The sequence below is a fragment of the Sminthopsis crassicaudata genome, chromosome 4 (assembly GCF_048593235.1).
Source record: "Sminthopsis crassicaudata isolate SCR6 chromosome 4, ASM4859323v1, whole genome shotgun sequence".
NCBI classification, from domain to species: Eukaryota; Metazoa; Chordata; class Mammalia; order Dasyuromorphia; family Dasyuridae; genus Sminthopsis; species Sminthopsis crassicaudata.
This window is the reverse complement of record NC_133620.1, coordinates 337092570-337336541: the sequence shown is the minus strand read 5'-3', so window position 1 is coordinate 337336541 and position 243972 is coordinate 337092570. Positions and strand designations below refer to the sequence as shown.

Here is a 243972-nt window from a genome sequence, read left to right as displayed (position 1 = left end):
AGTGGTCACTGCTATTGTTATCATTTGCACAGTGAGTGAAAAAAGCTTTGTGGATATACGGAGGAAAAAGGTTTAGAATAATCAGGTGATGTATCAAATTGCTTGCCCTTTCAATGAAAGGAGGGTAAGGAAGGAGGAAGAGAGAGAGTTTGGAACTCAAAGTTTTAAAAACAAATGTCCAAAAATTGTTTTTACTCTTTTGTTCTTTTCTTTCTTCCTTCATTCCTTTCTTTCCTTCTCTTCCTCCTTAACTTTGACATCATGTCTCTGAAATTTTTTCAAAGTTATCCTGTATGTATTATTTCTTGTGCATAGTTGTTTGCATATTGTGTTCCCCATTTAACTGAAAGCTGCTTGTGTGTATTATTTTGTTTTTGGCATTTATTTTCATCCCAGAATGACCACAGTGCCTGGAATATAATAGAAACTGAATAAATGCTTGTTAACTTTTTCCTCTTAACTCTTAAAAAATAAATAAATTGTTTTTACATGTAATTGGAGAAAAATAAAATACTAAATATTTTTTAAAATAAAATTTAAAGTTAAAAGTTAAAAAAATAGGTGAATCAGAATGGGTTGTAGCAAATGAGAATTAATAACAAAATTTCATAATGGATGTAATTAATATGGTTGCTTGACTTTCTCCAATAGTGCTTGGCAAATTAGGAGTCCCAAAGTAGATAGTGAGGTAATAACCTTGGATTGAGACTTGAACAAGACAGTCAAGGGTGCAGGCCCTTGCAGGCTGAACAGGTTAACCACAGAGTCCAGAAGGAAAGTAAGACCTACTGTGGAGCTTCTAATGACTGAAAAGGAAAAGATGAATGAGGAGCACATGATCTTACCCCTCTGGAAGTTGAGCACAGACACTACCACCTTGGTGACCTTTATTCAAGGAAGAAACACATCAGTCAAGAAGCAGTGAAAGAAATCAAAACTGGGGGTTTTTTTGAGCTAATTCTCATCAGTCTCAGCTGAGAGACAGTGCTTAGAACCCAAGATAGGGAGTTCCCCCACCCACTCTAAACTCAAGTCCCACAATGGCTGGGTTATTTTTGTCTACACTTGGTGAGGCCAGAAATCTGGGGACAAGAGTGGAGTTCTTTAGAGGAAAATGGAGCAGGCAGGCAGTGTTACTGGAAGTCTTTTCTCCCTTTCTTCTACTCCTCGGTGTGATTATCAGGAAGAAATAGGAAGGAGCTACACTATGGGTGGGCAGCCAGGACGGGGCGCTGGACCTGAAATCGAGAAGACCTCTCTCCTCGAGTTCAAGCCTTAGACATCTTCAAGCTTGTGACCCTGGAAAAGTCACTTAACCTTGATCACCTCATCTATACAAATGAGTTGGATAAGGAAATGGCAAAACCACTACTCCTGCCAAGAAAAAGACATGACCTAGTAACAATAAAAACACAATGGGTAGCAACATGGGGAAGTGTCTAGTTATCTGGATGGGTTTTCTAGGAAGCGTGTTGTCCCAGGGTGTGGAAAGAGTCCTTTCCCTTTCTCTCTGATGAACGTGAGAAGGTTTTTGGCCCAGACTCTGAGATCATCTCAAGGGTCATCCTCTTAACCAGCTATGCTCTGTTCTCAATGACAGGGCAACCAAACCTCCTTCCCTTTTCATTTTTCTCATCTTCTGCCCATTACATCAAAGGATCAACCAGAGTCAGCCTCTTTTTTCTCTTAAATCTAATTTGAAGTTCCATAGGGAAAGCAGGGATGCAACTAGGTAGCACAATGAATAGTGCTGGATCTGGAGTTTGGATGAAACACATTTGTTTCATCTGTAAAATGAGCTGGAGAGAGGACAGCAAAATGGTACAGTGGACAGAGAACCAGCCCTGAAGTCAGGAGGAGGACCAGAGTTCAAATGTGATCTCAGACACTTAACACTTCCTGGCTATGTGACCCTGGGCAAGTCACTGAACCCTAATTGCCTCAGCAAAAAAAAAAAAAAAAAAAAAAGCTGAAGAAAAGGCAAATCACTCCAGCATCTTTGCCAAGAAAAACCGCAATGGGGGGTCATCTTCACCAGGACTGAGGAAGAGGATGCATAAGTTTCTTGGTTTTTTTCTCATGTACATATATAATTATGCACTTAAGAGTGGTAGCCACTCATAAGGCTGAGGGGATTCCCAGTCACTAAAATCTATGGTTTCTGGAAGCTGCTTTTTACCTGAAAAACCCCAAAGCTTCAAGTTACCCCAACAAATATTGTCACTCTGGAGGTTCTGCCATTGATCCTATGTCCAACCTGGTTAGTCCTCACTGCAGAGATATATCTTTCTCACACAAAAGGGATTCTCCTTTCCAGCCAGGGGAAAACCTCTACTTAGAGGTGAGTGGGAGCAGGATTTGATTTTTAGATCCAGAAGGGTCCAAACCCTTCAGTTCACAGATAAGAGGTCAGAGGTTAGTGATTTACCTGGAGTTATACAGGCTGTACATATTAGAGATGGGGTTTGAATGCAAATTTCACTTTATTGTATGTGGGTGACACTTCATGAGGTAACTGGCTTATCCAGGGACATCTCAGAAAACAGAACTGAAAGAATAGCTTGTGAAATGTGTGTGGGAGGAATCACATTTTCTACTTCAATTTGATAGGGATTGCCCCTCATGTGAATACCTCTGAGGAAACTCACAGGTGAGAAAGTTGTGGCAGGGGAAAATACTAGAATGACCTATAAGTTTAGTTAGAAACCAGGAAGATGTCACCTACCTGGATTAGCTTTTTCACAAATCTTAACCTATGCCCTTCTACCATTTTCCAGCAAGCTTCTCCTTTTTTACTTCAGGGATTGATTACATTTCAGAGGTAGTTTAGGTGATGCAGTGGATAGTACCAGAACTTTTAGTTAGACCTGACTTCAAATTCCACATCCCTAAGCAGCCCTTGATCCTAGGCAAATCACTTTGTCTGCCTTCGGTTTCCTCATTTGTAAAATGGAGCTAATAGCACTTATTTCCCCAGGGTTGTTTTGAGAATGTTTGGCAAAGCACCCTGTACATTTTAAAGCATTATATAAATATTATTGCTCTGCCTATTTTGTCAACAGATTTCTAAAATCACTACTAAACTGAAGCCTCTTGAGATCCAGGGATTTTTTTTTCCTGTCCATATTTAGCATAGTGCCTTAGCAAAACTGGATTTGAACAGAAAACTAAAAGATATACCAATCAGTGCCTCCAGAGAGAGGATTATGGAACAGAAGACATACTAGTCTATATCACTCTCAACTCCCAAGACTTTTAAAAATCTTACAATTTAAAATGTGTTTACGGCAGCTAGGTGGTACAATTGAGAGTACCTGTTTTTGAGTTCAAATCTGGCTTTAAACTCTACTGGGTGTATGACCCCAGTCAAGTCAGTGAGCCCCGTTTGTCTGTTTCCTCATCTATAAAATGAGCTGAAGGAGGAAATGGTCATCCAGTGCATTTCCATCAAAAAAACCCCACATAGGGTCATGAAGTCAAGAGATGCCTGAAAATGACTGAACAAAACACATGTGTATATACCATGTCCCTCCTGGGGCTCTTCACTATCAACTTTATTAACAAAACGTAATTGGCTCAGTACTAAAACTCTGGTCCAGTCAGGCCAGGTCCTTACATGCGACATTCCATCTTCAGTCCCCCATATATTCCCTCCTGCCCTCTATGAGGAGTAATGGAGTTTTTTAAAGTTCAGCTCAGGAACCACCTCTTTCCTAAAGGCAGACTTGTTGGATCTTTCTCCTCCACCTCCAAATTACCTAGTATTTATTTTGCACCTAGCATAGGGCCAGGCACAGAAGTGGTGCTTAATCAATATTCACTGATTGAGCTCTTCACCTACCAACCATCTGAGCAGGTGGTCTTTTTTTCTCTAAGAAATAGGTTAGGATGGGCTCAGCACCCCTAAGATAAGAGGAGTATATTCAAGAGTATTCAGTGAGAGGAATTAAATTCTAAGATTCCTTTGTTAATATGCAGCAGGTCCACCTGTCTCACTGTTAGGTACAATCCCTTCTTAGGCACTCCAGCATCCTATTGCAGGTCTCACAACGTGCACATCCTGGGATGCTGGGTTGGGGAGGATTTAAAATAAGGCTTAGAAAAGCCTAGCTATAGCTCCCAAAAGAAAGGTGGTACTTCAGATGACCAAGTCTATTCCATCATCCCGAAACTATTTGACCAAGAGCTTGCTCACCTCTCCCCCTTGAGTTTTTAGACTGTATTCTGAAGGGACAAAGAACAAGATGGAACCCGTGGGGGAGGGAAGGATAAACAGCTCAAGTCTCAAACTTAATTCTATCTCATCCTCTTCAACTACAAATCCATGATTCAAGGTAGATCATCTTTCTCATCCTAAACCCCCTTCCTCATTCAACTCAGTCCCCTTCTAGCCCCTTTCCAGTGTCAAAGATCACTGGAGAATAGGAGAGATTTGTTTCCAAGTAGCAAAGAGCAGTACCACAGACACGGGAGGTTAGAAAATTCATTTTTTAAAAAAAATTTAAATTAAAAAAAAAAACAAACAAACAAACAAAAAACTCAACCTGGCATGAGCAAGATTCTGATTTGGGAACTAAACCAAAAGTCCTCAGTTGCGAGCTTTTCTTGTTTAGCTCAACCAAGCCAGCCACCCCCACCACCTGTGGCTCTGGTGGGAGAAGCTTAGGTCCTTCCCACCTCCAACCCTCTGGTACAATATTGTGCAGGGCCCCAGCCCTGGAAGGGGGAGGAGAAAAATCTTATCTGGAGGTGGGCCACCCTAGCCCTCACCACCCCCATACCCAGGGTGGAGACCCCAGGGAAAACCGGCAAAAAGAACAGGCTGCCTCCAGGGTCTAAGCAGCAGTGATTGGGGGTGGGAGAGAAGATTCCCTCCAGTCTGAGGTCAGAAGAACAGCGACAGCTGTTATCAGCACTTGGGAGGCCGAGTCCAGATTGGGAGGGGTGCACAACATTCTCATTTCCCCTCAAATCCATTTTTCTGTTGCCACTGTTCCTGGGGAGTCCCAAGGAGAAAGCCTGGCTTGTCTAGCTGCTGCCACGATCCAGGTTCACAGTCTCAGCATTGCAGAGAATGGGAGTGCGCCCCTTACCTCCCCTCCCCGTCCCTGTCATAGCTGCTCTAGACATTGGCACCCCATCCCACCCCCATTCAGGTCACCAGAACTCGTTTACCCAGAGATCTATCTGTTATTAGCCAAGCACTCCACTCTGGGCTAAGTGAAGCAAGGAGAGGTGACAGAAAGACGGTTTCTCCATCCTCCTTTCTCCAAGGCTGGCCCCATTCTCCTATACATTAGATATATCTGTATATTTATATATATTATAGTTATATATTAAAAAGAGAAAAGACCAGTTATTGACTTTCCTGAAGAGAAATCCCCCCCTGAAGGCCTCGGGTGGCTCAGGAAGTTTAAAAAAAATTATAAAATTTTCCAGTGCAATCTTCAGGAAACACCCCACCCTATCCCACCCCACCCTTCCCTAACCTGTCCTTCTCTGCACCCACCCCTACCCCAAGCACTTCTAGCCCCTGCACCCCCAGCCCGGGCCCAGCAACAGTCTTATCTCTGCCCATCCATTGCAGCCACAACTTTCTGCTGGGAACCCCCCTGTTGTGCCCCAGGGGGCCACGTGGGCTGAGGATGGTGGAGGTGATGTAGGCTGTGAGCTGTGGGGGAGGAGGGTGGGATCCAGGCTGCTTGGTGGCTGGGTGGAGAGGAGGCCCAAAAGGGGCTGAAGTTTGCAGGGGGGGAGCAAGCCATGGCTGTCATGGGACTGTTACTGCTTTGCAGGGTCTCCGAGGCCCGTAGCTTGGAGAACATGGCCAATGCATCCGGGAAATTGGGTGGTGTAGCAGGTGTGTTGCTAGGTGTACACATCTGTAGAGAAAAAAAATAGGTGGTGTCCAGGCAAGCTCAGACCCAGTCAGAACTCACATCAGCTCTCAGAATTACCCCTACATGTTCTACAAACACCTACCCCACTTCTTGATCTGTGGCCTTCTGCTTTTAAGAGTCAGTGGAAAGCTTTCCCAGATCATCTTCCCAACCTTGGACCCCTCCCTCCCTCCCTCCCTCCCTCCCTCCAGGTTTCTTGCAGCAGAAGAGAGACGTAACTATCTAGCCCATCCCCTCAGACTTGAAACAAAGCAGAAAAATGTGAACAAAATCAAAGTTGGTTCCACCAGAATTCTGGCAGAGCATGGACACTGCTTTGGAGGGAATTAGTTTCACCCAATTTCATAAAGAGAGATCAAATAGGTATTTATAATGACTATTTCACAGGCGAGAAGATGGAGGTTCAAGAAGTGATTCAGGTACTGGCTAAGGTATCATTTGACCCCACCATCTCAATGTTCCTCTACTCATCTTCCCTTTAACTGAATTCCTCCCCTTTATTTGGAAATTACCTGGATTAATTCAGGCAAAATCCAGGACAAACCACTAATAAAATGGTACACAAAAAGAAAGCCACACGTGGAGACCTCAGACCCAATCTCATTCACGGGCCCCATTATTTGCTAGCTAGCTGTGAATCTTGGGTTAGGTTTTGGGAGTTCACTTCTCTAAACCTTAGCCACTATATTCACAGATATTTTAGTGCTGAAAGGACCTTTAACATCTACCCTCAGGTTAGTTCTGATGGAATTAAAATGCTTTCTTCTCTAGCCCAGATCTTGGCACCAAGCAGAAGGGAAGGAAAGAGGAGGGATGTTTAGACTAGGGTCATAGACTTTTCCAGTTCTATGGTATTTTTATAGTAACAAAGGGTTTTCCCATGATCTTATGAAATCCTAATGACTTGGTGTAATAGAGGTTATAATCCCCACTTTACAGAAAAGGAAAACTTAGTATTGGGGGGGGGGAGGTGAAGTGACTCTACCCAGGATCATAGCCTAACTTGGATAAAGAGCAGCTATCAAAATTTTTGGACTCATCTCTTTCCTACCCTATTACCCTGTCAGATTCAGGGAATTCTAGATTTGAACTCCAAGAATGACTTAACTCAAATTCTGATTCAGCCACTTACTACCTGTGCTCCTGGACAAATCATTTAACTCAGGAAAAGGGTGGATCAGTCACTCCTTTTCTCAAAGGTCCTCTTCTAGACTCCTGGGATCCAGGAAACCAGGCAAGCGTAGCTACCCTTCAAATTCAGCTAAATGAGCTGTTTCTGCTCCCCCCCCCCCTTTAGTCTCCTTCCTGGGGAATGAGAACAAAGAAGAAAAACCCAGGCCAGTGAAATGAAATTTAAGTTCCCGAGCAGCTTCTCTCTTTCCTCTTGAAGTCTTCTATCATTTTGTGCAAGTCTCCTAATTTTAACTGTAGGAGTGGTTCCTCTCATCCCAGGAAGGTGGGGGAAAGGAAGAGGACATGGTTCAAGGAATCTAGGCCTCCTGATTTAGCTTCAATTAACCTCTAGCCAGGCCTAAGTGGAAAGGAGGTCTGGCCTGAGAACAAACTGTCCCTCCCCTTTCCAGGGACAGTTCAATGTGCTATTTAGTTAGTACAAAGAAAGTTGAATTTGAAGGGAAGAGATCTGGGTTCAAATGCATTCTGCTACTTACTGCCTTTACTACCTAAGTAATGGGCAGCAAGTCACTAACCTTCCCGAGCCTCAAACCCCTCAGAAATCCTTTCTAGCTCTAAATCTGGGATGTGAAGAAGACTCTCACTTGAACATCTTAGTCAGATGAAGTCACATTACCAGCCTTCCCAATCCTGTACTTGCTTTCCCCCACCCTCACTCATCAACTTCCAAGGACCCACTTTACCCACAGCAAGAAATAATGAACTGGAGGGGGAATGGAAGCAGCCAGTGAATTCTATTAGCAAGCATCAAATTGAACCCTCCAGTTCAACCAAGTAGTGCCAGCCTAGTACCTTCAGAAAGAATCTGGTTGAAAAGCCATTTCTATAAACCACCTATATGTGGAAGCACAATGGTCCTGCATTAAATTATTCCATCACTGGGCAGTCTATTCTGTACCTAACATGCCACGAACACTGGGCTTGGAGTTGGGAAGACTTCTGAGCTTCCAGACATCTACTAGGTGACGCCAGGCAAGTCACATTTGTTTGCTTCAGTTTCTTCAACTGTAAAATGTTAATAACAAGAGTACCTACCTCCCAGGGCTGTTGTGAGGATCAAATGAGGTATTAATTATAAAGTGCTTAGCACAGTGCCTGGCACATAATAGGTGCTACATAAATGGTTTTTTCCCTTATTCCCCCACTCGGGGCTTCAGTTTCCTCATCTGCAATAAAAGGGAGTTGAACTAGATGAGATGATCTCTTCCAGCTCTGACAGTCTGAGAAATGGGAGAAATAACAGAAGGGCTCTATATTTACAGTTCATATCAATCTATAATTATCTTAATTTGCCTATTCACTATTCCCTTTAACATTAACAGCAGATGACATTTAATGAAGTCCTTTAAGTTTTACAAAGTACTTTACAGGAATTATTTTCACCAGGTACTCAAAAAAGGAAACCCTAGGGGTATTATAATACCCATTTCACTGGTGAGAAAATGGAAGCTCAAGAGTTTCAGTCTCATTTGGCTCCAAGTTAGACAGCACTACACCATCTCAATGTTCCTCAACCCATCTTCTCTGTTGAATTCCTCCTCTTTGCTCACATGTCCTCTTCATTTTTCTTCTTTCTTTGAATCCCAAGTCATGGCTCAAATCATGAAATCTTTTCCCCAACTATTACAATCCAGTGAATTTACTCTCCTCTGAAGTCTTGCAGCACTTGCCTATACAAATGGTTCTCAAATTTTCTGATCTTAGATTCTTAATTAATGAGGTTCCCCTATATCCCCCCAAAAGTTTTTGTTTATGCATATTAGCTATGTCAATATTTGCCTTATTAAAAATTAAAATGTATTAGTATTATGAAAATGTCAAAGCAAATTTCAGGAAGGACAAATATTTTTCTGATAGTGATCAAGGAAGATTGTCTAGAAGATGGGTCTAGACTGAAAAGATTTTCCACAGGCAGAAAGGGTTTTACACAAAAGAGATCAGCAGAACACCGCTGGTGATCCATTGTGTCTGAAATAAGTGAAAAGGGCTGAAGGGAAACAAGCCTGGAAGGGGGAATTACAGTAGGAAGGCTGAGGAATTTGCATTTTATCCTACAATCCAATAAATTTCCCAAATGGGTTGGGCGGTGCAAAGGACAATTCGATGAAAGTCAGAAGGTATTCAGACTTGTACATATATTCTTTTTTTCATTTAGAAACAAAAAATAATCTTTGATAATATTGACTACAGACGAAATGACCAGCAGGAGGAATACAGAGAGGCTTGGAGAGACTTAAATCAACTGTTGCTGAGTGAAATGAGCAGAACCAGAAGATCACTATACACTTCAACAACAATACTGTATGAGGATGTATTCTGATGGAAGTGGAAATCTTCAACATAAAGAAGATCCAACTCACTTCCAGTTGATCAATGATGGACAGAAATAACTATACCCAGAGAAGGAACACTGGGAAGCGAATGTAAATTGTTAGCACTACTGTCTATGTACCCAGGTTACTTATACCTTCGGAAGCTAATAATTAATGTGCAACAAGAAAATGGTATTTACACACATATATTGTATCTAGGTTATATTGTAACACATGTAAAATGTATGGGATTACCTGCCATCGGGGGGAGGGAGTGAGGGGATAATTTGGAAAAATTAATTAAAAAAAAACATATATTGACTACAGACTCCAGTATACTTATTCAATATGGACAGAGGGTGAAATATCCTGAGAAGAGAGCTGAAGTTCCCTATAATGGAGCACTTGGCTACCATTTTACATGGATTTTATAGACCATCTCACCTAGTTTAAATTAAACTAATCAGCCCTAAAAAGACAAGTGGTGCAGAGACTTTCGAAGAAACCTCAGAATGAAGATAATATCAAGACAGTGAGCACAAAAGAATAAGAAAAGGTATTCTATTCTGACTAGGAGCTATTCTATCTTCTACTAAACAAATTTGTAAAAACAGGATTCTAATTGGATCTGTTGCATAGAAAATTATAAGCATCCCAACTCATCTGAAATATAGATTCATATCTACTATCATTTTAACAAAGAACCCCATCTTAAGTAAATGTTTTGTCTTGTAGTGATGAAGCCATTGTTGTTAGCCACTTATCAAATAAAGGTGATATTCATTAAAAGACAAAATTTATATACCTCACCTTGAAAACTTAGAAAAAGAAATTCCTCTAATATGCTCTAAAAAAATTCTCCCCAGAGTATTGGTAAGTTTCAAACTTTTGTTATAACTGGTGGTAGGAACCAAAAAACAACTATTGTGATTAAACAGTCCCTGATAATAAAGCATTTCTTCCATTTGGACCTATTCATCTGTCATTTCTAGATGTGAAAACTGTTAAAATCTTTAACATCAGAAGATACTGAACTTCAAGAGCTTTTTAAACTGCTTATATCATAAGAGGTTAGACCTAAATTTAAAAATAAAGAAATATCCTCTACCACATTAATTATTTTTAGGACTTAAAAAAGGTTTTGTGTACTGTTACAAAATTCAGTTATTTTATAAAGACCCTAGTTCAAATCTGGCCTCAGATACCTACCAGCTGGGTGACTGTGGCCAAGTCACTTAAATCAAAATCCTATTTGCCTCAGTTTCCTCATCTATAAAGTGCGTTGGGAGAAGGAAATGCTAAAACACTCCAGTACCTTTTTAAGAAAATCCCCAAAAGGGTCATAAAGAGTTGAATAGAACTAAAAAGGCTGAACAAAGTTTTTTTTTTTTTTTTTTTTTTTGAACCAATTAAGACCCTAAGCCCAAGCTCAAAATAGTACTGAATAACAGTCCTGGACTTTGAACTTGGATCTTCTTGACTCCAAGTCTAGCACTTTCCCCACAGTCAATACATTGTTTATACATTGTCTCATACCTTTTATACTGTTATACTTAAAATGGTTAAGGGACTCTTGGGACTCCCAACTTACTTCTCCCATTTGATTTTTTTTTTTTTTTCACATTTTAAACTCTAAGCATGAGGAATATGCTTTATCTGCCTTTCTATTAGCTTGTCTGATTCTTGGAAAAGTGCTTGTCTGTCTCTGTGGACTTACAGGGGTTGTTCTTTTGTTGGGATTAACCTAAATCTCATCTCTATAGAAAACCTGAAGACCTCTCTTCCTCCACATACTTTACAGCTATTGTTGCTCTCCTTTCTCAAATTATATTGAGTATATCTACCCTTCCCTTCTAGTATAATGTAAGTTGACTGAAGGCAGACGTTAGAATACCAGGAATATAGAAGGCACTTAAATGTGGATTAGAGTAACCCCTAGAAGAAGCACAAGGTCATGTGCTGCACTGGTCTAGGAGGGAAGGGACCACTTTTCATTTGCATGTTTTCGTACATAGTAGAAACTTGTTTCAACTAAACTCTGTATTCCCTAGTGCTGCACAGCTAGTTTTTAATGTTCACCAAATTGAAATTAGCTACCTAATAGGTGTTCTTATGTATATACTTTTCAATAATTTGTGTCTTAAGGGAAAATTCAGCAAATTTTTATGATGCCAAAGGGTACATTCACTTAGCAAGGGTCAAGCTCTCAGCCTGTCCTGTCTTGTCTTGGTGGACAAGAAATCAGGCTACTAGTAGACAGAAAACAGTCTACTTTGAATAGACCTGCCCTCCTCCCCTCTCTAAATTGGGGCACAACTGGAATAAAAATGTAGTTGAGGCTGCTGTGGTAGTAGGTGGCTTTCACCTGGGAGAATAATATTTAATATTTGCAAGATGCTTTGCATATTTCTATTATTTTATCCATGCAATAATCCTGAGAAATAGTAATGCTCTTATTAAATAAACAGAAGCTAAATGAGGTTAATGTAGAATCTCATAGCCAGTCTATGTCAGAGCTGAGATCTGAACTTGGGTCTTTCAGCCCCACATGCATTATTACCACTTAGCTCCTTCAGACAAAGTCTAGCAGAGAAGGGCAAGATAAAAACAGGAACAGGTCAATTTACAGTTCCTTTCTTAAGACACACCTCCCTTAGTTGATTCCAGCACACTTGCAGTACTAACACAGCCATGTAAGGAGTCTCAGAATGGACACACTGAATCAAAGAGGAAACCCATTCTGACCCAGCTCTTAATTGAGGGTGGGGGAGGGGAAGGAATGCAATACTATCTGGGGGTGGGGGAGGGGAAAGAATGCAATGCTATCTTTTCCCAAGGACCCCACCAAAGATTACAACAAGCAATAGTAAACACCAAAGAGGAGCTTGAGAAATGGGTCATCTGGGGAAGACAGGTCCCCAGGCTAGGGAGGGAACTGGTAAGAAAGAAGGCATGAGATAACTCCCATCTTCCAGATACCAACATTCTAGTAGAAGCCTCATTTTAAAGCAGGAGTAACTTTTTTTTTTTTTTTTTTTGCATGGCCCCCTTAGACAAGGCTAGTGAAACATCTAAGGACCTCTTTTCTCAAAATGTTTTTAAATGCATAAAATAAAATTAATCACATCACAAAAAAAACTAATTATGCTGAAGTACAGATATTAAAAAAAATTTAAAAACATTTTCATGGATCCCAGCTTGAAAACTCATCCCTCTTTTAAAGGAAACTTTCAAAAGGGATTTTTGAGTTTACTATGGACAAAACTAAAGAGATGGAGGTAGGAACTTCTCAAGACCTTGGGAAGGCTGGAATATTATCCACTTCCACCTTCTGGGTCGTACCTGAAGGTTTCTTCTTTGATGGCAAGCAGACAGGCTCTGCTAATTTAGACACTTAACACTTGGTCTGTAAACCTGAGGCAGGTGTTATCAGCATTTTGTCCATTTTATTCCAAATTATTATTATTAATTTTTTAAAGTCTCAGCAATTCGGAGAGAAGAGCTTCCATTTTGTAAAGTACAATTTAACAAAATTTCCCTGTTTCTCTTTTATGACTTCCTTCATGGGATGGGAGAGCAAAGAAGATTAGGGAGATTGCATACAAAGTATTTCTACAAGCAAACATCAGTAGATAATGTAGGGGGGAAGGGAAGGCCAAGGATGAAAGCACTTGTCAAAAACTTACTGCAAGAGGAGGTCAGAGAAGAAATCCAGGAGAATAATATTTGACAAGGTAGGGTCACTAGGGCATTCTTCCAACAACCCACCCCCACTTGCCTAATAGGTAAGCTGCTCCAAAAACAGGGAAAGAATAGACATTTGGTATCTGGATGATACATTGACCAAGCAGGCTCCAGAGAAAAGAATGAAAAAATGTGTCTCCTTTCTTTCACCACACAAGGAGCAGACTATGGGTGTGGAAAGTTGCATATGCTGTCAGACAAGGACAACATGTGGCTGTTTATGCTAAATTATTTTTTTCTTAAAAGTCTTTGTTTTAGAAGAAGGCTTACTGAGAAGGGGAGCACTGAGCACTGGGAATATGTGAAGAAATTAATCTGATGGAAAAACACAAGAGGTATCAAAATAAGAAACAAAGGCAGTAAAATAGGCTTTGAAGAGATTTTTCTGTCTAGATGAGGTAGAAGTGCCCCTTAAGCATGAAAACAAATGGTTCTAGGACAGGGCAGAGACTAGAGGAAAGCTTTAGCGAATGTGGAATTTTGGGTCTATTATAACATATCCACAGCTGCAAAGAGGAAAGATTAAGTGGGATTCTATGCCTCATTTTACCTTAAATCAGGATCTCATCTGTTCTGTCCCCAACTCTAACAGGGAAGGAAGGGTAGGAGGGACCCACATACTAGAAACTGTCACTCAAATCTCCCATTCATGCCTAGAGACAAATGCTTCCCCTTCCTTCTATGCCCATTTCCTCTGGCTGAAGGCTCAGAACAGTGGAATATTCCACTCTCCACTCCTTCCCACCTCGGTTCATGCCCCCCAGAGCAGCTCCAACAACAGACTTGGAGGTTCAGGTCTCTTACACTTTCAGCCACCCTTAAACCTCCATCTCTCCAACTTCCAAGGCTTAAAAATCTCTTGCACCCTGTCTTCCACTTCTCTTCCCTCCGTGGAGGCCTAGCTAAAAGGGAGGGGGGGGGAGAAGTCATGCACTAGGTCATGGTCAAGCAACTCAGGGTGCAGGGTCACAAAGTTTGCTCTGGGCCCGTCGGAGCAGCTCTTTCCTGGAAGACATTTTGGCTTTGTTTACATTTGCAGGCGAGGCGCTTGCTCCAAGGCAACATGGCTGTCACCGGCCTCGCCGGCTAACAGCAAGCCCCCCACCCTCGGTCCTGCTGGCATCACCGGCACCCAGACCCGAGGGCAGCCCCCTCCGAGTCACTGTCCGCTGGGGGGAAAGGGGCCGGGAGGGGGAAGGAGAGGCCCTGGCTCTTCCCGCCACACCAGGGGCCCCACTTCCTCGCTGGCGTGCTTGCATAAGTCCAACATCTTCGGGGTTGGAGGATTGGGTCTCTACATCCCCCCAACCTTCCTAACCCTCACAGTAACTTACCATCTGGTGGTGATGGTGGCTGTTGGGAATGTTTGTTTCTTGGAAAAACGTGCTCAGGGCGGTCTGTGGGCAAACAGAGAGTGGCAGTTAGCCAAGTCCGGGGTGGGAGGAGAAAGGGGGGGCAGAACCCCAACAAAAGCTCCCGTCGGGCCAGGATTCCCAGCTCCCTCGACACCTCTGCCCCGGCCTGAACCCAGACACAGCAGCTTCGCCCGTTTCCACCCCCCCAACACCACGTATCCCGTCCTTGCAACGCCAAGCTAAGGCAGCTCCCCTCTTTTCTCCCAGTCGCCAGATCATTCCACTCATCCCGCACCGAGCCCGGTGTCACTCGAGTTAAAAGTCGCCGCCGGTTCCCACGTGGGGAAATAAGCACCAGGGCCGCGGGGGGAGAGTGTGAAGCGAAAATCTGGACACTTCCGCACCCCACCCCCCAACATCTCCCCTACAACCGCTGTCCCCTGGACCACTCCCCCTGGCACCAGGAGAGAAACAGCGTCCCTTCACAGCTGCCCCCCCCCCCCCGGGAAAAGGGAGGCCCAGAGCTCTGGGGAGCGCCGCGGGCCCCCGGATGCTCGGGCTCTCGAAGGCTCTCCTTGCTCAGGCCCAGACAGCTATAGCCCACCCCTCCCCCTTCACCTCGAAGCGGAAGGGGGGGGGAGGAGAAATTCCCGAGCCTCTCCTTCCCAGAGAGTCTGAGAACTCTGGGGGCAGCGCCCTCCCCTCCTTCCACGAATAACTTGGGGGGGAGGCGAGAGGGTAAAGGGGTATGTGTGGGAGCAAAACTCGCCGCTCCCCACTCGTGGCCTGGCCTGCCCCGCAGGTTATTTAAAGACACACACACATACACAAATACACACACACTATTCTTGGATTGGGATAGAAATAGAAGAGGTGAAGCGCGGAGGAGGCAGCGGCGAGCAGGGAGGAAGGCGCCCGCCCGGGGCATAACGGGAAGCTCCGGCCAAACCCGGGCGCCCGCCCGTCCGCCAGTCTGTCCGTCTGTCCGTCAGCCCTCCCGGCGGCCGGAAAAGCACGCACGCACCTCGAACTGCCAGTGGGCCGCCTGCAGCAGCTGCTTCGCCTGGTCGGCCGCGCAACCCGCGGCCAGCACGAACTGGTTAATCATGACCTGGTGCCTGAGCTCCTCCATATTCACCGACATGGCGAGAAGAAGCGAAGCCGGCACCAGCCGCCAGCAAGGAAGAGAGCCCGATGTCCGAGAGGGCTGGGGAGCGGGGAGGCGCCCGCCGACGCTGGATCCTTCTCTCTAGCCTTTCTCTCCGGCCTGCGTCCGCCCGTCCCTCCTCCTCCTTCCCAACCCCCAGCAATCGCCGCCTGAGCTCCCTCCCCTCCCTCCGGCCCAAGCAGCCTGCTTCAATCGGCCCCGACCGGACGAATGTTGTGGTTCGCCTGCTCTCCCTCCTCCCGGGGAGAACACCACAAACAACAGCGCGGGGCGGGGCCTGGGAGTGTCCCAACGTTCGAGGCCCAGCGTTCCGCGGCCGCTGATTGGGCCGTGCGCCTCTCCGCCAGAGCCCCGGCGTATGTACGGGGGTTCGATTCGAATCCCCTAGTCTCCGAGGCTGTTACTGTTGCTCTTTTTTTTTCCCCCTTGCCCCTCCCCACCCCCATCTCCTCCGCCCTCAGGCTTGTTCATTGGAGGACGCTTGAGCTGTCGGGCTCCCCGGGCATTGGCTGTTTGCTGTGTTTTGGCTTCTAGGGCCTGTGGTTGGCTGCGACCTAGCAGTTGGGGAGGAGCCGCCGGTGCTGATTGGCCATTCGTGCTCCTGTTTGAACTCAACTTGAAAACCTTGAATGTTTGCTGATTGGCTGAGGCCCCTCTGTTTTCTGTTGTAGGAATGGGGCTGGTGTAACCAAGTTCATTCATTACTTCATTGAAACTGAACATGCTCAGCTGGAAAAGCAAGCCTGAGTGGGTTTGACTCATTTCCTCTCGAAGATGTGGTCATCTCAAGAAACAGAATTATCAAAATAGAAAACAGAGTTGTTGCAGCTGCTCAAATCACAGTCGTGTAACTTTCAAGACCCCCTCACTGCCTTTTTTTTTCTTTTTTGCAACTTTACAGGACTTTGATCTCTGAAAATGTAAAACAACAAGAATTTATAATTAATATTGTAAGCCTTCTGCTGATGCAGAGAAAAAAATATATATATATATACATTCTCAGTCGAAGTTTATTTTGTTTATGTTTTCTTAAGCAAACTGAAGTTTTAATTTCCTTTACAATTAAAAAAATAAAAGCACAGGGCTGTAACTGTTATCCTTTAAAATGTGGTCCATTAAAAACAAAAACAATGAAATCAATTTGATCCTAAGAACTTTGTGTTTGGAAATTTCTGGTTTGTGGGGGAGGAGTGTGATTGTGTATGTTTATTCCATCAGTTATGGGAGGGTCAGGTGCCTGGGGAACATCCTTTCCTACTAGGAGCTCCAACAGCAGGTTCACACAGCATTGGATCTGGCCCTGCAGGAGGCTGATCGCTAAAAAAAAAAAAAAGATCAGGTTATTCTAACTCTCGTTGGCTCATTCTATCTCTCCAGAATCTGGAGAAAATTTCTCAAAGTTTACATTTGGTTTTTTCCAGGGTCTCCCCAAATAGATGATACAGAATGTATGAAGTAGCAGACCTGAAGTGTAGGAGAGGCATTGATTTTTTGTCATAAAAGAAATGCTTACAACACAAAAGACTCATAAGCTTGAATTAACAAGTACTTAAAACATTAAACTAACTCCAACATTCCTTGGATACTCTCAACGGAGATGGGAAGGACTGAATGGGACAGTTAAAAAGGAGGAGGACTCAGGGCGTCCATACACCGCTACAGAAATATATATGACTTTTTATTTTCTTCTAGGAAGTAAAAATTCCTGGGAGACTTGTAAGACAGATTTGATTTTCCTCTAATTCTGTACCGTCTGAGCAGCCACTCAAAGTCAAGATTTTCTGTTCAGCTTCTAATGCATGGATCATCTTCCTGGTGGTAATCTTGTTTAAAAAAAAAAAAAAGACTGAAGTTGAATGTGGAAATATGTTTAGTATGATTGTACATGTATGAGCTATATTGGATTGTTTCTGGTCTAGGGGAAGGGAATTTTGGAACTCAAAATCTTACAAAAATGAATGTTGAAAACTCTCTTTACATGTAGTTGGAAAAAATACAATTAAATGAGAGGAAAAATTAAAATTAAAAAAAGGCTGTAGTTGTAGAAAGCTGCTATAAGTCAACTTCTAACAATCCCCATTTTCCAATCCTGTCTAGAAACATCTATCTCAGTACTGCTGTTCACTTATCTGTGCTCAGAAGAAATACAGAGCAGAAAGAACAATTAAGGACTTGAGATCCTTAGACTCACCAAGCTGCAGGTGTAGCTGCCAGAATGAGCAAGAGAGAAAAAGAGAGAGACAGGGAGAGACAGAGAGAGAGAGACAAAGACAGAGACAGATAGAGAGAGACAAAGACAGAGACAGAGAGACAGGAACAGAGCCAGAGATGGAAATGGAGGCAGAGGCAGAGGAAGAGAGGGAGATCTCATTCTATCAGGCGGTTCAAGAAAGAGTGTGGGAATCCCAAGTCACAAACTCAAAAGAGAAAAGAAAGCAAGAGTGAAAGTTGTTTCTTCTTTTAAAGCTTATTGAATGAAAAGTTCTTTCTGCTCAATCATTTTCAACAGTATTGTCTAAAGATGAGTAACAACCAGAGAGGACTCTCTGGTCATATCTGTCTTTTTACATAAATCTGAGTATGGGGTACACTTCAGAGGGACCACAATACGGGCTCAACTCCTTGGAAAGTGCCTAAATCTAGCCAAACCCAGGAATTTCTCTAGTGACCCTACTTATATGTGGAAAAAGGGACCTGGAGTGTTGCAGAATGTGAAATTAGGAAAGGAGGTGAGGAAAATATGTAGAGAAAAACAGGCATAGAGAATGGAAACTATTCAAAGAGTTGTAGTCTAGCTCTAAGTAGAAAAGAACTTAGATCATTTTGTCCGGCCCTTTCATTTTACAGATAAGGAAACCTAGCCCCAGAGAAGTTCAATGACTTTTTTCTAGGTAAAATTTCATAATCTAGAGTTTGTAAGCATGTGTATGTCTGTTTGTGCGTGATTTTAAAAAATGCTTCCTTAACTCTTGCATCTGAATTGGTTTCTTTTGCATTGCTATGAGTTTTATTTGATGAATTTAAAACATTCTTCTGAAAAGGGATTGTTAGCTTCCCCAGAAAAATCAATAGGGTAGGTTACATACATGTCAGAGGGGGAAAAAAAAAGTTAACAATCCTGACTCCCAGTAAGTAGCAGAGCCCAGGGTCTGATTCCAACTCAGGCTTCCTTCTATTGCATTCTGTAGGACTACTGCTTATAATATATGTTCTACTATGTCCCAAGAGCTATAAAACTTTAATCCAGCAGTGCCACTACTGGGTCTGTATTCTAAGAAACCATAAAAGAAGGAAAAGGACCCACATGTTCAAAAATATTTTTAGCAGCTTTTTTTGTGGTGGCAAAGAATTAGAAAATGAATAAATGCATATCAAATAGGGAATGGCTGAATAAGTTATGGTATATGAAAGTAATGGAATATTATTGTTCTATAAAAAATAATGAACAGGTTGATTTTATAAAGACCTGGGAAGATTTACGTGAATTGATGCTGAGTGAAACAAGCAGAATCAGAAAAACATTATATATAGCAACAGCAAGATCGTGCTATGATCAACTAAAATAGATTTCATTCTTCTTGGCAGTTCAGTGATGCAAGGTAATCCCAATAAACTTTGGATGGAAAATGCCATCTATATTCCTAGAAAAGACTATGGAAATTAAATACAGATCAAAGCATATTATTTTTACCTTTTTTCTTTTTGTTTTCTTTTTATCTTGTGGGTTTACCCTTTTGTTCTGATTTCAACATGATTCATATGGAAATATGTAGAAAATGAACATACATGTATAACTAAAAAAAATGTAACTGGGGAAAATAAAAGTGAAAAAAATGTTCTAGTCAGTCAGATCTGTAGGAAGGGAACATAGTGAAGTGGAAGGATTCTAATTGACTACCTTGCCTGGGTATATGATTTTTGAGAAGTCACTTAACTTTTGAGTTTCAGTTTTCTCATTTGCAAATAGGGATAATAATGCCTTTAGTAATAATTAGAATAGATGTAAAGTGTTTTTCAGACTTTGAAGTAATATATAAATGCCATCATTATTACTTAGAGAAAAAGTCTTTTTTTTTTTTTTTTGGTCTTTGTCCACACATTTGTCAGGTGGAAATGCAGCATTCTAATGAATTGATGGTAGCCAGGATTCTCATTGTTCTGTTGTCCTTCTGTTAGGATAGGGATGGGACTGGTGATTTCATTGGCATTGAGAACTTCCTGCTTGGGGAAACTCCCTTCTACCAATTTTCTTGGCACCTTTTCTGTCATGTACGATCTTAGAGAGTTGAAAGATTGAATGATTTGCCCAGGGCTTACACACCCAGTATGTAAAAAACACAAGACTTGAACCCATTTATCCTTTCCCATATTTCAGGGCTGCTCTTCATCCACCACATTATACTGTCTCCACTTCTTTTAAAGAGATTGCATTTGACATTTTATGTGATGAAACGTGTGTTTTTCTGGAAGCAAATAGATTTCAGAAGCCCCAAGACATCACAGCAGGCAGGAGCACCCAAAGCAGTAAGTTGTCTTCTTCCTGTAATTGCAGGGTGAAAACAAAAGCGAGCAGCCTCCAGCTTCTATTGCTAAGGAACTCAAGACAACCAGTGAGCAGAAGAACAAGGAAGTGTGGTAACTGGGTGAATCAAGGCTCCAGAAGAACACGCAAACAATAAAAACACAAAGCTCTAAAGCAATACAATTCCGACCACCTAAGATATAGAAAGTTTCCAGGGAAATAAACAACCCTCTACTTCATTCCAGGTAATTAAATTTAAAACACTGAGAACAGGTGGAGTCTTAAAAATGCAAAAATCACAGGGTCAACTAGGTAGCAATTGTTATTGTTGTTTGGTCTGGTACAACTGTTCTTGACCCTGTGGACTATACCATCCGTGGGATTTTCTTGGCAAGAATACTGAACAAGTTTGCTATTTCCTCTGGTGGCAGACAAAAGTGAAGTGATTGGCACAAGGTCACCTACCTAGGAAGGTTCTGAGGTTGGATTTGAATGAGGATCTTTCTGACATCAAGCCCCTTGCCCCTTTAGTTCACAATTATCCAGTTAGGTAGCACATTGTTCTAGGCCCTAGAAGAAGGCTGAGGATGGAAACTGGACCTGTGATTTCATTGATATAGAGAACTCTGTAACATAGTTTTATCTAGAGGAGGTCAGTCATTTTTCAGTCTTGTCTGACTCTTCTTGACCCCATTTGGGGCTAACAAGAGGAGGAAACTGAGTCAAGCAAGGCTAAATAGCTTGCCCAGGGTCACCTAGTAAGTAAGTGTCTGAGACCAGATTTGAACTCAGAAAGATAAATCCAATCAGGCACTCTATCCACTGAACCTCTCTGCTGCCCATTTACCTAGAGCACTGAGAAGATAAGGGATGACACAGCCAGTAAGCTTGCTTTCTATCCAGAAGACACTTTTTCCTGACCTAGGGAAACTTACAATCTAATTCCAATCTATGCAGAATATTACTTCCTGATTCAGAAGTTTTATTTGTGAACTGTTCTTAATGGAAATTTTGACCCTTCTGAGTTGAGATTTTGTCCCAGGCAGTCAGAGTTATAGCAGGATTTCCCAAAAGGAGATAGTAAAAGTGGTATCCCTTACAGAAGTGTTCTGAGAATAAATGACGTAATGCTTGTAGATAATCCAGAATTGTTTGGTTGAAAGCAACTCCCCAAGTAGAAGGTATTATTAAATTGAGTCATTATTATTTTAATCTGAAAGGGTAATATGTGGCAGGCATAAAACAGTAATAAAAGCGTGGGCACTAATAACAAATAATAACACACTAGCAAGTCACAGAAAGAAAACCCTCATTACATTAATGACTTTGTATGATATGTGATGCAGCAACCTGAAGAAGAGAGGGGGGAAAATTATTTCTATTTCCTCTATCTGAGATAATAAGGGAAGTCATGAATATGAGTAATTATCTGAATTCTGAAACAAACACATAATAACTGAGTATGGAATATTTGGCATGCTAGTACATCTTAAAGGATGGTGGCCCTATTTCAGATGAGCACCATTCTATCCCATACTCCAGGACGAATATTTGACTCTAGAATTCAACAAACAACCTACATTGTGTGTTGTTTTCTCCCAGTCCTACTTCCAGGAGACCACAATTCAGTAGAATAAGGAATGTAAATAATCAATGTGTAATCCCTAAATAAATTATAACAAAATGAGTGCCTTTAAAAAATCTAAATAAAGTCTTGAGAGATCTACTTAGTGAATCTCTTATTCCTAGCCCTCAAATATCAAGGAGTGATAAAGGATGGGATAAAAAAGTGAGAAGAAACAAAAAACTATAAAGGACAAAGAGAAGAGGAATGTATAACAGGAAGTGGGAGTTAAGGTGAGACTATGTCTCCTGAATTCAAGGCTCTATCCACTGTGCCACCTAGCTGGTCCCACTTTGATTGCAAAGACAGATGATGGAATTTACTTCTCTCTTCTTAATAGAAACCTTTGATTCACAAATCCTGGTCAAAAAGCATCCTTTTGAATTCCAATGATATCTGGGCCCAGCCCCAACCGGATCTGAGTTGGCTTGGGTTTTCCCAGCCCCCACTATCTGCTCAGGTTTCCCCAACCCCCACAAACAGTTTCTTCCTTATCCAAAAGCCCACCAAGAGATTGGGACTCTACTCCCAAGCCCCCTTTAGGTATAAAAAAAGCCAAACTGGAGCTCTCTCTTTGCAGGAACCCTTCCCCCAAACATGGTATCCTTCCAGCCATGTTAAGGATTCCTGCCTGCCCAGCGACCACCTTTGGCCCTGGTGTCTTTCTACCTTAAACTTTACAATAAACTTTTTTTTTTTTTTTTTTTTTTTTTAATCAATCTAGGTTTTTGGGCCTGTAAATTCATTTACAAGGGACACTGCACCGTCATGGAACTATCTATGCACCAACCAAACAGGGTTCCCCCTTTCCTATCTCTCATCAATTTTTCATTCATGTTTGACTCTTCGTTACCCCATTTAAGGTTTTCTTGGCAAAGATACTGAAGTTTTCCTCTCTAATTCATTTTACAGATAAGACAACTGAGGCAAACAGAGTGAAGTAAATAGCCCAGAGTTACACATTTAGAAATGTCTGAGGCTGAATTTGGGAAGATGAATGTTCCTATCTCCAGGCTTGGCCCTCTATCCACTCTATCTAGTTGTCTCAAGGTTGATATGTAGCTAGTGCAAAAACACAGAATTGGTAGGAGTAGCCAAAAACACACAAATAAATAAATCTGGTATGATTGAATGATATGTAATAATACTGGAAAGGTAGGATAAGACCAGGCTGTGAAGAACTTTAAATATTAGAGGAGTTTGTATTTGGTTCTAGAGATGTGAAGGAGCTAATGGAGCTTATTGAGCAATGATATAATGTGCTTAGTCTTACAGTTTAGGAAAATAACTTTGCTAGCTGTGTGAAAGATGGCTTCAAATGGGATTCAGTGGATTAGGAAGCAATTGTATTAATCCAAGTGAGATATGATAAGAGACTGAAAGAGTTATAGATAGGAAGAATTAAGAGAATTGAAATGGATGGTGAGCCAGCAAAGCACTCTGAGTAGTAGTCAAATATGTAAGATTATAACCAAAAGACCAAAATGTCAAGAAAACCCAGAGAAGAGAGCATATCCAGAAGAAGGAAGTAGACAACAGCAAACAATATTGTTGAGAGGGTCAAGAAAGATGAAAATCAAGAAAACTGGATTGGTAATTAAGAAATTATTAGTAATTCTAGAGAGAAATTTCAGTTTAGCAATAAGACCTAAAACCAGATTGCAGAGAATTTAGAAGAGAATGAAAAGAAGGAAGTAGAGACAATGCATGTAAATTGTTTTTCAAAAACTTTAAAAAACTGAGAAAAGGAGTAAACTAAGACCATAGCTGGCAAAGACTCGGTATAATGACAATTGTTTTTATTATTATTATTATTATTATTATTATTATTATTATTATTATTATAGCTTTTTATTGACAAAACATATGCATAGGTAATATTTCAACATCGACCCTTGCAAAAACTTCTATTCCAACTTTTCCCCTCCTTCCTTCCACCTGTTCCCTAGATGTCAGGCAGTTCTAGAATAATAACAATTGTTAAAGAGTAGAGAAAATTTGAATGTATCTGTAGGTCACAGGAGAGAAACCAGTAAATAACGAGAGATTGAAAATAAGAGGGATGGGATGATAGTAAAGATAAAGATAGTATGAAATTGTAGATATATGTAAAAGGATTGAATTTATGATGTGAAGGGTTTTCTCTTTATCAGAGGAAGGAGTAAAGAAGAGCTTATAGGAGATGTCAAGGAATTGGTTAATAAGAAGAAAGGGAGAAGAAGAAGCTTGAGGTGAATAGCCTCAATTTCCTCAATAAAGTATGAGGTAATGTCTTCAGTTTAGTGGGTGGAGACTGGCTGGAGGCTTGAGGAAAGAAGTCTGAAGTAGCTGCTGTACTAAGTAGTATAGAAAATAATTTAGAGAGGAGCAAAAGAACTGGGTTACTGTAACAAGGACACACTTGAAATTGGATAACATAAATTTCTTTCTTTTTTTGTTTATTTATGAATGTATTTTATTTTTTAAGACTTTGAGTTCCAGATTCTCTACCTTCCACCCCTCCATTGAGAAGGCATTTGTAAAATTGTGCAAAATATTTCCATAAAAGTCATATTTTGAAAGAAAACATAGCTCTTTAGCCCACTCTTTAAAAAAATAAAGGATAACATAAATTTCTAGAGAACAGTTAAACAAAGCCAATGGATATATTATTTGATTTTGACATCGTACACAACATTTCACAGCTTTAGTAAGCCATTTTTCTACCAAGAGCTTCCTCTACCTCTAACAACTCCATCTGTTATCTCCTTATAAAGGAAACTAGTATTATTTAAACCCTGACTATATGACTGGGAGGGGCAGAAAGGTAATCTCATTGGAAGATTTTTTTTTAATATTGGTTTATACAGATTCTATTTTCTCCAAATATCATGTGTCCCACAAAGGACAAAGATCATACCATTCCCATCCCAGGTTATTGGTCCTTTCCTCTAAAGGAGCTCTTGTTGCTTTGTACGCTCTGTTCTGTACATGCCAGCACAGTGATAAAGGTAAACCACACCTTTTTGTTACTAGTTTATGTTCTGTAGGTGAGGCTTTGGCAGTCATTTCAAAGAGGGGCCCAAGGTTGGATTGTATACTGTCCAAATTATGGTGCACAAAATGAAGGGGAGGGTGGCATCTTTCCAAAAGAAAGAACCTGTTTCTCTAGAGTCTTTAGGGTCACTTTCTAGGACATCCAAGAGAATTATTCTCTAGCAGCTTCCTATTGGTGGAATGGGAAAATGACAAGCCTTGTCAATCAATCAATAAATATTTATTAAGTATCTATTCTGGTACTTAATATTCAGATACTGCTAAGCCTACAAACAACATGAAAATAAATATACAAAGAAGGAAAATACTGGAATTAAGAGGAATTAGGGAAAGCTTTCTGTAGAAGGTGGGAGTTTTTTAATTTTTAAAGAAAATCAGAAAAGTCAGAAGTTGGAGCAGAAAAAGAATGTTCCAGGCATGGGGGACAGCTAAAGGAAAATGCCTAGAGCTGAGAGATGGCGTTTCCTGTTCAAGGAACAGTCAGGAAGCCAGTGTCACTGGATTGAAGTGTACATGTTGGGGAGAAAGATAGTAAGAAGACTGGAAAGGTACTAGGGGAATAACTTATGAAAGGCTTTGAATGCCAAAAAGAACATTTGGCATTTGATCCTAGAGGTGATAGGGAGCCACTGGGTAAGGGTGAGACATGATCAAACCTGTGTTTTAGGAAAATCATTTTAGTGACTAAATGTAAGCTGGAAAGAGATATTGCAAAAGTGAAATCAGCAGACCTTGGCAACATTGGATAGGATTAAGAAGTAGGAGCAGTGAAAAATAATGAGGAATCCAGAATGATTCAAGCCTGGGGAACTGGGAGGATAGTGGTGTCCTCTATAGTAATAGGGAAAGAAGGAGCATGGAGAGGGTCTAGGGGAAAAGATAATGAGTTTTGTTGTGTAAATTTTGAATTTAAGATGTCTACTGGACAATCAGATCCAGATGCCTGAAAGTCAGTTGGATATTTGAAATTGGAGATCAATAGAGAGACTGGGACAGGAAAGATAGATTTGAAAAACATCAGCATAGAAATAATTAAATTCAAGGGAAGTGATGGGATCACCAAGTAATGTAGTATAGAGGGAAAAGAGAAGAGGGCTCAGACAGACTCCTGAGGAATACCTACAGGAGAGTGTGTGATCTGGAAAAAGATCCTTTAAAGGAGACAGAGAAAGAGTGGTCAGGCAGGTAGGAAGAAAATCAGGAAAAACCTAGAGAGAAAAGAGTATTAAGGAGGAGAGAGTGATCAACAGTGTCAGTGATCACAGAAATCAAGGAGATTGAGAAAAGGCCTCTGGATTTGGCAACTAAGAAATTATTAGTAATTTTGGAGACAGCACTTTGGTGGAATAATAATGTAGGAGGCCAGATTGAAAGGCATTTAGAAGACAATGAATGGAGAAAAAGTAGAAGTACATGTAGATGACTTTCTTGACAAATTTTGCTGCAAAGGGCAATCAAGATATAGGATGATAGTTGGCAAGGATGGAAAGATCAATGGAAAGAAGGATTTTTTTCAGGACAGGAAATCATGGCAATTTGTTGGCAATAGGAAATGACTCAGTAGAGAGGGAGAGATTGGAATTAATCAAGAGTGGGGATAGTAGAGGACGCAATCTATTGGAGAAGATGAGATGGAATGCAATCACTTGAATAAGCAGAGAGATTAATCTTGGCCAGGAGTAAGGCCATTTCATCATATGAAAAAGAGATGAAGGAGGAAAAATTGGCAGGGAGCACCTGAGTGATAAGAGAAGAAAAAGGAAGAAGAAAAAAGGAGTATATGATGAATGGAGTCCATTTTTCCATAATAAACTGTGAGGCAAAGATCTCTTTTTGGAGTTGGGAGGGGAAGAGAGGAGTAAAAGGGGACAGGGTGCCATAAGAAGTTTGAGAAGAGATGAAAAGATTTGGAAGAGCCAAATGTGGATAATGGGATCATGAACTAATAAAGGAAGTACAGTACTGTTTTATTTTATTTTTAGTACTATACTATTTTGTTTTATTTTATATTTTATCTCCTTCAATTACATGTAAGAACAATTTTACCATTCTTTCAAATTTTGAGTTCCAAATTCTTTCCCTCCCTCCTTCCCTCACTTTTCTCTACTCTTTATTGAGAAAGCAAGTAATTTATATATATACACACACATGTACATGTATGTATATGCATGTATTGTAGTCATGGAAGACAGGTTTCAATAAGAGCTAGTAAATGGACAAAGTGGGAGAGCAAAAGATTTAAGATGAAGGGAAGTGTGTTGCTTATGTAACAGGAATTCCAAGGGGTACAGTGCAAGGGCTGGATGGAGTTAGGATGAAACTTTGGAATGAAGGGTTGAATGGATGGGAGAGAGGAATATATGGTATGTGGCATGGATTTTGGATGTCTCAGAAGTACTGCAGAAGAATCTCCAAATAGAAGGAGGTTCTGCTTTTGAAATAACAACATTAATCACAACTAATATTTACATAGTGCCTTAAGATTTTCAGAACACTTTACAAATATGATCTCATCTGATCCTTAAAACAACTCTGTGAGGCAGATGCTATTATTGTCTTCCTTTTACAGATGAAGTAATAGAGTCTAAAAGAAGTTAAGGGGCTTGGCCAAGATCACAGATTTTAGTAAGTGTCTAAGGTAGGATTCAAACTCCAATCTTCCTGACTGTCTAATACTCTTAGAAGTCAGGGTGTTTTGCCTCTTTTTATATCCCCTGTACTTAGTACAGCCTCTAGTACATGATAGGGATTTAATAAATATTTATCTGACTGACTGTCTCAGATGCCCTGTGGTCATTTCTAAGAGTTAAAATAACCTTCATATCCAACCTGCAGTTTTTAATAAGCTCAACAAGCAGCTAATGGAATAGCTGGTTAGTTCCTTTGCTTGGGCCATTGTGCTAGGAAGTTCAAGCCCAACTTTAAGGTTGGATCCATTATTGCTCATAGATTCAATTCAATTCAGGAAACTATTTATTAAACTCCTAATATCCTAAGTGAGAGCACAAAGATTATTAAAAAAAAAACTTTGACCTGAAGTAGGTGAAATTTTACTATGTTAAGGGATACACATGTTCACAGATGAGAAAATAAAAATTTCAGGGGTGTGTTTTTAACAGATAGCTTTTATTTCCCCATCACCAAGATTTCCTCTGTATTTCTTTTTTTCCTTCCTATGTCAAATAATTTTTTTAAAAGAAGAGAAAAAACTTCTCAGTCAAACAAATTAGTATATCAACAATATCTAACATTATATACAAAAATCCACATCCATAAAATTCACTTCCCAATAATGCGAAGACATAGAAGGGTCTTTTTTCGTTTACATTGTTATTTTTATTGTGAATATTGTTCTCTTAGCTCTGCTTACTTCACTTTCATGTTAAGTTTCACCATGCTTTTCATCATATTTGACATTTCTTTGCATATTAACGATTTTGGTTAAACATTGCAGTTTTTGCTACCACAAAAAAAGTGTTGCTGTAAGTATTTTGATGTACATGAAGACTTTTTTTTTTTTTTTTTTTTTTTTTTAATGACCTTCTTGGGGTATACGCCAAACAGTGAAATCTCTGGGTCAAAAAGCATGAAGACTATCACATGCTTCTAATGTCAGCTTATCGTGTGGAGGAGGTTTGGTAGCCTACTTCCTGCATTGTCAAGATGACACATAAGGGGAAAACATTGTAGAAATGCTGAAGTATGTGTTGACATTCTATAACTGGCTTGAAAAAGTTAACCACATGGTGAAAGGAGCCTCTTTGACTGGCTGCAGCAGGCTTTGAAAAAGCACTAGTGAAAAAAGCCTGGATATTTTTCCTCTTCTGTGCTCTTCATGATACTCCTTTTCTGATGAAACCCAGTGAGAGGCTATGTTGTAAGAGAGGCTTTGGGCCTTCCTCATGGAGGCTAACATGTAGCCACTGAATACTGGCCTGACTTTTTGCTGCCACTGCATTTGTTTTGTTTTGTTCTGTTTTGTTTTTTCCATTTTGGATGAAGGAATGGAGAGCATACTGGGGTCCTGTGATCCCAGGAGCCATATTTGCTGTTTTGATGTTCAGAGGAGACAGAAAAGAGCTTTTGACTCTAAGTCAGCAGTAGGTAAAATGACTTTTCATCTAAGAGTTATACCATTTGGACATAAACATAGGATAACCAATGTAATATAGGAAGTGAGCTAAGTTTGAACTCCTTCAGAGATTGAAATAGGAGGAAGAATATCCCAGTGATTTGGGATGGGCGGAGGGAGAAGATTTTTAAAAAAAATTTGTTCTGTTCTAATTGCTGTATCTTCAAAGTAAAATTGCTTTGTTAAAGCTAATGGATGTTAAGTGATTAAAAGGAATTGGGATATTAATCGCTGATGGTTAAGAAGGGGAAAACTTGGCTAGTGGGTGATTGAGCAAATAATATTAAAGAAGAGACATCTTTAACTCTCTTAGGAGAACTCTAGAACCCTGAGGGGGAAATGTAGCTTACTTGGTTCTGAGATGACAGTCTGAGCACATTTTGTCCTTGCTCCTATTTTAGACGTTTTTATTTATAAAATTCACAATTGTTTTCCAGAAGGATTGCACTGATTATTAGAAATGAAAAAATATTTTGGGGAGAGAGGCAGAGAGAAAGAGACAGAGGGAGAAAGGAGAGAAGGAGGAAAGGAGGTAGGGAAGAGACATTTAGAGGCAGGGAAAGGGAGAAGAATAAGGAAGAAGGAAGGTTGAGGGAGAGCTAGAGAGACAGACAGGGAGTAACAGACAGAGAAAACACACTAATAATTAATTCCAGAGTGACATGTTCTAAGATTTGTTTTAGAAATGGATCATTTGTGTGAAGAACAGATTAGAGAGGATTAGAAGCAAGAATACTTGTTAAAAGACTATTAAAATAATCAAGGTGAAAAATGATGAGGGTCTGAATTAGAATTGTGTGATTATGTGAGTGGAGAGAAGGGGGATCACAGGACCATGGAGCTAGAACCAGAAGGAACAGATAATTCAGATGTTATAGAAGTGTAATGAACAAACTGTGGCTACTGGCATGTTATGGGGGTAAAGTAGCTGAAAAAGTCAAGGATGATTCTAAGATCACTATTCTGGTTGATTAGAAACAAGATACCTCAACAGAAATTGGGATGTTTGGGTGAGGCGTGAGCTTAGACAGGAAGATGAATTCTGTTTTAGAGAGAATGGGTTTGAGATGCCCATGTGACAGCCACATGGAGGTGTCTAGCAGACAGTTATTGATCAGTGAATCATTGCAATTTTAGCTTAGAAGGTATCTCGACAGACATCTGGCCGAACACATATTTCCCAGGAATCCCCACTACAGTCCTTGCTTTAAGACCTTCAAGAAGGAATCAGTATGTTCCACATTTGTACAGCTTTATCTTATCTAGAGATTTCTTTTGAAATGAAGCCTAAATGGGACCAAATAGAACGAGCCAAATCCTTCTTCCTCAATAACAATCCTCCAGTTACTCAGACAGGTATCAATGTCCCCTGGATCTTCTCTTCCCCAGAGTAAATTACCACCAGTTCCTTAAAACAGGCATCATATGAAACGAATTCAGAGTCATTTATCAACTTGGGTGTTCTCTTAGGTACAATCTCCAGCTTTTTACTGTCTTTTCTACACTATAGTTCCTGTAATTGTACACAATAGTCTGACCAAGGCAGAATACAGATGAAGTATCACTTCCTTATTCTTGGAAGTTCTCTTAAATGCAAACTCAGATCATGCTATTTTTTTTTTTTTGGTACCATATTGCTGACTCATATAGAGCTTGTAGCCCACTAAAGCCCCAAGATCTTTTTTTTCAAACTAACTGCTACTATGCCTCCCCTTACTTATACTTGCGAGATTGTTATTATTTTGCTGCCCAAATTTAAGGCCAGATGAATCCCTATTCAATTTTGGGTTCTTATATTCAACTCGAGGTCCAAGCCCATCACAACATCTTCTGTATCCTGACTGCCATTCAGCATATTAGGGAGTTCTCCCAGCTTTGAGTCATCAGCAAAATAGATGAGTATGTCAAATGTCATAGAGCTAAGCACTCATCTCTAGAGCACTCTATTACAGACTTCCTGCCAAGTTGATACCTTTGTTGAATGACATCTGACCAATTCCAAATCCTTCTAATCATTTTGTCCTTACTTCTCCATCTTTTCCCCAAGAATAGAATAAAGAACATTTTGCTAAAAATCTAGATAAAGTCTATATATGAAGAACTCTCCAAGACCTACTTGTTTATTAATGCTGTAAAACAAACAAAAAAATCCTAACTACCACAAAATATGTTTATTATGCTATGTTTTGTTCTTGAAAAATACGTTTCTTTGTTTTTACTGCTTTTCTTTCTAAGTGTTTATTAATCACTTCTTTAATACTCGATCTTTTTTTTTGCCAAATTTTTTTCTTTCTTTTCCATTTACATATAAAAACAATTTTTGTACATTCATGGTTTTTGTTTTTAATTTGGGGTTCCAATTTCTCTTCCTTTATCCTTTTCTTTCCTATTAGCTCGAATGATAACCAATTTGATATAGATTGTACATGGGTAGTCATGTGAAACATATTTCCATTATAATCCATTTAAAAAGTTTCCTGCACTTAGCATAGTTCCTGGCATATGGTGGGTGCTGCTTAAATGTTTATTCAATGGATTCAATTAATCAAAATCAAGCTCGCTGGCCTATAGTTCTCAGACTCTGCTCTCTTCTCTTCATGAAACTCGGGACATTCTCCTTTTTCTAGTCCAGCAATGCCTTTCCTGCTCTCCATTTTCTTTCAGATATCACTGACAGTATCTTGCAATCATGTCCACCAATCTTTTCAGGATCTAGGGGTATCTTTCATTTGGACCAGCTGACTTGAATTTATCAAATATAGCTCTTACCCCAAAGAGATAAAAATAAAAGGAAAAGGACCCATATATACAAAAATATTTATAGCAGTTATTTTTGTGGTGGCAAAGAATTAGAAATTGAGGGAATTTTATTAATTGGGAAATAGTTGAATAAATTGTGGCACATGATTATATATAATAAGATATATTGATAGGGTAGTTATTTCAGAAAAATATGGCAAGAACTATATGAACTGATGTAAAGTGAAGTGAAAAGAACCAGGAGATGATGAACAACTGTGATAGACTTTGTAATTCTGATCAATACCTGTGATCCAAGACAATTCTAAAGGACTCATGATGAAAAAAATGCTATCCATCTCCAGAGACAGATCTGATGAACTCCTGAGTGCAAACTAAAGCACATTTTTTTTTTGCTTTCTTTTTGGGGTCTTGTGAATTTTTTGTTTTGCATGTTCTTTATCATGGCTGATATAGAATTATGTTGCTCTGATATAACATGTATAGAGACCCAATGCAGGCAATTGCAATAGCACAACCATGAGGAGATGAAGGCCTATGCCCTTGTCTGGGAATCTGCCTTCCTATAATTTTGTCACATGGGATCCATCCAATCACTTTATCTCATCAAGATTAGTAGAACATATTGGCCATCCATCAATTCTTGTGCTCACTACGTTATCATTCCATCTACATTTTTTATTTTTACATTTCCTGGATGATCTTTACTCTGGGATTCAATATAGTTGTGAAGTATTGCATCTTACTCACCCCCATCAATGTATTAGGATTAGGATAACTACTACTGACTTGGTGGAGGATCCCCAACACATGAGAATAATCTATTGAAAACTAATTGATGGCATCCTTAATTAGGCTATTAATAAAGGAGCAAGTTTTTGTAAATGATATACCCCAGTAGACTACATCTCTACCAACATACCAAAAGATGTAGAAAATACAAGTTCTCACTGATTTGGTAGAGCAAAATGCTATCCTAAAACACTCTTTCATCTATGTGTATCTCATAATCTCAAAATTATACAAGGTTCCTTGAAAGATATAACAACCGAGGTAACTGCATTCTGATCTATTGAGACATAAGACAGCTAGAGAAGTACAAACCAAACATTTTAGTCACTGTCATGGAGCTATAGCACAGAGTCCAAACTGAAGAAGAATTCCCCATGAAATGAATACCTTAGAGATATTGTGGATTCAATTCTAGACCATTGCAATAAAGCAAGTCGTATGAAAATTTTTGTTTCACAGTGCATTAAAAGTTATGTTTATACTATGTTGTAGCCATTAATTGTGTAAAAGTATTTTATGTCTAAAAAGCAATGTATATACCTTAATTTAAAAATACTTTATTACTAAAAAAAATGCTAACCATCATCTGTGCCTTCAATAAATTGTAATAGTTTGTATGCTGGGGAATTTTGCCTCAATATCAAAAGTTGTTTATTGATTAGAGTGATGGGGTAGCCATGGCAATTTCTTAAAATAAGACAACAATGAAATTTGCTGTATTGATTGACTCTTCTTTTCACTTGAATCCTTAGAAGGTATTGTAGGGTTATTAATTAGCCAAATTTCAATACTGTTGTGTCACAGGTAATAGGAATACTCAAGGAGAGGTAGAGAGATACTGCTTATTGGTGGAACAGTTAGAACACAGCCACTATTTTTCAATTAAATTTGGTATCTTATATGGACTTGATTCATAGTATCCCAAAATAATTTCAATAATAGCATAAAATATCATTAATCACAGATTACCATAACAGATATAATAATGATGAAAAAGTATGAAATATCATGAGGATTATCAAAATATGACATAGAGAATGATGTAAGCACATGCTATTGGAAAAAAAAATGGAGGTAACAGAATAGGCTGACCTTACAGTTGCCAGAAAACTTCAATTTGTAAAAAATTCAGTGCCTGTAGAACCAGAAAGTAAAATAGTCATTGAAAAAATTCACTGATTATCTCCTGAAAGAGACCCTAAAATAAAAACTCCAAGGAATATTGTAGCTAAATTTCAGGATTATCAGATCAAGAAAAAAATACTGCAAACAGTCAGAAAGAAATAATTTAAATATTGAAAATTAAATATCAGGATTACCCAGGACCTAGCAGCTTCTACCTTAAAGGATTAGAGGGCCTGGAAGATGATATTCCAGAAGTCAAAATAGTTTAGATTACAATCAAGAATCAACTAACCCTCAAAATTAAGCATTGTCTTTCAGGAAAAAAATGAACATTCAATGAAATAGGGGATTTTCAATAATTTCTGATGAAAAAGCCAAAGTTGAACAAAAAACTTGATCTTCAAATACAAGACTCAGGAGAAGCATAAAAAAGTAAATGGAAGGGGAAAAAAACCTATTTTTTATTTTTTTAAAATTTCTTTTCTTTTATTAATTTTATAATTATAAAATTTTTTTGACAGTATATATGCATGTGATTTTTTAAAATAACATTATCCCTTATATTCATTTTTCCAAACTTTCCCCTCCCTCCCTTAGATGACAGGCAATCCCATACATTTTACATGTGTTATAGTATAACCTAGATACAATATATGTGTATAAATCCAATTTTCTTGTTGCACGTTAAGTATTAGATTCTGAAGATATAAGTAACCTGGGTAGATAGACAGTAGTGCTAACAATTTACATTCACTTCCCAGTGTTCCTTCTCTGGGTGTAGTTATTTCTGTCCATCATTGATCAACTGGAAGTGAGTTGGATCTTCTTTATGTTGAAGATATCCACTTCCATCAGAATATATCTTCATACTGTATTGTTGTTGAAGTGTATAATGATCTTCTGGTTCTGCTTATTTCACTCAGCATCAGTTCATGTAAGTCTCTCCAAACCTCTCTGAATTCATCCTGCTGATCATTTCTTCCAGAGCAATAATATTCCATAATCTTCATAGTCCATAATTTACCCAACCATTCTCCAATTGATGAACATCCATTCATTTTCCAGTTTCTAGCCATTATGAAAAGAGCTGCCACAAACATTTTGGCACATACAGGTCCCTTTCCCCTCTTTAGTATTTCTTTGAAAACCCTATTTTTTAAAAGGTTAAAATGCTTATATCCATAAAAGGGAAGATGATGGGCTTAACTCTTGAGAACTATTCTTCATCAGGGCAGTTAGAAAGGGTATACTTAGAGGATGTAAGTATAAGTTGACTTTAATGTGATGACATAAAAAATAAATTAGAAATGGAAAAGGAATTGTACTGGGAAAATAGGAAAGGGGAGGCAAAATCAAATAAATTTACACATAGAGGCACAAAACCCTATTACAATTTAGGGAAAGAAGGGAAGGGGATGAGTAAAGTTTGAACCTTAATATTTTGGATTTGACTCAAAGAAAGAAAAAATACATATTTAGTTTGATATTGAAATTCATCTCACTCTATAGGGAAGTAGGAAGGGAAAGGGAAAAGGAAAGATGGAAGATAGAAGGAAAAGCAAAAGGAAAAAGGAATAAGAAAGGGAGGACTGAAAATAGGGAGGACAGATTGAGGGAGGTGGTGGTCAGAAACATATCATTGATGAAGAGGGAAAGAGTGAGAGAAAAATATAACCTGGGAAAAATAAGATGGGGGAAATACAGAGTTAGTAATGTTAACTGTGAATATGAATGTGATTAAATCTCCCATAAAATGGAAGTGGATAGCAGAGTAAATTAAAAGGCAAAATCTTACTGTTATGGGCCAGAACTTGAAACAAGGTGCTAATGCTTATATACTTAGTTCACAACTTTAAAGGAGCTCCCACCTTTAAGAGAGAATATATATAAGAATATATAAGCCCACAAGCCCACTCTCTTGGAGGTGGAGTCAGATTCATTCCAACTTCCACCTTTGTGCTGGATGGAGACATTGGGAGGACAAGAGGCTGAAGCTGGCAGAGACAAAGAACTAGTGGCAAGAACTCTTGGAACTAAGGAGAGAGATAGGCCTCTAAGAAAGCTAACCAGACCCCAGGAAAAGAGACAAGAATTAAAAGGAACAATAAAGGATTTGGATTTTAATTCTTTGTTGCATTCAGGGTGATTACACTGAACTGAAACTAAGGCTGCTCCCCGAAGCCCCCCAAGAAACCTGCTCCCAGAGAACGGTTATAATTTAGAGAAGAACATTACATTTAGAGAAGAGAACATTACATTTTGGTGCCTGAATGTGGGACCAAGAACCTTTATCTGTGACACAGAAATTAGGGTGAGTACAACAAGAAAACTTTGTTAAAGATCTAAAGTTGAATTTCAGCTGAAATGGGACAGATGTTTAGAAAACAGCCTTCTGTTTCTCTTCAAGGAAAATGTGTAGAGAGCATTGTCAGAGTTATGAAAAGCCAAGGTTTGATTATAATTTTGGAGCAGATCATTGAACATTTAGAAACTATACAGTACATATCTCCTTGATTCTCTATGGAAAAAGAATTGGATTTAGAGGAGTGGAAATTAGTAGGAGAGCAATTATATCAATTCACAATAAAAATGGACTCGACTCAATTTCCAAAAACACACTTAATTTAAACAATTTAATACAATTGGCTTTAGGAAATTATATAATTTTGAGTGTGAAGCTTCACATCATGAGAAATTAGATCATTCCCACTCCCCTGACCTCCCTCCCTCAATTAATCTTTCATGGTTGGAGGGAGAAGGAGGAGGGGGAGAGGCAGTGACACAAACAGAACCACCTATCAAGCAGACTATGACAAGATTAGAAAAAGCACTGGTTAAGGCAAAAAATGAAGGAGAGAATGTATTTGATTTTAAAAATGCATAACCTGTGATTGAAAAGCTTGACTCTTCTGGTCAAAAGAGAAGATACACTCCTTTTGATCTGGAAAAAATTAAGGATTTTAAAAAGGGTTGCACTCTTTATGGGGCTACATTATCTTATGTTAAAATGTTACTAGATAGTTTGTCTTATGAAATCCTAAGCCATAGTGACTGGAAATCCATAGTAAAGACATGTTTAGAACCTAGACAAAACTTGTTGTGGCTTTTGGAATATCATGAATTATGTAGGATTCAAGCCAGATGCAATAGGCAAACAGAAGTTAATATACAAATCACTTTTGACCAACTAGCAGGTGAAGGTCAGTATGGAGAGAATTCAACACAGATTAATTATCCCATAACAGTTTATGAGCAAATTTCTAAGGCCACAATAAAAGCTTGGGATTCCCTCTTGGACAAAAAGATCGAAGGGAATCCATCAAAAAAATAGAGCAAGGTCCCAATGAATCTTTTGCAGATTTTGTGGGATGTCTGCAAACAGCTGTCACAAGAACCACTGGAGAAAATGTAGCTACAGAAATAATGATCAGACATCTGGCTAAGGAAAATGCCAATGAGGATTGCAGAAGAATTATATGGGAACTACACAAAGAAGCTCCTCTAGAGGAGATCATAAGACACTGTGCCACAGTGGGCACAAATGCTTATTATACCCAGATTATGATGAACATGGGAAGGCAGGGTTCCTCTTGACAAGGGACTTTTAGAGAAACCCATAGATGTTTTCAGTGTGGAAAAATAGGACATCTTAGAGCTCAGTGTAAATATGGAGATAGAGTGAGAAGATAGGATGAGAGAAGACCTAAAACCCTATGTCCAAAATGCTACAAGGGTTTCCACTGGGCCTCAGAATGTAGATTGACCCAGGGAAATGAGAGGCAGGACCCAGCCCCAAGATATACAAAAGATAGGTGGGGCATGATGGCAGCTGAGTTTACACCCAGAGAGTCTTTAAAAGTTCAGGACTCTGATGTGATCTATCAGCTGAAAAGTAATCACATGGCAAAACGGGATTACAAGATCAGTCAGCCAAAAAGCAATCAGATAGCAGAAAGGGATTACAACTGGGGAGAATACAGGCTTCAATATAATAGCCAGGTAATGAGGAGAAATTCCAAAAGTGGTAAATAGAAGGGAATTAGATAGGTTAACTGTTTGGGAGAAAAGGTTTGCTTGTATTTTTACAGACGGAGAAGGAAACAGATGGGTGGCAATGAGCACCAGGAGAGAGACAGAAAAAAGAGAAAAATCTGAAAACAAAGGAGAAGACCTAAGAAAATCTGCAGGAATCATTGAATTCCCTAATACAAGATAAGACTGTTGCAGGACTTGAAAATCAGCAGGAATCATTGGATTCCTTGAGATGAAAAATTGTTGATAAAGACTATTGCAGGACTTGAAAACCAGCAGGAATCATTGGATTACCTAACACAAGATGAGACTATTACAGAACTTGCAGGAATTATTGGATTCCTGGCACATGAACTAATGGACAATAGATTCCTTTTGGACTATTTCTAGGACTTATGGACATGTATAATTCATCATGTTGTTTCATGTTATTTGTTACATCATTACTAGCCTGTGTTTTGTTACTGTGTGTTTATATAATTTATGCAATTATGTGTAATACCTCCAATATTGATGAATTTGTGTACCTGTTTCAAATGAGCCCTTTCAGAAACCCACTAATCTGATTTGATTTCCCATTTCCTTTGGTGTTTTCATCTCCCTTCCTGAGAAGACAGGGAGGGTGTGACCACCTCCTTTTTATGGTGTTTTCATTCCTTTTTTGAAAAGTCAGGTAAGGTGTGATCACCTTCTTTTTTGGGGGTTCTCACCTCCTTGAGAAGTCAGGGAGGTCATGACCACCTTATGTTCTAAATCAAAAGAAAGCAGGAGATGTTATGGGCCAGAACTTGAAACAAAGTGCTAATGCTTATATACTTAGTTCACAACTTTAAAGGAGTTCCCACCTTTAAGAGAGAATATATATAAGAATATATAAGCCCACAAGCCCACTCTCTTGGAGGTGGAGTCAGATTCATTCCAACTTCCATCTTTGTGCTGACTGGAGACATTGGGAGGACAAGAGGCTGAAGCTGGCAGAGACAAAGAACTAGTGGCAAGAACTCTTGGAACTAAGGAGAGAGATAGGCCTCTAAGAAAGCTAACCAGACCCCAGGAAAAGAGACAAGAATTAAAAGGAACAACAAAGGATTTGGATTTTAATTCTTGGCTTCATTCAGGGTGATTACACTGAACTGAAACTAAGGCTGCTCCCCGAAGCCTCCCAAGAAACCTGCTCCCAGAGAATGATTATAATTTAGAGAAGAGAACATTACATCCTACAATATATTGTTTATAAGAAACACATTTGAAACAGAAAAATGCAATGTCTGGGAAATATAAAATGAAGCATGATACAATGGGGTATGTTTATAAATTGTTAGATCATCTAAATCAAAGCTTCTTAAACTGAGGATTGGAATCTCATATGGAGTTAAGTGATTGAATGTAGAGGTTGTGAAATTTTATATACTTATATACCCAGGATTACATAAAAATTTCTTGGGAGTAAAGGCTTCATGAATGGAAAAGTTAAAGAAGCCCAGATTTTTATCTAGAAATGCTAAAGATACCATCATCAAGCTATAAGCTGTTAGCAATACTCCCACATGTCCAGAACCAGATTAAAATATAATTGGGAAATATTTTATTAGCTTTCATACCTTTCCAAATACATACAAAGGTAGTTTGCAGCACTCAACTGCAAAAATTTGTGTTCCAAATTTTTCTCCCTCTCTTTGCCCCTTCCCCACTTCCCTAGACAGAAAACGATCTGATATGGGTTAAATATGTGCCATTCTTCTAAACACATTTCCATATTTGACAAGTTTCATAAGAAAAATCAGATGTAAAGGGGAAAAAAGCACAAGAAAGAAAAAAAGAAGCAAACAAAAACACAACAAAAAAGTAATCCACATTCAGTCTGGATGTGGATAGTTCTCTCCATCACAAATCTAATGAAATTGCCTTGAATCACCTCATTGTTGAAAAAAGCCAAATCCATCACACTGATCCTCATATAATCTTACTTATTGTTGCTGTGTGCTATGGAGATATTTTTAAAAATAAAAAAATACAATAAAACATAGATAACATTACACTTTAAAACTAAGTATATAGTCAATGGGGCATCTTTATGTATAGATAAGTAGTTACCATTTCTACTTGAGTTTGATAGCACTAGTCTATATCAGTAGTTTTTGAAATATGTCCCTGAAGCCAAAACTATTTTCATAATAAGACATCCTAATTAAAAAAATAATAATAGCTTTTTATTTTCAAAATATATGCAAAGATAGTTTCTAACATTTACTCTTGTAAAATCTTGTGCCCCAAATTTTTCTCCCCCTCTTTCCCCCACTCCACCCCTAGACAGCAAGTAATTTAATATATGTTAAATGTATACACTTTTTCAATATGTATTTCCACAATTAGCATGTTGCACAAGAAAAATCAGATCAAAAGGGGGGGGGAATTGAGAAAGAAAACAAAAAGCAAGCAAACAACAACAAAAAAGGTGAAAATACTATGTTGTGATCCACCTTCAGTCCCCATAGTTCTCTTCTCTGGATGCAAATGGCTCTCTCCATCACAAATCTGTTGGAATTGGCTTGAATCACCTCATTGTTGAAAAGATTCATGTCGGATCAAAGCATGGTATTTTTATGTTTATGTTGTTGTTTGCCTGTGGTTTTTCTTGTGGTTTGTTCCTTTTGATTTGATTTTTCCTGCACATGGCAAACATGGAAATATTTAAAAGAATTGTACATGTTTAACCTAAAAAAAAAAAAAAAAAAAAAGAAAAGATTCATGTCCATCAGAATCGATCATAGAATAATCTTGCTATTGCTGTGTATAATGCCCTCTAGGTTCTACTTACTTTACTTAATATCAGTTCATGTAAGTCTTTCTGAAGGCCTTTCTTAAATCATCCTGCTGATTGTTTCTTATAGAATAATAATATCCCATAATAATCATATACCATAAATTATTCAATCATTCCCCAACTGATGGGCATCCACTCAGTTTCCAGTTCCTTGCCCCTACAAAAAGAACTGCTACAAACATTTTAGCACATATTGGTTCTTTCCCTTTTTTATGATCTCTTTGTGATACAGACCCAGTAGAGACACCGTTGGATCAAAGGGTATGCATAGTTTGATAACTCTTTGATTATAGTTCTGAATTGCTCTCCAGAATGATTAGATCAGTTCACAACTCCACCAACAATGTATCAATGTCCCATTTTTCCCATACCCCCTTCAACATTTATCATTATCTTTTCCTGTCATCTTAGCCAACCTGAGAGTGTGTAGTGGTACCTCAGAGTAAGATATCCTAATTTCAAATAAGATGAATATTGTTAAACAGCCCACATAAACAAAAGCTCTTAGGAAAGAAGAGGAGGGATCTTCAATAATTTTTAAGAATGTAAAAGGAGTTCTTAAGACCAAACCATTTGAGAAACTCTGTTTTAGGTACTCCTGTTTGTGTACGGCATTGTGCTAGTTGTCTCAAGCAATGGAACATTACAAAGTTTCATGATTGCTATAGTCACTCAGGAGAGTTTGTCCTATCCATCCATATCAGAAGAACAAATGGTTTTTGTCTGGGCTATGACAGCATTTAATGGACAGTTTATATAGTTTGTCCATAAAGATGATAGAACTATATAATTATTATTGTCGTTTGTCCTTCATTTTCTTTATTTTTCTATTTTACTAAAGCTTTTTATTTTCAAAACATATGCATTGATAATTTTCAACATTAACCCTTACAAAACCTTATGTTCCAATTTCTCCCCTTCCCTTATCCCCTCCCCTAGATGGCAAGTAATTCAATATATGTTGAACATGGTAGAAATATGTTATATACAATATATTTATACATATTTATACAATTGTCTTACTACACAAGAAAAATCAAATCAAACAAGAAAAAATGAGAAAAAAAAATGCAAGCAACCAACAACAAAGAGTGAAAATGCTATGTTGTGAACCACATTCAATTCCCACAGTCCTTTCTCGAGTGAAGATAACTTTCTTCATCACAACATCATCAGAACTTGTTCTTCATTTTCAAAGAGGACAAATGATATCACAGAGTGATGTCTTGACTTGTGGTTGAATTGAATTTAAGTCAAGCAGAGTTACACAAAGTCATCAGTCTCACTCTCTTTACTTAAATGAACTGATGCTAAGTGAAATGAGCAGAATCAGGAGATCATTATACACTTCAACAACAATACTATATGATGGACATTCATCAATTCTGATGGACATGGCCCTCTTCAACAATGAGATGATTCAAATCAGTTTCAATTGTTCAATAATGAAGAGAACCAACTACACCCAGAGAGAGAACTATGGGAAATGAGTGTGGACCACAACATAGTATTTCCACTCTTTCTGTTATTGTATGCTTGCAATTGTGTTTTCCTTCTCAGATTTTTTTTACCTTCTTTCTAGATCTGATTTCTCTTATGCAGCAAGATAACTATATAAATATGTATACATATATTGTATTTAATATATATTTTAACATATTTAACATATATTGGACTACCTGCCATCTAGGGGAGAGGATGGGGGAAGGAGGAGGAAAGTGGGAACAGAAGGTTTTACAAGGGTCAATGTTGAAAAATTACCCATGTATATGTTTTGTAAATAAAAAGCTATAATAATAATAATAATAATAATAATAAATCTCACTCTTTTCCAGAGTCATCAAAATCCAGTGGCAAGACAAAAGTTAGGATGACTACTGGTGGCTCAGGATGAAGTGGATGACTTTGAAGTCTCCATCTGACCAAACTCTGAATTCTCTACAATAACTGCCCCAACTATCTTCATGACTGTTAGAACAAATTGTTTCCATCTACTCATTTTGCTGGAAGAAGTTTTATGTGCTGGGGTTAAATGTCCCATAAATCACTAATAGGCTTAAGGCTTATTGGTTACTCTCAACCTAATTTAACCCATCTGCCAAGATGATTACTGAGCTGTGACTACTGCAGCTACAGGTTCTTGGAGCCATTATTGAAAGTTGAGTGCCAGATAAGATACCAAAGATGGATGAGCAGCTCTTAAAAGAGCTTGGCAAGCCCTCACACCAGAAATGCTAGTCCCCCTTGAATATCTCATACACCCAAAAGATAATACAGATATGGATATAAATAAAGATACAAATGCTATACATATAACTATAGAGATAGATACAGAAATAGATATAGATACATATTATATATATATGGGCAGCTAGGTGACACAGTGAATAGCGTACCGAAAGTCCTAAAGACTCATCTTCCTGAGTCTAAATCTGGCCTCAGTGACTCTGAGAAAGTCACTTTATCTTGCTTGCTTTAGTTTCCTTATTTCTAAAATGATCTGGAAAAGTAAATGGCAAATTACTCCATTATTTTTGCCAAGAGAACCCCAATTGGGGTCATGAAGAGTTGGAAATGAATGAAGTGACAGAAATATAGATAGAGATGGGAATAGTTATAGATACAAATGATATACAGATACAGAAATAGGCATATATGTTTATATAGATATAGTATTCTTGAGGAGATATTGCATAAAGTCAGTGAATTAGGCCTAGATCTAAATGGGATAAAGAGAGAAGAAATGGCCAACTTCTTTTAGTGACACAAAACTTTTCCCCAAAAGGCTCACTTAAAAACTAGCAATATTAAAAACTAGCAAAATTTTACTGTCATTGCTATGTGGCTTCAAGTCATGGAACATTATAGTCCCCAAAAAATGAAAAACTAAGTAATAAGTTGAAATTTATGACGTACTTTAAGATTTACAAAATTATTTACATGTGCTGTCTCATTTGATCTGTATAATAGCCATGTGAGGTAATGCTTTTATTATTCTCATTTTACAGAGGTTTTTAACATCAGAGATATCAGTCTCACAGCTAGTATCTGAGGCAGGATTCAAACATAAGTGTTTAGACAGCAAGTCTAGTGCTTATATAAATGTGACCTCTCTTTAGCATTGATGAAAATATTATTATAGTGCTATGCCATGCTTTTGACCCACACTCCCTGTGAGCTTTCATGTTCTATATCTCCATTTTAAAAGTACAAATTAGTTGCTAAGTTCCTTGAACATCCACATTGGTCTCTTCAGCTAAATCTTATTTTTCTTCATTGGATTTTTCTTACTTGTGGCTTCCAAATGTCATTCTTGAGAACTTCCCACCTTTTGGGGCTGTCTTCTTAGATAGAATTTTAGTCAAGAGCATCCCTCCTATTCTTCCTCCCAACCTTGTGAATCTGATCCCCCAACTGTGATAGACTTGACTCTTCTCAACAATGAGGTGATTCAAGATAATTCCAATAGACTTGGGATGGAAAGTGCTATCCGTATACAGAGAGAGAACTATGGAGACTGAATGTGAAACAAAACATCGTATTTTCACCTTTTTGTTTGCTCATTTAGTTTATTTCTTGCATTTTTTCCCCTTTTGATCTTATTTTTCTTGCTCAGCATGGAAATATGGAAATATGTTTAGAAGAATTGTACATGTCAGATTGTTTATTGTCTTGGGGAAAAGGGAAGGGAGAAGGAGGGAGAAAACACAAGGTTTTGCAAAGATGAATGTTGAAAACTATTTTTGCATATATTTGAAAAAATAAAATATTATTGAAAATTTTTTTTAATAGATCTGCTCTTCTAAAATCTAGGATGCATGTCAGATTATATCTGGTAATTCCTTCTCTATCACAACCTCTAAAAGGGAACTGTGGAAAAAAGTAATCTACACATTGTATTTTAGGCATAATCTGCCAGACAATTTATTAATAGATAAATACGGGATGTCCCCAAAGTCTCAGTGCAGCTTTAAGTTTTAATATCTTGAAACTACATAAAGATTTTAGAGACAACCTCTTTAACTGACAGGAGGTTCTGGTGACCGAGGCAGGCCAAGCTATTATCCAGTCCTGGGCTAGATGTCGAATTTCTTTTATGTCTGGGAACTCAAACCTAATACTAACATATGCATAGGCAGGGCTTCTCTGGCAAATCCACTATCTTTCTAGGAATTTGGAATTACATGTTTACTGGAGAAGAGGTCTTATTGGATTTTTTTCAATATTGTTTCAATAAATGCCCTTAAATAAGAGAGGGAGCCATCAACAAAAGAAATACCCGCTTTCTGTCAGAAGGCAGAAAACTGGCAACTGATTGTCTTTTCTAGAAAGACTAGATTATTTCTGAGTTTCAGGTGAAAATAAGTATTTCAGAGTAGTACACTATCTCCTTGGCATTAAGTCTTTTATTTAAGGAAGACTAATTAGATTTTTTCATTCAAGTGAACCTAAAGACTACAAGAATATCAAAATATTATTTCTTGAAATCATTTATTACACTGAGCCTTTAGTATTAAATGTTTGTCCACTATCTTATTTCTGGGGCTGCACTAGCTTTCATTTTTGAGATGGTTCCATCTCTTTTGGTGGGGCAATTAGGTGACACAATGGATAGAACCCTGAGCCTGAAGTCAGGAAGACCTGAATTCAAATATGGCCTCAGATACTTACTAACTGTGTGACCCTGGACAAGTCACTAACCCTGTTTGCCTTAGTTTTCTCATCTATAAAATGAGCTGAAGAAGGAAATGGCAAATTATTTAAGTATCTTTGCCAAGAAAACCCTAAATGTGGTTACAGAGTCAGACATGACTGAAAAAACAATAAAAAAATTTCTTTAATGTGTATTCCAAATCCCCAATTTCATCCCTTTTAATCTGAACAAAGTTAACTCAATGTCTCAATCATTTATTTACAGCAAGGACACACACACACACACACAAAGTAAAAATATGACAAGTAGTTTGGGTTTATGTTGATATTGAATGGCTTGGAAATGAGAAAAAGTATAAAGAGTGAATACTAATGTTTTTTGACATCCTAAAGGAAGCAAGGAAAAGGATGAGTCAAGACTATGTCATTTTCTCTTCTCCTGGTCCAAGTTCAAGGAGCACTAAGGATTTTGCTTGGGGTCATAATTTGTTTGGACAACCTGAGTATCCTAGATCAGGAATTAGCACAATCACCAAACAAGGCCTTGATCTCTAGGAATCCATGGCTCCTCCCTCATGTTCATTTGCTTCCAATGTCTCTCTTCCCATTTGCTTGGCTTCTTGCTTCTGTTTTTATTTTTTACAGGCCTTTAATAAATTTAAAATTTTTAGTATAAATTTAGAAGCAGGGAAATTATGGGGGATTTGGAGGATCTGGATAGATTCCATTCCAATCAGCAGGGCAATTACTTAGGCCTCAAGTTTCTCAAATTACTCCTGGTGCAGATGGAAAGAAGGATGACCTGCTCAAATATTTCTGCTTGGAGAGAGATTCAGATAGACAGAGTTCCCCCTGCTAATCAAATTACTTTCTGACTCAGCAACTTCTAATTTACAATTTATGGTAATTGTAAAACTAAAGAGAAATATCTCCCTAAAGCACTGTAAAAATAAAGTGCATAGTTTAAATTTAGAGTTTTTGATTTACAAAATAGACCAATAGTGATGTTGATTATCTCCTTTAATTATTCATTCCCCTTTTGGTATGACCAACAGTTAACAAATCTCTTTTAACAAGATTAATAAAAAGACATTCCTACAGTTAGTTTGACCACCTCTTCTATTTAAGACAAACTGTTTAAACCTTTGATTTAAGTGAGGCAAAACACTTTATACCAGGACACTGTTAAAATATTAATTCTTAATTTTTATGACATAGCAAAGGCCCAACTGCTATATTTATCTGCATTTCCTGTTTCTGTGAGAAAGCTCCAACAAATCCTAAATAGCTTGAAGGTTGGAACAGTGTTTTGGACATGGGTTTTACTCATGGAAATATATTGAAAATATTAAATATATAGTGGAAATATATAGAAAGCTTTGTGGAATGAACAGAAACTATCGTTCAATATTCAAGTTTACTGGAGTCTCCAGTTCTTTAATTTTCTGAATGGTAGCCAACAGGCTTTGAAAATTAGAGAAGATATCTGGACTTAGAATATTCCAATTAAAAGACAAATGGAACTTAAAAATATTATTATTTTGCTGGTTTAGCTGGCCACTAGGTATTAATAGTCACTGCTTTTAAGACTGATATTCTACATCTTTGTACTGATTGTTCCAAAGAGAGAATATGCTTCCTGTTCATTTTTCAACCAAACACATATGATTATACATTATTAACTGAATAAATGAAGCATTTTTTAAGACCTTACTATGTTCAAAGCACTATGTTAAGTAGTAGTGTTACAACAAACAGCTCTCATGGAGCTTATATTCACATACCTGATTTTTCTGTATCCTCATATCTGTTTTTGATTACACTATAGTTGTGTATAGTAGCAAAGACCAAAAAGTCTACTAATTCCTTATTGTATACTAAATGTCTGATTTTATTCAAGAGCTACATTATGAACTGGCTAGGCTCTCTCAAGTGCTTGATCTTTCATATTTGAAAGAGAACGACTCACTCCCACATGCTCTCCTCTCAGAGTATCTATTGGGGAGCAGACACTTTTAATGGGGACATAAGCATAGAAAGTGCATTGTGAATGGGTATATTATAACAAAAATAATAGTTGACATTTATAAAGGGCTTTAGAATTTGCAAAGTGTTGTACAATATGTCATTTGATCCTCACAACAATCCTGTAAGGAAGGTGCTATTATTATGTCTATTTTACAATGAGGAAATTGGGGCTAAGAGATATTAAGTGACCTCCCTACACAAACAGTCACACAATTAATGTCTGAGGCCAGATTCCAACTGAGTTTTTTCTGATTCCTAAATCCAACAGCACTAGGTAACAACATAGCTCCAAACTTGAATATCTTTAGGCATAAGGCTATGATCCCAGGTCAAAAGGTATTTATTAAGGGATTCATTAAGTAAACTCTGTGGCCAACATTGATAAGTGAAGTAATTATGAACTTAAGACTACTTAGTTGTTCAAGAAATCTTCACCCTCAAAGTATTTTCTCTTCTATTAGAACACCTCAGCTGTTTGTAAATCTTATTCATTAAATAGTTTCCGTTATTTTTTTCAGTGAAAAAATTAGGCGAGTTCTCCAAAGGCAATAGGGAGATGATTCAGTTGGGTTCCTATCATTAGGATAATGACTTGTTCTAATGGTACAAACTATTAATAGTCCCTTAGGACAGCTAGGATAGAGCTCTAATTCTGGAGTCAGGAAGACCCAAGTTCAAATTCAGTCTCAGACACTTACTAGCTGTATGATTCTTAACCCTGTTTAGAGAAAATTCTAAATGGGATCATTAAGAGTTGAAAACAACTGAAATGACTCGAGAACCACAGAAAGTAGTCTCTATATATGTCTACATAATTGGATCCAGTGAAGATGTCCAGTGAATTATCATTTACTTCTTTTAGGCTCTCAATACTTTCAGGTGCCAATCAAGGCTCTACATTGTACAATGTAGTACTAATTAGACAGTTGTCTCCTTGGATCAATAAGAGTATTGAAGAGAAATAGATTGGTTATTTGTTTATTTATTTGTTTGTTTGTTCATTCATTCATTTTCCTCAGTTACTTGTAAAACAATTTTTTTTATTATTTTTTTATTCATTTTTCCAAATTATCCCCTCCCTCCCTCCACTCCCTCCCCCTGATGACAGGTAATCCCATACATTTTACATGTGTTACAATATAACCTAGATACAATATATGTGTGTAAATACCATTTTCTTGTTGCACATTAATTATTAGCTTCTGAAGGTATAAGTAACCTGGGTAGATAGACAGTAGTGCTAACAATTTACATTCACTTCCCAGTGTTCCTTCTCTGGGTGTAGTTGTTTCTGTCCATCATTGATCAGCTGGAAGTGAGTTGGATCTTCTTTATGTTGAAGATTTCCACTTCCATCAGAATACATCCTCATACAGTATTGTTGTTGAAGTGTATAGTGATCTTCTGGTTCTGCTCATTTCACTCAGCATCAGTCGATTTAAGTCTCTCCAAGCCTCTCTGTATTCCTCCTGCTGGTCATTTCTTACAGAGCAATAATATTCCATAACCTTCATATACCACAATTTACCCAACCATTCTCCAATTGATGGACATCCATTCAACTTCCAGGTAAAACAATTTTTTAATATTTGTTTTTAAAACTTTGAATTTCAGATTCTCTCTTTTCCTCTTTCCTCCCTCCCCACCATTGAGAAGGCATATGTGGAGTTTTGCAAAAAAATTTCTATAAAAGTTTATGAGAAGAATTTCTAGGTTGTTAAAGAAAGAGTAATTTTAAAAAATAATTCCTAGCTTACCATATCACCATTCATCTTCCTTCCCAATTCTTGAATCTTTAATGAGAAAGCAATATGATTCAATTCCATTCAAATCACCAGTGACTGGAACCATTTTTAAAAAATTAATTTAATTACATTATTTACTTTTTTTAATTTAATAGAAAATAGAAGGATAGAAAAGAAAAACAAAACAAAGCAGAACACTGTCATGTATCCAGCAAAATGTCAGGAAAGATTCAAAATATAACAATGAATTTGAACATTTTTATATCTATTTCCTTACAAAATGAAATATATCATTACAGAAAAGATTAGGGTGAGCAGTGGTAACAATTTGTACATCAGCTATTACAAACATTTTATATAACACTATGTGAACACATCCACTCCTTTCTTCAAGAACACACTTGTGGCCAGTGAAATAGAAAGTGGCACTATCACCATTACTATTCAATATAGTACTAGAAATGCTAGCCTCGGCAATAAGAGCCGAGAAAGAGATTCAAGGAATTAGAGTAGGAAATGAGGAAATCAAACTATCACTCTTTGCAGATGACATGATGGTATACTTAGAGAATCCCAAAGACTCTGCTAAAAAGCTATTAGAAATAATTCAGAATTTTAGCAAAGTTGCAGGATACAAAATAAATCCACATAAATCCTCAGCATTTTTATATATCGCCAACAAAATGCAACAGCAAGAGATACAAAGAGAAATTCCATTCCAAACAAATGTTGAGAGTATAAAGTATTTGGGAATCCATCTACCAAAGAATAGTCAGGAATTATATGAGAAAAATTACGAAACACTTGCCACAAAAATAAAGTCAGATTTAAATAATTGGAAAGACATTCAGTGCTCTTGGATAGGCCAAGCGAATATAATAAAGATGACAATACTCCCCAAACTAATCTATTTATTTAGTGCTATACCAATCAAACTCCCAAGAAATTATTTTAATGACCTAGAAAAAATAACAATAAAATTCATATGGAAGAATAAAAGGTCGAGAATTGCAAGGGAACTAATGAAAAAAAAGTCAGATGAAGGTGGTCTAAGTGTACCTGATCTAAAGCTCTATTATACAGCAGCAGTCACCAAAACCATTTGGTATTGGCTAAGAAATAGACCAGTCGATCAGTGGAACAGATTAGATACAAAGGACAAAAAAGGGTACATCTATAGCAATCTAGTCTTTGACCAACCCAAAGATACCAACATTTGAGATAAAAATTCATTATTTGAAAAAAACTGTTGGGAAAACTGTAAATTAGTATGGCAGAAATTAGATATGGATCCACACTTAACACCATATACCAAGATAAGATCAAAATGGGTCCATGACTTAGGCATAAAGAATGAGATAATAAATAGATTAGAGGAACAGAGAATAGTCTACCTCTCAGACCTGTGGAGGAGGAAGGAATTTATGACCAGAGGAGAACTAGAGATCATTATCGATCAGAAAATAGAAGATTTTGATTACATCAAACTAAAAAGTTTCTGTACAAATAATACTAATGCAAACAAGATTAGAAGGGAAGTAATAAATTGGGAAAATATTTTTAAAGTTAAAGATTCTGACAAAGGTCTCATTTCCAAAATATATAGAGAACTGACCCTAATTTATAAGAAATCAAACCATTCTCCAATTGATAAATGGTCAAAGGATATGAACAGACAATTCTCAGATGATGAAATTGAAACTATATCCATTCATATGAAAGAGTGTTCCAAATCACTACTGATCAGAGAAATTCAAATTAAGACAACTCTGAGATACCACTACATACCTGTCAGATTGGCTAAGATGACAGGAACAAATAATGATGAATGTTGGAGGGGATGTGGGAAAACTGGGACACTGATACATTGTTGGTGGAGTTGTGAAAGAATCCAGCCATTCTGGAGAGCAATTTGGAACTATGCCCAAAAAGTTATCAAACTGTACATACCCTTTGATCCAGCAGTGCTGCTATTGGGCTTATATCCCAAAGAAATACTAAGAAGGGGAAAGGGACTTGTATGTGCCAAAATGTTTGTGGCAGCTCTTTTTGTAGTAGCTAGAAAGTGGAAGATGAATGGATGTCCATCAATTGGAGAATGGTTGGGTAAATTATGGTATATGAAGGTTATGGAATATTATTGCTCTGTAAGAAATGACCAGCAAGAGGAATACAGAGAGGTTTGGAGAGACTTGCATCAACTGATGCTGAGTGAAATGAGCAGAACCAGAAGATCACTATACACTTCAACAACAATACTGTATGAAGATGTATTCTGATGGAAGTGGATATCTTCAACATAAAGAAGATCCAACTCACTTCCAGTTGATCAATGATGGACAGAAATAACTATACCCAGAGAAGGAACACTGGGAAGTGAATGTAAATTGTTAGCACTACTGTCTATCTACCCAGGTTACTTATACCTTCGGAATCCAATACTTACTGTGCAACAAGAAAATTGGATTTACACACATATATTATATCTAGGTTATATTGTAACATATGTAAAATGTATGGGATTGCCTGTCATCAAGGGGAGGGAGTAAAGGGAGGGAGGGGATAATTTGGAAAAATGAATACAAGGGATACTATTATAAAAAAAATTACTCATGCATATATACTGTGAAAAAAATTATAAATAAAAATTAAAAAAAAAAAGAAATAGAAAGTGGCAGACAAGGGCACTTAATGGTAAGGACAGCTAGCTATTTCAAAACCTAGGGTGCTCACATACTCAACTAAGCCTTTCCCAATTCTTTCCAAAAGCCTATTGTCAAGGCTAGACTTAAAGGCTCAATGTATAATCTGCACACTCCCATAGAGCACAGCTTCTTCCTTCTAGTGGCAAATCCTCTTCTTTAGGGAGAGAAGTTACTAGCACAGAAGTCCTGCCCTTTGTCTTTATTTTTTTTTTTAGGTTATACACCTACTTTCATTTTTTATGTATTTCCATATGAGTCTTTTTGGGAGAAAAAAGCAAGGACAAAAGAAAGAAAAAAAAAAAAAGAAAAAAAGTGAAAATAATATGCATTGATCTGCATTTAGTTTCCATAGCTCTTTCTATGGGTATAGTTGGCATTTTCCATCCAAAGTTTATAGGACTTGCACTTGGATCACTGAATTGCTGAGGGGAGAAGCTATGGCCTATGAGAACGTGCGCCCCTTCCATGATAGAAGATAGATAATACATTTTGTATACTTAGATCCTTTTCTTTCTTTCTTTCTTTCTTTCTTTCTTTCTTTCTTTCTTTCTTTCTTTCTTTCTTTCTTTCTTTCTTTCTTTCTTTCTTTCTTTCTTTCTTTCTTTCTTTCTTTCTTTCTTTCTTTCTTTCTTTCTTTCTTTCTTTCTTTCTTTCTTTCTTTCTTTCTTTCTTTCTTTCTTTCTTTCTTTCTGTCAAACACTAGATTGGGCTAGGGTTTGTACCTAAGCCACCAGGAAGCTTTATCAGCGATTCTAACCTTCACTCCTGGATCAACTAAGTTTAAGGAAAGTTAAATAACTTTTATAGAAAAACTAGCTTAATTCATGTATGGTATTTGTTGTTTCTATCACATATCACCCTTTAGTAGCAAGATCCTAAAGGAAGAGGATTCCCTGACATTTTAAATGACCTTATTAAATCTTTTTTTACACGACTCTGATATCAGGTTGTAAGACATTTGGCATAGGCAAAACCAAAGGAAACAAACAAAAAGATCACAATAAAGACAAACAATTTAATAGCTTCCTGAAAGAGTGACAAGTGACAGAATATGGAGGAGAACAAAGACCAGAAATCTGATATTTCCCCTTCAAAGTAATCAATTCCTGGATCTTAACAATCTATTCCATGTGATGAATGCTGCCAAATCTTCATAGTTTACAATGGGTATCATTACATAAAATGATGACCAGTACCAGGTCATCATAGTCATAAGCAAAGATGGTGATACTTCAGCATGGTAACTATGAGGTAACTTCTGTAGTTAGGGATCTAAGAGAACCTTATTCTGTTGCATGCAGCCCATCCTGGTGCTAAAGTCAATGCAGTATCAACTCCTTGGATATCACGATTTTCTCCAGAATAAACTCATCACTAGAAATATGAATCATCATAGAGATTGCTTCAGTTTTTGTACTCAATAGCTCTTCTCCATCCTCAGCTTCCTCTTCCTTCTGACTAGAAGGCTGGAGAATAGAGCAAAAAATTCATCCCAAAGGGGGCAGCTAGGTGGCGCAGTGGATAGAGCACCAGCCCTGAATTCAGGAGGACCCGAGTTCAAATGTGATCTCAGACACTTAACATTTCCTAGCTGTGTGACCCTGGGCAAGTCACTTAACCCCAGCCTAAGGGAGGAAAAAAAATTCCTCTCAAAGTCTCCTTTTGGGTTCAGAATTTCCAACTATCTCCTCATTTCCCAATAACTTTCTGCTTGGTTTTGACTCCAAGAACATCATGCCCCTGTGCCAGGTATCCTCTAGCATGGGCCTTTCCTTTAGGAATGGATCTATATTTTGTCAAATGTTTTTTTCTGCATATGTTGAGGTAATCATATGATTTCTGTTATTTTTGTTATTGATTTGATGAATTATGCTGATATTTTTCCTAATATTGAATCAGCCCTGCATTTCTGCTATAAATCCCATTTGATCATAGTGTATTAAGCTGCTAAGTATGATTCTTTCCCTTTAGATTCCTTTTCCTCATTAGATTATAAGTTTCTTGAATAATTTGGGATGATGCCCACAGGGCTATAAGTTTGGGCATATCTTTTAATCCAGCAATACTATTACTAGGTTTATATCCCAAAGAGATCAAAGAAAAGGAGATGAAAATTTATTTGAATTTTTAAAAATATATTTTATTTTTTTAAATTACATATAAAAACTATTATTATTTGCTTTTTAAAAAAATTTCAAGTTCCAAGTTTTCTCCATTCTTCTCTTTCCCTTTCATTGAGAATTCAAGAAATTTGAAATGTTATACATATGCAGAACATGCAGAATCATTCAGAACATATTTCCATATTAGTCAAGTTGTGAAAGAAAACACAGACCCCCTATCCCACAAAAGAAAACAAAAAGAAAAACAAAAGAATTTTTAAAAGTATGTTTCTATCTGCATTCAGACTCTACCAGCTCTTTCTTTGGAGTAGAAAGCATTTTTCCTCATAAGTCCTTTGGAATTGTCTTACACCATTGTATTGCTGAAAAAAGTTGTCATTAAATTAGTCATTGATTGATATGTCTTGAATCTTGAATTTAGAGAAAAGAACATTATATTTTGGCACCTAAACATGAGACCAAGAACCCTCATTTGTGATCCAAAAATTAGGGTGAGTACAACAAGGAAACTTTGTTAAAGAGCTAAAGTAGAATTTCATCTGAATTGGGACAGATGTTTAGAAAACAGCCTGCTTTTCCTCTTCAAGGAAAATGTGTAGAGACCATTGCCAGACTGATAAAAAAATCAAGGTTTAATTGTAACCTGGGAGGAGATCACTGAACTTTTAAAAACTGTATAGTACACATCTCCTTGATTCTCTAAGGAAAAAGAATTGGGTCCAAATGAGTGGAAATTACTAGGAGAGCAGCTAGGTGAATATTACAATTCCAATCCAAACTCAATCTCCAAAGATCCACTTCATACATACAATTTAATATAACTGGCTTTAAGAAATTATATAAGTATTAGACTAAGGAAAAAGAAGAAAGAGCAGGAAGAGATGATCCAACTAAACTAGATGAAAAGGATGAAGAATCAGATAAGAATTCACAGCAGGAGAAATTAGATCATTTCCAATCCCTGATTAACCCTTCATGTGTGGAGGGAGAAGGGGGGGGGAGAGACAATAACCTATTAAGAACAAATCTATCTAATCAGAACCTATTAAGTAGCCTATGACAAGATTAGAAAAAGCACTGGTTAAGGCAAAAAATGAAAGACAGGATGTATTTGATTTAATACATGCATACTCTGTGATTGAAGAGCTTGACTCTTCATGTCAAAAAAGGAGAAGATATACTCCTTTTGATCTGGAAAATATTAAGGATTTGAAAAAAAGTTGCACTCTTTATGGGGCTACATCATCTTATGTTAAGATATTACTAGATAATTTGGCTTATGAAATCCCAACCCCCAATGATTGGAAATCCATAGCAAGGACATGTTTAGAACCTGTACAAAACTTGTTGTAGCTTTCAGAGTATCATGAATTATGTAGGATTCAAGCCAGATGCAATAGGCAAACAGGAGTTAATATATGTCACTTTTGACCAACTAATAGGTGAAGTTCAATATGCAGAGAATTCAGCACAGATTAATTATCCCATAACATATGAGCAAATTTCTAAGGCTGCAATAAAAGGTTGGAGTTCTCTCCCAGAAAAAGATGAAGGTAAATCCTTCACAAAAATAGAGCAAGATCCCAATGAACCCTTTGTGGATTTTGTGGGATGTATGCAAATAGCTGTCACAAGAACCATTAGAGAAAATGCAGCTACAGAAATAATGACCAGATATCTGGCTAAGGAAAATGCCAATGAGGTTTGCAGAAGAATTATATGGGAACTACACAAAGATACTCCTTTAGAGGAGATTATAAGATGCTGTGCCACAGTGGTCACAAATGCTTATTATACCCAGACTATGATGAACATGGGAAGACAGGAAGTCCTCTTGGCAAGGGACTTCTAGAGAAAATCATCAATGTTTTTAGTGTGGAAAAATAGGACATCCCAGAGCCCAATATAGAGATAGAGTGAGAGGACCGGTTGAAAGAAGACCTAAAACCCTATGTCCAGAATGCCACAAGTGTTTCCACTGGGCCCCAGAATGTAGATTTACAGGGAAATGAGAGGTAAGGTCCAGCTTCAGGGCCTCAGGTGGGGCATGATGGCAGCTGAGTTTACACCCAGAGAGTTTTTAGAAGTTCAGGACTCTGATGTGATCAATCAGCCAAAAAGCAATCACATGGCAGAAAGGGATTGCAATTGGGGAGAATACAGTGTCCAGTGCAAACAGCTCCAATGTAATTGACAGATGATGAGAAGAAAGTTAGAAAGTGGTAAATAGAAGAGACTAGATAGGTTAACTGCCTGGGAGAGAGGGTTTGCTTGTATTTCTACAGACAGAGAAGGAAACAGATGGGTGGCAATGAGCACCTGGAGAGAGACAGAAAAAGAGAAAAATCTAGAAACAAAGGAGAAGACCTAAGAACAAAATCTGCAGGAATCATTGGATTCCCTAACACAAGATAAGACTGTTGCAGGACTTGAAAACCAGCAGGAATTATTGGATTCCTTGAGATGAAAAATTGTTGATAAAGACTGTTGCAGGACTTGAAAATCACTGGATTCCCTAACACAAGATGAGACTGTTGCAGGACTTGAAAATGAGCAGGAATCATTGCATTCCTTAAGATGAAAAATTGTTGATGAGACTATTGCAGGACTTTAAAGCTTGCAGGAATTATTATTGGATTCCTGGCACATGAACTAATGGACAATAGATTCCTTTTGGACTATTTCTAGGACTTATGGACATGTATAATTCCTCATGTTGATTCATGTTATTTGTTACATCACTACTAGTCTGTGTTATATTGCTATGTGCTTGTGTAATTTATGTAATTATGTGTAACACCTCCCATGTTGATGGATTTATGTATACCTGTTTCAAGAGTGAGCCCTTTCAGAAACCCGCTAATCTGATTTTCCATTTCCTTTAGTATTTTAATCTCCCTGATGTAACCACCTTTTTTTTGTGTGGTGTTTTCATTCTTTTTTTGAGCAGTCAGGGAAGGCATAATCACCTTCTTTTTGGGGGTTCTCACCTCCTTGAGAAGTCAGGAAGGTCATGACCACCATATATTCTAAATCAAAAGAAAGCTGGAGATGTTATGGGCCAGAACTTGAAACAAGGTACTATATCACTGATAGAGACAATGTTTGTATACTTAGTTTACACCTTTAAAGGAGTTCACACATTAGACTTCACACCTTTAGAGAGCATATATAAGGAGAGTTCACAAGCCCACCACAGGACAAGCCTACTCTTGAACTTTTGGGAGATTCACAAGTCAGAGGCCCAAAATCCCACTCTTAGAGGCGGAGAAATTCATTCCAACTTCCACCTTTGTGCTGTATGGAAACATTTGGAGAGAGTTCTCAGAACCAAGGAGAGAGATAGGCCTCTAAGAAAGCTAACTGGGCCCAGGAAAAGATTCAAGACTTTGAAGAAGAAAATAAAGGATCTGGACTTTAACTCCTGGCTGCATTTGGGGTGATTACATTGAACTGAAATGAAGGCTGCCTTCAGAAGCCCTCCAAGAAACCTGCTTTCAGAGAACATCATAATTTAGAGAAGAGAACATTACAATTGATCATCATACAATATTACTCTTACTGTGTACAATGTTCTCTTGGTGGGGGCTCATTACATTTTCCATCAGTTCATGTAAGTCTTTCCAGGTTTTTTCTGAAAGCATCCTGCTTATTTCTTATAGCACAGTACTATTCCATCATTATCAACTACTTCAGCCATTCCCCAATTGATGGGCATCCCCTTAATTTCCAATCCTTTGCCACCAATTATAAATATTGTGCACATAGATTGTGTGCTAGATAATGGGTTGAAAGAATATTATAATAGGATAAGTTACTAAGTAATAGTGGTCGAGCTTGTAAAGTGTAATGGCGGGCAGGATGTATTCCAATTCCTTCATCTCAACCAGTATGTTAGAAGCCTGAGCTTACCAATGCTGGAAGTGTCATCAAGAGGGAGCCAGGTCTCAGTGAGAGCCAGAAGGTGGAAGAAATAGGAAAGGAAAAGATTTAAAATAAAAGCAAGTTTTTGACCAAGCTTTCTAGCCAGCACAATAATGTTAGAGGCATATTGAAGGTGTTAGGTTGAAGATAGTAGAATAAGTGAGTGGGTAGTGGGGGACAAAGAGTGGAAAGGAAGGAAAAAAGCATTTATTAAGCACTTACTACATACCAGACACTGCTTTACAAATTTTATTTTATTTGATCAGCACAACTAGATGTGTCCCTATTTTGCAGTTGGAATTGAAACAAACAACAAAAAAAAAATGTTAAGTGACTTGCCCAGAGTCACACAGTTAATAAGTATCTAAGCTGGATTTGAATTCAGGTCTTCCTGACTCCATATTTAGCACAGTGTATACACTGTGTCAAATAGTTGTTTACCAAGCCCTAAATTGAGTTAGAATAATGATAGCCACAGATTTCAAATCACTATGATGGGGAATGTTAAAGGAGTGAGAGAGTTCCTTAATCTTTGAGGGATGATTTCTTATGGGTTATTAACATCTCTCCAAGCTTAGATTCATGGTGGAGACCTTCCAGGGTATTAGACAACTTATGCAATGGGATGATGTTTCTCTCCTTCCCTTGCAGTCCAGAAGAGGCTAGGTTAGTGGACCCATGGCAAAAGAAATGGTGTCTTTCTGTCCCCCTGCAGGCAGAAAAGGACTACTACAGGCTGGAAGAGACAGGCTAGGAGCTTGATTTTGGATGGAAAGGCATTTGTGTGTGTCTTTCCCTGCAGACGAGATGTCAAGCATGGAGCTCCAAATGGAGATGGAATGCTATTTCTCTATCCCTTGCAGGCAGAGGCCAGCCTTACAGACGCATAGGCAGTTGACTGTTGAGGCTCCTACTCATTTTGTACATCTTCTCTATTGCTCATCCCTCACTTCAAGGTCATTCTAATCCAATCCTGCCAATGATTGCTGAAGACATTCTACTACAATGCTAAGCCAGGCCTGACTCAGGCTTAGGCTCAAACTCAGATTTAAGAGTGAGACAAAATGGGACCCTCATAGATCATCTAACAATTAATTACAGGGGGCTTATTTACCCACAAGATGGAAAGTTTTTGTTTTGTTTTGTTTTGGTTTGGTTTGGTTTGGTTTTGGGCTTGGTTTTTTTTTTTTGGCAAGTACCATCATTGATTTGGGTGAGCAAAGCTTCCCTGTATTTCTGTTTAACATGCTGGTATACTGGCCAGAAATTTGTGTCAATCCTAAATGAAAACTTCCTGATACCTTATGCAATGGCTTCTGTTATTAGAAAATTCTGTCAATGAGCCTTATCCCCCTAAACCAATTAAGTTTTGAGGATAATTTTAGTACATTTTAATGTAAAATTAGCCTAGCCTGCACAGACTTGCTCTTATCAGAGTGAAAAAGAAAAGGACTTGTCAGTGGAGTCTACTTAAGCTTTCTGACTTTTAATTTCCTGGCCATTTCTAAAAGGAAAACTTTAGATTGGACTTCTAAGAAACACTCCTTCAAGAATGCTACAAAAACAAAAAGATTTTAAAGTTTGGACTTTTTATTAATTCCTTACTTTCCTAAAGCAATTTTGTTTCTCTAAATTTTATTTTAGCTACAATAAATAGGCTAAAATTTACTCAAGACCTTCTATTTACTACATTAAATACTGAAGGGTTTTGCATCCATGAGAGGATGGGATTAGACTAGGCCATTTCACTAGAAGCAAATTATCAATCTTAAAAAGTAAGATTATATTATAGGAATGGTTTAACAAGATTTTAGCAAAGTTTTTGAAAATGTGTATCATCACTATTCTTCTGAAGAAAATAGATGTGAACTAGACCAAAAATTTTTAATGGATTCTGACTAATTGAATGACTAGATTCAAAAGTAGTAATTAATGATTTGATGTAAGTGTGATAGGAAGTCTCAAGTAGAATACTCTAGCCTCTGTGAATGGATATGTGCCATTTAAATGTTTTTAATCAATAACATTCTCATCAAATTGGCCGATTACACAAAGTTGGAAGGAATAGAGAATACACAGGGCAAAAAAATCAGAATTAAAAAAGATTTTACCAGTCTAGAATATGATGCTGAATATAATAAGATGAGATTCTCTTCTATAGAAAAAAGATCAATTTTATAAGTGAAAGATGAGGCAAGCAAATTTAGACAATAAACGCGATATAGTAGATAAAGTGCTGGACCTGGAGTCAGGAACATTCATTTTCTTGAGTTTAAACCTGGCCTTAGACACTTTCTGCCTTTGTGACTCTGGAGAAACCACTTAATGCTCTTTGCCTCAAATTTCTCATCTGTAAAATGAGCTAGAGAAGGAAATGGCAAGCTACTTCAGTATCTCTGCCAAGAAAACCCAAATTGGGTCACAAAGAGTCAGACCTAACTAAAAAATGACTTACCAACAACAAATTAAGAAAGTCATGGCATACAGAAGTAGGGAATCCTACTTCACTCTACTCTTATCAGATCTCATTTAGAATATTTTTTTAAAGCTCTGGATGATATATACATACATACATACATACATACATATATACATACACACATACATATATATGTATATGTATATGTGTATATATATTGGAGGCAATCAGGTCTAAGTGATTTATCCAAGATCACATAGATAATGAATGTCTGACTCTGGATTTGAATTCAAGTCCTGAGCCCTGGGTCTATGCCCTATCCATTGTGCCACCTCGTTGTCCCTTAGTGCTACAATTTAAGAAAGACATTGATAACCAGGAGAGTGTCCACTGACTGGGGGGAAAGATGGTTAAAGACATTGCTTGAAATTTGGAACTATGCCCAAAAAGTTGTCAAACTGTGCATACCCTTTGACCCAGCATTGCTGTTATTGGGATTATATCCCAAAGAAATACTAAAGAGTGGAAAGGGGCCTGTATGTGCCAAAATGTTTGTGGCAGCTCTTTTTGTTGTAGCTCGAAACTGGAAGATGAATGGATGTACATCAGTTGGAGAATGGTTGGGTAAATTATGGTATATGAATGTTATGGAATATTATTGCTCTGTAAGAAATGACCAGCAGGAGGAATACAGAGAGGCTTGGAGAGACTTAAATCAACTGTTGCTGAGTGAAATGAGCAGAACCAGAAGATCACTATACACTTCAACAACAATACTGTATGAGGATGTATTCTGATGGAAGTGGAAATCTTCAACATAAAGAAGATCCAACTCACTTCCAGTTGATCAATGATGGACAGAAATAACTACACCCAGAGAAGGAACACTGGGAAGTGAATGTAAATTGTTAGCACTACTGTCTATGTACCCAGGTTACTTATACCTTCAGAAGCTAATAATTAATGTGCAACAAGAAAATGGTATTTACACACATATATTGTATCTAGGTTACATTGTAACACATGTAAAATGTATGGGATTGCCTGCCATGGGGGGGGAGGGAGTGGAGGGAGGGAGGGGATAATTTGGAAAAATGAATAAAAAAAATAAAAAATAAATAAAATAAAGACATTGCTTGAGTCTATGACATATGCAGGTTAGCTTGGAGAAGAGACATGAAAGGTATGTGCCTCAAGTATTGGAAGGGCTATTGTGTGAGAGATTAAACTTGTTGAGTTTGTTCCTAGAGGGCAGACTCAGAACCGTCATTGGCTGTTACAAAGAAACAAATTTAGGCTCAAGCTTGGGAGGAATACCTATCTAACAACTCAGAGTTGGCCAATGGTGGAATGGGCTGCCTGAGAGGTGGCAGGTTCTCCCTTCTTGGAGGTCCTCATTCAGAAGTTGGATGATTGCTTATTTTGTTTGTGATAGTAGGAATTCCCTTTTGGGGTTGGATTGAACTTAATGGCCAATGTCTCCTCAAAATTTCAAATTTTTTCTATCTGCAACATCACAAAGAAAATGGTACACATGATTAAGTTACAGAAATATAGGACAGATTTTTATGGAACTATTATCAAATTTACCATTTGAATATTATATAAACAGCTCATTTCATATTTTAATTGCATTCTAAATATTTCTTATCTTTAAAACTGCCCTGTTCTCAAGTAGACTCTCTCATAGGATTTATAGCTTTTCAAAATCTGCTCTACTGTTGATCAAAGCCAAATAAATTCTTCATATACAGGTATGTATGTCAACTGTTAAGTATTAAATACTTAGAAAATAATTAACAGAGGAAAATCAGCATGTCTCCTGGACAAATTTTTCTATCATGTGATAGCTCCAAGCCATAAATCAATTATGCCATCCATATCAAAGATGATCTAACCTCTTAATGATACATATGTATCACACACTAGATATCAATCCCAAATATAAACAGCATGATGTCTATAATATTTTCCAAAAATTACAATGCAAAGAATTTATACATACAGCTTTAATATAAAATAATTTTATGAGCAGTTGAAATATAAAACAATTTATTGCCATCAAACTAAAAGTTCAGTTGAAGCATCTTCACATTTTCTCCATGAGGAAAAAATAATTATTCCATGAATGTATGTATCTGATACTCTCTTCTTTTTTAAAAATTTATTAATTATAATTTTTTGACAGTATGTATGCATGGGTAATTTTTTTTTTTACAACATTATCACTTGTATTCACTTTTCCAAATTTTCCCCTCCCTCCCTCCCTCTACTCCCTCCTCTAGATGACAGGCAATCCCATATATATTATATGAGTTACAGTATAACCTAGATATAATATATGTGTGCTGATACTCTCTTCTTGACACATCTCTCTCCTATTCTTCTCCTATCTATCTGATTGTTCCTTTTCAGTTTACTTTACTGGATATTCATCCAAGCCATACCTGGTGACAAGGGGTGTCCCATAAGCCTCTGTTCTATCTCAGGGATGTTATACCTCAGCTCTTACTGACAAGAACCAACTAAAAATTTTGAGTATGAGCATTCAGAAACTGGCAAATGACACAGAGCAGGGCTCAATTATTGTTTTGTTGATTTCTAGGCTTTAAAAAGTCATGGAGAAAATGCAGATTAAGTTTAAAAGTGTATCATGAATGTTTTTTTTCCCCAGAGAGATAGTTGTTAAACTTTTACCAGAATGCTAGTGGTAATGGGACCTCTTCTCTTCTCCCTCTATACTATTTTACTTGAGGATCTCATCAATTGCAATGGATTCGATTTTCTTGGATCCACATGACTATGTTCTAGACTAAAAATCTATATCTCAGAATTGTTTTTGGACCAATGATGCTTAGCCAAAAAAAAAAAAAAAACAACACAAAAAACAAAAACAAAAACAAAAAATCAGAAAACAACAAACAGAAGAGGCAGTCAAGGTTTTTAACTCGCAACTCAGACTCATCTAGAACAATACGTGCTAGAGCTACTATGTATGAGCAGCCACTAGAGAAACAGAAAAGCCTTCCTATCATTTCCCTCTCATAGGAAGTCCAAGAAAGCAAAAGTTTGGGGGCAGGCAGTAGAGAGAGAGAAACAAATAGACACAGAGACAGAGAAAGAGAGTCAGAGACAAAAGGACAGAGAGAGCTTGTTTCTTTGAAGTCTGCTTAATGTATTTGAAATTTTGCCTAAAGAGCAATCAAACTGTTCATACCTTTTGATCCATCAATACTATTAGAAGGTCTGTCTCAGAGAGATCATAAAAAAGGGAAAGAATCTATATGTACAAAAATATTTATAGCAGCTTTTTTGTTGTGGCAAAGAATTGGAAATTGAGGGGATGTCTATTAACTGGGGAATGATTGAACAAATTATGGCATATGAATGTAATGGAATTTTATTGTTCTACAAGAAATCATGAGTAGAAAGATTTCCGATAAACCTGGAAAGACTTACCTGAATTTATACTAAGCAGAACAAGGAGAACATTGTACACAGTAATAGCAACATTGTGCAATGATAACAATGATAAACTTAGCTCTTCTCAACAAAACAATAATCCAAGACTTATGATGGAGGGTACTAGCCACAATCTAATGTGGATTCTGGATGCAGATCAAAAGATACTATCTCCCCTTTCTCAAAACTATTTAACTCTCCTAAAAGGCAATTGTATTCGAAGGCAGCTGAATTAATTTTCAAAAGGCTTTGAGGACAGACTAAAAATTTTGTCATCTCAAGACAGCTCTTGCTAAATTCAGAGAGACTTATCCCCAGATTGGGTATAGTCCCTTTTTAAAAAAATATTGAAAATTATATCTTAAGAACTAGAAAGTTTTGTGTTTATGAAGGGATTGCTATACTTGAAATCACAGGCTCTTAAAAATATTGAGATAAATAAATTCCCTCTAGTGATTCCAATGAACAATTCATCTGCAATGTGTAGTTTTAGAGAGTTGCTGAGAGTAGCTGAGAGGCTAAGTGACCTCAAGGCCGGCTTAAGTACATGTCACTCCAACACCATCCACCTCTTCATCATGACAAGAGACTCCTTAGTTTTACAGTAGTCTTATTTTTAATTTGTTTAATTGATGTCTTTTTTTGCCTTTAGATCAGTTATTATCATCAATTATCAGTGACATTTCTGTGACAAAGAAAAATGATAAAGAAAACATCTATCTGATACCCTTGCCTGATGACAGTCAATTGTTTCCCCCTAGAGTCCCCCTCCTCTCTGTTGTGAAGCATGTTTCATTTGTTTTTTTTCTGAGATTTTCATTGATTTTTATCATTATTCAGAGTTTAATTTCCTTTTGGAAATCTTTTTAATATATATTAGGTATAAGAGAGCTATTTATTTTCTCCACTAAAAAAGAAAAACTTAACTGATAAACTATTGCTATTTCCTACTCCAGCTCATTTTACAGATAAGGAAACTGAAATAAACAGATTAAGTGACTTTACAAGGTCACACACCTGGTGTCTGAGGCCAGATCTGAACTGGGGAAGATGAGTCTTTTTGACTCCAAGTCTGGTGCTCTGTCTACTGCACTAAGGTTTTTATAAGCATCATATTATATTTTGTATGTAAAATTCTTTATAACCTTAAAATGTTCTTAGTGAATCATTTCTTGGGTCATTATAAAATGAGTATTTTAAATTCCATTTTTATAATCAAATCATTGTGCTTAATTTTTTTTTGTTTATGGTGGGAAGGCAGGACAATTTTTATATATTTATGACAGTCATCATATTGTTGTTCAGTTGTTTCAATCATGCCTGACTCTCTAAGACCCCGTTTGGTATTTTCTTGGCATAGATAGGTTGCCATTTCAATTTCCAACTTATTTTATAGATGAGGAAACTGAGGTAAATAGGGTTAAGTGACATGCCCAGGGTCACACAGCTAAGAAGTTTCTGAGATTAGGTTTGAACTGAGAAAGATGAATCTCTCTCACTTCAGGCCTGACATTCTATCCATTGTGCCATCAAACTGCTTCAACTACGCTTGATGAAGATTTAAAACATGATACAGGAACTAGTAATTTATTATTATGTCTCTAGGAGGCTGATGACTTAAACCATTAAGCACGGTGTGAATTGATATAGCCATTCTAGAAATTGGTTTGGAGCCAAAATGTTCCTAAAGTTTCTAAACTGTTTATACCCATTGACCTAGTGATATCATCACTGGGAATATACTCAAAAGAGTTCAAGGAAAGAGGAAAAAGGCTCATATGTATAAAAAGATTTGTAGCAGATCTTTTTGTATTAGCAAGAATTGAGAACTAAGATGCTGTCCATCATTTGGGGAATGATTGAACATGAATGTAATAAGATAGTATTATATCGTGAAACCCTAAAAGATGTATATGAAATGAGAAGTGAGCAGAACAAGAACAATTTATATAATAGTAACACTGTAAAAGCAAACAATTTGGAAAACCTTAAGAATTCCGATTATTGCAATGGCCAACCATGACTCCAGAGGATTGATAATAAAGTTGCTTCTCATCTCCTAACAGAGGGAATGGATTCAGAGTATAGAATGAGACAGACAGATAGATGATAGGTAGAGAGACAAACAGACAGACAAGAAAGATAGACATATAGGACATGGCCAACATGGGAAATTTTTTTAAACTTAATTATGTATATTTGTTTTAAGGTTTTCTTTCTTTTTCTTTTTCTTATGGGGGTGGGGAAAAAGAAAATATCAATTTCTGTCAATTGAAAAAATACAATATTAAACAGTTTACATGAGTCACCAAATGGGAAAGCTGAATAGCCATTTCTTTTTCACTTTAACTTTGCACTGTCTTAATAACTCTCTCAGGGTCCATGGCTTCTGGCAAGACAGATTGGGACTTGAGCTTATCTTCCCATTGGTAACAATATTCGCTTTGAAAAATCCTATGTAGTAGCTGCAGGAAGTACCTCCCTCAGTTCAGCTGGAGCCAAGGGAGGAGGTTAGGAATTCCCAACACCCTCTCCTTTTTTTTTTTTTTTTTTTTTTTTTTAATAGAGATAGTAGATGCCCAAAGGGCTGTCAACTGTGTCTAACCTTTGCTCCAGCAGTGTCCTTACTAGGTCTATATCCCAAAGAGATCATAAAAAAGGGAAAAGAACCCACATTTGCAAAATGTTTATAGCAGCTCTTTTTGTAGTGGCAAGGAATTGGAAATTAAGTGGATGCCCATCAGTTGGGGAATGGCTGAATAACATATGGTATATGAATGTAATGAAATATTATTATTCTATAAGAAACAATCAGCAGGATGGTTTCTTTTTTCCCTCTTTTTAAAAATTAATTTTATAATTATAATTTTTTGACAGTACATATACATTGGTAATTTTTTTTACATTATCCCTTGTATTCATTTTTCCAAATTTTCTCCTCCCTCCCTCCCTCTACTCCCTCGCCTAGATTGACAGGCAATCCCATACATGTTAAATGTGTTACTGTATATCCTAGATACAATATATGTGTGTAAAACCAAATTTCTTGTTGCACGATAAGAATTGGATTGCGAAGGTAGAAAGACAATAGTGCAAACTGTTTACACTTAATTCCCAGTGTTCCTTCTCTGGGTGAAGCTGTTTCTGTCTATCATTGATCCACTGGAACTGAATTAGATCTTCTCTATGTTGAAAATATCCACTTCAATAAGAATATATCTTCATACAGTATCACTGTTGAGGTGTATAGTGATCTCCTGGTTTTGCTCATTTCACTCAGCATCAGTTCATGTAAGTCTCTCCAAGCCTCTCTGTATTCATTCCAGCAGGATGATTTTGAAAAAGCCTGGAGAGACTTACATGAACTGATGCTAAGTGAAATGAGCAGGACCAAGAGAACATTGTACACAGGAACAAGATTATGTGATGATCAACTTTGATGGATGTGGCTTTTTTCAACAATGAGGTGATTCAGGTAGACTTGTGATGGGAAGAATCATGTGCATCCAGAAAAAGGATGATAGGGACTGAATGTGGATTACAACATAGTATTTTCACCTTTTTTTTGGTTGGTTTTCTTGCTTGCTGTTTCCTCTTTTTTTTTTCTTTTTTGATCTGATTTTTCTTGTACAGTATGATAAATGTTGAAAGATGTTGCAGCATGATAAATGTTGAAAGATGTTGAGAAGAATTGTACATATTTAACCTATATTAGATTACTTGCTGTCTAGGGGAGAAGGAAAAAAGGGAGGGAGAAAAATATGGAAGACAAGGTTTGCAGAAGTAAATGTTGAAAATTATCTTTGCATGTATTTTGAAAAATAAAAAGCTATTATAAAAATACAATTCTGAATTTATGCTAAAAATAAAATAGATTTAATAGTAATGTGTGTAAACATATATAAATATATATTATGTACTATATGTAGTATACATACACACATGTACCTATATGCTACACATATTTACATGAACATAATAAATAAAGCCATGTATAGAAATTATTTATACTAAACAATGCCCCTTTATAAAAACAAAAGAAAAGAAAAATGCAAATTCTAGAAATTTCTCAATAATATTAAACCAACAAGCATAATTTCAGGCACTTGACAAACAGATCAATAGCTAATCTGATGAATCACTCTGTGATCCTTCTAATAGCTAAGTAGTCTCTCAAAGGAGCTAGCATATATAGATCACAAATTATGCATTTCCAAGAGACCAAATCTAATCTGTCTTCCCCATGAATCCTCTGAGATAAGAAGAAACTTAATTTCACCATGTGGAATTCCCAATTCCTAACTTCTTGAAAAGCTCAAATCTTAGGATCACTGCTTGTTCACTTATGGTTGGGGAAAAAAATACAAAGTAAACAAGGCAGCCAGGGATCCAAGGATCCCTGTCAGAGTTGCCATAAGTGCCAAGGGTAGAGGGAGAGGTTGAGTGAGTACTAGAGAGAGTTATCTGTCACATGTAGGAAAGAGAACAAGAACAGAAGTTTTTTCTCTTCCTTTAAAGTCTACTAATTAGAAAAAGAGGGAAGGGAATAAACATTTATATAGCACCTGCTATGTGCCAGACACTATATTAGGCAATTTACAAATATTCTAACTCAGTGATCAATCTTATTGGATGCCATCACAAAGAACCAAGGGTTTGCTCATCATTCCAAAGTATCAAGTCCTTCACGGCTGAGCCAAAGCTGAGCCAAAGTCTATGGAAAGAGCGCATCTTAGTGCTATTATACTTGCTCCAAAGGAGAGTGCTCTAGCTAGAGCTAGAGCCTAGGATAGGGGCAACAAGGGAGGGCAAAATATTAGGACCACACACACACACAACAGAAGTATAAAAGGCAGGACAGAGAAGGCAGAAAAGATAAGATAACACATCTTTTAGTCCTCTCAGTCCATCAGTAAATGGATGATCACTGCTTTTCTTATTGAACTTTTTTTGGAGTAATTTACAGCTTCAAATGTGTGAAGCATGAAAAATTGATATTCAGTCAACTTAAATTTACTGAGTACTTGCTATGGGCTGAGAGGTAATATAGCATAATAGATAGACATAATGGAGTACTTTGTAAAAAAGCTATTATTGTTATTGTTGTGATTATTAGCAACTTCTGTGACATATAGGCAGCTCTTTAAGACTAAAGGCAATCTGCTTCAGCAGTGGGAGCTCCCATAGGGACAAAATCAGATCCTTGTGGATCTGGTGTATTATTATGTACAAAAAGATTTTAATCAGGCAACCTTATGAATGCCCAATTAGAGAATAAAAAACATTATAGAAGAGACCAATTAGGAAGCTGTTACAGTAATTCAGAAGGATGGTAATGTATTCCTGTTACAGAGTAGGGGAAATGGAATAAATTAATTCAAGAAATATTGATGAAATAAAATACACAAGAGGTGGAATTGATGAGACTAGGCTGTTTTCCTGGTGAACTGTCCCTTTCTCTTTCAAATATTCCTTTCCCTTCAGCCTCTTTCCTCTATATTTCTCTTTGTTTATTAAAGCCTCTGTATATGCTGTGTCCTACTATCATAATATTTGGTATTTTCAAATGCTCCAAAAGATTTGGTGATTCACAGAATTCTAGCCCAGTGGTGTCCCCTGCCCAGTCCTTAATATGAATTACATTGCAATCTTCTAATTCCTTGACTTTTATTTTATGTACTTAAAATGTTGTCCTCTGGATCCACCCCTCAAATTAGAAGATCTCTATGAGTTTCCAAATTTAAAAAAGTCATACTACTTCCAAGTATATTATTTGATCAGCAAGTTGATCCATAAAGGCTATTCTAATAAAATTACCAATAGAGAAATAAGGTGATTGATTATGCAATGTTATACAATTCAAAACGCAATGCTTTTTAAAGCACCTCTTAGCAAGAAATAGCAAAGTAAATATGCAAATTAGTAATAGCAACAATACCAGTCCATTTGCACACTGACAAGCAAATAAACAATTGCTACTGTTCCAGTTAGCACCATTACATAGTAGTCTTATGTATACAAATGTAACATAGGAGACTACAGATCAGATAGTGGAGGCAAATACATATACAAAGACTATGTCAAGTACAAAACAAAAATATTAGAAAAACAAGAGAAAAATATAAATAAGTTTAAAACAAAAAAATACACAAAACTTTTTTTTTAATTGGCATAATTTGAGTAAAGTTTTTTTTTATTTTTATTTTATTTTATAATTATAACATTTTTTGACAGTACATATGCATGGGTAATTTTTTACAACATTATCCCTTGTACTTACTTCTATTCAGATTTTTTCCCTTCCTCCCCCAACCCCCTCCCCCAGATGGCAAGCAGTCTTATATATGTTAAATATATTACAGTATATTCTAGATACAATATATGTGTGTAGAACCGAATTTTTTGTTGCACAGGAAGAATTGGATTCAGAAGGTAAAAATAACAGTTTACATTCATTTCCCAGTGTTCCTTTTCTGGATGTAGCTGGTTCTGTCCATCATTAATCAATTGGAATTGGATTAGCTCTTCTCTATGTTGAAGAAATCCACTTCCATCAGCATACATCCTCGTACACTATCATTGTTGAAGTGTATAATGATCTTCTGGTTCTGCTCGTTTCACTCAGCATCAGTTGATGTAAGTCTCTCCAAGCCTCTCTGTATTTCTCCTGTTGGTCATTTCTTATAGAACAATAATATTCCATAACATTCATATACCATAGTTTACCCAACCATTCTCCAATTGATGGACATCCATTCATCTTCCAGCTTCTAGCCACTATGAAAAGGTCTGCCACAAACATTTTGGCACATACAGGTCCCTTTCCCTTCTTTAGTAGTTCCTTGGGGTATAAGCCCCGTAGTAGTATGGCTGGGTCAAAGGGTATGCACATTTTGATAACTTTTTGGGCATAATTCCAGATTGCTCTCCAGAATGGTTGGATTCTTTCACAACTCCACCAACAATGCATCAGTGTCCCAGTTTTCCCACAGCCCCTCCAACATTCATCGTTATTTGTTCCTGTCATCTTAGCCAATCTGACAGGTGTGTAATGATACCTCAGAGTTGTCTTAATTTGCATTTCTCTGATCAATAGTGATTTGGAACACTCTTTCATATGAGTTTAAATAGTTTTAATTTCATCATCTGAAAATTGTCTGTTCATATCCTTTGACCATTTATCAATTGGAGAATGGCTTGATTTCTTATAAATTAAAGTCAATTCTCTGTATATTTTGGAGATGAGGCCTTTATCTGAACCTTTAACTGTAAAAATTTTTTTCCCAATTTGTTACTTCCTTTCTAATCTTGTTTGCATTAGTTTTGTTTGTGCAGAAACTTTTTAATTTGGTGTAATCAAAATGTTCTATTTTGTGATCAATAATGGTCTCTAGTTCTCTCTTGGACACAAACTCCTTCCTCCTCCACAAGTCTGAGAGGTAAACCATCCCATGTTCCTCCAATTTATTTATGATTTCATTCTTTATGCCTAAATCTTGGACCCATTTTGATCTAATCTTAGTATGTGGTGTTAAATGTGGGTCCATGCCTAGTTTCTGCCATACTAATTTCCAGTTTTCCCAGCAGTTTTTGTCAAATAATGAATTCTTATCCCAAAATTTGGGATCTTTGGGTTTGTCAAAGATTAGATTGCTATTTTTATTCTTGCCCTGTGAACCTAACCTATGCCACTGATCAACTAGTCTATATCTTAGCCAATACCAAATGGTTTTGGTGATTGCTGCTTTATATTCTAGATCAGGTACAGCTAGGCCACCTTCATTTGATTTTTTTTTCATTACTTCCCTTGAAATTCTCGACCTTTTGTTCTTCCATATGAATTTTGTTGTTATTTCTTCTAGGTCATTAAAATAGTTTCTTGGGAGTCTGATTGGTATAGCACTAAATAAATAGATTAGTTTGGGGAGTATTGTCATCTTTATTATATTCGCTCGGCCTATCCAAGAACACTGAATGTCTTTCCAATTATTTAAATCTGACTTTATTTTTGTGACAAGTGTTTTGTAATTTTGCTCATGTAATTCCTGACTCTCCTTTGGTAGATATATTCCCAAATATTTTATACTATCGACTGTTATTTTGAATGGAATTTCTCTTTGTATCTCTTGCTGTTGGATTGTGTTGGTAATGTATAAAAATCCTGAGGATTTATGTGGATTTATTTTGTATCCTGCAACTTTGCTAAAATTCTGAATTATTTCTAATAGCTTTTTAGCAGAGTCTTTGGGGTTCTCTAAGTATACCATCATGTCATCTGCGAAAAGTGACAATTTGATTTCTTCATTTCCTACTCTAATTCCTTGGATCTCTTTCTCGGCTCTTATTGCCAAGGCTAGAGTTTCTAGTACTATATTGAATAATAATAGTGGGCAACCTTGTTTCACTCCTGATCTTACAGGGAAAGGTTTTAGTTTATCACCATTACATATGATGTTTACTGAAGGTTTTAAATATATGCTCCTTATTATTTTAAGGAATAGTCCATTTATTCCTATACTCTCAAGCGTTTTTAGTAGGAATGGATGTTGGATTTTATCAAATGCTTTTTCTGCATCTATTGAGATGATCATATGGTTTCTATTAATTTGATTATTAATATGGTCAATTATACTAATAGTTTTCCTAATATTAAACCAGCCCTGCATTCCTGGTATAAATCCCACTTGGTCATAGTGTATTATCCTGGGGATGATTTTCTGAAGTCTATTTGCTAATATCTTATTTAAGATTTTAGCATCAATATTCATTAAGGAAATTTGTCTATAGTTTTCTTTCGATCTACCTGGTTTAGGTATCAGTACCATGTCTGTGTCATAGAAGGAATTTGGTAGGACTCCTTCAATCCCTATTTTTTCAAATAGTTTACATAGCATTGGAGTTAGTTGTTCTTTAAATGTTTGGTAGAATTCACCTGTAAATCCATCTGGTCCTGGGGACTTTTTCTTAGGAAGTTGGTTAATAGCTTGGTCTATTTCTTTTTCTGAGATGGGACTATTTAGACTACTTACTTCTTCCTCTGTTAATCTGGGCAAGCTATATTTTTGAAGGTATTCTTCCATTTCATTTAAGTTATCGAATTTATCGGCATAAAGTTGAGCAAAGTAGCTCCTAACTATTGTTCTAATTTCCTCTTCATTAGTGGTGAGTTCACCCTTTTCATTTTCAAGACTATCAATTTGCTTTTTCTCTTTCCTTTTTTTAATCAGGTTTACTAAGGGTTTGTCTATTTTGTTGGTTTTTTCATAAAACCAACTCTTAGTTTTATTAATTAATTCAATAGTTTTTTTACTTTCAATTTTATTAATCTCACCTTTTATTTTTTGAATTTCAAGTTTTGTGTTTGTCTGGGGGTTTTTAATTTGTTCCTTTTCTAGCAATTTTAGTTGTAAACCCAATTCGTTGGCCCTCTCTTTCTCTATTTTATGCAGGTAGGCCTGTAGAGATATAAAACTTCCCCTTATGACTGCTTTGGCTGTATCCCACACATTTTGGTATGATGTCTCATTATTGTCATTTTCTTGGGTGAAGTTATTAATTATGTCTATGATTTGCTGTTTTACCCAATCATTCTTTAGTATAAGATTATTTAGTTTCCAATTATTTTTTGGTCTATTTTCCCCTGGTTTTTTATTAAATGTTATTTTGATTGCATTATGGTCTGAAAAGGATGCATTTACTATTTCTGCCTTACTGCATTTGATTTTGAGGTTTTTATGCCCTAGTATATGATCAATTTTTGTATAGGTTCCATGAACTGCTGAGAAGAAAGTATATTCCTTTCTGTCTCCATTTAGCTTTAGCCAAAGATCTATCATATCAAACTTTTCTAGTATTCTATTTACCTCTTTGACTTCTTTCTTATTTATTTTGTGGTTTGATTTATCTAATTCTGAGAGTGCAAGGTTGAGATCTCCCGCTATTATAGTTTTGCTATCTATTTCCTCTTGCAGCTCTCTTAATTTCTCTTTTAAGAATTTAGATGCTGCACCACTTGGTGCATATATGTTTAATATTGATACTGCTTCATTATTGATGCTGCCCTTTAGCAGGATATAATGCCCTTCCTTATCTCTTTTAATTAGATCAATTTTTGTTTTTGCTTGATCTGAGATGAGGATGGCTACTCCTGCTTTTTTGGTTTTGCCTGAAGCATAATAGATTCTGCTCCACCCTTTTACTTTTAGTTTGAATGTCTCACCCTGTTTCAGGTGTGTTTCCTGTAGGGTTCTGACTTTTAATCCAGTCTGCTAACTGCTTCCTCTTTATGACACAGTTTGCCCCATTCACATTTATGGTTAGAAGGACTAATTCTATATTGCTTGCCATCCTATTAACCCCTGCTTATGCTTTTCCCCTTTCCTTCCCTTTTACCCTCCTATCCAGTGTTAAACTGGTGAACACCACTTGCTTTTCACAGCCCTCCCTTTTTAGGATCCCTCCCCCACCTTAAATATCCTCCCCTTATTTTACCCCTTTTCCTCGAAATTACTGTATTCCCTTCCCCTTAGCTTACTCCTTCCCTTTCACTTTTCAATGAAGTGGAAGAAGTTTCACCATAAATCGAATATGTCTATTGATACACGCTATGTTCATCTCCCTCCTTTCTTTCTCTCAGATATAATAGGTTACCTTTGCCTCTTCATGAGATGTAGTACCACCACTTTACACTTTTTTATGATATAATCTCCTTTCCACCTCTAGTTTCTAAGACAAATTGTACATATGTTCTTTACATATTTTTTTGACAGAAGTATAGTTCTCAAGATTTCTTTTTACCTTTTTAGAAATCTCTTGAGCTCTGTATTTGAAGATCAAACCTTTTATGTAGGTCTGGTTTTTTCATCAAAAATAGATGGAATTCATTTATTTCGTTAAATGTCCATCTTCTTCCCTGGAAAACGATGCTCATTCTTGCTGGGTAAGTTATTCTTGGCTGCATACCAAGTTCCTTGGCCTTTCGGAATATCATGTTCCAGGCCCTGCGTTCTTTTAATGTGGACGCTGCTAGATCCTGGGTTATCCTTATTGTGGATCCTCCATATATGAATTGCTTTTTTCTAGCAGCTTCCAATATCTTTTCCTTTGTCTGATGGTTCTTGAACTTGGCCACTATATTTCTTGGCGTTTTGATTTTAGGGTCCCTTTCAGTAGGTGATCGATGAATTTTTTCAATGTCTATTTTACCCTCTGTTTCCAGAATGTCTGGGAAGTTCTCTTTGATAATTTCCTCGAAAATGGTGTCCAAGCTCTTTTTTTCCTCCCATTTTTCAGGGAGTCCAATTATTCTCAAATTGTCTCTCCTGGATCTGTTTTCCAGGTCTGTTGTCTTTCTGGTAAGGTACTTGACATTCTTTTCAATTGTTTCATTTTTCTGATTTTACTTGACTACTTCTTGGTTTCTCCTTGAGTCATTCATTTCTACTTGTTCGAGTCTAATTTTCAATGATGTATTTTCTTCACTCACTTTTTTTTATATCTTTTTGTAATTGTTGTCCAATTGAGTTTTTAAGTGAGTTTTTTTTTTTTCTTCTATGGAATTTTTTTTCCATTTCATCCATTTTATTTTTTAGAGAGCTGTTTTCTTTTTCCAACTCACTAATCCTGTTTTCCTTGGAGTTGTTTACATTTTCCAGCTCACTAATCCTGTTTTCCTTGGAGTTGTTTACCTTTTCCACCTCACTAATCTTGTTTCTCAATGATTTGATTTCTTTATCCACTCTGTCTTTGAATGCATTGGATGACTTCTCCAGGCTCTCTTGCCAAGCTTCCCTTTCCTTTTCCCATTTCTCTTCCAGCTCTCTTGTGAGAGCCTTTTTGATTTCCTCTATGAGGTTCTTTTGTATTGAGGAGCAGCTTCTATCCCTCCCAGGGGATACATCTGGGGACAGTCTGTTCCTAGTCTCCTCAGCATTTGAAGTCTGCTCCCTCTCCACACAGAAGCTGTCAATGGTTAGAGCCCTTTTGAATTTTTTGTTCATTTTGTCAGAGTAGGAATCAAAGAAAACAAACTGACAAGAGAAACAATTGGTCTGTTTTGCAGGGGATGGGGCTGGATGGTATTAATGGGCTTCCTCTACAGACTGGGGGTAGGGCAGCAGAGAGCCACTAACAGAACAGCAATGACTGTACTGAGTCTACGCTCTGAGGCTCCGAGAACGCACCGAGTCAGTCCAGGTGGGGGTTGGGGGTGACTGGGCTCTGAGAGACGCTGGCTTTCTGGGGTTTTAATCTTCACCTCCGGTGTTTACACCCTCTCCACTGCTCCTGGCTTGCTGCCAAGACGGAGCATCCACACTGGGGCAAAAGCCCTTTCACAGAAACGGCAGAGATCACACCCCTCCCCCTCCGGTCTGAGCTGTGTGAGCTGCCTGTCTTGCTCTGGCTGCCTGCCCTCAGTCTACGCCCAGTCTGATTGACCCTCCCCCGAGCAAACACAGACCTTTTCTGGTGACTTTCAAGGATGTCTTCCCTTGGTGATTATTTGTGGATTTCTTTCTGAGTCAAGCATTAAGTCAGAAGCTTGTCATGAAGTAAGTTCTGACAGAAAACGAGGAGCTCAAGCAGCTGTCTGCCTCCACGCCGCCATCTTGGCCGGAAGTCCAAAACTTTAGTAGGAGAAAAAGAAAATAATTTTAAAAATTATTTTAAAGGAAAATCATGTGTCAAAATTATAAAATTCAATAGGCAACAAATCTTCCAAAGTAATAGCAAAACTAATAAGCTAAAATTTATTCTAATCTCAAAAAATTAAGGGGAAAGTGAAATAACAAAAAGAATATAAAAGATGAGAAAAGTTTAACATGAAAAAAAAAGTTTTATATATAAGTATCAATATCAACATATAAAATAAATTTCAATGTAACAATAATGCTGGAAAATTCTCCTTGAAAAGATGTGGTAAGGAAGATTTAAGAAAACATTTAAGCTCCTAAAGTAGAGAATTTTTTTTTAATTATATGGACATAGGGGCAGCTAGGTGGCAAAATGGATAGAGCACCAGCCCTGAAGTCAGGAGGACCTGAGTTCAAATTTGACCCCAGACATTTAATACTTCCTAGCTATGCGACCCTAGGCAAGTCACTTAATCCCAATTGCCTCAGCAAAAACAAATAAATAAATAAATAAAAATTATATAGGCATTATTTATAGTGGTGCTATGGAAGAAGAATCAAAAAATTACTAGATTCTCAAAATGCAACAGTATCCCATGCTGAGAGATCAAGATAAAGTAGATTTTCTATTAGGCAGCTAAGTGGTTTTTAGTGTTGGATTTACCTAGTGGCTACTTACTTACAACATTGTTATGGCAGAGAAATTGGACGTGAAGAAGATTGATTTCATTTGCTCAACTGGATTTTACCAGGTTAATTTTTACTAATGCATCTCCTAGAGTTTGTTAGTGAGAGTATTATTGATCTAGTTTGATTACACCATTGTTGTTAAATTTGAGGAGAATCTAATGAAAATATTAGGTAGGTTAGGGGGAAATGACTGACAGCTTTGAAGAATTTAAGTCAAGCACTGACCTAGAGAAGACAGAAGCATACTTCATTTGTCCACACTGACCAAATCTTCCAGACCTAAGAATTTTTCTAGTATTTGCTAGAATGCAATCCTCTCTCTTTATATATAGCTCTGCTATATATTTGAATTTTGATGTTTAAATTCAGAATAAAAATATTGTTATTACTAAATTAATGAATGACTTTTGTGTTTTTAAGATTAGAGATACAGATTCAAAAGAGCAAGAAAGTTCCTTTTTTTTACTCTCCTTACTTTGCTCTTAAAGTTTCTAGTTTTCTTCAAAACTCAGCTCTAATAGCATATTCTTCCTGATCCCCATTGTATAATACAGGATCTTCCCCTTGTAAAATATATTGTATTTGTTTTTTTTTAATTAAATTTATTTTTTGTTACATTTTAAGTTCTGATTATCTTCCTCTCTTCCCATCCTGCACCATTTGAAACAAATTACATATATGTATGTTTGTATATGTCTTATGTATGTATATGTGTAAAACATACAAAGATATGTATTGTATTTCAAATTTCTATTTATCTGTTCTTTCTCTAGAGGTGGATGACATCTTTCATAGGTTCTTTGTAGTTGATTTGAGTATTTGTAATACTCCAAATAACTTAAGTCATTCACAGTTCTTCAAACAGAATTGCTGTTATTATATACAATTTTGTTGTTCTACTTATTTAATTCTTCATTAATTCATGCAAATCTGTTTTTCCAAAATCAACCAACTTATAAATTTCTTTTTGCATGATAGTATTGCATCACAATTACTATGGGCTTTTAATTTTTTAAAATAATAGCTTTTTATTTTCAAAATATATGCAAAGATAATTTTCAACATTCACCCTTGCAAAGCTTTGTGTTCCAAATTTTTCTCCCTCCTCCCTTGTCCCCCAACTAGACAGCAAGTAATTTAATATGTTAAACATTTAACATGTTTTAAACATGTTAAATTGCTATGGATTAAAAAAAAATCTTATATTTTCTTATATTTTGTTTATCTAATAAAATATTAGCTCCTTAAGGGTGGGGATTTTCCTTTTTGTTTTCCTATTCCTAATGCTCAGCACATTCTATGACCATAATAAAAGCTTGTTGATTAGTATGTAGCTTGCTATGGTTTTCTATGTTCTGTGTTCCACTGTCCAGGGACCAGAGTTTTAGGTCATCTTACTAATTTTGCAGCCAGATCTATGGAGGAAAAGAAGATTCTCTAGTGGTAGTTTTAGTCCTAAAGCACAGGAAACAACTGAGAGGGTGGAGAGAGAACTGGCATCTATCTTTTATTTTTGGCCCCCATCCCCCTTCCTCTCCAGCCTGTTTAGAACACGCAGGGTTCTGGTTTCCCTGTCCTTGTGGAAGAGTTCAGGAATATCAGCCAGGCAGCCAGGAAGAAACTATCACATCTGCATCTAGGTCATCTGAGCCTTTAGCTTCTCTTGCCTGATCCCTCTGTCTCCCAGAATTCTGTGCTGCAGGCAAGCCGTCTGTCAGCTTTACACCTGCTGGCTCATATCACTCTTTTCTGTTAAAGGGATCTGGGACTGACTCTTAAAATCCAAATGGAATGTGTTGCAGGGGACAAAAATGCACATCTGTGCTGAAATCAGAGCAGCCAATTTTTTTAATGTTAAAGTACTGAAAGAGAAGAATTGTCTTTAAAAACAATTTGTCACTGTTCCCTTCCCTCCCTCTTCTTTCTTTCATGGCTATTTATGGTTCCCAGAGATTTAGGAGAGGTCTGACATGAGCAACTTAAAATATTTGGCTATTTCTTCCCTTCTACTGGGATCACTTAAAAACAGCTCTAAGCAGAACCAACTTACTAATTTCTTCTTTAAAAAAACCAACATGTTTCATTGATGCCTTTTGTCATTACATCACTCCAGATGGAACATCCCCTTGTGACAAATTAAAAAAAACAACTAAACAAAACCACCTGATAGCATGATATCATAGGACAATGTATTCTGTCATAGTAATTCCAATCTCTCGTCACTGGGGAATGGGAGGTTGGGGATGGGAATAGGGGACAAAATGCAACATGCTTTATTATCTATTGTTCTTGAAGACTATCACCACGTTTTTAGTTATTCAGAATTTTATTTACCTTTTAGTGTCATTTATATTTGGGGGTATATTGTTCTCATTCTACTTTATTTCAATTTGTATCAATAGACATAAATTTCTTGGTTCTCTAAATTGTATGGTCTTCATTTCCTTTTTGCACAAAAATATTCTATTACATTCCATTAACATCTAATATGCTCTAATATATTTTTTTGGAAAGTTCATCTCCAATCAATGAGCATCCATTATGTTTCCAGTTCTTTATGGCTGCTATCTCATAGAGGAAGGTCATAGATTCTTGCTAACAGGAATGCATGAAAGTAAAAAGTTCCTTGTTGAGCCTCATGCATCTCCCCAATCTGTGGGCTTTGACCACGTTTTGGCTTCTTTCAAGGTAGCCAATATCAGTTTTCTCCTGGGCTTTCATGAGGGAAGAGAAGAGTTTTTATCTCCTTTTTCCAGGCAGCAATGATGACTGCATACCCATGGAAATAAAAATATGGGCTTGACTAGGTGAATGGGGAACAGGTCCTTGTTTTATGGTTCATTCCGAGAAATGTATATTTTCAGTTCTGTCAGTCACCCTGTGATTTGAAGAAACTGGGATTTGGTTTCTCATCAGGAGGTAATTTTGGCAATGATTCCTCTGAAGAGGAGATGACCACAACAAGAGAATACTAAAATTGAAAGGAATTTAAAAAACCCAAGCCATGCTCTGGCTTGCCATATTTGTGAGTTTCTCAAATAGACCAGATCCAAGGAGAAACTTTGTGGGAAGTAAGAATTAAGAGAGTGTCTAAAAGGAAGGATGTAAAAATTTAGACCCTATCACTACGACAGAGGAAAAGCAAAACCATGATGGTGGGGGAGGGGCAAGGGCCATTACCACCCTTGTCTTAGCCTCTATATCTCTACAGCTTCAGAGATAAGAGGATGCAAGGACTCTATCATTATCAAGACTGTAACCAGAGATTGACAAGCAGATCTGATGTAGAGTACTGAACTCTGAGTGTTAAGAAATCAGAATCCAGGGGATCCTACTCTTCCATTCTCTGCCTTCCCCCACACTCTTTCAGTCTCTACAGAGAGAGATGAGTCTGATATACAATACTTATTTTTTAAAAAATAGCTTTTTATTTTCAAAATATATGCAAAGATAGTTTTCAATATTCACCCTGGCAAAATCTTGTGTTCCAAATCTTCTTCTTCCCTTCCCCTCATCCCTTCTCCTAGACAGCAAGTAATCCAACAGGAAATTAAACATGTGCAATTCTTCTATACATATTTCCACATTTATTATGCTGCACAAGAAAAAATAGATCAAAAAAGGAAAAAAAGGAAGAAAAAAGGTGAAAACACTATGCTGTGATCCATCCATTCAGTCCTCTCTTTGAGTGCAGCTGGCTCTCTCCATCACAAGTCTATTGCAAATGGTCTGAATTACCTCATTGTTAAAAAGAGCTATCTCCATCAAAGTTGATCGTCATATAATCTTGTTCCTAACACATTCTTTAAGAGTTAGTTTGCTTTCTGATTTTCTATTTATCTTGAATGAAACTATTTTCTGTAAGACAAAATGATTATTTATTGAATCACTGGTTTGTGTGTGTCCTTAGAATAATTGCCACTGATAAAGGGAGGGAAATGGGTGATAAGAGAGGAGAAAAGTTATAGGTTTTATTTCTGAGAGTTCTCTAGCACCTGGGACAAGGGGTCTTAGATTGATTCATATTTTGTAGCTTCCACAAAAGAAAGAGAGACTAAGTACATACGGACAAGAATTTATTAAGCACCAATTATGTGCAAGACTTAATGCTAAGTCCTAGAGGTACAAAGAAAGACAAAATCCCACCTTTAAGAAACTCACAATATATCATAGAAACAATATGCAAATAAGTATATGCAAACAAGACATATAGAGGATAAATTGGAGATAATCATAGAGGGAAGCAGAAACATGAAGTGGGTTTGGGAAAGTCTTCTTGCAAAAGGTAAGATTTTAATTGAGACTAGGAGGAAGCCAGAGAAGCCAGGAGGCAAAATGAGGAGGGAGAATATTGCAGGCATTAGGAAGCTGCTAGCGAAATTGGGATCCTGAAAATGGCAAAGTAATAGGAAGAAATATAGCAAACTCCTTCCCCACATACCCTCTTCATAAACTCCCCCTTACAGATATATAAAATGTACCATATTGAATCCTGACTGGTAAATCTGAGAAAAGTCACAATAATTTTTTCTATCCCAGCTTGGTATAGGGAGGACAAAGAAATCTGTGGACACTAGGGATGGTCTGGTCAGAAGTTTGTCCCTCTGAGCACCTAAGAACTGAAAGAAGATGTAAGCTATTCATCAGGACAAAACAAGAGTCCAGACTCATACTGGGTATCAAAACTTTGTATAAAATTCCAGAACCAGTGCTAACTGGAAGTTTTGTGACCCAGTTCTGGGTCATAGATTCAGGGAAGACTAAGGAGGGGACCTGCAGCCTGAAGTGGTATTTCAGGATAAGGAGTGACCACACGCCCCAAATTATGTTTTGAACACATTGAACAAATTAGAAGCAAGTAACAGCTGCATGATGGATCCCAGGAGAAGAACAGGGTCTCATTACCAACTTCTGGTCCAATCTGATATTTCAGAAGACAAAGAATGTGGATTTACAATTAAGAATAATTCACCCAGCAAAATTGAGTCTAATCCTATAGATAGAAAAAAGGATTTTTAATATTTGGAAGAAGACTTCCAAATATTCCTCATCAAAAGACCAGAACAATGTAGAAATGTTGAATTGTAAACACAGGAGTCAAGAGAAACAAAAAATGGTAAATATGAATAAAGAAACATAAGATTCCTTACATTAAAATATAGTGAGATGATACATTTCCCTTCTGAACTCTCTGATCATATGAATTATAAAGGTAATCTAATTAGATAGAAGGAAATGCTTCTTTTATGTCTTTTTGTTCTTAAAAAATGGAAAAAGAGGGAGAGAAGAGGACTACAATAAAATAGGAGAAGAGAGGAAAATGAAAGGAAATCATCTCATATAATCAGGGTTTACAAATAGAAGTCTATATAAATAAGAAAGGAAGGGTCAGGAGAACAATCTAACTCTCATCTGAACTGGTTGAAGGAAGGAAGAATATAAGATAGAAAATACATTTCAGTCAACAGGAAATAGGAGAGAAAGAGGAAAAGATGGGATTAAAAAGAAGGTATGCTAAAGGCTGGATTAATCCTGAGGAAAATAAACTGTAACTAAAAATGAACAAAAATATTTATATCTCTTTTTTTTCAGTGGCATAGAATTGGAAACAGGAAATATCCATCAATTGGTGAATGGCTAAACAAGTTATGGTATGTGAATGTATATGAATACTATTGTGCTATGAGAAATACTAAAAAGGATGGTTTTAGAGAAACCTGGGAAGAATTGCATAAACTCATGGAGAGTGAAGTGTTTTGAACTAGAACAATTAATATTTTTTTAAAAACCCAATATTATAGAGTCAGTTTTGAGCAACAGTATTGTAAAAAGGATGGAGCATTAGGTTGTACTTCAGGCATGTCTGCCCTTTCTCCTTTCCCTCTGAAAATTTAGAAGGGAACTAGTCCTTGGAGAGTGGTTCTGAGGACCATCACTAGAAAGCACATCTAAACCTAGACATTGGAAACAAGGTGCACCACCCACACAAACAATAAGGCCAGATTAAATGGAGCACTCTTCAGGAGCCTTTCTCCTATCCCCAACTACTCTTAGATAGGAAATAGTAAGTAGGCCAGTTTAGCCTTCTTTGAAGATAACTTTGAACTTTTGAGTTAGAACTTCCCAAAAGCCACTATGTAATTCTACAATTTATCTATACAGCATAATGGATAGAGAGCTGACCTCCAAGCAAGGAAGACCTGAGTTTAAGTCCCACCTCTTAACACATACTTTATGAATTCTGGGCAAGTCATTTAATCTTTGACTCAGACAAGTCTCTAAGAAGTTAAATTGAAGAGGAATTGTTAACCTGTATTGATATAGGGAATTGTCTGTACAAGTGAAATAAAAGAACCAGCCTCTGTGTTTATAGATTCTCAGTATCAGACTTATCAGTATCATTTGATGCAAATGTCCCTCCCCCATAGTTTCTTTTTAAAAATTCTATTTTCATTGATTTTATTCATGAAAAGCATTTTAATTTTGTGCTTTTGAAATTTTCTATTTTAGCTTTTTATTATTTCATCTATGCCTTGTTTGGTGAAGAATTCTCCTCCAAGACTGAATGTATCTGTTTTGGATTTATTTTAGAACATGATATGAAATGTTGATTTAAGTCAAATTTCTGACAGACTGCTTTCTTTTTTTCTTTTTCTTTTTTCCTAACAATTTTATTATAAATAAGATTTTTTTCCTGGGTGTTTCTGGTTGCCAGTTTATCACATACTAAGATATTGAGTTAAATTATTTCAGATTTTTCCTTGTCTAGTCTATTCCATTATTCATTCTACTTTACTACTTTTTAACTAGTACCAAATGGTTCTCATGAATGCCATTTTATAATATAATTTGAAATCTGGAATTGCTATTTCCTTCTTCATTCCCCTTACCTCCTTGATATTCTCTATCTTTTGTTTCTTCAAATTTTTTTTGTATTATTTTGTTTTGTATTGTAAAATATTTTTGCTACTTTGATTTATATAGTGCTAAATTTGTAAATTAATTTTGGTACAATTGTAATTTTTATTATCTTGGTACACTTAAGCCCTAAATATTGAGTGGAGCAATCTCCAACTATTAAAATCATTCTTTATTAAACACACACACACACACACACACACACACACCACACCACACAAAAACAGCAAAGAGGGCATTTTTGTTTTATTCCTATACTTACTGTGAAATTTTCTAATGTTTTCCCATTACAAATAATACTTGCTTTTATTTTTAGACATATACTTTTTTTATCATATTAAAAAAGATCCTTCTAAGCTTACATTTTGTGAGGTTTTAGATTTTTTTTTTAAGTACAAATGAGTATTATACTTTGGCAGGGGCTTTTTTTTTTGCATTAATTGAGAAACTTTTGTGATTTTGGATTTTTTTTCACATGATTAATTATGTTGATTCCCTCCCCCCATATCAAATTACTTTTGTTTCCCTAGTCACATGTTAGCATGATTTTTTTTTTTTGGTATAAATTCCTATAGTCTTTTTTTGTTTTGTTTTGTTTTGTTTTTTTGGCTAGGATTTTATTTTTAAAATTTGAGTCAATATTCATTAATGATATTGGTCTATAGTTCTTGTTTTGTTTTATCCTTCCTTCAAATGTCTATTTTTTTTCATGTGGTTGAACTACATTCAGAATTCTTCTGAAAATTATTTGATCATATTCTTTGACCACTGAGAAATGGCTCTAGGTCTTAGATATTTGTGTAAATTAACTGCTAATTTTGGATATTACATTTTTGTCACTTATTGGATATAAAGATATTTTTCTCCACTCAAGAGTTTATCTTCTTATTTTAAGATTTTTAACTGCCATTTCACACTTTAGTTGATGTCAAATCTGGTTAAAAAAAAAAAAAAGGCTCATTTAACCATAATTTTCTGCAAAACTGTATTCCAGTTTTCCCCTTACTTATTCTTGAAATGGATTCCATATAGTTTTTTAAATGGAGTTTAATTAAAGCCTACACTGCTTTGGGGTCTTATTTATCTAGTTTATTTTATGGATATACTTTTCTATTTTTTAGTCAATACCAAAGAGTCTCAATATTTATTGCTTTATAAGATCTGGTATCACTAGGCCCTCATCATTCATGCCTTTCTCTGCCCCCATTATTTGCTTGAGATTCTAAACTTTATCTGCAGATGAATTTTGTTATTTCTTTTTTTTCTGTTTCAATAAAGGAACTTGTTGGTTGCTAGATTGTTATAGCATTAAATTTATAAATCAATTTAAATGGTATTGACATTTTAATCATATTGATATTTAAGTATTTTTCTTTTTGTAGTAATAGTTTTGTAATTGTGTTTCTATGAGTCCTAAATTTGATTCTTGGCATTTATGTATAGAGTTGTTCTATTATTCTTGTCATTTTAAAATGAGAGAATCAAAGACAGACATACTCAACCAATGATTATGAAAATTTCTAACAAGCCACTTTCAATGCTATACTTTAAGTATTCTTGAACAGGAAAATTTTCATGTTTAGAAATATATATATATATATATATATATATATATATATATATATATATATATATATATATATATATATAGTGGTTATAGCACTTAACAGTTAAAGGGTTTGTTTAATCAAACTGAGCAATAGCAATTTTAATTTTCAGTACATTATAGAACCTAATAATTTTCCTAAAACATTCAGTCTTTGACCACTCATTTAAAAAATTCTTTTTTTCTGACTGGTCAACAAGATGAAATAAGGAAGATTTACTCCTATCAATCAAAGTAATCCTGATTATTGTGTGAATCCTTTCAGGGCAGGCAATGATTTAACTAGACTGACATGTTTCCCAGTATACTTAATCTATTTTCTCCCATCTTAGCTTTCATTCTTTATCTTTTATACACTTTCCCAACAGAAAATTGTTTGGCTTTAAACTAGGATAATTTAAAAATAGAGATATTTAAAATATTTCCTTAATTTGGAGAGGAGGGGAAAAATTTTAGACTACAATATGAAATCATAAGTCTGTTGGTAATTTGTTTTTTGTTGTTGTTTTTTTTTGGGGGGGAGAGGTTGGTTTGTTTTAAAATACTTGTTAAATTAACTCCTAAAGTTTCCCTCATCTTCTAGCTGTCCTGTTCTCTCTGATTCATTTAAAAATTATTTTTGAAGTTTTTATTTTTAATTTTTGCATCATCTTCTCTATCCTTCCTTCTCTCTAACACCATTAAAAAACACTTACCCTTGTAACAAAATAGCATAATCAGGGAAAAGATATACATTTGTCCATATCCAAAAAAGTATTTCTCATTCTGCAACTCTAGTATATCATCTTTCTGTCAAGAAGTAAGAAACATGCATCATACTCATACCTTCGGGGTTGTGGGTTGACAGCACATTGAGCAGAGTTCTTAAATCTTTTGGGGTTGTTTTTCTTTACTATATTGTAGTCTTTGTAACAATTCCTCTGTACATTCTGCTCCTTTCATTCCACATTAGTTCATACTAGTCTTTACAGCTTTGTCTGAACTAATCTCTTTCATCATTTCTTAAGATACAATAAGATTCCATTACATTCACATAATATATGTTTGGGTATCTCCCAACTGAAGGGGATTAATTTAATTTCTAGCTTTTTGCTACAACAAAAAATGCTGCTTTAAATATTTTTGTATATATCTTCCATTTTCTCTGATCTCTCTAATATTGATATTTTTGGGTCAAAGGCTATGCAAAATTTACTGATTATTGGAGTACAATTCCAAATTGCTTTCCAGAATGGTTGAACCACTTCTCAGTACCAACAAAAATGTGCCTGGTTTCCTATAGCCCTTCCAATAACTGTCATTTTTTTTCTTTTTTGTCATCTGTGGACATAAGAACAAACCATTATTTGTTATTATGAACATTTTCCTACATAATGATTGATAGTTTATTTTTCTTCTATTCATGTCTATTCATATTCTTTGAAAATTGCTAGTTCATAACTATTAAGGAAAAGTTCCTATTCCCATATATTTATACCAATTCCGTATATTTTTTGGATAACAGCTCTTTATCAGATAAACAGCAAAAGCAGTTAGCTGTTTATTATCTCATTTTGGCTGTATTAATTTTTGTTTGTGAAAACTATCTCAATCTTATGTATTCAAAATTGCTGGGACAACTAGATGGTGCAGTGGGAGCCTAGAATCAGAAAGACCTGAGTTCAAATCAGGACTCAGACTTTTAACACTTATTAGCTTTGTGACCCAGGACAAGTCACTTAACCCCAATTGCCTGATGATCTTTTCTATCCCTTATTTGATCAAGTATTCTTCCTCTATCTATAGTTGTAAAAAGTACTTCCTTCCATTTTCTTCTTATTTGCTTATGTGTGATTTTATATATCTAAGAAAAAAGGAATGAAAAAAGAAGGGAGGGAGAAAAGGTGTAAGAAAATAATAATTTTTAGATACATATTATATGCCAGATATCCTCTTTTTTTTTTTAATTTTTTTATTTTATTTTATAATTATAACATTTTTTGACAGTACATATGCATGGGTAATTTTTTACAACATTATCCCTTGTACTTACTTCTATTCAGATTTTTTCCCTTCCTCCCCCAACCCCCTCCCCCAGATGGCAAGCAGTCTTATATATGTTAAATATATTACAGTATAATTTAGATACAATATGTGTGTGTAGAACCGAATTTTTTTTGTTGCACAGGAAGAATTGGATTCAGAAGGTAAAAATAACAGTTTACATTCATTTCCCAGTGTTCCTTTTCTGGATGTAGCTGGTTCTGTCCATCATTAATCAATTGGAATTGGATTAGCTCTTCTCTATGTTGAAGAAATCCACTTCCATTAGCATACATCCTCGTACACTATCATTGTTGAAGTGTATAATGATCTTCTGGTTCTGCTCGTTTCACTCAGCATCAGTTGATGTAAGTCTCTCCAAGCCTCTCTGTATTTCTCCTGTTGGTCATTTCTTATAGAACAATAATATTCCATAACATTCATATACCATAGTTTACCCAACCATTCTCCAATTGATGGACATCCATTCATCTTCCAGCTTCTAGCCACTATGAAAAGGGCTGCCACGAACATTTTGGCACATACAGGTCCCTTTCCCTTCTTTAGTAGTTCCTTGGGGTATAAGCCCCGTAGTAGTATGGCTGGGTCAAAGGGTATGCACATTTTGATAACTTTTTGGGCATAATTCCAGATTGCTCTCCAGAATGGTTGGATTCTTTCACAACTCCACCAACAATGCATCAGTGTCCCAGTTTTCCCACAGCCCCTCCAACATTCATCGTTATTTGTTCCTGTCATCTTAGCCAATCTGACAGGTGTGTAATGATACCTCAGAGTTGTCTTAATTTGCATTTCTCTGATCAATAGTGATTTGGAACACTCTTTCATATGAGTGGAAATAGTTTTAATTTCATCATCTGAAAATTGTCTGTTCATATCCTTTGACCATTTATCAATTGGAGAATGGCTTGATTTCTTATAAATTAAAGTCAATTCTCTGTATATTTTGGAGATGAGGCCTTTATCAGAACCTTTAACTGTAAAAATTTTTTCCCAATTTGTTACTTCCCTTCTAATCTTGTTTGCATTAGTTTTGTTTGTGCAGAAACTTTTTAATTTGGTGTAATCAAAATGTTCTATTTTGTGATCAATAATGGTCTCTAGTTCTCCCTTGGACACAAACTCCTTCCTCCTCCACAAGTCTGAGAGGTAAACTATCCCATGTTCCTCCAATTTATTTATGATTTCGTTCTTTATGCCTAAATCTTGGACCCATTTTGATCTAATCTTAGTATGTGGTGTTAAATGTGGGTCCATGCCTAGTTTCTGCCATATTAATTTCCAGTTTTCCCAGCAGTTTTTGTCAAATAATGAATTCTTATCCCAAAATTTGGGATCTTTGGGTTTGTCAAAGATTAGATTGCTATTTTTATTCACTATCTTGTCCTGTGAACCTAACCTATGCCACTGATCAACTAGTCTATTTCTTAGCCAATACCAAATGGTTTTGGTGACTGTTGCTTTATAATATAGCTTTAAATCAGGTACACTTAGACCACCTTCCTCTGACTTTTTTTTTCATTAGTTCCCTTGCAATTCTCGACCTTTTATTCTTCCATATGAATTTTGTTGTTATTTTTTCTAGGTCATTAAAATAGTTTCTTGGGAGTCTGATTGGTATAGCACTAAATAAATAGATTAGTTTGGGGAGTATTGTCATCTTTATTATATTCGCTCGGCCTATCCAAGAACATTGAATGTCTTTCCAATTATTTAAATCTGACTTTATTTTTGTGGCAAGTGTTTTGTAATTTTGCTCATATAATTCCTGACTCTCCTTTGGTAGATATATTCCCAAATATTTGATACTATCGACTGTTATTTTGAATGGAATTTCTCTTTGTATCTCTTGCTGTTGGATTGTGTTGGTAATGTATAAAAATCCTGAGGATTTATGTGGATTTATTTTGTATCCTGCGACTTTGCTAAAATTCTGAATTATTTCTAATAGCTTTTTAGCAGAGTCTTTGGGGTTCTCTAAGTATACCATCCAGATATCCTCTTAAGCATTTTGTTATCATGACAACTTTATGAGGTAGGTATTATTATTATCCCCATTTTGCAGCTAAAGAAATTGAGGAAGTCAGAAGTTAAGTGACTTGCCCAAAATCACACAGCTGGTAAGGGTCTAAGGCAGGAATTAAACTCAGGTCTTTCTCAATTCTAGGCCTATATGTATTGTTTCACCTAAATGCCTGTAAACCAAATAGATATCCATTTGGAACTTATTATAAAATATGGTATGAGATATTGGTCTGAAATTTTTTTGGCAGACTTTTTCATTTTTCCCTACAATTACTGATGGTTAATTTTTGTCCTTATATTTAGCAAACACAACACTATTGTATCTTCACTTTAAGATTTTAAAATTTTTTATTTATATCACTGAGTAACTTTACTATTGTTTAACTAGTACCAAAGAATTGTAAAAATTTTTACTTGATGGTTTAACATGAGATCTGGTACTGCTTTGCTCCCTTCTTTCCTACTTTTTAAAAAAATTATTTCCTTTGAGATTCTTGATATTTTTTCCTTCCAGATAAATCTTGTTATTTTTTCTAGTTCAATTAAAAAAAAACACTTTGGTAAACTGTTATGGCCTACCATGAGCACTTAATACCTCTTTAATTATTTTGGTCTGCCATTATTTCTGAGTTTTATGGTTTTATTCATATAATTCTCTTTTCTCCATAGTGAACTCTCAAGCATTTCATAAATTCTGTAATTGTTTTGAATGTGATTTATTTTTTAAATTCATCTTGCTGGGTTTTGTTGTAATATAGATAGGTTAATGATATATATATGTATATATAAGTTTATATTTTGCTACTTTGCTGAACTTATTGTTTTAATTACATTTAATTTCTAAAGTTTTTAAAGTAGATTATCGTATTATCTGCAAAAATAATAATTCTGTTTCCTCTTTGTTTATTATTCTCTCAATTTCTTTTCCTTGTCTTAGCATAGCAACCATTTCTAGAACTATAGCAAATAATGGTGGTAATAATGAATAGCTTTACCTTATTAAAAAGCATTTAAATCTATCCTTACATAATTCTTGGTTTTGTTGTTCAATCATTTTTCAGTCATGTTCAATTCTTCATAACACTATTTGGGATTTTCTTGGGAAAGATATTAGAGTGATTTGTTATCTCCTCCTTCTCATTTAAGATGAGAAAACTGAAGCAAATAGAATTAAGAGACTTGCTCAGCTCTTTTCAACACAGAGGTGATTCAGACCAATTCCTGTAGACCTGTGATGGAGATAGCCATCTGCATCCAGAGAGAACTGTGGGGACTGAATGTGGATCACAACATTGCATTTTCATCATTTTTGTTGTTGTTGGCTTGCTTTTTGTGTTCTTTTTCATTTTTTTTCCTTTTTGATCTGATTTTTCTTGGGCAGCATGATTGTGGAGATATGTATAAAAGAATTAAACATGTTTAACACATATTGGATTACTTGCTATCTAGGGAAAGACATGGGGAGAAAAAGGGAGAAGGGAGAAAAAATTGAAACACAAGGTTTTATAAGAGTGAATGTTGAAAATTATCTTTGCATATATTTTGAAAATAAAAAAGCTATTATTTTAATTAATTAATTAATTTTGAGAGGGATGGCAGGAGAGAGAGAGTGAGAGAATGAGGGAGGGAAGGAGAGAGGGAGGGAGAGGGAAGGAGAGAGACATATAGTCACATAGCTAGTAAGAATCTGAGGCCATATTTGGACTTTATGAGTTTTCTTAACTCCAGGCCTGGCTCTTTATCCATTGTACAACCTAGCTGCTATTTGCCAAATTAAAGAAAATTTTATTTATTCTTATTCTTTTAAATTAAAAAAAAGAAATAGTTACCATTTTATTAAAAAACTTTTTGTGCATTTGTCATAAATCATGTAATTTTCTTAATTTTTCTACTATTAAACTAACCCTGTTTTATTGGAATAACTAAAACCCGATTAGAGTATTTAAACTTTTCAATATTTTGCTGTCCTCTATTAATATTTCATTCAATATTTTTGCATCAATATTCTTCAGGCATATTGGTTTAAAACTTTCTTTTGTTTTATCTCTACCTTATTTATATAACACTGCAATTAATTATATTTGAGTGTTTGACATAATTCACATGTACAATCATTTTTTTCATGGGACTTTTGTCTTTGGGAGCTCATTTATACCTTGTTCAGTTTCTTTTTCTACAATTGGGTTAAGTTCTCTATTTCTTATCTTGTTAATTTGGGTATTTTAAGGATTAAAATTTTAGTCATTTAAGATTGAATCCTATCTTAAAAGGCCTGTTATTAATGCTAATTTATATTGTGTTGTGATCAGCAAAGGATATTTAATATTTCTGTTCTTCTGTGATTGTTTAAGAGCTTTTGTGTCCTTTATAGTTACATATATATATATATATATAGTTAATTTTAATATTATATAAGATGATTATATATAATATATAAAAATACGAAATATAATAATTATTATATATAGTTAATTTTTACAAATTCCCACTCACATTTTAGCAATATGTACATTCCATTTTGTTCTCATGCAGTAATTGTTAAAGATCTAGAATATCTAGCATTTCTAAAGTACTATTCAAGCTTTTAACTTCTTATTTAATTATTGTTACAAATGTATAAATCTGAAAGGGTATAGTAAGGTTCTCAACCATTATACGTTGTCTATTTCTCTCTAGAATTCAATAACTTTTCCTTTAATTGCTTAGATACTATGCCATTCAGTGCACAGATATATTAAATATTTGTATCATTTTTTTCTTATGGTAGCTTTAAGTAATATAATTTTCTTATTTATCTCTTTTAACCATGTTTTTTTTAAACTTTGAGGCAGCTAGGTGGCACAATAGATAAAGTGCTATGCCTGCAGTCAGGAAGACTCATCTTCCTAAACTCAAATCTGGCTGCAGATGCTTACAAGCTATGTGACCCTGTTTGCTACTTAACTTGTTTGCTAATTTCCTCATCTGTAAAATGAGCTGGAGAAGGAAATGACAGACCACTTCAGTATCTTTACCAAGAAAACCCCAAATGGGGTCACAAAGAATCAAACACAACCAAAATTATTGAATAACAATTTTTACTTTTGCCTTGTTTAAACTCATGATTATCTCTCCTTTTATTTTAGCATAATATATTTTGCTCCAAACTCTCATTTTAATTCACTGTGAATTTTAAAATTTTCAGTTGTGTTTTTGGGAAATATCTTTTTTAGATTCTAATTTTCAATCTTTTCTACTATTCTTTTCCATCTTGGGAGTTAATCCCGTTTATGTTCACAGTTATGGTGGTTAACTATGTAATTACCTTTATCATATCCTCTTATACTTTTCCTTCTCTTTTCTCAATTCCTTCTTTAAATAGAAGAAAAAGGTGGTGAAACTGAAGGAATATGATCACTAATAATCTGCAATTGAAACAATATTTCCATGCAACCAGTCTTCCTCTCTTTTGTTCAGATCTAGATCCAGATCTGTAATTCATAAATTTTCTATATTTCTTGTTCATCCCAATATTATAATGTGAAGTTTTATATTTTGGCTATTCTTATTTCTTAAACCTCTCCCTTTCCTTTACTAATTCCTGACCATGATTGTTGAATTAAATGTAGTACAGGATCAAATAATTTGTGTGAATGTATTCAATACTTTTTTGTCCAGTTTAGGTAACATTGAGTTCTATGTAATGCCATTTTCTTCACTCCTTTCTCTGTGTTTGTATCCTCTTCTTTTCATAAACCTCAATTATGAGATATAGTTAAGTTCTACCTACTTCTTCCTTATATTTTCCCTAAGGTGTTCCTTTATCCTTCCCTTTTCTTTCTTGCTTAAAAACATTAAAACACAACAAAATCACCTTATTTTGTACGTTTTATTTAATTTCTTCTGCGATTCTTGATGACATTATGAATCTGAATAGTTAGTTGTCTTTTCTTCCCCTCTTACAATGTAAGGATTTAGTTATTGTTTATCCCCTTCTAATTACTCAAATATATTTATCTATCTTATTGTGTTTGCATTCATGCTTTCTATTCAGCTTTGAACCTTTCATTAAGGATGATTAAAAAATCTTGAATGATTCCTTGATACTTGAATTCAATCTTTCTGGCTCCTTGCAGTATTTTTTTCTTTGACCTTGAAATTCTAGATTTTGGCTATGATGTTCTTGAGATTTTTCACTCTGGCTTTTCTTACAAAAAGTGATAGGTGGATTCTTTCTATTTTTACCTTGTCCTCTAGTTCTAATAAAGTAGGACATTTTCATTTATTACTTCATGGAATATAATGTTAGAGCTTTTTTAAAGCATAGGTTCAGGTAGCTTGATAATTCTTAAAGTCTTCTTGAACTTTTTTTATTTGTTTGTTTTACAGGTCAGTCATGTTAGTAGATATCTTACATTTTCTTCTAATTTTTCAATATTTTGATTTTGCTTGAGTTCAATTAGTTTATTATAATTTACAGAAAGTTCTTACTTAGGTAAGATTTTTGGCCTTCTATTCTAGATTACTTATTTTTCTCCCTCCAGAACTCTTATTCTCCTTTTTTTCTTTTGCTTTTATTTCTCCTAAGTCTTTTTAGTGATTTTGCCTAAACTATTCTCACCCATACTTCTATTTGTGAAGTTATTCTCTTCTGTTTTTCTCTGGAATGCTTTTGATAAATATTTTTTTCAAAGTGTTCATTATCTTCTCTTTACTCATATCTCTAGCTTCAGTTCTTTATTTTGGACTTCTTTAGAATCTGTTCTGTCTCACACTCTTTGATGTGCTAGTCAGCGCTGGTTTCCTTCTGATCTCAATTTCCTGGGCTCCTGCTGTTTAACCTTCCATGTATCTGGGCTCAGTGCAAAAAGGCTTCAGTGTAAAAGGCCAGAGTTCTGAGGTTGGTTATCTCCAAACAGGGTACTATTACCATCTTCCATCCTTTATGGACTTTCCAAATTGGAGTATTACTGCAGTTTTTCTGCCTGTTTACCTGAACTTGTGTAGTATTTCCTAATGGGAGCCCTTCTAGCATTTTGGCTGTATTTTTGCACAGTTCCTGGTCTAAGAAAAGTTGCTAACTAATCTTTCTTTTAGGATTTCTTCCATTTTTCAAACTGGTGCTATTTTTAGATTATTGATGTACTAAATGGGGAAGATTTTGATTCTTTCCTGCAACTATCTTACCTGGAATTCTATTCCCAGGAATTTTCTTTTTTTTTTTTTTAATTTTATTTATAAATTTTTTGACAGTATATATGCATGAGTAATTTTTTTATAACATTATCCCTTGTATTCATTTTTCCAAATTATCCCCTTCTTCCCTCTACTCCCTCCCCTAGATGACAGGCAATCCCATACATTTTACATGTGTTACAATATAACCTAGATGCAATATATGTGTGTAAATCCCATTTTCTTGTTGCACATTAAGTATTAGATTCCAAAGGTATAAGTAACCTGGGTAGATAGGCAGTAGTGCTGACAATTTACATTCACTTCCCAGTGTTCCTTCTCTGGGTGTAGTTGTTTCTGTCCATCATTGATCACCTGGAAGTGAGTTGGATCTTCCTTATGTTGAAGATATCTACTTCCATCAGAATACATCTTCATACAACATTGAAGTGTACAGCGATCTTCTGGTTCTATTCATTTCACTCAGCATCAGTTCATGCAAGTCTCTCCAAGCCTCTCTGTATTCCTCCTGCTGGTCATTTCTTACAGAGCAATAATATTCCCAGGAATTTTCTAAATAAAATATGATGCCATCTGTAAAAGGGTATAAGTTGGCTACTTTACCAATGTTTATACTTTTTTTTTTCTCTCTTGAATATAGCTAGCATTGCTAGAACTAAATCAAATAGGAGTGGCGAGATCATACTTGCTTTATCACTACATTTACTGGGAAAGCTTCTAGTGTTTTTCTATTGCAAACAATATTAGTTCTTTTAAAAAGAAAAGTTGCCATCAAAGTTCATATCACAACATTTTAAAGAGATGGTTAATTAGGTATTTTCCTGATTTATTATTACTATAAATAAAGTGAAAACCACAGGCTTTTGTCTTAAAGCAGTTCCATATGGTACAGAATAGTGAAGAATTCCTTAGTATTAAAATTTTTCATTCCCTGGTACCTTAAACATAGGGTGCTAAAGAACTTTACAAATCAGTTTCCAGTTGTTTCATTTGGCATTTAAAGACCTTTACAACCTGACACCTCCAAATTTTTTAGTCTTATTTCATACTGATTTTATTCTATCAAGGGGACAACCACCTGCACATAATCTACCTTTTCTACTTTTTCCTCTTTGGTCACGTCATTTTTTATTGCCACAATATCCTTCTTCTTCAGTCTGTATTACTTTTGAAATCATATCCATGCTTCAAGATTCAACTTGGATGCTGTCTTCTTTATGAAATCTTCCCTGATATCCTAGTAAGAAATAGCTTTTTCTTCTTTCAACCTCTCATCTTCATCATTGCTAGAATTTATATGACCCTTTAAAGTTTGCAAGGTGCTTTACAAATATTATTATTTTATTTTCACAACAACCTTAGAATATGTTTTATTATGATCCTCATTTAACAGATAAGGAAACTATGGCAGGCAGACTTGTGCAAAGATAGGCAGCCAGCAAGTGTCTGAAGACAAATTTGAATTCAGGTCCTCCTGACTCCAGAGTCATAGTACTATTCTACCTATTCTATTTTTTAAAATGTTATTACACATTATTATAAACATAAGTATATGCAACATACTTATTATAATATAGTATTGTGTTCAAATAACATATCCCCATCCCTATACCGTAAATTTCATGAAAGCAGGGAAAGTTTTATAATTTTTCTATTTCCCTAAGCACATACACATCAAGCATTTAATAAATCTTTCTCCGTGTTTTTAAAATCACTATTAAATTTCTCTATTTTCCTTTTAATTTAATGCTTTACATTATTTGGGAATAAAAGCAAAAAACAAAACACTTTATTCTAATCCTAAATTTATCTTCCCATAGATTTGCTACAGCTGTCCTAGAAGTCCTCTGGGATAAAAGGAATTACATGGTAGTAATAGTGCTCTGTGTTTTCCATCTTTCAAACATATCATAAACATTAAATAATTAATATTCCTAGTCCCTGGGGAGATGTCATTTGTAATGCATTACAAATTTGGGGCCCTATGGTTAAGGCATTAGAGAATGAGGTATCAGTACTAAGGAACCCTCTGCTCCCTCCTTCCTCCTCCCCCACCCCCAAAATCTGGAACTACTGAAGAAACACATAGGAAGGTCAGGGCTGTTTGGACGGTATATGCTTATCTCCTACTCCTTCCTACTCTCTAATGAATTTTCTGATTTAATGGTTGCTGTGGTTTGGCACTATGGTTGTTCCCAATGGTTTACTTATGAAAATTTTCAGGATGTTGAATGTAGGGAAAGTAATTAGGACATCTGGAAACTGCGAGGAAAAGAATACTTTGAGATCCAATTAGCAAACTACAGGGCAAGGGAAGGGCTGCACTTTCCATGCAAAGTATCGTTTTGAGTTGTTCTGGAATTTAAACAATCGGTCAGGTAAAGGGTTTGTAGGGAGGACTCCCAAGGTTTCTGGGAGGGAGGGATCAGGAGACTGCAGAAAAAGGGGAATGGTCTTCCCACCATCTTCGCCTCCATCCCTGCAGAGGATTCTGTCCTATCCATATCCCTACCAGTTTTTTTGTTTTTTTTGTTTTTTTTTTTTTTTTTTTTGAAATTACTGGAACCACTCCCCTTTTTAAGGAAACCCTGGCACAATACAGCGTCTACCCCTTTCGTCTCCCTTCTCCTTTTATCTTCCCTTCTTTCCTACATCCATCTTTTTCAACCTCTCCATTCTTGCCTCCTCTTCTCTCCATCTACCCTCTTCGTCGGCTTTCACTGTCTCCTGGCCTCCCTTTTCCTATCTACGCCCTACTTAAATTATACACCCTCTTGGCTCGGACCAGAGCATCCCTATCTCTCCTCCCACCTGCTAACTCCTTTTACTCCCTTTTTTCCTACCCTTTTACTTCTCTCCTTCCTCCTGGCCCTCTTTCCCCTTCTCCTCCTCCTCCTCACCCGCACGTGTCCCCGAGGACCTCCTGGGCCTCTCACCCCCGCCCAGCCCCAGGGTGGGAGTGGGGGGGGGGGGGGCCGGGACCTAGACTCCCTGCCTGGTGGCACGCGCCGCCGGCTCCCCTGCTGCATCCGCTCTCTCATTGGCTGCCGCGGTCGGGGCGCTCCCTCCCCGGCTCCCCATTGGCTGGAGCCGCCGCGGTCCTCTCCGCGCAAGCAGCCGCTGACATCACGCCGAACCTGGCCGTGGCGGCGGTGGTAGCGGCGCCCCCTTCCTTCCCGCAGCCCCTTGGGCTCGGCTGAGGCCCCTCTGCGGTCCCGGGCGGAGGATGGTGCGAGGCGTCCCGAGGGCTCCCAGCCGCCAGAGCCGCAGCTCCCGGGCAGATCCCGCAGCCTCAGGCAGCCGCCTCTGCTACACCGGGTTCCGTCAGAGGGGCCGAGGTTGAGGTTGGGCGGGCAGCGCAGGCAGCTGGAGTAAGGGGGGACCGGGGCCGGGGCCCCGAGCGGAGACGTTCGCGGCTATGGGGGCCCTGACCAGCAGGCAACACGCAGGCGTGGAGGAGGTGGACATCCCGTCCAATTCCGTGTACCGCTATCCGCCCAAGTCCGGTGAGAGCTGAGGAGAGCCGGGGGCCGGGGCGGAGCTGGGCGTGACCCCTGCAGGCAGCTGGGGGCAAGGAAGGGGCGCGAGGAGAGAGTTCTGGGGCCGGGGTCTTGAGTGGGGGAAGGAACGAGGGCCTAGATTTGGGGGATGCTAGACCACCCTAGTGTCCGGCTCTTCCCAATTGGGGTGACCAAGACTCGAAGAGGGGCCAGTACCCTTTCATCGGGACTCGGGATGGGAATTCCCCAAGGGAAGAAACGGGGGCCCTGGCCAGGGTCGTCTTCTGTCTGTCAGTGTCACTCAAGATTGACGATTTCCAGAAACAGGAACCGGGTCGGTGTATTTGGTTTTAGGTAAGGAAGAATCAGCTGCATCGAGGTTGTCACCCTGCATTGAATGGGACCATAAGCAAATGCCTCCCAGTCCTCCATCTCCCCCTACCTCAGGCCTTTCACCATCCCCTCCTTGTCATCTTTCTTCTGATGGTTGAAACTAGTGCATTCCTCAGTATAGTCAGAGGTTACCCAGTGCTGTGCAAGTCAGTGTCTACATACAGGCACCTCAGTGATTGCTGAAGTGGCACAGAGTCAGGCTAGTTTTATTCTGAAAAATCCCCCTACCTGCTGAAGGAGAGAGATAGGACACATTTGCAAGCGGAAACATTTTTGGGAGACCGGTTTGTAAGGAGAAGGAAGCAAAAATATTAGTTCCTAAAAATATTTATGGATATCAAAACCACTAAGAGTGGCCTTATCCAGTGTGGTCATCTTTGTAGTAAGGAGAAGGGAGTGGTGGGTAAGCATGCAAGTTGTACAAATTTGTTCCTTGAGGCAGTTAATCAGTTGACATTATTTTAAGTGCAAGATGGGCAAGAGCAATACTTAATTAGTTCAGGATCCATATAATCTGTAAGAGCCAAGATTGCTACCACTTTTCTTTTGGCTCAGGACTAGCTAGGACTCTTAGTGATTGTCATAGTCCAAGATGTTCCCCTTTTCGGTTGAATAGAGACATATTGAATTAAAGACGTAGAAAAGCCAGTTTCTCAGCAATATGTCCAGTTTCTGCCTGGTGCCGGTAGGGACCAGACAATGAACTTGCATCCCTGTGGAGTATTTTGGCAAAGCTTTAATCCTTTCTGCTTTTGTGCCAGAGAATCCTTGCAGAGATGAATATTGTTAGTAGAGAGCTGTTTCAGTCAAGGTGGAACTGTAGGTCAATGATATGCTAACAAACTTCTGGCTAATTACTTTTTAAATGAAGAAGTATGGCTTTTAGAAGATTTAAAGACAATTTTTTTTTTCCTTTAGATTGAGCAGCTGGATTTAGTGTGTTGAAACACCTGTGAATTTTTTTTTTTAATTCACTTCTTTTGCTAGAAATGATTTGATGTACATTAAGTGTTGTTGCCTCAAGGGACTAGTCACTGAATTACAAATGGAAGGATTAAGTGATATATCTATTTCTGTATAAATCCTTGAAAGCAGAATATACATGTAAACTGCTGTTGTTATCATTTTTGAGGAATTAAAATATTTTCTGAGTACATCTTGAACAATGTAAGTATAAATATTAATGTTGAGGTGAGAACATAAAAAAGGTATTTTACCTGTTATGGACCATATTAACTCACGGCAGTTGATAGATCCAGGTTCAGGAGTAGAATAAAAGGAATCGGTCGCTCAGACATTTCTTAACATTTACTAATAGGAAATTTACTTAATTAAAACATGGAAAAATATTCAATAGGATATAGCATCAGTTCATTTGGGGTCAATGTCCCTATCTCTGTATTGGTCATGCAAATGCACATTAGAAGTATGTGACAACCCTGAAGGAACAACTTGTGACTTCTCTGGCTTTTGTATTTAGTCCATTAGGAAACTATGTCAGTGATTGTCAGTGAGCCTTAAATCAATTAAATACTGGCTTTAGATTTTTACTTCTATCATATCTCACTTTTTGGTGGCAGGATCCTAAAAATATTACAAGAGACCTTCCACCACCTAAATAATCATAGGACCTTTATTGAAAACTTTAGGGATACAAAGCCTAGGAGAGAAAAAGAAGTGAAGAAGATGAGGAAAGGAAAAACAAAAGATAATAGAAAGATTACCAGCACTTGAAACAGTGACATAGTTTGAAGGAGAATGAAGATCAGAAATCCCAGATTTCACCTCCTCTCTTTTAGGACAGAGTCCTGGATCTGGTCCATGTGGTAGTTAATACAAAATCATTACAATTTACTTGATATGACAATGGCTCTTGACACAACAATGGCAAGAGAGGCACCAAAGAATAGCAGGGCCATAACTTAGATGCCACTTTTGGCATAGTCACCAAGTCATATCATGGATCAGGATTATTAAAGTAGTTTGGAGGCCATTACACTGTTGCAGTTAGCCTATTGCAACCCCAGAGTGAATACCAAAACTCACTGTTATTTGGGGCCAGGCTTAAAGGAGGCTTGTGCAGTGATTTAGTGTCAGAATTGGAATATAATGATAGACTTGTAGTTCATAGAATGCAATAAAAGTGACTGTACTAATAACAAAGGATATAATTCCTCAGGTTAAAAAGATCTAAATTCAGAGAAAATTGATTTTCCTTCTCCCTCTACCCTGCCCTATCCATGCATTTGCATTTTCCATGGAAATGGCCACACTAGGTCAGTGTACTTGCAGTATGGTGGGTATTCAACTACAATCTCTAACACTAATTAGGCTGAGCCTTTCATACCTCAGGTGGCAACTAAGTCAAATGACTTTCCTGCCTCCAGAAGGATCATTCTAATCTGCATAACCAGGTGCTGCTTCTACAGCCCTTATCCACAGCATCCCCTCTCTCTTCTCCCTTCAATGTCTCTCAGCCTACTAGCCAGGACCTCTACTTCCCTGGAAATTCAGAGGGGAAGTTGCCAAATCTTTGTTTTTTTTAGACTAGGAGTCAGTAAATTATGGTCCATGGGCTAGATGTGGTCCACGGGCTGCAGTTTGCTGGTCCCTACTTTGGAAGTTTCTGCTATTAATCTTCATCTTCTCTTTCTGTTACCATAAAGAAATGAATCTCACAATAGTTTTACCCCTTGGTTTTCAAAACCCTTCCCGTGGAGTAGTTCATTCACTACTAGTTACTATATTGACAGCAAAATGGAAGGGCCTTATTAATTTCAGATTATAGTAAATAAAGGGATTTAGTGGGCCTACTCCGCTCTGGAGACCTCTCTGTTGTCCCCTGTGCTTTGGCCAAAATCTGCCTGTTTATTCCTGGGCCTGAGAGCTCTGTATGACCCCTATCTCTCTGTGTCAGGTTTTGAATACAGTATCAGACTATGTTCCATGAGTTCTACCCCACTGACCTGCAGGAATTAGAGAACAAACTGACTATAGGCATTCAGCAACTAGACAAATATTGAGCTCTGAATCTTTTACAACCATATCCTGAAGATGATACATGTTGTAAACTGTTGTTAGTTGAGTTTGCTTATTTTTTTTAGTACCTGTACCAGGATTGAGTTCTACTGTGGAAACTACCACTATTTTCCTGGGTAAGGGCCTAGAAATATCCGGTGCCAAGGTCTGCATGTTGCAGTGGCCACATCATTTTGTAACACCAAGTGTTAACAACTCTCATACTAACCTAGCACTGGGAGCTCCCAGGGCCATGGACTGAGTGTTACTGCTCCTGGATGTTCTATCACCTAGGTGAGATTAAAAATAGCTATATAGGATGGCTCAGGCTAGTACAAGGTGATTCTACTCAGCCTGACCAGGGCTTGTGCTCCTTTCTGTATTAATTGTTATCCTTTTAGGCAGCAGAAGGAAAAAATGGATAAATGAATGAACAAACAATTTTTTTCATTAGTTAACTCTTACTAAAGGTTCCAGTTGCTGTTGATGTCTTAACTAACAGTGTGGCCACCAGGACTAGACATTTCTATCTCAAGAGTGCTCAGAGAAAGAGACATTAATCAAATAAGATAGTTAAAAATTCCTCTAAGTCAGCACATATCTGTTAGGTGCTGTAAGAAAGAAAGGAAGGAAGGAAGGAAAGATTAGAAGAAAGAAAGGAAGGAAGGAAGGAAAGATTAGAAGAAAGAAAGGAAGGAATAAAGGTACATTTTTTTTCAAGAGTGGAAAAAGAAAATCCAGGTTCTGCACTAGAGTTCACTGAACAGGGTTCCCTTATCCTTTCCTCTTGACTTCCCAAGGAGAAAGGGAATTACATTTCACAGGAACTAGAGCAAACTTTTCTTTCCTTTTAAACTGATGCAGCCACTCCCCAGTTCTCAGTTAACTAGCTTCAATGCAGTAAACACATTTGTCCCTATCTCCAATTTTGAAAAGGTCCTTGAGGTTCAGAGGAGGATTAAACATTATTTTTTCAAGTGTCTCCCCTAGTGCCTTGCACCATAGAATTCCAACAGAGTACATGTGGCACAATTCCCAGTGGCCGCCCAATTACTATACAAAAATTCCCAAGCTACTTATTCAGCACAGTTCTTATACAATCTCCAAACTCTAGTCTTTAGGGAGATTCCAAGCGTACTATAGCATTTGTGTCTTGATATACTATCACTCCCAGATACAAAAAAATAGGCAAATTCAACTAACAACAGTTTACATGTATCATCTTCAGGGTATAGTTCTAAAAAGATTCAGAGATCATTCATGTTTGTCTCTAGTTGCTAAATGCCTATAGTGAGTTGGCTTTTTAATTCCTCCAGGTCAGTGGGATAGACCTCGTGGAATATAGCCAGCAAAACTAGAAGCAGTGCCTGAACCATGGAAGCCACAGAGTGAAGGGCTTTTGTTTAAGGACCTCTAATCACCCACAGATCCTCTTTCTCTGAGTCACCCTTCCACCACTATTGCCAGATGCCTGACTCAGGACAATTTGATGGTTCAGATTCAGAATGAAATGAGACACTCACAGACTATCCAGCAGTTAACAAAAGGAAGTTTATTTAGCCATATCATGGAAAGAATAATCAAAAGATACAGCATCAATTCATTTGGGCACAGCATCCCTGCTTCTATGTTTGTCATGCTAGGTATATTGGCCAAAATTGTGTCAGACCACTGAAAAACATCTGATTTCTGCTCTTGCTTTTTTACTTAAACTAGCAGGAAATTATTAATACTTAAGGGCTTAGTTCCCTGGGCAATTAAATCTCAAGTCCATTTTTAGTACTTTTTAGGGGGAAAATAGTTTAGCTTATACAGTGGGGACTTAATGTATGTTATTTCTACCACACTTGTTTTGTTTTGCCTCTAACTCTCTTAGCTTTTTGGGGTTTATTTAATTGCAGGAGTCATTTGAGGGGAAGGCTATGTAATTAGACAAGTACCTATAATTATGTACAGAAGTAGACTTATAAAGCTGACTTTCTTGTATCAAGTAGGCAAGAGTCCTGTGTACTAAGAGGAAAAAAATGTGTGTTTATATTCACATCTATTTTAGACCTGCTAATTAAATCCACTGTTTTATCATTTGCCTCCAGCATGATTTTTGACCAATCTTAACAAAATTTTAGAAAAGTTCATCTTTAGTTGAACTTCATTACTGTCTGTTGGCCATAGTTGACAGAAACAGTTGTTTGTTGAATGAAGGAAATGAAATTAATGAATCATGCAGGACTTGAGAAATGGTAAAATCTGTGGCTCAACTCAAGTAAAACCCAGAGAAATTTGGCTTGTTGAGGAGTCCGACCTGTAATATTAATGATGTCTTCTTATTTTGTATTTGTACTCTGTGCTAGTAGAATAGCTGAACTTTTCTTACTTTTGGGATTCCAAAAAAGAAAGGGGCCATAACATTGCAAACCCTGGAGGTATAGTCAATACAAAGGCACCAGAGAGAAGGGAGATGGAGTGTCCTGTGTGAGAAACAACAAGAAGACTAGTATGACTGGACCATAGAGTGAAGTGATATGTAAGAATACTACAAAGATTGAAAGGGGCCAAGTTGTGAAGAGTTTTAAATGGCAGAGGAATTTGTATTTTATTCTATTAGTAAAGGACAACCACTGGAGTTTATTTTGGAGAGGGATGACATGGTTAGATATACACTTTAGAAAAATTATCTAGGCACTTCTGTGGAGGATGGATTGGAGAGGGGAAAGGCCCAAGGCAAGATCAACTAGGAGGCCATTACAGTTGCCTAGGTAACAAGTCATGAAGGCTACTCTGAAATGAGTAGCAGCTTTGTGAATGAAGAGGAGACCTGTAAGAGAAATAGAAAGAGAAATAAGATTAGGAAATTGAGCCTATAGGGTGACTTGAGAGTGAGATATCAAGGTTGACACAGAGATTACAAATTTGGATGATTTGAAGAATATTGATACCTTCAACAGTAAATAGAGAGGTAGGTTTTATTTAAGTTTGAGATAGCTACAGAACTTCTACTTTGTAATGTGTAATATACAGTTGGTGATGAGGATAGAACTCTGGGCCTGAAGTTAGAAAGACTCATCTTTCAGAGTTCAAATCTGGCTTTAGACTTACTACTTGTGTGGTCCTGGACAAGTCATATAACCCTGTTTGCCTCAGATTCTTCATATGTAAAGTGAGCTAGAGAAGAAAATAGCAACACTAATATCTCTGCCAAAGGAACCCTGAATGGGATCATGAAAAGTTGGACATGGCTGAAACAACTTAACAGCAGCAACAACAATGATGCAGGATTAGTGCTCAGGAGAAAAACTAAAGCTCCATAGAAACTGGAATTTTTAACTATAAAAATATATAGAAAGTCAACTTATAGTAGGAAAAATTTGGGAGTGAAATAGTTTAAATTAAATTTAAATAGATATAATTACTTACATACATTTTAAAATTTTGTTAAAAATGCATGAAAATAATTTTTGAGGAAACAGAAGGCATGGTGGGAGTTAGTTTCTTCAGCCTTTCTAGGATAACATAGAAAACAGATGATAGCATTATTCTATTCTATTTGGCTGTGACTTTATTTTTGACTATAAAACTTATTGATATTGTTATAGCTAGCTACCTTTGCTTTGTTTTATCATTTAGTTCTTCTTTGGGTCGTCTGATACTAAGTGCTTATGTACATTTTAATAAAGTCAGTTTGCTGAGATGGATCCTCTTATTCAAGTGTCCCACTTTGACAGGAGAATTCAGATGATGAAATATTATCAAGTTATGTTATGTCTGCCTAGGAAGAATTAGAGAAGAGACCACAAGGACAATTAAAATGTGTTTTATTTCTCAGCTCAAAGAAAGGTAGTGCTTCCCCCCCCCAAATAGTTTTTTCCCCAAATACATGTGAAAATAATTTTCAACCTTCATTTTTGTAAGATTTTGTGTTCCAATTTTTTCCCCTTTGTCCCTTACTCCCCCTCCCAAGACAGCAAGCAATCTTTTAATCATATTTCCATGTTTGTTGTGTTGTGTAGTAAAAAGCAGGCCAAAAGGGAATAAAAGGTGGTACTTTTCTTTCTATATCCTTGAGACGCTTCATCTTTGCTTATTGGAGAATACAAAGTACTAATTTTATACAATATTTAAGTGCATAAGACTGCAACTTAATACTAGGAAGTTCATACTTGGGATGGGAACTTCTGCTTGCCTAGGGATATGATATTTAAATAACAAGGTGATTGTCTTAGTGTCCCAGGTAATCATTTCTTGGTCCATGGAACAAATATGAGTCTTGCATGTTTGACTTCCAGATGAGAACATTGTCTACTTCTTCCTCAGCAAGTCATATTGCTCTGAAGCTGATATGTGACTCTTATCTTGCTAAGGTTTTGCTTCACAAAATTTCTGCTGTACCTACTGCCGTCAGTATTCATATTAGACCAAACTTTGGCGGCTGCCAGACTTTCTTTGTTTATCCTCAGACACAGGACATGCATGAAAGGGGTGGGGCAGAGAGAGAGAATGTGAGTATTGAGGAAGATTATAACAAGAAGGTAAACAGCACAAATGACCTGTTTCCTTACCTCTTTCTTCTCCAGCTAAGCCAGGCGCAAATTAGGGCCAAGTAGCAAATATGTTTTTTTTGTCAGTTTTGAGGACCTCCATTTTGCTTTTGCATCCTACCAGAACAGGAGTAAGGATGAGCAGAGAGCTTTAGAAATCAAACACACCTCAACTTACTAGTGGTATTTCCTCCCACATGACTACAAGATGAAGAATTAACTCCTCTTGCTTTCTCTTTTCCCCCAAAGCCTCTAAAGCCAAGTTCAAAGAAATGCCACCAAACTAATGAATTCTGGAAAAGCATCTGCTTGATTTTCCTATTTCCATAGCAACTCTATCTGGGCAGGGAGCCCAAAAAGCTAGAGTTACATTCCTCCCTCTGGTCAGGAATTTTGAAGTCCCTTGTTTAAAAAAAAATGAGCTGGGGTATACTTGAAATCTGCACTTCTACAACATAAACATAAAAACAAATACCAGTACTTTAAAAATAACAAGGGTAATTTTTCTAGTGTCACAGGCTCCGTGGTTCATGGAACAAATGCAACAGACATGCATTAACAATGCATGTAACATATCTTTTAGCCCAGCAATACTGCTACTAAGTCTGTACCCTCAAAGAGATCAAAGAAAAAGAAAGGGACCAAAATGTACAAAAATATTTACAGCAGCTCTTTTTGTGGTGGCCAAGAATTGGAAACTAAAAAGTTGCCCATTGATTGAAGAATGGCTAAACAAATTATAGAATATGATTTTTCTTAGTAAATTTATTTTTAATGCATATTACTTTATGAATTATATTGGGAGAAAAAATTAGAGCAAAAGGGATAAACTATGGGGGAGAGGGAAAAAAAGAAAAAAGAAGTGAACATAGTATATATTGATTTACATTCAGTCTCCTTAGTTCTTTTTTCTGGATACAGAAGGCATTTTCTGTCCAAATCTATTGGGTTTGCTTTGGATCACTGAACCACTGAGAAGAACCAAAGTCTTTCGTGGTTGATCATCACACATTCTTGCTTTATTGTGTATAATGTATTCCTGGCATCAGTTCATGTAAATCTTTCCAGGCCTTGTAGAATTTGATTGTGATAGAATATTATTCTAGAAGACATAATAAAGATGATGGTTTCGGAAAAAACCTGGGAAGACTTATATGAGCTGATACAAAATAAAGTAAGCAGCACTTGGGAGATCAATGTATACAGTAACAGCAATATTGTAACAGTAATCAGCTATGAAAGACTTAGCTTCTCTAATCAATACAGTAGTCCTCAACATTTCCAAAGAAATGTTGCTCATTTCCAGAGGCAGAACTGATGAACTAGGAGTCATTGCACAATAAAGCATATTTTTCTCACTTTATTTTTCTTGCTTCTCCTACCCTTCTCCCACTTCATGCAACATGGCTATAGAAATGTTTAGGATGACTACATAGGTCTTATTATTGTTGTTCAGTCATTTTCAGTCATGCTCAACTCTTCATGACTTCACTTGGAGTTTTCTGGGCAAAGATATTAGAGTGGTTTGGCATTTTCTTCTTTAGCTTGTTTTACAGATGAGGAAACTGAGGCAAACAGGGTTAAGCGACTTGTCCAGGATCACACAGATTACATAATGTGTGAAGAGAAATTTTAACTCAGGAAATTGAGTCTTCCTAACTCCAGGCTCAGCACTCTCTCCACTGTACCATCTAGATAATCATGGTTTCTGTACATTATACATATGTATGATAGATGTAGTATCTCTTGCCTTCTCAATGGCTGGGAGAGTGGATTAAGGAAAAGGAAAATTTGGAAGTGAAAATAAAATTAAAAATAAAATACATGTAATAAACATAGTACAATAAAAGCACTATGTAACACTTCAGTGACTAAATATCTAAATTAAAATAATATTTTTGTTGTTTTTTTTAAACAAAACAGATGGTGGACTGCATTAGACCCATGAGCTTCAGTGTGCTGATCCCTTTGCTATATAACTAATTTTAACCAAGAAAGGAATTGCCTTGGGTGCAGTCATCCTTTTCTCTCTGATCTGGGGGACCCTTCAATTTTAAAGAAGGTGGTTATGTATGAGTATGCGATGCCTTCTTTATTAGAAGTTTAACTTTCAGAGCCAATATCTGTTGTGGACAGTTTTTATATAATTTCTCTACCTATTCATTAGAATGTCCAACTAACTTTCCTTTGTAGAAAATGGTTGTATTTTACACAGGCTCCTCCATTTTCTGAAGCTAGTCTGGAAATGGGTTATTCAGTTTCTCAGCAACTTCTGTGATTTAGTTTACATTGATTTTATAATTTCTGTTTCCCATAGTTTCTGTATTTTCTTAACAGAACTCTTTCTTTGTTGGATGCCTTGACAGACCAATAGACTTGGGTATCAAACTGATGTTTCTATTAGAGCTATTTTAATCTGAAGTTGTGGCTAGCTGATAAATTTCTTTCACCTTCTCTCTTAGCTGAGGGATGTACTTGTTTTGTGTATGTGTATCATCTTTATTCTTAAAAACTATAAGTCATAAGTAGGTGTGATTCTCACCCTAACATTAGCATGCATGGTGAAAAGCCTGTAGAGTCATTCCTGGTGAATTAATGTAGTAGAAATCCTACATGTTGATTCTCCGGAGATTTTTTAGTTTTAGAATTCCTTATGTGTTTTATGTGTTTATAATTGAAATAGGCTCTGGGTGTCCTATGAATGATATGATATGATATAGTTCTAGACTTCTTGATATCTACTAAAGGCAACATTTTCTTAAGTAGCTTGCTTTTAAAATCTTTACCTTGATCAGAATGGATACTGGCAGGGAATCTGTATGCTGAGACATACATTTTAGCAACCATGGAAGCTTTCTTGTTCTTGGTTTGGTATATTTTTACATACCTGATGAAATGTTTATTCAAAACTAAGATAGACTGGTGTTTTCTATCTCCTTCTAAAGCTAAAAAGTCATTGTGAAAGACTTTACATGAAATAATGCAAAGTGAAATGAGCAGAACCAGGAGAACATTGAAGCAGCAGTATTGTGTGACAATCAACTATGAATAACTTAGCTATTCTTGACAATGCAATGATCCGAGACAATTCTGAAGGACTTATTGTGAAAAATGCTATCCATTTCCAAAGAATGAACTGATGGAGTTTGAATGCAGATTGAAGCATAATTTTTCTTTATTTTTCTTTGCTTTTTAAAATTTGTCTTTTCTTTCATAGCACAACTTACATGGAAGTATGTTGTGCATGACTGTACATGTATAACATGTCAAATTGTTTGCCTTCTTATTGGGAGGGGAAATTTGGAAAATTTGGAAATTCAAAAATTGAAAAAATGTTTAAATTGTTTACATGTAATTGGGGGAAAGTAAAATATTAATTTTTTTAAAAGTCATTGCAGACAGATTTCCAAGGTTTGCTAGTGTTTTTATTTTCTAAACCTGTAGCACAATTTGACAGTGTTCTACACATTAGGTACAAGTTTCACACTTTGTAGTGACTTCTGTTGCCATCTTGAGTAAAAAAAAAAAATCTGTTTCTTACTAACTCCAGGGTTATCTCTTGATCCATATGAATGAAGTCATTATGCAATACTTTATGACTATAGAGAGTTATGCTTATATAGCAGCAACTGCTTTCTGCTTTCTCATACTATCGGATCAGTCGCAGTTCAATAAGACATTCCATTGCAGAGCTCTAGTTTCTGCTATTGTCTCAATAGTAAATTGCCTCCTAGTGCCTAGAACTAGAATGTTCTAGCATCACTTCTTTGGTTTCTGGCTTGTTTGATTTTTATCAGTCTGTCATTATCCATCTGTATACATTGCTAGTCATTTACTGACAACTGGAGCAAAGAAATTTGTTTTATAAATAAGGTTCATCTATGCTACTGCCATGCTATGTTACATTTCCACTTCATTTTAGCCCTAGTCCTTGGGTATTACATATAGTGTTTATATCTGCTTTTGGTGTTACTGTGATTTAATTGTCATGAAGCCTTTGAAACAGAGCTTTTGCATCCATATTTGTCTTCCCTGGCCTGTAATGGTGCTACTATATATACCTATATCTGGTATATAGCATCCAAATGGCATTGGTCTGAATGGGTGGGTTGTTGTCAGTCTATACTTGGGTTTTTTTTTCTAAATACATAGTCCTTGACCTTTTCAGTGACAATATACTTTAAAGAGCCAGCATGGCTTCATCAAGAACATATCATACTAAATTAGCTTCATTTCCCTTTTTTGACAGGATTACTAAACCAGTAGAAAAAGGAAAATCATATATAAAGCTTATTTACATTTTAGCAAATCTTTTGCTAAAACATCCTATGTTTTTCTTGTGGAAAAGGAGAGATATAGACTAGACAATCATACAGACAAATGAATTTAGAACTATTTGAATGATTGAATTCCAAGAGCATTTGTTACTGTTCAGTGTCAGCATGGCAGAAGGATTTGGAATGTCACAGGGATCTGTGCTGGACCCTGAGCTGTTTTAACATTTATCAGCATTTTTGTGTATTCCTCAGATAAAGACAAAGATAGTATGTTCTTCAGATTTACAGATGGCACAAAACTGGGAAAGATAGCCAACACAATGGATCCAAAAATAAAAGTCCAAAGAATCTTGAACTGTAAAACATTAGGAAATGTCTTATCTCAAGAGAAAACCCAGTGTTCAGTGCAGCTCCTTATCCATGGATGTTAGTCTTTAGATTGGTTACCACATATCTTTCCTTATTATTACTTCACGAGTGTTTGAATGTCCAAGTGTTTCAGGTACTTCACAGAACACTTCCAGAGTGATCTCATCTGGCTTTATACTACTGTAAGTTAATTACTCAGCAATCCTCCAAGTCTTTCACATTTCTTTTCAATATTTTAATAGTATCTTTAGTCTTATGATCAGCATCTTCTAATGTTAGGAGGCCTCTCTGACTTTTAGTACCCACAATGTAACCACACATTTTAACCACTTCAGCATTCTTCATCTCTCTCTCTCTCTCTCTCTCTCTCTCTCTCTCTCTCTCTCTCTCTCTCTCTCTCTCTCTCTCTCTCTCTCTCTTTCTCTCTCTCTCTCTTTTTAAGTAATAGCTTTTTATTTTCAAAATACATGCAAAGATAGTTTTCAACATTCATCCTTGCAAAATCTTGGGTTCCAAATTTTTCTCCCTCCTTTACCCCCTCCTCTAGCTAGCAAATAATTCAATATAGGTTAAATATCCACTGAACCACCTAGACGTCCAATAAACATGTGGGAAGACAGAATGAGAGAGAAAGGGGGGAGAGTGAGAGAACGAGAGAGAGAGAGAAAGAGAGAGAGAGAGAGATCTAGAGAAAGAGAGAGCAAGTACAAGTTTATGAGGACAAGTCCCCCAAAAGGAGCAGGATTACATAAGTCAAAGGTTGATCACATTCCCTTTGAGGTCTCCCCTCAGCTTATTACTTTACCCATATCTATTTTTTATGTAATAAACTGGAGAAAATTTATTCCTATAAGTAGTTACATATATCTTTCTCTATTAAATACAACAATCAAAGATTAAATAGATATTAAATTAATGATTTTTAATTTAATTTTAAAATATTTAAACAATAAATTTATTAACAAATTTTACTTTGTTGACAATGAGAACAATAATAGCATAGACAAAAATAATTTTTTACATTGGTTTAAGTATGACAGAGATCAGAGCCAGTCACATCAAACTGTTACTTAGTAAAACAGAAGAAGAGACAGAGATCAAATCCTTGTATTAATTTTGCTTACTTAAAAAAAAATCAGATCTCCCTGTCCCCTCCACCACATACATACATTGTCACATCCCATTCAATTAATTCAGGATCACAAAATCTCTACACATGTTAGAGGTTGAAGTAGTTTCATAAAGAAAAAACCCTTTTCTTTCTCTTTTTTTTTAGCTTATCTCCAGCTGTGATAGAACAATTTCTTCAGCTTCTCTTAAATCATCACTCTTAACATCATCCAATCTCACTTTGTATGTTGTTTCTTCATAAAATAAGAGCTAAAACACTTTTTCCAAAAAAAAATTTTCCTGATTTTCTTTCTTTTCTCAAAATTTCCCTCAAATAACCACCATTAACTCTTTTCTTTTTTCTTAAAAAATGCCAAAATTAAATATTCTTTTTAGTTCTTCAAGTTATATTCACTACAGCCTTTGCATAATATGGCTATAACAGATTTTATAGATGCAATTATAACTCTACTAATAGGCTTTCCTCTTTGAGGGGAAAGAGAGATTTATACATTTCTTTTGCATATAGGAAGTCCAAATGGAATCAGTAGATACTACTTGCCCCTAGCATTTCACCCTAAAGTGAAACTGGGGTGTTTTTCATGTCTCTGAAGGGATCAAAACCACTTTCCAAATCTCTTCCTGTTGCTGTCATTAATCTCACCAGCCCTGGATTTGGCAGCTGTCAGCTTTTCTCCACTTATAAATGAACTCAGGACATGCACAATAATTGTGTGTGTGTGTGTGTGTGTGTGTGTGTGTGTGTGTGTGTGTGTGTGTGTGTGTATGTGTGTTGCTTTGGCTGAAACCAGAGATTAAACCTCTTTTTCTCCTTCCATTTCTTCTTTCTCTAGCTGAGCAGGAAGCCAGATAGGGGGAATAGCAAGTACCCCAACAGTTCCATGTGCCACCATTCTGCCAGAATCCTGGAAGGGAAAGAAGACGGGGAGAGGGAGAAGGAGAGATCCAGCAGCTTGAAATCAGATAGATATCCTACAAGTGATCTTTCTTTTCCTATGATCAGTCTGGAGAATGAACTCTTCTGGGATAATCTCGTCCCAAAAATCTTCAAATCCAAATTAAAAGAGACATCTTCAAACTAGTAAAATATGCCATCTACATAACTAGTACCTTTGAAGTCAGTGTTATAGACTGATCCAATTAGGCATAAAAAATAAAGGCAGTAGAAGTTGTGGTACTATGACTAAAAATAGATTCTGGGATTCATAATAAATATATACTTGCTACACTAAAAATTGGCATCAAATGGAGCAATTATCATTTTTCATTCTTGTCATTTTATTTTATTTATATTTTTAAATATTTTAGTCTTTCAAATTACATGTAAAAACAATTTTAACATTTATTTTAAAAATTTTTAATTTTCAAAGTTCTCCTGGTTCTGCTTACTTCACTTTGCATCAGTTCATGTACATCTATCCAGATGTTTCTGAAAGCATCCTGCTTTTTATTTCTTATACCATATTTTGACTCTATTAAAATCATGTATCACAGCTTGTTAGTCATTCACAATTAATGAGCATTCCCTCAATTTCCAATTCTTTGCCACCATAAAAATAGTTGTTATAAATATTTTTGTATATATTGGTCCTTTCCCTTTTTGGGGGTAGGGAAAGATCTCTTTGTGATACAGATCTAGTGATGGTGTTGCTGATCAAAAGGTATTTACAGGTTTATAGCCCTTTGGGCATAAAATTGTTCTCTAGAATAATTGGATCAGTTCACAACTCTACCAACAGTGTATTAGCATCTCAGTTTTCCTGCATTCCCTTCTAAACATTTGTCATTTTCTTTTTCCATCATATTAGCTGATCTTATAGGAGTAAAGTGGTACCTCAGAGTTGTTTTGATTTAATTTCTTTAATCAATAATGATGTAGAGCACACCTGTCAGATTGGCTAAGATGACAGGAACAGATAATGATGAATGTTGGAAGGGATGTGGGAAAACTGGGACACTAATACATTCTGGCAGAATGGTGGCACATGGAATTTTGGGGTACTTGCTATTCCCCCTATCTGGCTTCCTGCTCAGCTAGAGAAAGAAGAAATGGAAGGAGAAAAAGAGGTTTAATCTCTGGTTTCAGCCAAAGCAACACACACACACACACACACACACACACACACACAATTATTGTGCATGTCCTGATTACTTTAAGAAGATTTCCATTTTTCTACATATGATTAAATATTTTTGTGTGACAGCTGAATACACTATATTACTTTTAGTGTCTTGATTCTAAAGTGGTCATTGTCCACTGAATGGTGTTTTCTGAAAAGTAATCTTTATATCTTTTTGATACTAGTTTCCTTTACCATAAGAAGATAATAGAATGAGAGAAATAGGAGTACTTATTAGGAGAACTAAGATGGACATTATGAAAAACTACAACTGTTGCTACTATTTAAATTTTTTTGTTGGGGAATGAAGAAATTCATGCAAAAAATTTTGAAAGGTGGTCCATAGAATTGAGTCAAATCATTAAGGAGGACTTCAATTACTCAGTCAGCTAGCATTTATTTAATAATATTTTATTTTTCCAATTACATGTAAAGATAGTTTTCAACATTCATTTTTGTAAGATTCTGGGTTCCAAATTTTTTTTCTCCCTCCCTCTTTTACCTTTCCCCTCTCCAAGAAACTAAGTATTTTGATATAGATTATACTTATATAATCATTTTAAACATATTTCCATATTAGTAATACTGTGGAAAAAATCAGAACAAAAGGGGAAAAACATGAAAAAGAAAAGGCAAATAAAAAAGATAAAAATAGTATACTTAGATCCATATTCAGTCTCCATAATTTTCTTTCTGGATGCAGATGGCATTTTCTATCCTAACTTTATTGGAATTGTTTTGGATCAATGTATTGCTGAGAAGAACTACGTTTATCATAATTTATCATCATATAATCTTGCTGTTACAATGTATAATGCTGTCCTGGTTCTGCTCATTTCACTTAGTAAGTCTTTCCAGGCTTTTCTGAAATCATCCTGCTCATCATTTCTTATAGAATAATAATACTCCATTGTATTCATATACCATAACTTATTCAGCTATTCTCCAGTTAATGGGTGTATCCACTCAATTTCCAGTTTCTTGTCACCATAAAAAGAGCTGCTACAAACATTTTTGCATTTGTGTGCACACTTGTGTATGGTCCTTTCCCATCTTTTATGACACCACTGAATCAAAGAGTATGCACAGTTTTAAAAGCCCGTTGGGCATATTTCCAAATTTCTCTCCAGAATGGTTGAATCAGTTCAAAGCTCTACCATCAATGTATCAGTGTTCCAGTTTTTCCATAACCCTTGTAGCCTTCATCATTATCTTTTCCTATAATTTCAGCCAATCTGAGAGGTGTGAGATGATATGTCAAAGTTGTTTAATTTGCATTTCTCTAACTAATAGTGATTTGGAGCATTTTCATGTGATTATAGATTGCTGTAATTTCTTCATCTGAAAATTGTATGTCATATCCATTGAACACTTATCAATTGAGGAATGACTTGTATTCTTATGAATTTGATTCAGTTCTTTATATATTTTAGAAATGAGACCTTTATTAGAAACACTGGTTATAAAAATTTTTCCCCTAGCTCCTGTTTTCCTTCTTGGCTGCATTGAGTCTTATTGTGCAAATTCTTTTTAATTTAATGTAATCAAAATTATCCATTTTGCATTTCATAATTTATCTATTTCTTCTTTGGTTATATATTCCTCCCTTCTCCAAAGAGCTAACAGATAAACTATCCCTTGTTCTCCTAATTTGCTTATGGTATCACCCTTTATGTCTAAATCATGAACCCATTTCAACTTTATCTTGGCATAGGGTATAAGATGTGATCTATGCCTAGTTTCTGCCATACTATTTTAAGTTTTCCTAGCAGTTTTTGTCATATGGTGAGTTTTTATCCCATAAGTTGGAGTCTTTGGGCTTATCAAACACTAGATTACAAATAAACATAGTTAAGCAAAACAAATTCCCACATTGACCATGTCCAAAGCTGTGAGGTGACCACGTCTTTACAATTATGTAGTTTGTTGAAAAGGTACAAACTATATAAACTATTTTTATGTTTATTGTTTAATTTTTTTAAGTATTCCATTTGGCAAGCAAAATTGCAGGCTTGAAAGCTCTTTTTCTATAGGGTTTTCCCATGTACAGGTTAAGATTGTATAAGAGATAATGTTCTCAGTAGAGAGAGTGGGAGAAGCTTGAGGAGAGAAGAAAATATTTGGAAAAGTAACTGTGGTGAGTGGGATGGTGAATCAGATAGGATTAAAAGCATTACCTTGTACACTTCAGAATAGATAGCAGCAAAAAGCAAAAGAACAAGAGATTTGAGAGTAGAAAACAGTGAAAGAGTTGAACTAGTTAATTAAGGAGTTGAGACTAAAGAGGAAGGAAAGTGTAGATAGAGCAAGGAGTAATGGTTTGGGAAAATATTGATGAATAGAACACATGGAAGTTGTAGTGAAAACAAAGAATACATTTAAGAAAGATGTAATGAAATCAAAAGAGGTTAAGCTCAGAAGATAGAATTTTAGAGTTGACTAAGGAAGTAGAAGATTTATTGATAATCAAAATTTTGACTCTCCTTATCTATATACACATACATACATACATATATATATGTTGAAGTCTTTAGGTTAGAAAGGAAGATTGTGAGCTAGGCACTACATTGATGGAGAAAAATAATAGCTATTAGGATCTGGCTTGAATAAAAATTTTGAATAGTGTGAAGTTCAAGAAATTCAATTACTAAGTGGTAGTGGCAGGAGAGACGGGAGAAGGCCATGGAAAGTGAGAAATACTTGGACAGTCCTTCTAGAACCAGTAAAGCAGAGAGTATGAGAAGTGTAATCAGTAGTAGAAAAGATGAAAATGTCATGGGGGTGGAGTGGGTAACAGGTCAATAGGGGGACAGTCTCTTGGGTGCCAGAAGATGGAAGGAACATAGAAGAGGTTTAAAAAGAAAGAATATTTGTTGGTTATGGAACAGAAGTTCCAGAGTACAATGGAAGGGGAAAGCAAATCTGACTGGATCATTAAGAGGGAAGGTTGAGAGATGAGAGAATGAGAAGTTGGGATTCGAGTTTCAAGATCACTAAAATTGGCAGAATAAAAAGGATTGTTAGTTTGCTGACCATTGGGGAATGACTCCAGAGAGAGAATCAGCATATAGGAATAGTTCCATTGATGAATCGAGTAAGTTGAATGGTCCAGGTCACAGTTTTACCTCACCAACTTGGCCCAGATACATTTTTGGCAAAGAGCCTGTATTTGAACCCAATTCTTCTGACTTAAGATCTATTGCTCTTTCTACTACTAAACCAAGCTGTCTCTCTTTCTGATTGTGCTTTGGATTTATATAGTTATTGTGTATGTGCATATTTAGTGAACTGCATATTTAAGAATTTTTATATGAGTCCAGAGGCAGTTTGGCTTTGGTTACACTTTTATAATTTGAAAAATAAATAAAATAGAACAATGTGTTCCAAATGCTGTTTTGAGTGATTTTTAAAACCCATGTGTTTTGTGCCTCCTTAAGAGACTGCAAGAGTTTTATTTAACAGTCTGAATGTGAATACTGGTTAAAGATATACAATTAACTAATAATATGAGCCTTGCTGGTTTTGCCAGTGATGGTTTTTTTCTCCAATAGTCAAGCAAAAAAACTTTTTTCCAGATTTTTTTCCATTTCTCCTCCCTCTTTTCTCTTTCTCTCCTCCATCTGTCTTCTTCCCCCCGCCTTTTCCCCTTTATCCCTATTATAATGCAATTCTTGTCATGGAGATAAATAATGGGAGCATTATATAAATATTTAAGTATATAAATTGGCAATCAAGGCATCTGTTATATGAATAATTAAAGTTTCTGGTGTCAGGTGCTATTGATATAGGGTAGCATTACCACATAATTTACTTTGATCCTGTTGACAGCATTTATTTCATCCTTCTTACAGAGTTTCTTAGGAGTGACCCCAAAATTGGCAGTGAGCTTTATTCAAGTTAGAAACAAGTGATTTTATTTTTCTCTCTTGCTTAGTTAAAGGGAAGTTATTAGAGGAGTAATCAAGCTATTAGCTTTCATTATGAAAAGAAAAATAAAGTTTCAGTGTCATAAATTTATTTGTCTCAATAATTGTTTGAGTAACCATTTGTTCTAATTCATAGTTTTCTTATTTTAATGTCTCTCTCCTTTAAATGCTAGAATTTTAAAGATAAATAATGACATAGAATTCATCTACTGATTGAATAGGTGTTCAGGTTAGAAATTAGAAACTGACACCTTTATCAGTGACTTGTGAAAGACTGAGGAAAAACTCATGCCAGTTGATTGCAATCTAGAGTCATGGTATCACAGTCATTTTTGGTCTGGATTATGATTTCACTAGTATAGGAAATTCCCTATGTTGATGTAAATACCCAAAGTTCTTCAACTTTAGTCTTGAGAGTTTCTTGAAGTTCTGAGAAGTTGTATTTCCTAAGGTCACACAGCCTTGTTAGAAGCAGGATTTGAAAGGGCCCCAGATATTCACTATGTCAAGCTACAGTTCATTGAATGTTAGAATTAGAAGGAACCTTGAAGACATCTAGTTCAAATCTATTATTTTATACATGTGGGATCTGGGGTTAGGTATTAAGCAAATAACATTGAAGTATGCATATTTAAATAATTGATTGTCCTCTATTGATAACTTTGGACAGAGAAGTTTCAATTGACTGATGAAATTAGAAGCCAGATTTCAGAAGATTGAAGATTGAGAGGAGAGGAAGCTGGGGCAATATGAATAGACAGGCTGACCAAGAAGGCTAATTTGGGGGCAGCTAGGTGGTACAGTGGTTAGAGGACCAGCCCTGAAGTCAGGAGGACCTGAGTTCAAATGTGGTATCAGACACTTAACACTTTCTGGCTGTGTGACCCAGGCAAGTCACTTAATCCCAATTGTCTCAGCAAAAAAAAGGAAAAAGAAGAAGTCTAGTTTGTAGGAGTGGTGTTTTGTTGTATTATTATTTGTTGGTAATATAAAAACGTTTCTCTGGTAGTGTTGTCCTGTTAACTGACTCCTTTTATTTTGGACAGCTCAAAGATATTTGGTCAGATGGGCTTCCCAGATGGGATCTTCTAGGCTATTATTAAGAATTCTGACTCTTTAGAATCAGTCTGGTTCTGTTGAGGATGAGAGCTCTTTCTCATAAGATATATATCTAAAAGTAAAGCCATCTTTTGGGGGGCATTTTCTTCAGCAATTGTTTGTTAATATCTTAGGAAGAAGAGAAATTGATTATTTCATACATGAGATACCTTTTATCATACTGCTTGATTTTATATGATGGACTTGTTTCTAAAAAAAGTTATGTATAATTTAAATATTGGTGGTTTAAATTATGTATTAAATGCACATAAAGAATTTGCTGTTTAAAAAATGTGTAGCATCCTTTTGGGACTACTCCCCTAATTTTTACTCACTCTTAAGAAAAGGGTTGCTAGGGGCAGCTAGATGATGCAGTGGATGGAGTACCAGCCCTGAAGTTAGGAGGACCTGAGTTCAAATCCGGCCTCAGACACTTAATACTTCCTAGCTGTGAGACTCTGGGTGAGTCATTTAACCCTAATTACCTCAGCCAAAAAAAAGAAGAAGAAGAAGGAGGAGGAGGAGGAGGAGGAGGAGGAGGAGGAGGAGGAGGAGGAGGAGGAGGAGGAGGAGGAGGAGGAGGAGGAGGAAAGAAAGAAAAGAAAAGAAGAGGATTGCTAACAGAACCAGAAATATATTGTACATAGTAACAGCGAGATTGTGCAGTGATCAACTATGAAAGACTTGGTTCTTTTCAGTGCTTCAATGATCTAAGGTAATTAAACTTCTGGTAGAAAATGCCTACTGCATCCAGAAAAAGAATTGTGGAGATTGAATATAAATCAACACATGCTCTGTTCACTTCTTTTTTTCTGTTTTTTTTCTCTAATGCTTTTTCCTTTTTGTTCTGATTTTTTCTCTCCCAACATGATTTTTCTCATTTTAGAGTCTTTTTTTCCCACTGATCAACTAGTCTATTTCTTAGCCAATACCAAATGATTTTGGTAACCGCTGCTTTATAATATAATTTTAGATCGGGTAGAGCTAGGTCACCTTCATTTTAATTTTTTTTCATTAATTCCCTTGAAATTCTTGACCTTTTATTTTTCCATATGAACTTTGTTGTTATTTTTCTAGGTCATTAACATAATTTTGGGGGAGTATAATTGGTATAGCACTAAATAAATAGATTAGTTTAGATTATTGTCATCTTTATTATGTTTGCTCACCTTATCCAAGAGCATTTAATATTTTTCCAATTGGTTAGATGAGACTTAATTTGTATGGAAAGTATTTTGTAGTTTTGCTCACATAATTTCTGATTTTGCCTTGGCAGATAGATTCCTAAACATTTTATACTATCGGTAGTTACTTTAAATGGAATTTCTCTTTGTAACTCTAACTGTTGGATTTTGTTAGTGTCATATAAGAATGTTGATGATTTATGGGGGCTCTTTATAGAGTCTTAACACAATTCTTCTTCACAAGGTCTGTTCCTCTTCGTAGATCAACTCTCACTCAGTTCAAAGTCAGCTCTCTTCTCTGCTGCCAGGTGTCCCATTTCTTGCAGCTGCCTTCCTTCTGGGGTTATTGTCTGTCTGAAACTCTGTCTGAATGAATTCTGTTTTTCTACCCGTAGCTATTCCTTGAATTTTCTAAAACTGAAAAAACTCATGAACTTCTCATTAAACTTCTGATTGTGGTATTTCCCACTATTGTTCAACATCATGGTCAATGTGGATAAAGAAAGTAGAGAGAAATCTTCTTTTCCCCAACCCTGTCCTGGTAGGGGTCTCATCTACAAAATCTTGCTGAACCTATAGTCCCTCCAACACTGGAATTCATCTTTTGTTTAGATATATAAAGTCCTGTGACTGTGTCAGCCATTTTTTTTCCTACCAGTGAGGTTGCTCTCTTTACTTCTATCAGTGAAAAGGATTCACATCCTGTAAAGAAATCTTGGCGATTTTTGCGTGGCTTAATTTTGTAATTAATTTTAGCACCATGTTAGCAATCAAACCTTGACATTTGTGATTAATTCTGTGACTTTATCAACTAAGTGGTGAAAGAGATTAGGGAGATTAAATACCTTCCTCACCAATGTTTATTGCGAAACCTTTTCTAAAGTTGAGTCAAACAGCTAGATGGTGCAGTGAATAGGGTACCAATCCTGGAATCAGAAGGGCCCCAAATTCAAATTGAGCCTCAGACACTTAGCACTTATTAGCTCTGTGACCTTGAACAAGTCACTTAACCCCAATTGTCTCTTTAAAAAAAGAGTCAAGCAAAGAATTTAATTTTTGTGTAAATTCAGAGATATAATGCTGATCTTCAGCACACTTATTAGAATTATCAACATTGTGATAATGGGCTGAAGTTCACAGATGAGTAAAACTGTTCTTTTCAGTAGCTCTCTTTATGTTGGAGTTACTCTCTTTTCTGAATTCCTCTTGTACTTATATTCCAGATGTCATTCTTTGATCTTAAATTGTTTTCTAATCATTTCTTAATTTTCTTTCTCCAGTAAATACAATTTGAAAGTATGTAGGAAAACATGTCATGCACATAGCAAATGGCAGAATGCTCATAGTAACATATATAGTCCCTAGTAAGTGTAATGCCGGAGAAACTGAAGCAAGATAGAGATTAGAGAGTTTTTAATAATTTGTTAAAAGGGAAAGATTTATGGGACCAAATGGATCCATGGTTTGGTTCCAGGGCTGAATGAGACTATCACCTTCAAGAATCCAGCATCCAGCCAGCATCCAGCAGCCCATTAGAATTCTCAATGAAATATTTACACACAGTAGTTAAACAAAGACAGGGAGATGGAGTCCAAACTCTGGTGAGCGGGAATCTCCAGGAACCATCAACTCAGTTCTGACAGGTTAGAGGGGTAGGACCATAAATTCTTACTAACTAGGAGTTAAGAAAGTGACTAGAGACAGAATGTCTAGAGTCCCTCTATCTGAGTTTACACATTGACAATTTATAACCTTAGAGCAATCAGTTGGGGGGGGGGTTGCCACTAAAGAGATTGAGGCAAAACAATTAAGGAAACTGAGCGGGACCAATTAGGGAAACCGAGGCAGAACAATTTAGGGAAACTGAGTCAGACCCAATTTAGGGAAATTGAGTCAGGACAATTAGGGAAACTAAGTCAGAACAATTAAAGAGAACTGTGGCACAACAATGTTTAATAATTAATGCTTGATTGATTTAATGTTTAAGTGATAATTTGATTTTGGGATTTTTACCCATGTAGCTGCAAAAAATAAAACAAAAACATCCCCTTTGAAAAAGCCCCAAAACTTATATGTTAATTAAAATGTTATTTAACTTCCCTCTTACATTTATTTTTGTCCAACAGGAAATCAGAATGCTGTTGTAATTTACTGCTATAAGTTATTCTTCAGAAACAAAGTCAATCCATATATCAAAGTGAAACATATAAATGGTTTTATTTTTTCATACAACTTAGTATATTTGATGAATCCTTTTTATTCATATCTGTTGATAGTTCAGTACTATTCTTTGAAATAATTGCTTTCACTCAGGACTTCTAGACAGAACCATCTTCCCTATAAATTATGCACATGGAAAATAGGACTGGTGAAGCGATAATCTTTCATGCTTAATAACTGAGTGTTTGAAAATGATGAATTGCATTTTTGTATCACTACAGATTTTTATTCTTTATGTTTACAAGTTGTAAAGCATACTAAGATTTTGCTGGGTGAACCTTTTGGTTCTGGCAGTTAAATTAGATGAGATAAAGCATTTATTAAGTTAACTGTGTGCAAAGCACTGTGCTAAGTGCTGGGAATATATAAGCATAAAAAAAGTCTCTGCCCTCAAGGAGCTTGTTGTTTGTCCTTTATTCTCAAAGACCACGGTGACATCTGGAAGATGATGCCATGACATGCAAATGAATTGAATTGTTCTAACATTCCTGGCTAGAAATCTGGAATTATACTGAAAAAAAATGATTAAAATGTTTACATTCTTTGATCCAGATATTCCATTAATTAACATAAACCCCCAAGAAGGGCAAAGAGAGAAAGGTATATATGTACCAAAATGTTCATAGCAGCACTTAATGTAGTAGCAAAGAACTGGAAATAAAGTAGGTGCTCAACCACTAAAGAAAAGCAAATTTGATACATGAATATAATGGGATATTACTACATAATAAACAATATATGTAATAAACAATGAATGTGAAGAATCCATAGACTCTTGGAAAGATTTATAAGTGAAAGACTACAACATTGTAAGTGGAAGGAAAAAAATGGACACTTCATAACTAAACCAAACTTGGTTTTAGAGAAAGTGGTAAGAAAATGGACTTACTTCCCCTCTTTGCTTAGCCAGGAATGTTAGAACAATTCACAGCTCTACCAATAATGTATATATTAAGGTTCCTATTCTGAACTCTTCCAGCAGTGATTGTTACCCATCTTTTTGTCTTCTTTGTCTTCTTTGATTTTTGATTGCATTTTTCTTATATTACTAATTTGAAGCTTTCATATGATTTTTAATAATTTGTAATTCTTTTGAGAACTATTTATTCATTTCTTTGAACACATCTATTTGAAAGTGGGTCTTTTTTGTCTTATATATTTGTGTTAATTTCCTATATATTTTAGATATCAAATGTATTGGCGATATTTTACTCAATCATTGCTTTTTGTTATTACCACAGTGATTTTATTCATGAAAAAGCTTTTCAATTTTATATAATAAAATTATTTATTTCATCTTTTGTTAATGTCACTATCCCTTGTTTGGTTAAGAATTCTCCCTCTAGCCAATGTCATCTAAATTGTTTGATTTCATTTTTCTCCTCCTCTTTCTCCTCCTTTTCTTCCTCTTTCTCCTCTTTTATTTCTTCCTCCTTCTCCTCCTTCTATCTTTATATTCAAGTCATTAAACATTTTGAACGTATTTTAGTATGTGGCTTAAGATGTCGTCTAACCTAAATTCTTCCAAACTGATTTCCAGCATATGATAAACCTAAGGAAATAAATTACTGGGAGGGGATTCCCCATTAAACAAGAACAGTTTGGAAAACTGGAAAGCTTTATGGATAAGCTCTGACTGTGCTAATCCCAGCTTCTACTCTTAAAGATGAATTTTTGCTCCTCATTTCTCTTCAAAGTATTAGAATTATTTCTGTGGTATCAGGGATGATTCTGTAATATCATTGTCTTGAATCTTCAATGGTTTGCTTCTCTCTGCCTCAAGATTAACATTAGGGAGAGTCAATTTAGGCAGCTTGTCTTAAATAGCTTTTAGAAAGGAATATTTACTAACTTAGTATTTTAAGAATAGTTGTTGACCTGCATCCAAAAGTCTGTAATAAATTTTCACTACCTAATTCAGTCCCTCATTACCTCTTGCCTGGATAATTCCAATGGTGTCCTGATCAGTCTCTGTCTACTCTCTCCCTATTTCAAACTACATTCCACACAACTGCCAAAATGATTTTCCTAAAGCATAAGTCCATCTTCCCCTTCTATAGTCTCTCCTAAATTCCCACTCTGTTATTAATAAATTTTCTTTCATTTTTGGATCTCTTGTTCTTGCTTCTACCATCTATTGGTACTTACTGGAACTGGAATGAAATTACTATTCAGGCTATCCTTGCCAATACATTCACCAATAGATGGATTTTCATTTGGAAATACTTTAATCTGCATTTAGCCAAAATTTGTTTGACTCAACTTCTTAATATACAAGCATTTCTACTTGAAGGGAATTTCCCCAAGTGAAAAAAATGCCCTGAGCTACTTGGATTCTCTCTAATCCAGACTTTATCCATCTATATTTTACAATGAAACAAAGAACAAAATTTCACAGCAAAAGAAAAGTAAAAGAGTTTATATTAAGGTTTTTAAATTTAATTTAACAGTTTAATCCTGGTGTATCCTGGGAAAATAGCTTACTTAAACAGATTATTATTTCTTTAACCCCCCATCAGCATTTAAAGTTCTCTGTAGCCTAGCATCTTGTGTTTGTAGTCTTCTTACCTATTATTTATTCCATCCCAATCATTTTATGACTAACCTTTTCTGATATATTGTTGTTCTTTGCACAATCCATCTTGGTACCTTTGCACAAGCTGTCCTCTTTTATAAATGTTTTTACGAATTTTACCCTTTTTGCCTTTTGGACCTAAACAGAATAAGTCTAATCTCTCCTCTACATTTAAATACTTGTGTGCAGCTATCATGTCAACTGAATCTAAACATATTCAATTCCTTCGTTCTTCATGTCATGGACTCAAGACCATTTACTACCCTTGTTTTTTTCCTAGACACTTTCTAGTTTATCGACACCCTTCTAAAACTCCGGTCCCCAGAACTGAACATAGTACTCCAAATGACATCTGATGAGGGCAGAGTACAGTGGGACTCTATTCCTGGAAACTATGCTGCTCTTAATGCAGCTCAAGATAGCATCAGCTTTTTTGGCTGACATATCACACTGCTGACTCATATTTAACTTAGGGTCTACTAAAACCCTTCAATCTTTTCCAGAACAAATATTGTCTCTTCTTGCCTCTCCCATTGCTTTTTTTTGCATGAAGAGTGAGACTTTATATTTATCCTTATTGAATTTCATCTTATTATATTTTGTCCAGTGCTCTAACCTATTTGAGATACAGTTGTACTTTTATGTTATCAGTAGATCTATCATATAATCTTTGCCTTTATCCAAGTGTTTGATAAAAATGTGAAACAGCACAAGAACAAGCATCTTGGGTACCACATTGGAGACTTCTATTGACCTATCAGCAACTACTCTTAAGAGTCTGAACCAGTTCTGAATTTTTATGACTCCCTATCTCTCTTCTTCTCTATAAGAGCAGTATGAGGTTCTTTATCAAAAGCTTGCTAAAATCCAGGTAAACTTCTATACCATATTCTTCAAATGTTAATCTTGCCAAAAAAAAAATCCTACTACTAATCTTGTGAAAAACAAAGGAAAAGATATTGGTTAATCAGGTATGACTTTGCTCAGTTGATGAAACCATATAATCAAATTGCTTTCCCTTCTAAATGTTAGCCAATTTTATTCTTCCTAGGATTTTTCCAGGATTAAAGTTAAATTCACTGGTTTTTATTTTGCTGAATCTGTTTTTTTTTTTTTAATTTCAAAAATCGAGAGAACATTTACCCTTCTCTAACATTATGATTGGGCAGTTAAGGTAGCCCAGAGGATAGTTTCAAGCCTGGAGTCAGGAAGACTAAAGTTCAGATCTGGCCTCAGACACTAGTTGTATGACTGTAGGTAAACCATAATAATCCTGTCTGCCTCAGTTTCCTCCTTTGTAAAATGTGCTGAAGAAGGAAGAGGCAAAAATGGCAAACTATTTTAGAATCTCTGTCAAAAAAACCCAAATGGGGTCACAAAATCAAACAGTTCTGAAATTACTGAATAACATCAATAACAAACATTGTGCCTTTCCTGTTTTCCATGATCTTTGAGGTATTACTGACAGTGGCTCAGCAACACCTGGACCAAATAAGTTAAATTCATCTAGGTAGGTGATCTCCTGCTCTCTCCTTTCTTCTCTTGGGCATAAATTGTCCATTGGTCATTTTTGTGCTGTCATTCCTTATAAGTAAAAGTTCTTTTCAAAGAAAACAGAAACAAAGCAAGAATTGGGCAACTGTTGTCAGTTGTCATTATCCTATCTGTTTTGAGCCAAGGTTCTGTCTATTCTTAGATTCTCCTCTTTCTTTTAGCATTACTTAAAAACAAAACAAAAAGCTAACAAACTCTTCTTATATTTCACTTCTGTCTATGCTCAGCTCATTCAGAGTTTTAACATTCCTTACATAATTTTTATAGGACTTTGTAATGCATTTATATTAATCTTCTTTTACCTAGATTTGCCTCTGTTTTCTGTATATTTCTTTTTTTAAAAAATATAAAGTAGAAGATGAATTTGTTGTCCATCCACATTCATCTTTTTAGCCATATCTTGTGTTATTTTTTCCTACTTGCTTGAAACAATTTTTTAAAAGGCCTTAGAATTTTATTCTTGAACATCGTCCATCCCTCCTGGGCATACTTCCTTTAAAGCATTTCACTCCATAAGATCATACCTACATTTCTTTTGAATTTTTGAAATCTCCTTTCCTAAAATCTAGGGTACATGGCAAACACCCCAAATATCCTCAACTTCATTATCATAAACTCTATGTAGAATAATCATTTCCCCTCAAGTTTCTTATGACTTCTGTCCCACCAAGTACATCTTCTCTTAGTGAAAATAAGATTCAGAATAAATTTTCCCTTTATTGGTTCTTATTCTTTTGAAGGATGGGCCAAATCAAGAAGTTAATAGCTGCTCCACTTTTAGCAAAGAAAGAGACTTTTGGCAGACAGAAGTTCCCCATCACTACTATATCGTACCTCTGTGCCTGGCCTATGATGTTTTTTCCCAGATTTCCCATCTGTTCTCTCTTTCTGTTCAGATAGTCTGTAGTATACTTTAGTAACAAAATTACTTCTGTGTCTTCATTCTTTGATCTTCACCTATATGTCCTCCACAGTGATTCTTCTGGTTCCTAGATTTTCCTCACATTCCCTGATAGATTTAAAATATAGAATGTTACCTTTCTCCCAATACTTTTTATTTGTCCTGTTGTTTTTGAAGAAAACATATATATTCAGAGCTGTACCAATCATAGGTTTCATCCCACTAAGTCTCAGTGATACCTATGAGACCAAATAAGTCCTTTGATTTAAAACTTTTCATTATTCTTGTTTGTCATCTAAACTTTGGTTCTTTGTATATAGACATTTGAAGCTATTGGTTTTTAAGTTTTGTTTCCTGTGAATTTCTGGAACTATCAACCATTATTCTTCCTTTTTGGTGGATATTCTCTAGAGATCTAAGATCATATACTAATTCTTCTCTCTTGTTTTAAAATTCTCCACAGCCCAGAAGCTTTCTACTTCTGCAGTCTTCTTATATACAACTTTTCTCTAGGTCCTTTATGATCTATCTGTTCTAGCCTTCTTGCTCTTTCTTATACATGATGCTCCATCTCCTGCCTTATCATGCATTGTCATGCTGTGCTTGCATATCTCCCTCACTTTCATCTCTTAGAATCCCTATTCACTTCAAGACTCAGCTCAAATGCTATTTTCTATTTAAGTCTTGCCTAATTCCTCTAGCTTCTAGTAGTCTCCCTCCTTACTCTACCTCCTCTAAGTACTTTATACTCATACATACACACATACATATATGTGATGCATATAATTTTTTGCATGCTGTATCCCACTTTAGAATATAAAGTCCTTGGGGAACAAGTCTGGTTTTACACTTTAAGAAATAATTCATTAACCCTGGGCAACTTTTCTCAAAAATGTGGTCCACAGATCTTTGGAGATGAGAAATGTAGTAGGGAGGACAATAAGTCAAACATTGTACTAAGTGCTTTACATATATTATTTAATTTAATCCTCACAATAATCCTGCAAGGTACACGCACTTGTTATTCCCATTTTACAAGTGAGGAAACTGAGGCAAAAAGAAGTTAACTGACTTGCCCATGGTCACACAGCTAGTAAATATCTGAATCTGGATTTTAATTCAGATCTTCCTGATATAAGGCCCATGGTTCTATCCACTGCAACACCTTCTCTGGTTTTCAAGACTTTTTCAGTGCATCTGTAAGACTGAAACTATTTTCATAATAATTTCAATTCATTATTTACCTATTAAAATACTCCTAACTATGTATCTACATAAGACTGGACTTCAACCAAGGTGACATATTGCACCAGATTGAATGGAGAAGTAGATAGGAGAATCCAGCTGTCTTTTATTAATGCAACCATTAAAAAGATTTGCAGAAATATGTAAAACAATTCCACTCCTCACTAATTTCTTTTATTTTAGAGAATATAATTTTCATAAAAATGTTACTTAACATATAATGACTTCATTATTGTTATTTTTAAATGAAAGGTTATTTTAATATTTTATCATTTAAAATGTTTTAAATGATAAATATGATCACATAAAGCTCTTTGCGGTCTTCAGTAATTTTTAAGAACTGCTATCCTAGAGTAAGGAAGGATTTTCCCATTTAGGATTTATCCTTCTTCTGGGCAGGAATTGTGCCTTTTGTTTTTCTTTTGCGTCATTATTCTTAGCACAGTGCTTGGCACATAATATACCTTAATAAATGCTTGTTGAAGAGCAGTTAGGTGGTGCAGAGGATAGAGCATCAGCCCTGAAGTCAGAAGGACCTGAGTTCAAATCTGGCCTGAGAAACTTAACACTTCCTAGCTGTGTGACCCTGGGCAAGTCACTTAACCCCAATTGCCTCAGCAAAAAATAAAGAAATAAATAAAATGCTTGTTGATTAAATGATTGATTCACTATATTGCCCTTCTACTGAATCAAATCCAATACCCTCTGTGTTATCTCTAGGATCAAATATAAACCACTCTGTTGATTGATACACATTCCACCCCAGCCGTCTCCGCTTTTTTCAACATTCTTACATATAATTCCCTTCTATTAACTCTATAGTCTAACTGTACCATCGTCCTTGCTGTTCCCCACAAAAGATGCTTTACCCCTGTTTTATCTGAATCTTCCCATCAGCTGTCCCTCATGCTTTGAATATACCATAGTTTGACCTTCTACCTCTTTGAATCCTTGGTTTTCTTCATGATTTGGTTGAAGACCACTTTCTGGATGAGGCCTTTTCTAGTTCCATCAGCTGCTGGTGTCTTCTTCAAGAGCCTCTTGTATCTGATTTGTATTGTCTTGTATAGACATATATGTGTACATGTTGACTTACCCATTAAAATCTAAGTTTCCTTGAGGGCAAAGATTGCTTCATTTTTGTCTTTATGTCATCTATACAATGCTTGGTATATCCTAGGCACTTAATAAATACTTGTTGATTGAGTGTTTGCCACATTATAAGTGTTCAAAACATTTTTGTGAATTGGAAAATGCCTTTTATAACATGAGATTGTTTTGATACATCCCAACGTCTCCCTTCCCCTAATCATTTGGAAGATATGTATTACAGAATAATGGTAAGGGTTAGGATATTTGAATGGCAACCAACTCTGAATTTTCTGTTCATAGAAATTTAGTGGTAATTCATATTCAGTTTTTTAAATTAAAAGGAATAATACACTGGGATTCTCAGTTGTATTCTCAGTATTCTTTTGTGACTTTGAAGAAGCCCTTTATCTCTTCTGAACTATCATGGTCTGGCAGTGTTTCCTGGCTTATCTAAACAGTATTCCTGATAATTCTGAGCTCTGTTTTCATTCTTCTGATCATTGCAGTGTCTGTTGGAAATATCCTGGTCTCTTCTAGCTTGTCAGGATGGGAGTGGTAGAGGAGAGGGCCTGCCATTTATTGTGTTGTTTTGCTAAATTGGGGGGTAAAAGGTTTCTTTGGTTGTAATTTGATTTTTTTTTAAACCAACAATTTTCTTTGCTTCAATTTTACTCTTAAAAATGTTTGTCTCTATTTAGGAAGCTATTTTGCTAGCCACTTCATCATGGGAGGAGAAAAATTCGACTCAACTCACCCTGAAGGATATCTTTTTGGAGAGAACAGTGATTTGAACTTCCTGGGGAACAGGCCAGTAGCGGTATGTTACCTAGATTTAATTCACTTTTGTTGATTGTTTCAATGACCAGTGTAGTTATTTACATTGCTGAAATAGCTAAGATTATTGTCTACTTTTTTTTAAATAGTTTGAAACAAAACTGAAACATACTGACCTGTTAGCTGTATATACAAACTTCTTTTGTCTGACTTTGATTCCCTGATGAAAGTATTGGAATTAAAAGCAAAATCACAAATAAAGCTTTTTTTTCACTAGATCACATGAGAATCCTTATAGTTCTATAATATTTTCCCTTTTTGAACTCATGTTTTTCAGCTTCCATTCATTTATTCAATAAATAATTATTGAGTGCCTATTATATATTACATAGCAATATTACTGTACTAGATTTTGCTAAAAATATAAATGATGCATGCTATATATCCTTCTAACCTCAAGAAACCTATAATTCAGCTGGAGAAATAAAACATAAATATGTCACATTTAATAGTAATTAGTAATAATAAATAATATTTACACTCAAGACATATCCTGATGTCTTATCTTGGTATAGAAAAGGCTCTGGCATTTTGAGGGTTCTCAGTAGCATATAAAGTCTAAAAAGTACTGCCCTCTGTAGTGGAGACAACATAGGTAAGTGTAGAGGAGCTCATCATCATATGGCTGCCCATGAGGTGATATTTTTTTCATTCATTTCATTAAATAAAGTAAATAAATAAAATAAAATTTCATGAATTATTTAAGAATGAGGAGTTGTGACTTACCTTGGTGAAGGAAGCATCCATATTGATTACCCTTGAAATTAGAAGATAGCATGTGATAAACAATGTGGGAATTCAAAGGATGGAGAGATTAAAGAATTGCTGCATTAGTAAAGGAACAGTTTAGAAACAAAGGAGAACTTGAGCCAAGCTTTGAAGGATGGCTTCCTAGAAAAGATGACAACTGAGCCCAAGAAACAGCCCAGCAAAGGGTGGCAGAGGAAACAATAGTCTATAAAACCAAGGAGTAAGAGAATAAGGAGAAATAAGAGTATGTCTCTCCATTCAATCCAGAATTACCTAAGTAAACAGCCAGAAACCAGGGTGGGGCTGTGACTGGGAGATGTGCCTGGAGAATCTTAGCCTTGGCTCCACAGAGCTGGAGCTCAGCCAGCTTCCTTCAGGTCTCTGACCAAGGAAACAGAGGGGTGCCTGGGCACTGTGTTCAAACTTTGGGGGCCCTCTTGGGAGTCTGAGACCAGCATGCTCTTGGATGTTCTCTTGGAGCCACAGCAAGGAACAAAGCCACATCCTAGTCAGGGATTGCTCAAGAAGACAGAGATGGGGGAGAGTTGCTGAGGCAGCTCCTAATAAGGGTTCCTCTAACAGGCCTAAACCTTTGCCATCTTTGATATTTCCTGGTACAACCATGAGATCAAGAAGATGAAGATGAAGTAGAGAGCCTTGGAGCTCTCCAGGAAGTCTGAAGGTATTAACACTAGCACAAGAGGCAAAGTTAAAATCCTGTTATTATTTGCAGAAGGAGGAGGAGATGTGCTAAGGCCCATACCTGTATTGAGTCACCAAGAAAGGAAGGCATAAGACCTGTATTGAATCAAAGGCCAGTATGTTCTCTCAGCTCTAGGCCCATTTTCTTATTTTGGGCAAGCATTTCAGAAGAGGGCAGAGAGAACTAGGGTTTAGATATCATTATCCATAACTGTGGCAGAACAGAGGCAACACATCCAGACTGCAAAGAAGGCAGGACTAATGCTCATCTCCAAACCAAGAGTGCAAGAAGTAATAGAACCTGGCCTCAAAGCAATCTAAGTATAAGTATTGAAGTTGGAGGCATGAGTAGAGAAAATAGTGCTCCTAATACAAGAGAAGCCCAAGAGGTAAACTTAAAAAGAGAAAATAATTCCACAGTAAGTAAAAATAGATCCTTAGGGGGGGAAGCAACTTTTAGAGTAGATGGAGAACATGAAGCAAGAGATTAAAAAAATAAAATTAGAGCTCTTGAGAAAAAAATCAGAAAAAGAATGAATAATTTAGAAATTAAGACAAAAAACATGGAACCCTAAAAAGCCAGAATGAAGCAAAATAATATTGATTCCAAGAGAAAATAAGAAATATGCAAATAAAATAAAAAAGAGCAAAAAATCAGAAGAACATATGATGTATCTACTATCAAAGGTAACTGACCTAGAAAGGAGGTAAAGGAGAGATATTTTTAAAATTATTGAACACTGTGAAACCTATGACCAAATTAAAAATCTGAATGCAGTTTTCTTAACAAATCATTTTTTAAATTGTTTAATATCTATTGGAAGCAGAGGATAGGGTAAATCTAGAAAAACTTCAGAGAGAAACTCTGAATTGAAAATACCTAGGAATGTTATAGCCAAAATCCAGAGTTCCAGAATTAGAGAAAAATGCTGCAAGTAAATGCAAAGTAAAGTACCAAGGAAATAAATTAGATTTTCAAAAGATTATATTGCAACAACATTGAAGGAGAGAAAAATCTTGAAAAAGAGTATGCCAAAAGCCAAAAAAGAAAAGAAAAGAAAAGGTAAAAATCCTTAAAATAAAACAAAAAATCCAACCCCAAACTATTTATCCAACAAAAATAAGTATAGTACTATGGGAAGGGAGGAGAAGACAAGGGGGAAAAATGAATATTTAACAGAATTAAAAATTTTTAGCCATTCTTAATGAAAAGATAAAAGCTGGGTTGAATTTTTGAAATGCCAGCAAACATAAGAGACAAGAAAAACCTAGAAAGTTAAATAAATACATTTGAACCAATTTTAAGTAGATAAGTCATGAGCAAATGCTTACTTTCCAATAGGACAGTTTGTTTTTTTTTTAAAGAGAAGAAAGAAAGGGAAAAGGAAAAAAATATACTGTAGAAGAAAGGGAAAGAAGGAAGAGGAACTTAATCTTTCTAACATTTGTGTTATTCCAGAAGAGTATACAAATGTGGGGAAAGGGCCAACTCATGAACTTCTCTCTTATCTGGACCATGCAAAGGAGGATTTAACACACATGACATATCAGAGAATTTAATGTAGAAATGCTAAACTTCTGTTGGAGAATAGGCAGGAATAAGAAGCTTAGAGTGGGGTTTAGGAGGAAGGACAGAGTTGGAAAAAAATAGTCATAAACAAAATAAATTCAACTATGGAGGGTAGATCATAAAAGGGAAATTAAGAAAAATAAAGGGTGAGAATTGGTGATTTAACTTTGTTCTAGATGAAGAGAAGTACAGAAGAGAAGGATCATACTGCTTCAAGAATAGATTACCAGTATCCATTTTATTTTATCTTTTCCCATCTTTTTTCTTGGTAAAGTGAGACTGGAAAAAAATAAAGTAAGACTGGGTATCAAAGAAAGAAAAAAAAGTAACAGGATGATATTATGAAGGGAAAAAACAACTCTAGCAATCATAACTATGAATGTGAATGAGATGAACCCACCCATAAAATGGAAAAGGGAAGTAGAAAGTAGAATTCAATAATATGTTATTAACAGGAAGCACATTTTAGAAACAAAAATCATATAGAGTTAAAGCAGAATGTAAATCCTAAAAAGCAAGAGTCGCAATCATTATCTTAGACAATTTGCCAGCAAAAACAGTTAAAGAGATAGAGAGAAAAAATACACATTAAACACACCATTAATAATGAAGTAATACTAATACTTAACATATACATTCTGGATGGCATAGTTGTTTTGTTTTTTGTTTGTTTGTTGTTGTTTTCCCTGAGGCTGGGGTTAAGTGACTCGCTCAGGGTCACACAGCTAGGAAGTGTTAAGTGTCTGAGACCAGATTTGAACTCTGGTCCTCCTGAATTCAAGGCTGGTGCTCTGTCCACTGCGCCACCTAGCTGCCCCAGGATGGCATAGTTCTTAAAGAAAAACTAAACAAACTAAGGGAAGAAATATGTCACAAAATTTTTGATAGTTGGAAACTTCATTGTGCCCTTTGTAGAGCTAGAAAAGCCTAAGAAAAAGTTGGACAATAAAGAAGAGGCCTGAATAGAAGTTAAGAAAAGAATTAACAGTAACAACAAAAAAGATATGATTGATCTTTGGAAATTAGTGAATGGGAGTGGAAAAGAATATACATATTCCATGCTTGTAGTAGCACTTGTGCAAAAATTGGCCATGTGTTAGAGCAGATAAAACCTCATAAACAAATGAGAAAAGTCATAAATGTTAAACACTTATTTTACCATAGTGCAAAAAGTAAAATAAGCAAAAAGCCTTTGAAGAAAGTTTAAATTAATTGGAAACTAAGTAACTTAATCCTAAAGTATTACAGGAGTGGAAGGAGAGAAATCATAGGAATAATAGATCTTTTCATTTTCTTTAATGACATTAAGGAGATGACATACAAAAACCTTTTGGGATACAGTCAAAATGATCTTTACAGTAAATATTGTATCTCCAAACACTTTAATCAGCAAAAAAAGAGAGAAGGAACAAATTAGTGAATTGGCATGCAACTGAAAAAAAAAACTACCACAGCTAGAAAAGCAACCAATAAAATAACAAAAGCTAAGCACCAAAATAAAATTTTTTGTTGTTTTTTATTTTTCTCCAATTACATGCAAAAAACAATTTTCAATATTCTTTTTTATATTTTTGAGTTTTAAGTTCTCTTCCTCCTTCTCTCCTTCCCCCGCCCATTTCATTGAAAAGGCAAGCAATTTAATATTATAGGTTTATACATGTGTAGTCATGCAAAACATATTTCCCTGTTAGTCATATCATGAAAAAAAAAACAGACAAAAAACTCAAAAAAAAAATAAAGAAAGTAAAGGAAAAACTTTGCTTCAAGATGCCATCAATTCTTTCTCTGGAGATGGATAGCATTTTTCACCATAAGTCCTTCAGAATTATCTTGTATCTTTGTATTGCTGGGAATAGCTAAGTTATTCACAGTTGATCATCATACACTATTGCTATTACTGTATACAATGTTCTCCTGGTTCTGCTCATTTTACTTGGCATTAGTTCATATAAGTCTTTCCTGTTTTCTGAGAGCACTATGTTCATTTCTTATAGCTAAATAGTGTTATGTAACAATCATATACAATAACTTCTTTAGCCATTTCCCAATTAATGGACATCCCCCCAATTTCCAATTCTTTGAAAATAGCTGCTATAAATATTTTTGTTCATATGAGTCATTTTCCAAAATAATTTTTAATGTAAAAGGCATTAAAATAAACATACCAATTATTATAATATAATAAATAGCATTTCTCCCAGGTGAAAAGAGCCTTTATAATCTGTAATGAAGAAATTCTAGGAGCACTTCAGTATGATCAGGGATTAGGGAGAAAGAAAGGATGTCACTATTATTTGATATTGTTCTATAAATACCAGCTATAGTAATAAAAGAAGAAATTTAATGAATTAGCATAAGCAAAGAGGAAACAAAATCATCACTTTTCATAGATGTTATTGTTGAGTCTTTCAGTCATTTTCAATACTTCATAAGCCCATGGATTATACTGTCCAGGAGATTTTCTTGGCAAAGATAGTGGAGTGGTTTGCCATTTCCTTCTCTAGCAGATTAAGGCACAAAGGGGTTAAGTGACTTTCCCAGGGTCACAAAGCTGAGGCCGTATTTGAACTCAGGTCTTCCTGTCACTAAGCCCAGTACTCTCTCCTCTAAGTCATCTCACTTGAAAGATTAAGTGAATCAGTAACTTCTAAGATGTAGTTCTATATAAACCTGATAAGTAAGTGGTATAGTGGATAGAATACAGGACCTGGAGTAAGGGATACTTGAGTTCAAATCCAACCTCAGACACTTACTGGTTTTGTACCCTGTGAAAGTCACTTAAGCCTGTTTCCCTTAGTTTCTTCACCATCAAATGAGGTGGAGAAGGAGATGGCAAACCACTTCATTGTCTCTGCCAAGAAAATCTCAAAAGAGGTCATGAAGAATCAGACACAAATGAACAATAACACAATAAAAACTTACATAATTCATCAACCTTTCTTTTACCAACAAAACCCAGTAGGAAGACAGAAAGAAATTCTGTTCAGAATGACTATGGAATATAAAAAGATTTTAAAGTCTATCTATCAGGACATATGGTAATTATAGGAATACAACAACAAAATATTCTTTATAGCTATTATAACAGACATAAATAATTAAAGAGATATTGATTGATCATAATTGGGTTAATTCAACCTAATAAAAGTGATATCACCATATATATTAATTTTTAGAGCCAGTACGTGCCAATCACACTATCAAAGAGTTATTTTATAGAATTAGAAAAAATATATTTGAAGTGCATCAAGCTGAGTGAAATGAGCAGGATCAGGAGATCATTCTATACTTCAACAACAATATTATATGATGATCCATTCTGATGGACGAGGCCCTCTCCAACAATGAGATGAACGAAATCAGTTCCAATAGAACAGTAATGAACTGAACCAGTTATGCCCAGCGAAAGAACTCTGGGAGTTAGTTGACTTTGAACCACTACATAGAATTTCCAATCCCTATATTTTTGTTCCCCTTCATTTTTTATTTCCTTCACAGGCTAATCATACACTGTTTCAAAGTCCGATTCTTTTTGTACAGCAAAATAACTGTTTGGACATGTATACATATATTGTATTTAACTTGTACTTAAACATATTTAACATGTATTGGTCAATCTGCCATCTGGGGCAAGGAGTGGGGGGAAAGAGGGGGAAAGTTGAAACAAAAGGTTTTGCAATTGTCAATGCTGGAAAATTACCTGCGTAAAATTTTTGTAAAAATTTAAAAAAATAAAGTGCATCAAGAAGAACAAAAAATTAAGGTCTATAAGAATGAAGGTCAAGAAAATATCAAGGGGAAACAATGCAAAGTGAAAAATATAGGAACTAAGGAATGTATCAGATCTAAAATTATAATACAAAGCAATAATCATTAAAATCAGTGCAGTTAGAATTAGAGGGAAATCAATTAACTAAAAAAAAAAAACAACTTTGCAACAGACTTCCTTGATAAAAGCCTTATATCTAAGACATAGGAAATTGATACAAATATATAAATACAAGGGGATGAACAATAAATCAAGTCAGACTGGAAGAATGGTTATATCCTTCAATATAATAGAAAATTTTAATAGCAGAGGGTTTGGTGGGGAGTTAGAGGATAGAGCAGGAAGGATGGGGGGGAAATAATGAGTCTTATTTCAGACATATTGGGTTTGAGTGATAAGACTGAAGTTTAAGAGAAAGACCTTAGATTTGAGAGTAATATGCATAGAAATACTAATTAAATTCATGGGAGCTGATGAGAGTTCCAAGTAAGAATATATAGAGAAAAATAAATTTGGAGAATACTCACAGCTAGTAGGTAGAATGTGCATAAAAATTCAGCAAAAGGGACAATTAGATGGATGGGAGGAAAACCAAAAAGAGAGAATTCATGAAAACTCAAGGAAGAGAAAGTATCCAGGAGAAGAAGGTGTAAACAGAGTGAAATATTATAGGGACAGTTTCTTCATCTCTAAAATCCCAGTGTCTTTGCCAAGAAAATCCCATATTGGGTCATGAAGATTTGAATACAACTGAAATTACTGAACAGCAATATCTGCCACCATGTGGAAAAATAAATCACTAATAAGAGAAAAGAACATTTAAAACAATTTTGAGATTCTACTTTAACACCTCTCAAATCAGCAAAGATGACCAAAAATAATTAGAACTGTTAGAAGAGCTGTAGAAGGAGAGGCACAGTAATGCACTGTTGGTAGAACTATGAATTGGTCCTTTCAATTCAGAAATCAATTTGGAACTGTACCTCCAAAAGTCAGTAAATTATGCATATCCTTTGACCTGGAAATAAATACTACAACCAGGGATAAATGGGGGGCACACTAGTAAATGTTTAAAAACTCACTCAAAATAAAATGCTCACCACACTTTTAAATATAATCTGCATTAGTAACATTTTCTCCCTTTCTTTCATCTGGACAATAAACAAAACAATACATTAAGCCTTGATTTGTGGCATTTGCCAATTTTTGATGTATAAGTGTTCACAATGAAAATTTAATATAGATACATTTCTGAAAAACTTTCCTGGACCCCATTTACCCATCTTTGGAAACATAGTCATCTTTGTAGTAGTTGGATCCAAGGCCTCATATCCCACAAACCAATATTGAAATGAATAAAAAAGCATTTTTAGGCATTTACTATGTGCTAAAAACTCTGCAATAGGAATAAAGACAAAAAAAGTAACCTAGTCCCTTATTCTCAAGGAGCTCTAATTCTAATAAAGGAGATGTAGTGAGATAAAGCTAAAGGACAGGTGGAAAGATCCAATAGTCATTAGGCTACAATTCAGTTGATTTAATGCTTGACATAACACTAAAATATTGTATTCTGGAGACCACATTTTAGAAAGAACATTGGCTAACTGCAGTTAATCCAAAGAAAGGGGTGACCAAGGTTATAAGGAACACTCTGAACTATGCCATGTGATGAGTGGTTGAAGGAATTGGGAATGTTGGGCCTGAAGAAGGAAGAATTTGAGAGGAAGAAGAGAGTTAGCTTGATAGGCTGGAAGCAGTATGTGATACAACTATCTTTTAGGATCTGAAAAATTAGTTAGATTGCTATTGGTGCAAATAATGAATCCCCTCAAGTGGTCACATTAATTGAATTTGGACTATATGTTTCCATTAGGCTGAAACCAGTAACTATATTTTACACAATTTTAATTTCAAATAGTGTGGGTTCAATTACACAAAAGGGCTTCTGGAGCTTTTTTTTTTAAATCTTGCACTCGTAGAGATCAGTGGAAGAGTAATTAGATTTGTTCTTTAGTCCTTGAGGCAGAACCAGAAGTCTCAGAGAGTAATGGGTAGAAGTTAGGGATAAGCAAATTTTTACTCACTATAAGGACTGCTTCAGAAAGTATTACATCCCATATCTCTAGAGGTGTTCAAGAAAAAGTATGATTTCTTATCAAGGATATTGTCAGAGAGCTTCCTATTCAGGTACAGGTTGGATTAATTGGAATCAGGCCCCTTACAGCTGTGTGATGCTATGAAGTTGAAGTTAGATTTAGGATAGGGAAGAGGAAATTGTCAGAGATTATAAGATAGTCTGGTTGAAATAAAAAGTTCATTTTGATGAGTGAAGGTTGTGGAAAGGTAGATTGAGGGCAGATTCTGTAGGGTTTTAAGAGCTGAGCTGAAGAGTTGGTGTTTTATCTCTATCAGAAGGGGGAAAAGATGAAGGTACTATTGAAGGTTTTAAAGAAGAAGAGTGACCTGATAAGGATGATGATGATGATGATGATGATGATGATGATGATGATGATGATGATGATGATGATGATGATTTGCTGGGTTTGCAAAGAGCTTTACATACGTTTACTTATTTGATCCTCCCAACACCTTGTATGAGAGGTGCTATTATGAATCTTCAGTATACTCACAGGGAAATCAGTGTCACACAAGCCAATTAATGAATGAATGAAAAGCTTTTGATAGCAGTTAAGTCATTTGCCGAAGATCACATGGGTAGTAAATATCTGAGGCAGAGTTTGAAGGAACTCAGGTCTTCCTAACTTTTAAGTAGCTGCCTTTGGAAGTTTTAGCTATTTTAGAAAGATTAACTTGTTCTCAGTCTTCTAACTTATGGTTCTTTTATTTTCCAAATTTCCCTTTGTTTTCCCATTGTTTTTCCTCTTCTTGAAAGTACCTACTTTTGAAGCTTATTACTATTATGTTTATTTCAGGATACTTCATGCCTTTGAATTGTCCCTGCTACTTCAAATCAGCAAAATGGACACAAGTCAAAACTCGGTGTTTTCTGCTCTTTTTCTTCTAATATAGGTTTAAAATTTGCTTGAGTCCCCTGTTTTCTTTCATTTGAAAATAGCTAACATCCTCCTTTAAATCTATTCATTTTAGGAAGTAAAGATCACTTTTAAAACAAATAAATTATCCAGTTAGGATCATGAATTTAGAACTGGGAGGGATCTCAGAGGTCATTTAATTAAGTTTTTCATTTTACATTTGAAGAAATTGAGACCCAAAGAGCTGAAATGATTTTCACAGGTCTAACAGACAATAAGTAATGATGGGAATGTATTTGAGCCTGAAGGCTTGGAATCTAATATTCCCTCTGCTGCCCCATGGAAAGTTTGTGCTACCATTGTAGCACATTACTTTGGACTTTCTATCAAGCTGCAGAATTTAATGGCCTGGCATATATTTCTATTTCCCAGTTAAGAAGATTTGACTTCAAACCCATTCTCATATACTCACTAACTATGTGACCCTGAGCAAGTCATTTAACCTCTATTTGCCTCAGTATCCTCATCTGTAAATTGGTGATAATAATAGCATCTACCTTTTAGCATTATTGTTAAGATAAAATGAGATAATAAAGTGTTTAGCAGAGTGCCTGGCACATAATAAGTGCTATATAAATTTTAGCTATTATTAGCAGTTATTATTCTTGAAGTATTAGACAACCTTAACTTTAAATTTGAGAGTTATTGGGAAGGGTATTTTGTTGGTTGTCTAAACATTGGGTTATTTTCCTTATTTACATATACTTCTGTTTTTGGATCTGTGAGTTTCTGAAGGTGGGAACTCCCCTCAGTGGTTCAGATTGCCTACCATCTCTACTCCTTCATTTCCTATGCAACATTTGTCTTTCTCCTGCTATTAATCTCCCAACATTCGTGGTAACTTTCCTGTGAATTTCTTCCTTCCCTCCTTCTCTCCTTCGCTATTGGGGTCAAGTTACTTGCCCAGGGTCACACAGCTAGGAAGTGTTAAGTGTCTGAGATCACAATTGAACTCAGGTCCTGGTGGTTTCAGGAATGGTGCTCTATTCACTGTGCCACTTAGCTGCCCCTTCCTGTGAATTTCAGTTGTAAAATTTGGATAATAACAATTTATCTTGGAGAATTGCTGTGAAGATCAAAGGAGATAATGTTTGTAAAGCACTTAGCATAGTGCTTGGCATGTAGTAGGCACTATTTAAATATTTATTACCTTCACTTTTTTCCCCCCTGCTCAGCATGGTTGCTGACTTCCTTGAACTTGGTTCAGCTAAGGTGAGTAAGAACAAAGGAAACAGATAATGGGAGTTGTCCAAGGCTGAAATTTTGCAAGACATGAGCCGCCATAGAAGAGGAGACAAAGGTTTAGAAAGTGGAGGATAACGTTGAGTTGAATTGACTAACAATAAAAACATAATTTGATATTGAAGTAAATGAAGTCTGATTAAAGGTAGTGGCTAAAGGAAGTACTGCAGGGTAAAGGGAATGGGAGTCTTAAAGAATGAATTTAGGAAGAACAAAGTGTAGGGAGACATAGAATGATAAGAAATTATAGTTAGACAGTAAAAAAGGATACTTCTGGGTAATGGTGAGAGCCAATGTGTGAGCAATTGTCCCTGCATTTGGCTGAGGGGAAGTAAAGAAGTCATCCAGTCTGAGGAGTAGGAAAGGTGAGGAGTTTGAGGGAGCAGAAGTATGCTTTTGAGGTCTCTCATTATGAAGGCAGGAGTTGAGGAAGAGAGAAAAACACTGATCTAAGTGCTGCACTCCATGAGTAAAGAGGGAGAATTATTTGAGAACTGATATATAACGACACCATAATCTGGATTGGGATAAATTAGATAAATTAGATTGTTTTATAGAAATAAGGTTGGTTGTGATACAAATGAAAATTATTTATATCCACAATCTCAGTTGCATTTATGCTTAATTTATATTGTTGAATAATTAGAGTACAAAGTGGAGATTGTGTTTTATATCCTACTTTCTTTTCCAAATGAGATAGGGATACTCTTGGGGTTGTAGAAAATGGTTGAAGAGGAGGAATGATCAGATCTTCTTTTCATATAGCTTCCCACAGTTAGTGGCAGTTGCCCTCTAAATAAGTGATTTGTGATAAATTAATCATTATATCCAGAGGAGAAAGAAACAGGATACATATAAATTTATAGATATATCAAAGGATACTCTCTGGAACCAGTAGAGATTTCACGAGATAGAGTATTTCTCCAGTGTTCACCTTGAATTGAGTCTCTACCTGAGACCACAAAGGGTTGTGACATAAGATTCTAAAAGGGGGAAGTGAGTGGAAATGAGTTGTATAATAATCCCCTGGGGCCTTATGGTTTCATATTAGGAATGGCCTTCCACCAGCTAATTAAGCACAAAGGCCTGCTGTCTCAAATTATTTGCACTAGAGTGCTCCTCCCACATGTGTATATGTGTTAGGGGTGGGGAAGAGGCAGTTAATGTGTTGAGGGTTCTTAGGGAAGGGAAGGTAGGAAACAGTTCAAAAGGTCTTCCCAATATAGCTGTCAGCCTTTCTCTTTTTATCCAAAAAGAGGCCCATTTTTGATAGACTAGATATGCTAATATTAGGTGTTTTTTTTTTAAGTCCCCAGAGATTTTAGGACTGTAATTGACTGAATGAATTTGGGGCTCCGCCTTCTTATTTCTATTTAGAATAGGAAATCTATTATCTACAAGAACCAGGATATTATAAAGACACTTAGGCTGAGTTGAGTGTTAACACAATTTTGGAAACAGGGAGACTGCTTCCTAGCAATTTAGAAATATGAGGCAAAATAGGAAAGTTGTATAGATAAACAAATAATATTCACAATATTCTGAGAAGCTTTTCTAGAGCTAATGCCAGGAAGAAGAGACTTAAGCTTCCTTCTGTAGCGAGTACAATAGTGCCTTGCATTTAGCAGGAGGTCTATCTGTCTATCTATGTATCTTATTCTCTATCCCACTATCTATCCATCTGTCCATCTATCTGTCCTTAGTGGACTATAAGAACCTCAAAGGAGGTATGGGATTGTTTAATAAATCACTGTTAACATTAAATTCTTGGGGTTTTTTCTTGTGGGTATATTATTGGTAAATTCTAAAATTATTTCTTTTATATTAAATCAAAGTTTACTAAAATCTCAGGGCTATGAAGATCGAAAATGCTGCCAACCCCTGCTTTAAAAAATTGTAGCTTCCCCTTGGATTCTATATATAAATGCTGACCTAGATAGGAGACAAGGGAAAACTTTCAGGAGTGCTTGCAAGGTATTAAGAAGAAAAAGGCTTTCCTCTAACTGTATAGCTAGTATACAAGTTTCTGCAGCATACAGCAAACTGCATAATTTAATATTTATTTATGGAGGAACGTTTGTACTTACAGTTACAAAAATTCTAAAAAGCAAATGCATTTTTATTACTAGGCGTGTCAGAGCAGATATTATGGAAAGCTTTAAAGTAGTTAAAGAATTATGTTTGGCTCTGTCACAGACTGCCCTTTGAGGAAGACTTTTTGGTGCATCTTCTCTGCCTATCCCTATGTTTCTTTTCTGTCAATAAAAGTAAATGTAGTCAGACTGTCCTTCCGCATCCTATCCAAGAATCAGTTGGTATATGTTCTCAAATATGGGTTGTGAGATATTGGTAAATATACTCAACTGAGGAAGAACAACAAGGACATGGCATCTTGGAGTATTTTTGCAGTGAATTAATCTTGGCTGTATAATTTTACTCTACAGAACCAGCACCTAGGTCATACATTCTCTTATTCAACCTTGTACTTGTTTGGTGGAAGAAGCTGCAATTAAAGGTAAAAGAACCATATCCAGTATCAGTCAGTGGCAGTCATGCAGCAGAGAAGGCAATGATGACAGATTTCAAATAGTATTGAAACAAGATTGGCATGTGTTCCCAGAGAAATCTGACCCAGTAAATATTTGGAGTAGGTTTGGTAATAAATTTGCCTTCTTAAAACAGAAATGCCATAGGCCTGGCCTTTTGGCTCTTGGCTCTTATATCAGTTGCTATTGAGTGATGGAGCTTAGAAAAGGTCACTGGCTGAATTGACATTCAGATTTTAGTTTTTCATATCGAAATTAGGTAAATGCATTACCCTATTCTAAAAGTTGGTAGAACGTATAGAATAAGGTAGATGGTTGGGTTTTGAAGTTTAAGACTTAGAGGAGTTTTATGATCTACTTATACAAAGTGTCTGTAACCTTAGACAATCGTTCTACTTCTCATATTGCCTATTTGTAAAGGTGGACTAGCACTGGCTTTAAAGGAATGTGAAGCTTAATTCTTGGAAAGTGCCTTGACATTGTTGGATGAAAGAAACAGAGCAGTGTTGGCTTCTGACCATTAATATTCCATGCTGGTTTTTCCTGCAGCTGCTGGCAGCTTTGATCAGGTCATGCACCTGTTTGCAACTCAGTCTCTTCACAGTTGCCATATAAATGGTCAAAGTTTTCCTTGCCAATAAAGCCTCTCCTAATTTAAGTGGGACCAAAATTATCTCTGATGCTACCCTTCTCTTATAATTTTGGATTACTTTTGTCCTACCCTTCAGGATCCTCAGCCTGCAGATGGGCATTGGAGGGTCTGGGCTCCTGGAGTCCCAGCTTTGTATTATTGCTGATACTATAGGGCTTGTGGGGAGGGAGAGTGGTCACATTTATAAGTCATCTGAACATTTTAATAACTTTAAATATATCCTCTACCTTCTTTCCAGATGGCAGATGATCTGCTATTGCCTTTTGCTTTTGATTGATTTGGATTTTTTGTTTTGTTGGTGTAAATTAATACTGAGGTTTATGGTTTCTTTAAGTTTAGCAGACAGAGGATTGACAACACCAGCTGCCTCCTTAACCACATGTCTTTCATGGTGAGGCATTCCAACCTTTCCTCTGGTCACAAAGGGAAAGTTGTTGAACTTGATCCTAGAGCCTTCTGGCTTACATTAACAGTTAGGGGCCTTCTTCTGTAACCAGGCACCATAAGCAAGCTGTTCATTTTTCTCATGTCCTGGGTAGAATTAGTGTGATAGGTGATGTTGCTGGTCACAATCAGGATGAATAGAGGGAAATTTTTGCTTTCTAGACAAATGTGTTCTTGAAAAGATGTGTAAGTTGATTTTTAAAAAATTTGTTTGTTTTTAGAAAGCCATTGTGTTCATGTACGAAATGGGGGAACTTTTAAAGAAGCTTTTCAGTGAATTCATTTGTAGTCAGAGGTAGAAAGTTGTATTACAGAAAGACATTTTGGTATACTTTTTTTGATGCCAACTTTAAGTATTTCCTTTTAGGTTTAGTGACTGATATGGCCTTTTTTTTCCTTCTTTTTCTTTTCTTTCTTTTTTTTATGGCTTTTTTAAAAGTTCTGAATGGAAAGATGCAGACTTGTAAAACATAAAATAGAAAGTGAGTGCTCAGTCTTTAAAAGAATGACATGCTTTATAGAAGGTTCCACTGACAAGCTATTTTTAAAATACCAGCTCTCCTATTGCATTACATTATGATTTGGATTACACATATTATATTTATTTATAAGCAACTCTTTATAGAACACAGCTGTTGTATGTATGGGATTCCGTGTGTTGTCAAAGATAAAAAGTGATCTTGGAATCAGGAAGAAGACCAGGGTTCAAATCCTACCTTCAGTACATCCTGTATGTGATGCTGGGCAAGGCACATAACCTCTCAGTTCTCTAAAAAAGTCCCTAAGGTAATGCTCTAAGTGTCAGAGTAAGTGTCAATCAGAACAGATAGAAAAAGTCTATCATTTATGAGTATCTGTGTTTAGGGCACACGGTAAAAGAAATTATTTAGTTGGGTTTTTTAATAGCATGCAAATGGCAATTATTTATTTTTGGCCTTCATATTTGAAATTTAACTTATTATTTTTGACTTTGCTTTTTTGAACATACAGAAAAACCAGATTGGAGAGATGTACTCCATTCCATTTTGACTTACTTTTGTCCTTTCCAATGAAGAGGAAATAATTTTTAAATGACTTTCTCCTTGGGACAGTGATTTCCTGACACTTAACTGCCAGAAACGTGTGAATAAATCCCAAATATATAAACAGAAGCTCTTTCACAATCTCCAGATAACAGCATAATTACATCATTGCTTCTATAAATAGAAACTAATTTGTGACTAAAGTGCAGAATCTGACCCTACAAGAAATTCGCACTATTTACTAAATTGGTTTTTGATCCCTGAAATAGCATTGAAAACTTTTTCACAATTTTTTTTTAAGCTGGGTTTTCTTATGTCACCCAAGCCAAAAATTAGGTGACAATTCCTGAGTCCAGTCCTTCTACTGATGGAAGAGAGGATGAAAGACTGATTGGCTTTTTCTTAGTCAACCAAGTCTCTCCCTACATTCCGCCCCTACCCTGGGAGCTAGGGTCACAGATCTGTTTGACCTACTGCTGCTCAGAACTCCAGACAGAGCTTATCCTCTCCAGTAACAGAGATTACAGTGTGTGCCACATCACCCAGCAACTGGTCCACATTTTGCAAGAGTTATAGGATTTATTTCTTTCAGGATATGAGAATATACAAAACATGATTCATTCTAGTTGACATAAAATTCAGTACGCCTTTGGAAAATAAGGAACAAAAAAAATAAAATAGTTGTAACCTTGAGAGAGAAAATGTGGGGGAGAGGAAATAGCAAGGTTTTAATATTTGACATTTGGTCTTAACAGGGATTTTGTTTGAATTATATATAATACATTGAATGCCACTAATCAAACTTATTTGTTTACATTTAATTGATTTAATTGTATAAAATCATTTTTTCACTCCATCAGAATTCTTTTTTAGCTTATTGTTATTCATTTTCCTTTTATGATTATAATTAGTAGTGTTTCTTCTAGTCCTGTTTTTTTAAATTTCATAAAGAACTTTCTATAATTATAATTTTCAAGTTTAGCCTCAGATAAGAAAGAAAGTACACCTCCTTCTGTTCTTTGCAGAAGTATGAGAGAAGTGTAGAGCTTTGCACATACTGTGAAGCTCCATTGATATGCTGTTGATTTTTCTGAACTGCTTTTTTACATTTTCCCCCTTTTTAATTTTTAAAATTATTCTCTGAGGAGAGAAGAGAGAAAAGATTTGTTAAAATATGGTTATTTTTGTAATTCTTTTCATATTTTGCAAATTGCTCTTCAAAAAGAATTTACAGATTTGCATTTCCAAACAAGTACTGCCAGCATTGAATTCTGTTATTTTTTTTCCCCCTGGAAAGCCAGTTGAGATTAAATGACTTGCCCAGTATCACACAACTAGTAAGTATTGAGTGAATGAGGCTGAATTTGAACTCAGATCCTACTGACTCTAGAGCTGATGCTCTATCTACTGTACCATCTAGCTACACCTGAGTTCTGTTACTTTTAATGATTTTTGCCAATTCAGTGGGTTTGAGATGGTTCCTTAAAATTAGACTTAAAAAAACATATTTAGTTCTAGGGGATTTAATTGAGACTGGAGCCATGTGTTAGGAATTATTTTAAGATGAAGATACTTTCCTTTTAGTGTAGTAAGTCACTGAGTGGAGTTCAGTTCAATTTTTCAATTCAATCAAATATTTAATAATACTGATTAATTTCTTCAAACTCTACCACAATTTTAAGTATTCCTTATCACTTATTTATGTTGAGGAGTAGAAATAGAAACTGCAATTATTGAATTTTCTTTTCAGGATTTTGTGTATGACAAACAGAAGAAACCCTTAGAAATACAACTTTTTCAAAAAACTATTCTTCATATTATGTTTCTAATACTACAGGGATTTATTTATTCAAAATTAATCACAAAGTATTATTTTCTCTACAATTAAATTCACTACATTAGCAGAATGAAGTCAATAAAAGGCCCAATAAAATCTTAAGTATCTGGAACATGACTTAACAAGGTGCACCAAAAAGTCAGAAAAGAGCCTCACATATCCACAGTATTCTCAAAGATCTTAAAAGATTGAATAATTAATTTTTTTAAATCCCAAAGATAAACAACAGTAAACCACAACTACATAAAAAGGTGGCCTGATAGACCTATAATAGGGGGTGAGGAGGCCTGGGAGAAAGAGATTGGCCAGAGAAACCTTTGAGAGCTCAGTTAAACAGCCCTAAAACCTGCCAGCACTCTGAACAGAGATGTCCTACAGAGTTCCAGAACCTGCACAATTACTGAGCATGTTTTAGCATGGTCTGAAATCTGTTTAGAGAAGAGCTAAGATCTAGAAAAATGAATAGATAGAAGAAAACAACTGACAATGAAGAATACTATGAGTTAAGAGATGAGCAAGAGGTAAATCCAGAAAAGCATATGAGTGTCAGTAATTCTAGTCCTGATAACCTTATCAATGAAAATACCTCTTTTGACTCAGTCCTAATATACACCCAATCACATCTTATAGATTTTTTTATAAAGTAATAGCAAGCTACCTTAGAACCTGGGCATTTGAGTATCTGACAGTTTATGCAGGCAAATTGAAGGAAAGGATTTACTTGGGGAAGGTAGAATTATGGGAGTAAAGAGCTTGGATAGTTTTCATTGGGGTTCTAGTAGTATTCCTGAACAGCTGGCAGTCTTGTCTGCATCAGGAGTCAAGGTTAACCTGGATACACTGAGGAAAGACAATCTCATGATTCTGCATGTAGCCTAGAAGAAAATGACTCCATGGTTAGTACTTGAGCCTATAGTCCTCTGGACTTTGTATACACTTGTACAAATATTTCCCTTGTTTGGGGGGCAATGTTTTGTACCAGCTGTCTTTACTAGTAAAATGGCCATTTCCAAAAGCTAATTAAGTCTGGCTGTCTATTTCAGGAAGTTTTGCATGATTTCATATATATATAGTTGATATCATTTCTTATTTTCACAATGGGTGAGAGAGAATTGGGAAAGAAAAATAGAATTCAAAACTTAACATTTTAAATGAATATCAAATAATAAATTTGGAGTTTAAAAAAATCAGTTCTAGTAGAGCTTTTGAAATTTTAGAAAGTACCCAAAAGTAAAGTCCTTTTTTTCTTGCAAGATCACTTGCCTAGTGACAACTTTTAAATGAGGCTGGAATGGAACTCAGGGCCTCCTGACTTCAGAGCCAGTGCTCTATCCACTGCACCATCTAGCTGCCCTTAAAGTTCTTTTCTTCAAAGCAAGAAGGAAGGATTTTCCTCATTGAGAATATAAAAAATAGCAGAACATAAAACTAGCACCAGTATTCCTTATATATTCCTTATAAAGTCTCTTTTTAGCATTTCCTCTAAAAGCCCATTGAGATTAAAAGACTGCTTCCTGTGGGGATTTGAACTAGCTTAACTTCTTTCCTGCTGGGTTAAGTTTATCCAGTTACTGGGTTGTTTTTTATCCTGAATATGGTAAATCAATCTGCTTAATCTGTTTGAATTTCTCCATGAAAATGTTCTTTGCTAAATTAATTAAGTTAGCTAAGTTATATTTAGAAATTTAATTCTAGATAGATGATGCCCATTTAATGTAAATTCAGATTAAACATTTATTAGGCCTCATTTGTGTGTAGAGTTCTATGTTTAACCCTTTGGAGGAGTTAGAGATATTGAATGAGATGATTGTGGCAGAGCATCTTATTTTCCTGATATCCCTCAGAGAGTAGGGGAGAGGAATACAATATGTACCTAAATAAATATAATCTGTAATGTTCAAAAAAGGTGCAATTAGTGCTTGCAGTGTGAGGTGCTGGAGAGTAAGGCTTTTTCTTGAGGAGATCAGAGAATCTTTCTTGGACCTTAAAGATTGGGGAGGGATTCAAGGTGGAGGGCTGAGCATACATGTAGGCAATGGGAAAATGCAATTTGTGGGGTATGTCTTGGGTTCAGTGAGTAATACAATTTAGCTAGATAGTAGTATGTGTGAAGAGTTAGGTGACAGGATGTCAAGAAGTTAGTCTTTGAAATCATAATTCATTAATTACATTAATCAGAATATTCAAGTCTAGAAGACAAAAAATTAAAATTTATATTTCTGAATTATTTTGTGATCTTAAATAGGTTCCATAATTTTTCTATTTTCCCACCTTAAATATAGAAATGATAGTTATCTTTTTCTTTAGAAGATTTTCAAGTCCTAAGATTGTCAGTGCTAAAGGTGCTTAATTAGAATGGTAGAATTAATTGTTACTTAATATTGTAAAAACAAACAAACCTATGTGTATGTCTATAGAGCTATGAAATATTGAAACTAAAAGAAAACTTAGAAAATAACCCTCACCCTTTGCAATTTCAGTATGGGAAATTGATTCTTATAAATCTTTGGTAAAGGATTGGATTTAGTTTTTATATATCCAGACAAGATTTGATAAATTATATCGTTAACAGTCTGGGAGAAGGGCCTAGAGTTAGTTTGGGAATTGAATACCTATTTTCAGGAAATATTAAGATTTTACAAAACAAAAATTCTTTTGCATGACTACTCATGTATAATCTATATCAAATTCTTGCCTTCTCAAGAAGTGGGCAGAAAAGAAAAGGAAATTTGAAAGGAATTTTTTTTTAAACAGATGTTAAATTTTTTTGTTTACATATAATTAAGAAAAATAATAAAATAAAAATTAAATATAAAAAAGCACAGTAGAAATTCAATGTTCTTGTAAATAGTATTACATTTTAGGGTAAAATAAAATGTTCCTACATTCTCTTCCCCTTGTTATTTCCATGATTTATTTCTTTTATCTCTTTCCTTTTTGCATAACTTCTTGGCACATGATTGTCTGAGATTGCATGTTCCCTGAGATTAAATTGGAGAGGAAATGTTAAACAGAGACCTGAAAGAAAGAGATCACAAGTCAACACGAATTTACTAATTGAATTTTGAAGATGTGCTAGGTACTGTGTTGACAGATGTTCTGCTAGTTTTTTCTTCTTCATCTCACACAGATTGAGAGATAAAATAGCCAAGGAAATATGAGATAACATTTATCCCAAACTTTTCTACTTATTGACCTCCTGCTGAATTTCAGCAAAATTTCCAAGCTAGCTTGCTTGAGCACATATCATAAGCAATCTGCTATGGTAGACCAGATGGATTGGGATCATTTCTGTATTTAAAGGGGGAGTGGCTTTATAAAGGAAAAAGCTCACCTCTTCATGTGAGACAGGGATGAAGGAAGAGTTATAGTGGAAAATATCTGAGTGATATAAGATGAGGAGAAGGGCAAAACATCTTGATCAATGACCTCATTTTGATTTTTCAGGAAAGGCAAAACAAGGTTCTTAGCTGAGGGGGGGAGGAGAAAGCCATGGGAAGTTGGAAGGGGAATGAAAAGGTTTAATAAGTTTCTGTGGTGAGTGGCATAGAGAATGAATTAGGGTGGTATAAAATGATCACCTTACTTCAGTGAGGGCCCAGTTGAGATTAGGTAACAAAATTTTAGTTAGCATAGTGCTTTTTCTCCAGTTTTGTAAGTAATAAGTGTTAAATGAGAGTAAAAGAACAGATTTTAAAGTGACCCAAGGTTTACCAGAGCAAGATCAGTGATAGAAAAAGAGAAATGAACTGGTTCTCCAAGTGATCAAGATGAGGGAGGGAGGAGAATGTAGCCAGTTTAGAAGTAATAGTCTGAGAAAAAAACTGAGGATGGGTAAAGGTCATATTGTGGACCAAGAAGGAGGCTTAGGAGTCCAAGGCAGGGTAATAGAATGACAACAGATTGTGGTCAGATAAAGTATTTTCGGAGTTCATTAACATAGAAGTGGTACAATAATGGGTAACATGACAACATCCCGGGTATGACCATTGTTGTATGTATCTGAAGTGGGGTAGAGGAATAGATTATGGGAAATGAATAAGTTCAGAAACCAGGAAATTAAGGCATTTGAGCAAATAGCAATATGTTTGTTGCTGTCCCTCCAGTATTTGGGCAGGAGTTGGGAAGGAAAGACTATGAGCTAAGTGCTAAAGACTTTGAGGAAGGAAGCAGAATGTCTTACAGGTTGGTAGTGGTTGTTGTCTACCAACCTTGATTGGAAGATTAGGTGAAAAATATAGATTAAAAGAACCTCAAAGAGGGAGACATTATTTATTTAGTGATTCTGGTAGGGGGAGAGCCTGGAAGTGGCAATGAGGTACTGTCATCAGAATTCCAGGTTTCAATGAATGTAAGAAGTTGGAGGGAATTGAGAAAGAAAAAGATTGTAGGTAGATAAAAACTAGTTTATTTCCTGTGAAACAGGTATTTCAGGGAACACAGAGAAAGAGGTAGGTAATTGTGGAGTAGGACCTTGTTAGAATTGGATTGAGGGAGATAGGGGAAATGGAGTAGTCAGTGATGAGATCCTGAATAGTGTTTTAGATAGAGAAAAACTAAAGAATTGATCCCTGAGGCAAGCAGGGAGAAGGCACTGATAGCACTTTAGCTTCGTGGTCCCACTTAAGGGGAGGCGGTCCAATCTGAAATCCAAGATATGCCAAACTTCTATGACCTACCCTCTATAGAGGTGTCTCAAACAGCCTCACCTTGCCCACTCTCTGTCACAAATCCCAGTCATGTCCTTGAAATGAAATTTTCCCTATAAAATCTACTTGTGGGGTATCCCATGGTTGTTGCCCTTCTTTGGGTCAGTCTACCCCCAGAACACTGCCTCATAATGTCTTTCTCTTTATCACTCCACCCCCTTGCCACATGGTATCTCCCATAACTCCACTATGCTCTTCAACCCCACTTCTCTCCTTATAGTTAACTAACTCTTTTAGCTAGAGTATGCCTCAACCTTATGGAGGCTCCCTTTCTACTAGGTAATTGTGAGTTCCACTGAGGAACTTGTCTTTCATATGCTTTCCCAACTCTATGTCACATTTACCATTTCTTTTATCTATTGTATTCTTTCATTTTATGTGTAATCGATTCCCCTAAATAAATCTACTTTTTGCCAAATAGAATTGCCATTGTGAATATTCCTTAACTGTCTTCTCTATAAATACATTATTCTCCTAAACTGCATAAAGCTATGTAAGTAACAAAATTGCTAAAATGAGGATTACTAAAAAGGACATGTATATGATACAATTTTGTTTTGTATATAATGTTATCAGTTATCTCTTTTCTGAATTGCCCAACAGTAAAATTATGGTAGATCAACAGTAGTATGAAAAAACCCCCACAAAATTTTGTTAAGAGATTTAGATTGATGGCATAGCTTTTCTAAAAATAAATATTTTCATTTACAATTATGCAATTTTTTTTTTGCAACCTAGTGATTAAAAAAAAAATCATTTGAATTCCCTGGCACTTAGGCATAACTTGTAATTTTGAGATGCTAAAAATAGTACAAGGATCAGTGATGTTTTCTCTATTACAATAACTGATTCTAGTTTAATTTAATATAATTTAGTGTTTAGGGAATGATGGGAAAGTATTTCCATAATGATGAAATTAAGTATAAGTTCTTTGTCTTTGCATTTATGCAATAGTGTGGTTTTTATTAATTAAAAAATATCCTTTAATTTTGGTACCAGAAGACTTTCAATGGAACTTTCAATGGAAATCAATCTCATACAGTTTAATTATCAATTATACTTTATAACATTATAGAGCTATTTTTTCTTAAACTTATTGCCTCTACTAGATCATTACACAGAAAACCACGTGTACTCCTAAGAGATGAAAAAGGATTTTGTTGTAGCTGAACTCCCTGTGTTCCATAGAGTTTGAATAACAAGCCCTTGTATTATAAATGTTAGGAACCCTGGGTTCCTTTAGTCAAGTCATTGTTTGGGGAGAAAAAAAGTAGGGAATCTTGGGAATTAAAAGGTGGAGTTAATGGAAACACTACTGCTTTCTTCAAGGGCTCAATTTCTTTTTGTTTTTATTTTTGTTCCTACTTTTAAAAAATATTGCCTATACTTCCTCCATATGCCTTTTTCCTTCCCTCCCAGAAACCCATCCCTATTTAAAAAAAAAATTAAAGAAAAAGAATACTCAGCAAATTTACCAACACATTGCAGAAGTTTGGCATTCCAAACTCCAATGGAGAGCTGTAGGCGAAACAGATTCCTTCTCATATTTATAAAAATAAGAAGATATACTGAAAACATAAAACTAATAAATTAAAATATACATAAAGAAGTTACATACAAGGTATTTTGAAAGGGAGGACAGTGACTGGAAAATCAGGAAAGGTTTCACTACAGAAGATGGTGATTGAATTGTGTCTTAAAGAAAAGGATCTTTGTGAGGCAAAAGCAAGTAGACTGTATTCCAGGCATATGAGACATTCAGTACAAAGATATGAAAAAGTGACATAGAGTGCACAATATAAAGAACACATGAACCAATTTGGTTAAATCACAGTTTGAGAGGAGGAGTAATGTCCAGTGAGGCTGGAAAGATAGGCTGGCAGCAGGTAGGACTTTAAAAACTAAACTAAGGAGTTTATATTTTATCTTAGAGGCAATAGGAAACTACTACAGTATATTGAATAGGGGAGTGACATGATGAGATATGTGTTTAAGGAAAATTACTTAGTAATAATAGTATGTAAATGGATTAAAGACATTAAAGACAGGTAGTTAAATTAGAAGACTGTTGTAGTAATCTTGGTGGAAGATGATGAGGGACTGACCTAAGATGGTGAGGGAAGAAGTTATTGGAAGTGAGAAATGATATAAAGATTAAAATGGTCATATTTGTTAATTAATTGGATATAGAGGATGAGAGAGAGTGGGGATTTTAAGATAATACTGAATTTGTAAAGTAGGAAACTGGAAGAACGATTATGCCTTTGACAGGAATGGGGAAATTTGGAAGAGTGGATTTAGGAGGAAATAATGAATTCTTGACTTGAATTTGAAATGTCTTAGGGACATAAAGTTTGAAATGGCCAGTAACCATTGATAAAGTGGGATTGAAGCTCAGGAAAGAAACTGATTTTGCATGCATATGTCTAGTAGTCATCAGTATAGAAATAAATAAGTCCATGGAAGCTGATGAAATGGGGGGAGCAGGGAAGGTATATATATATATATATATATATATATATATATATATATATATATGAAGAGAGAGAGAGAGAGAGAGAGAGAGAAGAACAGATGATCTAGGATAGCTCCTAGAATTTGGGTTGTGATGTGGACAGATGAATCAACTAAGGAGACTGAAATAGAGCAATCAGATAGGAGAACCAGGAGGGAGTGGTATCACAAAAGACCAGAAAGGAGAGATATTCAGGTAAACAGTATCAAAAGTGATAGGTAAAGAAGGATTAGAACTGAGAAAACACTATCAAGACAACCACTGATGAAGAAGGTCATTGACAAAAGGAAAAGCTTTGAGTGTATGCCCAAAGACTTATAATAATAACACTTTTTGTGGTAGTAAAGGAATGGAAACAAAACTTATGCCCATCAATTAGGGAATGACTAAATAATGGAAGATGGACATAATGAAATATTACTGTGCTTTAGAAATGGCAAATATATAGAATCTCCGATTTTATATAAATTGATGCAAAGGAAAATAAGCAGAAACTGAAAAACAATACATATAATGATTACAACAATGTAAATGAAAGATCAATAATTACAACATAACTGAAAACAAATTTTACAAAATTTAAAAATAACTTCATCTTGACTCCAAAGGAGATATAAAAAGACATCTCTTCTTCACTATCATTGCTTCTGGATGTCTAACATTGCAAATATTAGGCTTCCCCACATATATTGATTGGTTTTGTGAAATTTTAAAATCTTTTTTTACATTTTTTCTTTAAAAAATTAGTTGTTATAAAAATTGATCCTCTGGAGAAGAATAGGTGGAGAGAGTTATGGGGGGAAAAAACCTAAGTGATATTAAAAACCAGAATATCTCCTTTTTAAAAAATTGAACTGAATACAAAATAAGAAAAAACAGAGGGGAGGATTCTGGGAAAATGGTGACGTAAGTTGGTAAATTTCAAGCTCTCCAGATTTTTCCCACAAATAGAACAAATTTGCACTGCAGGGTAAACATAGACTAGTGAAAAATCAAAATTTGGGGCAGAACTAGGGTCCTTAAGATATAACCTCAGAAGATCTGAAGAAAGACCCCAGAACCAGGATTAATCTGTGTGAAGTGCAAACACCTCCAGGCTAACTATGCAGAGAAAGTGGAGAGTCCAGGGTAGAGCTGGGTGTGGCTGGAGTCTCACTGGAATCACTGAAACTTTCACCTCTACACAGCCTGTCAGAGTCCAGGAAGATTGAGGGAACCTTGGCTGATTAGGAACACCAGGCCCAGCTGTGCTGCAGAGACCCACCCCTGGGTGAGAAGGAATCAGCATCAGTGAGTGCAGAGGCAACAGGGCAGAGATGCTGCTGGCTATGGCACTTTCAGGAGGGTAGAACTCCCAGTTTGGGGTTCCTGTTCAGAGGAGAAAACTGAAATAAAGCCAGAGACATCATCACCCCATCCTAGGATTAGAGGTGTTTACACTAATACCTCTTACCAAGAAAAGTAAAAAAATGAATCGGCAAAAAAAAAAAAAAAGAACCCCATCTTACTATGGGAACAAGGAAGACTGAAGTTCATTTTCAGAGGAGAACACTGAAGTAAAAAAGTTTACAAAGAGTAATGTGAAATGTCTCTCTGCCCAGAAAGAATTTATAAAAGAGCTCAAAAAAGAATTTAAAAATCAAATGAGAGACATCGAGGAAAAACTAACATAAATAAATAATGAAAACCAAGAGAAATAAGATCATGAAAAAAATTAACCAATTAGAAAAGAAGATACAGGGTTTCAAAAATGAAAATAACTCTTTGAAAATTAGAATTGGGCAAAGGGAAACCAGTGAAGCTATGGGAGACCAAGAAATAATAAAACAGATTATAGAGAATGAATAATAGAACAGAATGTGAAACATAAGAAAAACAACAGATCTGGAGAACAGATCAAGAAGAGAAAACATAAGAATAATTGGACTGTCTGAAAGTTGTGGACATTCAGTGAACTTTAAGATTTTCAGGACTTTCTATCAACCAAATCAGAACTTAATAGAAAATTTAACATATGAGGCAATATCAAAAATAAGTTTCAAGGAATTCAACATGGACAAATTGTTTTAATTTTTTTTTACATGAGAAATGTATATTTAAGATTGAAATCAACAAGAGGGTAGCTCAAAAGCAATATTGGGGCAGGATTCAGGTAAAAATAGTAATTATATTATACAAATGAGGTACTAGAATAGATACAGAGACGTTAGAGGTGGAAGAAGGGCTCATAGTTCTGAAAACCTACTCACATCAGGAATGGATTAAATAGGCAATGTTACAATATTATTTCTATACTATGAAAGGTATAGACATCCTCCAAATCTATAATGAAATAGGGGGAGAGGGATGGGGAAGCAGAGGGTGTGGGAAGAAGATTTGGGAGGGATCCATAGATGGGAGGAGATTAAGCAAATCAAGAGCAGAATTAAAGCAGAGTTAGCAGGGATAGGAAAAAAGTATGTGCGAATGGGGAAGGGGCATGGGTGTGTGTGTGTGTGTGTGTGTGTGTGTGTGTGTGTGTGTGTGTGTGTGTATGTGTGTGTATGAATCTTCATGTGGTTGTCGGTAGTGGTGGTGGGGAATGAAAGAAAAAAGTAAATAAAATGTGTAGCAGAGAACAAAAGAACAGTTTTCAAGGAAAAAAAGAAAAGATGGACACTCATACATATAATTTCTTCTAGTATATATACTTTCTTGAACTGGTAATTATTTGTTATATATTTTGAATCCTCCCTGATGTTCTGCTGGGCACATGATGACGTTCTCTTTTGTTTTGTTTTATTCTGTTTTTTTTTTATTTCTTTTCTGCTTTTCTTTTTTCATAAAAGAAAAGAAATATGTAAGTTAAATTTAAACTTAAAAAAAATTATCATGTGCCCAGCAGAACATCAGAGATGATTCGAAATAAATAACAATAAGTTTTCATTAAAAGCGTATAGAGTAATAGAAGAGATTATATTCATGAGTATCTACCTTTTTTTGTTTCCTTGTAGGTTATTCTTTTATTCTGTGTGACGTACTTTTTACTTTATTCTTTTTTTCCTCCATTCATCCCTCTCACTTCCTCTAAGCAGGCTACAGTTAAGCACAGATATAATATATCCATTTTTAAAAAGAGATAATTGGAAATTTTGGAGAGAAATAACAGTGTAGCAAACTACATTTTTACTTATTCTGGTAATACATGTACATTTTAAAAATTTCCTTATGAATCACCTGGGTTGAGAAACCACCTTGGGAGAGGAAAATCAGAGCAAAAGGAAAAGAACCAAAGGAGGAAAAAAGAAACAAAACAAGAGAAGGGGGGGGGGGGAGTCAACATAGCATGTCAAACTTAACATAAAAAAAAATCTTACATATATAATGTTCTACGGTCTTCCATTTCTGCAGAGAAACCAGGGAAGTGCCTTTTTTAGAACTAAGGTTGATTGTTATAATTTTTGCATTCAGTTTCCATTGTTTTGTTGTTGTTTCCATTTATAATGTTGTGGTCATTGTGTGTCAGTTTTCCTAGTAGGGGGGGTTACTTCACTTTGCATCAGTTTGTTTTTTTTGTTTGTTTGTTTGTTTTGTTTTTGTTTTTACAATTCTTCCCATACCTTTCTGTATTCATCATATACTTTGTTTCCTATGCTGATGCATTCATGTACCATAATCTATTTCTCCATTTTCCACTAAGTGCCCATCTACTTTGTTTCCCATTTCTCTGTTTTAAAAAAGTGCTGCTATAAATATTTTGCTATCTAAAGTATCTTTCTTTTTATCATTAATCTCCTTGGAGTATATGGCAACAATGAGATCTCTGGGTTTAGAAAGCTTTAGACATTTTAGTCACTTTCTTAGTATAGTTCCAAATTGCTTTCCAGAATGGTTGAACCAACTCACACATTATCTTGTTTGCCACTTTACATCACCTCCAACATTAACTATTCCCATCTTTTGTCATCTGCACCAATTTTCTGAACTTAAAGTAAAATCTCAGGGTTGCTCTGAATCACATTTCTTTTATTAGTAGCATTTTAGATTAGTAATGTTTCATATGGACAATAGTTCATAATTATTTGGAGAATTGTTTCTTTGTACCTTTTGTCTATTATTAGGGAATGACTTTTGATCTTATTTCTCTTAGTTGTCTATCTATCTTGGATGTCAGGTGCTTATTAAAGATATTTGATAGAAAGTTTTAAAAATGGAATCAGTTACTCTTTTTTTCAACTTTATTAATTTTGTGCAAAAACTTTTCAAATTCATGTAATTGAGAGAGGCATTTTTTGGTTATCACTTCTTTTTTTTTTTTAAATAGTTTTTATTTACCAGATATTTGCATGGGTAATTTTACAACATTGACAATTGCCAAACCATTTGTTCCAACTTTTCCCCTTCTTCCCCCCCCCCCCCCGAGATGGCAGGTTGACCAATACATGTTAAATATGTTAGAGTATAAATTAAAAAATATACATACATATATATATATATATATATATATATATAAAGATATATATATATATATATATATATATACATATACATGTTGGTCATCACTTCTATTCTTTGTTTATTAAAAACTCAGCCTTCCCTAGCTGTGATATGAATGATACTTGATACAGTTCTCTTTTAATTTGTTTTGATGGTATGATATTTTATATTCAGGCCATTTATCTACTCCTGAGTTTTTTGTATATGGTGTAAGGGGTTTGCATAAACCTAATAGACTGCTTTCCTGTTTCCCTGGCAGTTTTTGTCAAATGGTGAGTGATTTGTGCTCTCAGATTTTTCAGTTTATTTGCTTTTGATTGAATGAGTGAATAAATGAGTGGAAAATATTTTAAATATTTTTTGTATTCCAGACAGACTCTGTATTAAGGTATAGGGATAAAGATAGAAGAGGAAGACAGCTCAGGCTTGGAGATCTTATATAGAAAACAATATATAGAGAGGAATGGTTGTCAGGAAAGAGTTTCTGGTCTAGAAAGTCATAGGAATAAATAGTAGAACAATAGAGCAATAGATTGATAAACTCTTTATAGAAGCAATGGTAATATTGGTTGACTAAAATTTTCAGAGGAGTATGGACAATTTTTTTTAATTTTTTTTTTTTTGCTGAGGAAATTGGGGTTAAGTGACTTGTCCAGGGTCACACAGCTAGGAAGTGTTAAGTATCTGAAGTCACATTTGAATTCAAGTCCTCCTGACTTCAGACCTAGTACTCTATCCATTGCCTCACTTAACTTCCCCTTGTATCTTTTAAATTATTTTGAATAAGAGGGCAGCTAAGTAGCACAGTGGATAGAGCACCAGCCCTGAATTCAGGAGGACCCGAGTTCAAATCTGGTCTTAGACACTTAACACTTCCTAGCTGTGTGACCCTGGGCAAGTCACTTAACCCCAGCCTCAAAAAATATAAATAAATAAATAAATTATTTTGAATGGGACTTCCTTTTATTTCCTCCTAGATATTGTTATTATTATATAAAATGCTATTGAGTTTATTTTGTATCCTACTACCTTAGTGAAGTTATGGTCTCAATGAGAAAGCTGATTTCTATCACTTACTGTGAGAGGTGACAGAAAAGTCAGCCAGATATTGCCTTGCCCACACTGTGGATGTGGCAGTAAAAGGAATTTCCAGGTCTGCTCATGAAACCATCAGCATTCATCTCTGCTCTCTCACTCAGGCCAAGATAACTTAGCAAGAAGCTAGTCACATTCTACTTGTGAACTTTAACCACTGGCCTGAATGAATACAGACTTACAGTCTGATTAGCAAAAATCATAGGCCTTAATTAATATCTGTTAGTTCAAAGGATCTAGAAATGCCGGAAATCTTGGAAATCACCTAATCCAACCTCATTATTATATTTTTATTTTCATGTTTTATTGATATTATTTCTGTTTTTGTATCTTTATTACTTCCCTATAATCTCTCTCCTTCACAGAATTCTCCCATTTAACAAAGAGAAACAGAGAAACAGTTAAGCAAAACCTAAGGACATATTGACGACATCTGATAGTTTATGTAGCATTCTATACATATAGAAGGGAAATGTTTGATCAGCATCTCTCAGGAATTAGACATTACATTAATCTAAATTCTTATATCTCTTATTGTTGTTTTTCTTTATGTTATTTATGGTCATTATGCATATTATTGTCTTTATTATTTGTATTCATCCTGTATCAATTCATACAAATCTACTCAAGTTGATGCAATAATATTCCATTACATTCGTGAACCAAAATTTTTTCTACTATTCTTTTATCAATGAGTAATCACTGTTTCTAGTATCTTGCCACCACAAAAAGTGCTATAATGAATATTTTGGTATGACGGTTTTTTCAATGAAGCCTTTGTACAGAAAGGAAAACCACACTATAAAGAGGTAAGAGTGACTTACCCAAGATCACATGAGACTCTCTTCGACTCTATTCTTGGCAAAGAGACTGGAGTAGCAGAACCAAAATTTGAACATTTTAATACAAATTTCATGTTCTTTCCATTATCAAGGTGTTTAACCTAGGGTCTGTGAATTCTTTCATTAATATTTAATTTTCAGTATTAATAATAGTATTTCAGTGTTTTCCTTTATAAGTGGATTTTTAAAAATTTATGCATTTTGAAACATTAATCTTAGAAACTGTTCAATGGTTTCACTAGAATTTCCCCAAAGGTATTTATGGCATAAAAAAGTTTTAAGGATCCCTACACTACACACTGCTGCCAAACTATCCTCTTAGAGATATATTTGTGTTTGCACTAGACCACCAGGGTCACAGCAGACAAAAGGAAAGCTTGCTTAGCTGAATATTAATCTAGACCATGACATTTACTTCTCAAAACATTAAATGAGAATTGTTAGGATACTTTCCCAGTCACCATAGCAACAAGCTACTGTGTAAGGTTTGCTGTTTAGAGAGATTATATTCCAAATTAATCTGGAGTGTATTTACAATTATATATCATATGATTCAACAAAGTGAGACCTGAAAAATAGTCTAGTTGTTATTACTGTTTAGTGTTTTGAGAATTTTCAATTAATAGCTGCTTAATTGTTAAGATTATATTTATGGGATTTTCTATTTAGTATTCTAAGGAATTAAAGAATTTCCTTTGTTTCAAGGAAAGGCACAACACAAAATTTACACTTTCCTTCTTTCCTTCCTCTGTCCATCCCTTCTACTGATCAATTGGGGAACTTTGACTTGCTCCATTTCCAATCTGAGCTACTTGCTTTTTCTTAGGCAGGTTAGTAGCCCCCTGATCCTGAAGTCTCATTATGTTGGTACCAAATTTAGTGTCAATACCTAATCAGCTTAGACCTCTGCATTTCAGAACTCTCAAGCTCTAGCAATCCACTAGTCTCACTTCCCTAGTAACAGGATTTAAAGATGTATGCCACCATGTCCTTTCTTACATTTTCTTTCACAAATAATTCATTGACTTAGCCGGAGATCCTTAGTCCCTGACAATTAAAAGAACATTTATTAAGAATCTGCTGGATATAGAGCATTGTACTGGGAAATTGAGAAAGTTTAGATAAGACAGGATCCCTATCCTTGTGGAGTTTATAGCCAGTAGTGTGCTGTTTTACATATGTGGAAGCAAGTACATGTACTTAATTGACTTGATTAGAATCAACACTTAGGGCATTTGGGGTAGAGGAAAAAGGAGAACTTAATGTCTTCTGGATCTTAGACCAAATGTTTTCCATTACACCTCAGCAGCTTCTAATAATATCACAGTTCCACTTATTCTTCCCTCTCTCTGACTAAAAGAAGGTGATATTTTGAGAATGTGGGTTATCATTCCAGGCTGATTATACAGTGTTCCAGCCAAACAGGTCTATTGACTGTTGCCCATACAGTGTTTCATTTCCTGCCTTTGTAGGGTTTCACTACTGTTCCACCTCACCTCTGCCTTTTAGAACCCCTGGCTCCCTTCATGTCTTAGTCTCCATGCTACTTCCTACAACAGGACTTTCTTTGTTCTTCCAGTTGTTAGTGCCTTTCCTAATCACTGAACTTTGTGCCTGTATATTAATATCCCCCAATAGAAGATAAGCTCCTTGAGGACAGGGTCTGTCTCACTTTTATACATTTCTCCCAAGTATCCAGAACAACAGCAAGAATTTAAGTGCTTTTTGGTTGATTTAGTGGCCATTTTGTCCAATTACTAGCCAAGCCTAAGGAAGAAGAGTGATTCACCTGCCAGTGTGTCATGATCCATATATACTGGACTCTCCTAAGTTAGTAGTTTGGTTTTTTTCTCTTTCTATAAACTATTATCATTATGTTCACAAAACATAATATTGTATTTATTGTATCAAGTCAGAAATTTGATGCTTTACAATTTTTTGGTTGAGGACAGAGCGTTTGTCTGAATGAATGATTTCATAAGTATTTAAAAACAACAACATCAATAACTATTGATGAGGAAACTGTTCTTCACTTTGAAGCCTTGGAGACTTTTCTGGAGCTACTTAAAGGTTAAACCACAAATATGTGTCAGAGTTTGGACTTAAACCTATCTACGTTTTCATAATGGAGAAAGCCTTGCTGTCTTCTCCACTGGACCTATAGTGTTGCTTACTTTATATGTCAAACAGATTCTTGTGTTATGTGCCACTCATCTCCTGAACTAATAACTTGCTAAAAATGTTCACATAATTATTAAATGCTATTACTTAATAGCTTTCTGTTTTTGGTTTGCTTATAATTCAGCCGAAGAACCCTTATGTTATAAGAATTTCCTAGAAAATTCTTTGTAATGTTTTGAAACCAAAAGTTCACAATTCAACTCTTGTTTCCTGTTGTCATTGTATAACCCTAAGTTTACAGGAAGGATGTGCTTATTAGTGGCACATTTCAAAAGGAAATGTGGTTAATTTTCTCAGTCTTCAAAGAGATACACAATTGTCCAGCTCTGTTGAAAATATTTCTGCAAAAAACTGTAGTTAGAACTTTTTTCAGATATTTTTGTCTGTATGCAAAATCATATCCTCAAACTCTTCATATTAATTTTATTTTCTAAAATTATTTTACCAAAGCCAGTTAGGGGAAATTTTGATCCTTTTTGTTAGGGGAAGTAGGGCTACATGAAGAAGATATACTAACCTTTAGAAAATGGGGATAGAAAGTCCATTAGGCCCATTAGGCTTCTGTGCTCCATTTTCAAGGTATTAGTACTTCATTAAAAAGTAAAATCAGCAAAAAGTTATCAAACTGTGCATACCCTTTGATCCAGCATTGCTGCTATTGGGCTTATATCCCAAAGAAATACTAAAGAGAGGAAAGGGACCTGTATGTGTCAAAATGTTTGTGGCAGCTCTTTTCGTAGTGGCTAGAAACTGGAAGATGAATGGATGTCCATCAATTGGAGAATGGTTGGGTAAATTATGGTATATGAAGGTTATGGAATATTATTGCTCTGTAAGAAATGACCAGCAGGACAAATACAGAGAGGTTTGGAGAGATTTACCTGAACTGATGCTGAGTGAAATGAACAGAACCAGAAGATCGCTGTACACTTCAACAACAATACTGTATGAGGATGTATTCTGATGGAAGTGGATATATTCAACATAAAGAAGATCCAACTCACTTCCAGTTGATCAATGATGGACAAAAACAACTACACCTAGAGAAGGAACACTGGGAAGTGAATGTAAATTGTTAGCACTACTATCTATCTACCCAGGTTACTTATACCTTCGGAATCTAATACTTAACGTGCAACAAGAAAATTGGATTTACACACATCTGTTGTATCTAGGTTATACTGTAACACATGTAAAATGCATGGGATTGCCTGTCATCTAGGAGAGGGAGTAGAGGGAGGGAGGGGATAATTTGGAAAAATGAATACAAGGGATAATGCTATTAAAAAAATTACTCATGCATATATACTGTCAAAATATTTTATAATTATAAAATTAAAAATAATAATAAAATTTTTAAAAGTATTGATTTTAAAATATCACTAATAGACCCAATAATTTGACATCTTTTGCTAATCCACATCAGACAATATATAATTTTTAAAAAGAGAGATTACTTAAAGCTTACCTAGTTTTCCCTCTGTACTTTATATCCCATTAAATTCTTTCCATTTTACTGCTGATGATTTATTAGTAACATTTCAAGGAATCTGCATGTTAAAATAGTGAACAACAGAACTGAGAAATCAGAAGATAATCGGAATATGTTTAAGTGAGGAAGTAACTCCAGTATTACTTTCTGCAAGTTATATTATATTTCTGTCATATTCTCTTGCATTGTCTTTGCCCAAATTTTGTTTAAATTCTAATTTAAATTTCTTCACAAGCAAGACATTTATTCAAATTGGTTTACATAACATTAGCTCCCCATTGCTGCTGTGTATGACTTAGGATAGACCAGCTCTTCAAGCTTCTTAGAAGCTAAGCAGTGGAAAGTGGAACAGATGTCCAATTGCTTTGTTAAGTTAACTGCAGAATAGCTTCCCACCCCAACATCCCATCAGGGTATTGGGTATTGAGAAATCTTTGTATTAATAGCTTGAACATTGAAAATGTCAATCACATGCCACTGGATTTTGCTTTAGACCATTTTGTTCTATACAATTTTGTTCTAAGTGAAATAAATAGTGAGGGAGTTTCGATTTATTTCTCATGATTCATTTAAAAGAACAAAATCCCCATATAGTTCATGATTTATTAAACTGTTTCTTTTTAAGGGCTAAGTGTATCTACAAACTTTTCTTTTTCTCTCTTTTTTTAATGTGACCTTGTTTTACATTCTATTTTTTCATAAGCTCAGTGCCTTAGAGTCTAAACTATAGCCTTTTTCTCATTTACTAGGTGAGAATCATTATTCATCAGAAAGCTGGAATTCAGAGACTTTTTTCTGGTCTGCTTTTGCTTCTAGGGATGTGAGAGGAATTGTTCTGAGAGACAAGTCATAATTTAAAATTGCTTTTATTATGAACTAGAAAATCAACAAACAGAAGCATTTCCATATAAAAAGAAGTCCAAAAGGAAGAAACCATAAATCTATTAGAGCTTTAAAATATATATGTACGTATGTACACACACACACACACACACACACACACACACACACACACTTAATATAAAAACTACCAACATTGACTTGCTTGTCTGTCCCCTCTGGTGGACTGACTTCCTTCTGCTTTCTGCATTGACATTCTTTTCTTTCTTCTGTCTCTGTCTTTATCTCTGTCTCTCTTTGTCTCTGTCTCTCTCTCTTTTTCTCAGTTTGTCTGTCTCTATCTCTATCTCTCTCTGTCTCTGTTTTGTTATCTCTCTCTCTCTGTCTCTCTGTCTTTCTCTTTTTGCTTCACCCTCTCTGCCACCCCCCCCATTCCACCACTTCTCAAGAGCTCTTCCTTGTTGTAAATAAACATAGTAAATCAAAACAAACTTGTGTAGTATTGGTCATATCTAAAAATGTCTATCTAAGCATCTATAATCCATCACTTCTTTGCTAAGAGGTGGGAGGCATGCCTCATCATCACTCTTCTGTGGTTGTTAATCAGCATTCTTAAGTTATTTTCTGTGTCAATGCTGTAGTTATCATATAAATAGTTGTCCTGATTCTTTTGCTCATTTCACTATGTATCATTCATACAAGGCTTTCCAGGTTTTTCTGAAAACTTTTACTCTCATCATTTCTGATGGCACAGTAATATTCTATTACATTCATACACCATAATTTGTTCAGACATTTCCCGATTGATGGACATGCCCTTAGTTTCAAGTTTTTTTACTACAAAAAAAAAGTACTGCTGTGAATAATTTTGTATATACAGATATTTTCCCTCTATCTTTCATCTCTTTGGAGCAAATGCTTAATAGGGCTATCTCTGGGTCAAATGGCATGCACAATTTAGGGATTTTTTTTCCCCCTAAGGCTGGGGTTAAGTGACTTGCCCAGGGTCACACAGCTAGGAAGTGTTAAGTGTCTGAGATCAGATTTGAATTCAGGTCCTCCTGAATTCAAGGCTCATGCTCTATCCACTGCGCCACCTAGCTGCCCCCCAATTTAGGGATTTTTTTTTTAAATGTAGTTCCAAATTACTTTCCAGACTGATAAGACTAATTCACAGTTGTGTTAGTGGGCCTGCCCTCCCACAGTCTTTCCAACAACTTTTCAATTCTTATCAAGCTAAACCACAGAATTCTCTGTCATGTCTAGCTCAGGTATGTTCCTGCCTTCTCCCTTCCTTTTTGGTATTGTCTATATCCCATTGATATGTCAACTTCCCTATCAGAGGGACTATTTTAAAATTGTATTTATATTTGTCTTCCCAGAATTTAACACAGTGCCTGCCATATAATAAGTACTTAATAAGTGCTTGGTGACTGACAGACAGTAGCTGTGTGAGCAAATCACTTAACTGCCTCAGTTTCTATAGCTGCAAAATGTTTCAGTGCATTCTGAAGTCCCTTCTAGCTCTAAATCAATGATACTATAATCTTCTATCTTTTGTTTGGTCAAAAATTCTTCCTTTATCCATAAGAAACCACTCATAATTAATACTGAATCCTGTCCATTTGCATAGTTTTTAAAGTAAAGTTGTCTTTGCTTCATTTCCTCATCTATAAAATAGCAGTAGAAGAAAATGGCAAACCACTCCATTAATTATCTTTCTTTGCCAAGAAAACTTCTTTTGGGGTCATAAACAATTGTACAGGACTAAAAAAAACTGACCACCAACAATAAATTTTACACATGCACTTTATATGATTGTGTGTGTATGTGTGTGTATGCAATGTAGAGAAGAGAATGGAGGAAAAGCCAAAAAGAAACTCCGACAAGCTGGTTGAACATGTTCTGTACTTTAAAAGAAAAGCAAGCTATGTATAATAGTTTCATATATAATTCTCTTCTTCTGCTCTACTGTGTGTGTGTGTGTGTGTGTGTGTGTGTGTGTGTGTGTAGATGTACATTCTGTGGATATTCAATGTGTTCAAAATTTTTAAAAAATTTAAAAGGAAGAAGAGAAAGGAAAGTTCGCATGTCCCTTTGTTGTTGTTCATCTTTCATTTTTAAAGAGGAGCAATGAGATCACCAGTGACATATCTTGACTTGGAAGTGAATTGGATTTAAGGGAGGTAGAGTTGTGCAAAATCATCACTTTTTCTTCCAGTCATCGAAGTCCAGTGTTAGGATAGAAGTCAAGACAATTGGCTGTGACTCTAATGGGATACAGAAAAAAACTTAAATGTTTGGAGTCTCAATTTGATATCTTGTTAAACATTTTGTTTTGCAAATTGAGTAGGGAAGATTGGTTTGTGCTTAGATTCTAGATCTCCTTGTCTTCTTATCATCCCACGGATCCTGATAAAACCATCTCCAATATAATATAACCAGCCTTCACCTCTTTGTGGCATCAGCTCATACAGAATGTTTCCTTGAAAAAAGAATATATTGGTTACTTAATGATACTTATCTAACATGATAATTGGTATTTGCAAGAATGAGCCTTCCCTTCACATACAGTTAGCAGGAATATCCAAAATAGCACAAAAGTGGTACTTTTAGATGCACAGTAATGATTCTCATGATCAGATGAAGCCAAGAAATCTAAATTCTAGAATATGGAGTTTTTGTAGTCTTGTTTATGATTTATTCACTTGCTGGAGGAAAAGAGTTACTATTTCTCTTTTACTAAAAAGCACTAATATTTGTTTTATTTTCTTCAGAAGTATCTGATTGATATTGGACAAGACCTTCCATGATCTGAGAGTCACTTGTTTTGGGAAGCATAGATTTTGAAATTATAGTGTCTTCTTTGCTGCTTATTTTTAAATTTTCCTGTCCTGCCTGTCTCTCTTCTGAGCTCCAATCTTGCATCTCCAAGTGCTTTTTAAACATTTTGAATTGAATGTCCAGTAGACCCTTAAACTCAACATGTCCAAAAAGTAACTCATTATCTTTCTCTCTACACCTCCTTGCCTCCATCCTATTACTATTTCTCTTATGCCTATAAATGAAGGTGCAACACCATCCTCCCAGTCCCTCAGGCCTGAGTCTTAGGGATTAGGGTGGATTTCTCATTCTCTCTCCCCATATTCAAACTGTGGACAAGGTCTACTGATTATATGTTTGCAACATATGTCCCCTTCTCTCCTCCAGCAGCGCCACTACTCTAATACAGGCCATCATCTCCTACCTCAATTCCTGCTACACCTGAGAGTGGGTCTGCCTGCCTCAGTCTCTTTCCCCTGTGGGTATTGTTCATTTTAACAGGAGGAAAATGAGGCCTAAAAAATAAAATAACTTACTTATAGTCACCCAGCCAGCAGGTATTTGGTTTGGTTCACACTCCACCCAGGAGGAACCACTTACCATTTGGATGATGTGCCTTTCTATGTGTGTATATGTATGTAAAAAAGTTTTAAATAATCAGAGACATCCCAGTGCTCTAATTCTTATAGTTAGAGATAACTTGATAAAGGAAATAGAATAGTGGCTTTGAAATCAGGAGGACCTGCTTCTCAGTCTTGCCTGACATTTACTAGATAGTGAGGATTTAGGCAAGTTTATTAACCTTTCTGAGTCTTTCACTAAAAGGTTACAGATTTGACTTCGGTCTCTCTATTGGTTACAGCTGAGCTGCTGAGTGTATTAACTTGAATTAATGGAGAGTTTCCATATCGGGATTTCCCTACACTGATTGAATAACAGGTTGTTGCTTTTTAAAAAAAAAAAGTCTCTCAGGAAGGTTAGGTTTCAGGTTTCAACCTGAAAACATAGCACTTTTGTATTCAAGGTCATCTCAAGACACCATCTCAAGTGCATCCCTCAAAGCTTTGATTGCAGGTGAAAAGAAAATGTCATGTTATCTTGTCAACCTTTTGGATTGTCAATCTTCCTTGTCTTCTTTGGTGGTTTGAAACATCTCTGCCTGCTTCACTCACCCACGGGGGAGAACGGATGGTAAACCAATGAAAAAGGCCTTCAGTGTTATTCCATGGAGATAATGGAGGTTCTGGTATCCAGTAAGCACAATACAGGCTATCTCAAGACTGCAGCTGGTTAAAAAAGCAAATTTGTATTCATTCCATAGCAGCCAGGCAAAGAATAGCTCTTCTCCCCTGATACTGATCTGAGAAAATGTTCTGAAGCATCAACAATCTAAAAATATCCACGATTAGGCCCCTCGTCACATTGTACTTCTGAGAATGGAAAAAGAGAAAAAAGAATCTGGGGTTTTATCCAGACATCAGAATGAACCAGAAATTATATGCAAAAACCCTTAAATTTAGGTAGTACTATAAATGCCAGTCTTTGCATAACCCTAAATGTTGGTTTCCACAGCAACAGTGAATTGGCTTTTTGGTACAAATACTATGCATCTGTGAAAATAATAAAATTAGAGCTTTTCTGTTTTAGCTATATGTACTATACCAAAAAGCTTTTGATCTATTGGCAACAGAACTTTGACTTTTTGTGAGGAAATTGCACAAATGTATTTTGCAGTTATTTTTCTTCTGCCACTTCCCTACACCCTATCCATCCCTACCCCTCTTTAAGGTAGGTGATTGTTCTACTTTAGAGGCTCAGACTTATATGAAGTTGTGTGAGTATTAATGGGCCATGTGTAAATGTTGTGTAAGGTTAAGCAGGTAAGCACAGACAGAAAGTTGTATCATTTCACCTGTTTAATCATGAACTGATAGAGAGTTTCCTTCTTGGTGCACCATCTTAATGCTTTTCATCATGTTTAGCATTATCTAAAATAGTTTTTTTAATCCTTTAAAAAAAGAAAATGAGTCCCTGTATAAATGCTAATTAACACTGCCTAAATATAGTAACACTTTACGTAGGATAGACCGGACAAGGAAAATAAGACTTTTTCTGGGGTACTATGGCGACTGCACTAGCACCCTGGGTACCTTAGAATCAGCCGGAGTCAGGATAAGCAAAAGTCTTTATTCTTGGTCTTTAGCGGTAGAAGTGAAGAGAGTGGACGTGTAGGATCTCTGTGACCTCACCTCTTCATCTCTCTTGCAGAAGTGACCCTGGCTAGTCTCACTGCACCTCCTAGTCCCTCCCACAATTCTCTGTATACCCCAAACCACAGGATAGTGGGAAGGGCCATTTTCCAAGTATATTCTTATAGAGTATTGTCCAATCAGTAATTAGCCTCAAGTGCTCGATTGTCCCACCCCAGTGCATTGACTCAAGGGTACTATGTTTTAAATATATGGTATATACCACAAAAATAGAATTAATACTGTTACTTCCATCTGGATCTCAGACTCAATGTACCCAAGACCACATCTCCTATCTTTCCTTTCCAAATGTGCCTTTTTCATCAAACTTACTATTGATGGCCCTATCAATCTTCACTGTTACCTAGGATAAAAACATTGCAGATGTTTTTAATTCTTCTCTCTCCTGTACCATCCACATCCATTTGGTTGCCAAGACCTATCTCTTTGTCCTCTACAATACTGTATCTACCTATTCACTCATTCACATTGCCACAATTTTAATTCAGGTTCTCATTATTTCTTTTCTTGAACTTTTTATTCTAACTTGTATCCCTTGCTAAGCCTCCATTTGTACTGATGTTACTTTTTTAAAAATTAAATTTAAAATTTTCCAATTGATATAAATTTATTTCTCCATCCAATCCACTAAAACAAATATGCAGTCAGACAAAAAAAATAATTCCACGTTGGCCCTGTCTAAAAAATATGCATCTTATATTCTCCCCAAGTCTATCACTTCTTTCACAAGATAGTTAGCATGTTTCATCATGAGTCCCCTTGAATTATGGTTGTCATTGCATTGATCAGTGCTCTAAAGTTTTTTAAAGTTGTTTGTTTTTATGTGGTTTTGTTTTATATAAATTGTTCTTCTGGTTCTTCTTACTCTACATCAGGGGTTCTGAAACTACGGCCAGCAGGCCAGATGCAGCCCCCTGAGGATGTTTATGCTGCCTGCCAGGTTATGGCAAATGGGCTGAGGGATGGAGACAGTGTGAGTTTTTGTTTTTTCTATAGTCTGGCTCTCCAACAGTCTGAGGGACAGTGAACTGGCCCCCTATTTAAAAGGTTTGAGGACCACTACTTTACATCAATTCACATAAGTGTTCCCAGGTTTCTCTGATACTATTTCCTTTGCTATATTTTATATTATAATTTGTTCAGCTTTTCCCCAACTAACAGATACCCTCTTATTTCTCCAGTTCTTTACCATTCCTCAACAAAAGCCTTTACAAAACAATTTTAATATCCATATAATATTAAGAGATGTGGAACCTGACCTAGTATGAATTATGTGAGGGTAAATCATTGTAATGGAACAGAACAAGATGTAGATAGATGAGTTATTGTCTGAATCATTATAACATTGTTAAAACCAACTCCTGGTACTGGAGACAGACTCATGCCTTTCCTTAGTATACCTGTACAACTGATGTTTTGTAAGAAAACTGGTGCCTCTATCCTTGGATTGGGCTGAAGGTCAGAACTAAGTAGGTCTGTTCTCTACTGGACAAATTGGGCAGTTGACAAGGCTATCCTTTAGGGTCAGCCTGATTTAAATTGAGTGTTTCTGGAAGGGTTTCTGACATAAAATTCTCTTCTTCAGGTCTGTGTTGAGGCCTTAAAAATTCCTCCCTTCCCTCCCTCCCTCCCTCCATCCCTCCTTCTCTCCTTCCCTCCTTCCCTCTTTCCCTCCTTTTCTTCCCTTCCCTTACCCTTCCTTCTTTCTTTCCTTCCTTCCTTCCTTCCTTCCTTCCTTCCTTCCTTCCTTCCTTCCTTCCTTCCTTCCTTCCTTCCTTCCTTCCTTCCTTCCTTCCTCACAAAAATCTTTATTTACAATATACAAGCTTTATATACAGTATAAAAACTTTCCCAAAAAGTAGAAGGCATAATCTCTACTCCTGCCCCTCCATCTTGCACCATTTCAGTCTTTGGGAAAGGAAAGGGGATTAGGTTCATAGCTTAATCAGTTTGTACACAGCAAAGCTCCAATTCCAAGCCCAAAACTCCCCTTGAGCTCAAGCCCCCTGCAAGTCTTCCACATCAGCCTGGCTGGCCGCACCCATTCCTCCTGCATGCTCACTCCAAGGCCTTCCTCACAGCTTGAACTTCTGGGTCCTCTGATGATCACCTTCAGGACCTGAAACTGAAGAGGACCAACAGTCCCCCAGGCCCATTCCTCGAACTGGGGTAAAAGCTGGAGAGCAGATGAAGGAATTCCTTCCTTCCCCTCTCACCAATTCAGTTCTTGACATTCATTCTGTGAATGAATTGTGACCTTTACCCTCTGACACAGGTGACGCTGTCCCCAGTGCCTGGGGCATGCTTTCTCATCTCCTCCTGGATTCCTTGTCTTCGAGTTTCAGCTACAGTCTTAACTTTTTTCAAAAAGTCTTTCCTGACCTCTTAATGCTAGTACCTTTCCTCTGATTACCTCCCATTTGTAACATTTCTTTCTTGTTTGTGTATCTTTGGGTATGGTTGTTTGCATGTTGTCTCATTGTTAAACTCCAGGCTCCTTGGGGGCCCTTGGTGGATTTTTCTCAGATCTGTTTGCCCAGTCTTGACTTCCCTCCTGTCCTCCACTCTCATTTCTGCCTACTTAAACATCCTGCACTGAATGTCTTACAGACATCTTAAACTTAGCATGTCAAAAACTGAACTCAAATTGATCAAAAACTCAAATTCAAATTTTTGAATCATCCTCAATATCTGGGTACATGACAGTGGTTTTTTTTCTCTCTCTTTTTTTTTCTTTTTCCTGTCTATTTCTTCTTCTCCTTTTTTTTCTTATTTTGCATTTGAATTTTAAATAAACAAATGCAAAGTTTGGGAGGGGAGAAGAAAAACTGAACCCGATATCTTTTCCCTGCCCCTAGATCCTTCCCTTTTCATAACTTCCTCATTACTGTCAAAGATACCAGTCCTCTCACTCCCCTAGACTTTGCCACCTAGATGCCATCCTCAACCACTCACTATCATACCTCCCTCCCTTCTTTTCCTATCTGTTGCCCAGTCCTGTAAGAAACACTTTTGCACCACCACCACTCTGGTACAGGCCTTCATTACTTCACCATGGGCTGTTGCATAGTTGGTGTCCTGGGTTCTTTCCTCACTCCAGTGCACCTTCCATTCAGCTGCACAATTGATCTTCCTAAAGTACAGGTCTGGTTATGTCATCCTCTTACTCAATAGACTCCAGTGTATCCTTTTTAAATATGAAACCCTCCATCTGACTTTTAAAGCCCTCCATAACCTGGTCCCCTTCCATCTTTGTAATTTTCTTATACTTGACTACCTCTCATATAACTTTCAATCCCGTGATACTGATATCCTGACTATTTCTCAAATAAGATACTCCATCTCTTACCTTCAGTCATTTTCCCTGGATGTCCCCATGCCTAGAATTCTCTTCCTCTTTTTCTCTACTTGTAGGCTTCCCTAGCTTCTTTCAAGTTTCAGCTAAAGTCTAACCTTTTGCAAGAAACTTTCCTAGTCTTCCTTAATCATAGTGCCTTCCCTCTGTGCATTAGCTCTGATTTATCTTGTAATATGTCTTGTTTTTTATATTGGTGTTTGACTGTTGTCTCCCTCTTAGATCATGAGCTCTGTGAGAGCAAGGATTGCTTTTTGTTTGTTTTGCTGTTTGTCTTTCTTTGTTTCCTCAGGACTTAGCATGCTAACACTCAATCGGTGTTTAATAAATGCTTGCTAAGTTTGTATTTGCTTAGTTTTGAGCACGTAGGAGGCATTTGCGTTCTGACTCAACTTGATTTTGGACACTTTAAATCACTGAACAATGTGAGTTGCTATCATGATAAAGTATAGATCTGCCTTTATACTTTGGGGCACTAGATGGCTCTCATGAGTCAGCCAAAATATGCTTCTTTAGGCCAAGTAACTTACTGTCTTGGACCTACCAGAACGTAGCTAGCATCCCTGGGATCTGGGCCAGGCTTTTTGCCAGTGTAGATACTGCACTATAACTCTAGAGGAGAGCTGTACTGAAACATGCTATTAATCAGATGCCAGTTCTCTGCTATAATCCTGGCTCTCCTTTCTAAGTTGAACTAAGATCCCCCACTTGTACTTTGAAAATAAAGTAGTGGAGATAACCTGGAAGACCTAGAAACACCTTCTGTAAAATAGATTTGAATATCCTTGGCCAGGTTTGAATTACAAATAGCAGCACTTCAATTCCCTTTACCACTGCTAGCAATTGTTCTTTTAATATTTCTGTGCCCCCAAAAGACCAGAAGTGCATTTGTTCTTTCTTGCAGTTGCTTATTAGTAGACCCTAATAAAGTAAGTGGATGTGTTAGATGTCCAAGTCAGTAATTCCACAGTTCTTGGGTCCTCTCGTTCATGTGCCATCATAACAACAGTTGTAACTGAAATGATGTGGTTATTTGAATGAGAATGGTTCTGGAACTTTAGCTCTATTTTTGCAGTTATTTGTGATCCATAGCCATTTAATCCCAGAACAGGTTAGGATATCCAAGTACTTCCAAAGCCTTAAAAAACTGAAGCAAGTTTTCTTCTGGTGATTTAAGTCATACAACTAATTGAACACTGTCCTTATACCAAACTGTTTTTTAGAATACCACTTGTGGGTAGAACCTCCTGTAAGATCTCTGTAGCAATCTGTGTGGGGCTTTCTGTATGTTGGGGTTTTTTTTTCCTGGGGGAAAAAAAAGGTTTTGGTTTTCATAGATAGGCACTGGCAGACCATAGGTTAGCAGTGACTCAAATCTCACTAAGCTAACAAGGTTATTTCTGATGCCTTTCTCTCCTCCTGGGTCTATAAAATTGGACTGATTAAAATGACTTGAGTGTCTCTCCAAAATGAAGGCACCGACTTAAAGGATTTGGGCCATAAGCTACTGAGCAGACCTGCTTTCATCTATTTTGTTCAGTAGCCTTCACATAAAACTTGTCCTTATTATGAAAAAAGAGGTTACCACTGAAGAACTCCAGAAGTTGTATATAGTTTGCTCTTTGTAACATTCTTATAGCCTATTCATCTCCAACCTGATTCATAGGAAGCAGATAAGAGATATACTATAAATGTACATACAGCTGAGTGTGAAAGATTGGGACCTATTTTATAGATGGTTTGTCTCTATCCTATTCTGGGTTTTTTTGGTGGGATTATGGCACATTTTATGAAGGAGTAAGAGAAGAATAATGCTCCCTCATTACCAGCCTAGCTCTCTCAAGACATCTATGCTAGCACCAGAAAGAGTTTAAATCTATTTTAACTCATTACCACTTATTCCCTTATTCTGTATACTTTCAGACTGGTAAAATCACAATGTCTAAACTATAAGAACGAAAGCAGAAAAATCTATGATTGTAGGTTGAAGAAACACTTATTAAATATTAACGCTAGTGAGGGAATGACTGTATAGCACTCCCTTTGGGCTATCTCCCTCCAAAAAAGGCCATTTTGACAGTTTCTTGGATATCCTGAGTAGCTACTTCTAAAATTATAGTGCATAAATCCTCACCAGTATATTTATTGTTAATAATTAGCCAGGAGACATTTACTATGAAGGCCACTTTACTGTCTACTCTATAACTAAAAGGAGGAAGCAGCTTGCAGGAACAGGACCAAGTGGAAGCAGAGAATAGAGTTAGCTAAAGAGAGGTAGCCTTGGCAATCTAGAATTGAACATTAGGGAGGAGCATAGCCTGGACATCTCACTGAGCACCCTGCTGAGCAGAGATGCTACACCCAGGTGGACCTAGGTTAAGACTTAATAAAGAGAGAAAGGAGTTTGGGGACTCATCATTGTCCCAATGGGGCAGTGCTACAATTAAGTTGTCTAAGCCATATGTGTTACCTCTGTCTGCCTGATTACCACTTAAATCCCTTTTGCTCAGTATTTTTTTTTTTTTTTTTTTTTTTCCCTGAGGCTGGGGTTGTGACTTGCCCAGGATCACACAGCTGGGAAGTGTTAAGTGTCTGAGACCAGATTTGAACTCTGGTCCTCCTAAATTCAGAGCTGGTGCTCTATCCACTGCGCCACCTAGCTGCCCCACTCAGTATTCTTATAGATGCTTTGTGTATTTGTGGAAAGTATATTCCAGGATTATGGAGAAAATACTGTATAGCTGCTGTTCTGAACTATCCCATTTTGGTAAATGCGTTTGCTAAGAATTCTCTCTTGAGTCTGCAATCAGCTGCATTCTCTACTGATACTTGTCTTTCTTCTGGAAGCTGCTCCCTACTTCTTGTGACAAAGTAGACAATGAATGAAGAAAGTGGTGTTTCAATTCATTTTTCAGCCTTGATAGTTCCATCTCTAAGAATCTTTGTCAACAATAATATTTGAAAAAAGTGGATAAGTTCAATGAGAAGCAATAAGGCACTCAGGTAATAATAATATGCTTAATTGGATGTGGAAAAGTAAAAAGAGTATTTGTCTCTGTGAGGAAATTTTATTCATCTTTAATTCATTTAGGCAAGGTATCTACTGCATACAATACTATATACATCCTTAGGGAGGATATAGAAGTATATATAAAACAAGATCCTTGCTCTTTAAGGTTTATAATCTAGTAATTTCCTTTAGAATCACATAAGGAAAAGATCTTGCTTCCTCCCACCCCTTCAAAAAAGGTGACAAACAGGATCAGGGAACTTTGAGCAGATTCTCAGCTGAGAACCTATTTTTATTTTGTTTTGGGCCCTGAAATCAAAGATCACTTCTTTGAAAGTATATTTAAATTTTATAGAATTCTTCTAGCAAAAATTATCCATTATATTTATGTTCTTCCTGTGATCTGAGTAACTTGAGAGATCCCATCAGTGATTTATCATTTCAGATCTTATCCTCAAAATTTAAAAAAAAAAAAAAAAAAAGTTGGTTGGGAGGGCAGAGAATTTTAAAATTCTTTTCTTTTTTAAGACCTTTATCCTTGTTTAACTCAAGTAACAATTGTAAATAAATATTTCTTTTGCAGAAAACTCCCAGTTAAACTGTATTAAAATGGAGATTTGAAGTGTGAATGTCAATCATCTTCTACTACCATCCCCAACAAAGAATAATACAAAAGTTATTCCTATGACTTCAGTGTATAATATTTTAAATTTGGTATCATGTTTTACTTGCTTTGTCATGTTTTGCTTAAGCTAATATTATTTTGTAAGAACATTATTATTACTATTGTTTATTGTTGGAATACTGGGAAATTGGAAGGAATATCTCTTCTCAGGGTATTACTGTCAGTTTAGATTTAGGATTAAAAGATTGTCATAAAGCCCACAATCCAAGCTAATTGAGAGTTGATTAGCAGATGTATCCATTAGGATTTTATCTAGGGCCATTCATGAAATATGATACGAAAAAAATGTATAGAATTTTATTAGATTTGAATACAACATAGTTTACTTCTCTCTCTAACATGAGTTAAAGATGGATATAAAATATATTTTTTTAATATCAGTAGTTATGGAAAGAGTATGGCCTGCTAAATTTAGAAATACTAATTAACATATGCACAACTATGAATACGCATACTAATGTGTTCAATTTTAAATAAATTTATCATTTTTTCTTCATGTTTTCCATTCTTGTTTTCCCTCTGTTATCACTAATTCAGATCTCCAACATCAGAGATAAAAACCAGCAGAAAATAGTTAAGGCAGTAGTGAAGAAAGAGGATGAAGATCACCACAGATCTTTGCCTCCTTCAAAAATAGCTACTGACCCACATATTTGAAGAACATAGCTTTTTTATGGTCAGCTGAAGGCAAAATCTTTACTTTGCTATTTGAATACCTCAGCTTTGTACACACTATTATGGTTCCCTTTATATGCAGTTCTTAAATTCCTAAGGCATCATGTGGCATCTCTGAAGGAAAAGACATATGTGTCTGGCTCTGACATCTGAGGTCAGATTGAAAAGCTTTTCATGATTAACTTAGCCATAGTGTTTCACTAAGGCATTTGGAACTTCAGGAGTCTGTTTTGATTAATTTTCCAAGTTTTGAACTAATGCACAGTGACCCAAATAAGCTTTTTAACCAAATTTTCTCTCTTGTTTTGTCTTCAATACAGTTTCCTTATGCGGCCCCACCTCCCCAAGAACCTGTGAAGACACTGAGAAGCCTAATCAACATCCGAAAAGATACCCTAAGGCTAGTAAAGTAAGTTCTAAAGTGTGATAGGGTTGGAGGTCTAAGTCTTGAAATGGGGACAGATGGTTCACACAAAAGATTTAGAAAGGTGCTTTTGCCCAGACCCAAAACTTGATCTCGTGTCTTTACAAGTATGTTCTGTTCCCGGAATAGACAACAGCCCTTTAGTATTGTGACCAGGTACCTAAGTAGCTAAAGTTTTCAGTTTTTGTGAAGAACTTCACAAGTATTTATCAGTAAATTAATATCCTCCTACACTCTTAAAAATGAAAACAGGGCCCTGTTATCTCATTTTACAGGTGAGAAAACTGAGTTAGGTGACTTGTGCAGGGCTCTCACAGAGAATTAGAAATGAGAAATCCTAAGTCTATCGTTTTTATCTTAATATATACTTATGAGATTTTCTTTTATTACATATGTTCTTCTTCTGAGAAAATCAGTGTGCTAGGTAGGCTATTTAAATCATCATCATCATTAATACTTATTTAATTGCTTTCACTCATGTCCATGAGAGCAAAATTACTAAAGTGAAACTGCTCCCAGTGCATCATACATGCTATGGTTGTGCAGCTACAGGGCCAGCTCTACCTCACTTGTTCCTTGGGGATTCTCTTCTGGTGACGGCAAATGCAGAATTATCAGAACTGCCTGGATGGGCAAGGACGGCATGACTCTGATTATGGGACTGGAGGGTCGGTTATTCTCATGATCATTTTTTATCTCTTTAAGGAAAATATTTTACCCTTAAGCATATTGCCAGCTGCTTCTCTATCTTTAGATATCTCTCAGTTACATCCCTAGGGCCAACTCCCAGGATGAAGGAACCAAGGCCATGCTTCAGAACAAGCTGCAACGGGCTTCTAAAGTACACAGGGGAGTGAGTTGCAGGAACAAGCTGAGCCAAGATATATAATAAGGCCTCAGGAGGCTACCAGCCATCAGCTACTCAATTTATAGAATGATAGACTCACAGATTTAGACGGGACCTCTCACATCATCTAGGCCAGCCCATGCCTGGGTAGGAGATTACACAAAGCACTTCTGACTAACTACTTGTCTAGATTCCATGAAGTAAAAGCTCTCCAGTAGTGGAGAATTCTACCTGCTCAGGCTCTCCCTTCCCCCTTTGGGACTGAAATAACATGAAAGTTTTTCAAGTCTAATCTTCCTGCCTGACCTACTAACCCTTTAAAGTGCTCTAAGAAAACCATACTAGTCCTCAACTAAGTTTTACTTCTTGGGGCTAAATATGCCAACTTCTTTCAATCATTACATGGTTTTGAGTTCTCATCATCTTGGTTATTCTTCTCTGTGCTCTTCAATGCCTTCCTAAAATTTGATACCTCAAAATATCATAAAGAAGAAAGGACTTAGCTGGACAACATTGTTCAGAGTTGTTCTTCTATTAGTAATAGCAAAACATTGGAAGCAACATACTCACACACACACATATATATGTATATATAACTATTAGCAGTACTCTAATGTATAGTGCTGAGATTAGGTATATGTATAAATTATAATATATATATAATGTTTTATATATATGTATATATATAATAGTTATATGTATGTTACTATTAGCAGAATACTAATGTATATTGCTGAGAAGAGCTAAGACTAGCTTAGTTATTTATAAGCATATACATATCTATCTCAGTTATTATTGCACAATGTTGCTATTATATATACAATGTTCTCATTCTGTTTACTCAGCATTAATTTATATAAGTTTTTCCAAATTTTTCTGAAATCTGCCTGCTCATCACTTATAGAGCAATATTATTTCATTTCATTCATATACCACAACTTGTTTAGCCATTCCTTGATTGATGGACATCCCCTGAATTTCCAATTATTTTCTACCAGAAAAAAAGAGCGGCATTTTTGTAAATGTTTTTTATGTTTGTTCTTTATCTTTTTTGGAGATAACAGACTTAGTAGTGGTATTTCTAGGTCCATACACTAAGTCATATTTTGTTGTTGTTATTATGAACTTGATAAACATGAACATTTCCTTATAATATGAAGCACAAAAAAGTGGAATATATATGATATCATGAAAAGGTATATATTAAATTTAACTTGGTATTTCTAAACTGCTCTGATTGTCTATGTCTCCTTCTGCTCTTTGGTCTCTATTTTTAATGTGTCATTGATGCTATTTTCTTTTTCTTTTTTAATCACTATCATTACATCCCAACTCTTCTTTTAACTCTTCTCCCTCTCCCCCACAAGGGTCCTCCCTTATTAAAAATATTTACCATCAAACAAAACAAATCTACAATTGGTCACTGAAAACTGAAAAATTTATACACTTGAATATGTATGCCTCATTCTGTTCCTCTAGCTCAATACCTCTCCACCAAGAGTCAGGAAGCAGGAATCATCAGTCAACTAGTTGTGAGTCATTAAAGCCTTTCAGAGTTGTTTTCCTTTACAATGTTGTCATATTTTGTTCTCCTAGTTATGCTAAATCATTCTGCATCAATTCATACAAGTCTTCCCAGGTTTTTCTGAAACTGTCCCTTTTATCATTCCTTAAGGCATACAAATATTCCATTACATTCATGTACTATATAATTGGCCTAGCCATTCCTTAATAGATGGGCGTTTGCTTTGCTTCCAGTATTTTGCTGAGATAAAAAAGTGTTATAAGTATTTCTGAATACATAGAGATTTTTTCCTTTTTATATCTTTGGAGTATATTCCTCATGGTGATACTGTGGATCAAAGATCTTATATAATTTAATTACATAGGGGGTATAGTTCCAAATTGCTTACCAGAATGGTAAGATTAATTCTCATCCCCATTATTTACAGATGCTATTTTCCTTTCTTGTCATCTTTGTCAGTCTGTTTGGTGTGGGGTAGAATTTTCAGGTTGTTTTAATTTGCATTTTAAAAATTAATGATTTACTGCTTTAACATATTTAACATGTATTGGACTACCTGCTATCTAGGGGAGGTGGTGGGGAAGGAGGGGAAAAGTTGGAACAGAAGTTTTTGCAAGGGTCAATGTTGAAAAATTACCCATGCATAGGTTTTGTCAATAAAAACCTATAATTAAAAAAAGAAAAAAAATTAATGATTTAGAGTATTTTTAATGTGGTCTTTGATAATTTTGATAATTTTTTGATAGTGGTCTCTTGAGGATGGCCAGTTTTTGATAGTCCTTTGAGAACTGCCTTTGATTATTTGTCTATTTGGGAATGGGTCTTATTCCAATATATTTCCATTTTTTTTTTTATTTCTTGATAGAGATAGGGATTAAACCTGTGATTTCATTGATATAGGGAACTTCTGGACAAAAAAAAAGTTTAATGCATCTTCTCTATACTTAATCTTAGAGTTGTCTAATATCTTGATAGCTTATATAGCAGAACTTTAAAATGTTTACTTTTTTACTAGAAAAATTTACTATGAAGTTTTTCCCCAAGTTTAATATTTTACTTCTAATTAACACTGCATTGATTTTATATGTGACTTTAAAATTTTTTAATCAAAATTTTCCATTTTGTCATCTCTGAATTTCTTTATTTGTTGTTTAACTTTCTTTATCAGTAGTTATAAAAGTGTCTCTTTCTCTGATCCTCTATTTCACCTATTATATGTTTCTTTTATATTTAGATTTTATTTCCATTTGGAATTTATTTTGACATATGGTATGAGATGTTGGCCTAAGCCTAATTTTTGTCAGATAGCTTTTTTATTTTCCCAGTAGTTTTTGTTGAATACATTGTTGAGTGCATACCCCAGTAGTTTCAGTCCTTGAATTAAAAAAAAAAACAAAAAAAAAAAAAAACACTATGCTCAATTGCTTTTGGGTCTTAAGTTAATTTGTCCAGTGTTTATCTTTTCTACTTATTTTAACCAATGCCATTATTTTTTGATGATTATTCCTTGGTAATAAAGCAAAAACTTTGTTGAGGCCAAAACCCCTTCCTTCCAACATTTTTCAACTATTTCCCTTGAGATTCTTGATCTTTTTTTTTTCTTCCAAACAAATTTCATTATTATTTTTTTCTAGTTCTATAAAAAAGTCTTAGTATGGTACTAAATCTGCAAATTAATTTAGGTAGTACTCTTATTTTTATTATATTGGCACAGCCTAAGCATTAATAATTAATACCTTTTCAATTATTTACATCTGTCTATTTCTGGAAAAATGTTTTGTTGTTGTATTCATAAATTTCCTATATGTGTAGGAAGTCTTCAAGATAGTTTATAAATTCTGTAATTATTTTAGAAGTATTTTTCTGTCTCTCTATTATTTCCCTTCTAATTATCTCTTCCTGCTAGTTTTTGTTGGTAATATACAAAAGGCTGATGATTTCTGCATATTTATTTATATTTTGCCACTTTACTGAAGTTATTGCTTCATTTAATTTTAGTTTAATGTTTAGAATTCTCTAAGTAAACCAAATCATCTACAAAAGCAGTTGTTTTATTTCCTCTTCGACTATTCCTATTCCCTTAATTTCCTTATTTTATTACTATAACTAACCTTTCTTTTTAAAATAATTTTTATTTATTTTTAACATTCTTTTTTTAAATTTTGAGTTCTAAATTTTCTCTCTCCCTCATGCCCCTCTCTACCCAGTAAGTAGGCAAGAAATGTGATATCATTTATACATGGGAAATCATATAAAACATTTCCATACTAACAATGCTGCCTGAAAAAAAAATCTAGAAAAAAAAAATGAAATTTTTTTTTGCTTCAATCTGCCATCAGATTCTATCAATTCTCTTTGGAGGTAGTTTTTTAGCTAAAATTTCTAAAACTATATAAAATAATAGTAGTGGACACTTTTACATCTGATCTTATTGGAAAGGCCTCAGAAATATATCTCAATTATATTGATAATGTTTGCTCTTGGTTTAAAATAAATGCTATTTACTATGTTAAGAAATGGTCATTTTATTCCATTGTTTTTAATATAAATGGGTATTACATTTTGTTGAAAAGTTTTTGTAATCTGTTGATATAATCATGTATTTGTTGTTATTAATATAGTTTGTAATGTTCAAAGTTTTTCTCATCTTGAAGCAACATTGAAATCTTTGTACAAATCTAATTTTGTGAATGTACATAATTTTTTAAATTTGTTGTAGCAATATGAGGTTCTACTTCCTGCCCATTATGTTGACAAAGATGACAGAAAAGTAAAGTTATAATTGTTGGGGAGAGCATTAGGAGGCAGTATTCTTTCTGGAGCTCTGAAATGGTCCCAGAAAACAATTTGCAACTATATCCAAACTCACTAAACTGTGACTTTGGGAATTAGGAGACTGTTGAATTTAACACTCTTCCATCTGTCCCCCCAAAGAAAGAAAAATAAAAAATAGCATTTATATATACAAAGTAGAAAAAATAAGAATATTATATTTGAAGCAGCAAATCTCTAAAATGTATAGCTTTTCCTTTTAAGATAAATTTTAAAATTCAATTATAACTTTCAAAGCAGTCCTGCTTCTCTTTTTTCTTCTGATTTTCCTTTTGTACTCTGCACACTTTTAAAAATTGTTTAAATGTCCCTTTTTTTTCTTCTTATTTCTTTTTTTGCCAATCCTTTCCTGCCCCAAATTTCAAAAAGGAAAAAAAAATCTTTATAACAAATATGCATAATTAAGCAACATATATTCCCATGTTAGCAATACCTGAAAATGTATGTTCTCATTGATTATTGGTATTCTAGAATCATGATTGATCTTTTGACCAATTATTTGATTCAAATGCTGATATTGATGGCATAGCAGCACTTTTTGTTGTGATGAAGCATTGGGTACAAACTGAGTGACCAACAATTGGGAAATAGCTGAATATATTATTAAATTTGGATGTAATAGCATAATACTGTGCTGTAAGAAATGACAAAAGATATAATTTTGTATGGAAATCTGGACAGATTTGTATGAACTGGGCAAAGTGAAGGGAATAGAGGAAAAAATAGGAAATAAGAATTTATAATGCTAGTTCTATATAGTGCTATAGTTACAGGCACTTATAGTTAAGCGCTTTGCAAATATTATCTTATTTGATTCTCACAATAGTCCTTTGAAGTAGGTACTATTATTATTCCCATTTTACAGATGAGGAAACTGAGACAGAGGTCGTTATTTACACAGGGTCACACAGCTAGTAAGTATTTGAGGCTGAATTTGAACTTAGGTATTCCTGACTTCAGGCCCAGATTTCTATCCACTGCACTATCTAGCTACCTCAGGGTTGAGGTTCTGCCTGAGCAGAATCAGGAATTATTATTGTTGAGTTGTTTTAATTATGTCTAACTCTTCATGATCCCATTTGGAATTTTCTTGGCAGAGATACTAGAGTGGTTCCTTATCCAGATCATATTACAGATGAGGAACTAAGGCAAACAAAGTTAAGTGATTTATCTACTATCACACAGCTAATAAGTGTCTGAACTCATAAGAATGTGTCTTCCTAATTTCAAGCCCAGTGCTCTATTTACTGTATTTCTTAACTGAAGAATCATGAAAAATTCATTTTTATGACAACATTGCAAAGAATAAGATTTTTGAAAAACTTATGCACTTTGTGGCTAGTCATGACTTCAAAAGACCAGTGTTGAGTCTAGCCTTTTGGTTGAGAGATGCTAGATAATACAAAATGAAACATACATTTTCAAATGAGAGAGAGATTTAAGTTTTGTTGCTTTACTATACACATTTGCTGGAAAAAAAATGTTTTATTGGGAAGGATAAGAAGAAGTTGTAGAGAAAGGTGGAGAGGTGATATAAAAAAAGGAGAAAAGAAAGTCAATGAAAAACATTTATGAAATACATAGAAGAGATTGGAAATGCAAACAAAGAGTTGTTAGTAGTACTATAATGATTTAATATATCTTTTTGGAAAAGCGGTAATAGATTCATGATTTCATATACAATTCTCTTTATAATCTTCTTTGAATGTAGAAATGCTTATGTGTGGTGATAATTTTGTAACTTAAGATCTAGATTTTTGCTAATATTTTATTCACTGTTCTTGCATTGTTCTTGCAGTCGTGTTCTGTTGTTTTCTTTCTCTATTTTATCTCTTCTTGGTTAGGTTTCAGAAAGATGTTTGTCTTATAAAAGGATTTTGACAGGATCTCCCCATTATTTTACACAGTTTAAAAATATTGTACTTAATTATTCTTTTTATTTGACCAGAAAGCTATGAATTTTGGTTTTAACATTCCTGGATATTTTCAATTTGGGTTTTCTTTCAAGAGGGTATTAATGGATTCTTTATTTTTTAACATTGCCTCTGGGCAGTTTACTGCCCAGTTTTATGATTTCTTGAAAATGTTTGGGTATTGTTTTTTTTTTTTAATCAGAGTCCAGTGATTCTTAACTTATCTCTCATTGACCTGTTTTACATGTCAGTTGTTTTTAATAGTCAATGACTTATATTTTCTAATTTTTTTCAATCTTTTTACTTTATTCTAATATTTCTTCTTACATGTGGAATCATTGCATTCTAATTACAATATTCTCTTTTTTAGGATATTTACTTGCATAAAGCTTTCTCCCTTCTGTGTTAATTAATTCTCCTTATAATTTTTTCTTCCAAATTGCTTATTTCAATTCTAATTTAATTTTTTAATTATTATTTCACTTATCCTGCCATTCTTGTCCTTTTTTTCCTTTCTTCTTTTTCCTTTGTTCTTCTAGTGAAGTTATTCATTTTTATCTGCCTTTTAGACTTCTTTTTATTTACATCATATTTATTGATTTTGTTTGATATCTTCTGCTGTTTACTCCACATTTTCTCAGGGACAGTCTCACCCCCAGCACTTGTAGGCTTCAGGTCCATTTACTGGCTTTGGGGCTAACATTCTTAGTATATAACTAACTCCCTTTCTCAAGCACTGCTGCATCTTTTTCTGAAGTTTTGAATTGAATGAAGGTTCTAACTTGTTTTTCTCTTTGGTTTACTTTGTTATTCTGTTTGGGATGATTTTTAGACATTTGCTGGAATATTTCTTTTTTTTGAGAAACTGGTTAACTATAGGGTCACATTGTCATCCTTAACACTGTGAAATGAATTGTTTTGTTTTTGGTGTTGGGGACAAAACCCAGAAATCTCTACTTTGGATACCAGCTGCCTTTTCTTGGGGAGGGGTGGAGGTCTGGGTTTGCAACCCAAAAGAAAAAGCTTCTTCTGGGTCCTTGTCATCCAGGGGAGAAGGAGTTAGTAGAAGGCTAGAAGGCTCTTTGCAGTGCCCAGAGATATTTTCCTTTTAAGAGGTCAAGCAAGGAGTAGGGACTGAAGAGGGCACCCACAGTCCCAAGTTGTCATTTCTATCCAGATAGGATAGTGGTAGAGCTTAGGCGAAGAGAAGAATGCACTTTCTGTTCCTGAGGCAGTCTCCTCACCAGGTCCTAAATCATGGTATTCTATATAGTAGAATATTATGGTATCATAAAATTAATAATAGTGAATTCTGTAGGGAAATGTCTAGTTCTTTCATATAAGGTTGCTGTTGTGTGAAATTCTCAGGACTAGACATTTTCTACAACTATATAAGAAAAAGAAAAGAAAAGAACAAAAGAAACCAAGCCAGATGTGGCAGAATTTCAGGCAGACTTGGAACAGAACATTGAATTTGCTTGCTAGTTTTTTTTTTTAATTCTTTTGATTATTCCTTACTAAAGGTTGAGGGTAAAGGAGGATGTTATAAAATTTTGTTTCTTATTTCATATATGTATTTATTTTTTCCATGGATTGTGACTTTTATAATTAAAGAAGTTTTAAATAAAATGTTTCCACAGCCAAAAACAGTGTTCCAGATGTGGCCTAACCTGTTACCTTCCTTCTGTTGAGCATTAAGCTTATGGCAATGCAGGCTAAGATATGATTACTTCTTTTAGTTATCATGGCCAACTATTAATTCCTTCTATTACAATAAAAATAAAATTAATTCTATTGCTTAACCTCTTCTCCCTTAACCTTATATTTATGAAGCTGAATTTTGAACCTATGTGTTGGGCTTTATATTTGATTCAGCATTTTATTCAGATTTCTCACTTTGTATAAGGATAACTTAGGTTTTTAGATATAATGCTAACTGAGACCATGTTCTCCATATCTTCTGGCAAGATGGAAAGACATTCAATATGGATATAGCAGTAGACTGTATGCTTTTTGTCAAAAGATCAGCTTCTGTAAGTTTAGCCCCAGCAACAATTCACCAGTCCATCTGTGAAAGCCTAGAATGGTGGCAATACCCACACTAGCAAATCAGGGATCCTTTTATGTTTATCCCTGTTGAATTTAATTTTTAAAAATTTTGATTGTTTTTATAGTTGCACATGGGTTTATTTATTGAATGGATAAAGAGAAAATTAAAGTATCTGGCCATTCTGTGAATTCTGGCCTACAACTTAGGAGGCCTGGGGCCCCACATTCTTTTCTGGGGTCTGGGTTCTCATTCTCTGAGGTCTTTTAGGTGCACCGAGGAAGTAAAAACCCCTGGAGAAGAGGTCAGCAAAGCCAAAGTCCACTACAACGTAGAGTTCACATTTGACACTGATGCCCGGGTGGCAATCACCATCTACTATCAAGCCACTGAAGAATTCCAGAATGGCATAGCCAGGTAAAAAGGGATGTAGACCAGTTAAATAGCCCAGATCCTCTACTATTACTTGTAAGGCATTTTACTTCCTGGCCAAGATCTACTTCCTAAAGGCAGACCTGCTCTTTAATTTTTTTTTACCTTTTTCAGTACTATCTTGGTTCAGTGCAAAATAGCAGTATGACTTCTTATGTCATCTAGATGATGTTAGACACTTAATCATTCTTTCTGAGGGCATACAGGTTAAGGAGAAAATTCTATGGCATAACCAGCGAAGGCAAAGGAAACTTGTGATAAAGCAGGTTCTGTCCTTTAAGTACCATGGGTTGGGACTAAATATCATTAAAAACCAAAATGAAAGAGAGAGAAATTTCAACTATGTCTGAGCAAGATGCTAACTTTGACCCCCCCCCTCTGATCTATAGCTACATCCCAAAAGACACCAGCCTTCAGTCAGAGACTGTGCACTATAAGAGAGGAGTGTGTCAGCAATTCTGCCTGCCCTCTCATGCTGTTGATCCGTCTGAGTGGGCTGAAGAGGAGGTAAGCTGTCTCTTGTCTTGGGGATATGAACCATGGGGGAGAATATGGGGATAGCATTTCCTAATGGAGACTCCTGAGTACTCAAGAGCCAACTTGAGCATTGGCTTCTGCAGGTAAGGCATATAGAAGCAAGAAAAAGTTTCAAACATTCCAGCTTTGCTCATGCCATTGGATGCATTTGATTCTGTTACCTGAAGATATATATATATATATATATATATATATATATATATATATATATATATATATATATATATACATATATATATATATATATATATAATATCCTTTTATTGTATCATAATTTCCTTTCATTCCATCTCTCCCTATGTCTTTCCTTTAAAAAATAAAATAAAGCTTTTATTTTATTTTTTATATGATCAAAATTTCTCCTCATATCCACTTCCTTCTCCTTTCCAGACAGTTTCCCTATGTCTTTCTCATTTCTTTTCAACCTATTCTTCATCCTCACAACTTTTAAATTCTCCATCCCTCATTACCTTTCCAGGCCATGTCCCAGACTCTAACCTCACTTTATTATTTCTTTGTCTCAACCCTGTAATTAACAGTTCAACTCCAGCCTGTCTCTTTTCAGATCTCTTGAACTATCACTATTCTTGTTTTGTCAGATTCCAGCCCAACCTTGGCCTCCCTGCCTCCTCTCCTAACCATGCATTGTTGAATGAAGCTGGAGGAAATGAGGCCCTGAACCAAGTGGGTCCAGTACAGATTTAAGTAATCTAATCTCACTGGGCCCTCACCATAGCAAGACAGTCCTTTCATTCCTCCCTGATTAATACTCTTTCCCATTTCCACAAAAACTATTTCAAATTTCTTCTTTTCTCCCCACTTACCATACTGTCCTCTCTCTTTCTGCTGAGAAAATAGAAACATTTTGCCATGAACCCTTTTTTCCCCTTCTCTGTATTTTAAAATCTCTAGAATCATTCCTCATTCTTCCTTCCTTTACTTTGTGTCTGTCTTCTCTAAGTTCAACCTCTTTTCATACATTTTATGCCAGCCCATCTTCTCCAGTAAATTATCCCCAACAATCCTTTTAGATCTTAAATCTCTTATATCTATTAGTTCTCCCCCTACTACTTAAAAATACATGTCTTGTCCAAGCCTGAAAAATCCTTCACCAGACCTTTGATCTTCTCAAGCCATCATTTTTTATTTTTCTTCCATTTCTTAGCCAAACTTCTAGAAAAATCTATATACTTATACAAATTATCTCAATTTCCTCTCCTCTCATTTTGCAAATCTCTGTAGCCTACCTTCCAATCTCATCACTCAACTGAAACAACTCCTTCCAGAATTACCAGTGTTATGACCGTTTCTGCATCCTCTTCCTTCATCACTTCTTTATAGAATTTGACATTTTTTTCCCTAGATATTCTCTAGAGACTCACTGGGTCTTTATGACACTGATCTCTCTTGGTTCTGCTTCTCTCTGTCTGATCATATTTTCTGTCTCTTTTGCAGGCTCATTATCCATCTCACACCCTTAATTCTGGCTTTATCTTCACACTCCTATTCAGGGTGGTCTTCCTTTCTCTCTCTACATTTTCTCAAGAGTGGTCCATAGCAGCTATCATTGGTATAATTATCTTCTCTATTTATATCTCTATTAGGTCCTAGTCTCCTAAATTCTAGATTGGTAGGATGCATCGTGGAAATTTCAAACTGGGTTTTCAAAAAGCATCTCAAACTTAGCATGTTCAGAACTGAATTAATGTATCTTTTCCCCAAACCCATTCTTCTTTCAGACTTCCTTGAATAGAGCACCACAGTTATTCCAATCATCCAGGTTGTCAGTTCCAGTGTGTTATATCTAAATCTTCATCCCCTTTCACTCCTCACATCAGTCAGTTGCTAAATCTTGTCGTTTCCATTTCCACAACATTTCACACATATTCCCTTTCTTTATTTATGTTGACTCAGGCCCTTGCACTTCTTACTTAGCCTACGCAGTAACTCTTAATTTGTCTTCCCCCCCCCCCTCAAATCTGTCTCCTTTCCAATCCATACTTCACAGAACTGCCCAAAAGATTTTCCTAAAGTGCATATCTGATCAAGTCACTCCCATTGATCAAAACCCAATTCCATACATAACTCCTTACCTATGGACTCAGTAGTCTCTTAGATTGTAAGTTTCTTAAAGTCAGGGACCATATTTTACCTCTTTTTCTTATCCCAGTTTAGCACAGTGCTAGGCACAAAGTAGGCACTTAATGAATGTTGACTGAGTGAATAATGGCCAAACAGACTTTGCTGTTCCTCACACAGAACAGTTTGTTTCCCACTTCTGTGTCTTTGTACTGAAACTCCTCTATGCCTGGAATGCTCTCCCACTTCACCTCTGCCTCTGAGAATCCTGTTTTCCTCAAAACTTTGTTCAAGTACCATCTTCTAAATGAAGCTTTTCCCAATTCCCTCCACTTGATAGTGCCCTTCCTCCCTCCTAAAAATTTACCTTGTATAGATTTTATATATCCTTATTTGTACATGTAGTCTCACTTAATAAAAACCTTGAGGGCAGGGATTAATGCATTTCTGTCTTTGTATTTCTGACACTTGACACATTGTATGTTATATAGATATATGTATGTGTGTATACATATATATATATATGTATACACACACATATATATGTATGTATTAAGACATAAATATACTTAGTGGGGCTTAAATCCAAAAGAAATTTTTAAAAGAGCTCTTTTTAAAATAGCTAAATTGACTTGTGCAATTAAGGCTATATTGAGTCCTTGGAGAACAGTCCTGAATGATGATGCTGAAGGCTTCTAGATGGGATGTCCCTTTATGATATATTGTAAGAGTGTTTGGCCTAATGTTGCATCTGACAAGTACACTTAAGTGTCTCAACTCCTCAATCTGTGTATTTCTTTGTTGTGCTCACTTTGCAGCTGGGTTTTGACCTGGATCGAGAAATCTACCCAATGGTTGTCCATGCTGTAGTGGATGAAGGTGATGGTACGATGGGACGTGGACTCTCTTTCTATGTATAGTGAGTGCTCTCTTGTGGTAGGTGCTGGCCGCCACAGCTGCTGCTGCCCTAGAGTAGCATGCATTTTTTAAATCATGCAATCAAACAGAGTTTTCTTCATCTTTACTGTCAGAATTTTTTTAAAGGTCCTTAGATTGATGTGACTTGTAGTGTCATATATTAGTCTCTCTCTCACTCCCCCCCCCAATGATTACCTAGAAAGTTCTGGGTTGGGAGCATCATTAGTGAGATAGAGATGTCAGGGTGTGGAATGTGGTTTTTCTTCCTTCTCTTTATATTTTTGTGTCTTGCAGAGCATTTTGGACACTGCCATGTACTTCTCGCTACATTTGAAAAGGTGAGTAAGTAAACCAGCAAGAGTTCTCCTCTTCTTGAATTAAGTATTAATAATCTATTTTCTTGCCCCTCCACAAAGAAGGCCAGTGTCCAGGCTAGCTGAGGTCCAGTAGACCTAACTCTGGGGCTGGCTCTGTTTTTATGTTTTATTGACTATTTCATTTTTGTCCTTATATCTCAAGTGTCTGAAACAGTGTCTTAGAATAACAGGTCCCTCATATTTGGGATTTTAATTTCATTTTATTGATATATTTAATTTATATACTAATTTCATTTCTAAACACATTCCTTCTTTCCTCCTCCCCAAGCTTTTGTTACCTTTATAACAAAGATTTTAAAAGAAAGACTGTTGGGGAGAAAAACTGCTCAATAGAACTAAGCACCACATCATGTCTAACAGTACATGTCATCTTCCACATTCAGGGCTCCTTTGCAGAGAAGGAGGCTGGTACATTTTCTCAGTTCTTCTCCAAGGCCAAACTTGGTCATTTTAATTACAGAGCATTCAGTTTAGGGTTTTTTGTTTTTTCCCATTTACATTGTAGTACATTATTACTAGTCATATTGTTTTCATCCTATTTACTTCATTTTATATCAGTTCATCTAGTTATTTCCATGTTTTTCTGGATTTTTTTACATTATGATGAATTTTTCATTATATTTGTATAGCCTTCATATGAATGTATTGAATTGAATATGCAAGAGTAAATAAAGGAGCAGCTGCTTTGTATTTATAAATTCTTTATTGTTTGTTTTCTATTTATTCTGTATATATTTAATCTTAATGAGTGTTGTAGTGGATAGAAAGCTGACTTTAGTCAGAAAGACCTGGGTTCAAGTCCTGGCTCTAACATAGATTGGTTGTATGACCCCCCCCCAAAATCATATGATCTATCAGTGTTTGATTTTTTTTAAGACGCTTTTAAGGTTTTAGAAAAGGTGCTGATGGTTACCAATACTAAAGAAATCACAAGAAAGCCTTCATCCCTGTATTTATTCTTAATATACTTAAAAACATGGCATCTCTTCTCGCTAGAATGTAAATTCCTCAAGTCAGGGTAATTTCAATCTTTGTATTTGGGTTCTCAGAACTTAGTACAGTACATGACACAGAACAGGTCTTTGTTTAAATGCTAGATTGATTAGCCTGTTTTTGCCTTCTCTTCTCTGTCACGATAATTGTCTTTTCATTTCAGCACACAGATGGCACTTTCTGCGTAAAGCCCCTGAAACAGAAGCAAGTGGTAAGTGTTTGAACTCCAGGACCTGTTGTTAGACCTCTTCACCAAATGGGAACAAAGATAGGGGAGGTAGATTCAGGTTCTTGGATGTTAAAGCTGACCTAAAAGAGATTCTGATTTTTAGCATCTTTATGAACTCAGAATTATTGGGTCTAAGACAAGAATTTAGAAAATGGAAGGATTGGAAGAGCTTTCTTCTTTGGGCTTTGGGAAGTAAGGGGCTATATGTGGAAAGGGAGAGAAGAGCAAAACTTCAAGCCGTTTTTGATTCCAGTGGCAAGAAGACAGTTTCAATAAGTGAGGAAAATTTCTCTGTGGGACAGGAACTGAGAACTGTCAACCTGAGAATTGTTTCCATCTTAATACAAGTGCTCAAAAATAAAATATTTATTGCTTATTAAGATCCCTTACCTATAAGCTCAACAAATAGAACTCCATGTACATCTGAAAGAGAAAGAAGCCCCAACTTCCCATTCTCCTATCGGTCTAGTAAGTTGAAACTAAATCATTAGAGAGTCTTTTCTTTGAGTTAAGCATTTTCCCTGTGTAAAAATGCAAATACTTCAAGGAATGAAATACATTGAAGCTTAGTTAGTTAAGAATATTTTAGTGTGACTTAGTTTCTAATTCTTTCTAAAAGGACAACTAAGATCAAGTTTTAGATGAAGGTTTGTTGAATTGATCTTAACTGAATGCAGTGGACATGACCAGTTTGGCTAGAGCTGTTGCTCTGGGTGGTAGTATGAAATGTGTTGGAGAGGATGAGTAGAAATCAAATCAAATCAAAGAAAACCTTGAATGCCAGGCATGTGAAAGATTCTCGGCAGATAACAATACCTTATTTTACATATGAGGAAACTAAGACTCAGAGAAAGATGACTTGAGTAATTATGTTTTTATTAAGTGATAGAGCAAAGATTATGACCAGTGTTTCCTGCCTACAAGTTTGATAATCTTCCCAGTATACCATGAATTTACTTCATAATTTTGCCTCAAGTCAACCAAAGTGGAAGTAAATATTGACCAGCTGGGGAATGAAAACGTTTCAGGCCAGCCCCTGGGGTTATAGAGATTAAATGGGGCAGGTATGAATTGTTAGTCATTAAAGTGGTAGGAAGTGGAACCACTTTGTCAATACAACCTAGCTGGACATCCTTGGTAATTGAGGTTTTTAAAAAGGGCCTCATAGAGGATGATTTTGGCCAAATGTTAGATGAGAGGATGGATCATGACAGTGTAGATAGAATATGGGAAGCAGAGACTTCTTGGATATTTTGAATATGTGGGGGGGTTTCCTTCTTGAATATAGGGGATAAAATAATTCATCAAAGGAAAAACTTTGCTGAATTAATTTATAGAGTATGGATTTTTTCCCTCTAAGAATCAGTGATCTTTAATAGGGGGGAAAAAACTTTTTTCTTCTGCTGTAATAGAACTCATTCATTTTTCATAAATATTGTCACTTTGAATTTTTCTCCTTGTGGTTTCCAGGTGGATGGGGTCAGTTACCTCCTTCAAGAAATCTATGGGATTGAAAACAAGTACAACACACAGGATTCTAAGGTAAAGCTTAATGCCCAAGAACAGAAGTCACATTTTCCAAGAAGTAGGAGCTTAATAACTCAAGCTAAAAACTTGGGCCTAGAGGTGGCATTTTCCCTCCCTTATCAAACAGCAGTTCCCTCTCAGGTGACTGTTTTTTTCCTACACTTCTGACTCAAACTCTCTGGCAAACTCTAAATTGAACTTCTCCCTCTGCTAGACTGGCCAGATGCTAGAGTTCTTGGAAAGTTCCCAAATGCATGCTCATCTTATTTGGTCAGCCAGTCACGCTGTTTGCTTCATGATACAAAGAGGTCTGCACCTCATAAAGGGACCACAAGCTGCACAAGCTCCTCTTGTTTATAGATTTAAATTTTTCTCACGATTACATTAGTTTGAAGAGGGGTGCTGGTAGTGGACTTACGCACTTCCCCTCCTTTACGGTCTTGCCAGCAAGGTATGTGAAATCAAAGTCCTTGTGCTCTCAGCTCAGTAGTTTTATCCCTCTTGGCCAGGTGGCAGAGGATGAAGTAAATGATAACAGTGCTGAGTGTGTGGTTTGCCTCTCGGATGTCCGGGATACCTTGATTTTACCCTGCCGCCACCTCTGTCTCTGTAACACCTGTGCAGACACCCTTCGCTACCAAGCCAACAATTGCCCCATCTGCCGACTGCGTAAGTCATGAGGATGAAGGGAAAAGTATCATTAGCACCTGGGGACAAAACAATTTGATGTATAAGCTGCATCTGGGATATAGCAAATACATGGAACCCTTGGGAAAAGGGCAAGGAGAATGTTTTCTCGGGGTGGTTGAGCATCTATTTCCTCCCACATGACTTCTCCACTGTCTAGACATCCTAACTGGTCATATTACCTCATTACAGCATTTCGGGCTCTGCTTCAGATCCGGGCTATGAGGAAGAAATTGGGTCCTTTGTCCCCAACCAACTTTAACCCCATCATCTCTTCCCAAACATCTGACTCTGAAGAACACTCAGTAAGTTGGGCCACAATCTAAAGCAGGAGTCCTTGTCAGATTTTCTAAGACTGGGAAACAGATGCTTTAGAGGAGGGGTTCTCAAACTACTGCCCGAGGGCCAGATGCAGCCCACTGAGGATGTTTATGCAGCCAGCCAGATTATGGTAAATGGGCTGAAGGGCGGAGCCAGAGTATGAGCTTTTGTTTTTACTATAGTCCGGCCCTCTAACAGTCTGAGGGACAGTGAACTGGCCCCCTATATTAAAAGTTTGAGGACCATTGCTTTTAAAGGATCCTTGCTGACTTATGATTTCTGCTGTTCTTTTCTTTATTATCATTCTGATACTAAAGCAGTTAAATTACACCCTGATATGTCTTAACGTATTCTTTGAATAAGCCCATCAAAATTAAGTTGTTTTGAAGACAGCAAAATCATCATTTGAGTATCATAATAAATATAACCACTTTCCTTCATGGACACTTATCTTCTCATTTTTGATGGCAAATACCACTTCATAGAGCCCTAACTCTGGAATTAATCATGGGAAGAGGTAGGGCAGATAAATGATAATTTTTTTGTAATTCAGTACTATTTTCTTCTCAATCCTCTAAAAAGTGAGTGCTTATCTTTCTCCCATTTCATAGTTGGATATAATAATGTTTAGAAAGATAAATTACTATAACAGAGCTTTATAGTGAAAGACAGAGGTTTAGAAGGCATTCTCTCAACTATTTTACCTCTTTCTTTTTACTTAAAAACTCTCTCTCTCTTAAAATTAAGGGTTCAAGTAGAATTACTACATATATATAGGCCTCTCTTCCTGAAGCTGTTTGGCATATGGATCTCTTCTCCCTTACTAGTATTGAAATTATTTTCATTAAACCCTCAAAAAAATCTGGAAGGAACCTTTCATATGGAGCCAGAAATAAAAGTCATGAAACTAGAATTTATTTTTAAACAAGGATGTCTATTTACCTGCTATATGCCTGCTATTTTCAGCATTTAACAACCTGTCTCTGGTTCTCCTAGTCTTCAGAGAACATTCCCTTGGGTTACGAAGTGGTATCTCTGCTGGAGGCCTTAAATGGGCCCCTCACTCCATCTCCAGCTGCTCCCCCACTTCATGTGCTTGGAGACACCCACCTGTCAGGAATGTTGCCTTCTTATGGTAGTGACGGGCATCTACCCCCAGTCCGAACCGTCTCCCCTCTTGATCACCTCTCTGACTGCAGCAGCCAAGAACTCAAGCTCAAGAACAGTCTCTCCAAGTGAGTAGTCAGTGCTCGCTATTAACACCCTAAGATACTGGAAGTGATGGGTGTTCATTCAGTTCCTTTTTTATTTTAGTGCTTTACCAGTGCTTTTAAAAAACACCAATAATATTTCTTAATATTCATAATCATAATTACAATCATAATAATAGCATTTCTGTATTCTTTTAAAGATTTCAGAGCACTTAAGCATATTATCTCAGTTAATCCTTCAGCTACCTTGTAAGATAGATGCTATTATTATCTCCATTTTACAGATGAGGAAACTGAGGCAAACTGACTTGGGTGGAGTCTCACAGCAAATGAATGTCCCAAGCAGGATTTGAACTCTCCCTGGTAACGAGAAAGTATACAGTTAAACCACCCAGATTGTCACAGGGACATGTCTGACAGTACTGGCTTCATTCTGCCATCTCTCTACTGAAGAGATACGTTTTCCCATCAGCTCTGTGGAGCCAGGATTAATCATCACGTTGATCAAGCTCTTCCAATGCTTTTCTCACCTGCCCAGTGACAGTGGACTGATCTTCTGAGACTTTTCTAGAATTTAACAACCCTCAAAACAGCTTAGTTGCCATCAAAACATTAAGGAAGGGACTAAAGCACTACCACTGATTATATGAGATTCAGACACAGAAGCAAAAGGGGGTAGTAGTGTTGGGAAACAAAAATGTATGCTGGAGGGCTCTCTGCACACTCTTCTGAGAACATGCTGGGGCCGAAGGCCTAAGAAATTGGTGGTATTGATGTTCCAAGGCAGTCTAGATCAGAGTAATAATGACACACAAGTTTATAACAGTTTTAAAAAGTGAATTGTACTGGTCGTTAGTGTTGACAAGGTGTTTATGGCAGAGTGGGGGAGGGCATGTCTACCCTGGAGCCTCCCAAGAGTGGATTTGCATGGAGCACGTGTGACCGTGACAGCATCAGTGGAGTCAGCGCTAATCTCAGGACACATGATGTTCTCAGGCCACAGCTTTGTCCTCCTCTGACAGGTGTCACCCACTCCTCTTCTGGGTACAGAGCTTGGCTGGCTGGAGTGCAGGCAGACTTTGTTTCTTCAGGTGTATCTTTGGGTCACAAATATCTCCTTTAAACTTACCCAGGTCCATCTCCCAGAATTCATCCGTGTTGCACAAAGAAGACGATGAGCAGTCCTGCAGCGAGTCCGAAATGCAGCTCTCCCACAGGCAGTCTCCCCATCAGCTTGAAGAGGTGACGGGCACTCTGCTCTCTGCTCTCCTGGGACACAGCACCCACTTCTAAGGACCCACAACCCTCCTGCCTCCTCCCACACATGCCCTGACTCAGAAACACGCCCTTCTTCTTTCGGCTCCATTTCTTCTGGGGGCTCATGGCAGAGGCAGTTTTTGGAGAGCAGAGCCACCTATCCTATTGTGCAGACTCCCCTTTTCAGAATGGAAGAACTCCATAATCACGAAAGCCAAGTGTTCCCCCATGTGACAGCTGCTAGGTGACCTGTGTCACTTGAGCCAGAGCTGTGTACAGTCCCAGCAGATGTTGTGCCCTAAGCAGGCTGGGATGATGGGGGTTTTCCCTCATCCCTTGGGAGGGAGTTGTCATTCCAAGCTAAGGCTGAAGAGAGGTGATGACAAAAGAAACACTAGCACTAATGTTACCTGTTACCTCCTTTTTCAGACAGCCTCAGCTTCCTAGCTGCTGGTTTCCTCTTTCCTAGACACACACACACACACACACACACACACACACACACACACACACATGCTGTGATGAGAATGCTTAGTGAAAGCAGCTACATTGTTTCCTGGGCAGCCAGGGAGCCAATTTCCGCCTTTTGATTTCTGTCTGAGAGGACCAGGAGAACTAATGTGTTTTTTTGTTTGTTTTAACTTTAACACTAATTTTAATTCTAAGCCTTGAGGAAAAGGATCTCTTTCTTTTAAACAACAACAAAACTCAAAACACACTAATAATCCTAGTTCATAGTATTATAGAAATTTAAAATCGGAAGGGACATTAAAGGCCATTAAGTCCAAACCCTTTATTTTACAAATGAGGAAACTGAAACGTAGAAATATTAAATGACTTTCCCATGGTCATACAACTAGTAAATATCTGATTCAGGATTTGAACTTGGGACTTTCTGACTCCAAGTCCAAGACCCTAAACATTCTTCCATGAACAAGGTTCTGATTTAACACTGGCAGCCTCCTTTTCTTCTAGTCTTCTCTCTTTAATTCCTGAGAATAAATTCTGAGTTCTAAAAGGCAAAAAAGCTCAGTAAACCCCTATTCCAACACAGTTCAGTTAAGCAGAGAGTGTTTGCTGCCTAGGGAATAAGTAAGATTTCCTCTTTTTTTATTTGTTTGCTTTAAACTGTCAGGATCCATTTCTTTTCCCTTCTGTACCCATTGTAACTAAGATAGCTTGTACTTCTCTTAACTGTTCTCTCTGCAGACCCTGTCAGCAGTAGCCTGGCACAATCTGTCATGTCCATAGCCTCTTCTCAAAGTCAGAACTCTCAGATCAGCACTGACACAGTCTCCTCTATGTCTGGTTCCTATATTGCCCCCGGCACTGAAGAAGAAGGAGACGCTCTCCCTTCCCCACTTGCCGCCAGTGGAGCCCCATCAGAAGAAGGAGAGGTAAGAAGAAAACCTCTGGAATCACCATTGCTTCTCAAACTAACCACAGTTTGAGATAAGTGGGGTCTATTCTTACCCCCAAAAAAGATTCGGTGACTCAGTACAATAAGTATTTATTAATTGGTGATACAAAGGCAACAATTACAAAGGCAGTTCTTACATTCTGTGGGAGGGAATTGCAGGTATACAAAATAAATTCAAAGTAATTTTGATAGGGTACTCAATATTTAACACCTTGGGACACCCGAGAAGCCTCCTGTAGGAAATAAGACTTAGTTATAACTTAAAAGGAAGTAGAGATTCCAAGATGCAGATTTGGGTGGAGAGAGAAAGATGAGACAGGGTCTGAGAGAACTCTACAGAACCCTGTTAACAATATGAGAACAATGCTGTGGAGTGGCAAAGTTACAAGTAGCTTCATGCAAAGACCCCTCATATGCTACTGTCTTCTGTCTGAAATTTCTTCAGCCTTTATCTTGTATCTCCCACTTTGTAACTGAAGCACCCTTGGACATTCAGCTTTCCACAGTTCTTGGAATAGAGCAAGAAGAGGTTGGTGAATACCCGTTTTATTTTGCAGTTGATGCCTGTTGAATCTCCAGATACTGACTTTGTTGGTGTCCCACCAGAAGAGCAGGATGCAGAGGTAACATGCTAAACAGCAGTGCCCTCTTTCCTATAGTTTAAGGCTTTGAAGATGAACTTCAATCTAATCTTAGGAGCTGCTGCTATGTTCAGACTCAGTAGAGAAGCAAGATATGATGAGAGTCATGTTATCCAGGAAACTACTCATCTTTGTACTTTCACATGTATAATAGGATGGAGACTCCAAAGAGGTGACTTTGTTGCAGAATCCCAAGCTTTGATCACAGTTGATTACCCATTAGGATTCCTATAGACCAGTGGTCCTCAAACTTTTTAAGTAGGGGCCAGTTCACTGTCCCTCAGACTGTTGGAGGGCCGAACTATAGTAAAAACAAAAACTCACAATCTCTCTCCGCTCCTCAGCCCATTTGCCATAACCAGGTGGGCTGCATAAACGTCCTCAGTGGCCACATCTGGCCCACAGGCCGTAGTTTAAGAACCCCTGCTGTAGACCTTTCCATTGAACCAGATCTTCATTCTTTAGATTTTGGATGGGATGTGAGCTTTTTAGAAGTTCCTAAGCCAGAGCTTTGTATAATCCCGTCATTTATCTTGTATTTCATTTGCTGCTCTTGTAATTTTAATCCAGGAGAGAAAAAGACTCATTATAAGAACTCCCAACAAAAAATCCCTTTTCTATAAGGCACATTGATGTGAAATTAATCTGAGCCAAACCCATATAGTAACTGTGTCTTACTAAGCAGAATTTCCCCAGTCAACACAAAAGGGAGAATGGTACATGACGGGGTGCATGGCCAGAAGGCAGTGCATGAGGAGCCTTGAGCAGAGTGAGAGAAATTCCTGAGCGATAGACTCTCCATCAAGGCATTACAAGGATCCAGATGAATAGGGTGGGAGGAAGCCTGTTGGTATTGACCTTTCCACAAAGGGTAGCAGCTGATTGGGGATTTAGGGATACTATCTAGTGAGAATAAAGAAAAATTGTGTTCAGACCAGCTGCTCTGTGATAGGGAGCAAAACATAGTAAGAGTGGAACAGGAGACTTAACAGGTTTAAGGGTGGTATTGCAACCTCAATCATACCAATAATATGGGGGCTCCTTGGTTTTTTGTCAGCTGTTTTATTATGGTAAGTGCAGGGATTTGGAGAGGTTTATATTGGTCTGGGTTCATAGCTTATTCTTTCAATATTCATAGCTTCTTTGCTGTGTCCTAGGGGAACGATGTGTTGGAAGAAGAGGATGGATCATCTACACAAGAAGATGGTAACAGACTGGCTCTTTGCTTTCCTTTTTCTTGTTTTCCCTAGTGATGTAAAGGCAGAGAAAAGAGGACCATTGTTTTGGTGGCATGATTTAGTTGTATGATTGATGAAAAGAAAGTTGTGAATGCAATATATGAAAGACAGCAGAAAGAAAGGAGGATCCCAGTGTATCTTCCTAACTTTTCTGGGAAGACTAAAAGGAGGAAGGCAGGTAAAAAGGAATGAAGGAAGGAAGGAAGGAAGGAAGGAAAGAAAAATTTATTTAGTCTAAGGATGCTAGACTTCAGGCAGATCATGGTTTTGTGTGTTGTTGTAATCTCCAGAGGTTTCTGGACAGTTGCCCAATCAGTTTCTCCCCTAGTAGCTTCTCAACCAAATGTCAGAGGACCAGTTAGGGCTGACTTTCTGTGGTAGAAACAGTAATAGTGCCTTCCAATAATTTCTCTAACTCAGGGAGAGGACCTTAGTTTGATTCATTTTAATTTAGAAGATTGCTCTCCTTCCGATAAAAGAAAGATCTTGAGAAGTTGTAGGTGATGATTTAAGAGAATTTCCAAGAAAGAGGGGCACAAGTTTTAACAAAATTATGTAGGCATGTGTCTGCAAAAATGTGTCTGCAATGATATTCATTAACAACATTTGAGACTTTTAATGCTCTTTTCTTGGAATAGAAATGGCATTCTTTCCTCCTCCCTCCCCTCTACCCCACTAAAAATTAGCTTAGTGGTTAGTAAAAAAGGATGGACCAGATGGGAAGGATCTGAAGCAAAAATAAACACCCAGAATCCTGGGGTTGAGAATCTATTCTCTCCATGAAATGTGTCATGAAAAAAGGGGATAGATCAAAGCACCTGCCAGGCTAAGCCAGCCCCACCCCCAGCCTGGCTGTAGACCTTAGCCGCCATCATCCTGGTTGCTTTTGCTTGAGTGCTGGCCACTGCTTGGAAAACTTCACAGGGTGTGCATGCACACAGCCAGCCCAGCCCAAGAGTGTCCCAGGCAGACTGGTGACCATTGCTTAGAGCTGTGCCTCTCATCACCCTTTGCACACCAGCCAGAGAGACAAACCATGAACTCAGACTATGTTAGTAGGACCTCAGGTTACTCAAGTATCGCTTGTTCATTCTAAAACAGACTTGCTTAAAATCTTAGCTTTTCGTAAATTTGTCATCTTCCTCTACATTGTAGGGTTGCCACATTTCTGGTTGTTCCAAAGGGCAGGGTTATGTTTCTTCTTGATATCCTATAGTCCATTTGGCAGCTCATGATTTCCTTTCTCCTTTTCACCAAGGAATAGGGGGGCTTTAAACAATGACTGCTATAACTCCCCTTGCCCCCTTACATGTCTGTAGGTTTCTGGTCAGTCCTTTAAATGATGTTCCAAATGACAAAACAAACAAATATTCATCCGCAAAATCTTAATTTTGTTAATGTGGCAATTTGGATTTGACATGCAAAATAGTGGAACCTGGAATCTTTAATTTTTGCTTTTATTATTTACTCATTTTGCAGAACCCACTCCCCTATGGTCATAAACGCATCTGACACGGACCAGAGACAGACACAAGCATGAGCAGGGGGTAACTTTCCCAGTTGCTTTCTTTAGCTTTTCCCAGCTATTCTCTTGTCTGCCTTTTACCTGCATATTTACTGCACTTCCTAGTTGTTCTCTTCAAAATCCCTGGGTATTCCTTTGCCCTCCTCCTCAGTAATCTGAAGTTACTGAACAAGAAATGAGAAGAAGCTGGTTGGGAAGACAGGGAAGGAAGCTTTGAGAACAGAGACACTCACACCCCTACACAATGTGACTCCTTTATTGTCCACTCTTTACCCACTTAGTTATTGTCTTTTTTTAATATATAATTTGATTTTTTTGTCTCCATCTTTAAGATTTTTGTTTTAAAAGACAGTAAAGCAAAGAAAATCACAGCGCCTCTCTAACTGCATTAACTCCATTACAGGCCAGAGGACTTGCGCATTCCTAGGTATGGAGTGTGACAATAACAATGACATTGACATCGCAGTGGTGAAAACACTCGACAATAAGCTGTGCTCTGAGGTCTGCTTACCCGGTGAGTGGCAGTCTGCTGAACATGAACTTGGGAGGAAACACCCCCCACCTCCTGCTCTCTACCTTTGCTCTCACCCTTTACACACCCATCTCCTATCCTGCAGTTTCCTAGAAAAGAAGGCATGGGGTGTGCACTAAGGTGCTGGGAACAGGCAAGGCAGCAGCAAGGTCCAGGAGAGTCCTTAAACCTTTTGACAATGAGCAACCTCTCTTTTAAGTAAAAGGTGCTCACCCCCAGGCTAAAAGAAAAAGAGGTAGAGTTTATCAATTTGTACCTATGACCCCTCACTTTAAAACTTCATGTCAGGGATCCATAAGATTTTTAATCCAACAGTAGCAAGAAACTCTAAGCAATGACTTTTTTTTTTTTTTTTATCCCAGCTGGATTCCCCAAAACCAGCGTAGGTAAATTCTTAAGAAGGAAACTGAAAAAGTACTTTTAAAATCAGGGATTCACTTTATGATTCAGAGAACTCCGAGTTATCGGCTTCATTGTTGCCTGCTGGATTTGAATCTTAAGAGTATATTGTTTGATGGAAGGGGAAGTCAGAGTGCTGCTTTCTTAAATTTCATTGTACCCTGACTTCCATGGCCCTTGCAACAAAGATCGATTGCTCTAACCTGGAATCCCAGAAATTTGATCAATTTGTGGCTCCTTCCTTCTGGAGATAATTAACTTAAAATAGAATAACCCTTCAGATGGGAGCCTTTCTCATCATGTTTTCAACCCGGACTTTCACTACTCTGCCCTGCAAAGCCATTTAAATATTCCTTGAACCAATTTTTTTAGCACTAGGGATTGCCCAAGTAGTCTTGGTAAACACTTCCCCTTTCTAGATGGTCCATGAACCCACATGTTGGCTTTTCCCCAGAGGCCGATCTTTCCATTGCATTGTTGTTTGTGACCTATGAAATCTCCTTCTATAAAGATTCTTTCAAACTGTTGGGCTATGCTTATCTATCCAAATTATTTGGATATCCTCATGAGTCCAGTGCTTCACTTACTCTATGAAGCAATTGAAGTAATAGAAAAGGGAACCTCTCCAGTGAATTGCCACTCTCCATCAAACTAGGAGGAAAAAATGATTAAAAAACCATGCTAGCTCTTTGCAGTTAAATATACAGAGGAGAAAAGATCTTCCAGCAGAAACACTCATCAGACTTTCAAAAAAGCTTTTAAGTAATTTCCCATTGAGTTTAGCCTATTATTTACTGAGATAATGTCATTTCATCTGCTTCTCCTATACTATTCTTGGGAAGCATCTGCTAAAACAAAACAAAGCCACAACAAAAAACATTATGGAGGAACATTGAACTAAGTGGTTGATCCCTTAGTTAATTTAGAACTGGTGCTGTGAGGGACCCAAAATACACCTCCTGCCTTTCCGCTTATTAACTTGCTTCTGTCTGTCCATTTGTTTTTGTCTTTTTGCCAAGTTCTGATCTGTCTGTCTGATTTGTTTATTTTAAAACATTTATTTTACCTGGATTCAGTCGGTATGAAGTTCATGTTCACTCTGTGCCAACACTGTCCTTTTTGGCTGTGCTCAGTCCCTTACACCAGGGTTGCTGGATATGCACAGCTTTATTGGTGCTCCTTTTATTATATAAGGGATTTTAATAATTGGCCTAGACTTATATTGAGGCCATCTCTCCCTATCCCCAAGAAAAATATTTGGGGTCAGTTAACTCCATTCCTGTTGAATTTTTATAAAAAACAATTTAAAAGAAGTAAATAGTTGATTTGTGAGAATTCTATACCATGGGGAAGCTTGTTCTCCATTGCTTTCTTTGGTCAGTCAATTTGTAAATCAAGCACTGACCATCCTGCCTGGCTTTAAACTGAGGTCTTTGGCAACCAATATAAGAAGTCCTGCTTCCCTTCAAAGGATGCAGTTTAACTTTCCATTTTTAAGGGAGAGTTTCTTAGCCAACAACTCTGGTGCAAATTGAGCTTTCTCCGGGGCTTCCTCTTCCCCTCCCAAAACCCTTTTCCAACCAACCTGCATTGTTACATTTATTCCACTTGTGAGATTAGTGAAAGGCTATCAGACACAAACCTTCCCAGAAAGAAGTCATTCACTCTCAGAGTCCCTTATGATGAGGGCAATTGCCAAAGGATATTCTTTAGGATTAAGTCAGTTTCACAGTTTTAAGGACATAAAGATAAATCACAGTCAGTCATTAGGAAGGGGCTGGGTTAAACCTCTTTAAAATCTGCATGCTCAGTATTTGAAAAGCCTATGGGGTCCCAACCAAAGATTTCCCTTGTACCATTATGGGAGATATGGAAGAGAGGAGGACCACATTTCTCTACTTATTCTGCCCAGAAGGGGCAGGGACATGTCTGGAACGTTGTGTATGAGGTGACTGGATTGATGATTGGAGAAGCTAATCTCAGGGGAAATCAGTGTGAAATAAATTGGATTTCTTCATGATCAGCTAATCAGTGTGGAATAAATTGTGAAATAAATTGGATCTCTTCATGACCAGTTATAAGAGCTCTTCTTATGGCTGGGACATATGTTTGATAGCTTGGCTATTTGTAAGCCCAGACAGACAGGGCATCTCCTTCATCAAAGCAGCACCTGCTTCCTGATCATTCCTTTGTCTGTTCAAGTCCATCCACCCTTCCCTTAAAGCAGATGTTATTTTTTTCAGAGAGGGCAGAAGGGGAGTAAGACCTTCTGACAGCACTTAAAATGCTCTGTCAAAAGGGGATACTCAAATCACTCTTTCCCAAACACAGGTATTCTAGATCAGTCGTATCAAATTCAGATAAAGAGCCCTGTGAGCTGTTTATTAATTTAGAAAAACCATAAATTAACATTGTGTTGTATTTTATTTATTTTGCTAAACATTTCCTAATTATATTTTAATCTGGTTCTTTCATGGCATGGGGAGTTTTGAGGGAATTGACAACTCTGCTCTAGAAGAGATGAGTTCATGAGTTCATGGTTCTGCTATCAGTCACCTCTCCTATACTTTTTAAGATAATTTTTTCAGTAGCCTGATCCATTCTAAGCCTCTCTTGGCAGAATTTAAACCCAACTCTTGAATAATCTCTCACTGAGGGTGGTTTTGGGCATGTGTTCTGAGATTTTGTCTGAAAGTAGCCTTGGCAAAAACTAAGTAGAAAAAGCATGAATGGTAATAGGATTAAGAACAGAAAGATTATACTAGCTAGATGTGGTGCTGAGGGATTTGATGGATAATTAAAGAGGCAGCAGGTTAGAGGTCAGGTAACAGCTGACAATCTACCCAGAATCCAGCTAGGAACTGGAATTTGGGGCAATGTCTTTATGGAAAGAGACAGAGGCAGAGGCAGATTTCGGTCTGTTTTATTTTCAATAAAAATCACTATGCCACAGACTTAGAGAAGAGCAGAAAGAACTGAAATAAACCTTTCTTGACTAATCAAAGAGCATTTAGCAAATGCTTACTGTTTGCCAGCCACTTCTTGGACTTCCTGTCCCTGGAGTTGACAGTCATATCAGATCATCTATTGTGGATACCAAAAAGAAATATTAGATGTTTTGTTTTTCTTTTGAAAGAAGTTATACAAAAGAATCATATGTATTCTGGGGCTCAAGCCTAGTCCCACATCTTTCTGGAGCCTTTAAACTTAATTCAGTTGGTGAATTTGTAGAGGCCAAAGTTTTAAAAACTTATATGTGTGTGACAAAAGGAACCTGCTTCCTTAAGTGTGCCTCCCAAGTCCACCTCTAGAGGTCGCTTTGTCCTCCCACTTCTAAGGATGGTAAGCAGCCCTGGTTACCTTTTTTGCCATTCTTCCTACTCTGTGATGGGCTAAAGGAAAGGAATGTCAGCCAGACAAAAATGATCACTCCCTTTCTTAAGGAAATTCTTTATCAACCTCCCAGGCTTAATTTCAGTCAGTGTCCCTCCATATGGATGAATTTAAGGAGAAAGTCACTCGGGAAATTAATGGTGGGCTTTGCAGAATCCTTTTCAGAAGGGGAGATGCTGCACTGGTCCCAGTAAATTTTTCCTCATCATATTAGGGTATAATGAAGGGCTGAAGAAGACAGATATCATGATTTTCAACCCTAATTCTTAATTCTTTAATACCACTATAAAATCTTGCCTTTCCTCTCCCGACCCCCCCCCCCCCCTTTCCCTCTTCCTTTCCCCAGGAAAACCCCAGCTATGGTTTTTTAAGGGCCTGTTCAAAGAGTGGAATTTGTCAGTCAGGCTCTTGAAGATACCCAATTTCAACTAAGTGGTCTCTTCCTCTATAGTCTCTGATCCCAAGCCTCTCATGATGTGGTGGTGGTGTTACTGCTGGTATTTTTATTTTGTGCATGCTTGTGTGTCTTCTCTCATGTTTACCATTTGCTTTTGGTCTTTCCTACTGAACAGCCGAGGTTCCGGAATCCTGCCCCATAAACATTGAGGAATAGGTATGAAATCCACCAAGTCATATATCTGAACAAGCATAACTAATAACTAACTCATTGTTGGGCTTTCAAGCTTCTCAAAAGGCAGTATGTCCTGTTCTTGTCCTGCCACCTAGCTAGGGATGTACACAACACATACATCCTTAACACCCAGTCTTTAGTCCTCCAGGAAACAAAGATCCCCAAATCCAGCTGTGAAGAATCCTTAAGGATTTCCTTTGCTTCCTCCTCTCTTCCCATGGGATCCATCAGCCCAAGTCACAGAACATTTTAGAATCAACACTGAATCATGAAATTCTGTGGGAAATTGGGCTAGATGTATGATTCCATTAATACAGGGAAACTTTAAACAGATCACACTTCAAGCCTTGAGCACTGCTTAGAGCACTGAGAAGTTGTGACTTGCTCGGGGTCACTGAGCCAGTGTGGATCAATGAACCTGGTTCTTCCTAGTTCAGAGGCTATTCAGTGTCCACTGCACAACATTGCCTTTGTGAGAAATAAAACTATTTTTCTCCTGGATTGAAATGGATCACAGCTGCCCCTAAAAGTCTATAGCCCAATCCTACGTTCCCTAGCTAGAAATACTTTCTCCTTTACAATCACATAGCCTGGATTTTTTGGCATCACCCCAAAATCAGACATCACAGTCCCCTTTTAAATTTCAGTTCCATTAACATTTATAAAGCCTTTTTACATACATAATCTAATTTTGACCTCACAATCCTTTGAGATAGATGAGATATTCTTCCCTCTCCCCTTTTATAAATAAGTAAACTGAGGCAGCATCAATCAGTCAGTAAACAAGCATCTATTTAGCACTTACTATGTGCCAGGTATTGTGCTAAGGGATACAAAAGGGGGGAAAAGTCCCTTTCCTCAAGGAGCTTAAATTCCAATGAGGGAGACAACACCTAATTAACTATATATATACATATATATATATATATATATATACATATATATATATATATATATATATATATATATATATATATATATGTTAAATATATAACATAGATAGAATGTTATAGTAAGGAGGGGAGAAGCATAAAGAAAAAGCAACTTAGCATAGCAGCTAAAGACCTGGCCCTAGAGTAGGAAAACCTGTATTTTAACTTCTGTCTTTGACACATATTGTCACTGTGATCTTGAACCAGTCACATTCTTTCTGTGCCCTGACCTCCCCAGCCTATCTCCCACATCTCAATTCAATAAAAAGTTGGGGGGGGGGGGGAATTTGAAAGAAGGTTTGGATTTACATTGTTGGGGAGAGTTTCCTTCTTGGGAGGAATGAAGTCCAAACAAACAAAATCCCTGAGGTTCCCAGAGATTAAGGGTCTTGCTTATGGTCACAGGGCTAGTCCTCCTGAGCCCAGTGATCTTCCTGCCTTAGGTTTTCTGCCCCAAATCAGTGACCCTCTACTCAGCTAGGTTTGGTAGGCAGGTGTCCCCAGAACTGCCTCAGTGGAGGGATGGGGAGCACACCATTTCGGGAACAGCAGGCTCTAGGCTGTTCTCAGAGGGGTGTAAAGCAAAGCCATGTCAGTGGGAACACTGGAAGCCATTAAGCTGTCTTCCTGCAAGAACTCACTGACACCATCCTGTCTCTGACACCCTCCATGGCTACTTATACTTCCTTCCCTACAGGTGTCTTCTTTGCAAACAATACCATCTCAGACCCAAATTAACATACACCTCTCACTCTCCTCTCATCCTTCCTGCCATGAAAGAAAATCTCTACACACAGAAGTTTCATTTCTCTGACCCACAAAAAGATATTTTTTTCAATATCAGATTATTGTTATTACAGGGAATCTGGGCTTAAATGTACCAAACGGAGCAGTTTTTCTATATCCCTGTCAGCTTCTTCCCCAGGGACAATAACAGAGACCATTCCCATAGGGGGTACACCCTACACCTGGCTTCTTTCTTAACTCTGATTTTCCCTGCCTCTCTTTCAATCCCTGTTGTCCTATAAATTGTAAGGGGCACACTTCCATTGTTCCAATAATTGGAGTTTCAGGTAATGCCCTGTACCCCTCAGTGCTACACTCCAGTGCTACCCATGTTGGAAAAAAATCTTCTGGACCAGCCAAAGCCACTGGTAACTCTCCTTTTCTTTCCCCCAGGCACCTGGCAAGTGGACAACAATGCTATCAGTTGCAGGAATAACCAGTGCTGGCATTTGTCATCAAGCAGCCCCGGAGGACCCTGAGAACAAGTCTTATGTAAGGGGTTCCATGGCCGTCTGAAGAGTCCTAGCCCCTGTCACAGGGCTCTTTTTTCCATCCTCACATTCCAATGTGTCCCCCCACTGGACTGCTGACCTCCTGGGTATTCCCACTAAGACCTGTGATGACTTTTTATATTTTGTGTGTAAAACTGGATGTCGAGGTCATTCTACACCTTGCCCAGCCTCTCCTACTCCCTGGATCTCCACTTGGAACAGACTGGAAATCCCTCTATCTGGACTAAAGTCAAGTTGATGAACTATGGTTCATCATTGCCTTTTCAGAGACTTCTGCCCCATCTCCCCTATAAGGTAGAGCAGCAGGCTGGGAGCTGGCTGTATCGTCTTCTTTTTTCTCTTTAGGGTTACAGCAGGAGGGCTTGGAAAACTGGCTGCTTTGCTTTCCTTTACCTGTTGCATTATCTGACCTCCAGCACAATTAAACGACCTTGGCAACTCTCCTTTTGGGTTAGCCCTCATCCATGGCAGAGAAAAGCAGGCATCCTATTCTAAACAACTCTGAAGTAGTTCCTCCACCTACTCTGAAAAGTGGCATTTAATGGGTTGGTTGAGTTTTTCTTTCCATAAAAGTCTAGTTTTTGCCTCTTATGTGCTCTGCTTTGTAGATAAGACTTGCTCCCTTTATGGGGAATCTTAACACTTAAGTTCTCAACTATTTGTACCCTGAACAATATACATGGATGAAGGTGGCCATCTTCCTTCCAGACATGTGCATAAGGACCAGGGTTCTCAGTGATGAGGAGGGAGGGTCTGAAGTAGAGCCTCACCTTGTGGGAGGGTGGGGAAGAGGAGGGAGGGCGTGTGGTCTCAGTGAACTCTCTGAGCTACATGAAGGGAGTGAGCAGGCCTCCTCCACCTCCAGGGCTTCCTTCCCCCTTACAGTCCTTCCTGCTTTGTCTTAGCTAATAGTAAGAGGTACTGTGGAGGAGCAGATCTGTTACTATGTAGAACATGGATCAGAGTACAGTTCAGGTCAAATGAGGTGCTTTGAAACTTAAGTGAATATAATAAAATCCTGAGCCAAAAAGGTGAGCCTCTAAATCAGGTATCATTCCTACTCCCCATCAGGGTTATTTGGAGGAGTTGGGATACTGTTTGATTTACAGCATTTCAAAGAGGGATTATAGGATCTTGTTGTAGGGGGAGAACAGGCAGGGAATGTGAAAAAGTGAAGCTTCCAGTGACATATAATAATGCCCTTGAGGAATATTTCTTTTCCAGGAGGAGCCCTCTTGTACTCCTGTGCTGGAAAGCCTATGCAAGTCCAAGCTTGAAAGACCTAGGACCCTAAGAAAAGCCTCAGCTCCCCTCTACCTTCTCCCCTCCCCCCAGGAGTTGCCCCATAGTGTTCAACCTAATGGTCTGACTGTACATCCTCTGAGGTATAAGGCACCTACCTACCCAGGTGTACTTCCAAACAAGTTTTGTTTTTCTTCTCATATTCCTGGCTATGGCTTGACAACTCAGAAGCCTAATCACTAAGGCCGTGTTTTGAATCTTTAATTCTTATCATCCTCCAAAAGACCCCAATACAAGTGGACTGGCTGGTATATGGTCCCTTACCTGCCCCACATTTGTTCTCTTTCCTGAAGCAAAAAAATTAAAGCAAGCATAGTTAAGCAATAATCTCTTTCCTTGGGCCTGTATAATCTGGGTGATTCCGTCGGTGAGCATACAGAGCTACTTCTGGTGGTCACTGGGTAGTGTTAAACAGGATGCTTGGGGGAGGAGATGGGAGAATGGAGACAACAGTTAATAGCTAAAACAGCCAGGAACCTTCAACCAAAATAAATATCCTCATTCCTTTTACTGATGACCTGTGTCTTGGTGCTGGGGTGTCAGAACCTACAGCTCATCATCTCTGTCTCAAGCAGCAAAGCAAGAAACTGAGGCTGTGTCCCTGGGAGAAGGCAGTGGTAATCCTGTCCTTGTTTCAAAACGGCTTCCCCACCCCCCACTGCAGATGTGTAAATGTGCTGGAAACAGCTCCTTAGCCCCTTCTTTCTCAGATAGTTCCCCCTTTCCTCGCCTATTTAGATACCTGGCAGGTGGTTATCCCGATCGAGGGGATCTGACAAAACCCATCTTATTAAGACATGAGGCAGCTTATCACCCCTCTCCCAAACATCGCCCTTGTCTATTTTGTCCCTATCAGTCAGGCTAAGGAAACACACCAGGGATAAAGCCACTGTGTCTAAGAGGGGAGGGGGAGAGGCAGCTGAAGTAGTACGCCCAGAGGACCACCACCTCCCTCTTCTGCAGCAGCTCCGGAGGGGGCTGGGGGGCCGGGTCTCCAGTAGCATGGGCAGCTAATCACTCCCTTGCTCAGGCCTCATTCTGTTCCCATCCTGTTATTTCCAGGGACGGGATGATGTTGATTTGTTCACCCTGACATTTCTTCCTCTTCCCACTTCCCAACCCACTTCTCCTCCACCTGGAATCCCCCATTCTGGGAGCTTTGTGCATGTGGAGCACTTTCATAACAAAGAAAGTCTCTTATTTCAGTGACGCTGGGCCCGGGGCAAAAGTGGTATGGTTCCTGGAATTTTGCACGTGTGTGTGTGTGTGTGTGTGTGTGTGTGTGTATACTGTGGGGGACCGTGTCCCCTGGGGCACACATAGGTATGCTACAGGTGCCTCCTCCGCAAAGCAATGGTTTATGGATTGCTGCATGGTTCTCAAAAGTGAATAAAACTGTTTACAGAGGAAGGGCAGCTGAGAATCTGGCCTGCTGGTGGGAGGTTTGGTGCAGCTTTCTCCAAAACGCCCCGCAGTCATTAGAGTCCCCGGAGTGGAGGTAGGAGACGCCGAAGAGTAGGAGGGCGAGGTGGGGGGGGGGGGGGCGCTTCTTGGTGGGAGTCGACATGCCTTTCCCAGAGCCTCCACACCAACTTCCTGGGCAACAGCTCCCCTCCCCCCATGACCCGGTTCTCCCTGTGCAGGCCTGTGGGATGAAAACTAGAGCGCTTCGGAGCACACTGAGGCCTTCCGTAATTACTGCAAGGACCGTGGGCCGAGCGCGGCCGGAGGCGTGCAGGGGAGCGGGCGCTCTCTGCCCCCAGCAGAGACTCCTCACCTTGCTCCGGGCGCTTGCCGGCCTGCGCCCCTTTCCACTGACATAAGGAGCGGGGACGGGGAGAAGAGCGCCTTTCCCTAACCGCTCGGACAGGCAAGGAGAGGCCCGCCCGCGGCCTGTCCTCCCGTTTGCTTGGCCCCAGGCGGGCACCGGGCGCACGGCCAGCGAGCGTGGCGCTGGGAATCGGGGCCGGGCACGGAAAGAGAACCGAGGAGCGGGAGGGCTGCAGGGGACTTCACCGAGCGTGCACCGGGAGACCCCGAGCCCGCGCCCGGGGCGCAATCCCGGGGAGCCTCACGTAGTTTGGAGTTCATCAACCTCCAGTCAAGCAGGGCGGGGACAGGGGGCAACCGGCGAAATGGTAGAGCGGCCTCCCGGGAACACAGGCGCGGAGCTGGGAGCTGCGCGGGTCTCCAGCGCTCAGCGCGCGGCCCACAGAGCTGGGCGCGGGAATGCCGGGAGCGAGGGGGGCGGGGTGAGGACCGCGGAGCCGTACGGAGTTCGAAGCGAGTTAGCGGGGTTGAGAGTGGCAAGTGCCCGCGGTCTCCTTGGAGACGCGCGGACCAATGGCCGAGGCAGAAGCTGTTTATAGGGGTGGGGCGTCGCCATGGTAGCGAGAGAAGCCTTCCCGAGCAGCTACTTAATGCCGGTCCCAGGGCCGCCAGTGCTCAGAGAAGCGCAGCCGGGAGGGGGGGGTGGGACGAGGGGCGCTGGCGGGGCCACGAGCTGGGGGCGGAGAGTGGCGGGGGGCGGGGTGGGGGGGCCCTTTCCTTCCAGAACCTTCCTCGGGCCGGGGCCGCGCTCTGAGCCAGGTAAGGGGCGGGAGCGGGGAGGGAAAAAATAAAGAGGGAAGAAGGCGGGCGGGAGGACTGGGGCAGGGGCCAGAGGGGGCAGCCAGTCCTGAGCAGGCTTCCTCGTCCCACGAGCTGACGCCCCCACGGATTTGGGGGATCGCGGCTGCCTCTGCTCGAGCCCTTAGCTGTCCCTGTGGCTTCCCCGGCTTGACTTCTAATTTTTCTGCCTCCCTCCCGCAGCCCCGGCTCCCTGCTCCCCTCCACCGTTCCTGCCGTGGGTGGGGGAGAGCCCACTGGATGCCCCGCTCTTCTAAGAGAGCGGGGAAGCTCAGGAGGCCCGCACTGCCTGCCCCCGAACCTTTTGGGCTAGGAAAGTCCACCCTAGAGCGCTTCTGGGCGGAAAAGAGAAGGCGAGAACTACGGGGCGGGCTTTCCGAAGTTGTGGCCGGACCCATCCCGACCGACGTGCCCCTGTCTCGCCTTCTTCTTCTCAGCCCGAGACCTCGGAGATCCTCCTCTAGCCCTGCCCCCACCCCCTCCCCACCTCTGTCCCCCCTGACAGGGCGATTTAACACAACTCCCCCGCCCCCCCGGGCCTGGCTCCCGCCTCTCCCTCGGTGTAGTTCGTTCCCTCAGCTCTGTCCCCCCACCCACCCACTTCCCAGGCTTGACCCGCCCGACGTGTTTCCTGGAGGCAGCCTCGAGATGGATCTAAGCAGCGCCACCGCCACCCAGGAGACCCTGTAAGCGGAGCTGCGGTCACCGGGCCAGAGGACTCGGCAGAACCGGCCCGAGCTCAGCACTTGGATGTTGAGCCCACCCGCGGGGAGGCCCCCCAGACATGGCAGAGAATTGGCTGCGTCTCTCCGGAGCGGGGGTGGTGGAGGAGGGGGGTCTGGAGGAACCCAGCGGCCTGGATGACAGCCTGACTAGCCTACAGTGGCTGCAGGAATTCTCCATCCTCAACGCCAAGGCCCCCTCCCTGCCCCCCGGGGGTCCTGACCCCCACGGCTACCACCAGGTGCCAGGCTCAGCAGCCCCTGGCTCGCCCTTGGCTGCAGATCCCGCCTGCCTGGGACAGCCACACACCCCAGGCAAGCCCACCTCCTCCTGCACTTCTCGGAGCGCTCCTGCTGGGCTACAGGCCCCACCCCCCGACGACGTGGACTATGCCACCAACCCCCACGTGAAGCCACCCTACTCCTACGCCACGCTCATTTGCATGGCCATGCAGGCCAGCAAGGCAACCAAGATCACGCTTTCCGCCATCTACAAGTGGATCACTGATAACTTCTGCTACTTCCGCCATGCTGACCCCACATGGCAGGTAGGAAGGACACGCAGGCAGGGACCATCTCCTCCCCCATTCTCCTCTGTGCCAGGGACTCTACCCAGCTCAGCCTCCATCCTTCATCGGACACCCCCCCTCCCTCCTCTTCCCGAATTCAGAGCGGGGGACCCTCCTTCCTCCTAGTCAGGACACCTTGAAGTGTGCAGTCCTCCCACAGTTATCTGAGTCGGGCTTGGATCCTTGCTCTAGATGTTTGGAAGGTCGGTTTGCCCACAGATCAGAACTAAGAACATTGCGGTCCTGCGTGGGTGTTAGTGGTAGGGAAATTGGACCAGGAGAAGAAACATACCCCCAAACAGTGCCTCCTTAGAGAAGAACATGGGAAGTGTGAACTTTGCCCAATGATTGATGGATTTAATAGGAAGAGTTGGGAGGGGGGAGAAATGAAGGAGGGGGCCTCAGGGAGGATTATTCCAAGGATGGACAGAAGTTTTGTCCAAGGCCCTAGAACCTTGTTTCAAGGTCACATGAGTGTCTGAGCATTCCAAGAACTTAAACCCTGAGGTTGAAGAATCCCCAGTCCTAACCAACAGCTTTTTGTCCCCTCCCTTCCCCTCGTCCCCATTCTGAAACTGACAAGCTACTCTTGGCCAAGGTTGTTTGTTCAGGTGTGACCAGCAGCTAGGACTCTTCTCTGGGATGGATGTGTATGCACCCTTCCTGGCTGTGTGAATGTGTGTGTGCTCTTCCTGTAGCTGCAGACCCCCCCTGGAGGCCTCTCCCCAGTTTCCTGACTCAGCTCCTCCCCTTTCTCTCTTCCTACTCTCCCTGGGGGGGCAATTACCTGGGCCAGATGCTCCCCACAGGGGATCTAGCCTGTGACTCTTATTAACTGTTCCAAGGCTCTGGAACTTGACATAACCCAGCTTGGCCTGTAAACAGCCTTGCCAGGACGGCACTGCTCACCCACTGTTGGGAAGTGGAATGAGCTGGCTTTAAAGGGTAGTAGTGAGTTTCCCTGGCATTGGAGGTGTTCAAATGTAAACTAGATGAGTCCTGCTCCTTGTCTGGGATGTGATAGAGATGGGGGCTTGGGGGGAGGGTCTCTCATGTGGAAATAGGTGGCTTCTGAGTTCCCTTCCATCTCGGAGATTCCCGGTGACTGTGACATCCCACTTTCCAACAGAGGCAGGGCCCAGATCCTGCTTCCCTATATGGATCCCCATGATTTAAGGGACACACCTGATCGGCTTTATGGAGGGGGGAACCAAAGACTCTTGGCAAAGTTAGGGCCTTAGATGCAAGGTTCCAAAGGAACCCAATCCCTTCCCACCCTAAAAGCAATGTTGACATTCCCAAGTCTGGGAGAAAGTAGATGGTAAAGTGGGAGTGATGGGAGGCAAACAACAAATACCCACTCCCAAGCCATTCCCACTTGGCTGTAGTTTGAACCCTGACTTCCAGGCAATTGCTGTCTAAAGAACCCAAGCTTTAACAAGATGGGAGAGGTGGAAGGGCAGAGCCCCAACTCTATTCCCTGGAGAGGCTTGGGGTACCAAGAATGAGAGCTATGTTTCTAGCTGGATAATAATCAACTGAGGCTGGTGGGTGGGAGAGAAAGGGTTGGGGAAGCTAAGGCCCTGGGCCAGCCTCATAGCAAATAGTGTTAAGTTCCTGGGTCCTGGCCTTGCCTCCACCCCTCCCCACATATATGCACACATACTGTCTGTAGAGCAGCTATGTCTTCATTCTCCCAGCCTCCAAGCTCCATAAACAGCAGCAGTCCTGCCAGCCCTAAGCAGAGGGTGACAGCAGGTCCAGGCCCTGGGGGAGCTGAAGGTTTTGGCCAAGGGCCAACAACAGGGGGAGAAGGGAGGGAGTGGGATTGGAGGCGGGTGGCACTCAGAGCCACCCTGTGGCTCAGAGCTCAGATGGCTGAGTAGGCAGATATCCCAGCAACAGGAAACAAAAGCCCCCAACAGTGTCCCAGCTCCCAATGTCCCACAGCTGGGGTCTGGGAGCTGGGAGCCAGTGAGTCAAGCCAGAGGGCTCCCCTTTCCTGGATCTGTGGCCTTCTAGAGCCCGCAGCACAAAGGGAAGGTGTCCGCTCCCCTCCCCTGGCTCTCCTGGGCCCACATGGGTCTGTCTCCCTTTCCTCCTCCTCCACTGACCCTTAACCCTTCTCTCTGCCCAGAATTCCATCCGCCACAACCTGTCCCTGAACAAGTGCTTCATCAAAGTGCCTCGGGAGAAGGATGAGCCAGGCAAGGGTGGCTTCTGGCGCATTGACCCCCAGTACGCAGAGCGGCTACTGAGCGGTGCCTTCAAGAAGCGGCGGCTGCCTCCTGTCCATATCCACCCGGCCTTTGCCCGCCAAACCCCCCAAGAGCCTGAGCCGGGCACCTGGGCTGCGCCCCTGGCTGTCAACCCTGAGGCTCAGCAGCTGTTGAGAGAGTTCGAGGAGGCCACGGGCGGTGAGACGGGCTGGGGGGCAGGTGAGGTGCGGCCTGGGCACAAGCGCAAGCAGCCCCTGCCCAAGCGGGTAGCCAAGGCGCCCCGGCCCACTAGCACCACTCTGCTGAGCCAGGAGGAGCAGGGGGAGCTGGAGCCTCTCAAGGGAGACTTCGATTGGGAGGCCATCTTTGATGCCGGCACGCTGGGTGGGGAGCTGGGTGCCCTGGAGGCCCTGGATCTGAGCCCTCCGCTGAGCCCAGCCAACCGCAACAACGTTGACCTGACGGTCCACGGGCACCACATCGACTGTCCTGCCACCTGGGGCCCCTCGACTGAGCCAGCCACCGATGGACTGGACTTTGATGAGACCTTCTTGGCCACATCCTTCCTGCAACATCCCTGGGATGAGAGCCACGGGAGCTGCCTGCCCCCCGAGCCCCTCTTTGAGGCTGGGGATGCCACCCTAGCTGTCGACCTGAACGAGTGGGCCAGTGTGGGTGCCTTCTTGTAAAAAGGCTGGGACCCCCCCTCCCCACACCTCTGGACATAACTCCCCCAAAACAGGAGCCTCAAGGACGTGCCTCCTCCTCCCAGGCAGGGGCTAGACAGGGCTTCTGAGGATGGGACAACTTTCAGACCCCTGCTGCCCCTAAGGCAAGGTTGCCCCTGGGACCCAAGCCCAATGAGAACTCAGAGGGACCAGGAATCCCTTACACACAGTGTTGCTGTACCCAGGTACCCCGTTGCCTCCAGCAAGCAGGCCCTGAGGCCTGAATGGCCCCTCTGCCTCCTCTCTTTCTCCGTGTGCATCTCTGCCTCTGTCTCTTGCCCTCTTCCCCAGGTCTCTATCCAGGGAAAGTTCCCAGGTACAACAAGATGCTAATTAGCTGAAAGCAAATTAAATCCCTGGAGGCTTCTCCCAAGCAAGGCCTTCCTGGGGATGGGGATGTGACTTCGGAGCCAGGGGAAGGCTAGTATGCAAGGAGAGGCCATGAACCATGGAGCCAGAATAAGGGGAAAGAGGGCGGGTCTTGGACTGAAGGGGAAAGAGATATATACTCTCCGAGGCTAGGGGAGTCCAGCAGTGTCCTTTTTAATTTGGGCCCCAAACCCTTGAGGCAGGACAAAGGGTACAGATTGTAGACTTTTCTGAATCAGAGGCTTGAACCCTGTCCAGGAGGCATTTGGGATAAACAGGCAAGTCCCCCCTTCCTGGGGGGGATTGGGGGCAGCTGAGCTGCAGGGCTGGGGAGCAAACTAATGTAGTGATTGTAGCTGTAGCTAAGAGAGAATAGGCTGATTTAACTGGGAATGGGACCCCCTGACCCAGTGGAGTCACGAACTAGAGCTCCGAGGGCTGGGGTATAGGAATTGGGTGTTGGGGAGGGGAGGGTCCCTACAGCTCCCCAGAGATGGGGCTGTTGCAGGGGCCCTGTCTCAGCCTGGGTCCCAGTGGACAGCAGCCCCACACCTACCCATCGGGGACAATTTAACCTTTTTCATGGAAAGTTATTTACAATAAAAGAACTGAAAACAGATACCGCCCTTTTCTTTTTGGGGTAATAAAGGTGGGGAAGGGTTCTGGGCTTCTTCTGAAAAGTGTTTTGGGGTGTGGGTTTTTTGGTTTTTTTAACGACCTATTTGGGTAGGGAGGTCTGGGAAGACTTCTCTACTAACTAGGGCCTTGAGGAGCAGTAAATCTCCCCCCCCCACACACACACATATATATATATATACCTTTTCCTATGGGAAAGCTGAGCTTTGGAGAGTGGGGAGGGAGTGGGGTACTCGGGCTGGAACGTCCCCTCCTCCACCTCCTAAGCCTCTCTGCAGGACTTGAGCTCTGGGATTTATACAGAACTACCTACAAGGCCAGGTGAATTGGCGAACTCATCTCCAGAAGAGAATAGGGGCAGAAAGCCTTTCACTGCAAAGCCCAGGTATAAGTGGCCCCTCTGATTGTGAGAACCCCTCCAGTATCCCATAACGGGGGAAAGCAGCAGGCCTCCCAGGAAAGATGAGAGATCCCCGCCTTGGGATCCTCCCCCTGGCATACAAAGGCTTCCTGTGTGCCCAGGTCAGCCAGAACCCCGACTCCCCACTGAGCTGGCCTGCCTGGGCTTGCCCAGCAGAGTCAGTCAGGCCCTGGGCCTGGGCCTTTAGCCCGCTGCCCGCTACCTGCCACCTCTCCATCCCCCTTCTCCAATATGCGAGAAAAAAGGACTAAGGCTTCAATGGAACAGGCTCTGGGCCCTCCCCCTCACCATTCTCCACCCCCCCCCCCAGTGAGAACTGGAGCTTCCACAATTGATGGAGAGCCTGTCAGTCTCATTGCCAGGGCCCATTAAACATCCTGAGCCAATGTTTTCCATGGAAACTGAGGCACACAGGTTGGGAGGCTACGGATCCACTTCCTTTCAGACTAAGGCATCCCCACTGACAGCTGCTCCCCAGCCCACTTTCACAAAATCAATGCTGAGACCACGACACCGACAGCCTTGTGCATCCTGATCCCATAGACACCCTGACACCGACAGCCCTGTGTGTCCTGATTCCATAGACACCCTGGTACTTGCAGACAGCATTCCCCTGGGCAGGAAGCCAGCCTGGTCAGCTCTTGCTGACCGTGCCCGATCCCAGGGCTCCCAGGTGGGCCTGGGCTGGTCACCACCTCAGCTTCCTGACCCTTCCACAATCTCAGGGTAACTACCACAGCCCACAGACTCAGGACGGCCCTGGTTCAAAACCAGCTTCACTTAGTCTCAGTTTCCTTCCAGGACCGTGGTGAGGATCAAATTGAGATAAGTATCAGCACAGTGACTGGCACAGAGTCGTAGTTGTTATTCGGTTGAGGCTGACTCCTCATGACCAATAGGGTTTTTCTGGGCAAGAATACTCAAGTGGTTGCCATTTCCTTCCCTGGCTCATTTTACAGATGAGGAAACCAAAGCTAACAGGGTTAAGGACTTGCCCAGGATCACTGAGGTCAGATTTGAACCCGGGAAGATTCCAGGTCCAGAGCTCTGGGCACTGTAGAACACTTCCTAGCTGCCCCTTGCATCTGGGCCTTTTCCAAATCCAGGCCTGGTACTCAGTTTTGACTTCTGGAAGGCCTTGCCATGAGGGTCCGTGTTGGGGCCTCTGAATTCAAGTGTTGGAGCATCCCAGGACTAACTACATGGCTTATTCATGAGCAGGAGGCAAGCTGGGACTGCTGAGATTGATTCTTCCATTCCTGGATCAATTTCTCCTCTCCTTCTGTCCATTCTCAGTTCCCAGGCTGGTTCTCCTAGAGCCCCTGGACTGTACTTAAGAACAGTTCTTTCAAAGGAGTAATTGATGCTTTAGATATCTGTTAATATCTTTAAAACCCCCTAATTTTCCCCATATGCATGCTTTTTTTTCTGTACTGTGCTTTTGACTAGGGTCACAAGGACCAAATCCTTACAATATGGCACCCTTCAGATACAGCTTGGAATTAAGACGCCCTGAGGAAGAAGTCACTGGGTGCTAAGTACCAAAGCTTACAACATAGTTATCCATTTGTGTAAAGAGTACACACAAAGGCTTTCTATAGGATGGGCATTGTATTTAACCCTGAGACTACAAAGAAAAGGCAAAAAAAAAAATTGATCCCTGATTGAAAGATGCAAATATATGTGTATATATGTATATATATATATATATATACATATATATATATATATATGTGTGTGTATATATATATGCAATTGGGTTAAGTGACTTTCCAGGGTCACATAGCTAATAAGTGTTAAGTGGTTTAGGTTGGATTTGAACTCGGGTCCCCCAGAGCCAGTGCTCTAGCCACTGCTCCATCTAGTTGCTCAAGAAGCTTATATTCAAATGGAGAAAAAGCATATATATACATATATATATATATATATATATATATATATATATATATATATATATACACAAATACGTATGAGAAACAGGGAAAAGCTAGTAGCTGGAGACAGGTTACAAAAGGGAGAATACTCTTGGAGATAGTAGTGTTTTAAGAAAGTCAGAGTCAATAAGAGGCAGGGCAACATCAGGGATGACTTGTACAGAGACATAAAATATATCAGGTACATAAGTTGGGAGCAGATAGGGATACAGTGGATAAAGCACCAGCTTCAGACACTTACTATCTGTATAGCCCTAGGCAAGTCACTTAACCCTAATTGACTTTTTAAAAAAATGGTTTACTCTGTTTGCAGAGACAGTTTTACCCAAGTGTAGCTACTACTACACGCCATCCACTGGACTTCACTTTACTGACTGGAGCATGAAAAGAACTGAAATAGGAAGAGCCGTTAGAAAAAGAATACCACTGTCCAGATGAGAAGTAATAACACTTTGAACCAGATGGGATGATCATGAGAGTGGAGAGAGGAGGAGAGTTGTGAAAGATTTGGGGATGGAAATCAGATTTGGCAAGTGGTTTTATAGATAGGGTGAATGAGAGTAAAGAGAAAAAGATGTTGGGAGATCCTAAATCTTGGGTCTTGTATAATCATAGGGTAGAAGGATGGGTTTGGGTGGAAAGACTGTGAGATCTGTGTTGGACACACTGAGTGAGTTTGATATATGTCTACACAACATGCAGTTCAAATTGTCTCCTAAGCAATTTATGATGGAACCCGAGGATCAGGAGAAATCTGGGTCTGGGATTTATAGACCTGGGAATCATCAGCATAGGGACAATTAAATTCACTGAAGTTCAGGAGATCACCAAGTTTTCAGGCTAAGTAGGCATGTGACATGGGGGGGAGGGGAAAGAAGGAATAGAAGCAAAATGATCCCTTTTTCACCCTCTCTCTCACATGCTCCTACCCAGATAAGACATGTACCTTCACTTAGAACAAGGAGATAAACAGGTGTATGTGGCCTCCATGGTGATGGGGGTGAGACTGACCCCATGGGGCAAGTCCAGGCCTGCCTGAGAGTAGGGGATGGATGAGAAGAGTAGGTCTGCTCTAACAATGGAAGGAGGAGGCAGCAGCTGCCCAGAGGTCTGGGTGACGCAGGGAGGCTTTGGAGGAAGAAGAAAAATTAGATGAGGATGAGGGTGGGGGATGGTAGTAGGAGATGGAAGGTTAGAAACTATTCAGGCAGTGGGGTATCTGAAGCATGGGTCCTCATGAGAGCAGATTTGAAAATAAACTGGTGAACTTCCTACATTGCCCCTTTTTGAATTGTCTCTCCCTCCCTAATTCCAGGGCTCCAACGCTATTCAGGTCAGTGATGCTGAATCAGGTGGGCTGGGATCTGAACTTTCTCTGGGAAACTGAATGTATCTTGGGAAAGAATAGAGGGCAGCCATTGTTAACAGAGGATGCTGTTAAATAAAAACAAAATTTTCTAATTAAACAGGGCCTCCACATGGATAGAAGGGAGTGCTGGAGGAGGGGGGATGCAATGGGCACATATTAACCCAGAAGAATGTGATTTAGTCTGAAGGTCATTCCTCCTCAGGTTATTAGCCTGAGCCTCCATTCCTAGACCTGACCTAACTCCCTGAGGCCCCCTCCCCAGTGCTCTCATACTGGAATGTGGGGGAAGGGCTCTGCTGTCTCCTGGCTCTCTCACACTAGTTCTGAAACCCTATCTGGGGAGAAGGGATGGCGATAGGTAAAGGCTATTCATCCTGGACAAACCAGACACACTTCAAGAAGCAGCCACAGATGTATCCCCAAGGAAGATTAGAACTACATGGAGAAAGGATTGAAGGGGAGGTATATAATTCCCACTGACTTTACTTACTTCCATACCCCCACCCCCAAATCCTAAGGCCTCTTGAAGCTACCTGAAGCTTCCAGGATTGGGCTGGGCTGGGCATACTGCCAGGGCTACTGTTTGCAGAAAGAATTATGTTGAAACTGAGAAAGGCGACAATCAATTTTTTTCCCTGTCCCCTACCTGCCTAGCCAGTCCTTGCTGCCCCCACCCACCAACTGTAGGCCTTTTTTTCTGAAACACTTTCTCCCCTCCTGCTTCATTCCTGGATCTTTGAAAATCATTTTTCCCTGTTCTCATTCACCATCCCCATCAGTGTCAACAAACATTAATTGAGCATTGTGCTATGTGCTAGAGTATAGTTTGTGCCTTTGGCTTATTGTTCCATAAATGGCTTATTATTTCATACCTCAGCCCAGGTATGAAATTCCTGCAAAGAAATACAACGAATACACTTATATCATTGTTGCCCACAAACAAGGACTTTGTCTTGCATTGATGAAGGCTTCTTAACTAGGAGGGAGGACGGGGAACATTTGTGGAGAGAGCACTGGACATACAGTCAAGCTAATATTAGTTCTAATTCAGCTGTGTGACCTTAACCAAATCACTCAAATTCTCCCAGCCTCAGTTTCCTCATTTGTAAAATGGAAATAACAGCACCTACTTCAGAGTGTCATGAGGATCAGATGAAATAACTTATGAAGTTCTGTGGAAAGCTCTTTAAAGAGCCAATTCATTATCACTGAAATGAACTCCCCCAGTCTTTGGTATCACTGGTAATTGATGCTTTTTGCTTACAAAGTTATTTACTAAGCTATACTCTTAGACTTGGACACAGAAGGAATAATGCTCCAATAATGTGTGTTGATTAACCCATTTACTAAATGGCAGATGTTTTGCTAAGAGAAAAAGGAAGAGGAAAGAAGAGCTAGATATGGAACCATGGACTAAAGAGGTTGGAGGAAAAGCTTCATATTCCCCTAGTTCTCTTCCCCTCAAGGAGGCTCTAGATTCCAGAAGAGGCAACAGTGAGTCAGCTGTGATGGAGGGCCAAAGGAATTCTTTGAAAAATATGTCTTTAATTCTGTCCATGCAAGTTCAGAGAAGAATTGTGGCTTTGGAGCTGGAAGACATTTTGTTAAATTCAAGTTCTTTTTTCATTGGGAAGATGCAATCCAACCAAGGTAATATCATAAATCTAGAGAACTGGGACTCGATAGAAGGACAGAATGCATGATTCTCGAGTAACCCTGCATCATTTTTCTGCCAAAAATCCTAAAATGTAGAGAAATATTGTAAGTACAGAGAATTTTATTGTAAGAATAGAGATGACCTCACCTTAGGAAGGGGTTTGCTTGAGGCTTTGGCAAGTTGAGAACTTTTTTCTTGCTGGAGTCTCGACCCTAAGGTAGCACTATATGTCAGGAAGAGTATATCAGTCCCTAGGAAAGGTGAAAGTTTACCAAAGAGGGGAGGAATTATTTAATCTCTCTAACCCTAAATTTCTTCTTCAATGAAATGGAGATAAACCTGCAGTACATACTTCATAGCATTGTTTGAGACTCAAGAAAGAGAATGCGTGTAAAATGTATGGCAGACTTTAAATTTCTATATAAGTTAGCAGAGAGGAGGGGAAAAGAGGAGAAAGAAAAGGACAGGGAAGGAAAAGGAGAAAGAAAGAAAGATGGAGAGAAGGAGGAAGGGAAAGAAGAAGGAATAAAGGGTGGAAGAAAAGAAGGAACGGATGAAGAGAAAGAGGAAAGGATTAGGAAGAAAGGAGGGAAGGAAAGGAAGAAAGGAGGAAGGGAAAAGGAAGATGGGAGGAAGAGAAAGTGGAAGGAAGAGAAGGATGGAGAAAGAGAAGGGAGAGAAGAAAAGAAGGGAGAAAGGAGGAAGAAGGAAGGAAGGAAAAGAAAGAAAAAGAAGAAGAGAAGGAGAAAGGAAAAAAGAGAGGAAGGGAAGAAAGATGAATGGAGGAGGGGAGAGAGAAGGAGGGAGGAAAAAGGGAGAGGAAGAAGGAAGGAATAAAAGGAATGAGGGGGAAAAAGGAAGGAAAAAAGGAAGAAGGAGGGAATAAAAGAAAGAAGAAAGGACGTAGGAAGGAAGGAAAAAAGATAGTCAAGAAGGAGGGAGGGAGGTGGGGAGAAAAAAGGAGAGAAGAAGAGAAGAAAGGAAGGAAGGAAAAAAGAGGGAAAGGAAAAGGAAGGAAAGGAAGGAGAAAAGAAGTGACAGAAAGCAAAGTTATTTCCTTCAAAGTCTATTGGGGGAGGGGGGCAATTCTTCTTAGTTCAGTGGCCAATCCTTTCTGACTACACATCATCCTCACTAAGTGCTAATCTAAAGATCACTGACAATGATAAGAGCTTAAAATTGCATGTAAACTATAGTACTACAAAGTCCTTTCAGGTATATTATTGCATTTGAGTTTCACAACCACTTCATAAAGTATTTTCCCTATATTTTCTGGTTTTTTACCTATTTTGCCAGATTTTTAAAATTTCTGTTGAGATCACCACCATCCTTTCAGCCATTCAAGTTACAACCAGCAAGTTACCCTCCACTCAACATTCTCTCTCATCCTTTGTATACAATCAGTTGCCAAGTCTTACTGGTTCTTCCACCATCTTCATCTCTCATATCCATTCCCTTTTCTGTCCACTCTATCCATTCCACTAGTTCAGACTCTCATTACCTCTTGCCAAGACTATTGCAATAGCATTCCAATGTTTCTTCTACTTCTATTCTTTCTCCTCTCCAACCCATCCTCTGTCCAAATGCCAAAATATTCTTCCTAAAATGCATGAATAATTTGGAGAATTTAAGAATCAATCCTGTCAGTAGATTAATAGGCTTATCAATTTGGAGTTTAAAGAAACATTAGAAGTCAACTGCTATAATCTTATTTTAAAAATGAAAAAAAATTGAGGTCTAGAAAGAGAGGTTAAGTAACTTGTCCAAGATCATAGAGGTAGGAAGCAAATGAGTTGGGATTTTAACACAGATCCTTTGACTTCAGACAGGCAAAATATTCTCAGACAGAAGTTCCCTGCCCAGCATTCAGATCCTCTAGGAATCTGGTTCTGTTACTGAGCTATATTATTGTTAGTGGTGGTGGGAGTGGTGATATTCCTTTATTTTCGAAGAGGACCAAAAAATAACCATGTGATATCTTGACTTGTGCATAAATGTGATTGTACAGAGCCTTTACAAAGTCATCAGCCTCACTCTCTCCTCCAGAGTTATTTACTGATCTATGGAATAACCAAACCCTAAAGATAGAGGGTAATGAGGTTGGAAGAAGACTATATATAGAAAGAGAACCTTATCTCTAGGAAGCTAATGTCATTTTCCTGCGTGAGAGTTTTTAGGGACTTCCTTTAGGATAAGAAAGACAAACCCCAGAGATAATTTCTCTTATTACTCTTGTCATTTTACCTTTCTCTCAGATTTGTAGTCCCAAATCCTATTCTTCATCCTCTCTGTGTCCTCCAATTCCATCATCCCCCAGTTCTTTCTCAGGCTATCATTCCTGCACTGGCTCCATTCTTCCCCATTTTGACTGCTTGGTGAGTCAGTTCAAATGTATACTGTCTTTGTCTCTTAAATCACTTGTGCCCATATCCTGTCTTGTCCCACAATGTCTCACCTTTCCACCATCCACTATCTACTCAGGTGCTGCTGAACAGAGTTTAATAAAGTCACAAAATCATGCTGATTGGAACCCCTGTATATTTATTACCTAACCCCCCTGGACTCTCACTGCTACAAGGCAATCCTTTTATAGCATCCTGTCTCAGCCCTCATAACGACCATTTTTGGCCCTTTTATCCTTTCTCATACCTTAGTTTACCTCCACCTTCTACTTCCCCCACTTTCTCAGTAGACAGCCTTGCCTCATATTTCACTGAAAAGATTTCCAGGAGCTCCTTTCCCCTTCTTCTTTATCTCATATCACTCAGATGCCTTCTACTGTTCTCTCTTCCTTTGTCCCTGCTCTCACAAAGATAATCCTTCTTCTTGCTATGACAAATATGTGCAAGTGATCCCATTCCATCTTATCTTCATCTCCCCATTTTCTCATTTTTCTTCCATCGCTTCTTTTCTATAGGTTGCTTCCCTACTGCCTCTAAACATACCCATGATTCCTCCTTGCTCCAAAACCTTTCCTTTGTTTTGTCCATCTTCACCAATCATCATCCTATATCTCTCCTCCATTTTATGGTAAACTCTTTAAGAAGTCTATCTATAAAACACAATTAGGCTTCCTAAAGAAAAAATATCAGGACTAGATATATTTAGAAGGGAATTCTACAAATGTTTAAAGAATAACTAATCCTAATATTAAATAAATTATTTGGAATAAAAGACAAAGGAGTCCTCAATAATATTTTATCTTTCCAAATAGATGTAAAAATATTTTCCAACATTAATTTTTGTAAGATTTTGCATTCCAGAATTTTCTCCCTCTTCCCTTACTTTGTTCCTCCCCAACACAGAAAGCGAGATGATAGAGGTTAAACATGTGCAATGTTTTTAAACATATTTCCATATCTGTCAAGAAAAATCAGGGTGCCAAACCATTCTCCAATTGATAAATGGTCAAGGGATATGAACAGACAATTCTCAGATGATGAAATTGAAACTATTTCTACTCACATGAAAGAGTGTTCCAAATCACTACTGATCAGAGAAATGCAAATTAAGACAACTCTGAGATACCACTACACACCTGTCAGATTGGCTAAGATGATAGGAACAAATAATGATGAATGTTGGAGGGGATGTGGGAAAACTGGGACACTGATACATTGTTGGTAGAGTTGTGAAAGAATCCAGCCATTCTGGAGAGCAATTTGGAACTATGCCCAAAAAGTTGTCAAACTGTGCATACCCTTTGACCCAGCATTGCTGTTATTGGGATTATATCCCAAAGAAATACTAAAGAGTGGAAAGGGACCTGTATGTGCCAAAATGTTTGTGGCAGCTCTTTTTGTTATAGCTAGAAACTGGAAGTTGAATGGATGTCCATCAATTGGAGAATGGTTGGGTAAATTGTGGTATATGAAGGTTATGGAATATTATTGCTCTGTAAGAAATGACCAGCAGGAGGAATACAGAGAGGTTTGGAGAGACTTACATCAACTGTTGCTGAGTGAAATGAGCAGAACCAGAAGATCACTATACACTTCAACAACAATACTGTATGAGGATGTATTCTGATGGAAGTGGATATCTTCAACATAAAGAAGATTCAACTCACTTCCAGTTGATCAATGATGGACAGAAATAACTATACCCAGAGAAGGGACACTGGGAAGCGAATGTAAATTGTTAGCACTACTGTCTATCTACCCAGGTTACTTATACCTTCGGAAGCTAATAATTAATGTGCAACAAGAAAATGGTATTTACACACATATATTGTATCTAGGTTATATTGTAACACATGTAAAATGTATGGGATTACCTGCCATCGGGGGGAGGGAGTGGAGGGAGGGAGGGGATAATTTGGAAAAATGAATAAAAAATTAAAAAAAAAAAAGAAAAATCAGGGTGAAAAAATTGTGCTTTAATCCATATTCAGACACCATAATTCTCTCTCTGGATATGGATGGTGTTTTCCATTCCTAGTCTATTGGTCTTAGACCAGCACATTGTTGAGAAGAGCACTCTTAAAAGGAAAAACGTTAAAGAAATAAATAAAAATATTTAAAGTTTCTATTAGATATATCAAACTGAACATGTATAGAACTGAACTCATCCTCTTCACCACTACCATTCCCCCAGGACCAATCATCCCTTCTTCCCAACTTCCCTATTGTCCAGGATATCAACATCCTTTCAATCACCCCAGTCTCACAAACTCAATTCCTTACTTTCTCTCACCCATCATATCCAATCAGTTCTCCAGTTCTGAAAATTCTAATTTCACAACATCTCTCCTATAAATCTTCTCTTCCCTGATTTTAAGACTACAAATGGTACAGTAGGCTGCTGATTGGTCTCCTTGACTCAAAGCTTTCCCTCTCTAATAACGTCCTTTATTCTCCTGTTGAATTGATCTTTCTAAAATGCAGTTCTGACCATCTCACTTCTATTTTCAATAAATTTCAGAGTTTACCATTACCTCCAGGATCAAATATAAAATGTTCAAAGACTTTCAAAACCTGTACCCTTCCGACTTTCCAACTACCTTATACCTGTTCCTCTTTATATACTCTTCAATCCAGTAACACTGACTTCCTTACACAAGACACTCTCATCTCCTGATTACGCATTTTCACACTGTCTTTCATGCTTAGAATTATCTCCCATATTATTTTCATCTTTATGCTTTTCCAACTTTCTTTAAGTCCCAGCTAAACCCCTGCTTTCCACAAACTGCTTTTTCTGATACTTCTTTTTTTTCTCCATTGTATTTTATTTTTCCAAATACATATAAAGGTAGTTTTCAACATTCATTTCTGTAAGATTTTGTATTCCAAATATTTTTCCCTCCCCAAGAGAGTAAGCAATCTAATATAGGTTATATATGTATAATTAATTTTTTATATTTCTCCCCATTTGGTCAATTTTTATTTTTTTAAGTTATACATGTACATTCATTTTTTAGATATGAGACAGGTTTTTATATTTCCATATGAGTCAAGTTAGAAGAGAAAAGTCAGAACAAAAGGGAAAAATCATTAGGAAAAAAAAGAAGGAAAAAATGGTGAAAATCGTGTGCATTGATCCACATAAAGTCTGCATACATCTTTCTCTGGATGTGAATGGTGTGTTCCATCCAAAATTTATTGGGATTGCCTTGGATCACTCAATTGCTAAGGAAAATCAAGTCTGTCATAGTTGATCATCACACAATCTTCTTGCTGCTGTGATGTACATTTAAAAATATTTCCATATTACTCATGTTGTGAAAGAAAAATAAAAACAAAAGGGAAAAACTATGAGAAATTTTTAAAAATGTGAAAACAGTATGCTTCAATTTGCATACTCCAGAGTTCTTTCTCTGGATTCAGAGAGCATTTTCCATCTCAATTCTATTGGAATTGTCTTGGATCATTGTATTTCTGAGAAGAGGTAAGTCTAATATAGTTGACTATCAAACAATGATGTTACTGAGTACAATGTTCTTCTGATTTTGCTCACTTCATTTAGCATCAGTTTATGTAAGTCTTTCCAGGTTTTTTTCTGAAATATGCTTGTTTATTATTTCTTATACCACAATAGTATTCCATTACATTCATATACCATAACTTATTCAGTCATTCCCCAATTAGATAGGTAATTGTTGCTCAATCACCTTTTTTTTTTTTGTAAGTAAAAGGTTAAAACATTCCTTGGACATCTCTTTTTCCAAATACCTTGCAAATCAATCCCTCTATATCCTCATAATTTTGTTGCCCCCAGCACAAATCTCTATATTCCATTTGTTATCAAAATGAAAAATTATTTGTCATTAAAACTTGAGCTAATCTTTTCTCCTTCTCTTTTTTTTGTTGGCCCTCCTTCCATTTCCTTAAATGGTCTGAGGATTACTTTGCTTGGTTAGGCTTTCCTTCAAGCTTTCTGCAATCTGTTATTTTTTGATTTTTGTTTTTATTTTTGCCATTCACTGTTTCTATCTGCTTTATGAATCTATGGTGCTCATAATCTTCCTATATCCTTTTTAGAAGTTTTTACAAACAAGTTTATATTCTAAGCCACCTTTAGCCCTCTCCATTTGAAAAGTAAATCAAATGTTTGCCAACTAAGGTGCTTTTTAGTCTATTCTGGGATTCCTTAAGGTAACTAACTTGCTTAAATCTTGGGTCAATGAACTCTGAGATACCACTACACACCTGTCAGATTGGCTAAGATGACAGGAACAAATAATGATGAATGTTGGAGGGGCTGTGGGAAAACTGGGGCACTGATACATTATTGGTGGAGTTGTGAAAGAATCCGACCATTTTGGAGAACAGTCTGGAACTATGCCCAAAAAGTTATCAAACTGTGCATACCCTTTGATCCAACAGTGCTACTACTGGGCTTATATCCCAAAGAAATACCAAAGAGGGGAAAGGGACCTGTATGTGCCAAAATGTTTGTGGCAGCTCTTTTTGTAGTGGCTAAAAACTAGAAAATCAATGCCCATCAATTGGAGAATGGTTGGGTAAATTGTGGTATATGAATGTTATGGAATATTATTGCTCTGTAAGAAATGACCAGCAGGAGGAATACAGAGAGGTTTGGAAAGACTTACATGAACTGATGCTGAGTGAAAAGAGCAGAACTAAGGGATCATTATACACTTCAACAATGATACTGTATGAGGATGTATTCTGATGGAAGTGGATATCTTCAACATAAAGAAGATCCAACTCACTTCCAGTTGATCAATGATGAACAGAAACAACTACACCCAGAGAAGGAACACTGGGAAGTGAATGTAAACTGTTATCACTACTGTCTATCTACCCAGGTTACTTATACCTTTGGAATCCAATTCTTAATATGCAACAAGAAAATTGGATTTACACACATATATTGTATCTAGGTTATACTGTAACACATGTAATATGTATAGGATTGCCTGAAATCTAGGGGAGAGAATAAAGGGAGGGAGGGGAAAATTTGGTAAAATGAATACAAGGGATAATGTTATAAAAAATAATTACTCATGCATATGTACTGACAAAAATTTTTATAATTATAAAATTTAAAAAAAAAAATCTTGTGTCAATAGCCTTTCTCTTGTTTACTCATTTTTCATTACTGGTAACTTGTTTGAAAAGGTCAGGTTGAGTGGTTTCAGTGGCATAAATTTTTCTCTTCTCTTTTTAACATTCTTTTTTCTTAATTTTGTACTAATTGGGGACAGCTAGGTGGTGCAGTGGATAGAGCACCAGCTTTGAATTCAGGAGGACCATCGAGTTCAAATCTGGCCTCAGACACTTAACACTTCCTAGCTGTGTGACCCTGGGCAAGTCACTTAACCCCAGCCTCAGGGGAAAAAAAAAGAAAAAGAAAAAAAATTTTTTGTACTAATCTTGATCTTTGCTCTAAAAAATCAATGTTCCAATTATACACAGGTAGCTGATGCAAGAACATCTCCCATATTAGTAAGAAATTGTTCTTGCTCTTTTAAAATATAACCACCTTGACTTTTTGTTATTTTATTCAGTGTTTTCTATGTCCACTATCTACCAATTTTTTTTCCAAAAGAAATTATTCATAACATAGAGGTAGAAGGCATTTGTATAGATCTATAAATCTTTGGTCTCTCTTATTTCTTATTCCTAATATATTTTTCAATACATTTCTTACTAATCTCACCCAATTACACCTTTTCATTGAAGGTACCACTTTATCAGAGTGTATGTTTTTATATGAACATAGATTCATAAATGTTTATTTGAAGAATTATGCTGAGTTCTTCAAAGCATTTCTGTATCTCTTGCTCTTCATCATCATCACTCTCACCTTAACTTAAATGTGTTCAAAATTATAAATCTTTTCCATGTCCCCAGCATGGTTCCCCTTAATTTGATTAGCAAATGTTTACTGGGTGCTTCTTATACTATCATTCAATCAGTAAATAATAATTAAGCACCTACTATGTGCTTGGTACTGTGCAAAGTTGTGGGATATAAATACAAAAATGAAATAATCCCTGATGTTAAGGAGCTTACATCCTAATAAGGTCTACAAGTATTCAGTATATGTAAAGATATACAAAATAAATATAAAGAGAATAAAGAATAAAGACAATGTTGCTGAATTGTGTCCAACTCTTCCTGATTCCATTTGGAGTTTTCTTGGCAAAGATACCAGAGTAGTTTACCATTTTTTCTTCCAGCTAATTTTACAGATAAAGAAACTGAGGCAAATTTTGTTAAGTGACTTGTTCAGGGTCACACAGCTAGTAGGTAACTGAGGCTGGACTTGAACTCAGTAAGATGAATCTTTCTGATTCTAAGCCTGGTACTCTATCCATTGTGCCACCTAACTACCCATACAAACATACAGAAAGGTAATTTGGAAGAGTTAGCAGCAGTTTTTGGAGGAATCAGGGAAAGTTTCATATAGAGATGGAGTTTAAGTTTGAGCTTTGAAATAAGAGAAAGATTCCATAAGGCAGAGGGAAAGAGAGAAAGTATTATAAAAATGAAGGATGTCCATTACAAAGATATGGAGGTAGAAGATAAAATGTTCTTTGTGAGTAATATATAAAAGGTCAGTTTCTTATCACAAAGGTGACTTCTGTCACCCTCCCCTCTTTCACTTCTGTCTCACATGATGAAGTGACCTTACTCTTTACTTGCTACTTGTTCTATCTCATCTCCTCTGACAAATTGCCCCTCTTGTCATCCCCACTCCTTCATTTACATCCCTTACTGGCTACTACCTACTGCCTACAAACAAACCCATTTCTCCCCCATCCTCTCCCTTGATCCTTCCATCCTTGCCATCATCCTGTGACTCTTATTGTCTTTGTGACTAAATCCCTTGAAAAGGCCATCTATAATAGGTTCTCCACGTTCTGGCCTCTGACTCATTATTCCTCCAATGTTTCTCTTTCTGAAGTTCCCGATAATCTCTTAATTTTCTAATTCAATGAATTTTCTCAATTTTCCTTCTTCTTGACCCTTCTTGTTACCAGCTATCCCTCTTCCCTCCCTGATACTCTTGTCTCTCTAGGTTTTCAGGGCATCTCTCTCTCCTGATTCTCCTCCTACCTAGAAGATTACTTCTTTTCTGCCTCTTGCTGTATCCTCACCCATACCATGTCCTCTAACTGTAGAAGTCCCACAGGGTTTTTACTCATACTTTCTTCTCTTCTCTCTCTATACTACTTCTTAGTAGTATAGAGAATTAAAAGCCTCCTGTTACTGAGGAGCCATTCCTGAGAGTAGATTTGGTATTACAATCTGGACACATGAACCTTCTCCAGGGGCCTAGCTAAAGAAATTCTTAATTGATTGGGGATGTCCTGGAGAGAAAAATATCAGTCTGTTTTGAAGCCAAGTTGGAGAAAGGTGTTCTGGGGAAGCATGGCAGTTGGGTCTTATTGTTACTTCTCTTGAAATGTCTTATGGATTTACCCCCTCCCTTCTTTTCCCTTTCCACTATCCTATTTGGGCCCTTATTATCTGATTTTTTACAAATAATCTTCAACCTTTTGGACTCATGAGTCAAAACATGGATTCATCCAATAGTGATGCCATATTTGTCCATTAATTTGGGACCATGTAGAAAATGTTTTCAGTATAATCCCACTCTCCATGTGATATAAGTATGCACTCTATATTAGCTAAGATGGGTTTTTTGGGGGGGTTATTTTTTCTTTATAAAAAGCTTTTTTTATAAAGCTTTTTATTTTCAAAACATATGCATGGATAATTTTTTCAATATTGACCCTTGCAAAGCCTTCTCTTCCGAGTTTTCCCCTCCTTTCCCCCACCTCCTCTCCTAGATGGCAAGTAATCCAATATATGTTAAACATGTTAAAATATATGTTAAATCCAACATATTTCTACATTAATCTTACTGCACAAGAAAAATCAGATTAAAAAGGAAAAATAAGAAAGAAAACAAAATGCAAGAAAACAATTTAAAAAAGAGTGAAAATTCTATATTGTAATTTATCCAACTCAGTTCCCACAGTCCTTTCTGAATATAGACAGCTCTCTTCATCACAAGATCACTGGACTTGTCATCAATCATCTCATTATTGGAAAGAGTCATGTTCATCAGAATTGATCATCCTATAATACTAATATTGCTGTATACAATGATTTCCTGGTTCTGCTCATTTCACTCAGCATCAGTTCATGTAAGTCTCTCCAAGCCTTCCTGAAATCATCCTCCTATCCTTATAGAACAATAATATTCCATAACATTCTTATACCATAATTTATTCAGCCATTCTCCAATTGATGAGCATCCACTCAGTTTCTAGTTTCTAGACACTACAAAAAGGGCTGCCAACATCATTGTTGTGCATGTGGGTCCCTTTCCCTCCTTCTAGATCTCATTGGGATATAAGCCCAGTAGTAATGCTGCTGGATCAAAGGGGATGCACAGTTTGATCACTTTTTGAGCATAGTTCCAAATCATTCTCCAGAATGGCTAAATCTGTTCACAATTCCACCAACAATGTTATCAGTGTCCCAGTTTTCCCACATCCCCTCTAACATTCATCATTATCTTTTCCTGTCATCTTAGCCAATTTGAGAGGTGCATAATGGTATTTCAGAGTTGTCTTAATTTGCATTTCTCTGATAAATAGTGATTTAGAACAACTTTTCATATAACTAGAAATGGTTTTAATTTCTTCATCTGAAAATTGTCTGTTTATATCCTTTGACCATTTATCAATTGGAGAATGGCTTGAATTTTTATAAATTTCAGTCAATTCTCTATATATTTTAGAAATAAGGCCTTTATCAGAACCCTTAAATATAAAAATGTTTTCCCAATTTATTACTTCCCTTCTAATCTTGTCTGCATTAGTCTTGTTTATACAAAAACTTTTTAACTTAATATAATCAAAATTATTTATTTAGTATTCAATGATGAGTTCCATTTCTTCTTTAGTCACAAATTTAAGGTGAAATTTTTAAATCTTGTAATTTGATGTTTTTAAATCTTATAAACCATTCTCTGGGTGGAATAATAGAAAATGGACTAAGGTTACCACTACATTAGAGCAAGACTTCTTGAACTTTTTCCACTGATAACCTTTATTCACCTGAGAAATTTTTACTGCTACTGGGTATACAGGTATATAAAACAGGCATGCAAATCAAACATTTAATCATAATTCAAATCATAATTTCAGAACCCCCATATTCAGTTATGAGATCACATATAGGGTTGTGAACCACAGTTTAAGAAGATAGGAACTAAAATATGCAGTGAAGAATGGAATGATGTGGTGCTATATCCAGGACACAAGAAATAGTAGTAGCAGATACTTTGAGAGTTTAAGCTCACTATTTTAGTACAGATACCTTTTGGTTAAGTTCCATAGAACTAGAAATAAGTGGCTTTCATTTATTGCTGTTGTAGGAAATAAAATTGTCTAATGTTAGCTGGGCTGTTTTTCCTTTAAGAAGCAAGAAGGCCATCCTTGGGATTTGGTTAGTCCCAAGGTACCAGGGTTTGAATCATTTACATGGCTTTCTTGTTGCTCTAGGTATAAAGAGCCCAGTTTGTGGAGAAGTATCTATTTGAATGAATAATTAGTAAATGTTATTGGAATAAAATATGGAACACAGCTAGTGTAGTAGACAGGGTGCTGAGCTTGGAGTCCTAAAGTCTCATTTTCTTGAATTCAAATCTGGCTTCAAACATTTTTCTAGCTGTGTGACCCTGGACAAGTTAATTTCCCCTGTTTGCCTCAGTATCTCATCCACAAAATGAGCTGGGGAAAGTTATGGCTAACCACTCCATTATCTTTGCCAAAACCCCCCTAATGGGCTCACAAAGTGTCAGATATGACTGAAATGAACAATAGCAGCAGCAGCAGTATTAGAAAGTTAATGCATTCTTATAGAATATCATGGTTCACAAGACTTTCATTGATGTAGTCCCAAGTCTGAATTACTGGACTTAGTTTAGTCTGGCCCAGAACATTTGGGATTAGTCAGCACTACTGTATAGGTAGCATGGTTGCTGTCCTGGTTAAAGTGTCTTAAGTGGGGCTAGACAGCCAAATATGGAAATCTGGTACCTTAAGGCTACTTTAATTCTAGTCACATATTGAGAGCCCTCTCAATGGAAAAAGAAGGGGGCCCTCCACTGATCCTATAGAATTAGCCCAATAATGTGCTTAAAGAACTTGATAAAAAGAGTAAACATAGCAGAACAACTACTGCCTCTGCATTACTGCCTCTTGCTAAAGATTTTAGAAAGCTGCTTTGCTAGTTTTGAAAATAAATTGTTTTTACACTTTCAGCTACAAACGGGAAGAAGCCTTTGCTTTTTTAAAGACCCTGCCAATTTCTGAACTTAGTAAAAGCACAGTTGAAAAGGGCCATGCTGACTGGGGTAAGGACTAATAGTCTACAAGTAGGAAGCATGGCCTTTAAACCAGATGTCTAGAAGGAAAATGGGATGGATCCCTTGATATTAGATTTTATCAGGAAAAAGAATGGGAGCAGGAGTAAGAATGAGAACTGGGAACCCTCCCTAGTGCTAAGAGAGCTTCATCTTACTTTATTACTACCCCCAGTGGGGTGATTTCTTCCATTGGGGCCTTGGAAGGAAGGAGGGTTTTAACTACCAAGAAACTTGGAAGGTTGCAGAAGTTTAAATAGCAATCTAATTAGCCATTAGAACAATGGTTGCTGAGAGTGTGGTCTAATGGGACCGATGAGGAGCTTCTCCAGAGTTCCTTGGGTTTGGGAAATTCACAAAAGATTTTCTGTTGAAAAACCAGTTAAATCCATTAGAGGCTCCAGATGGGTACTCTTCATCTCTTTTTTGTTGCAGACCCTAGAGAGTTCTGCCTGCCAACCCCATAAATCTGAATTCCTTCTGCAGCCAATGTCTTAATAAGGATCAACAAAGGAATGGACAAAATTCCTAAGAGACATAGGTTGGGTAGACTGAATCCAACTTCATCCCACCAGCAGATCTCCATTCTACAGGATCAACCTGTGTCAGAAGCCATTAGACCCTCTTTCCCTATTGGGTAAGTCCCACTTGAATTGCCTCAGTTTTATAGCTATCTGCCTCCACCACACCACCATATGGGCCTGGATGATCAATTAAAGAAATTTTAGCAGGAGATTGGGACTTTCCCAGTAACTGTTTGGGCAAATCAAACAAATCTTCTGGAGATTATGGGAGATAGCTAGTAACAGCCTCTCTATTAATGAACTTTGGATGTGGCTCTTGAAACATTGGAGTAAAAAGATAATTAATCATCAGTCTATGAGGAAGTTATATGATAAGAATAAAACTATCATAGTATAAAGAATAAGGGTCTTTTGTTCTGCTCAAACTTAGGCTACCTCAAAAATCTAGATCCCCATTTGAAAGTCCTATTTTTGTATATGTCCAGATTTTTGTATATAGACTTAGGATAAATAATGTTGGATAAAGATTGAAATTCCCAAAAGACTCAGAATCACCAGGAGACCAGACTCAATATGCACAAGCCATGGCATCTTAGAAATGGGAAGAGGAGGTACCATGTATATTAGGGAATTCTAGATACTAGCAACCAAGTTACTTTATTATACCAAATGACCCACAATGAGTCCATAAGGATACATTCATTTTCACTGGGGTTATAAGGTATTCTATGAATATAGAATATAGAATAGAATACATATATATATATTTCATATATAGGTATATGGATTCTCTGAGGGTCATTTGGTATAATAATAGCGTAATTGCCAGTTTAACGTCACAGGTGATGACTTTTACATGAATTGGATTTAAGTGAGACAGAGTTGCACAATGTCATGTCTTACTGTCTCTTCCAGAGTCATCAAAGTCCAATGGCAGAACAAAATCAAGATGACTGGCAGTAACATGGAATGCAGTGGTTGACCTTGGTATCTTTGAAGGCTGATCAAGTTCTAAGTAATGTACAATGCCTGCTTTAGGCACCTTCCTGGCCACTGGAACAAATTGTTCTCATCCACCCATTCTGCCAGGGGAAGTTTTCATATGCTTGAAAGGGGAGAAGGAAGGGGCAGGTAATACCATAAGAGGAAGGGACACTGTTGTTCAGATAGAAGATACCTTTCTAGGTCACAGTTGTATTGCTGTGAGAATGAAATTCAATAAGAATAAACAAACTCTTGTACTAAAGTATAAAATACCAACTTCACAGGTAATGAGTTGGGAGAGACACAAATATATAGCATTTCTGAAAAAAACCTAGGGATTTTAATGGACTGCAAATTCAGTATGAGTCACTAGTATTATGAGGCAGCCAAAAAGAGCTCATGAAATCTAAAGGGACTTAACTTCCAAAAATAGAGATGACAGATCTATTGTATTCTGTTCTTGTACTAACTCGTTTGAAGTACTATATAAAATCCTGGGTAACACAGTTTAAACAAAAAGATATTGATAAGGTAGAAAGTATCCACAAGAAAACAACCAAGGTGGGAAAGGGCCTTTAGACTAAGATGTCTAAGGACACTGAAGGAAATGGATGGGTTTAGTCTAGAGCAGACTCATGGATAAAGACATGATAATCAGCTGTCTCTAAATATTTGAAAAATTGCCACATAGGGAAAAGGAATAGTCTCATTCTATTTGGCCCCAGATAGCAGGACCATATGGCATGAGTGGAAGTTATAGAAATGAAATTTGGGCTCTAAACACAAAGAAAACTTTCTAACATTTAGAACTATCCAGAAGTAGAATAGACTACCTCAAGAGTAGTATTTTGAATTCTGGGTGGTAATCATGAGTCTTCATGAGCGATTTGAAGCCCAAATAAAAAAGTACTGAACAATTAAGAGTTCTCCCATTTGGGGTAAAGATCAATGGAGGAGTTTTATTTATGCCTCCCACATATGCTTCTGTTTGTGGGCATGTTAGTGCTTCTCACAACTATCAGATGACCTCTATTGAACTAAATAACCAGTTTGATACCTTTATAAAAGTAATGGAGATTGAAGATTGTAAGCAAGCTGGCTGTGATATGATGTTATGGTAGCCATGGGACTAGATGATCCCCTTAAATATGGAGAAAGCAGCTACTTCTGTTCAATGGTGCTCATTGTGTCAGCCATAACATTTACCTCTGAAAGATCAAGACTATATGATCCCAAGTGATTCTTGATTTGCCTTAAATTTGGCAAATTAATTATACTGTCCCTCTTCCCCCATCTTAGAGCAAATAGCTTGCCATTGCTGCAATTGGTAAGTATTCAGGATACAGCATTATCATTGCAATGATAGCCACCATCAAAGCTCTTACAAAACATAGTTTTCTTCCTAATGGGCCTGCCTATATCATTGTCTCTGATGAGAGCACTCGTTTTATTGTGAAGGACATCTAAGATGGCCATCATTACTTTTTTGTTTGTTTTTGTTTTGTTTTTTTGCTTTCAATTTCTGGTCCCATCCTCAGGCATTATTGAATCCTAGAATGGATCACTGAAACAATAGCTCAGGTTTCATTAACCTGTTTATTGGGGTTTGGTGTCCCACCTCCCTCTTTGGTGTCTATGACAAATTAGCACTATCCTAGGAAAGAGGAAGGGGGATGAGAAAGTGATTTTTTTTTGTTTCTTTATTTAGATCCCTCCTCCAGAAGACTTACAGAATAAGGATGGATTGCTTTTAGACATAGTCCTATTTGACCCCTTCCAAGCTTTCCTAATTCCATCACTCAAATTCTGAGAATTATTCCCCCCCATAAGGTTCTACACCTGAAAGAGCTAGGGTACTTTTATTTGACAAATGTCTTTTCCCTCAGAATAATTCAAACAACTCCTTCCAAAAAAAAAGGTTTTTAAGAAATCAGGAAACAGAGTTATTTAGGGTGCTTTGTTTTATTTTTTAAATTCATTTTTAAAAATATTTTTATTGACCTTTTTAATATCATCATAGTTTTTTTCAGTATTCTTCCTCTTGCCACTCCCAGAAAATATATAATATATAGTTTAGTCATATAACAAATAACATATAACAAATTTTTTTCTAAAGAAAAAAGAAAAGATGAAAAAATCAACATAATTAATTAATACATTGAAAAGTTCTGAATATATGTGCAATGTGCAAAACTATGAACCTTCCACCTCCACAGGAGTGTTGAGAAATGCTTTACTTTCTATTAACATGTTCTCCAGTTCTGTTCAATAGCACTTGAATAGAAGTGAAGATAGCAGATGGTGGAAATAATCCTGCCAGATTACCCACCAATAAACTCCAGAGGTAACAGCTTTTTATAAATTTATAATTATAACAGATACTTAAGAAACCTTTTGAAAGATTTTTTTAAACATTTATTTCCTTATAATTCAAATAACATTAATCTTGTGTATCATATGTAATCTGAGCCTCCTTTAGAAATTAAATAAATGAATAAACTCCAGAGGCTCCCCCTTCCCTCCCCAAATATAAAATTCTTTATTTAGCTTTTAAATCTTTTCAGAACCTAAATTCTTCCCAGTCTTCTTAAACTTTACTCCCTTTCACATACTCACTTCAGCAACAACCTTATAAAGTAATTTCCTATTTATCCTCCACTTAATTGTACTTAATTGTTTGTTGTCTCCTTTCTTAGATTGTAAGCAAGTTGAGGGCAGAGACTGTCTCTTACTTCTTTTTGTATCTCCAGAATTTAGCATAGTGCCTGGCACATAGTAGGCACTTTTCTTGTTACTGTTGAATAGTTTAAGTCATGTCTAACCCTTCATGATCTTGTACGGGATTTTCTTGGAAAAGATACTTAAGTGGTTCTCCATTTCCTTCTCTGGCTCATTTTGCAGATAAGGAAACTGAGGCAAACAAGATTAAGTGACTTGACCAAAGTCACACAGCTATCGAGTATCTGAGACTAGATCTGAACTCAGGAAGATAAGCCTTCTTGACACCAGTTCTGGTGCTCTACCTACTATACCACTTAGCTTTCCCAATAAATGTTTATTGGCTGCCTGACTTATAATAATGCCTTACTATTATAATAGCTAGAATTTATTAACATTTTGAGTTTTATAGAGCATTTTTTTTTTCTCACAACAACCCTGGACAGTAGTTGCCATTATTATCCCCAATTTACAGATGAAATGAGGTTTGCCCAGCGTCACACAGCTAGTATCTCAAGCTGGATTTGAACTAGGATTTTCTGACTCCAGATGCAGTGCCCTGTGCACTACGTTATCACTGAGTGGTTGTTCTACATCCCACTCCTTTTTTGTTGTTCAATCATTTCAAATTGTGTCCAATTTTCCCTGATTCCATTTAGGTTACTCTTAACAAAGATACTGGAGTCATTTTCCATTTCCTATCCAGCTCATTTTACAGATGAGGAAACTGAGGCAAATAGGATTAAGTGTTAGAACATATCAGTCAACAAGCATTTATTAATCATTGGTTATGAACAATTGTTCTACAAAAAAAAAAAAAAGTAAATATTGCACAATGAGAAGGGGAGGAAAGTGTATTGGACTAAAAGTCAGAGAAACCTGACTTTGCCTCAACATTTATTATTGTGTGACACAGTACATTGAATTTCTCTGAGACTCGGTTTCCCAATCTAGAACATCTATTAAAAATACATATA

At 37.2% G+C, this 243972-nt stretch overlaps 3 protein-coding genes across 3 annotated transcripts; 2 read left to right on the top strand and 1 right to left on the bottom strand.

Annotated features, from left to right (window-relative positions):
• Positions 1–4469: 4469 nt before the first annotated feature.
• Positions 4470–16070, bottom strand: UBALD2 (UBA like domain containing 2). Its single transcript, XM_074260809.1, has 3 exons — positions 15530–16070; positions 14485–14547; positions 4470–5882 (listed from the first exon to the last, which is right to left on the bottom strand). Exons 1-3 carry the CDS (start codon positions 15647–15649, stop codon positions 5565–5567), a joined length of 501 nt encoding a protein of 166 aa, XP_074116910.1. The 5' UTR covers positions 15650–16070; the 3' UTR covers positions 4470–5564.
• Positions 16071–97784: 81714 nt separating this feature from the next.
• RNF157 (ring finger protein 157) lies at positions 97785–212983 on the top strand. Its single transcript, XM_074264747.1, has 19 exons — positions 97785–98174; positions 130505–130623; positions 179516–179604; positions 189054–189200; positions 189605–189722; positions 192650–192716; positions 193044–193087; positions 194283–194330; positions 195819–195890; positions 196385–196544; positions 196755–196867; positions 197880–198118; positions 199228–199373; positions 199596–199657; positions 200530–200748; positions 201329–201394; positions 202570–202618; positions 204579–204689; positions 211242–212983. Exons 1-19 carry the CDS (start codon positions 98087–98089, stop codon positions 211325–211327), a joined length of 2043 nt encoding a protein of 680 aa, XP_074120848.1. The 5' UTR covers positions 97785–98086; the 3' UTR covers positions 211328–212983.
• Positions 212984–215112: 2129 nt separating this feature from the next.
• FOXJ1 (forkhead box J1) lies at positions 215113–220516 on the top strand. The gene is made up of 3 exons (XM_074260805.1): positions 215113–215251; positions 215899–216560; positions 218719–220516. The coding sequence occupies exons 2-3, from the start codon at positions 216075–216077 to the stop codon at positions 219487–219489; spliced, it is 1257 nt and encodes a 418-aa protein (XP_074116906.1). The 5' UTR covers positions 215113–215251; positions 215899–216074; the 3' UTR covers positions 219490–220516.
• Positions 220517–243972: the final 23456 nt, after the last annotated feature.

Coding starts and splice junctions, on each gene's coding strand:
- FOXJ1 (XM_074260805.1), top strand. CDS start 216,075: ATGGCAGAGAATTGGCTGCGTCTCTCCGGAGCGGGGGTGGTGGAGGAG. Junction 216,561..218,718: donor ATGCTGACCCCACATGGCAG/GTAGGAAGGACA, acceptor CTCTCTGCCCAG/AATTCCATCCGCCACAACCT.
- UBALD2 (XM_074260809.1), bottom strand. CDS start 15,649: ATGTCGGTGAATATGGAGGAGCTCAGGCACCAGGTCATGATTAACCAG. Junction 14,548..15,529: donor CGGCCCACTGGCAGTTCGAG/GTGCGTGCGTGC, acceptor GTTTGCCCACAG/ACCGCCCTGAGCACGTTTTT. Junction 5,883..14,484: donor GCCACCATCACCACCAGATG/GTAAGTTACTGT, acceptor TTTTCTCTACAG/ATGTGTACACCTAGCAACAC.
- RNF157 (XM_074264747.1), top strand. CDS start 98,087: ATGGGGGCCCTGACCAGCAGGCAACACGCAGGCGTGGAGGAGGTGGAC. Junction 179,605..189,053: donor GATACCCTAAGGCTAGTAAA/GTAAGTTCTAAA, acceptor GAGGTCTTTTAG/GTGCACCGAGGAAGTAAAAA. Junction 199,658..200,529: donor AGATGTTGTGCCCTAAGCAG/GCTGGGATGATG, acceptor TAACTAAGATAG/CTTGTACTTCTCTTAACTGT.